We start from the raw sequence: 242,181 nt of genomic DNA on the forward strand, positions 1-242,181 counted from the left end.
ACAGCGGGTCCAATTTTAATACAGCATACGGTTGTAAACTATCTGTCTGGAAGAAAAGCGCAGGGTAGAGTATTTATTTTGTCTTGGGCGTGAAGGCATGACATACCTGCGGTGCGTTGCAGTGACGCTGCAAAGTGAATGATTTGAGGTGGGAGAAGGGGGCGAGGAGGATCAACCAGGGTAAACAAAACAAAGCTCGGCGCCGCGCAGCGGCAGGAAGGAAGTGGTTGGGGATGGTCTGCGGGGGGTCACGCCTGCGTTGAGGGGGCATGCCAGGGTGTGCCAGGAGCGTGTGGTGGCAATTGTGGGCCGGCAGGTGCTGCCAAGCGGAGAGACAGGCCTGCTTTTAGGAGGGGACCGCACGCCTCCAACTGCACAACCTCCCCAGTGCCCCGCCTTTATGGAAGGACTACACTGACGGATGAGAAGGCACAATCAGTGGACCTGCGCAGACGCCAGGCATTTCCGTGCCACTGTTTGAAACCCTGCAACATGCCCATGCTGAAAGCCAATGGGATTGGCGCGCTCCCAACACAACAACAGCACACACGTCGCCGTGGAATGACTGATGTGTATTTCTGAAAAGCAGCGGGGGGGAAAAAGGTTAGCCTGGGCCACAATGCTCCACGGAAGGTTAAAACGGGTGGGATAACTACCTCCAAGTATCTGCATTTCATTAGATGGGAGAGATTCCTTCTACAGGTCAAGATGCTTTTGAGGAGTAGATTTTATCTTGACACTCATTTCTGTTCTACCTATTAATTTATCTTAAAAACATAAGGCAAATTGTACAATGAAACCGCTTCTATGAATATGTTTTTGGTTAATCAAAACTCTTGTAATATATGTAAATGTGAGAGAAAAGAAAACAAAGTCCAGGTCAAAGGGTTCATTACATATAGGAAAAAGAGATTTTGATAGAGAATCTTTTAAAAATGAAACCATAGGAAATATAATTGGTAATTTTAGTTTGTCATCAACTGTAGTCCACCACTTTTTCCAAAAGAGCTGCTTGGTGCTTGTACATCATTGTCATTCATCTATAATTTCCTCTGATTTTAGGGATTACACGTGATTAAGCTTAGGTTTAAGTGTAGGGATATTTTTGGATTAAAATGTTGTTCCAGGGTCAACAATATATGTTGACATAGGAATATATCTAACTCATCAAAATCAGAACGTTGATGTTCTAGCAAACACGCAAACCCATTAAAACAGAATTGCCACTAAAATATACTGGCCAAATGAGAGGGCATCTTGACATTGGTTGTATCTTGTTTCAGAACTGATCTCATATTTAATCAAACATGAATAAATCACAAGATTTTCAACAAAAACCAACCATGAACAGATAATAGACAGGAACTTGTGATCCAGAAAACACAGGGAGCAAAGGTTACCATGGCCGAACTACAGTTCTGCCAATTAACTGATAGTCCAGAAAACTTTCCCAGGCAGTTCTTGTTCCTCTAGTTTAGGGTCAATATTTGTCATTTGTGATCTGTTTTCTGGTTCGACAGAATAGTGCAGTGATTATGATAGGATCTTCCACCCACAAACTCGGAGGGAACATGGTTCTCTGTCTCCAACGGGCTCCCCGCTTTTCAGGAATTGGATTTACTACTAGGCTGCGGCAGCTCTTATCGTCCTATCAGGCTCTCCTTTTGTGCAGCCAGGCTCTGGAAGAAAAGCCTCCCAGACACTCTGACTTTGCGTCTTATTTTTCATTTATTTTACCCTTTAAGACCCTGGGCCTCTTGTGGTTCTTAATATTTACCCCCACCAAGAGAGGGGAGGTTTTTGTGGGTTTGTTTGCTTTTTGTCAGGCAGATCAAAAAGGTGTGGGCAGGCTGGGTCCTGCACTGCACACACTGAGCCTCATGGCAGACATGAGAGAGCTCGTGAGGACAAGCTGAATTCGCAACTCGCAGAAACCTGGAAAGAAATCTAGGCATGAATGCTGGGCCATGTACCGTATTCCATATGCTCAAGGGACCTTTATCCCCTTTCTCATTACTAACTCAATGGTGCAGACTGAATAGAATTAGGCACAATGATCGGGTCCACTCATTTTGCATGTGATTGATAAGTGACATGCTAAAAAACAAATATAGATTGACAGATAGCAACAAAGAGAACTACATCTGTCATTTATGTTTAGTGTAGAATGGCATTGACATTAAGCATACCCTTTTAGATTAATTCTCTATTTTATTTCAGGGGTGGTTGTTCTTTTAACTGTGAATACTTACAATCAATACTAGCAATTTGATGGTCTAAATTGGCTTAATGATTCAGAGCATTTCACAAGGGCTATGTGAAGACATGAATGTGTGAAACATGGATCATGAATTGACTGATGTCCATGTTTTTATAGAAAAAAAAAAATTGAATAGTGAGAATTTACTGTAATGCATTGAAATATTTGCAAAATAATATATTTATTTTAAAATATACACACAATTTTCACTTATCATATGCCGTAATATGATTGAAAATGGGCTCTTTATGCTTTTCATTGTTCATAATCCAAAGAAATTACATGAATCAGAATCGTCTCCCTTACAAAAATTATGCGGACTTAAAAAATACTGTACTTCCTATTAAAGAAGACCTTAATTCCAGAAGAGGCTGTTAAAAAAATCAAATGCAAAACTAATATAATGTGACCCGGGACCACCAAAAACAGTCTTAAGTATCCTTGGGATATTTGTAGCAATAGCCCAAAAAATACATTGTATGGGTCAAAATTAAGTTTTTCTTTTCTGCCAAAAATCATTAGGATATTAAGTAAAGATCAAAACCTAACTTTTGATTAGTAATATGCATTGCTTAGAACTTCATTTGGAAAACTTTAAAGCCGATTTTCTCAATATTTAGATTTTTTGTATAAATCTCAATTTGGAAAAATTGACACTTAAGACTGTTTTTGTGGTCCAGGGTCATAAATTGGCTGAACCCCAACAAGTCTCTAAACACACAAACATAATTACTTTATCACTGCAGAGCTGCAAATTTAACCAGTCTTATAGACACAATCTAGACAAATCTCATTCTTTATATGATCTGGAGGGGAAAGAAATTGCATGGTAGCATCCTTACTGACTCCATCCCATTAGTATCTGCCCTTTCCCTGTTTGTTACTTGAATAATCACTTATATTTAATTTTTATTACCCAATTTGTAACACAATTTGTCACCCTTTTCACATTTTAATCATTACTACATTTTCGCTTTAGGACACCCAACTAGTACCTCATTCTATCCATGTTCTTCTATGCATTGTTAACATCATATATGCTGTATTTTGTAGGCCTATATGCCTGCCATACTCATTGTAATCTAGTAAATATTATGAAAAATATATATGAATTTAATTTCAGCTATTGTTATGCATGTGTTTTTACTATTTTTAATGAATATAAAATCATATACCGTATAGTGGTTTTATATCAACCTTAAGCCACTCTGATCTCTCAACCATTAATTAATAACACACCCATGTTAACTTTTTATAGTGTACCATAAAGCTCTAACTGTTCTAAAAGTTTAAGACACAATTCCAAATAGATATACATATTTTTAAATATTGCAACACTTCCAAAGTTACTGAAATTTCTTTTATATGCTTTTAACAAGAAAACAACATTACAACAATATGCCCAAATTCATTTAGACCAGGGGTCGGCAACCTACGGCATGTGTGCCAACAGTGGCATGCAAAGGGATAATCGCTGGCACGCGAGCATTAGGGAATACTGCATACTGACGTACATTTTGAGGTAATAACTTATCATATCAGCCTGTTAGGAGCTATAAATACTATTAAAGTGTGAGAATTAATTTGTGCTAGTCTACTCTAATGGGTGCGCACGTGACGGATGCACATACTAGGCACTTCAGATCAAAGCCAGCAGTCTAACAGCACTCGTCAATGGCAAAATGACTGAGATGGCCAATCAAATCAAAGTAGGCTGGGTTTACTGTTGACAGAAGCAGAGCGACAGCTATATCCAGTGATGCAAACTACTCTATTTTTATTTCTCAAATATGGCCATTTTGAGAGAGAGAGAGAGAGAGAGAGAGAGAGAGAGAGAGAGAGAGAGAGATGTGTTAATTGTCTGCATCTGTCTCTCTTTACAAACAATTAAGTGTTCAATTAAAGTAGTGCACTGAGGGCTGTTAGCTGTTGGCAATGGTTAACCAGAAGAAAATTTTTAAAAAAAATGGCAACGTCATGCCGAAAAGGTTGCTCGACCCCCTGAGTCAGGGACTCTCCTCAGATTTCAATAACTCAACAGGGGAATCAGATCTTTCTCTGAAAATGGTATCAACTGGTTTTTAATACTTCCACACATCTGAACAAATCAACAAATCTTACCGCCTTAAAACTCTCAAACTCTTCTATTAAATGTAAAAGCAATTGCTAAAATGTCCAAAGAAAACTGTCCTGCTGATTTACCTCCAACAGTGAACAGTGACCAGCGAGCCTCATCCCAATCCTTACTCATGGCACAGCATATAGTCTATGGTCGGTAGTCAAGTACAGAGCTAGCTAGACTATGGGCAGAGTAAGACAGCCTGACCTCAGCCTGCTGTGTATCAGCGCAGAACCTTACAGACCTCGCCTGATGACCTAACGAATCCGATACAAGCCCCCCTTCGGTTGTATGCTTTCTCAGCAGGTCACTTGCAGGAGTCTTTACAGCTTACACATATGTGATACTACAAAGGTTGCATGCAGGTATTTTTCCCTCCGTAAAACTAGCAAAAACAAAACAAAACATAAATGATATATAATGATACATTTTAAATGATATACATTTTAAACCAATGAAGACTCTAAATATATCAGTTGGCATTATAAAAAGCTGTTTTATTTTTAAGTGGAGTGGGTCCACTCATGGGGGTGGCCATCTTGGAATCACATGACCAGTCGAATACTAATCACTTTATCTCAGTAATACGACTATTACTGAACACGTTCTCTTGCAGAATAAATTATGATTGCATTTCTATAATTGCTTTGATAACTTTTGTATTTGTGCTACGCAGAGTAAGACAACGGCTATATTGGCCCGAACAACATAATTTTTTAAAAGATGGCTTCACCTTCAAACTGATTTGCCTCTTAATTACTTTCTTTCAGTTACAAGTCTTAATCTAATTAAGACTAATAATTACTTAAATTAGCAAATTAACACAATTCCCTTATAAATAAAGAAAAACAACTCCAAGTGCAAGAGATTAAGTATTTAGATTTTCCTAACCTTTATAGCAGGTAATCACAGGAAAGACTGAGAAGACTTTTCAAGATCTTCCTGTGCTTTCCTCCTCTTCCCCTCTCACTGGTTTGCTTTGAATCATTAGTAAAGCAAAGGAGTCATGAATCACTCCTTTCTTCAGCCCTGCCCTCTCTCTCTCTCTCTCTTTCTCTCTCCCTCCTCCTTCTCGGCGGTGCTAAACGGCTTGACAGAAGGGTGCCCCGAACGCTGGCAGTAGCGATCGACTGGAAGGGGGAAGCTGCCAGGAGTCCTTGATGGATAGGCTCATTTTCCAGCCGGCAGCAAGTCTCGGCGAAGCATCCGTGTCATTTGTAATGTCAGCCAACAAAATGTAATCAAACATTCCAGTGGTTTAATCACAGAGGGCTGCTCGAGAGATGATTGTAGTGTCAATATAATGCTATTTCATTATCTGTTTGTATTTTATATTGACAGTGTCAGATAAACAGTGTGGAAAATTAAGATTAAAAATATGGTAATTTCATTTCAATCACCCAGGCTACAGTTGCAGGCCCATTATGCGATTGATTACTTCTGAATTAAATTTGGGGCTGAATGTAAAGTTTAATCTTCTTTCTTCTCTGCAATTCAGCTCCCCAAAGGCCTCTTAGTAAGTAAGTACCCATTTCATTTGATCTTTAATGAAAAGTAATGGCCCAAATGAATTGTATAAATCAGCCCGTGTGTATACCTAGCTGACATTTAGTTTTTTTTTAGTTTTTTTTCCACAGCCATTTATTCTTCATTGTGCTTACACATACCACTGCCCCCCAGACCTTTTTAACCACACAACATTATTTTCATCTTCCTTTGATTCTTTCAAATCAAGGATTTTCAGAAAAAAAAGTATTTAAAGAAATATCTCACAATGCTGTGTAATCAGCATTGAAGTGGCAGTCACTTTTTTTTTTTTTTTTTTTTTTGCCCCTAATGCTGATCTCTTCCCTCCACGCTACACACACACTCACTCAGCTAGCAAAGTTTTTACGCACGGAGAAGGAACCAAGTGGTATTTATGTTGCATCCACTGCCACAGAAAACTGCAACATTGGGAATTGATGTACTCTGCAAGTTTTATAGCCTCGAGTTGCCATTTGGAGACGAGCGTATAAGGCTCTACACCATGAGCCATGCTCGCGTTTAAATTACATGCGGTAAATTTTTGCTCGATTGTTCGACCACGTGGGGATACGGCCGTAGCTCTACAACCTCCATGCATGCACGATCCTGTTAGCGCAGGGGGAGTACGCCCCGCACTTTAGAAACGCCGCCGCTACCACAAGATATATTACTAAGACACCACTGTCTTATGTCTTGGCAGCCCCCGTGAACACCCCGGACCAGCCGGGACGACGTCTCTCTACAAGCGCGCCCTGCGATCGTACCCGGCCGGCGCCAGCCACCCCCAGGGCCTCATCTGCACGTGATACACCACCATATTCACAGTGATGTGTCCTTCTTTGTAGTCCTAATTCTGCTGCCCAGCCAAAGTACCGAGCCATTAGCCACCTACCTACCAGCCTAGTTCACGAGACACGAGCTCGCCCCCCTTCTGCCACGTCCCCACATTCAGTCTGCAGTCAGTCGCCCCCGTCAGCCGCTGCGTCCACTTTGGCATTCGCAGAAGCGATGATACTCTAGGTCCGCGACCACGGGACAAAACCCAACAACTCATTAATAACCCCAACCAGGGATTCGCGGTTCTGATTAACGGGTAGCTTTTACCGTCTGCATAATAGTGAGACGGCATTTATTCAGCTCAATAGGGACATGGCACTCAAGATGTCTTTAGCCAAGCCAAACGTAACACTGTATGGTTAGATTATGAGTAGATACATAGATTATAACACTGCCGATTGGAAGCTGAAGCGTGCTTATTAAAGGAGAGAGAGCACGATGGAGAGAGAGGCAGAGGACCAAGAGGTCGGTACAGGCCGTTGCAGTATTGTTCTTATGGCAATCAACTCGTTTCCTTTCTAGACCAAGAGGTCCGTTGATCTAAGTGTAAAGCGTTCGCCGTGAATTCCCTCTTTTATTAAAACATGGTTTATGGTACCATAATTAAAACCTTTCTCCAGAAGGACATGTGTGCGCGTTTAGGCACCCCAGCCAAACCACCTCAGTACGCATCTCGCTCATATCTTTTCTCGCCTGAAAAAACCGGCCACGGCTTGCAGCCCCGATATAACTTGTGAGACTGCTGTGTGTATAGTACTAGAATGGACCAAGATACAAGCCGAAAGGTAATGAAATAGAGGTGCCGGACTAAAGGGGGGGAGAGTTTATCGCCTGAACCACCATTGATTTGAGGGGGCATCCCATTTAATCACTCACCTTCCTATGGAGGTGACCCGCTTTGTCGTTAACATAAGCGCAACGCACAGGATGAAACATGAGCTCTCCCTTTTCTTTTGGCCTATCACCTACCATTCCTGCTAATGTACCGCGTTTTAGTCACTTTATGGCGTTCACCCCCCCGTGTTCTCTCTTAGAGGATCTGTAAACAAATCGCATAAGAAGTGCTTAATTGTAATGCCTCTTTTCATCTCTCAGGCAGCTCGGCACTATTGGGTGTACCTGCCGATTCCGATGAGGACAGGAGTATATAGAACACGCTGGGTCAAGCTTTCACAGCCCCGGGCCCATCTTAACAAATAAAGACAGTCCCCGCAGCATGCAACAACACATTCAATTCAGATATATTGAGAAACACAAAGCTGGCCAAGCGCTGAACATATGCCATGAATCAACGTTCACGTTCACAATGCAGTTATCTCGTTTTAACATCTTCACGGGTATTGGTCGCTCTTCTCGCCACCCCCCCCCCCCCCCCACTTAGTGTAATAAATCGCAGCATTCTCACTTTCTATATTCAACAAGCTTACTACTCTAGACCTGCTCGCTTCGCGATGCCCTCATGTCAATCCCAATGGGGCTTGGATAGAAGGTTATTCAAGTTGGCAAAATCATTGGCCGACCCTAACGACATTGTGCTATATGTTAAAAGAGTACAGTGAACAGAAATCCTTCTACCGTGTGCTGTTTCGTTGAATTCAGGTTATGGGTACCCGAACGGTTTTTTGTTTGTCTCATGTACTTATTCACACACTTACCCCCCACCTCCTAACTAAAAATAACCACTATGATCATGTCTTCTCCTGATGCACGTTCCGGTTTGGGACGCGCGGGTACTAAACATTACCGATTGATGCCTCTATGGAGGAGATCCCATCGTCCATATACACCTGTAGTCGCCGACACAGCGACGCGGCCAGCTAGATTACCCCTGGACACGTCACCCGTGTCTCCCGGCCGGAGGGGCGATCTTTCCTTTTAAACTCTTATAGTAATTAACCCAATGAAGCACATTATGTGAGTCATTCTTAACCACACTGTGTCTATCTAGTAAAGTATGCCGACGGCGCAAGGGGTAGAGCAGTTACGATCTTTACCTTCAAACTCCCACCGGTGATATGTATGGCGATTCCATGCACTAGCGCACACTCACAACAAGCTTACTCGTCTATGTGAGGTTTATAGTGCCCCCCTTTCTTCGGTAGGTCCCACGAAGCAGATGATGGTATTAGAGTCCACAAACATCGCATGGACACCCGCACACCGAGCCACACCGCTATATCGATGCAGACCCAACTGCAGGACGCATCAGCCCTATTACTGAGTGGTGAGGTTCAGTTAAGTCTCATTATTACATATATTTTTGACCATTTTGTAGGACAAACGATACAGTTAGGTTGTTAAAATGTCATGTGGTGACAACTTCCCCGAATATAATAATTTTATGATATTTGGTAGAAAAAGACCAAGCCAGTGGGAAAATCTATCTTGAAAAAATACAAATAGACATGCTTTTAATATTACTTCTCCATGCACAAACCATTCTTGAAAATGGTAGCTTATATTTATGTATTTCAAAACTATTCGAAACCACAAAGGCGTACAAGCAGGCATTACTCATGACTTTGTCACCTGTTTTAAAATAAAAATATTGAACTGATAACCAAAAGGAAAGGAAGAAATTAGTAAATGGACGCATTATCACTGACCCTTATTAACTCATGGCACGACTCCCGCTTAATCTATCACCGTCCACATATCCTCATCTTCAAATAGAGCAGAATATAATCAGTCTTTTAAGTGATGCACCGTTTATTTAGCCCACCGTCAAATGATAACAAAACAGCTGTTTCGCCAAACATAATGCCGCAATCAATTATATTATACTTCAAGAGTGCAGACAATGGAACATGACACCAACAACAAAGAGGTGTATGCAGTACCCCGTTTCAGACGGACCCCCGCGACAAAAAACGATGCTCAATGAGACGCCCACACTCGGGCCAATCTCACCCTACTGCCTCCAATCGCACAGATGAAAACAGCGAAAGAGTAAGGGTAAAGAAACGGTTACAGAAAATTTTTACTACAGTACGGGAATTAAAATTAGCCATTTCTACACCAAGGCCTGAATGAGTTGTAGACTATCTAAGCAGTGTGGGGGCAACTAGATAAGACATGAAGATAAGATAATAGTCGTTCGATGAAGGAGTATGGAGTGGGTTGGGATAGAGCAGCAAGACGAACTTCCGTTCAGATGTGAGGGGAACCAAAAGTATAAAAGGGTAAGTATGTAGTTGTACAATAAGTAGCGAAGCAGTGTCAAAAAAGGGATGATAAGGATTTCACAATAAACACAAAAAAACGAACGCTAGTATTTGAAAAGCAAAGATAAACACAGGTGACTGTCTGTTACCCTCCGACCACTTTGCGATAGCAGGGAAAATTTCAAGCGGAAGAGGAAGGGAGGGGGAATCGACAGCTCTTTACAGCGCTTTTGAAAATCACAATTTGTGCTTCGGACTGCTGTTTTCCGTGCAGAACAGCCTACAATAGACATAAATATATGTGTGGACAAGGAACAGAGAATAGGTCCTCGTAGCATGGAACCCACCACAGAATACAAGTAGGCGTCTCAGTGAGCTAACCATAGAGGGGATGGCACAAGTCAGGACCCCTGGCTGACATCTTTATCTCGACAAAAATGCTGGCAGTCAACTCTGTTTTATTCTATAGCATCACTCAGTAAGATGCATTTTTTATCATGCAGGGCTGTAGAAACAGTGTTTATTCATCTGCATAGACCATTTCTCATCCAATAGATCCCAAAGTAAGCAAAATAAACATCACCCTGATAGGGAAAAGGAAAAGGGAGCTAGCAGCGTTCTGCCCTCTTTAAGCAAATGTCAATTGTGCTTCAATGGTGTGACACATCCCAATCACAATTTTAAATTCCACTTGTTCGTTGTTCACAATTGATAGATTAGATTACACTAGTATTCAAAGTTGCATCCTAAAAAATCTTGTAGACCTAAACCATTTCGGGTGTATTGATGTTTAAACTTTAACCACCGAGTCATACATTTGTACATCTGTAACGACCTCTATGGTGTAGGGACCTGGCATAGAGCATTGAAAATTATTATTATGGTGGAATCCCTTTTTTCACGTTGAGGAAAAGATGAATATTAAAAAACATGTTCAAATTCGCATTGTAAAATCTGAATCAAGTGATGGAACTAATCCAAGCAAATAAAATACTTGTCTCAGGTAAGCTCTCCTTAAGCTTCCATAGGTTAGTAGAACAGTGCCATGTGAGAAAATTGGGATGGACTTGTTGAAAGGAGACATTGCGCGGCATAAGTTTGACTGTCATTAAGATATTAGTTGGTCTAAATGATGCAAGCACCACAACGCTCTCACCAGTTCCAAGGCCACCTCTCATTCTCTCCACTCACACCCAACTGACACAAACTGATTTTCAAAACAAAACGAAGTCATATCAAAAATGATTATATACTTAAAAGGTTCAACGACGAAAGGAAAATGCAACAATTCCTCGACTAGGCTGCCAGCCTTTTAGAGCGTCCCTGGGTTGACGTAAACTACCATATAATGACATCGAAATTTGTGGAAAATGCATGTTGCATTCGAAGATGTCCGCGACTATGAGATTTTAGGTATGGGATCAAGGACCTCTGTGCAATTACTGCTATTACACAAAGTATAATTTGGACTTTGTCGAAATTGAGAGAGCCTTAATGATGGGTGTTGTGCTCGTACATGGGTGCATAATTCACATGATTTCACCCATGTACCTTGACTGAGAAAACGTGTTATCCCAACACTCAGTGCTACCATGATGAAAGTGCTATCCCAACTCTGATGTTTTAAACCTTTTTATGATTTCCAGCGCACTGGCATGCCGTGTCCAAAATTCACCGCGTTCTTATTTGAGGCTCGTTCTGAAAAATCCCGTTAATGAAGGTCCCCTCCTGAATTCCTCATGCTTCTTATTAACAATTACTTAAAATTTTTCACTTTCTTTACAAAGGTTATTTTGGTGATCTTACATGTTAAGTCCTCTGATTTTTTATCTTTTATAACCTTACCATCCTTCACCAAACCCAGTTATATATCTCTACATTGATTCCCAAGAAGGTAGGATAATGGCCATGCATCTGAACAGGGATCCAAGACTGAATTATGAATAGGGCCTGAAATTTGATGTAATTTAAAAATAGAGTACGTCATTAACTCGTTTACCCTACACAACTGAAACTGAAATTACCTACATCCCATTTGTCTGTATGGACAGTAATGATTCGTCTGTAATCTGCAATAACTAAACTTTAAAGATGAAGGCGACTATAATAATAATAATAAATGAAAACAAAATGACTCAAAAAAAGAGATTAAAACAGGTTGTTCTTATCAATCACATAAATTAGTTTATGCTACGGATTGATTACTGATTGAAAAATATTAAATTAAGTCCTAACAATAAACTGGTCCATTTGACGAAAGTTATTGTCAAGGAGAATATTTTTTTTTTTTCCGGTTTTTTATGTCAATCGGGATGCTGAATAGGGTTAAACGAAGGGCGAAAATGAAATAAATAAAGGGGAAACATCATCTTATAATACAACCTAAGGAGGTTTGGCGGGTTACCTGAACAGTCTGGAGGAAGAGGCCTAAATAGCAAAAGGAGGACACCCAATGACACTGAGAAAGGGCACCGTTTCAATTATTCTCTCTCTAAGGACACACTATTAGCAGAAAACAGCTGAGTCATTTCCAAATGGTAATTTTTCCTTCCTTTAAATGCTTTATAGCCATGTTTGTATACTCCCGAAACACAATTGCGGGTTTTACATAGGAGAGCTTTTGTGTTGTCAAGTCTTTTGTTTATTTGCACATGCATGTGGGCATTTTGGTGAGTCAAATGTACTAGATGAAACTCTCTTTATGACACAATAGTCAAGTGGAGACGGACGGTAATATGGAAAAAACATTCCACGACCTAACCCACTAGGAAGGATGGAGAGCATAATAGCTTTGCCCACAATAGCATACTTTGTGATTTTGGATCTGAAAAAAGAAGCACAGATTGCTTCTGCTATCTTAATATTCAAGCAGGCCACCATTAAATTTTAAAGGAAACAATAATCCTTTCAATCTGATTTTGGCCATGCACTGTGCAAAAACAACACCCCAAATCAGTTTAATGAGGGAAGTCTGAAAATCCAAAACACAATGGAAATGGAAATATAAAAATTACGATTTATCTTATGGAACTGAAAATGTCCAACAATATGCTGTCATGCAGCCAATTAACCAGTGATTTATCAAAGCCCCCCCGATAAAACACCAATTTAATACAGATACAGCGTATTGGGCCACCCGCGTGCTGACGATTTAGCACCTGATAAAATCAAATCTGTTTAACAGAGTTACTAGATCACTATGGTGACCCATGAAGCAAAGCAACCGGACAGTTTGCTTCTGGTTCCTCTAAGCCTTCCATAGATAACCTCTGGGTCCCAATGTGAAATGGTTCACAGTGTGTTGCAAAAGTGGAAAGAGGATTTGGACAGGGACAAAACGCTTAGGATTACTTGACTCTGAGCCGTACTGCCTTAAGCCGCGGTGCTGGAAAAGGGCCCAGAGGCTCTGAAATTCTACGAATCCACCTCGTGCTGGTTGTTCGAACCGAATTCCTCAAACAAAGATCAATTAGCAGTGCAAATAAGAATTTTACTGGAAGGAAAGAGACGAGAACTGTCCCATGGTTGTCACAATTGATTTGGTCTCTATTCGGAACGACCCCTTCAGTCAATATTTAGACCAATATAAATAAATAATGCATTTTCTCATGTGCGCTTCTATAATGAGCATATATTTATTTATAAAATTTGTATTTCATATTTTTAAGAATTAAGTAATTGCTCATTATAGAAAAGGAGTTTTCAAGGTGCTGTACATAAATTGAAATGTAATGTATTTTTGGCTAAATTAATATTTAACGATTAAAAAAAAAGAAGAAGAAGCTGAGCCTGTCATTCTCATTAACATCTCCTTTTGTGTTCCATAGAAGGAAGGTCAACGTAACGGTTGGAATGACATGAAGTTAAGAATATGACGATGCCATTTTACTTTTTATTTAACACACGTAGTAAAATTACAAGCAGTAATTAACCCAAAGACACCTTAAACAAATAAACATTGTTGTTCACACAGTTTCTATGGTTTTATTTGTTTGTTTTTAGCAATCATCATTAGAATGTCCTTATGGACGTGGGCCAGTTTGGGACGAAAACATAGAAATGAACAACCGAATGGTCCACCCCGCTGGAGGGTGTTTGACGCGGCCACAGCAATAAAGCCTCAGTAAGTAATTTGGTGTCCTGCGGGGCGCCCATTCTCACATCATTGTTAAGGGGCCCAAATAAAAATACTGTGTAGTTAGTGTTGGATTTAAGTTTGGGATGTTCTTTTTTTGTTTGTTTTTTTTTTTATGCTCCCAAATCCAATCTACGACCAACAAAAACGCATACTAGACCCTACTTTTTCACCACTGACGATTTCATATGGGAATATGTCTATAAAACATCCACACATATTATTCAAACACACAGACACCTGACCAGAAAAAAACCTTGTGCCAAGCTGCCACAATTTGTTCCGTTGTCTAAGGGAGACCAAAAAAAAATCAATAGTGAAATTCATTTACAAAGAGGCATGGGCTATAGGACCTGTCCACACCTTGTCTTCATCACCCCAACTACCAGATAGCTTAGTGTACAGATGCAGTCTGAAACAATCCTACGGATGCATGATCTGGTGAGACACGACTAAGCCCCCTCAAAAACCACTAAGTGAATCAAGTGGTCACGCTCATGTCATAAAGAACAAGGTTTTTTGGGAATCATGTCCACAAGTTTTACCAAGGTTCAAAAACTGAATCTAGGACAAAGCGGCATTATCAACCCATGCTTGTTCTGCTTTCTATTGCTTCAGCTTCCCCGGTCGTGCTAAAGGAAAAGAGGTAGTAAATTGTATAAAATGGAGGTATTCATAGCAGGAAGAAAATGGCCATATAAATTAAATGGCCCTGAGCATCACATGGGGACAAAGTCATAATTAAGCGCCATGTATGTGCCGACAGCAACGGACTGGCATAATCTGGACTTAATATTCATCCAATGGCTAACGGTGAGGGAATAGCAAATACAGCACGCTTTTAAAAGGAAGCTCTATCCGCGTATTTTGTGTCGAAATATGACTGCGAAATGCACAAATATGCTAATTTTTAAGCTGATTTACTTTAACCAGGAAAACTAATCATAGGCTGAGGACTTCAAATCAGGAAAAGCTTAATGAAAGGGGGCAAAAATAATGAATGTCAGCGGAATGGACATCTACACTGGATTTCTTTTTAAAGGAAGATGAAATAAACGTTCATTAGAGTAAAATGAGCAGGAGTTCATCCCTCGTCAGGCATAAAGATGTATCAAAAGGGAATTGTATGTGGCACTTGGTTCCACCTCTAAGAGCGGCAGGGCAAAGCCCTGACGTGGCTTCTTCATTTACAACGGGGACGCTCGCAAAGGTGACAGAGGTGGCAAGGCAACATCCCAACTGAACCAGCTGCCAAAACCGATTTAAAGTTTTCCTTCTGGGACTGAAAACGTGAGAGATTGCCACACAAGAAAAAAATAATAACGCTGACTACTGGACTCATCCCGTTTATGGCAGCAAACAACACCATTTCCTGTTAGACCAATCTCTTTATCCTTCCCGCGAAAAAAAAAAAAAGAAGAATCCAAAACACTCCCAAAGGCAAGGATTCTCACATTTAAGGGGCTGCGGTGGCCTGGACCCAAAGCTGTATTATCGTCACGGCCCACCAAGGTATTCATCAGAGGTGGCGGGTTGGTATTCAGAAGCCATTGTTGCCAAATACAATTTCATTCTCTGTGCCCTTTTCAATTCGATCTGCAAAATGAATGGAAGAAGCGAGACAGTTAGTGTATACCACACTACAAGATGTTTCACTGATCCAATATAGGATAGTGTTACCATAACGGATCTAATCAGCCCAGGCCATCGTCAAGTTGCATTAAAGCCAGCTTATAAACCGTTAACCGCGGTTGTTGTGGCATTTTACGATAAACACACACACACACACACACACACACATATATATATATTATATATATATATATCTATATATGTATATATATCGATATATATATACAAACCCGATTCCAAAAAAGTTGGAGACACTGTAAAATTTGTGAATAAAAAATGGAATGGGAATAATATACCAAACTCATACATTTATATTTTATTCACAATAGATAACATACCAGATTTGAAAGTGAAAGATTTTGAACTGTCATGCCAAATGTTGCTCAGTTTGGATTTCATGAGAGCTACACATTCCATAAAATTGGGACAGGTAGCAAATAAGAGGCCGGAAAAGTTACATGTACATTTAAGGAACAGCTGAGAGGACCAATTTGCAACTTCCAGGGTCAACATGATTGGCACATGATTTTTTTTGGGGGTATCAAAAAGAGCCTCTCAGAGTGGCAGTGTCTCTCAGAATCAAGATGGGCAGAGGATCACCAATTCCCCCAATGCGGCTGCAAAAAAATAGTGGAGCAATATCATAAAGAGTTTCTCAGAGAAAATTGCAAAGAGTTTGAAGTTATCATCATCTACAGTGCATAATATCATCCAAAGATTCAGAGAATCTGGAACAATCTATGTGCGTAAGGGTCAAGGCCGGAAAACCATACTGGATGCTTGCGTGATCTTCGGGCCTTTAGATGGCACTGCCTCACATACAGGAATCCTACTGTAATGAAATCACAAACAACGGGCCAAGTCAAGGAATACTTCCAGAAAACATTGGTCAGTGAACACCAATCCCACCGTGCCATTCGCCGTTGGCCGGCTAAAACTCTATAGGTCAAAAAAGAAAGCCATATCTAAACCATGATCCAGAAAGCGCAGATGCGTTTTCACATGGGCCAAGCTCATTTAAATGGACTGTGGCAAAGTGGCAAACTGTTCTGTGTTCAGACGAATCCAAAATTTAAAGTTCTTTTTGGAAAACTGGGACGCCATGTCCTCCGGACTAAAGAGGACAAGGACAACCCAAGTTGTTATCAGCGCTCAGTTCAGAAGCCCATCTCTGATGGTATGGGGTTGCATGAGTGTGTGTGGCATGGGCAAGCTAACACATCTGGAAAGGCACATCAATGCTGAAAGGTATATCCAAGTTCTAGGACAATAATATGCATCCAGGGACCCATCCCAGGGACGTTGTCTCTTTCAGGGAAGACCTTTGCATTTTCCAACATGACAATGCCAGACACACATACTGCAATCAATTACAAACATCATGGTTGCGTAGAAGAAGGATCCAGGTAACTGAAATGGCCAGCCTGCAGTCCAGATCTTTCAACCTGGGGCATACAAAAACATTTGGCGCACGATCATAAAGAGGAAGATCGCGACAAAGAAGACCTAAGACAGTTGAGCAACTAGAAGCCTGTTATTAGAAAAAGAGTGGGACAACATGCCTATTCTTAAAACTTGAGCAACTTGTCTTCCTCAGTCCTCCCCAGACAGTTGCAGACTGTTATAAAAAGAAGAGGGGAGGCCACCCACGTGGTAACCAGTGCCTTTGTCCCAACTTTTTTTAGATGTGTTGATGCAATGGAAAATATAAAATCAACCTTATTTACCCTTAAAATGATACTTTTCCCTCTCAGTGTTAAACCTTTGATGTCATCCTATGTTTGTCATTCGGAATAGAAATTTGAAATTTGAAAATTCCACATCATTTGCATTCTGTTTTTAGACACAATTTTGGACAGTATACCAACATTTTTGGAAGCAGGTTTGTTTAGATATCTATATATAATATTACGGGTATATGTGTATATATCCTAGATACTATATCTCTCTCTACATCCATATATATATACAGTGTGTATATATATAGAATATTACATACAAACAGTGTTAATTAAAAAGTAATAATTGTTATGATTTGTACCTAAATCTGAATAGTAATACTTACATAGTTTTTTAATATTATTGAAAGGACGTCTGTCATGCTCAAACAAGCCTGCAATTAATTTGATCAAAAAGTACAGTAAACGAGTGTTGAATATATTATAAAAGAAACTGTTTTCTTTAATAATATGATATATATATATATATATATATATATGCATATATGCAATTTAATCCTGTTATGGCAAAGCTGATTTTTTTCCCAAGCAGCATTCTTAATATGCTGAATTTGGTGATCCAAAGAACATTTTCTGATTATTAATCAGTTGTGTCAGACTCGTTTCAACTGTCCTCATGTTTCGTTTTCCTCCCACAATGTTGCGTCCAAGTTGATAATTATGCCCCGATTTTGTTTTTTTATGATCCTGTATACAATAGCTTGAAACACTCAAATACGCCAAAGAGAAGGCAAATAGGAAATCACATCATAATGACCCCTTTACAAGTGTGCTTCTGCCCCTCTTTCCTCTGTACGACATGGTAAATCTCACTTTCGTGTCTCTGTGTTTCAAGTGTTTTCCGGTGTTCACAACTTTTTGTTTATAAACTACTTTGTCATTTTGCATCCTCCCTCCTTTGTTCCAGTTGCTCAAAGTGTGAAATCATGGCCGCAGCAGAACCGTGGACCAAACACATTAAGCGGTGCCCGATTCTTCCCATGTTGTTGTTTTCGTTTTGAATAGTCTTTTGTTTTTTCTGTTGTTCTCCCGTCAGTATGAGGACTGCCCTGCTGTCAAGCTCGCCGGCCTCCGCCATTGTCAAGCCCGGCCGGCCGTGGCTCACCTCAAGCCTTATGAATGCTCCGAAGACAAGAATCCCAATGGCGCGGCTCACTCAAGCCCACTGGCCCACGCCATTGTCAAGTCCGCAGACCGCGGCTCCCAAAGCCCGCTCAAAGTCAAGGAGCGCCAGCCGCTCCTGAGTCAAGCCCGCCACCCAGACCCCAGAGTCGCTCGCTCCAGTTGTCAGGCTCCAGGTCCCGCCATCCCGTGTCTGTCCTGAGGGACCTCCAGAGTGCCCGCCTCTCCACGTTTGGATGTTGTGTGATGCGAGGACACACCTTCTGGAGTGGGGAGTAATGTCAGACTCGTTCCATGTCTCGGTGTTGTGTTTTCCTCCCCAACGTGGCTCCAGTTTGATTATTATGGCCATATTTGTTTTTTTCCTGTTCCCGTCCATGTTTAGTGAATTTGTTCCCGGGTGTGTACCATTAGTTTCTGTGTATTTTAAGTGTGTTCTGGCCCCTTATTCCCTGCCCGCTGTTTAAATGTCGTTTTGTGTTCTGTGTTTTCCTTCATGTTCCTTTGTTCCAAGCTTTGTGGTTATTCACACTTTGGATTTTGCATCACTCCTTGTCTCCTTGCTCGACTTTTGTTCCCAGTGCTCCAAGTGTGATTAGTGACACATTGTTGAAATGCTGTTTAATGTTTGTTTGTTTTTAGAAATCGTGATTCACTATTATTCAAAAGTTTAGGGTAAGTTTCCATTTATGACTCATTTATGACCCCGTTCCTCCTCTCCTCTCCCCTCCCTGCCATGACTCTCACTCTTCTCCCCTAAAATCAAGAATATCCATATTATGCCATGTTATATCTTGTGAATATGTTGTTTTTTTTTCCACTTCATGTTTGGTATAATTTTAAAAGTCTCTGTAGTGATTGGTAAAATGCGTCTCAATTTCACAGTAGGTCACTTGGATTATGCGAATATATTGAAAACTTTTGGAGAATGTTGATCTGCTGAGGAAGGGTTGTGACTTATTTATCTATCTCCACGCCAAGGTTGTGACCGCCTGGGCCACGAGAACCTTAACACAGCCAAAGGTTATTTAGGCTTTTTACACCCTGATTTGAAGATTTCGTTGTTTTTCTTATTTGGGTGTAAATTGGGTACATAAGGGAAAAGTGCCAAAACATTGCTGTTATCTTACTCTATATTATGTTAGTTTTCTGAAGTCAGGTATGCATCCTTTACTATGAGATTTCTCTGTGAGCAATTTGATGTAATTGATTAAATATCTTGGAGTTGACTATGTTAAAGTGGCATAATACATATTTACCTAGACTGATAATAAATTGTTATATCTGATTTATTTTTGATCTCTTCTGAAAATCATTTTCCACGCAGATTAATGTTTAGCCGTATTTCTGCAACTCTGCCTTCAGGGACAGATCATAACTGAAGCACCACGTCGAACCATGGGGAACACCATTAAGGGATCTTGTAATTTCTGACTGTCACTGGCTTAAACACGGTGTAGCTCTGTGGTTATAGCATGCAGGGTGTAGCTTCACTTAAAGGTATTATCACCACTCTAACTTCCCTCTGAAGTAAGTTCGGAATACCTGATGAGTTTTGTGGCCATGGGTTCACGATCGGCGGGAGTGCCATTCCTGCGCGATACTTGGTACCTAATAAACAAATAAATTGAAAGTATGGAATTTCTCAGAATACTCAAATATCAAAATAGTAAAAAACCAATCGATATTTGTGATCCAGCTTTTAGTTAGAATATTGCCGAAATTTAATGATCCACGTGAAATTTGAAATCAGATTAAAAATCCGGATCTAGAACTAAAATTTAAAATAAATTCCTGATAAATTCAGAAGCACATAAAAAGACGAAAGATTCATTACACCTTCGACCCAGGCCGTTGTGATTCCATTTTGTTGGGCTGGCAGGTGGATTCTTACACATCCTCTATATGCTACAAAGAAGATACAGCGAAAGATTGGAGACGGGTGTGGGTATCCAATAACTCAACCAAGCAGAGAGGAACATTTTTGGAGCATATTATAACCTTTTCCCCCAACGTTTCCCCTTGACAGTGGCTCGCACATGAAATACTTCCGAATATCTACATGAGCAAATGGATCAAAGTTCTTTTTTTTCCCTTGAAAATTAGTAACTGTAGAAAACATATTACAACTTTATCGTAATATGATTGAAATTATTACACTTTAGAGTTTCAATCATTTGTTCATTTTGCCCACAAACAATCTGCTTGCAGATCAAAGTTTTGTTGGGCGAGTGCAGATCACTGGGGCACTGCTGGTACCAACCGTTCCTCATAGCTACCACATAAGCACTGCAAACGGATGTATGTGGTGAAAACAAGGCTTGAACCCTATTTAAGACATCTCAACAGCTTCAATATACCCGCATAAACTGCCTACCGAGAAGACTATTCATTGTGTTCTTGTGAGTCATGCGTTTTTGAGAACACTATCACATCGGATATATACACAGCGGAATTTTTTTTTTTTTTTTTTTTTTTTTTTGACAGATCTGCACATTTGTTACCTGATCTTTGTTTAGCATTCTTTTGTTTGTTCTGACAAAGAGAACTGGAAATCTCGTTGTGAAATCCAAACCAGGGAACTCACATGCTTAAGGATTAAGTTGGCCGTTATAATGAGGCGGGTGATGTTAATTGTTCAGGGGATCTTTTTGGTTGTTTTTTTTTTTCTTTCCCCCCTAATTCCAGACAAATATCTGACAGTAGCTTTGCATGGGAAACCTGTTTAATGAATGACTAATCCCACGAGGCGCATTATGGCAAAACTGTCATACATCGTATTGTGGCTATTTTAAGTTGATTTTACATTATCATCCTCTGGTAATGCAGTGAACTAAATTTGGTTCTCCCCCCCCCAGTGTCAAGGCAGGGCTGGAATGGCTTCTTTATTGGGCTGACAGCTTCAAAGCTCTGCTATTCCCATCAAGACCTCAAACAAAAGGGTGAGCTGAGCTTCCTTAAGCACATTCACATCATGTTCACACCACATTCAGACAGTGTAAGCCACGAGTAATATCATGGTATTGTGGGCATGTTGTAAATCACACAGAACAATGGACAATGAGGAACAATCACACAGTAAGCCACCGTCATCCATGTCAACAGAGGCCAAGATCTAGAAACACTGAACTAAACTCTCCATGAATGTAGGAAAACTGTTGTTCTGCTCTTATTTATTGTTATTATCTGCAGAGTTGGATTATTTTATTTGTCACAGGTATAGAAGGAGAAGAATCAGATGTAACATCAAAGTCTTTATTCACAGGTAGTACTTTGTTTGTTGCTGGCATGTGTGCATTTAAGGCTTGAACTGAACCCGAAGACAGGTAAATATCCAAGGAAGTAGCCTGGTAAGTCCTCACATGTGGAGTGGAGAGACGAGACGAGACGAGACCAGACCAGACCAGACCAGACCAGACAAGGAACAATTGGAGAGTAACTGCTCTTATACAGGGCTTGATGAGATCATCTATGGCAGGTGCGATGGCTGACTGAGTGCAGATGTTAACCAGAAGGTATGCTGGGAAATGTAGTTCCCAGTGGACTGGGCTGGTGACTGAGGATAGTGAATGGACCGGTGACCGTGATAGAAGATAGTGAATGCATTGGTGACTGGGGATTGTGACACCATTTATATATCTCCTTTTATTTTTCATCTGGGATCTGATTGGAGGAATTTTTTTTTTTTTTTTTTTATAATTTGGCTTCTCTGAATGAGGCATGATTGAGGGCCCAGCTAAACGGGATTCTGGTGTCTCCACCAGGCTTCATCAATAGCTTCATCAGACATAAAAGGATAGCTCAACCCAAAATGAAAATTCTGTCTTCATTTACTCACAAATGAAGGTATTTTGAAGAATGTTATGTTCCATACAACATTGGAACCCATTGACTTTCATTATATGGACAAAAAAATAAATTTTTCAACTTCTTCTTTGTGTTTCATTGAACACAGAAATTTAACATCGCCAGAAAGCCGAACTATGCTGGTGAATAATAACAGTTATGCAGTTATGTTAAAGGGATAGTTCACCCAAAAATTAAAATTTGTCCATTAATTACTCACCCTAATATCGTTCCAAACCCATAAGACCTTCGTTCATCTTCAGAACACAAATTAAGATATTTCAGATGAAATCCAAGAGCTTTCTGACCCTGCATAGACAGCAATGGACACGTTCAAGGCCCAGAAAGATAGTAAGGACATTGCTAAAATAGTCCATGTGACATCAGTGGTTCAACTGTAATTTTATAAAGCTACAAGTATATTTTGTAAGCACAAAGAAAACAAAAAAATAATGACTTTATTCAACCATTTCTTCTCTTCCGTGTCAGTCTTCGGTACATGTTCACGAGAGTACCTGTTGCTGACGAAGGAGCCGGCATTCTGATGTAGAACATCCATCTCTTAGTTCAAGGCTTCAAGTTTTCAAAAAGCACATATACCTAGTACAAAAAAAGCACAAATATATGGTCTCACATTACACATATATGTAAATGTTACAGCTTATATAAGATTATCAAACAAGTTGAAGCTTACAATAATCAGTAAATGGTCTCGTGGGATGAGGTGTCATAAGCTGCAAGGATGTCTATATCTTAACTCATGAAGCTTCGCGTCCTACATGAACCCCTTTTGTACATAAAAAATCCATCTCTGCACAGCAATGGAATTGATTTGTCCAATCGCTAAATCATACTCAACTAATCTACAGCTGCTGTTGCTGAGCCAAGCAGCAAGCTTTTTTACATCAATGAAAGTATCTAATTGGCCCAAGCTCAAAACATGTATGCACCCACGATTATTGCAACAACAGGGTTGCAAACAAGCCACTTCCCGCTAGTCTGACACGTATGAAGGAAATTAAATTTTGCTAAATCCTTTTACACAAATAAGCATTTTTGAGGTCCTTATTTTTCTGGTCTGCTTTAAGGGAAAATGAGGTTTCGACGCCTTACCCTTATTTTGCCTCCTTATGTATTGCAGCAAACTCACACTAATTTTATCATCATATTTACCCTTTTGACAGGAAAATTCACAGAGCATTAGGGGGATTAATAGCGGTTGGGAAAAAAATTAATAATGCACTGAACCTGAACACATTTAAGCAGGGTTATTTAAAACAAAACCCATTTTTCTAAACAGTTTTACATATTGCACCCCTTCATTGTCACAAATGAGTATTTAAAAGAATCCTTGAACCCCCTTAGTTAATACAAGCATTAAATAAAGAAAGGATTGGAGGGACTCCCCCCCCCCGGAGTGAGCACAACTGGCCGCACAGGGACTAAACAATTTTTTGACTATTATGACCCCATGCATTGGGAAATACCTAACATCCAGAAGGCACAAAAAAAAAACAGAAACGGAGAGAGAAAAAAGCAAAAAATGAATGCTTTGTTTATAGTCCAGAAATCCTTTAACATAATTACCATTCCAAAATGATCAGCTTAAGAGAGAGGGGTCAAGAAGCTTTGGCTCAAGAAAAAAAAAAACCTGCCAATGGAAGGAGGATTGAAAGGTTTGTAGGGAGGAGGGAGAAACAGTTTGCAAGTCCAGGAGCCCCACGCAATTCATCATAGAAAATGGTTTCTATATGCAGCATCTTGGGAATCCCTTTTGCGTCTGTAAACGTTTTAAATACATTTACATTGAGAAAGTGTATTACAAAAAAAAAAAATTCATGTTATTAAAAGGCCAACGAAAGCTGGCAACTAAACTTAACTAACTCTGTTATTTCTTACGCTTCCTTCTCTCTGTTCCTCTTTACATCTCAGACTGCATCACATACCAGAGGTGGTATCTGTTGAAAAAAACAAAACTTGCTGCAGCCCCTGTTCCTTTACGAGAAAAAAGGGAATTCTAAACTCTCCTCATTGCCTGTTTAGTGTGAATTTTAAATGAGAGTAGAGAGTTGTGCGGGCCTGACACATTCTGTAGACACAGGGTGTGTTCTTCCCTTCTGCTTTCTGCTCTTCATGCCTTCCATCTCACTACCGTCTGTTCACAAAGCGAGGGGACAAATGGAGGTGGCTAGTGGACTCAAGGCTGATCAATTAAGGAGAGCTAGGTTGAACCATGGCAACTTAGTAATAATTCTTCTGTGTTTTTTTTTTGTAAGCTCATGGAAGTCGAAATGTCTGAAGGACTAAACCTCACTTTCTTAGCATACAGTTCAAAAACAGGAACCTGTGCTATCGCTTGCCAGTTTAGTTAGGGTGCGCCCTACATTGGGTATTCGAACAGCAGCAGTTGAATTCTGAAATATGGCCTTGCTTGACTATCAGGGGAGAGGGATGCCATTTGTGGTTATACGGTGCTGTCTGCATTGAACTTATGACTAGGTAATAGTGGGTGTGTCATTCAACCTGAAATGATTGTACAGACACATAATTAAGAAACTTAGTAAGAGTGTCCCATAATAACGATAAGAAAACATGTATTTTTTTTTTTCAATTAAAGCTAGTTTTAAACAACATATCGGCATGTTCTTGGATATATTAGTAATTAAATACTGACATACGTTAATTACTACATTGCAAATAATTATTGGATAATACAGTTTGCCAATCTGAACTAACCTTGATTACCTTGAATTGTCTATTAATAAATAAATCAGTAATTGTTATACAGACATTATAACACACCACACACTACACACCACACACACACACACACACACCCCACATAGAGGGAAATAAGTACAATACTAACAGACCTATACTTAGACTATGTATTTGTCAAATAAAATGATTTCCACCTTAAAAAACTGCCAACCCCAATAATCAGTTTAAATAAATTGTTGATTTTGCAACAAATTATTATAAACTTTATTAGGGATCTTCATGGCTGCAGTTTGTATTTGCAAATATTTCCGTAAAAATTGGTTTATAATATGCAATAAGTAGTTATAATGACGCGTAGTGAATGCGCGCACACGCCTTTTTTATTGTGTGAGGGGGGATTTGGGGAATCCGACAAAGTTTTCAGGACAAGAAAAAATGGTCACCCTCTTAATCAAATTGAATATTATGCATTTCATATTGATCAGGTGGCAGCAATCGTCAGCTGGTCACTGACTGATTACAATATTCTTAACATCCTACTACATTAGCAAAACCATCTTATATGCCCTGAGCATTTGCCATTGCAGGTACTATATTAATAATCTTTGTTAATCTTTTTCTTAATTGACACAGTTCATCTCCCTACAGATATGACAGATCATACAACACACCGTACCACCGACGAAGGTGTTGCAAATCTGCTATCCAATGTGTGGAGATTGAGCATGTGTAGCATGCGTACATAAAAGAATGTAAACCAACGTGGCTATGAATTGTGATGTTTGTATTAGATTTATTTACATTAGACATGTATGGGCATAATCATAACACTTCTCACATGCTGACCAGCTCGAAGACTCCTTGCTGCCCGCCCTCAGGAATCATTAGCCTGGCTCGCACACTGTTGACAGAGTGCAGCAAGCCCTGAATCACACACGCTACACTTTATTTTAAATGACTTCCAGAGACGGAGGCTGTTTCACTATTGGTCGTGTCATGCCCCTTGTAGACGGGAAAATAGCTAAATCTCAAGGTGACGCCATGAGTGATGAGCCCGCACATAAGCAGAGCCACGTGCTCCTTTCATCTTATTCCTGTCCAACCTCCTGGTACAGTTTTTGCCTGCTGTAGGAAGGCCCGATACTTCGTGAAAAAGCGCCCGGACTGCGACAGTATGGTTGGTATGACGTTATTCTAGGACCATCCCAGACCTGAGCACTTTCAGCAGCTGCCATACTATTCTCTCAAATAAATCTCTGTGCAACGGTAAGATAACATAAATAAACAAATAAGTAAATAAATGAAAAAAAAAAAAAAAAGTCCTTGCTTTTTGAAGATACTTTTTTGTTTTTTTTTTTTTTTTTTTACAAACTAACATTTAACAAGAAACTAAAATTGCCCATAAGATACTACGGAAGGCCGATAATTCAACCCAAAAACTAAAAATTCATAATTTACTCAGCCCTCAAGTTGTTCCAAATCTGTTATGAATTCTTTCAGTTGTTGGAAAACACACACACACCACACACACCAAACAAAAGAGTATGTTTGAAGCATTGTGTGCCGTGGCGACCAAACAATTGACACGGCATAGCCACTGAACTTCCATAGAGATGGAAAAGCAAATAACCAAGTCCTAGTTTTCAACCGTTTTAAAAGGAAACTCATGAGCCGTTTTGAAAACAACTTTGAGGGTCATTAAATGATTAAATGAAGAGATATTTTTTTTACATTTGACATTTTGGGGTTACTAACTATCCCTTTAATGGTATAATTCCGGTTATCATTTTATATCACATCGTTTTCAAACCACTATATGACATTCTTTTCTTGCCGGTGTGCAAACAACAAAATCAAGATATTCAAGATTTGTTTTTGCCGGTCATCTTTCAAAATATCTTCTTTATTTGTTGCTCCAACATTAAAAAAAATAAATTAAATTAAATAAAAATTAAAAAACTCTGATAAGAGAATATTCAGACATGTATTACTTAAGTTTTATTATGGTTAAATACTATAATGGATATATATTTAGACTTGATATCAAAAAACTAAAAAACTTAATTGTAGCTGATTTGTAAATTATGTCTAATTTGTACCATAAAAAACTGGGCATATTTACTCAGTAATAATATAATTAAGATCAATATTTCACATTTTCCAATTTAGGTCCACATATATATTTCGTGTGCTCCTTGTTGCAAGTTGCAAAGTGAGTTTCAAAGTACAAAAAAAAATATCATTTAAATAAACAATATATATTATATATATATATATATCTAGTATATATATATATTATATAGTATTATATATATCTATATAATAATATATACTATATATATATATGTCACGGTGGGTCTGGTTCTGTGTCTCCCTGGGGTGTGCCCACCTAGAGGGCTCCACTTCCCCTTTATTGTCCAAGTCTTCGTCTAGAACTTCATTTCCCACTAGCCTTAGCCTGCTCATCACTGTTCATTGTATATTCAGCTGTCACCACGTACCTTGATTGCACCTGTCTTTAAATACCCTGGTTGTGTTCTGTCTTTAGTTAACGGAGTCCTTGTTTGAATTTGTCACCCCTGCGGGTTTTCCTGGTTCCCTGGTTTTCTCGGTGTTTTTTGTATGTTTGTTCTATGTTTCTTTCTTGTTTTGGACTGAGTTAAATGATTTTGACCGTTGCCCATGCCTTACAAACTTATGATTCTGGATTACCCATTAAACAACTGCATTTGGATATACCTTTTGGTTGCGTGCGTGTTGTGACAGAAGGACTCCGTCATGCTCAGATCCAGCGGTTGTGGATTTCGTATCCGTTTCCCATTTCACCATGGAGGAGCGGAGGAGGGGGAGGGGTAGGAATCCCAGAACGTTAGACCCACCCTGCGTCAAAAGGGGCGTGGAGGCTGGGGGGGGGGTGATCTGGGCTCAGGCGTTTTGGGACTATTGTGGCATAGGGCCGGCCTGGGGTATATTAACGATGGGGCACTAAAGTGAATTTTTTAATGACTGACCTGGGATGACCCTTTGCCTCGGGGGCGAGATTGAAGGGGCTTTATGCGATGATCCCTACGACTTTGGGCGGGTTCACCAATTAACCTGACCGCCATCGATGCTTACTCAGCTGGGAATTGGATTGCAGTATACCACATCCATTGAGTACCTTCCGCACAAGAGGGCCGCCCCTCGTCCAGCGCCACAGCACAAGATGGCGCCACCAGTCCAGACACCAAGAACAACGATGGCCGCCAGCCCAGAAAACGCATTGACACAAAGATGGACGAATCTAATAACACGCTGTGGTTGCCCCAGACAAGATGGCTGGACTCAACGCCTCTGCCTGAGTTTCTCCCGTTCAAAGAGGTTTTTTTGCACACCAACTTTTTCGCCAATCATAGAGGGCGGGGGAGGGAGAGGAAGGGAGAAGGAAAGGGAGGGGGGCGCCGCGGTCTACCGTTTCCTCAAAGCACGGAGGCGACGTTCCCGAGCAGGGGGCAGCTGCCGTCCAGGAGAGGACGTTTATCCGAGCAGGGCCGCCCTGCCAGTCCAGAGGGGACGTTCACCAGAGCAGCAGGCCGCTGGCGGGTCCAGGACGGAGGGGGTCCCGAGCGCAGTCCGGCCCCTGCCAACCGTCCCTTGAGGCCGGGTGGTGGCCGGTGGCCGATGCGGGTGGCCCGAGGTCCGGAGGTGGGTGGCCCACGATGTAGGTTGTTGTTCGGAGTTCGGAGGCCTTAGGGGTGGGTGCCAATGATTGCCGTTCCGGGAGGTCGAGGGCGGCTGATGCCACGGGAGCGACGCATGGGTACGATGCCGTGGAAGTGGCGTCGAACCCATGCCGTTCCGGAGGTCGAGGCCGTGTGCCCCATGCCGAATACCGACTGGTCGCAGTGGTGACCAATGCCGGTTCGGAAGGTCGCGGCGGTATTTGGTCCCGATGGTCTCTGGGACGGTGAGGCATGCCCGATGTGTGCCGATGAGGCATGTTGACCGATTGTGCCGTGATCCGGAGGTCGAGGCACGAGGGCGGTGCCGATGCCGAGGCGGTGCCGAGGCTGTTCCCGCGAGGTCGAGGCTGGTGCACGATTTTGTGCCCGATGCACAGAGGCGGCAGTGACTGATGCTTGTTCCTGATGGGGCCGAGGCGGTGCCCCGATGCGGAGGCGGGGCCCCCAGGCGGTGCCTGATGCACGAGACCTGGCCGAGGCGGTTCCCGATGCAAGGTCCGTTGCCGACTGCGGTGCCCGTCTTGCCGAGGCGGTGCCCGTTGGCCGAGGCGGGGTGCCCCGATGCGCTGGACCGTGGCCGAGGCGGTGGTGCGACTGGGGGAGGCGGTCCGGACCCGCATCGATGGCCCGAAGCGAATGGGCCGAGGCGCGGTGGCCCGGGAGGCCGAGGCCCACGTGCCCGAGGCCGAAGGCGATGCCGCGAGGGTCGATTCCCGAATGCCCGAGGCGGTCCCCCGATTGCAATGCCCGATGCCGAGGCGGCGTTGTGCCCGATGCGGTGCCAAGAGGACGGTGCCAGCGGAAGGTTACCGATTTGTAATGCTCCCGAGAACGAGGCTGTTCCCGATGCCGAGGCGGTGCCACGGAGATGTTTGCGTCGCAGGTCGAGGCGGTTGCCCGGGTGGCCCCGATGTTGTTTCCAGAGACCGAGGTGGTGCCGCCCCGAGAGTTGCTTCACCAGAGGACCGAGGGCGGTTTTGGCCCGATGGATGCGCAGGCCACCCAGAGCGATCGTTTGTTTCCCGATGCGGGGTGGCCGATGACGCAGGCATAGAGGTCGTTTCCTGAGGGGTGGTGCCCTTGTCCAAGGGGGGCCGTTCCCGAGGCCGTTGTCTCGATGGCCCGTTCCCGAGGCGGGGGCTTGGTCCGTGATGGCCGTTCCTGAGGCCGTTCCCGAGGGGGGCTGCTGTTTTTTTTTTTTGTCATGGTCCGATGCCGTTTCCTGAGGGGCCATTCCAGATCTGGCGGTGGCCGATGCTGTTCCGGAGGGGGCGATGCGGGGCCCAAGATTGGACTCCGGAGGGCGTATACCCGTGTCCAAAGGCCGTTCCCGAGAGGGGCGGTTTTTTTGTCCTTGTCTGACGGTCGTTCCATGATGCCGTTCCCAATGCCGTGACCGGGCCATCGCCTACACCAGCCTGCTCCCGGATTGGCAGGTTCCGTTCGGGCCACTCAAAATGGCGCATTCCTCCCTGGCAGTCTGCACAACGAGAATGGAACTGATCCACCGTGGGCCACCTGAACTGCCCCCACTGGTCCCTCGTGGTCCCCTGAACTTTCAGGTCCACCATGGCCCCTGAAACTGCACTGGTCCCTCGTGGTCCCCTGAACTTTTCGGGTCCACCAGGCCCCTGACTCTGAACAAGCCACCTGGGCTACCAAGGGGAGCCACGCGCTGCCCGGTCCCAGTTCCCCTACAACTGGCCTGGCCCGCCATCACTCCCCTGTTCTGCCTCCACCAGTCCCACTCCCCCTGGTCTCTTGGTTTTGTGTTTATTTGGTTCTGAGGAGCATCTGGAAGCTGCTCCTTAGTAGGGGGGGTAGTGTCACGGTGTCTGTTCTGTGTCTCCATGGGTGGCCCCCTAGAGGTCTCACTTCCCCTTATTGTCATCTTCGTCAGAGACTTCAGTTTTCCCACTAGCCGTTAGCTGCTCATTCACTGTTCATTGTATTCAGCTGTCACCACTTACCTTCGTTGCCACCTGTCTTAAAAGACCCTGGTTGTTCTGTCTTTGTTACGGAAGTCCTTGTTGAATGTTCACCTGCGTTTTCCTGGTGCCGCCTGGTTTCTCGTGTTTTTGTTATGGTGTGTTTATGTTTCTTGTTTTGGACCTGATTACATGGATTTTGACCGTTTGCCTGGCTAAACTTATGGGATTCTGGATACCCATTAAACACTGCATTTTGGATCTAACTTTTTGGGTGCGTGTGTCGTGACCAATATATATATTATATATAATAATAATAATTCAAACAAACATTTTTCAGCATAAAAACGACCAATGATTAACAGAGTGTATTTAAACCACCCAGCAAAGTTTTCTTAAGGGCAGTAGAATACTTTTGTTCATTGTTAAATTAAAAACAATATTCACTGTTTACATAATAGCTTAGATGTGTATTGTTTGTAACAGCAAAAATTTCCATATTCACAGTTCATAGATGAAGCTAGGATCTATTTTATTGTGTCAAATGGCTTAAAAAACACATGCTTATGATAATGAGCCATGGACTACATGTCAGGGAAAGCTCATCTCTCCACGAGTCTGCTTCATGCTGTTATCTGAAGGGAGTGTTTCATGTACGGACAGGTAAGTGGACCTGGGTCACTGAGGCTGCCTCTTTTTGCCCATTTGCCAATACAGCGTTCACAAAGTGTGAATTCATACAAGGAATTTAATCTCACTTAGTTCCACTTAAATCCCTCTCTGCCACAGAATGGCTCACTTGAACTGCCACAGGTAGTCATTTTATTTGTACCATTCTCTCCATCTCCTTACTACCAAACAGAGCCAATATACACAAGGTGGTTATGGACAAACATCGGATTGGCATGACATCTCCTACAAATCCATCCCAAACCTCGTTTTCGACAGGAGGAGAGGGTATAAGTGACCATATAAAGCCTTAATGTCCTCTGTCTGCTAGGGACAAGGTACTTTCCTACAGTATTAAGGAGAGGGAAAGGCACCTCGCGAAACATCCCACAAGCGACCCCTCGCACCACAGTTGGACTGTTCAACACGACCCTCGCCACTCTATGTTGGTGAAGAAACAAAGGCCACAAAATCAACAAACACCCCAACACCACCCCTCACACCCGCCGTCAAATCATGCCAACCTACCAGCCCATGTCCCTGTGAACATGTGTTTTGGACAACACGAGCATCCATTTATGTGATTAAGTTCCTGCTGATGGTTTGTGAATCCAGCCTACAACTTTTCAAAAAGCATCTAAAAGTAAACCAACATATCTTGCACATGCTACAATGTAGGTTATCATAGTGGTTCTCCAGCTGGTGCCAGTCAATATGCAAAACCAAATGTTTGTGGTTTGTTTGGGGTTTAGATGCAGTCAAGATGCACTGCATCCTCACACTTAAATGCTACAACCAGGTATTGACTCTAATGAACAAATATGTTTACAGTAAGCTGTGTATTTCCATCTATCTTGCTCATTACATAGGTATATTCAGCCTGTTTTCAGTTCTTCTTTTCTTCTTTTTTTTTATGCATAGGTATTAAGAAGTAACATTTACACGCACAAAATGTCCATTTTTGTAAGTTTTTATTGATTCTTAAAACGGTCGTCAAATTAGTCGTATTTCAACATTAAAACCAAACTAAAACTTTGGCTACACTAACCATCTTAAATCATAATTTCTATCACTGTACGAAAATTATATTGTCCTTACATTAAAATCGACAAATTTAATTAGGGCCTACTCTGTTTATCTTTGCATGTGTAACTCAAAATCAACCCAATTTTGCTTCAAAAAAGCATTGCAAAGATCTCCTAAACGAAGATCAAATGATCACAAAATATGGAAATCACTTCTGTGAAAGTGGACCATCACCAGTTCCCTTTGCGAACAGACGTCTGGACCGTGCAGGGATTAAGGCCCCTGTCGCCAAATGGAAAGAGCATGATGTCGGATGAGTACGCCTTTTTTTTGGGGCCCATGGAAAAACAAGGTAAACATTACATGGACAAGTAAGGGCTTAACGTGTAGTAGTCTTTTTTTTGTTGACTTTTCTTGGAAATGAGCTGGTTACCTATTTAGACACATCGTAAAATACATAAAAATTATCAGGAGATTCCGTTGATTTATTTGGCGAGGGCTCTGCCACAGATAGGGGCATGGTTATTATATTCTATTTATTATATTTATATGATATTATATTATATTATATTATATTATTTATATTAATCATATTATATTATATACAACCGTACACTTATTTATGGTCATCAAATATGATTGGCCGAGAGACGTTTCCAGGACACGGCCATCTTCTAGTGAGTAACAGAACTCAAACAGTGTGTATCACATTCTCTTGATCAGACAGTAGGTTAGGGCCTGAGTTTGCAAGCCCTGCCACAAATATGTAGCATGGCATTCCCATTGTACCAGAGCAATTACTAGGCAGGAAGCAAACGCACAGATGTTGCTGTTACATTGGAAAAGTAAAGACTTTTCAAACAGAGTTATTACGTTCACCCACATATTTATTCTTTTTTTAACGGAAGGGGAGGGGATCATAATAGTCAAATCCATCTTTAACCTCTCATATGCAGGGAGGATATTAGAGAAGGTGAAAGTATCATACCGAACTGACCCCCCCCACCCCACCACACCAACCACCAGCAATAATTAACGATCATTATCTCTATTGTGTTTAAAAAGCGGATTAGTTCTATCAGTTGTATAAACCCAGGAACACCCCGAGTATTCATAAAGTTATGTAATACTCCTCAGGGACTGCTGTCTGAGAATGGCAGGGGTCCCTGGCAGTCACTGGGCCATCAGGGAGTGACTGCGCCTTCTGATCCTCAATTGTTTGACGCAGCACAGTGTCTATGCCAGGGAGTTTAATATACTTAAAGTGCACACTCTCTCAACTCTTGATTCTTAAATATTGATCTGAGGAAAATGGAAATCCAACAGTGCAAGAAACATATTCATCCTTCACATTAAGAGATGTCATGGTCTCGTGAGTGAGGACCACAGCACACTGCAGGTGGAAGAAAGAGCAAATCAACCCAGTATGTACGGTGGTTGCGGTTTTAGGGAACAGGAACAGTGTTCATTTCTTTATTAACAATGGTGATGAATACTGTCGGTATCAAAGCATTGGATGTAACAAATTACAAGTATTTTTAATAAAAGGATGTGCAAAAAAAGAAGGAAAAAAAGAAAAAGAATGGGAACGATGGTGTGACTGTACTGAAGAAATTCTTCAATGAACACACTTCACTGGTGATCTCACCTTATATGAATGGACATTTACTATATTAAAATGGGGAAAGTATTATAAACCCATAAAAAATATCTTTTAAAGGAAAAGGCAAGCACTTCAACGGGTCTCATCGCACAAACCTGACTTGAAACTCTTTCAACAATCAAATAACCTGAATTAAAGTCTCAACGTTTGTTATGTAAACCCAGTTTTGTATCTGACCTTGTAAGGAAGGAACATTTGTTTAAATTATAGCAATTAGACTGTGAAAACGTTAAGTCAAGATGTAAAATAAAATTGGCTGATAGAGTTCTAAAGGCCACAAGTGGCAAATGGTCTTTAGTTTTCTAGAACACAAATTCAGAGGTGTTAGAAACAATTACATCGTGAAACACAAATTAGCGTAAAAACTTCCATTTGATTTTAGGTAATTGTGCCTTAAACTTTTCAATGTTTAATATTTTCATAGCAAAGGTCACACTTCCTGTGATCCACAAACCCCGTTGGTTTTCAATACAGTTTGGATTATGATTTCTTAAACATTGTGAACTTCTTGAAGTAAATCATATCTCGATGCAGTCCATTCAGTCTTATTGACGGCAAGGTCATTAAAATATTTAAGAAAAGTCGGTTGGTTAAACCTGTTCAGAAGCAAGAAGTGGTTCAAGAGGTTAATTAAGTGCCGGACTGTGGTTTCTTGGAATTCCTTTCATTCAGAGACAACCTGGAGGGAGAGCGGCATTCCTGCCCAAAGGATGTCGCGTGCTCAAGTTAAACAGAGTCACCGACAAGGGCAAACATCACTATATTATAAATGAAAAAAATAAATATTAATTTTTACAGGAACATATTTTTTTTTTTATTTTTTTTTTTTTTTTTTTTTTTTTTTTTACTTGCACGCAGGTAAGAAAATATTACATATACAACTCAATATTGAACAGCATTTTCCCTTGTTTGAAAATTCTAGAGAACCAGACTCCTGAGTCCATAAGCCGGTGAAACAAGCTGTGTCACTCCCGCAGCCGGTTATAGCAGGGACCTATGACAAATGGCTCATGTGAGGACCTCAGATGTTTTGTCCTGGGATGGTTTGCATTTTCCTCTCTTGTGAAAATTATGACACATTTTTTTCTGTTCAGCCAGCTTGCTTTGAGGCTTTACTCATGTCCCTCATCAACTCCACCACTCTTCAAGTTCAGGCATCTGTTTCAGAGGAAGATTAGATCAACAGATGGGAATGTGTATTTGTGGTACATTCAAAGAGTACCCCAAAAGCATCCCATTCTCAGATTAGACAATACAGAGATTGAGTTGTAGACAGTGCTACTGATTTCAGATTTTTTTGTTTTTGTTTGGTTTGTTTTTGTTTTGCTTTTTTTTTCTTTTCTTTTCTTTGAAAATGGGATGATTTCAATAGATTAGGTCTGACTGACATACTGGTTATCACCTTAAAGACCTAAACGTAAAACATTAACCAAAACAAATAAATAAATAAAAATTACAATAGAAATGTTGCAGCAAAGGGATCAGAATCAGTATAAAGAATATATACATTATTCCCCATTCATCAGAATAAAGTATAAAGAATGTCTGCAGGAAAATGTAGAAAATATATGGATCTTGGATTTAAAGCAATTCTTAAAGAAACAGAAATAAGATTTTCTTTTCACTGTTCAATTTGAAAAGTGAGCTTATTTGCTTTCAAATTGCCACCAAATTGATGAATTTAAATGTAAAAATATAATAACTATATAATTATTATATTTTTATACATCTATTTATAAAACAGTTCTTTCTGATCCTCAAATCCGATTGGCTGACAGCCTTTTCCAGCAGTGCTTGATAGTCTTGTGATAACAGAACTCCAACCGTTCACTATTGTATCACTCCTCTTGCAATATTTCTTACAATGAGTGGTCAATGGCGGATGCCCAAATCCACTATAATTTTATAAAAACACAAGTTTTTGTGTTACAGAATGTAGTTTTAAGAGTTTTGCAGGTTTGTTAATAAAGATAACATCTACTTGAAATGTTGCTTGGACGTTTTCGGAGATGTGAGCTCCAGGTTGTCAGTGAGGCAGGGAGTTGTCAGCACTCCTGTACCCACCGGAGAGCAGCCTACCTTGGCTGGGCAATTTTTTTATTATTGCTGGCCTCTCGATGTCTCTATGGTGGTTAAACATGAGATATTCTTTGTTTAGGTAAATCTGATGGGCAAACAGGACTTTGGTATCAATAATTTATTATTTGTTCCAGAGTAAATAGTTTTGGTTCGAGGGCAAAGTATCATTATATTTTAGCTGCCGTATGTCCTTTTGAATGAATTGCTAAGGCAACTTTTAAGGTGGTCTGTTGTTGTTTTTTATCAAATATGATTATTCAATAATAATAGTAGCATTTAATTATAGCATTTTGTCTTGAGAACTCTGTTGGTGTGTTTGTGATTATTGATATATATATATATATAATATATATATATAAATATATATATATATATATATGTATATGATAGATATATATATATATATCTATTAGACATGTGCCGGTATTCGGTAATACGCGGTAATAATAGCGCGGTACTGAATTATGCACGATATTGTTATCCGTGGCACACTTCCTAAATACTGAGAATAATTATATATTGCAAATTTTTCAGAATTTGGAATTTTTTTTTTTTTTTTTTTTGTTTTTTTACATTTTAAGAATACTTTTCCCATCAACTGGTCAAACACACAACACCGCTGTATGCTGCTTAAAAGACTGCTGTGCGCTCTGATGTAAACAAGCACGCATGAAAAGCACATGGGGAACACCTGAGAGACACGCTGAATGAAAGCACATTCACTCTCTGACAGCAGGATGGCGCTAAAACTGCAGAAAAATGCAGCCTTACCCTGGACACCCCATAAATAAAAGCAGCTGTACTACTTTCTAAACAGTTAAATAATATAAAATAATATGTTATATATTTCAATAAAATTTTTTCCATTTACGAATCTGGAGTACATCAACATGCCCTAGATATGATTCTTTATATTGTTCTTAACATTTTACATTAGGGCTTCATTAGTTAACAAACTGCCAATGAAGAATTCTTCTGAACATTCATTAATCTTAGGTATTCCAATATTTAATAACACATTGTTAAAAAACGAAAGTTGCAACTGTGGTTAATTAATGAGCTTACATGAGCCTAAGACTTGTATTTTTTAACAAAGATTAATAACTTTCTGTAACAAATGTAGCTATGCTCATTGTGAATGTTATTGTCATTACTACTAGGGTTAACTAATTAGGGCTTATTGTAAAGTGATACCTATGGGTGTTTAAGAATTCTTTTGCACTTTAATCAGCGTTAAAACTTTTAACTTTTAATATATTTTTTGTAGTTGCTTTATTGTATTTAAATCGTTCAGTTATTTTTGTTATAAGAAAAAAGTTATTTAACTTGTTATACTGTACTATGACCACTTCTTTTGAAACTTAATTTTCAACACATGCTAATACTGCATACCGTGATAAAACATTATCAATTAATTGCAACAGGAAAATTTGATACCGATGTTCTGTCGATTTGTCCTACGCTGTCAGATTTTCCTACCTCCCATTAAAACAGTGGGTAGTACAATTCGACAACGAAAAATGCTGCCGATAAAAATTATGGTTTATTAACATCTACAAATACCATAACCCTAAACCTACCCTACAGTATGCAAATACAGTAAACCTTTAACTAACTTGTGTTATATTCGCGGTGATTTTGAAGCTAGAAGGGAAACATTTACAGGAAACCAGCAATAAATATTTTTTTCTACGTATTAGATTGTGTTTTATAAAAGTCTATACCTACCCCAACCCTAAACCTACACCTACACTTACATTAATGCAAATACATTAAATATAGTTGTTTATCATGAGAAAAAGGACGCGAAAAAGGACGCGATATTGATGTGCGCATGTGCAGTAACTTAAACCCTGGTAGGAAAATCTGACGGGTAGGATAAAATGTCAGGACTCGGCATATCCCTAATATATATATATATATATATATATACACACACACACACACACACACGCATAAAAGAATGAAATTGGGAACATTTTTCAAAAAAGTTGTATATTCTGTGGACATTTCAAACATTGTGCCGAGCAATGGACCCGAGTCAACTTAAAAAACAACAACAACATTATTACACATTGAACATGGCATGAAACACCTTGGGGTTCCAGGTTTAAATGTGCAGAGAAGAAAGAAAATTGTCACCAAAAAAACAGGAGGGTGAGAAAATCACAACAATTTTTTCCATTATTGATGTGCGAACGGTCCCTTTAACACGTTTCTTACACGATGCATAATAAATGTGATTAAAGAGCTTATGTGTTTGTCTCTGTTTTCTGCCTCACTGTTTCCTTTGATACCAAAGGTGTAGCACAACAAATACTAACAAAAATGACTAGAAGCCAACGCAGAGGACCCCTTGAAAAGACCCTGTTAGGGGTAGCTGGGGAAAGTTGAAGAGAGCAAACAAAGCCTTTGGCTGCATGGCCTGATAAACAGTAAAGAAGTATCCAGCGGTTAATAGCATTTTTCGCTCAGGGAATTAATCAATTTCCACCCATGCCCTGGCCCTCTGCAATTATACTGCACAAAAATAAAAAAATCTCATCCATCACTTTCAAAGCCAAAGGGACAAATAGTGGTCAAAGCTGTTAGGTAGTGCCGTCTGAATGCAGGGACGCAAAAAAATTCACTTATTGCTGTCCTGGCATTACCTATGCAGATCTTTATCAGTGGCCAGTGCCTCTATTGTGACCATTTTGCTGGCCTACAATGCCTTTCTGTACACCCAAGCTACTGGGAGATTGGCTAAAAATTATACTCCCTTCATGCTTGGCTAGTGGCAGTTTAGAAACAAGCTGCCTGTGGAAGCCAGGAGAAGATTGCTGATAATAGAAGCCTCACATCCTGGTGACCTTTCGTCTGCTTTTTCCTTCCCTTCCTTTTTTAATCTTCTCCTCTCCAACTGTTCTTCAATTGCTGTGACAGGGGGAAAACAGGACAGATGCTTGGGAGGGACATAAATCCTGTGCTTCCAAAACTCCCTGACGTTAATATAAAAAGTTGCATGTGTCATCATATAAAAACATGCAGATTTAATATCAAAAATGTGACACTTACAGTGTTTTGATTGTGATATTCTTAAGAAATGTTGCAAATATCATTCATTACAGGGACATTTTACTTTTTGAACAATTAAATTGAGCATTTGTCATACATAAATGAAAAAATCAAGTTATATCTTCTAAACATCAATGCTGTGAATTGAGGGTAAAAATGTTTAAAACAGCACATACATCCTATTTGGGCATATTATTGCTGTAGTATAGTGCAAAGAATCTGTTTACAAGTGATAAATTAACAAGACCTAGTGTACTACATGTACCCTGAATGATATACTCATTCAAACGGCAAAAAAGATGTTGGGAATGTTGGACATTTATGGACTTTAATGTAATTTTGCTGTGAATTTACTTACCCTCAGGATATGCAAGATGTAGGTGACTTTTTCTTTTCTGAGTTAGAACAGTAAAGATGATTTTTCAGCTGAAACCATGGTCCTTGGTGATTCATAAAATGCAAGTCACAGGGGCTGCCTGTTTTTGGGATAAAAACATAGCATATCAAGGAACACAAAATTATAGCCATGGCTCCCACGCCTGACGATATATATTCTTATGCAAGCAAAATGATCAGTCTTTGCAAGGCAAACGGTGCAGAGTGATGTCTAGTTCAAGAACTAATCACTCTTTTGAACCGGTTCTTTTTAGTGAAATGAATGAACCAGTTCACTAAATTGGATTGAACAGTTTGTGGCTTGAACCAGCACAGATCTACAAGGTTCTCAATCAAAACTCCCTTTTGGACATACCCAACAATCACTCCGATTTGAAATGAGCCCAATATACCAGCATATATAATATATATGTTTAGTTACTCCAACAATACACCAATACACGGAGAAAACAGTTCTGACTCAGACTGAAAAACAGTTCAGAGCTACTGATACGATCATGTGTGAAACGAGCACTTAAATAAAGAATCGAAATTAAAGTTTTTATGGTTTCCTAATGGTTTATTAAAAAAAGGAGTTGATTAAGACTAACTTATTCACTTTAAATGCTTTAGGCATGTAAAATATCTGCGTTTCACATCATTATTGGGTGCTTAAAGGAGTCATATGATGCGATTTCAAGTTTTCCTTTCTCTTTGGAGTGTTACAAGCTGTTTGTGAATACATAAGATCCCTAAAGTTGCAAAGACTAAAGTCTCAAACCCAAAGAGATATTCTTTATAAAAATTAAGACTTGTCCACACCCTCCTAAAACGTCTTGTTTAAACACGCACCCACATGTCTATGTCACGATGTGGGAAGATTTGCATAACGCCGCCCAAATGTTCACGCAAAGAAAGAAGGCGTAACTTTTGTTCTTGCTGTTGCCACCAGCGCCATGTTGTGGAGACGCTGTGTGTTTCCTTGTGAAAGTGAAAGAATACTTTGTTTGGTCTTCCAAAAGAGGACACAACTAGAAATCAGTGGTTAAGTTGTATTTACAGCACTGTTCCAGAACAATTCAACCAAAATATTCAGATGTGTGCAATGCATTTTATGGAGGACTGTTTCTTGATCCTTGGGGAGTACTACAGTGCCGGCTGTTCTGACTCACAGTCTGTAAGTACGTTTACATATGTAAAGGTTTTGCCACTGATCATTTAAACACGGGTTTTGAGCAGTGTAGAGTAGCGCTAGTTGTTTGTCGTTTCTCCGATCACAAATGCAGACATGGTTTTATGTTTACGTGGTGCGATTCAACGCAACACATAAAAACAGAGTATATGTCATTATAATCCGTAATTAATTATGCCCCCACTGGATGCAACAAATATCTCATTTGTAAAGGGTTTTATTGTTTTTGTCTTGTCTCGCCGGTGTTCTGACCGGAACTAGCATCACAGTATGTTAAGGGACATAACATTTCCGTCACACGCTTGAGGCATTCAGCCAATCACAAAGCTTTCAGAAAGGCGGGGCATAGAGGAGAAACAATGTACAATATGTGGAAAATAATGTGTTTTTTGAACCTTAAACCATATCAACACATTTCATTACACCAAATACACAAAATAATGTTCTTTTTAGCAACATCATATGACATAACACTAACACTAAAAACACCAATAATTAGCAATAAACATTGGTAAATGTAATATAACAAAAGTAATATAACAAATGTCAAAACTAAATCCATTTTCATATGTCGTGATGTCTAAATTCACCTACAGGAAAACAGCAGTAAAAAAAAAATATTCATTTATGTAGACAAAATAGTATAGAATTATAATATTGGCCCTTGAATTTCCCTCAACTGGAAATAATAATAATAATAATTTGTAACAAAAGTGTTCCATGTAAGACAATACCACCCTATGAAAATCATATCATACACTGCATGCTATGTATTCGGTCATCTAATGTAAGTACACAGTGTAAATATGAGACACAGTAACAGATTCAACTTATGACTTAAAAAAAAAAAAAAAACTCAGTTTCCGTGGCAACATGCCAGCAGATGACAGATTCTGCTATGATGCTAACAAATGATATTTTTTTCCTTTCCCACTGAGCTCTTGTCTTTGCAAACACCTAATGCAGGCCAAAGGGCACCGATTCTGCACAGGAAATATGCCAAACAGAGTCAAGGTCACGGCTCTATGAGGTCAACATCTCACCTGCGCTTTGACCTTGTCATCTTTATTCTGGCTTCAGCTCCTGTGGCAGCAGGGTAAAGCTGGCCAGTGGGCTGTACAGTCAGCCTATTAAACACCAGGACAGCCCCACTGCTCCGCTCCTGTGTTACTAACATACATCAACAACAGGGCAAAGACAGAAACACAGTTTATCATTTAATAAACTGGCCTGAGGAAACTACACATGCTTTACCTTTTAAAATAAGAACTCTCAGATGGAACAAAGTCCAAACTAACATGGAACACTAAAGATAAGCAAGTAATGTGAACAGACTACAAGCGGATTACAGTCCCAGGGGCTTAGTTTCAACTATTTTGTATTTTTATTTTTTTTTCCAGGATAGACAGATAAATAAAAGAAATCAAAATAGTTAACAATTAGTTAGCGTGTATATATTTTTTCCTTAATTAATTAATTAATTTTGTTAACCTTTATTTATTTTTAACCAATATAGATGAGAAGAAATACATTTACAAGTAAATTTTTTGTATAAATATATATAATATAACAGTATGGTAACAGCTGTTGTAAAAAAAAAAATAAATAAAAAAATCAAAAAAAATAAATAAATGTATTATTTTCAAGGATAGCGAGACAAATAAAAATTTTAAATTGCTAACAATTAATTACTAGTTAACTTTTATTATTTTTCCAAAACAAATAATTACATAAATATTGTTAACTTTTATTATCTTCCAGGAGAGATGAATAAATATATCACAATCACAGAAGTTAAATATAACTTTTATTGTTTTTAAGCATAAATATATGAATAAAAAAAATACACCTTTATTCTTATCCAGGATAAATAAACTAATAAATAAATAAATCCCATTAGTTAACTTATATTGTTTTCCAGAATAAAAATTTAAATTAAATTAATTTACTATAAAACTGAGGCCAGATATACATATAATGAATTAAAAAAATATATACAATTATAAATAAAATCTGTATAAATAAAAATGAAAAAAAAAAACTACTACGTATGAACTTTGGCGAGAAAAAAAAATGTACAATGAACTAAAAAAAAGACTTTAGGTTCAGAAGGGAAAAGGGTAAAAGCCTCAGATGAGGTGGAAAATGTTTCAGCCCTCCCTAAGAATGGTAAAGAGAAAACTTGTAAAGACTAAAAGTGATGGAGGAGATATACAGCCCTCATGTGGGGCCAGTGGTTGCAGTGGATATGTATATCTGCTGATAAGACTTTCAGTTCAGAAACAGTATTTACTGAGCCTTTTAGATACACATCAGCCACAGAGAAACAGCTCCGGCCTTCATTATTTCATGTGAATCTTCCCTCATTTACCTGGGATTCCATCAGCTTTATTTCGCCTCCAAATACCCTCATCCACACATTGCACAGCTGTGTTTGGATGACAAACCAGACAAAGTTGCTGTTGATGTGGAAAATGGATGGTAACAAATGTCTGCCTTTGTTAGGTCTGGAACAAGACCTCCCAGAGCCGAGGAAAGCAACTAAATTAAACTGGCATCTGCTATTTTGAGGAAATTATCAACATTTCAAATATTATGATGTGCAGTTTGTGAACCAGGTCACTATGTATGAATGTATTGAAAAATAACAGTTTATCTAAACCATGAATTTATTCTGAATTTACCTTTTGTCATACTTGTCATTGGTGAATTAAAAAAAAAAAAAATCTCAGATTTGTCAGTGAATGTTTGATCTTTTCTTTTTTACATTGGAATTTAAACCAAGTTATTCCAAAAAAGCTAGCATTATTTTTACTAATTTAATGCTTGACAAATGTAAATTTGGATACTGTTTGTCCAGTGCTTTACACACAGTGCTTGAAAGGAAGCTATAGAACAGAAAACAGCAACAATGTATGAAGGCGCTTCTTCCCTCATGAAAAAATAGCAAGGAAACACACACCGGTTTTCTTCTTTTGACACTGAAATGCACAGACATTACACAAGGCATACCAATACGGATTAGAGAAAGGACGAGATTAGAGCTCATCAAAGCTGACTGGAAAGGCTCAGACATTCAGGGTAGACTTACGGCAACAACACACATTTCATTTAGCTCTATTATTTGTTCTCTGATCAGTTTTCTGTTTCAGGCAACATGGGTGAAAGCACTGCACTTCAAAAGGCAATTACTGTGTTAGGAACAAATGTGTAGCTGCTAACTTAGACACATTTGCAATACCCAGCTATAGCTTTGTAAATAATGCTATTAATCCAAAAGCCCCCATTGCTTTAAGCAATTCCTTTGATTACTTGGTTTAATATTGGGTGACACATATTTCATATAATGTACAGACAATTTAGGCAAAACCGTGACACATAAACAACTTGGTTTAAATTCTCTATTAAAGTGGGGGATGTATTGGTTAAGAGTTGTGGCCTAGTGTTAGGAGTTCAATGACATGATGCTCTGATATATTTTTTTCTGGATCTACAGTATAAATGCACCCAAAATACATAAAAATGCAAATCAACAACTTGAACCACTGGAATACCAGGTAGAACACCACATAGAATTGGTTCAAGTTGAACATGTACATGTTTATTGTTGATTTATTTTAATAATTTTAGGGGCATAAGTAAAAAAATGTGTGGGTGGTACACTTGACCCAACATCACAGTGACAAAAAAGTTTCAAAAGATGCATACATTGAGCTGTAGTGCTTTCATGTTTCCCCTCTTTGTCACTACTTTCCTCTGAATAAAAAGGCCAAGAATAAAATGCAGGGTGACACATATTAAGCTTTAAATGAAAAATCAAATGCATACAGCTTTTTGTGCAGAAGAAATTTTAGTTTGATATCTAGTCAAGGACATTCAGGTCTGTGTTCTTCAGTCATCCGGAAATGTTATAATATCCTCTTTTTGTGTTATTACAAATCTCTTTCCGATCATATTGTGTTTAATTAATTTTGCAAAGACAAATTATGTTAAGAGAAACGTACCAGTTTCGAATGCTCGAATACCAGGTCTGAAAACGCCATCAAACTGTCATTTTCAGTAGTTAATACATTTGAACCTTAAACATCCCAATAATTCCAACTTGGCCCCACTGTGAGCAACCTTGAAAATCCCAGTAGGATCCAATAAACAGGACATTTTCTTTGGCCTGTGCACTGCTCAGGGCACGAGTCAAGTTAGTCAAGTATTTGCACCATTCACTGACATGTTCTATTTCAAAATGAAGTCATTCTCACAGTGAATAGCTCATTTTAGAATCTCAAAGTAATATAAAAGAATGGGAGCGGGGTTAACTTTAAGCAAAACCAAACTTCACCTACATAACCACACATCTATCAAAGCATTCAGCTTTGGAGTTCATTCTTTCGGGCAAAATGCACGTTGATCTTTGCCGCCATGTGCTCTATAGCTGTGCTGTGTGTTTGACCCCGTGTAAGGACTCGATGCAGTTCTGCGTGTAATGAGAGAGTGTTGGAGATGCGTAGGAACAGGGCAAAATGGCAAGGCTAACGCTGTCTCTGTGAGGTGCCCGCAGACAGCAGAGCTCCCCCACAGGGCTAATTACAGAGCTACTGGTTTCCCACTGTGAGGACATGGCCTTTCGGACCTCCATAAAAGTATACAAAGCAGTAATCAAACCAGTTCTATCTCTCTCTTTCACTCGCTCCGTCAGATGTGGAATAAACAGCACATATCTCTGGCACACAAGTGTAACAGACACACACAAGATAAGTTTGGTTTTGACCAGTAACAGACTGACAGTAGAGAAGACCACAGGTGATTGCAACATGGGTTTGCTGTGACAGTGTTTGTTCCATAAAAAGAGATATGCTAAAGGGCTCTTCACACCAACACAAATGTAATGCAATTTGTCTGTTCAGACCAATAAAAACAGAAGACGGCTTGAATGAAAATGCAGATTCACTCTCTGACAATAGATGGTGCGACAAGTGAGTGTCAGGAACTAAGTCTACATGTAAAATCTACATTCAGATTTTTGTATTCATTTTGGTGATTATCAGCTTATATCAAATACAAAGAGTACTGTTACAAAAGGGCAGGTTCCAGATTCTTCCTTTGCTATTAAGTGTTAATTAGCAAAATACTACCTTCAGGAGCACTCTCTTCATCAGATTTATTCACAGTGTGGTGGAAAAGAGATTAGAACCCCTCACTGTAAAAAAAAAGAAAAAGGCATGCAAATGCTCATGGGTTTGAATAGTCACATTACCAGCCATTAGTTTTAAATTAAAATATTTAAACTGCACCAAATTTTCACAACAAATATCTGGGCAGACCTTAATGTTGGAATTAAAATGTACAAACCACCCTATAATCTTTTACCATAGCTATACATAATACCTAAAGGCACACTGTAACTCGTTTTTCATCTTTTTTGGTCCATACAATGTACACAAGTGAAAGGTATCCAAACACTCTTCAAAATATCTTATTTTGGGCTCCACAGAAGAACAAAAGTCATAGAGGTTTAAAACAATATGAGGGTGAGTAAATGATAACAGTTTTCATTTTTGGGTGAACCCCCCGTCATTTACTCAATCACATATCATTCCAATTCCATAAGACATTTACTTCTCTGTAATATTTTGAGAAATGAATCATTGCATTTGTCCATACATTAGCAGTCAAAAGTAACCAAAAGTGTATGGTTACCAACATTTCTCTAAATATCTTCTTTTGTGTTCAACAGAAGAAAGTCAGTCACATAAGTTTTTGAACATGAAGGTGAGTAAATTACTTTTTTTTTTTGTCAGTTTTGGGTGTATCCCTTCAAGTCATCATATAATCATTTATTGCACTTTTATTATTATTATAGTAATGATTATCAGTATAAGGACATCGGATTTAAGTAATTCAGATAAGAAGATCAAGTAATATGCAGTTATGAACTATACAACATACAGACTGCAAAATGTCATCCCATAATACCTGTAACATTGTCACCATACTTAAGGCAAATCACAACTATCAGTTTGTAAAATAATTGCAAATAATTATTTTTGCAAGTTAAATATTTCACATTTTAGGTGCACGATCTGCACAATGATATCTTTTTTTTCTGTTCTTCAAAGCTATTAAAACGCAAACTGTATAATGTGGGTTCAATGTTGCTTTGTCCCAGTCTTATAAGTGACCTCAATTAATATTCCAAATGGATGGTTGTAACAATGGAACTCGTTGTATTCAACATCAGTCTTGAAGTTTGCCTTAAGATCGTTGATTTAAAAAAAAAAAGACTGTTACTTGTAGCAAACCTGATTGTCCCAGAGTTATTCACAGTACTCCCACATAAAATCAACTACTACACTAGTCACTGTACTAAACACATTGTACTATTGCAACTACTGATTTTTTTTTTTTTTTTTTTTTTTTTCAGATTGAATAGGATAGAGTTTGTTTGCCTTTTATCACTGAACAGCTCGTATTCCACTAAATGTCCTTTCAGCACAGCTATGAGTCGTCTCATCCCTATGAGGTCACTAGGAAGCTCCCGCCAGTGTGCCAGATCCAGTCTGAGCTTTGGCTATTGACATATTTCCTTCAAGAACACAGGGCCAGGGCAAAGTAAACATCGGCCTGCAAGGCATGCGCTCGCAGTGATGCTCAGATGGGCTGATTTCTCATATCAGATTTCCCCAACATATTTCTGTGGCTGCCTAGACTAAGCAGGAGTCCACGTTAGAAAAAGATAACGAGTGTCTTTCACACAGCACCGACACGTACCGGGGCGTTTATCTCTGCACCTCCTCACATGCCAGTGCAACCTGGACAGAGAGGAGATTGTTACATTTGGTGGTTTGTTTTTACTTTTCAAATCAGATAAAATGTGCATAACTCTATGGAATTCTGATGAAAATTATATTTCTATTGTTATTTTTGATGTTCCAAAACTGTATAACTTACTTTATTCTTCTGAATACAAAATAAGAAATTTAGAAGAATTTTAGCAACCAAACAGTACTGGTTGCCATTGACTTCCATTGTATGGACCAAAAAAAAATAAAAAATAAAATCAGTAACAATAATGATAAAAATCTCACTATATTTTATATTCCCCACACTGAAAAAAAAAGGTGTAGGATTTACTTAAAAAAAAAAAAAAAATCACTCGTAGGTTTTGAAGTATAAAGAGTATTGTAGAAGACTCAATCTTTCTTTTATTTACAAATAATTTTTACATTGCACTGAATAAAGAAAGGTTTGAGGCAACCTGAGAGTGAGGAAATGACAATTTTCATTTTTAGGTGAACCACTTCAATTTTTATTTTTTTTTATATTAAAAAAATTAATTAAAATGTAAGTGTTACCCCTCAAAAAGAATGTAGGAAATACCTTACATTTGATTCAAGGATATTTTTAAATACAGAAGAAAAAAATATTAGATACTTCAAATGAACAAAAGCATAATTCTTCAGCATAATTTACAACCATTACTGACACAGGTCATGTAGACCTCCGGGCTTGATCTGCAGAGACATCTGCTTTGCCCCCTAAGACCCGACATCCTGCCATCCGCAGCGGATGAACCACCCTTTCTTTCCTTCATCCTTAATGGCAGCAATTAAAATATAAGGTAAACTTTTCAGCAGCCTTTCATGCTACTGAAAGGCATTGTGTTGCAAATGGGGAGTAATGTGTTCATCCCTAGGTAAACAGCCCTGCCATGTCCCTTATGCAGAACAGAGGAGAACAAAATGAAAATGATAATTTCTCCCCCTCTGAGAATTGGCCTCTTTAATTCTGACAGTAAACTCGTGGCTGTTACGGGGTGTTAAGTAGGATTTAAAACTTGTCAGACAAGACATGTTTGAAATTGCTTTAAATAAGAGTACTGTGTTTCTGTCAAGCAGAGGCTTAGAGGAACATACTCTCACAATTGAGGCCCTCATCTAAGCTCAAAGAACCATGCCCCTGCTCTGCTTCTACTCCTTCCTTCCTTGCCTCCTGCTTCCTAACACTGTGATCCAGCCCCTCCTGGTGGTGACGTGCAGTCACACAAAAGTATTTCTGACTATCCAATCCGAAGGCCATCTACAAAACTTCAAATCTGGCTGATCGTGGAGGCCTATGGAAAAAAACGAATATAAAACATTCATATTCTCAACACTCTATGCCTATTTAATGCAAATAAAAAGGCACAAGACACAAGGGCTAGGAGATCTAAAATATAAATAATAACGCTTGAATTAACATTTATGCATTTTGTATTCATCCATTTTAGATTCATTCTATGCACTGAAAAAAAAAACATAAATCTGTGGAGATAAAACATGACTAAGCGTTTGTCCTTGATTCAGATGCTTGAGAAGCAAATATTATTTTACCAGCATTACCTCCATATTAAATCATTCCAGTGCTTAAAAGAAAATATGTAAAACATATCAACAAATAACACTGATACGTATGCCAAAGGACTGGATGTTGTAAAATCTGTGATCAGGGCCTGACACTGGAGCATTAATTAATGAGCGCATTACTGTAGCAATTAGCCCATCATAATTAGAAATGAGGGCACATCCAAATATTTCTGTGTCTTTGTATTAAGAATGACTGGTAAACAATATCTGACATTTTTAGATAATTAAGCTGGGTAAAAAGAAGTCTCTAGTCATCAGGGCAAATACACAGTTTATTCTTGAGTGAGTCTTTGCATTACAGTGGTTCTCAGTGTGAAATACTATACTATGAAGCAAGGTTACACCGATAAATAATGTATAACAGTGTCCATAATTAAGAAAAGGAAACACCTTTGGAAAAAGTATTTGCTTCTTGTAATACATTGGTTTCATATTCTTTTGAATAACATTTAAACCATTTTCAACAAGTGTAAATTGAATGTCTCCAAAAAACCTCAAGTATACAGAAAAAAATATTTTCCTTACACCTTGAATACATGCAAGTACACATTGTAATAATTTTCAGATAAAAATGCTTTGAAATTTTTTCCAAGGCATTTATTATTATTATTATTTTTTTTTTTTTTTTTTTTTTATTATGAATAATTCAAACTTTTGGGGGAGTTGCACTACATGACAACCTGAAATAAATCTGACAAATTAAATTATCTGATATTTTATGAGAATTATTGACCTTGACACACAGTCATAAGGGGCTGCAGGAGTCGTCTCTATTATATCACTTCCTAGTTTTCTGCATGCTTCTGTATGTTGGTTGCACCACATGACGTTGATTTGAGAGAGGAAAAAATGGATAAGAGTAAAGAGTTAAATTAAAAAAAAAAAATTCTAAGAAATATCAAAGATTACACAATTGGAGGCTTTTGTGTTTCGGGCAACTGAAGCTCAACACCCAATCCCATCTGCCTCCATCCATAATCAACTTTTCTTTGATGAAACATGTCCTGTTTCTTTTTAAACATCTTTTTTTTTTTTTTTATTAGATTGCTATTACTACTACTACTACTTTTCAAAAATGTAATTTTCTTTTAATGATTCTTTTTATGAAAATTAAAAATTAAAATAAATCCTAATAATAGAAGGTGTGTTTTTAAGTCATTGTATTTGTGAATTGTATTTTTAATGATTTCAAGTCCAAACCACTTTAATCACTTGTGAAAACACTTGCAATGAACGCGATTATGAAATTTTGGCTTTCTATCTTACAAATAAGATATTTGGCGTTCTATCTTACAAATTATAGCTTTCTATCTTACAAATATTATATTTTGTCTGTGAAAGAATACAAGAAACCAAGCACTTTTTGAGAATGACGCAGAGGCAGGAAACATCCGGGTAGTCACATCGGTCATCCGAAGCACTAAATGGGCAAACGAGCACATTTACTGCTGGTTCTTCAGCATGTTGCCAGATTTCTGGGAGGTTAAAAGGGAAAAAATGGCAGATAAAACATGGGTGAGCGCAGAGCTGGAGTACAACGTTAAGAACTAACCCTCTAAAGCACTTGGTCCAAGATCTGGCAACCACTCTCGGCATGGCAAGTCTTTATCGTACAAAGGGATTAGATCACCCAGTCTAAGAGCCTCCAGGTTATTAGCACCTTCTTATACAAAGTATAACAGCAATCCTAAAGACATTGATTGCAGGGAACAGTTCAAATATGATTTCCTTATAGCTATTAATATGTATGCCTTAAATAGAAGCACACCGCTAAGCAGCTTATGATATTATGAAAAGAATGTTCCCTCAGGGACATAATATGCCAACAGTGACAGTAAGGAGAGATTCGTATTTACCCAGATTGGCTGTACTTACGTCAAGCATTCTCCGAGCTTGTGGGAGGGAACACGGGGCAGTGGCAACAGCTCGGTTTCGATAAGCACTTACCATGAATAAAAGACAAGCATGAAAGTGAGGTTTAGCCTCTTTAAAGATTCCTCACCAAATGTAGAGGCAGATAGGGCAGGTGCTTTTGGTTCCGGACGTGATTAGCTGTCTGTGGCTCACTGTTCCTGCAGAAACGAGACATTGCAGAGACATCGTCCAAGCTTGTCCAGGTGGGGGACCTGTCATCCCAAACCAGGGCTTAACAGAGCGCCGCTTCGAGCAAGAGATTAAGACCCGCGAATTTAGATTCTTCTCTTCCCCCCCCCCCCCCCAATGCGTGCTTAATCCAAAGAACTGTTTTTTTCTCTCTCGCTCTCTCTCCTTTTCTCTCGGTTTGTCTCTCTCTGACATTCTAGACTCACTTCATGTCATTCTGTTTTAATTTCTTTGCTTTATTTTTATCTCCCAATGTTACTCAGATTCTCTTTTTTCCCAGATGAGGTGGGTTTGATTTGTTCTTCATTATGCAGTTTTTCAAGGATAAGAAGAGAGGATTTCATTGGGTTTTTCTTGGGATTGATTTGTACGGCTGTGGTCTTGTTGGATAAATAACAACAGTAGATCCACCATTGCTAGAATAAGCAAGATACTATTGCTGAGCCACACAAAATTCCCAGACACATTCTGAACCTCTTTAAAAACACTTGTCACTAAACTACAGCACCTCTACACGTTACCGTTGAAAATTAATAAAGAACTATAACAAATTGCTCTAACTACAACTTCACTCTCACACAGTGCCAGGCCTACCTAATAAGTGATATAAGCGGCTGCATAGGGCCCCCATGGCCACCAGGGGGCCTGTGTCAGGAGTTCAGACGGCAATCACGGGTGTAAGGCCAGATGATGGTGGAGCAACAGCAGAGCTGAGCTGGAGCGTTCTCTGAAGCTGTACTTTCATAGGAATGAATTAAAACATTCGTGGACACGCACTGTAAGTGACAAATCGTTTAGAATACAATGCACGCTCAGCACCTCCGGCCCCGATGCGAAATCGAAAGCGAAATTAAAAAGGATGTGTGTGCGTATTTAAACAATTTCAATACCAGCAGTTTGAGATCATTTTTTCCATCCATATATTTCTAAAAGCATATGAACTTGATACATTATGTCACTTAAAACATCGTCCTCTGGTGTGACACCATATCCTGATTTTAAACTCCACAGACAACTTTAATAAGTTGAAGGGCCAGAGTAGTGTTTTACAAAAAAGCGTTTTTACTGCATATCCATTTTTACAGCGTAGGACAGGGATAGGCAACTCCGGTCCTGGAGGGCCACTATCCTGCAGAGTTTAGCTTCAGCCCTCATAAAAACTCACCTGCCTGTATCTATCTAGTAATCCGGAAAACACTGATTGCCTTGTTCAGTTGTGTCTAATTAAGTTTAGAGCTAAACTCTGCAGGACAGTGGCCCTCCAGGACCGAAGTTGCCTATCCCTGGCATAGGATGTGTACATTGGGATGGGATGCGGGTGGTTAGGTGAAACTATAGGTATGGGGGCCCCCTTTTAAAAATCTGCTTAGGGCCCCCAAAACGCTAGGGCCGGTCTCACATCTGCAGAAGTTCAATAATATAAATGCTTTCCCCACACTTAAACGTTTTGATGCCAAGGACCTCAAATATTATATAAAAAAAAAAAAAAAAAGTTGAGAAAAATAAAAACTATGCTATTATAAAGACAATTAAATTTGACCTTTATATTGTGACTGTACTAAACAGTACTAGTAATAATATTTTTGCTATTTTTATTAGACATTGTATCTGAGATTAACTCTTAAGCGCACTATGAAAGCCATACAAACACAGTTTGTAAAACTTGTATAGTTTTCCCTCACATTTTTTGTGACCCATTTGTGGCCACTAGTTTGAAAACCATCGCATTACATGTAGAACAATAGAAAAGGTTAAAACACCAGTTTTGCTTCAGTGCCTTAAACCAGGATTGTACAACTTGCACACCACCCAGCAACCAAAAACAAACAAAGTTTTCAAATGGCCATGGAATGGAGAAACTATTAAAGCAGTGTATTAAATGTGGTCAGGTAGCGGCAAATTCTCTTGATGGAAGAAGTTCCATCAAGATATCTGAAATACACTTTTTTTTTTTTTTTTTACTCTTTTCTCTTCCTTCTCATCTCAGCAGAACATGTGCAAGGAAGCCTTTTGCAATCAGTCGTCATAAGAACAGAAATGAATGGAATGCTTTGCCCATTTCTCATCTACAAAAAAGAGAGAATGTCAGAAAACAGCAGATTAGATATAGATAGCATGATTCTGAAGACTTCAGAAAGGTGTGTTTAAATTAACTTGAAGAGCCAGGCAAAGGCACATATGCATTTTTCTTCCTGCTCTTTCTGGCTCTTCAGTATAAAATTTAAATGGAAATATCTAATGACAAAGAGAGAAAATGTGACCCTGAACCACAAAACCAGGGTAACTTTTTCAAATAAATTAGCGTTCCATTGATGTATGGTTTGTTAGAATAGGACAATATTTGGCCGAGATACAACTATTTGAAAATCTGGAATCTGGGGGTGCAAAATATTGCCTTTAAAGTTGTCCAAATGAAGTTCTTAGCAATGCATATTACTAATCAAAAATTAATACATTTACAGTAGGAAATTTACAAAATCTTCATGGAACATGATCTTTCTTAATATCCTAATGACTTTTGGCATAAAAGAAAAACTTATTTTTGGCTATTGCTACAAAATATACCCCAGCGACTCAAGATTGGTTTTTGGTCCAGGGTCACAAATGTACTTTACAATGACATCTGTAGAAGGCCCCATTTACACTGCATGGTTCAAGTGACCCAATTCCGATTTTTTCCTCTCATGTGGCACAGATCGGATAAGACCCATTAACGTGTAACAAGTAAAAAAAAAAACGCATGGATTCCGATTTTCTCAGATCGGATTCAGGCCTCATTCATATGTGGTAATAAATCGGATATGAATCGGATACGTGCATTTGCGTGTGCCATGTAAGCAGACAAATCGGATATTCCCCAGTAAATGCGAGTCAAACGTCATTAAAAAAAAAGTGACGTCAACTCAGGTGGACACCACCAACTGAGATCACATGACTAGTTATGGAGGATGAAGGATACACACAGTGGAGCAATGCGGAGGTTTCATGTCTTTTAAGTCTTTTTGGGCAAAGAGACAGTGCAGGCAAAAAATGCAGGGTTGTTACAGAAATAAATCCGTGTTTGAAGACATTTCACAATATATGGGGAGGCATGGTTTAAGTGCTTTTTTCCCTGCCGTACGACACCAATGTTTTGTTGATTTTTTTTTTTTTTTGACTTTTCAAAATATTGTGGAAAGCAAAACACTGTATAATTTTATTTGCATCTGCAGCCATTGTATTTCGTGCTGTTTTACTTCCTTTTCCGGGTCAGAACATCTACGTTTGGTAGTTTCAGCAGTGTATAGTGTAAATGCAAAAATCAGATACAGGTCACTTTTAAAAGATGTAAGCAGGTCGTCAAAAAAAAAAAAATTCGGATATAGTCAGAAAATCGGATTTGGGTATCAAGACCTGCAGTGTAAATGCAGCCGAAGAAACTTGAGGTCCACATCTGTTATGGATTTTGCCATTGTTGATATTTCTCTTACATGTTAATAACTTAGTCCTGTCAACTGAAAGATGCACATCTGTTAAGATACATAAATATTGGCTAAAATAGGCTAAGCTGAAAATGCAACAGTATTTTACTAAAAATTGTACTGATTTTTTTTAGATCAATTTTACTGAAAAAAGGGGTTGCAGAGCTTTACATTAGTAAATATCAATCTAAAAATTATTCATCATACTTGCACATCATAGTTTTTATTTATCAAGCACAGAGTAAAAGTAGACTGTGTTATATGCATGGACACATTATATGCATGATAGGAAATACTGTCAGTTTTGTGAGAAAAAAAAAAAAATAGCAGCTCCATTAAAGCCTATGAGGCCATTTCAATGCCACCCCTTCAAATAGCTGGTTTGTTATGATCTTGTTTTCTGACAGGTACCGTCATCAGATGACATACGGTGAGTCACATATCAGGTTGAATGCATATGTGGTAATACACCATCAGTAATAGAGAAGAGAGCTTCTCCCCACTCCCTTAACACTTAACTCCATTCAACCCCTGTTTATCAACTTAATTATCCTTCTATCTGCAAGTGGAATACACACTGCCGCCTCATTCTCTGAGATATCCCAAAGTAAAAGATGAAAGCAAAGGGTGAAAGGTGTGCAGGCAGGAGAACGAGGGATGGAGAAGGAGTCAAAGTGTTTCATTTATAACCAGAAAGAGGCCCTCAGAGAGCATTTATCCATAATGGGGAAATAATGAAGAAAGATTAAAGCCCTCGGGGACATTTCCGTTTTTTTCTTTAAATGATCATAACGTACCCCCTTTCGTCACAATGGACTCGAAGGGATCTTCAGACACCATTATATAGCCAAAAATGAGCCCTGGCAAAAGCTTGAGTCACTCCGTCAGTTAAATGCAGGCTGTAGCAACACCGGTGAAAGGCTTACCTGTGAATTAAGAGCAGCAGCTTTTGTCTCCCTTGTTTGGCGGTAGAAAACATCAGAAATGGGTCTATTTCCCGAGTGATTTGAGGTGAGTTTGGAGGTTCAATTGAACCTATCATTATGGTAGTGATTAGTTTAATGCCAGCAGGTGTGCTCAATGAGGACTCGAATAATGATCTTTAGAGTGCTCTCTACAGCTTAACCTCTGACAGAACTATTTCTGTTCTAAAGAAGCAGGGCCTGCTCAGTTTTAAGAGCAAAAGAGAACAACCAAACAAGTAAAAAAAAAAAAAAACACATCATGCATCAATCTGATAGCATCATATCAGGTGAAACTGTATAAAAGGTTTTGAGATATTATACAATATATAGGTGTGTTTTTTTTTTTTTTTGGTTGTTTGTTTGTTTTTGTTTTTTTAAACTAATTAACTTAATTTTATAATAATATTAAGATCACATTACAACTGAAAATAAAAACATTTGCCACATTTAACATTTACATATATTTATTTTTGCTTTACTTTTTAAATGCTTTTCATAAATAGACTTGTTTGCTCTTGTCTCAGTACCAGAATTTCAAACCATGAAAATCCAACATAAAATTAGAAGTTACTATTTTTAAAACTATGATAATCTAAACAAAATGTGAAAAACAAGGCATTTTCATATTTAAAAATGTGAACATTTTGAAATTTTTTGTGGTTGAAATAACCATTACAGGGGCAAGGACTAATTCTATTACATATGTACTGTATATAAACTGTTGGACATAGTAAGAGGACAAATTAAATAAACTAGTGTTTTAAGAAATTTTATATTCCACATTCAGTTCAAGTTTATTTGTACAGTGCTTTTCACGATACAAATCGTTGCAAAGCAGCTTTACAGAAAATTAAGTTTCTACAATATATTTAGTAGTCGCTTGTCAGTGGTGACTATGTGCCCATAGCTCATGGTTGTCCTATCCTGTTCCTGCTGAGTTTAGCTCCAACCTTCTATAACACAATAGCCCAGAAGTTTCTAGTAATCCTGTAGACCTTGATTAGCTGCTTCAGGTGCATTTAATTAGGATTGGAGCTAAACTCTGCAGGATAATGGCCCTACAAGAGCAGGATTGGACACCCCTTTTACATTACTGAAAAAAGACATTGGCTGCATCCGAAAACTGAAAAATGCTGCCTTTGGAGGACGCATTCCGAGGTAAGAAGGTATCAAATCACGTCCGAATTCAATGTAAGCTTCAGTTCCTATCTCTTCAGATACCTTCATCTGGCCGATTTTTGAAGGCAGCATAGATGTATCCTTCGCTTCCTTTGATATCCCACAATCCTGTGCATTCCATTCTGTGACAGTTAAGCCAAAAAATAAAGGTGGCGCTGAAAGTTGCGGTCGGTGGTCAGTATGTGTGTAAATGTATGTTTTTGATCAACGTTTTCCACTTTTTATGTCATTTCTAGCGAGAAATTAATATTAGAGTAATGAAATATCCACTTAGTTATCACCAAAGCTCTCTGCCATTACTCTGCCTCAGAAGCCCGTCCAAAATCAGTTTCATGAGGTACCTTCGTGCAAAAACGCTGCCTGCAAAGTCATTGCATGATAAGGCAGTGAGGCAGCAAGTCACCTGCCTAAGTTTTCGGATGCAGTAATTGGCTGCATTTAAAATCGCATACTTCGCAACTATATAGTAGATGGAAAACACTGTGTGACAAAAGTATGTCCGTATTCACAGTAATCATAAAAGAGTAGACCTACTACATAGCATGATTGTGTAGTGTGCATTTCATGGACACTTTACTGTCCCATGAGGCCACAAGAGAGGATTTATGAATGGCAACTGATGCTGGTCACATTACATTGACAACATGGTGAATGTAGTAAGTCCAGATTATATTCATAATTGAATGTTCTTTTTTTTTTTTTTTTTTTTTGTGGTTGCAAAGTAAATACTTATTCAAAAAGTAACCCATTTATTGTTTTGGGAGTTTAAAACTCAGCACTGCATATTTTAGATGTCTTCACTTTCTAGTAATCCTAAGAGTTGAGAACTACTGCTTTTCGGGGGTACAACAGCTTGACACTGGGGCAGTAGCGTTAAAGGGACATCACTGTGCCTTATCTACACCTGAAAGGTGCATATTAGTACCTTGGAGTTGTAATATGTACCCTTGTGGTACACTGGACAACCAACTTGTGCAGGTCAGTCAACCCCAAAGTGTCATTTGCAAGATGGTGGAGACTAAAGTGGTGTTTCATTGGACATTTATAGGTAGAGGTGAGAAGTTGTGGCACACTTTGAGATTGGAGTGGGTCATTTCAACAGCTTGTATAATTTAATTATTTTAACAGTTATCCAACAGATTTTTTCCCCTCGCTCTTAACATGTACAAGCCATCATGTTGCCAAAAGATCATGAGGAAGTATGAATCTGTTGATCAGTTATCAGGTGCCTAAATGTGTAGAAAATCCTGATGTGTTACTCCAAGAGCATCTCGAACTGTGAATAACCCAAGCCAAACAATTTATGCCAGGAGGCCAAAGCAAAAGAAACCAGCCAGCAAAATGGGCTTTTCAAGAGAGTGCAAGAAGATTAAAGATAGGTGAGATGATGTGTCAACATGCTATGCAAATGCATTTACAAAAAGTAATGAATATTCCTTGATATGCTTGAATTATGATGAACGGTCATAAAGGAACAGACATCAAAAAATATATATATATTTCACCTTAATTATGAAAAAAGCACAAGAGCAAAAATGGAAACGTGTCCATCACAGCCTAAACCTACGGCAGAGCCGACAGTTTCTCTGACACTCTAACCATGAAAACACGCTTTACAATTGCCAGCTTGCTCAGGTATACTTTGAATAACCCTGGGAACGGAAAATAACTCTATTGTGTGACGGTAATGAAATTTTGGACAATCTAATTTGACTTGTTGCATAAAATTTCTTGGGGAAAACTTTTCTCTGCTAAAACTGCCTCTTATCAATTCATTTGTGTGTGAAAAAAAGATGAAGGGGACAAAATGGGAACAGATTGAAACTGGCATAGAATATGCTTCCATTGTGCTGCTGCAAACGAACGTGTGTCCTTCATGAAAGAATAGCGCTTTGCTTCTCATACCAAAGTCTTGATGCTTTCCCTTGAATAAATCATTCACATCTATTGAATCCTTTTCGTTTCACAACACAGGCCGTCCTTTTAAAATGGAAAGAAAGGAGTCTGAATGACTTGAAGCTGGAGAGTTACCTTGCATAGAGAGGAATTAAGGACCAGTAGCCAATATTGTGGATCAACTCTGCCCAGAAGAAAGGGGGCATTCTTGTGTTACCTGGCTGGGGAATTAAGCCACGATAGACTTCAAACAAGGGACGGCACACAATTCACGGATTGATTTTTACTTCAGGGACCTCAGACTTTTTCAAAACACACAATATCTGCTGAAGATGGACATTAAGTCGTGAATGGCATGAATGGGTGATGTATTACCCTTGCAGCCAGTGTCAAGGGAATACAGGTACCTTCAGACCTCGCTGGGTGACCTCAGTCTCTCATGCACCCTATTAGAATGGCCAGGGGGTGAGAGCAGCTTTGTGACTCATCATATATTAATTGTTCTGCTGTTTTGTAGTTCTCTGTCCATTCTGCTGATACCTTACACACTAAACTCAAACAAGAACTTGTGTAATACTCAACAAAAATCACTCTGAGAAATAATGTAAGAGATCACACCCACACAAACACTCAGTGTTTATGGAATGAACACCTATATTGCCAGTTCCATGATTGGAGATTTTCAGGTAATTTCCTTCAATTGCATCCATAGCCCCTTTCACACTGCATGTTGGTCCCAGAAAATTGCCAGATCGCCGTCTGTGTGAACGCAAACACGTCCCAGGATTGATTCCGAGATCAGTCCCGGGTTGGGGACCAAGTAACATTGCCGGGATTAGTCCCGGAATGAGCTCTGTGTGAACAAAAGCCAGAAACAATGACGTAAAGGTTGTGTCGTAGTGATGACGCTTGTTATCGTGCGACTCTTTTACCGGGTGTTTTGAAGGCAGATCAACGTTCGCGACAAAAAATTTGTGCAAACTGTAATGAAGCAGAGATCAGTTCGCTCCTCACTATCCGCGCTGAAGCTGAGATCGTTCGCCAGCTTAAGTGAAAGTTAACGTGCCTTGCGTTTTCGACTCGTACATTACATGTCACATCCTGATGTCACATGTCATTACGGGACCTTTTACAGGTTGTGTGTGAACGCATGCACATATTTCGAGAAATCACTGGCAGTGTGAAAGGGGCAAAATCTAGCGACCTGGGTACAATTGCCGGGACACATTACCCGTGTATTTTCCGGAATCACAGTGTGAAAGGGGCTTGAGTGACACAAAGTACACTGAAAACAGGAACTTGCACAAAAGATATGCTACCATACCAGGAAATATATAAAATCAAGTACCACAGAAATTCATTTCTGAAAATTGGTGGGGGAGCTCTTGATTAGCGACTATCCTGTCCAAGGGTAAAGGTTTGGCAGGTTAGTATGGTCCAGTTAGCCTCTCCCCTGCTGGTAGATGATGCAATTACACCATTTTCTCAAGATATTTAAGATTATCGGTGTATTCTGATTGAAGAAATTAAAATATTTCATCATATATTGAAGTTTTAACAATGTCTGATGCTCTTAAAAGCTAATGAAGGGCTTAATTGGGACTGTGCATCTGTCTGCAATGTCATAACATCATTTTTCTGTGGCTCCACAGTTATTAGTGAAGTTATTTTGGTGATTGGTGTCAATGAGCAAAGATTTTTGATATGCAGTTTTCAGATTGGATACTTCCAAAAGCCAGCTGTCTACGATGAATAGGAATGCTATCTCCAGGTTTATTTCAGACCATCTCCAGTTCAGACTTTCTTGATCCTGCCTTCGCATGAGCTGTGATGTCAAAGGCTGCAGACTGTCCATTTCAAGCTTTTAAGAGCCCTTTAAAAGGAAATAGCACCCGTAAAATATAAATAAAAACTTTTTTGGGGACAGAATACATGGCTATTTATGGCCACCAGTGGAAAAAGGGGCTAAAGTTTACTTTTTATAATTTTAGTTGGTAAATGTATAATAGGTGCCTCGATTCTCTTTTGGTTGGAGGGGTGAGGGAAAGGGCCAGATAGCCCTTCAAATGAAAATTTTTCGGGACCCCACTTCAAACGAAGGGCAATGAGAATTATCTCAACATACACCGGCTACAGCAGCAACATGGCTCCCTGAGCGAACAAGAAGACTCATAAATTTATACAGATTTTAATGAAAAATTATCATTTGTTTTATGTTACTTTCAATCTTTAAAATAGAATATAAAAGAAATAATATATAATATAAAATAAATAATATAAAATCTATAAGATTTGGCCTAAATTTGTGCACAATACCCATAATTTCATGTAGATAGTGAGATACTGTTACCTTAAAGTATAAACATTGGTTAACACACATAGAACTAAGCAAATGTGGCAAACAGAAGCACAGCCATGCTTGCTTGATGTGCAACCACTGAGGATTAAATTCATGTAAAGAGCAAACATAGTTCCATCTTTATCATTTTTGATGCTTATATATATGAATAAAAACTTAAATTTGTTGCTCATATAAGCAAAATTTTGGTTGTTTGGACTTCCAATGGACAGACAAGAATGTTGAGATAATATTTAAAAAGTCTTCATTTTTGTTCAGAAAATGAATGGAACTTATGGGTTTTGAATCCCATGTGGGTGAGTAAATGATGACAGAACTTTCACTTTTTGGCGAGCTAACCTATTTAAACTTTTTAAAATGTCTTCGTTAGATTCATTAAATTGCAATGCCATCAGGATTTAAATGAAAAGACACAGGCTATGCAGTCTCATAAAGGCCACACTCATAAAGAGGGAGGGAAGAAACCTTAAATCATCACACAACCCACCTGAGTGGCACGCGCTTGGGCTTGGTTCTCCCTTCTGAGTCCCTGATAACATGGCTTTCTTATCGCCTTCAAGAGAGGAGATTTGGCCCCTGTCCAAGAGAACCAACGAAGCAAGAAAACCACTGTCTAGACACTTAAGAAGAAGTAAAGGGAAAAAATGCTCTGTTTGACAGGGAATACTGAAGGGGCTTTTCACTGAAGTCAGGCGAGTTGAAGGGCTGTAGTCCAGACAATGTTATTGTGCTGGACCGTCTCACCAAATCCCCTTTTCTCCAACCATTTCACAACCGTTTACCATGGATCTCAGAGCCGGACTGTGGGGAATCACCTCTTAAGCAAGAGAGTGAACACAGGCAGCATGGCTGCTTTTAGGTTTACAGTTATCATTAGCAAAAATGATGGGTAAGAGACATGACATTGGGCAGTATACTTCCCAGAGAGGTTATTACAGAGTCTGAAATTCGAATAAACTTCATATGTAATACACTTCATATGTTCATGTAATTGTTGGTCATTGGCAAAAACACTGCAGTTTTAAATGATGTTTACTTTTAAGTGATATGCTTAACTGACATAAGGTCACAAATGATTTTGGTGGCTTGACTACTAATGTCCAACAACCCTACTGAATTAGTTACAGAAGAATTTGAAGAGGAAAATTCTGTTTAAAGCAAATAAAAGTTTTTCATTTAAATTTGAAGGGTGTAATTTCAATTAAGCAGCAGGTAGTAATGATGTTGAAATGTTAACCAAAAAAAATTGCATCAACCAGCAGTGGCGAAAATGCTAACTAGCAAAACCTACACAAGCAAACAGGTTTAAGAAACACAAATTTGTATGCATTAGTTGGTATATGTAGACTACATTATCATACATTTTGCAAACTGGCCTGCTCATTATTTCAGATTCACATTTATGAAATTTGTTTTAGAATACGTCCACCAGAAATTATTTTTTGCAATTTTTTTGGTGCATTGAGAAAACTTTATTTCCAACAGCCTATACAGTTTTCAAAGTGGAAAATGTAAAGACCGTATCAGATCCATTGATCTTACTCATTCACTGTAAGCAAAATAGACTAAGGAACTGGCATTGGTCCTCAAATAGAAAAAAATAATATATATATATATATATATATATATATATATATATATATATATATATATATATATATATATATATATATGTATATGTATGTATGTTTATGCACGTTTTACTGATGAATTTGTAGACCAGTGGTTCTCAACCTTATAGACCCCAAGGCTTCCCATTTTGCACAACAATATTCAAAAGACCCTTGACTTTTCCAGTTAAAGAATTTTTTTTTTTTTTATGCTCATTCTGAAATATTGATCCCCCATGGAAGTTTGCTTAGGCCCCCTAGTGTGAACAACATTGTGGTATAAGTATGAATCCCACTGAAAAGCAGTTTGAGTGCTCTTCACTCTGAAATATCACGAAGGAAAAGGTACAATGCAAAGACAACAGTGTGTTTACAGTCTCATCACATGCTTTGGATCTGAATGGCACCCCTGTGTCACAGCTCAGTGAAGCAAGATGCGCCAGCACCAAAGCGCTTGCAATAAAAAAAAACATTACTCACTGTCTAACAACACACACAGATAAAAAAAAAAAAATAATCTCAAATACACTGATTTTTACAACACAACATACTGTATACAAAGAAGAAACAACAACATATGAATCCATCAGTAACATGACAGAACTTGCCAAAACGTCTTAATGGCTCTGACAATAAAGACAAACATCATGTTTAATAAAGAGAAGAGAGAGGGTGTATTCAACCCAATCTCATGAGAAAATTATTTTAGGACAAGGTGATTTTGTATGAATTTCTACAATGTGATTTGTATGGAAACTCTGGCTGCATCCACTAATCCAGGGGTGTCCAAACTCGGTCCTGGAGGGCCGGTGTCCTGCAGAGTTCAGCTCCAACTTGCTTCAACACACAAGCGTGGAAGTTTCAAGTATACCTAGTAAGACCTTGATTAGCTGATTTAGGTGTGTTTGATTGGAGCTAAACTCTGCAGGTCACCAGCCCTCCAGGACAGAGTTTTGAATGTAATCCAGACATACTACATTAAAATGTAAGCATGAAGATCCACCCTAAACCTAAGTAAGCAGATCATACAAAAAAAAAAAAATGATGTTACCTCTGGCATGATTTTGATTGAAATATCACTGTCAAGCTTTGCTTCTGAAAGGTTGAACCCAGGAGGATTTGAGGAAAAGTGGAAGGAAAGAACAGAGCGCACACGGAAGAAAAGAATAGAGCTTTGGCGTTAGTTCACTGATTGGTTGTACACATCCTTCTGCCCCCTTTTGACCACAGGTTAAGTCACGGGAAGCATGGGTGGCAACAGCAAGCAGAAGTAATTATTGTTCGGGGCCTTTTAATTTCAGTGGCATTTAAAATGATTAATCCTTTTCTAGAGCTCAGTCAGAGTACTTCATATTTTCATACCGGCCCCCGAGGAGTGATTTCCTTCTGAATAGGTCGTCTCTCTCTCTCTTGATTGCTCTCTGTACATTCAGACATTGGAGACGTAATGGCGGTGTTTGTTATTGACTGTGTGGATCATGCTTTACCCGATTGGTCGGAAACCATCCGCTAATAGTAGCCGGTCTTCATTGTTGTCGGGCATTCAAAGCAATTCACATAATTAGGACAGCACATTCTACTACACAAAACCTATTTACTGAAATAGATTAGAATGTGGAGTTTATCTGGTATAAATACGACTGTGTAAATGAGATCAGGCATGTTTGACGTGGATCAATTTACTTGCATGATGGGTGGTTGTTGCTGAAATCAATGATTTGTCATCATTTTTCAAAAACATGCAGTCAGCTGTCATTAGGCACTGCTCTGACAGAGAAACCTGCTAAAAAATAATTTTCTTACCTACAATAAACACTCTCCATTAATAAAGACACAAAAAAAAAAAATATATAATTTATTTATATAACCTTTATTCCTTCACTGTTGCTCCATGTGTCAAACTAAAATGAAATGCACTAGGATTTTGAAGCATACAAACTTATCAAAAAGTTATCAAATACTATCTGTACTAATGAGCAGACAAATGATAAAACAAAAGATAGAGTGGGAACTAGTTAGTTGTCACTGGCTGGTTAACTGGCTTAAATTAGAATAATTTGTGTAAATTCTGTTTTCCAAACAAGATCTTTTTCTCCCACTAGCACACATTAAGGTATTGGTAAACTATTTAATGAAGCTAAATTATAACTCAAACTATAAATTGAATTTTATAAACATCAGAGTATATAACAGAATACTGTTTTATATATTAATAATTTTATTTAAAAAAAAAAAATCTGTCATGATGTTAATTAAATTTTCTGTATGTTTCCAATTCATTCATTTTTATTCTAATTAAAAGTATAATAATGTTTAGTAAATACAGATTTGTGGAAGGTGGACTTTCTGTTGAATGTTCTAGAAATCAAGGAAATGTGTGTTTTTCTCAAATTAGTGTCAATGAACACCTTTTTCCCCGTGTGACAACTTACAGCACATGTTATTAAATAATCTGTATCTTTTTCAGAAGTTTTTTGGTAGTCAAAACTGTATGGTATGCATCTGGATACTTTCAAAAACACATTCCCTTGATACATTCACTGTAGATTTAAAAAGAAAAAACACTAGCCTTGGGCTCCCCTATCTCGACAAAGTATAGGTAACACTGCCATCTAATGGACATTAAATAGCAACACCAATACATGCTCTGTGCTAAGGGTAAGAACACTGTTCTAATAAATAATTGCATATTCTGCAAGTATTTAAATATTTCTTAAAATATTTATTATACACATAAATATTGATTAAAAAAAAACAATATAAGAATACCTAATTTAATTTTCAGCAAAATGTGGAATCTCAAAAAAGTGTGTGTGCGATAAATATATATACATACATATATATATATATATATATATATATATATATATATATATATATATATATATATATATATATATATATATATATACACACACACACATATACACAGACATGTGGATAAAAGTCTGGCTCTCCCATGATCTTTCCAGTGTGGCAAATCAAAACAAAATTTCCTCCTGGGCAGCAGTAGACACGTCATGAGCAGATACCTGCGGCCACCTGGGCCTCACTCTAAAGACTCCGCCAAGACAATTTCCCTCAAATCACCTCTCTATCTTAATCTGACAGCCCTCCTCGATTAGGAGGTGTGAAAATTACTTCTCTACCCACTAGCTGTCGTTCTGAAATTATATTAATTGTACCATGATTATGCCTCTAAGCTCATATGAGAGCAACCATTGCATCCGTTAAAAAAAGTACTAGCAAAGATGGGAAGACCTTCAAAGTGTGAGTGAACACCTTAGAAGAGCTGCAATCCAGGCACACACAAACACAAACAGGCAGCAGGAATATAGTGCTATACAATAGCAGATGCCTTACTATTTGACAAAATAAGGGCTAGCATGTGTATTCGTGAATATTTCAGACTCAGAATGAGAATCTGAAAGAGCTTTATTGCCAGGTATGTTTACACATATGAAGAATTTGTTATGGTGACAGGAGCTTCCACAGCACAAACAGAATGACAGTGACAAGACACAGATAAAAACAGAATAAGTAACAGGAAATAGCATACAAAGAATTTTTGAAGAAAAACACTATATATAAAATAGACAATAGATGGTATTTGTGTGTACAAGTCTGTTATGTACAAATACACGGAAAATGCAAGTAAATAAAAAGTATGGTGTGTTAAATAAATAAATGTATAAATAGTGTTGTGTATTATATTGTAAAGGTATTTGTTCATAAGATGGATTGCCTGAGGGAAGAAACTATTCTTATGCCTGGCTGTTCTGGTGCTCTGTAGCAACAAGCAGATGGCAAAAGTTCAAAGAGGAAGTGGCCTGGGTGTGAGGGGTCAAGAATGATTTTGCCAACTGTTTTACTCACTCTGGATGAGTACAGTTCCTGGAGAGTGGGGAGGATTGTACCAGTGATTTGCTCAGCAGTGTGGACTATTGGATGTAGTCTTCTGAGGTCAGCTTTGGTAACTGAGCAGAACCAGACAGTTATAAAAGTTTCAGTGACTGCAGAGTAGAACTGTATCAGCAGTTCCTGTGGCAAGTTGAACATCCTCAGCTGGCAAAGGAAGTACAGCCTCTGCTGGGCCTTTTTGACAATGGAGTCTATGTGGAACTCCCACTTCGTGTCCTGAGAGATTGTGGTGTCCAGGAATCTGAATGACTCCACTTTTGCTACAGTGCTGTTCATGATGGTGAGTGGGGAGGGTGCAGGGGGTTTCTCCTGAAATCCACAATCATCTCCACTGTTTTGAGTGTGTTCAGCTCCAGGTTGTTAAGATTACACCAGACAGCCAGCTCTTTAACCTCCTGTCTGTAAGCAGAATCGTCACTGTCCTGTAAGAGGCTGATTAGTGTGGTGTCGTCTGCAAACTTCAGGAGCTTGACAGAGGGGTCTTTTGCAGTGCAATTGTTGGTGTAGAGAGAGAAGAACAGTGTGGAGAGAACATATCCCTGGGGTGATGGTGTGGGTGCTGGATGAGAATTTTCCCAGCCTCACTAGCTCAAAGGAAGTTGGTGATCCACTGACAGATGGAGGTGGGAACAGAGAACTGGGTTAATTTGGACAAGAGGAGGTTTGGGATGATTGTGTTGAAGGCTGAGCTGAAGTCCACAAACAGGATCCACGCATAAGTACCTGGTTTGTCCAGATGTTGTAGGATATAATGCATATAATCCCATGCTGACTGCATCATCCACAGACCTGTTTGCTCGGTAAGCAAACTGCAAGGGGTCCAGTAAGGGTCCAGTGATGTCCTTTCAGCACCAGACTTTCAAATGACTTCATGACCACAGACTGTTGCTTTTACATGAAAACAAATATGATGAACAAAACACTCAATATACTTGCTATTTAATTCCATTCAAAAGATTTAGCATCCATTTATCATCCATTTTTATTTTAATACAAACACGTGTTTTAGTATTTTTCAGAAATATGACAAGCTCACTTTAAGTGAAGTATGTGCATCTTGATGCTAGGGTTACAGCCCTAGCAGTTGACAGCAAGTGGCTGAAATGGGTACTGCAGTCAAAATTCTAAATTCTGATCGACTCATTATTGCTTGCGCATACAAGGAATTTGTTTTAGTGACATAAGCTTCCAGTTCCAGAGACAACAACAACACACAGACAAAAAAAAAATAAAAAATACACTCATGTAAATATAAATAGTCAAATATTGAAAAATATATTGAAAAAAAAAAAAAATTTGACCAGTTGTGCAATAGATGATAAAATGGAATAGAATAGAGTGAGATTCAGAGATGTACTAGGATGGAGGTGGTAACAAGTAAATATAAGGTTATTGCACATTTTTATTGCATAAAGTGGGGAACATTTAACTGTTCATAAGGTAGATTTCCTGGGGGAAGAAACTGTTCTTGTGCCTGGCTGTCCTGGTATTTGCGGCTCTGAAGCGCTGGCCAGATGGGCATAACTTGGATGTGAGGGATCCAGAGTGATTTTCTAAGCCCTTTTCCTCACTCTGGATGTATACAGTTCTTGAAGGGTGCACAGGGGAGCACCAATAATCCTTTCAGCAGTCCGAACTGTTCTCTGTAGTCTTCTGATGTCTGATTTTGTAGCTGAACCAAACCAGACAGTTTTTGAAGTGAACAGGACAGACTCAATGACGGCTGAGTAGAACTGTTTCAGCAGCTCCTGTGGCAGGTTAAACTTCCTCAGCTGGCGAAGAAAGTACAACCATTGTTGGGCCTTTTTAACAATAGATTCAATGTGATTGTCCACACTTCAGGTCCTGAGAGATGGTGGTTCCCAGGAATCTGAATGACTCCCACTGCAGGGCCACAGTGCTGTCTATGATGGTAAGTTTACACTCTACAATCTCAACTGGGACTGGTCAATGGTCCGTTTGAGAGATAGGTGGTGGTAATACACTTTTAAGTCTGCGATCCGTCGTAAAGCAAGAAGAAGAAGAACACGCCTCACATGCAGGCTGTTCAGAACATTTCATAAATTAAAGTCAATACAGCAAATCATAGGTAAAAAAACAATATAAATACTATTCAGTTTCTTGCACAGACTGATCGTTTTGAGTCTTTACACGTCAATGTATCGTCACAAGGTACATCGTCCACAAGCCGCAGGGTTTTTATTTGTTTTAATTGTGTATGTTTATTTTTAGTTTAATTGTATGTTTTAGCCATGATTTCCATCCACTTACATTATAACCATGATAGACTGCAACGGTTTGTGTTAAAAATCTCAGTTTGTGTTTTACTGAAGAAACAAAGTCACCTACATCTTGGATGCCCTGGGGGTAAGCACATAAACATCAAATTTTCATTTTTGGGTGAACTATCCCTTTCAGTACGTTTAAGAGAGAGAGAAAAAAACATATACTTTTTGTACTTAAGTACAATAAATATCACATACTTTAAGACTTTTACTCAAAATCGCTAGCCCAACGTCCCGGGGCTATTGTGTTTTCCAGTCGGGCTACCAAAATATATCACCACTCTGCCCGATGGGCTATATCTAATGCAGATCTCCCACATGTCCTTAAAAACTCCTAAAGTGAGTAGTATCAAACTTAAGGCCATAGAAAGTTTTAAATACGTTAAATGGTAAATGTCTTAATTATAATTGTAAGAGGTCTTATAGTTGGGGATGGGAAGACAAGAATCGCGATATGGCTGGATTAAACTTCAAAAGGCAATGATGTCATTGAATAAATATGAGCGCTGCACATTTCAAGTCAAAACGGCAAGGATGTTTTTATTTGAATGTAACTGAAGGGAACCTATGGAGGAATTATTTGGTCAGATTATAAACTAAAAGTCTAAAACTAAAAGTCTTAAACCAAAACTAAAAATCTAAATTTGAAACTTAAAGTCCAAGTCGAAAATTAATTTGGTATTTAGGATTGGGCATTTGGTATTTACGCTCCCTCCCGGGACCTCTCGCACCCAATTTATAACAAATGTTACAAAGCTGTCATTAAGTTGAAGTTATCACACAGTCCTCGCTCAAGCCGCTCACTCGCTCTGTTTGGCTTCATTACAGTGTGCTCCTTAGCACTGGGAGCTCCCTCTGCTGTCCATAAGGTGCCTCTGCGCACCAGCCATTTCAAACCCCAGCCTCCAGTATTTGGGCCACGCCTCCTAATTTTGCATACACTCCTCAATCCTCAATCCTCAAATGCCCAATCCTCAATCTTCAAATGCCCAATCCTCAATCCTAAATGGGCTAAATGATTAAATGCCCAATCCTAAATACCAAATTCCCAATCCTAAATCCCCAAATGCCCAATCCTAAATCCTAAATGGCTAAATGACCAAATGCCCAACCCTAAATAGAAAATGCCCAATCCTAAATACAAATGCCCAATCCTAAATACAAAATGCCCTATCCTAAATACCAAATGCCCAATCCTAAATACCAAATAAATTTTCAACTTGGACCTTTAAGTTTCAAATTTAGATTTTTAGTTTTGGTTTAAGACTTTTAGTTTTAGACTTTTAGTTTATAATCTGACCAAATAATTCCTCCATACATAGAGTTGTAAATGAGAAAGAAGTTAATGTGCCTTCTAAAAATCTAAACAATTAAGACAATGATATTTTTTACGTTTTAAATTGACATCATAATTTATACGCTTGATTTATCCCTTTACATAAAAATGGTCTAAAGGCTGGAATGCTGTTATAAGATTTTTGGTTTTGTGAAAACCTGTATCTGAACTGTAAATCATGTAATTTTATGGCTCAGTACTGTAGGTTACCATAGACATTGTCCAACATCACTCATCCGGTGTTCATTTCACTTGTGCAGCTCTTAAAATGAGTCATAAATTGCGTTAATTGTTTTTTTTTTTTTTTTAATTCTGCAGATACCTTGTTAATAGTGAAATAAAATGCCTTCCTTTATATTTGTTGATATTTGTGTATTAAAAATATTTTTGATTGACATTTAAACTTTTTCTATGTTTTAAAATATATATATGTTCTATGTTTTAAAATATATATATTTGGGCTCGTTAAATTAATTTTCGGGCTACCTCAAGAGTACCTGGCCGAAGGGCTACAAGGGATTTAGAAATTTTGCGAGCCCTGTGGTGATTTCAGCTTCTACCAAAGTCACTTTCTGCAGGGGCGCCCCCAAGGGGTGGCCAAAACTCTGGCCACCCCTGTGGCCACCCCTAGGATGATTTGCAGTGGCTACTATTAATTTAAATCTATTTTAAATCTATTAATTTTAGATCTATATAATTTATATATCATTTAATATAGTTACTATCACACGAAGAGTGACGTTTTTCTCCAGAAGTCTGCATAATTGCAAATGTGACATTGATTTCATACAACAGGTTCAATAAACAAGCAGTTAATATCAAGAGTTTTACGTTTTAGACAACATATTCACTTTTTTGCGCTCATATTTCTAAAAACAAAAATCATTCCAAACACAGCCACTGTTTTTGCGTCTCTGAGCAAAATGATAGTGTTTTCGTTCCTGAATGAATCAAACCGTTTAAATGATTCGGTTCAATCGCAATGACTCACTTATTTAACAGTGACTCGCTGGCCACCTACTGGCTGGTTTAATTTCATATTTAAGGTACCACTGTTTCATTTTTTAAACAATTTCAAACATCAGTTTTCAATGTTTTTATGTTTAAAAATATCAAAACATTATTTATTAATTTGTAACTCCAGGTTAAAGTATTCCGTGTCCCTCAGAGCTCCCATTAAACAGTGTGTAAAAACATCTAAATGGCACTTCAGATGCAGTTTCTCTGTTTTCCTCTGCATTGCAAAGATCAATTTTGTTGATACTGATTGCATTTGCTTGATAACAGCCCAAATGCAAGTGTCTGACTTAAAAGATGGTGCACACTTTTTAGAAAAAAATGGCGTAAAGGTTAAAAATAAAAAAAAAAAAAAAAAAGCCTCAGCTGTCAGCAGACTTAGAAATAATATATACGCACAATAACACACACAGCAAAATATTGTCTAATTTTCGTTATCGATAAAATCCCAGAAATCACAGAGAGATATAATTTTTTTTTTGTCAATATTGCAAACCCTTTATTTATTTATTTATTTTTTTGATGTGCCACCCCAAGATTTACTGTGGCCCGTCATCTGGCCACCCCTATTAAAATTTCTGGGGAGCGCCACTGACTTGACTGTCTGGTAAGATATCTGTACTTTTTACTTGAGTTTGTGGCTTTGGGGGGGTGAAGGTAATTTATACAACCACTGAAGAGCAGTGATACGAAATTGCCTTTGTTTCATCTGATTTCAGTAAAACAGTCCCATTTTTCACCATTACACTTATTTCTTGCAGACCAATCTTACAGTGCAGCGACGCTAACATATGATAAGAGTCAGATGACCTTGTCCTTCGTTTTTCCAATTACCCATCACGTTTCAAAACGTACGGTGCTCGTCCGGGATTTGAACCCGGCGACCTCTCGCACCCAAAGCGAGAATCATACCCCTAGACCAACGAGCCATACTATTGAACTGTTAGTTAGTATTTATGAATGAATCGCCCTGACGTCCCGGGTTTTTTTTTTTTTTATATTTCAAAAAAAGACCCTATAACAGTATAATAAGCTTAAATACTGTAACACCGTGTCTACACCGGATGCGTCAGTTGTCGCGCCGCAAAACTGACGCGTCATAGATAGAGCGAGGCAGCAGTGTACTGTCGGGGATTTGTCGTGTCGCGTCGCATCGCGCTCGCCACTCGCGCGTCTTCCACTCCGCTCGCGTCCGGTGTAGACACGTGTACAGTCACAGAGTATAGGGGAATTAAAGTCACAGAGGAGACCCTTTATTATATTAATCACCAATTCATGTCCCGGCCGGTTAGCTCAGTTGGTTAGAGCGTGGTGCTAATAACGCCAAGGTCGCGGGTTCGATCCCCGTACGGGCCAATGTGTTTTGTTATTTATTTCTGTCACATGTACAAGCATATAAATGTTTTAAAACAAATATTTACTGTAATCGATAAAAAAATGGATTCATATATTATGAGTTAATGAGTATAAAAGATTCAATAAAACATAAATCATATTTCATGCCCATCAGTAATATTTATACTACTTATGACAAGTGCATTTATATTTACATTTAGTCATTTAGCAGACGTTTTTAGTAATTTATCCAATTCTACACTTGTACAAAATCTATACAAAACATTAAATCCAGAATTTCATGTAAAATTTCTTTGCTTAGTTTAAAAAAGAAAATTAAATGATTATTAATGTTGTCCTTAAACATTAAAACCTACGTATGGGTTATGCACAACGGAGTATAGATCTCTTTTTCAACTAAATGTGTATTTTACCTTTTCTGCAAATTAACACTGAATAACTTAATTTTTTTTAAAGAGTCACACAGGCATGTTGAAATACTTGGCTAATATATGATGAAATATTCTTGTCTATTATCCTGACATACATCATTTTTTCAGGTGAAAATATCTGCTAGTTTTCCGCAACACCCTATCAGCATTCACCACAATGTCAAGAGTGTCTTTCTATTAACTTAACCCATATACATGTTACGTTCTCATTGGTTACTGTGAATGTGTAAGAAATCAGTCTCACCGTAACAAGTCCAGACACATTTTCAATTTTTATTTTTTATTTTTTTTGGACAGTTTACTTTCCAGTGTTTTCCATAATCATTTCCTTTGACATTTTTGCATAATTCTTATAAGGCTATTAAGAGGGCCATTGCTATGGTTTCAGACCAACCTGCATAGCAATTGGAAGACAAAAAGGGGCTAGACACGGACCCATTAGCAAGAATGAGTAACACGACATTACTTGACAATTCATTGGCACAAAATGGTCTCTTTTTTTTCATCCTTCCAAATATTATAATCTTCAATAAACATGATTTCTGAATAAAAAAAAAAAAACAGAAAAATTAAAATCATATATACTTTGGGAACCTTGGGACTTCTACTTCATGAGACTTTCAATAGATTCATGATGAAAGTACATCCCTGGGACTTTCCAAAGCAAATGGCAGTTTGAAAATACTTCTGTAGTGAAGAGTCCCTCTTTAAGATGAAAAGCTGTAAAGGCTGCATGGAATCATTTCCAAGAGACAGGGAATTAGGAATGGGGAAAGAGACAAGCAAAATGTCTGCAACACAATGGCTACCCTAGGGAACCAGACAAAAGTACAGCTGGTTACCCATTTCCTATGAATAAATCTGACTTCAAACAGAAGCAACATCTTTCAGAGGTATACAGTATATTTTTCCCCAAACCCCACTGCGAAGGCAACTATGAGACAGAGCAGCTTAATAAACCCAAGAATTAACCTTTGTAATGAAATAATGTTTTTGTAATGAATTCATATCAAAAATCACTTAAACCTGGATTGTTACAGACCTGAAACACGGCCAGGACTACTTTTGTTTTCCTTCAATTTGTGATTCTCTTTTAAAATGCAAACAGGTCGCCTTATTTCATACCAATTCAGGCGAACCTGGTAGAGGCCACACCTACAATAATGTTTATCACCTGTTTTCTTTACAAGGGTCACTGAGAGAATCATCAAAACCCTTTTTAGCAGAAGAAATTTGAGCTGAGGAAATGTGCTGATATATTGGGTGGGGACGGGGGTGTCAATCCACATCCAAATGAGGGATTATAGTAAGGGGAACCAGGAGGATGCAACATAACCACTGAAGGACACGCATTTCAAAAGCGTTTGGGTCCCCATGGAGATGATCTCGCAATTAGTCCACAGGTTGCACCAAAACTGGGGGGAATTCCTCGGGAACTGCTCATATCAGGGGCCTAACAAAAAAAAGGGGTTAAATTACATTAATTTCATTCATTAATCCATGACAGATTACAACGTTCTACCACAACATGACAATACATAAAACTAGTTTACCTTTTCATTGCCACTGGCCCAAGGAGCCTCCCGCACAACAAAGCCCTTGGATGGGCCTCGAGGTTCTTCCATGCTGGAGGCAGTGGAACCAGAAGGCTTCATATAGGCCATTTTGGCTTCGTTTTCAACTACATCAGACAGCTGAGGGTAACAAAAAATAAATAAATAAATAAATAAATAAATAAATAAAAAAATAAATTTCCTTTTTGCCAATTTAATACTCTAAAATTAATCATTTATTGAAATTTTCCTCTGCCAAAGTATAGAATTCTTACATATTCCTCCTCCAGGGTTTAGAAGGTGATCAATGGCTTCATCAACCTGTTCTGGACGACCAGTCACAGTCACTAAATTGGGATCCGCAGCTCCACTCGGAGGGAACCGAACATCAACCTGAAAAAAGGTAAAACAATGTACAGACAGGTTATTTAAAGTGTGCATTTAAGAAGAAAAAAAAAAACTAAATGATTAGACTCAAATACTTTGTATGAAAGTGATTGAAGATGTGACACCTTTACCATCTCACCTTAAACTCATCCATAATTTTGCGGATTCCCTTGCCACGTGCCCCTATGATGCGAGCATGGACTCTGCTGTCCAGGGTGATGTCCTCAGAGATCATTTCCTCCAGATCACCCACTATAGTCTGAATTGCATCACGTGCTGCCAAAGCATTCTGCTCATAGCCAGTAATGGTAATCTGATCCTAGAAGACCAAATCAAGGGGGAAAAAAATGTTCTTGGTCATTCCAAATAAAAAAAAAAAAAAAAAAAAAACACATTTGTGAAGAAAAATCATCATTTTTAGGCTCCAGCCTTGTTACCTGGTTCTCATCATTTTTCTCTGGAACTGAATGTTGACCTCATGCTGATTGCGGATTTGGGTGATTATGGCACCCTTGCGTCCAATGATCTTGGGGTGATACTTGGGATCCACAGTGATGATCAGCTTGAAGCTCCTGAGAGCCTGTGGACAAAAATATCAATTTATAATAATTCACATAATGTGTGATTACAGAGTGGAAATCATTTACATGTTTCATTTGCTATTCAGGCTTCAAACTTACCCGATCCTCCTGTTCGGCCTGTAGCTCTTTGACACGCTCAAGAAGTCCCTCTTTAGCACGGTCAAGATGGGAGGCCAGGCCAGAAATGGAGATAATGTCAGACTGTAACTCATGAGCAGGCACTTGAATATTAACCTGGGAGGAAAATATTTTGTCCAGGACAGCAGAAAGAAAATCTATAAGATACGGTTTAAAAACTTTAGTTATAAATGGCAAACATACCCTCTAGTAGCCATTTATATGGAATTAACTGCTGATAAATGCAGAAAGAAATGACTTATGGCTCATTGAATCAGTTGATAAGACTACCCACTCAAACTCATCCTATCATCTTGCGGATTCCACTTCCTTTCTGACCAATGTCTTAGCGATGAAGCTCAAAAAAAAAACAAAAAAGCAAAAAAAACCCTTCCACTGCAATGGTCACAGGACCCCAAGCCTTAGGGAAAATATTTGTTATAGCATTTGACAAAACAGACCAAGAACATACAGATAAGAACTACTGCATAAAAGGAAAATTTTCACACCTTCAGTGCTTCAACGGCAGCTTCACATCTCTCTTTGCGGCCAGACAGCACAATGACATCACACTTCTTTTGGGACCTAAAGGATCAGCAGTGCTCCCATTCACCTCTCCATATGGCGCTCACCATTCCTCCTGAACCTGGCGCATCAGCTGATGGAGCTGAGGTAAACAGAAAGGTTGCAGATTTGATCTTAGAGGACTTGCACACAAAAAAAAAACAAAAAAACAAAAAAAATAATAATAAATGCTTGTAATTTTGTTTATGACCCACAAAAGCCTCTGCTAAACACATAAAGTGTATGATGTTCAGAGGGGACTGGCAGGATGACTTATATATTTAAATAAATGTAACAATGTAAAAAAAAAAAAATTAGGTGAACTAGCTTACCCTCAATAACTATGAAGTGACTCTGAGACCCAAATTTTTTGAATTATTGTTGAATATTTACTGAACACATGGTTCGGGAGTCTCTAGCATCAATGTTGTCTAACAAAGTTTGTCACTGTTCGTTCAAATGGGCCATTTTTTGGTGCTTAGACTTCAGTGTGTGGCTCTTCTTGTACTACAAAGGGAGAGTTGTGGTATCCATTTTCAAAACAAGCCAAGAAGAAACTTCGATTTGCCATGATAGGAGCCTTTTGAATATCAATCTTCACTATAATATTTACCTTTGCTGGTCCCTCGTCTGTCGGAAAACTTGATCTCCACATTGTGGGTCTTTAGTAATCTGCTGTATGCGAGAGCCCTTAGGCCCCATTATGGAGCGGTGGAACTTCTGAGGGATCACACACTCCATGGTCACTTGTGCATCCTGTAGATTAAGCAGAACATGTAGTCCATTACCTCTTTAAAATAGCACAATAACTGAACTGTCTGAGATCAGAATTGCATTAATGCATTGCAGACACTGCTACCATCTACTCACACCAAATCCTCAATCAATTCAGAGAATGCGTTTCTTCTCTTTCGCTGCCTCCACACCATCTTTGGCTCCCTTTAGGGTAACCTTTATCGCTCTGTGTGCCAGTTCGGGGGAAGCTGACAAATAACGCCAACCATACTCTCATCAGCTATCTCACCTCATGCGACTTGGCCACGACGCAACACGAAGAACCGATGGTGCTTGGGATCGACGATCATGAAATCCTCTACAACGTTATCCTGATATCAGAAATATGATTTAAGAATCATTAAAGCAAATGGTATCCATTCAGGGAATATTGGCTCATTGTTCTTCAATAGTACATGTGTTGTGGGTGGGGGTAAAACGAGAACATGTCGGACCCAACCAAGGCTCTTAATAAGTGCCAGGGGGGGGGGTGGGGCAGGGGGGGCACTCCTTCGAGTGATGGGGTGGCGGGGGTTCTGCTATCAGCGTTCCTCTGTTACCGCTGACCGTGATCAGCTTCCTGATCCTTATCATTCAGCAGTACGGGAAGATGATCCTGGCACCTGTGCTGTGTCCCGCACCTTGCGGATGATGTGGGGTCCACCTCCTTTCTCCAATCAAAGGAACACTTGTGGATTCAGGTTTGGCACGAAGTTCAACAGTCAGAATGTGGCTTCTTAGTTTGCGGCTACCTAAATAAATCAAATAAAACCTACATAATCAAAAAAAAAAAACAAACACCACCAACGAAAACACAAAACATATTAGTCATACAATAAATGCCCAAGTCATACAATAAATACACAGAGTTAAGTAGATTTCATTGTTTTTTTAGAGCGGGGTGTAATGACTGGCCCATAGAATAAAATATAATAAAGCAGTTTGGAAAAACTTGTACTAAGATATCCGGAGTGCAAGGGCGGGAGACATCAGCATCACTCTGGCTTAAGTTTCAGTTCAAGGAAAACCCCCACCACTCCATTTAGACATACCTCTTTCTTCTGCCAGGAGGACAAGACATGCTTCTTCTAGCTTGCTCCTACCTCCTCCACGGCGGCCTCTGATTGTCACTGCCGTCCAATGCCAGAGCCCTCTGTTTGGAAATGGATGTGCACACCACCAACACTCCTCCATGATGGAACGCACAAACGGCCCCCTTGGAGACACGATTAAGGGAGTTGTGTAGTAGTTGGAGGGGATGGACACCTCCAACTCTGTAATATTTGCCTGCACAGATATTTGGGGGGGGGGGGGTAAATAAAATGATATAGTTTCCTGCTATATACACACTAACCATTCAAAAAAGCTCTGGGGAAGGAAGGTGTGTAAAGTTTTTGAAATAAGCCTCATGCTAATTGCATTTGTTTTTTATTGTAATTTTTTTTAGGCAAAGCTAAATATTCCACAGCCAATTCTCCAGTCTTCAGGGTCACGATCCTTCAGAAATATTTTGAATGGTAATGTACTTCTGAAAAGTAATATAAAGAACAACTTGACTTGATGTCACAGAAATTAGGGCTGTCCTTGACTAAGGATTTTTCTGGTTGACTACGAGTTCATTTTAAGCATTAGTCGACTAATCGCACATTTATTAATAAACCATTTAAATCATCATAATGAGCCTTTAATTGCCTTCATAGCCTAATAAGCACTCAAGAACACACATAAAACTTGCCACAGCACACCAGTAGAAGTAATGATTGTGAATTTGTCAGTGAAAAACAGTAAGGAGACTGCATTAACATTTTAATAAACTAAGCGCCTGTGTGCATGTTTCATACGGATTGCATAATCAGAGAATTTGTTTTCCATTTGAATTGGTTAATTTGAAAGTAGACATTTCATTAATTTAAAAATATACATTTCATTCTTTATAGATATACGTTTTATGTCTGTAAGGTAAAGACATGGTCTGTGAACTTGAGTGCAAAACACCGTCTAAGACGGCAGAAAGCGCATCCTGCTTGCTTTCATTATTTTATAAAAAGCGCGATTTGTTTTTAATGTGAGAGCACACAAATAAACGTAGAGTCTTCATCTGTCCTGCAGTGAGCTACTGTTCAGCTTCCACACTGACACTTGAATAGCACACATTTCTCTAGGTTAACATTACATTGAGCGGACATGTAAATTTGCTAATACTTACATCAGATAAGCCATATTTGAGGTCGATGAATGAAACGCGAGCGTTTGGATGTCCTGCCTGATGTACTGTATAACCATACACTAGCCATTAACAATCTGTTAGTGACTTCACTTGGGTTTTTTTTTTGTTGTTGTTTGTTTTCTGCGACTAAGCGACTAATAAAATTTTGGCCACCAAGCCTCTTCTGGTCGACTAGCGATTAGTTGACTATTAGGAAGCATCCCTAACAGAAATACAAAATAAATAAACCCTCACCAGTTCTTTTTGAATGGCTAGAATCCTGTTTTTTGCTGCCTCACAGTTTGCCTTCTTTCCTGTGATGTGATGGACAATCCCACCCTTTCAGAGTTGCTGTTTTCCCAGCGGGCAGATCAAGCTTGGTGTTAGTCTCTTCACGGATCTGAGAAAGAAAGAGAGTGCCAGTTAGTAAACAGGTTGAGAATGGATGACAAGTCTTAAAAAGTAACTACTTATTGACATTGTTCTTTATATTTGCTCCTCCTTTGCCAATTATGTTTTTGTGGAATTGCTTGAAAATGGGGACTGAAACAGAAAAGCTGTTCTCAACCTGGAAAAGAACGTAAAAGAAGTGCGGTTTAGGAAATGCTAAAATTGACATTGTCATTTCAATGACTGTTAAGGTCAAAATATACTTCATTTTTTAACACAAACAAACACAGCCTGTCATAGTATACTCATTTTGTATGAATGTATGAATACCGTCAGTTGACGTGTGCAATATGGAGTTTCACCATAAACCGATCAGTCTGTGTAGCAAAGCATCAAGCCGAACACACGTAGTCTATGCCAATTGCACCCAGAGATGTGGCTCACACATAAGGCTATAGTCTCCATAGATGCAAGGCTGCATTTACACTAGTGCGTTTTCGTTTTAAAATGAAAACGATCCTCATCCATAATGGTATTACCACAGTTTCAGAAAAGATCTGTCCACACTACACGAACAATAACCTGTTACATGACCATTCATGCTGTAGCATCACGCTAAATAAGACAATTTATAAGATTTATACTATGCTTTCATTCAAAACTCACTTTAAAACACACTCACTGAGTATTTACAATAAACTTGACTGCAATCTAATGTGTTTTGGCCATATTATGTTGCTGAAATGTTACTTGTAGCCTTTTATAATCAAGATAATCGCTACACCTGTTTAGCATTTCTCCTGTAAACACCCTGTGTTAATATGAAAATAGGCAAATTCTCATGAAAATCACATACAAATCAAATGCGGTCGTAACGGTGTGTTTATTAGCTTTGTGTTTTATCTGTAGCAATGTTTTTATGGGTTTCTTACGTACAGAACTGAATGTGTAAGTGTAATGATGTTCATCATAGGAGACAGGGCGGGATATGAACATGTCATATGATTGACATAAGAAGCGAAGTCAGAGCGGCTATCGCGAAAGAGAACACATGCAGACAGCGCAAGAAGCAGCTAATGCTCATCAGTATATCAGTGGAAAAAGAATAGAAATTATGATTTTAAGCAATGCATTTTAAAACTAAAACAGCCTAAAGGATGTGGAAAATGAAAACCATTTGCACTGATTTGTGCAACTTTTTCCATTGTGCAGTGGCTCAGGAAATGAGTCTTTGAGTCTGTTAAAAACGTCAACAAGCTAAAAAAAATAAATAAAAGTTTGAGGTAATGTATGATGTAATCTTGTTAAAAAAGATTTCATAACATTGGTAGCAAAATGATTATTGTTCAGGAACCAGTATCAAAGTCAAGGTATCAGTATCAATATAGAAAACATTTTAACTATACCCAGCCCTATTCCCAACATCAGCAATTATCGAGTAGAATTGTGACTCGGCAATAGAAAATTCAGGAAATTAAATAAATACATACATTAAATAAATAAATAAATAAATAAATAAATAAATAAATAAATAAATGTATGTATGTATGTATGTATGTATGTTTACCATTTCAGCCACAATTTTCTGCATAAACTTTGTGCATTTTTCCACCTCATTGCGAGGTCCACGTAGTTGTACAATGTCACTTTTCTGCGTTGGGTCAGGGAAGTTGATGATGACCTGAAAGCAAAGGGGGGAAAAGGTTATTTTTTTTTTTTCATTGTAAGACACAGAAATGTGCCATTTGATAAAAATACCATGCATCTTAAAACATTTACCTCAGGGAACTTATCCCGAACTTCCTTAATTTTCTCCCCTTTCTGTCCAATGATGGCTCGATGAAAACGTTGTTCAATGATCATGTCCTTTGTACGCTCATTCTCCTGTTAAAATCATGACATTCTTAGAGACTTTCAGTCAAGAGTTGCCAGGCAGGTAACCCAGAGGACTTTATACTCGGAGGCTGTAGAGACTACGGATGTTTATTTTTCCACCAGCTACACATGTATCTAACTCCAATTTAAGTATTACGCAAACAAATTTACTGCAGACAGTAACTAAAGTAAATCATCTAAAACAAAAGCAGACGATACACACACAACTAAGTAAACCCTAACCTAAAGAACATTGTGAAGAGTGAATGGTAAACAGAGACTTCTTTATTCAATTACAAATCTATCCAACTTGCCATGCGTGATGCTAGCTCCAGCAGCTCCTTCTTGGCCTCCTGCACTCCCTGGGGGTCACCCTCGATACGGATCAGGTTACTCTTCTCGTTGTCAGGTGGAATGCGGACTGACACTTTGTGTAGCTCCTTTATGCGGTTAACTAGATGTGGAGGAAAAAAAAACATGGGTTTATGAATGGCACATGGATGTGTTCACATAATATCCGCTATAAACATCAAAACAGCTGTGCTCACTGTTTGCGCCGCCTTTTCCAATTAAGTGTCGGTGGAACTTGGGGTCTACACTAATCTCAGTGTAGTCCATTCGGCTAATCTATAATAAAGAATACATGAAAAGTCATCTAAATTTTTTAGGACATAGAAGCCACTATATGCCAAAATATAACAAAGCAAGTGGAAGCATTTGTCAAATAATAGGGAAGTTAAAGTCTTACCAGATCTGTAACGATGACTTCAATCTGGCCGTGTACTATCTGTACATCTTTGGTGGGACCCTCCAGCGTGATCTTGTCCTCTCCCTCGGTGAACTCAATGTGCACCTGTTGATAACCACAGAGCACTGTCTTACTGGCCTCATATTTCAAAGGGTCAGTTCACCCAAAAAAATTAGAATTTAGTCACTTACTTATCTTCATGTCATTCCAAACCTATAAGTCTTCCATTCATCTTTGTAACAAAAATGGAGATGTTTTAATAAAAAATAAGATATTTCGGTCCCTCCATTGATTTTCTATTCCACCAAAACTTTGATACTTCAAGAAGTTTATAGACAATTTTAGGAGTAATCCATGTGAATCACACCACTGAAGTCTTCTAAAAAGACACTTTATAGGATAAACAAATTTCATTTCAGCATTTCTTACATTTTACAAAAACACCACATTCATATTGTTAATAAAGGATTGTGTACTTTCTTGATGGGCAAACCACTAAGGCTTGTTCTCAATCAAATACGGTTGAGCTTTAATTTAATTTATTAATTTGATGCACACTGCATTAATTAATGTTCATGTGAATAAAAGCATATATTAAACCTGTTCAACATATAAAACATGTTGATTAAATGATTCATATGGATTACTTTTACTATGTCTTTATGAACTTTTTGAAGCATCAAGATTGGTGTTCTTTCAATAGAGGAACAGACAGATCTCAGGTTTCTTTAAATATTTGTTTCAAGAACAAACAGAAGACGTATGGGTTTGGAACAACATGAGGATGTATACAGTAGCATGCTGGCTGTGTGTCATTTTAGTAGACCAATACAAAAAAAAAAAAAAACTAATGCATTGGTAAATCTTGGGTGTTTCTTCTTGGCTAGCGGCCACTGTCATTCTGAACTACCTGTGCTGGATGACGCAAATACTGCAATCTTTGTACTGTCACTTTGACATGTTACTCTGGTCAAAAACATCTGCTGAACATAAGTCACATCTACACATTCCCTTCGTTGAGCAAGACAATAGAACAATCTTGCTTAGCACTCCGACATTAGCGGAAAGTTGACTCACCTTGGGCATTTGCTGCGTGATCTTTGCCAGATTTTGTCCTTTCTTGCCAATAATGAAACGATGAAGCCAAGAGGGAGCAGAGACTGAGGACACAGTGTAGCTGTTGGCCTGTACAAAGAAAGTAAGGGTCAAAGGTTATACAGTAAAATTGATAGCATATCTGCAGTGACATTTTCTAAATTAAAGCCAAAAGAGAAGAATGCATAAAGAGAGCTTGATGGAAGAAATTCTTGTTCTGAAACATGCAGGGGGGAGGAAAACGAGCTTGTTTACCTTGGCATACACTTCAGTGAGTGCCTGGCCCAGCCGGTCTGGCTCCCCACGCAGGATTACAGTCTCTGAGCTGCTGTCGAGGGGTGGGATCTCAACCGAGACGCCGGTCCTGTCCAGGATCTCTTGCAGGGTGTTACCCTTAGGCCCAATTACATACTTGTGCTGAGATTTCTTCACCTCCACTGCAATAGTGGTGGCATTCTTCTTCTGAAATGATCAAAAGGCCACATTTAAAACATTCTCCACAGTCACTTTCAGGTCTATCATTATTTTTCACATAGAAATTCGGCCCAGTGAGGTTCAGAAGCATACTGTGGATTTTGGAAGAGTCAACAAAAGTCCATTAATTATTCTGTCATTGCTCACCTTCTCCTCATAAATCTTCTTGATCTTGGCTATGGCCAGGGCCACCTGCTCTTTCTCCCCAGTGATGACGATCTCTGTTTTGTTCACACTTGGTGGAGGAACATTAATGCGGGCTCCTGTCTCCTGCATCAACTCCCCCACCAGCTTGTTATAAGCTCCAGTGATGAAGGGGTGATACACCTTTTCAATGTTCATTCTCTCCACAGCACGCTTATCCTGCAGTAAATTAATGAAATCATCACTTTACTAGGTTTATTTATTACTCAAATTAAATCAGTAAATAAATAATTAGCACCATCTCACATAATGAGAATCGTAACTGTGATTAGCAGGAAAACAAAAGCCTAAATGAGGCTCCAGACCTGCTCAGCAGAGATGAGCAGGATCTCGTGCTTGGCCTTCTCCAAGCCTTCCTTGGTTCCAGAGATCTTGATGAGGTTACTGGGGTCTTCGGGTCTAGGGATCTGGATCTTGGTGGCAGTCTTCAGCTCGAGCTCCTGCAGCTTTTCCCCACTCTTGCCGATGACAAAGCGATGATGTTCTTTGGGGATGGCCACAGTAGCTGAAGCCTGTAGTCAAGTAATAACAAAAGATACTAGTGATTCATAAATCACAAAATTCTGGCTGATACAGACAAGCTGATAGGCATTTTCATGGTATTTTTATGACCACTAGCAATAAATCATTAATATTAGAAATCTATACTATTTTATCTACATTTTAAAAAAATAAAAATAAGATGTTTTAAATAGTAAATGTCCATTTTGAGATTAGCTAAAGAATTTTTTTTAGCAATTTCTTTACATTTGTTTTAACAACTGACTTTAAATGAGTGTTAAAAAAATACCGAAATACCAAAATCTTGTGCCTTCCATGTTGAAACTACTGATAGAATAAAAAAATAAATAAAAAATAAATAAAAAATCACATTACCTGAGTCTGCAGTCGGGACACAATCTCTTTGCGGGCTTTCATGACAGCGTCATGCTTCCCAGAGACCATTATGGAGAGGCCTTGGTCTTTAGCCATGGAGAGTTCCAGGTGGGCTCCAGTCTTGTGCATAATATCAAGACATACTTTAGCCTGGTCTCCTTCTCCAAACTGGTTAATGTCCTTGTACTTGCGCTCTTCCAGAGGCACATGGAAAACCTGCATTTATCAAAGCAGAAACCTGTCAAACACTTGAATCAACATTCCCCAGGTAAGATAGTGACTGTAACTAGCTTGATCGCTGTACCTGGGTAATTAATGAGGACTTGAGAGGTTTGATCTTAGACGTCCAGGCATTTCCAGTCTCCTGTACCCCCTCTGGCAAAGGCTTTTCAGGTAGAGGGGGAAAGGCATCCTTGTAGGTGGGAAGGCTATCCTCATCTTCAGCACCACTAGGGCCTGCCGCAGCAGCTAAAGGGAAAAGAGGTACAAAATTCAACATTCACTTTGCCAGAGAACAGTTACCGGCAAGTCAGAAATGGTCAAAACTGCCACATACCTTTCACCTGCTCTGGCTGAAGGCCACTGCGATGCTCATTAAAGCTTTCTTGCGTAAGTACAGAAACAAAAAACACACTGACGAAATCCCACGTTTACACGGAGTCCGAGTGTGCCACTAAGAGAGGAGATAGCACATGATTACTGCATAAAGGAACAGTGTTTGGTGTATCTGTGAAATTACGACAGAGATAAACAAAATACACACTGACAGTTAAGACAATCCACATTATCAACATGGGTGGAGTTGAAACCTTTTCACAATTATATATATATATATATATATATATAAAAACATCCCACAATAAGCAGCCGCCATATTATTAGGAATAACTCATACAAGCAAGTTTAAATTTAATTTGTTTTACCTCATAATTTATCAAAATGTCATAAATCAATTTTGTGATGAAGTTACAGACTTCTCTCTGCTGATGTCTGTTGGACTTCTCCAAACATTTAGTCCGCTTAAACCCCACCCATTTCTTAAATTCTGCCACCATCAAACCAAGAACCAATGGACCAAAGACCCCATCCCACTTTTTCTCTCTTTTCTTTTACAATAACCCATTTCATTTAGAAGTGTCACAATAGAGAGTTGCCTGTCTGTTACCTTGACCAAGGGCTGATTCTAAGCCATCAAGTTGAATGAGCTCTAAAGCTAAGAGGATTTCCCCACTAACCCTTATTTGCTGTACCCCTAGTATGTAGAGCAGCAAACAGAATACATTTCTACTTTGTAAATAAAAGTTCGACAATGCACAGTCACATTTAATTGAAAACATGCACGCCACACCTCAGTGAAATATCTACTTGGCAGACTGCTCCCCTACACCCAGTACAGGACAGTGAGGAAAAGACAAGATTATAAACGCTGAGGCTACTGTTACAGCCATGCAGCCTGGCGTCCTGAAAGAACACACATTTGATGTACAAATTCTGACGTCAAAGACTAACACAGGTCTTAAAAAAAACAATGCGAAGTAGGTAGCGAAACTGGTGAGCAGAATGATACAGTAAAATGGAATATTATCATCAATAGACGTTACTCGCGTATTAAGTCATACAACATTCCTTCCAGCTCACTCTGACAATCTGGCCCCTCAACCCCCACAAATGCAAACTCCAAACCTCTTCACAGTACAAGGCTGTTTTAATGTGCTTCTCTGCATGCCCCTTCCAGGGCCTCTTCCTCTACAGGCCTCCTAAAAACTCAGACCCAGAAGCTAAACAGTTTAGACATACAGCTCCTCAAGGCAGATCAAAGCACTCCAAGGGTATTGATCTACAAACTGAACACTAAAAATCCTTCACGTGCTCAAATGACTAGATTTATAACACTTTAAATCATATCACTCATTAAATGTGGCTGAACAACTTGACCCATGTGTACAAACACAAGACAAACAAGGATCTTGTGGTTCAAAGCAAACATTAGGCCTGTCATTAAATCAATCAAGTAAAAACAAAGACAGTGGTCATTAACCTTACCAGCTAAATGGTCGGTTACCAGATAATCCGTCCTGTAAAGCTGCCCGTAGGTGTCAGCCTGCCAGCTTTTGCCTAAAAACAAAACAGAAAAAAAGGAGAGAAAAAAAAAAAAAAAAAAAAAAAACATCAGACTGTCACCAATCATGCAAAACCAATTTAGGTTGCCAGAACTTAGTTACACGTGGCATTATGTGTTTGCATTTCCTATGATATTGCATAAATCTCATTTAAATACATGCAAATGTGTTTTATTAAAATAAATTTGAGAATAGTAACCAAGACTGATCAATCCAGTTCGTTATTTATAGTGATCCTCATACAAGAGTTTCAAAATATTAAGTTATTAGCACGCTTACAAAGATATTTTGTGATGACTAAACTATAAGTGTATATAATGACTTTGAAACATGCTAAATAAAAAATAAATTACTATAATAAACGGCCCAGTGGCTCTCGCGACTTGCTAACGTGGCCATTCCTGCGTATGTCAGATTTAAATATGGCGGATCTACACTTCACACATATACTACAAAAAAAAAACAAAAAAAAAAAACAGTAAAAATAGTTTAACAAATTTAACAAAGAAATGTTTTGTGTGCGTAAAAACGAGTTTCGTATGTAATATTTTCACCCTGTTGTATACATCCGCGCTACGTCAACACATGACAAGCCATGCTAACGGCTAACGGAGCAGTGAAGACGGATTTCTCGTTTAACACTTAATAATTTCACATCTACAACCATTTTAATTCTGAGATGGTTGGGTGTGTACATATTTAATCGAATTAATATGGTGTGTTGTTGGAAATTGCGACAGTTTTTTGGGTTTGCGGCGATGAAAAACTTGTCCTGGCTAGACACCAACTCCAATCAACTTTGAGCTGCGCGTGCGCGATAGTGACACGTACACCAGCTAGCGCGAGCGCTAACACACACTGGATAAGGAAAACTTTACTCTTATTGATCCTTTATACACCTAATGTCCAGAGAATGACAACGTCTCACAAGTGTACACAGAAACACGGCCTTTGCTGACGGACGAATGTGAATGTTTAGTCAAGATCAGCATTAGTGACTGTCCGCACAAAGTCCACGTAGGCATTACTGCAAAGGGTGAAACAGTAGGGAGAAATTGACAGAGTCGAGCCAGAGCACATTTTCACAGCCATGTTACGTGTATCAGAAGTCAAGAAGAAGCAATGCAGACTGTCGGATGTGTAATGTATGTAGACTGGTTTGCGGAAGGAAGAGTGACTTACTTGTGTTTGTGTTCCCGTCTGCCCTGTGTGGTACAGAAGCTCGTAGAGAAACTCCACTGGCGAAAAGGATGAGCAGCAGCCTGTGAGTTATATAGCTCAAGCCTCCTCCAATCACATTCCCTCACGTCACATTGCCCGTACAGAATCTACAGATCATACATGTCTTTCTGAAAAGGAACAGCTATAATGGTGGCGGGGATTCTGATTCATCTCAGTCAGAGTATTTTGGATCCTTTCTTCAGAAATCGTATGACCAGTTTAAAGTTTCCGCAGGTTACATCAGCAGTAGGTGGCAATAAGTGAGTGCAATGTTTGAATCAGTCAATTAATTATTCCTTAATAAACTCAACTTATTCATACTTTATTAAAACCTTTATTAAAACGTATTTACAAGTATTCCAAAAGCGTTTTTCTACTCAGTAACTAAAATGCATCGGAAGGAATTTTGATTCATTTTTGTAACAATATTTTTTTTAATTTACTGATTCATTCATTCACTGATTAGTTTTTCTGGAGGTGACACCAGCAGAAAGTGGCGATAAGTGAGTGTATTTTGAATCAGTTTTGAATCAACTATTCAACAATTAAAACGACCAGTTATTATTTTATTTTTTTCAACACCAACCAAGGTCAAAACAGCCCATAGGCGTACTGTCCTAGAACTTAAAGGGATAGTTAATCTTTGTGCCAACCTTTCTGACACATTTACTATATTAAAATCATCAACACAGTGAATGAGTAAAAATTAACACACACACACCCAAACACACACACAAAACGTTGTCCCTAAGCTCACACGTTAATGTGTTAAATTTTAACACAGGTTGTGTCATTTGAGTGAAAGTTTTCTTTCTTGCCTTGTCTCATGGCCATTAAGCTACATTACATTACATCCATCTGCAAGAAAACAGTTCGTAGCTAATTACATCACTTTGTATTTACAAGATTGTGATCTTCACATAATGCAATCATGATATCATACATTGATAACATCAAAAAATTATTTTAAATCAGTATGGTTGGCTTCTGTGTTGGCTGCTGCTTGTGTAGGTTTTTATCCTAAAAACTTTAATCTATATCAGTAGATTGGTGATTGTCGTTTGGTCACATGCTTTTTCTGAAAGACAGCAAGGAAAAACAAAGCAAAATGCTAATGCCTTGTTAGACTAGCAAAATAAATAGGATTAACAACCAAATCAGACATACACTCATGCTCCACAACCATAAACAAAATATATGCAAGTTAAATGACATAAAAATCCAGACTACATTAAGGGATTGGGTAAATCACCCCAGAGCTGGAGTTTATAATTGACAAAAAATGTCCTTTTTTTAAAAAAAAAAATCTACAAATATTATAATTATTAAATAATAATTTTACATATTGTTTGGGCCTACGGAGTTTCAGATTTATTATTGTTATTATTGTTTCAGTATTATTATTATTTTTATTATTATTATTATTATTATTATTATTATTATTATTATGGTACAGTTTAGGTTGGGTTACTATTTAATGCCAAATGTGAAATCTGGGTCCTGAAACAAAACCACTGAATAGACAATGTTGAGATGGAAGCATACAGAGGATGCAACGTCCTATAAAATAGCACTTTTTAGGGATAATATGCAAAACAGATATTGTTTCTCTTGAATGATTTAAGCACTGCTTGAGCACACAACATCCACTCTTTCTGCATGTCATTATCCCAGAAAAATTGGTGAGAGTAGGTGACATGGTGTCTGCAACCTGTCATTTTCTCTTGTGAGGCGTTGTGGGAAAGACTACTTGGAAATACACTTTCAATGTAGCAATTTAATCGTGATTTGGAAAACTTAATATAGTGGAGATATAATGCTACTAAATCGCACATTTCATTTCATTCATTCAATTGTTTTTCTCTAAGATACATGCAAATTAGTGATAATAGAGTTTTTTTCTCAGGATATATACTATATGTCTTATGGGAGTTATAAATTGTTCTCATGCAATTAGCTCTTTCAGTGATTTAAATTTTTTAAGGCAAGTAATAACATTTTAAAAGATAGAAAGGGAAAAAATCCTCAAACCCGAGTGGTCAGTCCCTCTTCCTTACTAATTTAATAGCATTAAATGAGTACTGGAATAAGACAGGAAACATTTCAGAGAGAATGATAACTGCTATAAGATTTGAAGGGTTTTTTTTGTTTGTTTTTTTTTTAATGTTATGTAGATGTTGTCACATTTTAGCTTTAGCTAGAAGGTCTTTAAAAAAAATAAATAAATAAGCAAACACATATAGGATACAAAAGGTAATCACAACGAAACAGTGTGCTATAGGCACAAAACAATACCGGACAACTGAAAAGTGAACAAAGAGATGGGGTGTCCAAACTCACCCTGCGTCCCAATGTTCATATCCATCCTAAATAGTATGTGAGATTAGAATAAGTGTGTGCCAAAGCATAGTATGTTAAAAAAGAGTATGCCAAAAGTCCCCGGATGGTCTACTATTTTCGATTTTTGAAGTGTGGATCCCTTGCACACTCTAATGGCTAATATTACCCACAATCCATTGCACTTTGACGAATGATTCAGTTGAGAACTACAAACACAAATAAAAAGCATTAAAAAACTACAATCATGGTGGATTTGCGCAACTGAAGGTTAAGTAGAGAGGTTTATATAAAGGGGTTTGAGTTACTAATAATCAACATTCAATTGAGTGTTGCTATGTCAGAGCTATGTTATCTTATGGAAAGCTAAACTGTTGCTACTTTGAAAAAAATAATGGGAAGAACCCTTGTTTAACAATTAAATTAGCTATTATTTCAACGGCAATCAGCTATATAATATCTAATGTAAATTAGAAAATCATATACTGATAATATAAAAACAGCACCAAGGTCTCTGGAAGATGTTTGGAAAAGTGATATTTATGTTCTCTGTGGTCCAGTGAGCAGTCTGGTGGCAGTGACTTCTTCCACTGGTTGTGCTGGTAGCAATGTAGTGGAGAAAGGAGCAGGAATTCATTTCAACAGGAATCCATTTCAACAGAATCTGTTGTGGTCTCGTTGAACGCAGATTCTTAATGTAAAATATCTCTTTCATCACAGACTGGAGGCTCAGAACGTGGTCGTATCTGTTGCTGCCTTAACATCTGGAGCCTCAGGACTTGGTATCTGTTAACGTCTTTATCATTACGGGACTAAGACTCAGAATGGTTGTGTCTGTCGTTGTCTCTCTAGACCAGTGTTTCTCAACCCTGGTCCTGGGCGCCCCACCAACACTGCACATTTTGTATGTCTCCCTTATCTAACAAACCTATTTCAGTTCCTGGAGTTTATTTTGATGAGCTAATGAGTTGAATCAGGTGTGTTTAACTAGGGAGACACACAAAATGTGCAGTGCTGGGGGGTGCTCAGGACCAGGGTTGAGAAACACTGCTCTAGACAAAAGACTCAGAACAAGTAGTGTTTTTTGGAATGGTACCGTTATTCCTTTCCCATGAGAATGAGATTGCAATTTGGTGCTTCTCCATTTCCATGCCATGATTGGCTGTTTCCATCAGAGTGAAGGTACATGGTGTGGCCCACTCTTCTTTCCTTCTGTGAAACTTATTGGCATAGTCCAAACTCAAAGTTAAAAAAAGTGTCACTAAAGTTTTACCAATGTATTATCCACTTTCCAAACAACCAGAATACTTTTGGCAATGTTACGAGTCCAAACATGATGGAAAAAGATTGAACTGTCATGCATGCATTCATTTGCCCACTAACAGCTGAGCTTGTGTAATATGTTGCACTGCACATAGCTGTCACTGAGAATATTTATTTCTCTGAATAAGTATAAAAAGGGTGTGTTGTAGTTTGCATCAGTTTAAGGTTTGAAAGTAATGAATGGATTTGGATGGAACTTTTTGATCTCTTTTTGTTTCTCTCACTGCTGATGCGTCCGGAGGTCCTAAGGAATTTTTAATGGCGGTCACAGGCCGAACCTTGGAATTAGTCTCTACATGGGTGGAGGGCAGAAACTGCATTTTGACCAATGAGAAGTCCTGTCGTTCCTGGGCCTGATACCAGAGGTCTTCTTTTTGCCCTTTAAGAGGTGTCTGGCTGTCGTCCTAGCATCTTTATCTGATGGTGTTGGACAGTTTGCTTATGTCCACCAAGATCGAATCAAAATGTAGCAAACCTTTGTCCACTATTGTGATCAGAGAGGGGCCATGCCTTAGAGTGGGCCCTGGAATGTGTTGTCCACTACATAATGAACAAAAGGATAAACAGGTGTGCTGATTAATGAGTGTCCATAGTAAATCATTACATACCTTAAAACACTATAAGCTGCACACAAATCAATTACTGTCTCTTCAGTCGAAATGGCATTGTGTTAACACGCTATGGGGAAACTCCTGTTTATGCTGATATTGAAGCCTGATTTGATCATGTTAATATAGCTGCATGAACCAATGACACTTCAATCCGCCAGAAGGGGTGGAGCCGAGTAGGCTCTGAGCGCCATTTCGTCAGAATCTTTCGACTGAAGCGAGTTGGCCTGCGAGAGAACTGGAGCGAGGAACCTCATTCTATGGGAAGTGCTTAGGCACGACCTGTGATGACTTCTGAGCTGTAGTAAAGCCCTTTGCAAATCATACCCTCTTACTTCAGCGTCGTCAACAGAGGTAAAGGCAGAAGAATTGGACAATTGGAGTAGAGGCGCGCCACACCTTGGTGAGTTCATCATGAACTTCCAGGAAAATAAAAATGGTACTGGTCTCTAGCAGGAGATTCATTGATGACAGCCCAGTGGGCATCATTCGTCTAAACGGCTCCGGGCAGGCTCTCCCAGAGCTGACCATTTTAATATGAGATTCTCCACAGCCTGGTAAGAACGTGAATCAATTCGTTCTCCACCGGCCCGTAATAAGCCACTGGGGAGAAGGGTGTCAGGATCCTCTCCGGGGCATGCCCAATCCTCCAAATCTGAAGTTGTCAGTGATATAGAATCATCAGTGACAGCATTTTTCTCCTCTGATACGCCTAAAAGTTCAGACCACTTGTTGCAGATGAAGGGTGCTGACACACCGGCGGATCAAAGTGCAGTGGTGAGAGTAAAGCATGTGGGACCTGTGCTGGCGTGAGATCATCATGCCCGTTTGCTCAGCCCTGTGACTTCACTATTTCTTCCTCTGAGGCAGCTGGGAGGGGAGAAAAGTGAGAGTGGGTGGGGTGGGGCAACCTTCATTGAAGAAGGTGATCCACGAGTGAAGCAGGGCCAGACTCATGTTCTCACAGTAAGAGCAGTCTGTCTCAGTGAGCGGAACCTCAGCATGGGCGGGGTCGAGGCAAGCGGCGCACCCAAATCTGAAGCTATCAGTGATACAGAATCATCAATGACAGCATTCTCCTCTGATCCACCTAAAAGGATCAAACCACTCATTGTAGACGAGAAGTGCTGATCCTGGTGTAAAACACACCGGCAGATCAAAGAGGTGTGGGGAGAGTGAGCATGCGGGACCAGTGCCAGCGAAAGATCACTTAAGCCAAGTTGTGGTAGCACTTTATTTTACAGTCCTGTTACTCATGATTATACTATGTACTTATTATAGTAATTACAATAACTAGGTAAAAACTAGGTACTAACCCTGAACCTACACCTAAACCTTTACCCTACCCCTATCCCCCATGTAATTACCTTATATTACCAGTACTTTCTTAAGTAGGTACACTGTAAGTACATGTAAGTGCACGTACTGTAAAATAAAGTGCAACCCAAGTTGTTCATTAAAGGTTGACACGGGAGTGCTTTGCTTTGGCCTCCTGCTTCAGAGTCCAGTAAGGATATGTTTCTTCATCGCTAAAGGAGAAAAACTGATGAAACGGCACTCAGAGCAGACTCATATAGCAATCGGCTTCACCCCTTTTGGCGGGTTGAAGTGCCATTGGTTCATGCAGATACACAAACGTGATCAAATCAGGCTTCAGTATCAGAGTAAACAGGAGTTTCCCCATGTGTTAATGCAACAGGAGAGACCGTTCGAAAGGGAACTAGAACAAAGGAAAACAGGAAAGTGATAAGAGGTGGAAAGTAACTAATTTCAAATACTTTCATTATATTCATAACCTCAACATTAACAACAACATTAAATTAAGAGCGCATGCATTTAAGTGCATCTGACTGATAGATCAACCATGATTTATCTGTCTATCAGATGCATTTAAAATCACTTTTTCTGTGTGCGCGCTTTGGATGTGTGAGCACATGGGCATATAAACAAGATAGTCTATGCATGACCTGACGATATATTCATATCCAAAACGAAATGATATATGGATATTATGGAGTGCTAAACACTCTCATGCAGTACATGTTTCATTCATACTCGAAGCTGGAGGGTGCTCTCACGCAGAGTGTCCAAAACGGCCTAGTAGAAGTAATAACTTGTGACGTGCAGGAAATCCCTAATATGGATAAAGGCATCCCACTATTGCTGTAGCTAAAAAAGGTAATTTCAGGTAATTGCGAGGTCAGGGTGTCCGGGGGTCTTAAATGTTGATAAATCAATTTTGAAAAAATTAAGGCCCTTAATAAGTATTAAACAGTCTTCAATGCCATATTCCAAGGTATTACATTTTGTATCATCTTTTCATTATGTATATTTGTCCAAATAGTGGGGTTCTGTGTAGATGTCATCTGTTACAGTGCTTACTGACTGACTGTGCTGCTGTGTGGTAGCACGGGCTTGTTGATCCCGCTCTCGCTGAATTTCTGACCATTACTGCATGCTCCCATTTTGCACATCATTGCGCTGCTATCAATATGTGGCTTATTTAAATTCCTTTGAATGCCCGCAGCATGTAAAGGGAGCACATATTACGATAAAATATATTTGTCAGTGAGCTCGGGATCTGTTGAGGGGCAAATCCTGCAACATCTTGTCAGTTATCTCTTCTTACTTTTGACCCCTGTTCAGTCAAATCTGACTTCTGCAGCTCTTGTTGGATGCAGGACTGTTGTTTTTTTTTTTTCCACGAAATTGGGCTGCTTTTAAACTGTTGCCATGGGTTGATTATGAAATATTGCATAAATTACATTTGGTTAAATGCTTGTAATGAAACATTTTTGCGTACTACCTGTACTAAAACTGTGCTAAATGTTTTGGGCCACATTAGTAGGAAGCATTTGAGCTGTGTTTATGATAAATGTGCATAACAGTGACTGTAAAATATGTATTTTGGCATGGGCTTGGGATTTAAAATGTAATAGTTGTGATCATTATTTTACCTTCAATGATCATTCAGACATGACCAGGTGCAGTATTACTGACACTCTGTCAAGTCTGCATCAAATCAAGCACTCTGTAATCACACAGGTAAATGGCCTGATCAGCCAGATGTTTTGTCATGAGAAGTGTTCCCCAAAAACAGACGGTTTGCAGACAGTTATAAGAGTGTGTTACAATTACATCTTTTTAATATAATGTGTGAAACTCATTGCCCTGTTAGCTCGGAGAGCTTTATTTTCACTCCTCAATAAGTTCTGTCAGTTGTTTTGTTTATTGTTCTAATTCTTATTTCTTGGGTTGCATTGGATAGTCACTCAGTTAATTCTCTTGTGCCTGTATATACCCTGGAGGTAATAAATATAATATATGAATAACCCAGTGCTAATTGATATAACATTTAATACAGCATTGAAACTATTCTGCCTTATAATGTGTTTGTATAAACCAATCCTAAAAATTGTCATTAGGAAAAAAAAAAAAAAAATTATATATATATATATATATATATATATATATATATATATATATATATATATATATATATATATATATATATATATATGTATATGTATATGTATATGTATATATATATATTCTACTAAATACTGAGCAAAGGGTCCTGAATATTTTAGGACCATGTGATATTTCAGTTTTTCCTTTTTTAATAAATCAGCAAAAAATGTCAACAATTCTGTGTTTTTCTGTCAATAAGGGGGTGCTGTTTGTACATTAATGAGGAAAAAAAATGAACTTAAATGATTTGAAAAATTTAAGGGGGTCTGAATACTTTCCGTACCCACTGTACAGTATGTAGTATGTTTGCTTAACATAGTGTTAAACATAACAATTTATGAGACTAATATCATGTTTTGCTCCAAAATCACTATATAACATCAGTACTGTTCAAAACACTTAGCTTCCATGTTGCCTCTTATCACAGTGAGACAGAAAATATTATTTATAATAATCTTTACCGTGATACAAGCTATGTCAGTTAGCACTGTAGTGCACATGGGTGTTTATTGTCTTCCACATTTCATCAGTCAAAGCGTCTCTATCTGCGTGCTATTCAGCTGTAGGGAGACCTGATGCATTTGTCCATAAGGGATTTCCTGGGTCACACTCATGAAACAGACATTAAAGTACAAACAATGTTAGAGTCAGGGTTAACCCTGCTCCATAATGTTCACATCGTCTCATTTTGGGTAGATTTTCCAACAAACTACTTTTTTACTCTTACTTGAGACATATTATTTTTCAGTACTTTTACTTGTGATCAAGTAGCAATACTTTTACTTAAGTACAATTTCTTAGTACTCTGTCCACCACTAAAAGTGATGACAAACTATAAGTCTGTAGGCTTTATTTGAGGTCCATATTTTTATTGCAGATTTACGATGTGTAGATCAACTAGTTGCAGTAGTGCAATGTTACATCCACAAGATGGGGACAGATTCCTCTCATTCAGTAGACGTTCAAAATACTGACTCTTTCAGTCCTTTCAACTACCAAAAGCCTAACATCTGTCAAACAGTGCAGGAGAGTAGTGCACAGACTAAGACTGACCTACCAACCAAAGACATAACAACTTAATTCAAAAGGATAATTTTTTATTACATAAAAAAAAAAATAATAATAATCAATGATGAAACTTAACCTTCACATTATGAGGTGATATTTGACTCCTCAAAGTGATTTGCAGGGGCACCTTTGTAATGGCATTTTATTTAGTGTTTCATATATTATGTCAAATTCATACATTTATATTTAGAATCTTTATTTATTTTTTAAATGAAAAAGTGAATCAGGAAGAATAATTTACAAATCAAATGAAATCAGTAGTGTCAACAAAATTCATCTTGGCACTACAGAGGTGGCACAGAAGAAAACAAAAGCAGCATTTAGATAGCCTATATTTACAAACAGTTTAACAAGGCATGGTAAGTGGCATGAATGAAATTAAATTAATAATGGCAATGTTATAAGATTAATGTTTTAAATATAAAGTTTTGAATATAGAAATATTAAAGGGGTCATATGATGCAATTTCAATTTTTCCTTTCTCTTTGGAGTGTTACAAGCTCTTGGTGCACAAAGAAGATTTGTAAAGTTGCAGAGATCTTCTTTTCCTTTATCTTTGCAACTTTGCAGATCTTCTTTATGCACCAAGAGCTTGTAACACTCCAAAGAGAAAGGAAAAATTGAAATCGCATCATATGACCCCTTTAAGAGTCAACCACACCCCCCTAAAACAGCTCGTTCTAACACGCCCTCACATCTCTACGTCACTACGTGGAAAGATTTGCTTAACAGTGCCCAAATGTTCACGCAAAGAAAGAAGGCGTAACTTTTATTCTCTCTATTCTCTTTTATGCCATGTTGTGGAGTCGCTGTGTCTTTCGTTGTGAAAGTGAAACTACTTTGTTTGGCTTTCCAAAAGTGGACATGACTAGAAATCAGTAGTTAAGTTGCATTTCAACACTGTTCAGAACAGTCCAACCCAAATATTCAGATGTGTGCAGCGCATTTTATGGAGGATGAGGACTGTTTCCTGAACCAGGAGCCTGCAATGCATCTGTGGCACAACGGCTGTTTCTATAAAGTTGGGCAGTTCAGACTTTGCAAGGACAATCTGGCACTTCTGACTCACAGCCTGTAAGTACGGTTTTTTTTATATTAATAAATTAATATATATAATTAATTAAATAATTTGCCAATGATGATTCAAACATGAGTTTTGAGCAGTAGAGTAGGCTTGTTGTTTGTTGTTTCTCAGATCACCAATGCAGACATGGTTTTGTGTTTACGCAGCGCGATATGCAATGCCACGTGTAAAGAGACACAGTATAAGTCATTATAATCAGTAATTATGTCCCCACTGGATGCAACAAATGCCTCGTTTGTAATGGGTTTTATTGGTTTTGTCTCGTCTAGTGATGTCTGGATCGTGAACAAATCTTTCTATTTAACCGGATCTTCTTAGTGAACCGGTCAAACAAGTTCATCAAATCGAACTGTATCGTTTGAAATGGTTTCCGTCTCCAGTACGCATTAATCCACAAATTACTTAAGTTATTCGGTTTATAAATGTGCCTTACACTCCCTCAGATGTGAAATAAACCAATATCCTGAGTTATTCAGTTACTCCTAACATTACATTGACTGAACTGCTAAAAGAGAACCGATGATGGGATGTGCACGAGCTGAGCAGCTGGACTGAGTCTCGTGCTGCTGGCCTGGGAGACGGCATAGTATGGTAAGGGTCGTAACATTTCCATCACACGCTTGAGGCAGTCGGCCAATCACAATGCACTGGATAGCTGGCCAATCAGAGCACACCTCCCTTTTCAGACCGATGAGCTTTGTAAAAATCAATGCATTTCAGAATGTACATTATATGGAAAATAATGTTTTTTTTAACCTTAAACTGCATAAACACATTGCATTACACCAAATACACAAAATAATGTTCTGTTTAGCAGCATCATATGACCCCTTTAAAATAATTTAAATAACTGAAACCAGTAGGCTGCAAATTTGTCAATAAATAATCTATTCAATCAATTTGTTTAAATGCTGATTTATTTAGGACACATTGTGTGTGTGTGTGTGTGTGTGTGTGTGTGTGTGTGTGTGTGTGTGTGTGTGTGTGTGTGTGTGTGTGTGTGTGGTGGGTTAGGTAAAATGTTCCTGTTCACATAAGTCAGCCACTGAGTACTTGAGTACAAGAAAAAGTGTGATCAGTGCACAACATGTTTCAGTATATAAGAATTTGTAGTTAAGTATTAGCACACATTTTACTCTCAGTGTACAGACACCTCGAGTGTCAACAAATTATTTCTCTTTATTTCTCAAATGAGATTATTCAAAGTCCATCTAGGTCAACATGCTGAATCATCACTTTCAGAGAGAACCATCAAAAAGGCAAGTTTGTCTGAGCTCTTATGTGCAGTCAGATCAAACCACAGTCTCTCTTTCTGGACCTTTACATGGGGTTAGTCCACCCAAAACGTCTTCCCCCAAGAGGGAATGAGATGCTGCATCCTCTAACGGACACAATGGGGAATGCTGTCAGCATGACCAGTGTCTGAAGCATGTGTGAAGCAACACCAATCTTACTGGCCCGTAACATCATAGGCGGATGCCCAGAAGCATAAAAGGGCACCTGCTGAATACGTCACCAACTTAGTTGTCTGAAGGAGACATAAACAGGCAGGCCGAAGGCATGGCGAGGGGACGCAGTGTCTCATTCTCTCTTGGGGATCCATGGTGACATGCATAACCCGAGACGTTCCCCTTCTAGGGAACTACATGTTGCATCCTCTAGCGGTCACAAAGGGGAACGAAATGCCAACTATGCCATGCCAAGGCACATGCCTGTCCAAATGAAGAGACATCAAGTGACAGACATAAACCAAGCCTTTCCTCAGAAAAGATAGAAGCCACTGACACCTTGGGCCACTCACATAACCTGGCAAAATGGGGGAACCCGATTAAGATAAAAGGGAACATCCCACCCAAGTTATCCTCATAGCTCTGCTATGTGAGCAATACTAGCCTGTATTCACAAGACCACTGAAGCGGCTAAACTCTGAAGCCTCTGGGGGAGCTCAAAGAGATCACTACTATTAAACTCACACAATCTGTATTGTTAAAAGTGCTGTATAAATAAAGGTGACTTGACTTACTTGACTTGACTATTTAAATTAAAGAGAGTAATGCTGTATCCCAGTGGTTCTCAACCCGCGCCCTTTCACGAATTCAAATGCAGCCAACCATGCTGAACACAATTAAAAAAGTAACTTTCAGTTTTACAATTCATTTTAGTTTTTACATTAATTAATAAAAATGTACTAAACAAATATAAGCTATAATGTTTTTGTTTTGTAAAATAATTTAGTTTTTCATATATTATTTTCAGACATGAGCAGACCTGTACTCACATAATTAATGTTCTGCATTTAACAAACACTTACAAGCGTGCACTTTGGCAGAATTCAATTCAGATAGTCATCAGTAGCCATTAGTTCGGTAAAACTGAGCATCAGAATGGACAAATTTGTTATAAGGGGAGAAACACAAAATGTGGAAAATGTCAGCGAAGGATCACATACAAACAAGAAGTCACAGTATCAGCAGTGAAGGTAGGAGAGTGCTGAACTTTCGGCATCAACTTTCGGTTTGCCCCGCCACTCACATGAAGATGTTCAGGCAAAAAGAAGCAATTATCCTTAATTGCAGAAATGTGGCAAAACATCTCTGGAGAGAACTTCAGATTATTAAATTCAACAGTACTTTCCAAATTTGGATCGACATAGGCTACATCTGTGAATGCACATTTTCTGCACATTTACGCCTTACAGTCTGCAACTTACAATCACAACTTCATTGTGCTGTTACTCCTTTCGAGCCAAATTTCACGAAATTGTCCATCTCCTGACAGCTTCAGGTGTTCAGGTCTTTACTCATCTTTCGAGAAGAGGGACAAACACGAAAGGAGCTTTCCCATTGGAAACACTCACAATGAGCACATTCAGAGCCCTCAAGCACGAATGCACAAGCCCCTGACCAAGACACATGACTCATATAGATTGTGTGCATCCTCAAGTGTCCTTGGGCACGGAGGCACACAATTTCTACAATGCTCACCTGCCTTGGTCTCTCACACACACTTCAGACAGATGGCTCCTGAAGACAACAAAAGTTGGTGAGGTTTTCAGCAGGTGCCCTTTTATGTTTCCGGGCATCCGCCTATGATGTCACGGGCCACGTGGACCAATAGGATTGGCATTGTTTCACATGTGCTTCAGACATTGGTCATGACGACGCAGCATGGAGTTCCCTAGAAGGGGATGTTGTTCCAAACCTGTATGAATTTCTTTCTTCTGCAGAAAACAAAATCAATCAACAAATTAATTATGAAATCCAGATACTAATAATCATATTAATCTAATTGAGTTATTTTTATCACAATCTGCTAAATGCAAATGCAAAAGAAAAGCCTAATATCAATTAGATGACCTTTATTTAAATGTATTGTGTACACCAGCTAATCAATGCAGAATAGTCAACTACCATATTATTCTTACTGTTTGCAACATCTTTATCAATAGTAAGATCATTATGCTAGTATGCAATTGTGAAATCAGGAGCTCACTAACTGTCTGTACGCATTTGTGTATAAAATCAGTGTGCAGATTTTCCCACAGTACTTTTCTCACAAAATCATGATTTGTCAATAATAATTTCACAATAAAATGTATTAAAATTATGCAATCAATGCATTATTTTTGCTAGTGGCCTTACAATGAGTTGGGCTGACAATGGTTTGCCCATGTTTGACTCAAAACAAGAGTGATATTATAACTGTGACAGGGATGACATTTGCATATAGTCAGCGATGGTCATGGCAAGGTAGTGGAATACACCTCCTTTTGAGAAGAAGTACACTTTACATGCTTTTTAAAAGAGTACTTCCTATGGAAATAATATACTTAAAGGGGTCATATGATGATTAGGAGTGTTACAAGCTCTTGGTGCATAAAGAAGATCTGTAAATTTGCAAAGACTAAAGTCTCAAATCCAAAGAGATATTCTTTATAAAAAGTTAAAAGTCAACCACTCCTACCTAAAACAGCTCATTCTAACATGCCCCCACACAAGTCTACGTCACGATGTGGGAAGATTAGCATAACGCCACCCAAATGTTCACTCAAAGAAAGAAGGCGTAACTTTTATTCTTGCTGTTGCTGCCGGCGCCATGTTGTGGAGACACTGTGTGTTTCCTTGTGAAAGCGAAACTACTTTGTTTGGTCTTCCAAAATAAGTGGTAAAGTTGTATTTACAACACTGTTCCAGAACAGTTCAACCCAAATGAATTGTTTTTTTACACGTAAAAAGCCAGTATAAGTCAGCGGTTATCAATTCCAATCCTCACCCCCCCCTGCTCTGCACATTTTGTATGTTTATTTTATGGCTTCAGACGTTTGTTCTATTCGAACATAAGTGCCCTGCGAAGTGGACATTACAAGATATTCTGCCATGATTCCAGTTCGAAGCGAACATATATTCCATTCAAAGTGCATCAAAGTTTGCGAGACGTGAATTTAAAGGGTTAGTTCACCCAAAAATGACAATTATGTCATTAATTACTCACCCTCATGTCGTTTTCAAACCCGTAAGACCTTTGTTCATCTTCGGAACACAAATGAAGATATTTTTGATGGAATCTGAGAGCTGTCTGACCCTGCATAGACAGCAATGCAACTGAAATGTTCCCAAATCCAGAAACGTAGCAAGAATCTATACAATAATCAATGTGACATCAGTGGTTCATCTGCAATTATACGAAGCTACAAGAATATTTTGTGCGCAAAAGAAAAAAAACTGGACGTATGCTATTCTGTGTCAGCTGCGTCACGCCGGATCTGTTTCCTGTTGTTGTGATTTGATCTAAACGGAAACAGTGTATCGGCATGACACAGCTGACACAGAACAGCATACGTCCATTAAATGACCCCTTTAAAAATTATACTTGTGTGAACTAAATGTAATGTTTGCAGAAACTTAATTGCATGTTATTTACCATTAAAAGAATATGTATTATAGTGTAAATTTATATTAAATGCAATAAGTTTAACTTTAAAGTGCTTTTTGACAGACATAAGTAGGATCTCACATCTCAGAAGATATTTCATTTCCATTACTTAAATAGACAAATTTTTTATAATCAACTGCCATAATTTACTTTGGCCTTTATACTCTAAAAATGCTGGGTTGGTTTGGGTCAAATAAATAGCGTTCTGCTCCCATATTCTCTTCCTTACAGGCATCCGAATGCCATGCCAGGGCCACAGAGAACTGTGTCCATGCCAAAACTTTCCTGCATCTAAAACTTACTGTTTCCCTAAACCTCCTCTTAAGGGTCAGAAATGGTGCAGAGTGACAAGAGATGTCCAAGAAAAGGACCACCAACGTCAGGCCACCCATCAATCCGCAGTGGCACAAAACCCACATCAAGGAATTGCCACTCAAGGTCTGGTCGCTCCCCCAAAGATGAAACCAATCCCAAAACCTTGTCTACTGAAGACACAGTTCCATGTTGACCAATCACAGCCTGTCCATAATAGCAATATGAATTATGCATCAGACCCAGCTTGTTCAGGTACACCACACAGAATGTCTTATTTCAGTTTATAAACATAAATCCCAGACGATGACTGAGCAAAACCAGTCCTGCATAGACAACATCCTACTCTCATGACAGCAGATGTGAGTAAATCTGTGAACCACTGGCAAACATTCACCAATCTGTCTCCACAGATGGAAAGAATAATGACACTCATTTGAAAAACTGGAAAAACTCTTCCCAAAGAGCCAGAGCAAATGATCTCCATGACAAATGAGTGTTCATTTGCCATTTGCTTTGTGACTTACATCTCCAGGGCCAAAAATCCACTAACTATCATATAGTCAGCCATATGTTTGTGGGTCTAACACCCCAAGGCCTTTTGTACCTCTTAAAAATTATTTGGAGATAAGTAAGCCAAATGCATAAATGTACGAATTTGAAGAAAAAAAATAACAGCTTAATTTTTTTAAATTGTTGTTACATATAAAGCATAGGGTCTCTGGGGCTCCAAACATAAAGACTGGATCTGAGTATGAAGCATATGAACTTTCAAGTTTCTTTTTATGAGAATCAATGCGTCAGCAATTTGAATGGAGGACTTTGTGTTATTCATTTCTGTTGGATATGCACCTAAGAATGATATTGATGATGGCGTTTTTATAGATGTAGATGCAACACCAGTCCAGTCTGAATGCTCCAGCTCACCAGTGCTGTCCTACAGACAATCAGGTACTCCTTTTCCACCATCGTTATCACTGTGTATTTCCTCATTGAATCTTACCTTCCAATGATTCTCTTGTTCTCACCAGGTTCTGAGGTTTGTCCCTATGACAAATCCCTTCCACTCCTATCTCTTTCAAAACCAATTCCTGCTTTCAGGGTCCAGGATAAAAACAAAATAACCCTTGAGCATCATGAAGTTGGATTGGTCGGCAACCTTGTCAGGGAAAGTTTGGTTTCTGAGCTACACAAAAGATTCTCAGGAGCAATTAAAGAGAGAGACTGTAGCACCAAAAAGCCAAAAGATTTTAAGGCTAAAGGAGATCACTCTCCTAAAATGTTTCGTAACTCTCAGTTAGAAATGTGCTCATTGCGCTTCCACACCAAAAGACTGACTGACGGAGAAAGACAACATGAAAATGTATTAATCTCAGGTGTTTTCACTGGAGAGAGTCCAGTGGACGTTCCTTCTGTGATAAAATATGAAGAAACAGATAGGGAGAATCTCTTACTTGAAACTTCTCAAAGGACTCCAACAATGCTGCCTCTTCCTGGTTTGGTGGACAAACTGATCGAAAGCCCTGCTAAGAGAGACTTAGACTGCATGTGTGCTGATACTAAGAAAAAGTCACTGGAGAACTTGTGGCAAGACTGAAACATTGATAGTGGAATACTACGCCAGCTCAGTAAGGAGCAGCTAAAGCTTCAAGAGGTATCCTAAAGTGTGAAAAAGATTGGCAATACCTGTTTTTCATTTTCATTACCTCTACTCTGTTTCTGATGTTCTCTACACTTTCTCTCAACATCCTTTGCTCTTGCCCGTCGTTCACACCCTTTCACCCTTTACCAGCATCTGTATGAGGTTGTCACTTCCGAGCAGTCCTATCTTCAGAGATTGACGATGGTTGTGGAACATTTTCAAGAATCTTCAGTGCTAAAAGATGCTCTGGCACGAAGAGACAGAAAGTCGTTGTTTTCTAGCATTGCAAAGATCAAAGAGATCAGTCAGAGGTGAGAACCAGACATTGTGTGTACAGTAAAGCATACAGAATGTCTGAGGAGAAAACATGATTCCTTCCTGTGTTCATTGTTCATTGTCATGTTCAGAAAATAATAATGTTGGACCTATATATAATGATATGACTTCTTATATAGACTACCATTCAAAGAAAGTTTGGGTTCATTTTTTAATACCTTTATTCAGAAAGAATGTGATAAATTGGTCAACATAGATAAAAAAAAGTTATATTTAAAAAAAAAAACTTCAAAAAGCAATACTAAATATAGCTGCAAGCAGCGATGGCGGGCCCGAGCCGTCAGCGCAAACGCCACCCCGGTGGCATCAGGAAAACTGTGCCCAGCGTAACCGTAACCGTCACAGTAACCGTCTAGCACAGCGGTGTCCAACCCTGTTAATGGCGATCGACTGTCCTGTAAAGTTTAGCTCCAACCCTACTCAAACACACCTGAACCAACTAATTAATGTCTTCAGGATTCCTTGAAAATTAAAGGTAGGTGTGACTGATTACAGTTGGAGCTGAACTTTGCAGGACAGTCGATCGCCAGTAACAGGACTGGGCACACTTACTTTAGCAGTTTGGATTTAAGGGATACAGCAATGAAAGGGTTAATCCAAACCATCAAGAGACACACACACAACACAACATATAAAACTTAAGTAACACTTCCAATAAGGTTTCAGTTATTAACATTAATTATATTAATTTACATAAACAATAATTGTCTAGGGGTGGGCGATATGACCAAAATCTTATATCACGATATGATAAATGAAGTTATGTACATCTATCTATCTATCTATTTATCTATATCTATCTATCTATCTATCTATATATATATGCATAATCATTAGCATTAATATATATATATATATATATATATATATATATATATACGCATAATCATCATAGCATTAGCATTATTTGTTTTCTTCTTATTCTAGTTACAAAAGTGATTTAGTCAAGAGCAGTGAGAGATTTTCATGAATGGCAGACAGGACGAATATTGGACAGCTTCTCCTTTAAGACCGAACTCCAGATCCAGTATACTGTTACATATGCGCTTTCTCTCGCAACTGTTTACAATCATTTAAAACCTAAATGACTGTGTTTATGAGGATACTTGCATTTGGACGCATGCATATAAGTGTTTATGCAATCGTTCAAAGTCTCTCACACAGAAAAAAATGCTCACGAGCTCTATTAGCAGCTTATGCGCAGCTCACGCACTCCTCTCACACAGAAACCAAGACAGCGCGCGCATATAGCTCTGTTTTTGTGTTTCAACGGCCTAAAATCAGTACTTAATACATTTAAAAAAAAATAATATTTTTGTTTTTATGTTTGAGCTTATATATCTTTATTATCAAACAGTCTGAGTAATTCTGATTATTGAACAGTAAACTTTGAAGTGTCAGCTTTGTGAACATATGTTGATTATCTATCTAGTCAGAAAGACTCATAAGCAGAAACCTTATATTTTTGGGTATGTCATTTCTGTCTCTATGCCGAAAATGGGGGTATACTGGTAAGGGGTCCAATTGCAGTGCCTTAAAAACGCATGAAAACATTAAGTTTTCATGACCCGGCGCACAGCAACGTGACATGAGCGCGCCATGCTGTTATTCACGCGTCTGTCTGTCTGCATACACGTGTAATGCATGTGACTGCCGTCATTCAAATAATGAAAACGTATTGCCGTAAACAGTGTATTTTGCGGCACCACAAAATAAACGATAGAGCACAATATGAATCGATAGACTTTTAATTTCGTCCATCCGATTTAAATCGTCATATCACCCAGCCCTAGCATTTAATAATGTGACTCTCTCTCTCTCTCTCTCTCTCTCTCTCTCTTTCTCTCTCTCTCTCCAACACACACACACACACACACACACACACACACAAAGAATATATATAAAATTCTTGTAACACTTTTCATGATATAACCATTTTTAAAAATACTTTTAATGATCTATAAACATTTGTGAAATGATTATATAAAACTATATTACCAGTAAAATTCATTAACTTTTTAAAATACATATTATTCTTTGAAAGTTTTGTATAAACGATTTAAATGCTCTATACGCGTTTCTACCATAATTATTTAAAAGTAATCCTATAGCTCCATCTGGTGGCCATCACTGGTAGTAAAAAATGCATGCTTGATCCAGAAGTTATGATAGTTTTAATTTTATGCTGGCTCCTGAACATGATACATTTATTAAACTTACTGTGTTTTCTAAGAATGACTTCTACTACATATGTAAAAAATTATGAAGGGTTAGAATAAAGAATTCAAAAGATATAGGAAAATAACTGTTGCATTTTTTAATGTTAATTTAATAAATCACTATGGCCACACCGTTCAAGGTATCCTAAACCCGTTCGCAATTTAACATCTTCAGTATATTGGCATCATGTAGACAAAGTTTGGTGTGTATAGTGTAATTCTCCTCTGCGGAGTATGCATTAATTCACAGCCATATTTTTCCAAAAATCCACATTTAAACCAAAATAGCAGACTTCCTGTAGGTCGCAGCTGATGACTATAAATTAGAAAGTTGTCCGTCTTGATAAGAACAATATATATACCAAGTTTGGTGTCTGTAGCTAAAACTAACCCCCCCACTTTTGACAAAAGGTGGCGCTATAGAGTGCCTCCTCCACGCCCTTTCATGTGCTATATCAATAGTACAGCTATCATTAATACTGATATGTGTTTTGAGTTTCATTTAATTCTGATCATTTTATCTGCCTCAAAATCACTAGAACAGAATATTCAAGATTGACACGTTGCCATGGCAACACTATATTAGATATCAATATCCCCACAACAGATTTACATCGGCTGTGTTTTGTCATTATTCTGATGAAGTTTGAAGCAAATCGAGTGAAAATAAGATGCTGAATTCAAAGCATTTTGAAAATGACACACTTCCTGCTGCCAGTTGGTGGCGCTATAACTTTGACTCCTAATAGTCACATCTATGCGATCGGCATCATACATCGAACAAACCAATGAAGTTTGATCAAAATCAGAAAATGTATGTGGATGTTATTAGACATTTCCTGTTTCTCATTTTTTGCCCTAATTTCAACGCCTCGCCACGGACAAACCGTTCGAGATATCAAAAATCCCCTGGCAATTTTTCATCCCCAATGTCTTGAGATCATGTTCACCGAGTTTCGTGGAGAACGGGTGGAAACACCTAAGAGGAGTATTTCGAATTCCAGAGCATGCTTTTTTGAAACAACCCTGAATAGCTCACTTCCTGTTGGGCGGAGCCTATGACATAGAGCGCGAAAGTTGTTCGGCTCAATGAGATCTATAAGTGTACTGAGTTTCATATAAATACATGCAAGTATGTGTGAGCTATGGTTCAAGATTTCTGACTGTATTCCAGGGGGCGCCGTAGAGCCCCTGTGCCACGCCCAGGTCCCAGCCTCTGCGACGTCCTGATGGCCGCCGGTTCCAATGTGTGTGCCAATTTTCAAGAGTTTTTTAAAATCCCAAAAAAACCAAAAAAACCCTTAAAAAAAATAAAAAAAAAAAAAAAAAAAAAAATTAAAAATAATCCTTAGAAAAACAATAGGGCCCTGCGCCCATTGGCTCGGGCCCTAAAAAAATGTAGCATGATTCCACAAACATATTAAGCAGCATGATGGTTTTTAACATCGATAATAATAGGAAACATTTCTTGAACCCCAAATCAACATTAGAATTATTTCTGAAGGATTATATGACACTGAAGACTGAATTAATGGCTGTTGAAAATTCAGTTTTGCCATCACATGAATATAATTAAAAACAGTTATTTTAAATTGTTACTTTTAAACTATTTTTACTTTTTTTTTGATCAAATTAATTGAACTTTGGTAGGAAATCTTACCAACCCCAAACCTTTGAACAGTGGTGTAATAATGGTATTCCTATACAGTATACTGTATACAATGGCTCCAAAAAGTATTTAGACACCTAAGACACAATAAAAATTTGATAAATGTGTCTGCATTGTATAACAAAATATCAAAGCAAGTGGCCTTTACTTTAAATATAGAACAAACACTTTTTTTTTTTTATCAAAATGAAGTGTTTACGTTTTTAAAATTAGGTTTCAAAATGAAGCCATAAATAGATTGTCCAAAATAAAGACAAAAAGTCCTGAACACTTTCTGGCTGACTTTTCTGGTGGAACATGTTCATATCCACAAAAATGACCTTGAGATCAAAAGTAATTGAAAAAGTGGCTCAGTTGCTTCTGTAAAAAGCTTTAGAATCGTTCATGTGCATGTCACTTGTTAAGCTATATGTTGTATAATGCAATAAATTCAGGCATTTTTAATTGTGATTTAAGTGTCCAAAAGTCTCCAAATACTTATCTATATCTTTTTCATCTTCGTTCTGTGTCCAAAAGTGTCCAAATACTTATCTATATCTCTTTTTTTTCATCTTAATGCTGTGTTCTAAAGTTGTGCTTCTGCAAACTCTTTTCTTAGCTTCATGGATGCAATGCTGATGGAGCTGGCCTCAAGTGTGTTCTGCGACGTAATCTGTGATGTTGTACACCAGTATACTCTTGGGCCCTTTGATGCTTATATAAATTATATCCATAATATGCCCTACCAGGAGCAGACGTTACATAACCTTGGGTAAAAGAATAGAGCTTGATGTTTATTTATTATGTATATTAGGAATGCAAACTGGTTGTACTGTATTCTACAGAGATATTCTTTAAAGACAAGGATTATCTAGCATATTTATAATATATATTGTACTGTGGTCAGAAAAGAGAGTCCTCAGACTGTGGAGATCTTGCATAAACTACAGGAAGACCCCCGATGCAACCGACTATCCCTTAAATCTTTCCTTTAACTGCCATTTCAGAGAATCGCCTGTCTTAAAATTCTAATGTAGGTGAGTAATGAGAAGCTGGTTTCAAAATCTGGTCCAAATCTGGTCTGGTCCAAATCTCTTTGAAGGAAAACATGTTTGGCCAGAGAAAACTGTGTCCTGTACTTCTGTTCCTCTTTAATGATCTGCTACTGGTGGCTACTAGAAAAGGGTAGGAGAGACAAATCCATTTTAGTAAAATGAGCCGATTTAAATGTTTACTTAATGAGAAGTTTCTTCAATTTTCATTAGGTTTTAGTTTCTAGGAAGGTGGATAGTTCCTTCTAGGTATCTCCTATACAGATGCCTCCATTCTCTGCCTGTAGGCCCCTGACACTTCACATTTTGGATGTCTCCCTTATCTAAAGTGACAGATTCAATTCTTTGTCTACCTGGTTTGCACTGATAACAAAATGTGTCTCAATACCGATAATTATGTTATCAAATAAATGAATAAAATTAATTGTTTTAAATGCTACAAATGAATTTAACCATCAATCTGTTATGATATATAGTACGAAAATGGACATTTATTTTGAGATTTGCTAAAAAACAGTGTTTTTAAGAGTGACTTTAATGAGCATTAAATGTGATGAACATTAGAATGTTATGTTAATTGGGGATATGAGTGTGAACAATAAATATCCAATATTGACAGATACCAATAAATAAAGAAACCTCTAATACTGGCCAATAACCGATATGGTACTGATACAATGTGTGCAGGTTTTATGACTAAATCCTATTTCATACATAGCCTTTATGAATGAATGGAAGGGAAAAATATGCTATACCATTCAAAAGTTTGGGGTCGGTAAGATTTTGTAATGTATTTGAAAGAAGTCTCTTATGCTCACCAAGGCTACATTTATTTGATGAAAAAAAAAATCAGCGAAAAACAGTAATATTGTTAAATAATATTGCAATTTAAATAACTGTTTTCTTTTTTAATATATTTTAAATATAATTTATTACTGTGATGTCATGTTTTCAGCATCACATGATCCTTCTGATATCAGTGATCTGGCGAAAAACAGTAATATTGTTAAGTAATATTGCAATTTAAATAACTGTTTTCTTTTTTAATATATTTTAAATGTAATTTATTACTGTGATGTCATGTTTTCAGCATCACATGATCCTTCTGATATCAGTGATCAAGGAACATTTTAATCATCAATGTTGAACATTTACCCTGCTTAATGTTTTTTGGAAAATCTGATCATTTTTTAGGATTCCATGCTGAATAGAAAGTTCATACAGTTCAAGCCCAAACTTTTCAACAGTGTAGATACAGCAGAAGGTCAATTTTGTCTGTATATTTTTGTCTGCCCATCCTGTCTTTTACGAAGTTCATGGCTACGTGCACCACTCAAGTGACCGAGGGCAAAGATCTGGAAGAGGAGCTGGAGGGATGTGAGCTGAACCGGATTTTTAGACTTGTCCTTTTGCATAATCACCGGAGCACCACGTCTCAACTTCTGCTGCAAACAAATTCAGAGTCAGTACCTGCAGTGCAAAGAACTGTCAAACTGTCAGACACAACATGGTCTTTATCAAAACAAATAATTATAAAGCATATAAAATTCTATGATGCTTCCTTCAATAAACATGTGTCTTCTTGTTTTCTTAGAGCTGAGAAGGACTCGTGGGTGGAGCTCCTGGGTGGCCGGAGAAATGGACAGAACACTGTGTATGAAGAGTGGGGTAAAAATGAATCATTAAATGCAATACCAGTTTTTAAGTGTGCTTGTTTGAGTCAATTCAGTGGAAACCAAAACAATTCTTGTAATACATATGACATAATATCACTTTAATTGAACAATGTAATGGAAAATATTTTGGTTTTATTCTTAAACTCATCGCTTAACTATCTGTTAGCATTTCCACTGAGTTATATAATATATTATAATAATAATTTTCTTTGAATTTTTATATATTACATACATTACACTGATTTAGAGTCAGGTAGGTTATACCTCTTAATATCACATAATAAACACATATTTATATCAATATATGTCAGATCATGTGTTTTACTTATAGGTGTTATTTCAGAGATTTAATGACAGTGTCTACAAAATATTTTAACTTAATAAATAATAATTGGTACTATACAGTATACAATAGCTTGTGCAGCTACACATTGTCCAGTAGGGGGCAAAAGTGTCAATGGCTTCAAGATTGTGTTTCCAAAAATGGGAGACATCTGTTCTAAATCAGAGCAAACAGTTAACTGCAGTGTAGATGTTCTTTAGAATTATAAAACATGTGAATAAATAAAAAAATAACAATGTACATATCTGAATCAAATAGACACTGTGGCTAAGACTGTCCACAGGTGCGACGTAGAGGTGTATAGTGGACAAAAACAAGGAGAGCTTAATCTACAGTTGGGAGATATGATCAACGTCATGCAGAAGACTCCAGATGGTACTGTTGCAACACAACCCTGCCATTCCAAATTAAATATGTCTAAAATCAATGAACATTTTGAGAATTTGCATGTTCATTTTCTGCAGGGTTTGTGGAAGGCCGCAGGGTACAGGATGGAGAGCAGGGCTGGTTCTCTGCTACATTGGTAGAGATCACCAATGAACATGTGCAGAGACGTCACCTTCATCAGCGGTATCATGTCCTACAGACAGCCACACGTCTGCTGAAACAACACAGTGGGGGCTACAACTTACAAACCAAAAAATGCTTTAAATGACAGACTGCCTACATTTGGAGACTTTGCATTTTTTTCACGTACTGACTTGAAATAAATTAGTAAATAATTATATGTACAATCTATATATAATTCAGCTGAACTACTGCCTGTTGGTCAGTAACTGTAAATGTCCTTACACATGATTTAAGACACACTAAAACTACTTTCTATAGTTTACAACAAAAAATGCAGTCAGTACTTATTCTTGCTCCAGCATGCAAATGTGGAGTTTTTGCTTTGTTTTTGTTGTTGTTTTAATGTAATGTACTGTGCGGGTCAGGCTTATTCCCTGTTGTTATTTTCCCTTCTGTTTAAATAAAATTTGTAATGATAATCTATATCCCTCTATTCTCTTTTGGTCAGTTTTTGTTCATTTGACACCTCGACTTTTTACACTGATTTGCTTATATGTTTACTGTTTTGATCATTGACACCTTACATGTGAAGCTTGAAGTTTCACTTATTTTGCATGTGAACAAACAATATTTCATTATTTGGCATTCCTGTAATTTTACATTTCCCAGAATTATGATATAGTGCGCAGACACAACTATAGGTTTTTTTTTTTTTTTTGTCTCTGTAACTAGCTTAGTATTTTAGACAGCACTTCAACACAAAACTATAGTTTAACTTTTGTTTTCTTTTTTGTTAAATGCAAATTAAATTAAATGCATTATTATATTATATTATATTATATTATATTATATTATATTACATTATATTATTATATTATATTATATTATATTATATTATATTATATTATTAACTACATGGCATTTCGATACCAATCAAATTAATCCGCAGGTACACATCTCAGCCAATAGCTGCCGACCGTTTCAGTCCGAGTCTAAACCAATAGAAGGCAGGATCTGTCTGAAGTCGTCGAATCAGAGCTGAGCTTTGGCCGCAGTTCGCCTACAACGACGGTCGGACGTGTAACTCATACAGAGTTGAAGAAATACCAGACGAAAAAGAAAAGGTATGATGTCGATTTATCGCAAAATAGAGATTAAAAGCAAATGTAAAACAGTTTTTTTGGCAGTAGCTTATTTAAACTTGTCTCAGTGAAGCATACGGTAGAGTTTTATGATCTCTTCGCATGTTTGTGTGGTTTGACTAAACTTTCTCAGTCTTTGTCTCATCTCTGTAATGACAAACAACAAAACGTGTACTTTTATTTTTTTCGTCGCAGATGAGGATATTTTTGTCGGTGTTGGTGAAATACGACGAGTAAAATAAGTTTATCGTGGGGGGTTAAGCTATAGCAAGAGATTTTTATCTTGGTTCCATGCAGCTTTATCTCATTAATTTACATGAACCTAACTTAACGCTAGACAACTCCAGACTTTATTGTGGCTCTTCATTTAAACGTTTTTTAGCATTTTTGCATTATCAATTGCATCCTGCAATGAAAGAGTTCTTTTCATTACTAAAAAAAAAAAAACAAGATTAATGGTCACTGATCATTGGTTGGTTCAGCTGTAGGAATTGCTTAAACTCATGGATGAAGTATTCCATCTCAAATGTTAACTTCATTCCTATGAGGGGAAGTGGCTCAGTTTGGACCACAGCTTGTAAGTGAGCCTGTGCTTTGAAGGCATTCCAGTCAAATTACTTAAACCAACCTGTTTGCATTAAAGAGACAGAAACATTCTGAATGATGTTGGCTTTAATGAATGTTATTCTCAGTTGTCCCTGTTGCTTTAGCGATCAAGAGAGTGGAGCTTGTTTGAGTTGGTCGTGTTGCCAGTGTTAATCAGACCTCATGCAAAATCACTGCTAAATTTGGCAGTACATTAGTATTTTGTAACGGCTAACCTGAGCTTGGGTTTTGTGGTCATGCCACTGCTAATTGTGCTGGCCAGTCATGACGGGAACTTTATGACGTGTCATATGAAAGACAGGGAATTGGATCGCACTGTTTTAGTGTAAATATTAATTGTCATCGGATTTTTTAAACGTGGAGCAGCTTTGAATGCTTGACAATTAGTCAATCAAGGTTGACAATAAATACATCAGCTCTGATTGACTCATGCCTGTTCTTTAATGTTGGCATGAAATGGAAATTCTTATTCTTATCTTATTGCGAATGATTTATCAATGCATGGTTTGTTTTAAATTGTTTTATAGCTTAAAATTTTTACTCTGATGTACGCCATAATACATACGGTTTGTTAAACACACTACGATAATTGTTTTGACTGATATATTAATGAAATTTAACATTTCCACTTATCTGGATATTGGTTCTTTAATATCGAGTTTATTAAAAATTAGACATAGGCTAAACAAGGATGAATAAACATGACAAGTGGAAAACAAATGTTCAAAGTCTTTCAAAAGAGTCTTGTAGAAAACCGTTTAATTAAAAAAAAAGTTCTTAAGCTGTGCTATACTGTATTTGTCTTCTGAAGTATGTTCACCTTCAGATGCTTATAGATTAATGATTTAGGTTGTTATGGTTATTATTGTGTTTAGTAGCAGGAATAAAATAATTAATTATTTTATACATAATCCATGTATTGATCACAACAAATGAATACAATGAATATTATATTCTTGTCTTTATACTCTAATAGCTGTCTCTGCAGATCTGGTTTCTTCTGTTTTCATAATAGATTTCGTATCATTGTGTAATTTCTTTGATTGTTCTGTTGTCTCCAGGCAGGGGGGTGTATATGTGTGTGAGAGAAGGGGGCAGGCTGCATTGGGAGCAGCTATGAGTGAGATCGAGGGCACCTACCGCTCCTTGCAGACCCCTGCGGGGACACGGCTCGGAGCTCAGTACAACACCGGCATCAGCACCCTGGAGCCCGGGCAGAGCCTCAGTTCAGCTATGGGAGCAGGAGGGAAAGGCCACAACAAGAGCCTGCAGATCCGCGTCCAGGGCCTGGATGATGCTCAGGAGTTCTATGAACTCGAGGTCAGTCACTTCACATCAACTCCGTTTTTTGCCTCTGTTCATCTCCATATAGGTCTGTGTGAGTAATCCTGAATTTTTATATAATCGTGATGTATTTGTCACAAATATAAAATATAGTGTCTGTTAATGGGCTTTTTATTTGCCCATGGTACACTATCATTTCAAATCTTTTTTTGTTCACCAATGCTTCATGTGTTAAATACAGTTAAAAAACCGTGAAATGATGTGTGAAATTTATAGCTTAAAATAGCTATACAAATAAAAAAAAATATCAAATTATTATTATATATATATATATATATATATATATATATATATATATATATATATATATATATATATATATATATATATATATATATATATATATATATATATATAGGTAATAGAAAGTATATTTATTTAATTATAATATATAACTATTCCCTGTATTTATTTAGCAAAAAAACAGTGTAGAAAAAATACATGCCATGATTTATTTTTGACTAGATTTTTATTGTAGTTTACTTATTTTTATTAAGCCAAATCAAATCTTTTGAATCTGCTTTAACTACATTGGCTGGTTGAACTGTTGAAAATGATGCATATCACATATTGCTACGCCCTGAACATATATCCATAGTTGTCTGGTTAATTATATGCCTGGATGTTTTTTTCATTTTTTTATTTCGCTGCACAAATATTGTACTTTTGCTATAATGTTTGCAAAGCTTCCCAAAGTTTATTTAAAAATAAGAGCACACTGTAGCCAGCACACTGTGTTTGGTTTTGTCCATTTGCGGCTGTGCTGGAGAATGTAAACGACCGTCTCTCCGGAGACCACTGGCAGACTTGCTTTGCGTGTCGGGTTGTGGTGGGTGACAGCTGCCATATGGCTTCAATTCTTAAATCCTGCGTCTTTAAGTCTGTTTTACACCCGAGGCCTGAAGTCACTCTCTAAGTGCTAGCCTGGCTGTAGTTACACATGTGACGTATGCATTTTCTGCCTTGAAGTTCTGTTATTATCACAGTGGGTAAAAATAAAAAAAAGCTAAAGTTTTTGGTGAAGATGCATTGATTGAATTTCCTAAAATATGACGCTATAGCATCTGAATACAAAATGACATGTACACGGCGAGATTTAGGATTGTTTGGGTTTGTGCAATTTTGATATAAGCAGCGTGGCTTTTAAAACATGTTTATTGTTGAGAGCTGCTTAATCAGGGACATGGAAAAATTAACTGGCTTTACAGCAACAACATCTGAATAATCCTTGGGCCATCCAAGATTGTAGATGAGTTGGTTTCTTCTTCCTCTGTACAGATTTGGAGAAATTTAGCATCATCTCACTTGCTCACCAATGGATCCTCTGCAGTGAACGGGTGCCATTAGAATGAGAGTTCAAACCGCTTATAAAAACATCACAATCCATAACGCATCCACTCTAGTTCATCAGTTAGCATCTTGTGAAGTGAAAAGCTGCATGTTTCTAATAAATAAAATCCATCATTAGGAAGTTTTTAACTTCAGTCAAACCACTACTTCCGGTTAAAATACGAGTCTGTCAGTAATATTGCTTTTTCCTTCTGAATCAGAAAAGAAATATGCACAGATCATGCACTGTTTATGGGTGAAAACAGTTCTAAACAATGTTGGTGGATTTCGATGTGAGAGGACAAGAGGGGAGGGATTTTTCTTCAGTGGAGGAAGCGTTTTTTATGGATTATGGACTGGTATTCTGTCCATAAATGATGGTTTAAAGTCAAAATGCCTTAATGATGTATCTTTCTTATAAACACAGCTTTTCACTTCACAAGGCATTGATTGATGGACTGGAGTCGTGTGGATTACTTGTGGGTCATTGTGATGTTTTTAACAGCTGTTTGAACTCTCATTCTGACGGCACCTGTTTACTGCACAAGGTTCACTGGTCGTCATGATGTAAAGCTAAATTTAGCCAAATCCAGGTATGGCCTGATGTTGAGTACATTTTCAGCAGATGTTCATTTTTGGATGAAATGTTCCTTTAAACGTCTCTCTGGTTTGACATGGAAGATTATCTTAATGTGGTGTTATAAGACAGTTTAAGTGTTTTGGTGGAGGATGAGAACTTCCCATGATTAGATCAGATAACAATGTGCTTTGAATTCTTCTGTTAAAACATCAAACACAGCAGTGGAAAATGGTTGTTATCCAGCTTTATTAGGTTACAGGACTCAGGAATGCGGTGGTACCACCAAACATGCTGTACTGAATCAGAGAGACCCTGCTGGATGTTAATCACTGTTCATATTATGTCTAGATAATGGAAGAACAATGGGGTCAGTTCTGGTTCAAAGATTTATTACTCTTTCTAGTCCTCCTCAGGAGTGCATTGGGACTTGTTTTCCATTACACTTAATTTAGCACTGCTGAGTATGTTTGAACTGCGGTAGTTATTGATCTTTTGTCAGATGATGTGGATGTTTTATTAGGCAGATTGTGTGTAATGATTCATAAGGCAACGTGGCTTTGTGATCTGTCCCATGATGCACAAACTGACGCTAACACAGTCTGGTGTTGTTCATGTGTGAGTGTGCGGGTGAGAGTACGCATGTGCACTTGTGTGCTCATTGCATTGTGGGTCTGATGTCATGAAGCCACATCTGTTTTCAAGATGGGATTGTGTTCTCGTGTGCACACCCAGGTACATGAATGTAAGAGCTGTGGGAAAATATCCCAAATTAACCCTCAGGACTAAACTATCAGACCAAAGAAATAAAGACAGATGTGCTGAACTACTGCTCTTGTTAGTCGAAACATATTGTCTGGTGATGGTTGTGATGAGATTTTGATTTACCTTTTTCATATGTTCAAGTTTAAAACCTCAGGTTTGTTCATTGTTCAAATGCAGACACTTTTAAACTACATATTTTCATAATCATCAAGCCGGTGGGTTCTCTGAACAATTGACTAGTCTTAAGAAACTCTGTATTTTCTTGGTGTGTGTGCATGTCCATTATACTCAGATCAGATGCATTTCTTTGGGCAGAATTCACATAGGACATTTTTGTTTGCATTTATTTATTTACAATGTCAAAAATGTTCTTTTGAATGTCTAGTTATTATTGTTATAATTATTATTATTATTATTATTATTTTAAATGAAACGCAACTCGCTGTGCTGCATCCTGTTCCCCTGTCTTTTCTCCAATTATTTCCAGTCTCACTGTCATACCAAATAAAGCCAGAAAGGTAAACAAACAAAAAAAAAATTAAAATAGGAAGGAAGGGGAAAAATAAAATAATATTAATACTAAGCAAAAAATTCAATACAATGACATACAAAACTTAAACTAAGAAAACAAAAGTGTATATAGTAGTTAATAATAACAATAATACAATGTCTTTATGTCAGCTTAAATAAGATTCTCATCTTCACCATTTTTTAAAACTATATAATATAAAATGGAATGCTTGAATCTTGTTTATTTTCATTTGATAAAGGTCGGGGGAGCAGGGTCAGTTTGGGACATATCTGGATAAACAGCTATGTATGAGTGTATTAAAGGGTTACTCCACCGCAAAATGAAAATGAACATGTCGTTCCAAACCCGTAAAAGCTTTGTTCATCTTCGGAACACAATTTAAGATATTTTGGATGAAAATCAGGAGGCTTGAGACTGTCCCATAGACTGCCAAATGAATAACAGTGTCAAGGTCCAGGAAAGTATGAAAAGCATCGTCAGAATAGTCCATCTGCCATCAGTGATTCAACCATAACGTTATCAAGAAAACATAATACTCACTAAGAAAAAAAAAAAAAAAAATAAATACAACAAATTCACCAAGTCGTCTCCTGTGTCTCTCCCCAAATCACCGTAGCGTCATTTTGCAAAACAGCTGCTGAACGCAAACAGTGTATGCTATTCTGTGTCAGCCGCAACACAAGGATGCGCTGTTGTCTTTTAAATCAAAGTGTAAATTCACGTAGAAAACGTATCCTTGTGGCGCGGCTGACACAGAAGAGCATACACAGTTTGCGTTCAGCAGGTGTTTTCCAAAATAAAGCAGTTATTGTTCGTGAATTCCCTTTTGGAGGTCAATTATTTATTATACTTATAAAAAAACAAATATTTTAAAAAAACATGAACATGTGAATTCTTTTACAGTTATCTAAACATCCCCATGTAGTAGAGTTTGCACACTACTGTAAATGTCTCGGATGTTTGTTACCGTTCGGTTGTCATCATCCGCTATTTCCACCACATAAGCCATTCGTCTTTAAAGCATGATGACATTTAATTTTTAAATGTCACTGTGTTCGTGTTGGCTCTTGTGTTGAGTTGTTTCGTCCACAACCATTGGAGTATTCCATTTCTTCAGCGACTGATCATTCTTTTTCTATGAAACTTGTAAACCGCATTTACCGGTTCTTACTCTATAGTGACACCAACCCTATAGTGGTTTGCCTGTGCATTGCAGTTATTTTGCACTTAACAAAACTTCAGTCACATGGTTTTCCCAACTTATTTTTGTGTCTGTCCTGTGCGCAGCATATTATTTCTTCTGAGCGGTCGCAAACAAATTAAGTTTGCAGCTGAGAGGGAACATTGGTAAAAAGTATAGGTAAAATCTAAAAAAAATTAATTAGAAAACTAGTCAATCTCACTGATTGACTGTTATTCAACAATACTGATCATTTCTATACTTTTTTTTTTAAATTAGTTTTTATAATCCTAAATTGGCATAAAACTATCAGCTGTTTGATTTTAGGAACTGGCAGGCCCACAAAGTTTGTAATGATTTGCCATGAGGGAATGAATGCTTGTGCATGTGCATATTGGGCATCTGTCTGTTTGTTCTGCCTCTAACCTTATTCCCAGTTCACCCGGAAACCCACTTGCCTGCTCTCTTGATCTGTGAGCCGCTCCTCTGCCTCCCCAACTTGTAATTTGTGCTGCCATCTAAACGCTGAAGGCATACAGCAATCCCAGCCTCAGCATGTATTTATGGATATGGGGTTTGTTCTCTGCTCCATAGCTTCTGCCAGAGTTATAATTTTCTCTGACTTTGAAATCAGGGAAAATGTATTTATGTACTTTTACCCCTGTAGCTGGATTATGATATCTGTAACTTTTGTTTTGGGATTTGTAGCCCAATTGTGAATATTTTGGCCTGTTTACATTCATGTGTTTGCACTGATCGCGTAGCTGTTCTGATCATGAAAGACCAGGTCTAAATTAAACATTCAAGACAGATTACCATCCGATCACTCGAACCATTTTAGGAGGTAGTTTGAGACGTACTGTATTCCTGATGCATCTGGCCAAGTTTAATTTGTGTGTATTGTCTAAATTGGACAATTTTGTCTCTTAAGTGCTGATGCCAGTTTCTTCTTTTGGAGTCTTTGATCTTGTGAAGGATCTTTCATAAACTTCAGTCTTCAGTGTCACATGATCCTTCAGAAATAATTCTAATTTCCTTATTTAGTGCCTAAGAAACATTTATTATTATCATCTATACTAAAAACAGTTTAAATCACTGCTTAAATCTTTGATCAAGGTGTCATACATTTTCTGGATTATTTAAAGGTGCACTAAGCGATTTTTGAAAAATGCTTTTGACCACTAGTGTCTGACCGAGTCCCAAAACAAACTCGCAACCAATCAGCAGTACTGGGCGTGTACGTCTAGTAATGGAAGGGAGAAGTGAGTGCTAAGTGAGTGCACAGGACGGATATTAGCAGATGGACTATAGATAGCAAGAGATGGCAGATAAAAAAAAAAAATTTGGAGGAGCAAAACTTTAAAAAAGAAGGGCTACGATCAGGCAAGATGTAGGACCGCGTAAATATTGGAGCAGCTTTCCTGGAGTGGAAAGAACTCAAGAAGTGGAAGGGAATTGAACGCCAAGGTTGCTTTGTTTCTTCTTGATAGGTGAGTTACGTTAATGTAGGCGTTTTCACACAACTTTTTTGTGTTGGCTTTTGCTTGAATATGCTGCGGCAAGCAGGCATGGCAGATCCACCATCGTCGCTGCCAATGTTGTGTATGTACGTGTGGGGCAGAGTTTTCAAAATAGGGTTGAGCTTCTGTTGGAGTGTGGGTGTCAACGATATCAACATCTTTTGGCAAAAATCGCTTAGTGCACCTTTTAATTAATCAAAACCTTTAGTGACGTTATAATTGTTTTTACTGTCACTTAAATAACTGATTACATCCTTGCTAAATAAAAGTATTGATTTATTAAGTCTTACTGACCCCAAACTTTTGAATTGCACTGTATTTGAATGTAGTAATACTAAAATTATTATTGTAGTTACTGTACATGTTAATTTTTACGCAATGGATTTCTGTTGAAAACAAAGTAGGATAAGCTGCTTCCGAAATTACACACTTCATGCATAGTATGTATTGTATAGAACTGTTGATGAAGTGTGTTCTTTAGCTATGGGTGTAAATACATTCTACATGTGCCATCTTGGCATTATCTTTTGACCCGCGTGTTCTTTGACCTATGACATACAACAGCAACACAAAAAATTACTTGACTGTTGTTAAAAAACGTACAGTAACCTGTGAGGAAGAACAGCTGCTTAGCTCATAGGTTTTCCGGTCTTTTTTTTTTATTTATTTTTTTTACTTAATGCGTAATGGAATAGTAAAGTGTAGGTTATCAAGTTTAAAGATAATTGGTCCATGTCAGTGCAAATGCGATGATTTGCAGTCTTGACATTTCCAGTATAAACAGGCTCAGGACAGTCTCCCCATGAGTTTTTGTTCACTAGGCCAATAGGAAGTGATGAGGAAGCAGCTACAACAGCCTAAACTTCCTGTCCCATCCACACTCATGGGACGACGCAGCCTCTTCCAAGTAATCACTCAAGCTGTCAGTCAAAGTCAGTGACAGGCCTGTTTCCTTAATTTACACGTGTGTGAGTTCATGTGCATGTTTTTCATTAGTGTACACTTTTTTGTTTTTTTTGCCCCCCATTTTTGAGCTGAACTCAAAGATCTAAGACTTTTTCTATGTACACAAAAGGCCTATTTCTCTGAAATATTGTTCACAAACTGTCTAAATCTTTGTTAGTGAGCACTTCTTTTTTGCCGAGATAATCCATCGACCTCACAGGTGTGGCATATCAAGATGCTGATTAGACAGCATGATTATTCCAAAGGTGTGCCTTAGGCTGGCCACAATAAAGGGACACTCTAAAATGTGCAGTTTTATCACACAGCACAATGCCACATATGTTGCAAGTTTTAAGGGAGCGTGCAATTGGCATGCTGACTGCAGGAATGTCCACCAGAGCTGTTGCCCGTGAATTGAATGTTCATTTCTCTACCATAAGCCACCTCCAAAGGCGTTTCATAGATTTTGGCAGTACATCCAACCGGCCTCACAACCGCAGACCACGTGTAACCACACCAGCCCAGGATCTCCACATCCAGCATCTTCACCTCCAAGATCGTCTGAGACCAGCCACCCGGACAGCTGCTGAAACAATCAGTTTGCATAACCAAAGAATTTCTGCACAAACTGTCAGAAACCATCTCAGGGAAGCTCATCTGCATGGTTCGTCGTCCTCATCGGGGTCTCGACCTGACTGCAGTTCATTGTCTTAACTGACTAGAGTGGGCAAATGCTCACATTCGATGGTGTCTGGAACTTTGGAGAGGTGTCCTCTTCACGGATGAATCCCGGTTTTCACTGTACAGGGCAGATGGCAGCCAGCGTGTATGGCGTCGTGTGGGTGAGCGGTTTGCTGATGTCAGCATTCTGTATCGAGTGGCCCATGGTGGCGGTAGGGTTATGGTATGGGCAGGCGTATGTTATGGACAACGAACACAGGTGCATTTTATTGATAGCATTTTTTGAATGCACAGAGATACCATGATGAGATCCTGAGGCTCATTGTTGTGCCATTCATCCACGACCATCATCTCATGTTGCAGCATGATAATGCACTGCCCCATGTTGCAAGGATCTGTACACAATTCCTGGAAGCTGAAAACATCCCAGTTCTTGCATGACCAGCGTACTCACCGGACATGTCATGTTTGGGATGCTCTGGATCAGCGTATACGACAGCGTGTTCCAGTTACTGCCAATATCCAGCAACTTCGCGCAGCCATTGAAGAGGAGTGGACCAACATTCCATAGGCCACAATCAACAACCTGATCAACTCTATGCGAAGGAGATGTGTTGTGCTGGGTGAGACAAATGGTGGTCACACCAGATACTGACTGGTTTTTGGACCCCCCAATACAGTAAAACTGCACATTTTAGAGTGGCCTTTTATTGTGGCCAGCCTAAGGCACACCTGTGCAATAATCATGCTGTCTAATCAGCATCTTGATATGCCACACCTGTGAGGTGGATGGATTATCTCGACAAAGGAGAAGTGCTCACTAACACCGATTTAGACTGATTTTTGAACAATATTTGAGAGAAATAGGCCTTTCGTGTACATAGAAAAAGTCTTAGATCTTTAAGTTCATCTCATGAAAAATGGGGGCAAAAACAAGTGTTGCGTTTATAATTTTGTTCAGTGTATATTTCCTTTCTCTTTGGAGTGTTACAAGCTCTTGGTGCATGCAGAAGATCTGTTGTTGCAAAGACTAAAGTCTCAAATCCAAAGGGATATTCTTTATCAAAGTTAAGACTCTGCCACCCCCCCCACATCTCTACGTCACTATGTGGAAATATTTGCGCAATGCCACCTAAATGTTCACGCAAAGAATGAAGGCATGGTTTCAGTAACCGCAGTTAGTGTTGAAGCAGCTGTGTCAGGGAGATGCTGTGTGTATGTAGGCGAAAGCAAAAGCACTTTATTTGGCCTTCCGAAAGTAGAGGCAATTCAGGAATCTTTAAGATTACTTACAACAGAACAGCAACGCACCGTGGACGACCGTTTCGTGAACATTGGAGAGGAGGTAAATCTGACTTTGCTACGACAATCTGGCGCTTCTGAATCAGCTACTGTAAGTATGTTTTGTTATCAGTTTAAGTATTTGCTGTAATGTGGGGTTTTGCGTGTTTGTGTGTGTGAGAGAGAGAGCGAGAGAGAGAGACAGGGTCACACAGTGGAGTCAGCTGTCTTAACCGTCCGTGGCTTGTGTAATGCAAATACATAGGAGCTCCATCACTGTGTCTGTCACACGACTCTGTTCCTCTTTCGGGCTTGAACTGATGGTAAAACTAGGACATTATTCTTTACATTTATTTTGAAAGATGAAGCTCGCGATTATGGAAAGGGTCATTACATTTTCTACGAGTGCTTGCGATGTTCGGCCAATTACAATGCACTGGGTCAGTTGGCCAATCAGAACAGACTGCGCTTGTCAGAAGGAGGGACTTGTTTGAGAGAGGCGGGGCATAGAGGACCTACAATATTGTACAGTATTTGAAAAATTATGTGTTTTTTGAACATTAAAGCATGTCAGCATATTCTGTTACACCAAGTACACAAAATGATGATCTTTAAAAAGCATCATATGACCCCTTTAATGTTTTTGTTTTTGTTTTAGTTAGCTATAATAACCCTGGATCTGCAAGAGTCAAATCCATTCAATACATTTCCATTGGAGTGCATGCAAAACTACAACACTGACCTAATTTTGTAGTCATAACAATAACTCTGGCAGCTGTGATGGAGTGGGCTCATCTTAGATCATTTTTTTATCACTTAATTTGCCATATGCTGTCTCAGCTCTTGAAACAAAGAGAGAACATGGGCACATGCACATTTGCATGGAATTTGACCAGAGCATGCTGCAGGCCATTCAAGCCCTACTGTGACCTTCTGAGGAATCTACTGGAGTGTTGGGGCTCTGAGGGGAGAACAGCAGAAATAGACGCTATTAAACAGAGACTGCAGAGACCTATCGCACAACCCAGGGCCAGAGAGTGCTGTATTTTGCGAGAGCCCCTGCTTTCAGTCCTAAAGGGAAGCAGGATAGGTTGTGTGTGGTAGCATGTCACACTGGGTCTCTTACTGAGCTGAGTCTGTGCCAGGACCAGGACCCTTGCCAAATGCTCTCCAATGAGGGTCTGTTCACAGCTGCTTGTGGAGAGAGAGAGAGTAGAGAGTCGCCTTTATCTGCTCAGTGACACCATGCAACAGATATAAATACACCTCAGCCGAGTGATAATGTCCTCTTTGTCTGGACAAATACTTCTTATCCAAGACTACAGTTTTATCGGCAGGCTGCGAGTTTTAGCAATGAAACATCAAAATGTTATACTTACAATTGCAACAGTGACTTCTGGGTCAATGACGTGGCTCTCTTTTTAGTTTTTTAGTTTTTTTTTTTTTTTTTTGGTCCAGACCTCTTGTAAGATGAACATGTTTTTAATTTTCTTCTTTAAGTATACTTTAATGAAACAGTGAAACTTTTTTTTTCTTAAATATTTTGAAATAAACAGAAAACAAGAACTGACATCATAGAGAGGACCCATGAAGATCCTTATGGTTTAATTTTTTATAATTTGGACTTTTTATGATAGCAAGGTTAGTTCAGGTTGCAAAATGTGACTCCCCATTAATGTTTTTTTTTTTTTTAACCATAAATTGTCCTATTTAAAATTGTAAATTTCTACAGACATGTATTCAAGGTGTACAGAAAATATTTTTATTAAATATTATGAATTAATTTATTAATTAATTTTATAGTTATTTTTAACTTGACAGTTAATCAGTATGATAATTGGTTTTAGAGTCATTAATTTGGTAGTTTTTTTTTTCCTTTTTAATTTCTTGAATTTTTTAAGAATGTGGCACACTTAAACTAGATTTTAAAGGATTTTTTTTTTTTTTCATTTTCTTCATTATGCAGACTTTTCTTTGTCATTGACCCTTTTATCATTCATGTTGAATATTTGCAAGAACTTTATTTCACGAAATATGATTTATGTGAATCATAAAACTGTTTTGTCCTGACTTGACACACTTGTAATTCAATCTTGGGCTTATTCTCCATTGATGTGCAAGTAAGAATAGACAGTAATTGCTGCATTGGATGTTTGAACTGGCTCAGGCCTTGAAAAAGTCTTTTCAAAGCTGAACCACTGAGAATGTCCAGTGACTAGAAACTATCTTTGAACCTGCACAGACCTGGAAACAGTCACAATAAAAGACATTTCCTGTACGTAAATGACATTAATGGCACAACAGAAAGTAAAACATGCCTTCCAAGAATGCTGGCTCCATGTGCCAACTTTAGTCTTTACTGGCAATATTCCTCCCTTATAATGTGTGTTTTTCTTCTTAATAAAACAATGTGTGTTGTGTAAGGCTGTGCAAAGACCCAAAGTAGACAGTCCCCTTTTTGTTTATGTAGACATTGTACCAAGATTCTTTTCTTTGTTAATGTTGGAGCCATTTTTGAATGTGCTTTCAGAATCAAAACAACTGCAACTGACAGTGGGGGAGCCACAGTGACACCAGGTAAATGGGCAGCTCTGGAAAAAAAGAGTTTTGAATGGGATTGGTCAGCAGGCTTGGGGCACCACCCACACCTCGCAGCACCAGGAAGCTCAGTAACACTGGGCCTTTTTATTCAGCTCATAACAACAGCGAGAAAAAAAGCACTGGCGTTCACTCCCTGCTTTGTGTTTAAGACAGACCTGCAGAGCGATGAAAGTGTGTGTGTTTTAAAGAATATATATGAATGTGTTTTGTTTGTGTGAGGCACAGATGAGTCTTTGTGGAGGGTTCAGTGCAGTGAGGGGGCTGCTTCGATCCCTGGGGAATGCGGAACACTGGAGACAGGGGGGCTGGCTGATGGGATTTCGGAGGAGGGAGTGGAGCAGGACTTGTCCAGCATGAACAAACAAGCTTATAAATAGTTTGTTTGACAGGCTATAGAGGGGTGAGTGGGAGGAATGGGGTAGGTGGGAGTAGGCATTTGAGTATTGGGCAGATTGTGTTGCATGAGTAGTATTGTGGTAGATTAAGCAGTAGTACCTTAAAGTCCAGCCTTTGGACATGTTTTTAAACTTTAAGGACCTATGACTTTGATTGTGAGTTTGTTTGTGTCAGGCAAATTTAAATGGAGAGTCCTCAATAATAATGGGAAACTTCATTATTGCGGTTGCTTGGAATGATTCGTGATTCCGCTTTGTTGTTGTAATGAGGAGCATTTAGAGTTTAAACAAATTTCCTGTGCTAAAGCTGAGCATAACATACAATGACCTGTCTCTCTTTTTGTCTTGTTTTTAGCTAGTTTTAGTATTGGTCAACTGGTATATTTATTTATTTATTTTTTTAAGTGTGCAACTCCAATAACTAGAGTGTAGAATGACTGATGGTTGATAATATGAGTAGGGCTCCAGACTCATTCTTTACACTGGTTGCTCTTTTGTGATTAACTTTTTCAGTTGGTCGCATAAACACATGATTTGGTCGCAATATTTTTTATTTTTTTGCACTACAACATGGGATTAATCAATGCATGCGGATGAACTTTTATAGAAACAAAAGTAGTTAACATTCAACCCGTTATTTTTCATCAGTAGTTTATTTGTGATTTTGATAAGCTGATATATTTTAATTATAAAGATTGAGATGTACACAAATATTCTTAAATATTTAGTTTTTACAATTAAAATGTGAAGCAAATCAACAGTGACAAAACCGCTTTCAAATAGCACGTCACAGGGCGAGCAGTCAGTCCTGTCAGTACAGTCAGTACTGGGAAGCCTTACACACCCTCTCATTTGGTCTGCTTAACGTCCACCATACGATGCAATTAGTGGAACAAATTAGTGACCGCTTTGAGAGAGCTGGCCATGAGGAAAATCCTAGAGGTCAGCGTCTCTTGATTGCTTCAAGCCCCCGTCGCCCCCAACTCAGATGACAACTTTTGCCATCTCTCACTCTGATATAATTCGAGGGTGTTGAAGCGTGACAGATTGGGCTTTTCATTAGTTTGGCCTTGTTGGCAGCCATCGCTGGCTTTGACCTTAAATCAGGGTATTTGCTATAGCACAGATCGAGTTCACTTCAGAGCCTTTCCAAAGAGACTTCATTTAATGTCTGCTCACAGTACAGTATTGTTGAAATTTTAAAATTTGACATTTTAGTATGTGACTATCAACCAAAATTGTTGAAAAACTCTTTTACCAAATTGATTTTAGAGCACTGAAATCAATCCAAAAATTCAATAAACTCGTTGTTGCCAGCCCCCCTCCCCCCCCCCCCTCCCCCTCCCCACCCTTGTAGCTGACTAATATCTATAGTGATGATACAAGCAAAATATTGTTCTTTGAACTATGTAAACTCTTTACCCAATAAGTTTAAGATAGTTTTTTTTTTTTTTTTAAGCCTCCAATTTCAAACCATTTTGTGTCAGAAAGTATGTTTTAAGTTTTTACTTTCGCACGTACGATCACACAGTGTGTAAAGCCGCCCTGGAGCGTACATCAAGTGCATCACATGATCACGCCTCACTGAATTTGAGCCAGGGACAAAACTGAATGAAAACTATTTATTTTAGGTTTCTATATTTCACTAACTAAAAAAAAAACAATATAAAGACTTTGCATCGATATTTATGGAAGAGGTATATCCATGAATGGTTTACGATAAAAATAGTCATTTATTAATTTGTCAGCATGCTAAATCAAACTCGTGTTTATCATTATTTCACATAAAAGAGAATGCACATATTCATTCTCATCTACTCTGTTCAATCTTCACTACACAAATGCAATGACAAAAAAACACAAAACAACCACATTAGGGCTTTTAAATTCAAATGCAGACACGCGTAACACAATAGAAAATTACTGACAGACCCTTGTATGTGTACGTCAAAATTCTTGATGTAAGAATGAACATTTATATGAATTTTCCACAGTGTATGTAAGGATGTATCGCTTGTTATCCTTTCAGCCAAAGCAAGTGAGGGAGCTCACAGACAGAAAACCTGAAAGTTTACCAGAGTTATATGAGTGTATGAAATTTATGACCTATGCAGACGCAGAAGTCCGGTATGGCCGTTGGCCCTGAGGAAGCCCTGACGAGGCCTGATGAAGCCCTGAAAGCTACAGTGGGAATGCAACTGGCCCAAGCATGCCCCTGATGAAGCCCTGAAAGTTACAGCGGGAAGCATGCACTAGCACACCCACTTTTGGACTAACAGTGGAAATGCGGCTAATGTTTTCACTGAAAATCAGGGCAGGGCTTAGCAATGGGCCAATAGATTTGGCCTAGCAAAAACTGTGGCAAAAAGAGAGTGAATAATAGCGTAACTCCTGGGAACTTATCTACACAAGATATTTGCTTAAATTTGACTAAATCACATTACATCTACAACTAGATAATGTGTTGTTCTGTGCTGTGCCTGTTGAATGAGACTGAGCACCAAACCCCATGTGTACTGATCATGTTAAAAACTGCACTCTGGGAGTTTAGTTCATATGGCAAGCTTTAGCAAGGTGTTTACTGTGCACACTGGAGCAGTTGGTCAGTAATGTCAGGTACACATAAACCCTTCTTAGAACTCCCGTTTTAACTGCTGACAACCTCTATTATGTATGTCCAGCTGTCTGCCGAGATGCTAGATACAGGTGATGCTCACACATTGCTTGCGGGAGTCAGTCAGATTGATGCATGCAACAAGAAATCAGATTTATAATGAAATGTTAATGAAATGGGCCGGTTCTGTTTATTTTAAGAGTCAGATTCCTGAAGCATTTAGTTGCCTGTAACAACTTGAGCACTGAGTCAGGGAGAGTGTTTATCTGTGCTCTTAAATGAGTAGGGTCAGCTACAATTACTTTTTTGTTTACTTTGCATGTACGTTCTTACCACAATGACAAGAAGTCGGGAAATTTAGCCGTCTGCAGCACATTTCCTGAGAGCTTTTCCTCTTCCTTTGAGCTAAATATTGAACTAAATGGTTAATCTAATATGTACAGTCATGTGTTGGCTGTTACATTCATAAAATCATTTGGCTGGGGCTGCCACATTTTCTGTGAGTTTTTGATTTGTGTCATTTGAGTTGATTTACATGAACAAACATTCCACAAAAAATTTAAGTACACACAACTTGCTTAATTTTAAGTTGGGTGTCGGTGGAAGTAATGTTAACTTTTTTTAATAATTCAACCTATCGGTTTTGAAAATGCACATAATAGATCTTATTGTGAAAGATTCATCACTGTATATGTTTAATATTAGATTAGGTTTTCGAAAATGTAATTCAGGCCCTGAATAAATGTCTAAAAATCCCGATTGGAGTACCACTATAAATAGTTATATGTGGTAAAAAGAAGGCTTTAAAAAGATCAGTATCGGTGATCGGTATCGGCAGATACTGCTTTCTGTGATCGGCCTCAAAAATCCTGATCAGAGCGCCCCTAATATATGTAGTCTTTTTATATCACATTCTGTTCATTCTGTATGATTTATTTTTTACTGAGGGCCTGTGGTGCTGAAGATTCAACAGCATGGCACAAGAAACACTGTAATCCATTCCTGTAACTGACATGTTAAATGATTTGCAATGTTTTTTATCGCTTTGTGTCAAGGTGTGGCTGAAATCATTGCAACATAGCTGTGATGGCTAAGGCCACACTTAATAATTGGGCTAGTTTATTTCAATTGTTCTAGTTTCCTTTTTAATTTATTTAATTTCTTTGTAGAAGAAATTGATTTTGTTTAAGGGATTAATTGTTTGTTCGCTAGTTTATAAATTTCTATGTATTTATTTTGTCTTTTTAATATTATTTACCCAAAACATTTTGTTTTAGTTGTGCATGTTGTCTCTTATGTGCACATTGAAGATCAAAGAGCGACATAATAATTCATTACTAGAGTGCACGCTAGTGATTGAATAAAACCACAACTAGACAAGATATGTGTTAATATTTTCTTTAATTGTTTGAATGATTGTGTATCTACCCGTGGTTCTGCTGGGATCCATGACTGCTCCATGGAACAAAGGTTTCTTATTAAAAGAGCACAGCATTTCCTGATGTCCTTTGTATCCTTTGCTAGGAATTATGGGAAATGTAGTTTTGGGTACCAAAAGGGTTTGGATTGTTTGTTCATTTGAATGTGTTAATTTAAAGGGCATTCTTCCCAGTTTATTTTATTATTGCTTTATGGTGAATGGAATTTCATGTTCATAGATTTTAATTGTATATAGTATACATTTCATTCTGTACTGAATTGAGACCCCCTGTAATTATAAAATTGTTTGATCTGTTTTTTTTTTTTCTTTCATGGCTGATTCAGTTCTGGTGAGGGATCCCTGGGAAGAAGACATCTGAGGCCCAGAACTCAGTAGTGTGCTGTTGTTATATAGCAGTTAGTTTTCTTTCTTTTCTTTTGCAGGTTTTTTCACATTTTTTTTTTCTTGCACCGTTGTGATCAGTACATGAGTGTGGCAGTTTATAAAATGTAATTTGAAGATTCTATGTATGCCTTCTGAAAATTTTATGGAAGAACCCTGACAATAGCAAAAGCTGCTATCTACTAAGACTGTGAGGGAAAAACATGCCCAAACACAGTCAGCGCTCAAACGCATGATCACATAGATTCTGTGCACAGACAGACTAAATGAAAAAGCTTACACACCACTGTTAGTTTGGATTAAGCAGTTGCCAATGTAGTCTGACAAGTTGGCTTGGTGAATGTGAGAAACATCTGCTGCTCAGTAATCCCAGCCACTGTTGACCCATAAACCTGCCCAGCTGACACTCCAACTGTAACAGGGAAACTCCTACACGCTGGATAGCGTCTGTGTGCTTCGAGGGTTCGGCGGGCTCTGTGACACATGGAAAATATGCTCCGGTTGTATTTCCTTGTTGCAGTCAACACCACCAAGTTGATCCTCAGCTTAGTTTTTATGCTGTACTTCTAATGGGCTTTTAGTTTAGGGTGCTTGAGAGAAAGCTGTAGAAAAGAGACTTAATCCAATTATTGCTGAAGTATGTGAACTGAAAGTCTGTAGAAAGTCACTCCCAAGCATAAAACACACCTCACATATGAGAACGTCGAGATGTATTCATACCAGCAGTGGGTTTTCATTGTTTTATTGTAGTGCCTAAATGAATGTACATCAAAATTCTTCAATTGGCAGCCATTTTTGCATATTTTCTTTATGAGTTATAGACATAGTAGTATAACTTACACTACTGTTCAAAAGTGTGAAATATTAGTACAAATTAAAATAACTTTTCTGTTTTAATATATTATAAAATGTTAATGTCAGAAATCAATCTAATGTGCTAATTTGGTGCTCAAGAAAAATTCCTTATTCCTGGCTTCTGACACTTCTGTATTTTCTTGTCCTTGTGTGAGCGTGCGGTCTCGAGTATCCTCAAGCTATGAGCTCTCTTTTCTGCGTGCCCTGTTTCCTTGTTTCATGTTGGAGCGTGGTGTTCGGATCCCGGCACTCATGTCTTGTTCAGGTTCAGTTTTGTGTCGGGGTTCAGACACTCACGCTCCGTGTTCTGTCTTGTTGTGGGAGCTTGCGGTCTTGAGTACGCTTGGGCCGTGTGCTCTTCTGTCCGTGTGTGTCGTGTTTTGTTTAGCATGTGGTTCGTATTCGGCTGAATGGTTTTTCGTCGTTGTCTTGTGTTGTTGCACTCTTCTCGTGTTTTTATCGCCTGTGTGCTTTCATGTTGTCATGTTTTGCGTGAAGACTCGGCTTGTGAGTGATCTCATTTGTCAAACTGTTTGTGCTTGTGTTTTTTTTTTGTGTGAGCACATGGCTTTTCTTGTTTGTTTATGTGTGCCATGTGTTCTCATGTCCATTGTTTAACCCCGCCTGCCTTGTTACCTGATTATTGTTTTATTTTCCCAACTTGTCTTCCCTCTTTACCCTCCTTGTTTTTCTCCCTATTTATTCTCCTTGTGTTTGCAGTCCTGTACTAGTTCGCATTGAATTTCTGCGTATCTTTCCTGATTGTGTCCCGCTCTGTCCTGTCCAGCCTTGCAACGCCTTGCTGCCAGCCTGTTTTTCCCCCACGGGGTAGTTTTTGGTTTTGTTTTATTTTTATTATTAATAAAGAGCCCATTCTCTGCACCATGGAGTCCTCGCCTCCCTCATCCCCAACCCTGACAATAGGGCCCTATGAAATCCATTTTATTTTTTCCCAAATTCTTTTCAATTTTTTCGAAATTCTTTTTTTTTTTTTTTTTTTTTAAATTTTAATTATTCTTTATTTTTCTATACTGCTATACTAAAAAACAAAAAAACAACATGAAAAATTCAAAATCAAATTACAAAACATTTAACAATCAACAAGAAATATAAAATATATAATATTTTTATATTTTTTTCTCAAAATCTGTTTTCCATTAATTTTCTGGATTCCATTTTAATGGTTTCATTAAATTCTAATATTTAAAAGCATCTCTAATTAATCGATTTAAAACAAAACTATGTATTTACATTCTTCTGCTAAATAATTCTGGTAAAATTCCTTAAATAATGTTTTAATATTTTAATTAGTAGTAGTAGTACTATCATTACAGTAAGTCATTTCTGTTACAAATTCTGGTTAAAAAGTAACTTTGAATACATTTAAAAAAAAAATCAAAATAATAAAAGTGCCATAGAATGCATTGAAACAATATTTTAAATTGTTCTCTGATGTCCCCAGAGTGTGTATGTGAAGTTTCATCTCAAAATACCCCACAGATAATTTTTTTATAGCTTGTTGAAATTGCCACTTTAAGGGTATGAGCCAAAACGCACTTTTGGCAAAACGTTTTTTTGTGTTGTGACGTCATAGTAGTGAGAAATCTGGAAATGCTAGTGTGGAGAGACTGATTATGATTTATTAATAAAACAAAAAATGGGTGATAATTTTTACCATTATATAGGCTAGTTGTTTTCACACACTGCGGCCACACTACTGTGTTCAAACACCTTTTGGTACTTTTAAGTTTTTGTTTGTATATGATCTAGTTTTTCCCAAAAGAAACTGTAAAATGCTCATGAAGTGACTCTCAGGACAGTTCCAGAGATTGTTTATGTACTCATATATTGAGGCTATGGATTTTAGATTGACACAACAGTCATTTATTATATTCAAAAACAACAACATTGGCTCTACATCATTAGACATCCACAAAAATTTAGTTTTTTTTTTTTTTTTTTTTTTTTTTTTTTATAATCCGATCAAGTGTTTACATGTCCTGTTGAACGGATTAGAAAAGGTTTATTCCACCCCTCTCACCCCTGTTGAAATTTCGATCGGTTTGGACATTTTTATTCAGATTGAGGTGTTTACATGGCACATTTTCATTCAGATTAGACTTTCAAACCGATTGTAATGGGAATACTGTATAGTGCTCTGTAAACACACCTATAGTAAATTAATTTACTTTCTCTAAATAAAAGTAATAATTTCTTTCCTTCACAAAAAGTCTTACCCCAAATTTTTGAATGGTAGTGTATCTACTTCAGTGGTAAAAAAAGACAGAAAAAGACAAACTTTTTGTCCAGATTACATTTCAATAATATATTTTAGGGCTGGGTGAATGTTTTTTTTTTTTTTCCCCTCCCCAATTAATTATGATATTGAGCGATCCAATAATAATAATTCAGTGCCAAGGTAGAAGAACTCATACTTTGCCAGAGATGTTCTTATGGAAACAAGTATATAAAGCACAACCAGTGTAGCCTGATTCCCAATGAATGAATGAATGAACGACCTTTATGGTCCAGTTCTTTTACAGAATAGTTTAAAAAGGTGAATTACTGGTTTTGAATTATGAAACACTGCCCTGTATAATTTACAGCATTAGAACACATTAAAAAGTGGCAGAATTATAAATGACATTGTACTGAAATATCCCCAAATTAAATTAAGAATGGTTTCAAAATCTGAATCAAGTCAAGGGTTTATGAATCAGAATCAAATCTGGACATCTGTATTGATACCCAGCTGTAATGTATTTCATATCAGCATTAAATTCTAACAACAATGGTATCATAAATTTTGCTTATTCAGATCAAATTAACAATTAACAAATATTAAAAGTAGTTTTGGCAGAGCCTAGAGGAGGCCAGTTGGAAGGTGCTTACCCTGCTTGGCACGGAGAGTACATTCTTTACTTAAGAGTCTGTATTAAAGGCAGAAAGTATCAGTCAAGTTTAGAACGTACCAAAGAACTGGAGGGTAACAATCTGACCGGCCCAATTCAAGTCAGGCTGTTTTTATGGTCTTTAAAAATACATTTCACATTACAAAAAGCTGTCTGCTGTATAATTTTCCCAGAAAGTCACAGGCTCGAATGGCAAAACCTAAGCACAGTGTGTTCTGGGTACATAGTAATTAGTCCGTCATTTTGTAATGACAAGCCCACGAGTCCATTTATAGGGAAAACCCTTTTTTCCTTTAAGCAGATTTAACCGCCTGTGTGCCCTGAAATGTCCTCAGATGTTCTCCTCGCCTTTCACAGTTATATGTTTACAACAGACAGTCCAGCTGATCTCAGAGAGATTGACTTGTGGCCTTGTGTCTGGTTTTGGCCTGGCTGCACGCTGTAGAGAATTACTCAAATAGGCCACAGATATTTCCCCCTGACGCCCATTAGCCTCAAAAATCCAGCGACTTAATAGCAGACGCAGCTGCTTTTCCGCAGAAATATTTTACCCCTCACATCCCCATAATCTTAAAAAAATGTTTAAAAAAATAAAATAAAAAAATTAACAAAAAATTAATAATTCAGTTAAATTGATTCAAAGCCTATCAATTAAAAACAATAACTGAAATATTACAAAATCATATCATTCTTTCAGTTGTAATTAATAACTGCAATTTTCCTTAATTTTAGCCTTATGTATTAAGAACGTTTTGAAATGTATTACAAATTCATATTATTCTGATATTTGTAACATATATAATAACCAATATTATATAACCATAATATTATAATCTGTGTGAATGGAAAGTGAAGAGAAATATTCAAATTATTAATTTAATTTATTTATTAAAAGCTTTTATCAAATAATTTAATATTTAAAATATATTATTGTTCATGTCTTACTCCTGTACAGTATTTTTAATATAGCCTTAAAGGGAATCATACTTTTTATTGTTGAATAATTCTAGTGTAAATAAAGGACAATGACACCTTTTCAAGGTGTATGTTTGTCTTATGTTTACCCTGTAAAGAACAAAATGGACAATTAAATCATTAATTGTAATTATTTGTTAATCCGCAAATAATTTGATAATCAGCCAAATTGTCATGATTGTTGAAAAAAAAAAAAAAAAAAAAAATATATATATATATATATATATAATATTATATATATTATATTATTTATATATATATTAAATATATATATACATATATTTATTTGTGTGTGTGTGTATATATATATATATATATATATATATATATATATATATATATATATATATATATATATATATATATATATATATATATATTTTTTTTTTTTTTTTTTTTTTAATTATTTATTAAATATTATTATTAACTGTATTAATTGACTGTCTTGTTTTTCTCTCTCTGTATTGTAGTCAAAAGCGGATGGGCAGACTCTTTCCCCTGAAGTGTTCAGACGGATCAATCTCATTGAGAGCGATTATTTTGGTCTGGAGTTTCAGAACCTGCAGATGAACTGGGTAAGTGGCCACTTGACAAACAGTCCCCGTGCTCACACAAAGACGGGATTGTGAACGGCCCGCTTCTCTGAAAACCCGGCTTAGCTCTTAAAAGACGAGGAGGTGTATTATGTTGTTTGTGTTGCCTCTCTCTGGGCCCCAGAGGTTTGCTGTTCCCTTTAAACCTGCCTGATGAAGGCGCACAAACTTAAAGAACACATCTTGATATTTTATAACATACCTGCAAATGGACAATGTCATTCAGAAGACATGTACAGAATTATTACACACAAATGTGAAAGATTTTACATTTGATTTAAACAGTTCTGTGTATTGTGCCAGAGGAGATTTTATGTATTTAAAGGATTATATGATCCAGGCTAAAGAGTAGCAAAACGTCAAGTTGAAGTATGTTATTTTTTTTCAATCTTAAAATACTTACCCTTGCTTAATAGGCAGAGAAAACAAGTAAATTGATCACAACACTGCCAGTAGTGTGAGTTAGGAACTCTTCCTTTTGTTTGACCAATGAAAGGAATATTCAGAAAATCTTTGGGCAAACAGTCATTATTTTTTCTCATTTATATTTGGTGTCACAGGTGCAGAAATTACACACTTCACTTTTAAGTCAGTTACATATTCAATGAAATCTTAATTTGCTGGCAGATTTTTCATTGTTATATGCTTTACAAGGCAACCATGAGCTATTTTAATAAGCTAGGTCTTTTTATAATAGGCTTAAAGGGGTTATCCGACCTAAAATGAAAAGTCTATCATCATTTATGTTGTTCCAAACATGTATTTTGATGAATGTTGGTAACCAATCATTTTTGGTTCCCATTGACTTCTATTGCATGGACAAAAATACATTTGAAATCAAAGGGAAGTGAAACCACTTTTTGGTTACCAACATTCTTCAAAATATCTTCGTTTGTGTCCAGCAGAAGAAAGAAATACAGATTTTGGAATGACATGAAGGTGAGTAGATTATAACATAAATAATAAGAACATTTTCATTTTTGGATGGATTATTCCTTCGAGTGTTTTTTAACGTTTTTGCCACAGCCTTGTTGTTTTTGCTTGTGCTGTGTAAACGCGCTTGCATAGCAGTTTAATTATTGCCATTATGCATCTTTTTTCATCTTGGTTTCTTTATTATTGGTGAAAAAAAAGGAAGTAATTATGAGATGAATAATGGAGACAGTCTGTTGGCCATTTGTTTTTGAGTGTGCCAAGCCAGTTTCTTTGAAGAGAGTTGAGTCAGGTGTGGAATTTGTGTGTACGGGGTTGTTATGATGATTCTGTAAAAGATGAGAGGTCAGTGGAGTGGAAGGAGCTGGAGGTGGAGTGAGAAAAGGTACATTCTAGCCACAATCAGCTCCAGATGTGCTTGGAGGAGTCTACAAACTCTGCAGACACACAATTAAAACACATCATTCACATCTATGCAAGACCCCAAAACAGGCAAGCACATAGGTTTGATTTAAAATTTGAATTATAACTGATAATAGCTTTCCAAAAAATTCTTGAAATATGTTTTTGGTGTGGTCAGCATCTCAGGATCTCATCTGTGGCCTCTGTGACCGAGATGTTCTTCAGTTTTAATGCTTTCTTAAAAGACAAGAAACAGATGTATTTTGAAAGAGTGAGGGATTATTTGTATTATTTATTGCTTAGAATTTATAAGGTGGTTAAATGCTGAAATGCCAATGTTTTGTTTCTACAGGTTTGGATGGAGCCCACCAAGCTCATAGTGAAACAAGTGAGACGTAAGTTCTCTTTCTGTTTTGTGTTGTGTTTAGACATCAGAGGATCTTGGGGGTCTTTGAAACCTGTGTGTTTATACTTCTTATCCTTAGGGCCAATGAACACACTCTTGCGCCTGTCGGTGAAGTTCTTTCCTCCAGATCCTGGTCAGCTTCAGGAGGAGTTTACTAGGTGTGAAGATGTTCAGAAATCATCATTCATCCTTTATATACTTATAGTCAAGGTGAACCGTGCTTGTTATGTGTGTTTTCTCCAGGTACTTGTTTTCTCTGCAAATCAAGAGGGATCTAATGGAGGGCCGGCTGAACTGTACAGAAAACACTGCTGCCCTGCTGGCTTCTCATCTGGTGCAATGTATGTATAATATTAGATCAGTCAGTGTATCTGAAGTCCTGAGTCCTGTCCTCCATATTGTTTTAAATGTATTATGTTACACTGATTCTGTTGTGTCTCTGCTTTGTAATGCCGTTGGTCATTAACATTAGTTTTTTCTGTCTTTATTAATCAATTCATAAATGAATTAAAAATGGAATTCATACATTCAGTGGCTTGAATATAGTGTGTATGAATGGGGGCATAAAGTAAAAACAGACAAAAAAAAAAAACGTGGAGCAGTTGATATCACTGAGACTCTTGCATCTTTCTCACTGTGTATCAAGGTCAGAAAGTATTTTGAAATAACAGATAATTTGACATTTTTGTATTTATTTAAGGTTATTTCAGGTAGTGAAATGTCCTGTGGTGCAACGCCCAAAATAACAATGTTCAGAATCTTTTTAAATGTTTTTGAAAGAAGTCTCTTATGCTCACTGAGGCTGGATTTATTTGATCAATAAAAACAGTAATATTGTGAAATATTTTTACAATTTAAAATAACCATTTTCTATTTTTAATAGAATTTACAATTATATTTTTTTTTTCCTGTAATAACAATGTTGAATTTTCTTCAGCCCTTACTCCAGTCTTCAGTGTCACATCATCCTTCGGAAGTCATGCTAATATGCTAATTTGGTGCTTAAAGAGAGAGTTCACCCAAAATGAAAAATCAGTCATTATTTACTCACCCTGGTGGTGTTCCAATGTCATATGTGCTCCTTTTTGTTTTAGACCACAAAATTATATATTTTTCTTACATTTCTTGCTCGTCTGTATAATGGCAGTGAATAGCGACCAGCATCACTGGTCCCACCCACTCTAAAGCGATACTAAACTACAGTGGAAACGCAAACCGTGCCGAGTCGAGCCGTGCCGAGCTGAGTCGTACCACGCAGTGGAAAAGTGCCATTATTTGTCTTTGACCATTTACAGTTCTCTCTTTTTCCCTATACAGCTGAGATCGGTGACTACGATGACATAGCAGACAGGGAATTTCTGAAGATTAATAAATTGCTGCCATATCAGGAACGTGTGCAAGAAAAGATCCTGGAGCTCCACCGCAGACACATGTAAGACATTTATTGTTTTGGCCTGATGGTCTAGGCTTGTGCATTGTTCTCTTTAATTTATCTCAGCCTGTCAGGCTTTGCATTTGTAAGTTTCACTGAGCTCTTTATCTTGTCAAGTTTAGTTGGAAGCGTGGTATGAGTGGCCTTTTTTTCCCAAACGGGACATCTAAATGAACTTTAAATACAGACTCCCCGGTAATCTTGAATGACAGTCTGTTTACATTTGGTGCTGAGTTTATTTGGCGAGAAGAGATCTGATAGTGTGTAAGTGATTGTTGTGTGTGGCAGTTTATGGGATTTAGGTGCAGTTAAAGGTGGACTGCAGTTTCTCTCTCTGCTTGAACTTTGGAAAGATGTTGTTTTAAGAACTTGCAGACACTATATGATAACATAATATGATAATATGGGACAGATGATCCTCCTTTTTATGCTCTGAATGGATCATCCTTCCAGATAAATAAATAATGATCTAAAATTAAATGTTTAGCAGCATTTTCATTATTAGTTATCATTTGTTGCTATCATTCGTTAGACTTATGTTTTTCCACACCATTTATGGTACAGACATGAACGATAATTAAAAACGTGTCCTATGACATTTGTAAGCAGTGAGCCTTATAATTGCTTTTTTTTTTTTTTTTTTTTTTTTTGCCTGGCAGAAGATAAAATGGGCAAAAAAAAAAATAATAATAATAATTTAAAGACTATCTGTCCCATATCTAGGAGTAAGTATATCTTGGAAGTACATTTTGTTTTTTGTTTTTAGAAATAATGTCTTGAGATATCATCCGTTGTCAGTTTTTGTAAAATCTCCAGCATGTCAGCCCTGTGTTTTGGGCTCTTTGTAACAGTGCATTTAATCTGAGGCTTTGGCTGTGAGAGAAGTATTGCAGGTGGGCCGTGTCAGGAACTATGTGAGGATGTGATCGTAATTCAGTGGCTCAAGACTCTTTATTAGCCATACGGCCAAAAGGGAAGGGGAGGGGCTTAAGCAGATTGAACAGCTTAAAGGATGAGCAAAATTAGAGTGCACTGATGATCTGGCACTGCTCTAACATTTGCCCACGATTAGCCAGAATGCTACTCAACATTACTGGAATATGTTTACCCATCCCCCACACTTTGCGTAGAAATGGTAGGATATAGTTTTTGCGAAAAGTATCTTGTTTTCCACAAAATATTAAGCAATCACTTGTTTTTAAGCAACAGCTGTTTTCATTGTTGATAATAAGAAATACTTCTTGAGAAAGCAAATCAGCATATTAGAATGATTTCTGAAGGATAAAATAATATATTATAATATAATACAATAATATATTCTAGTATAGTGTTTTGGAGAATGGATGGTAAATGTATGTTTAAATGAAGTTATTGTAAAGTGAGTACAGAAGATTGTTTGTCTTTTAAATTGTGGGGTAATGTAAAGGTTGAAAACCTCTGCTATAAAAAGGCTACAACATATGCTTTACCACTCCGCATTTTCCTTTGAATTCTTTTTGCTGTGGTACTGTGTTTTATTTGTTAAATATTTTCTCTAATTTTTGTCTTTGCTTCCTTGCCTGTAGTGGGCAGACCCCAGCAGAATCGGATTTCCAGGTTCTGGAGATTGCTCGTAAATTGGAGATGTATGGGGTTCGCTTTCATCCCGCCGCTGACCGAGAAGGCACCAAGATCAACCTGGCTGTCGCACACATGGGCCTGCAGGTCTTTCAGGTACATAAACAGCTTTACTGTCTTTCAGAATATAATTGATTTCATAGTGTTCTAAAAAAGGTGCCGTTACTGCTCTATTTTAGTTGAATGATTAGTGCATCTTCAATGCTTTATTGTTGTAGTACATTAATATAAATTAGCTGAAAAGTGATATTCATTTTTTATTTATCTACCTTTCTTTTTCTTTTTTTTCAGGGCCACACCAAAATCAACACCTTCAACTGGTCTAAGATTCGGAAGCTGAGCTTCAAGAGGAAACTATTTTTAATTAAACTGCACCCAGAAGTTCATGTGTGTATCAAATTTATATTATATATTGTTGAATAATATTATTATATGTCCATTTGCAAACATGTAGACACACTGCCTCAATTTAAAAGGGACAGAATATAGTCTTAATATGAGAACAAGGACTCAATTTCATATGAGAGAAGACTCAGTCAGAATGTCAATACATACGTCCACCAAAATACACAATTTTGGAGAAATACAATGCTGTGAAATCAGTCTGTGGACTCCCGGGACATATAGGTTCAAGTGTAGAAGTAATGTGTTCAAGCTCAGGAGCTTGGTTGGATAAGGCCATCTCTTACCCCATGTAAGCATTTTAAATATATTCAGAGTGACTTTGTTATTCTGTCGGTATCTATTACTTGGGGTGCAAAGAATCTGAACCATATGTTTTTGTTGCCTTTCATCTGAGATGGAAGTTCTCAAGTTCAGTCTTTTCTCAGTGAAAGATCAACCTTTCGTTCCACAGGGTCCTCATCAGGATACGCTGGAATTTCTAATGGGCAGTCGAGATCAGTGTAAGATCTTCTGGAAGAACTGTGTGGAACATCACTCATTTTTCCGTCTGTTTGATCAGCCTCAGCCCAAATCCAAAGCCATCTTCTTCAGCAGAGGATCCTCCTTCAGATACAGGTGCACAGCTGTAATTATATCGACGTGGGTTGGTAATATCTTATTTAACATGGTGTTCCAGAAGAAATGTTCAAATATTGTTTCTGTTGTGGTTATGCTAGTGTTTCCTGCACTGCTGCTTAAAACTGGTTCATGTCTTTCTATTCACTTGTTCTTATGAGTTCCAAACAAACACACAGCTCAACCAGTGTAGCAGAGTTACTAGTTAAATCAGCCGGACGAAACCTTCTAAATGAACTGACTAAATCTATTTTACTTAAAAGCTACTGTGGGTTCTCATAACTTTTAGGGATGTTTGTCACAAAATGAGTTTTTCGGTACCAGTGGTTCACAGTTACTATCAGTGCAATTACAGTAATATACAACTGAGTAATATCTGGAACTCTGTACTTAACATTAGGTAATAAGTAACTAAAAAGTTTTTCAGTATTCCATAAACGCTATCCAAAATGTGACCTTTTTTGTATTTAGAATTTCTTTTTTTAAATTATTTATTTATAAATTTGTTGCATTGCACTGTACATTACTGTATAAGTATGACATTTTGTAATTGTGTTTGGAAGTTTTTTTTAGTGGTTTTAGTATTTAGTATATTTAGAGTTTCTTGTAATACTTTTTCCTTGTATTGTGAGGCTACCAATCAAAATTATTAAGTAATTTTTTATCGTAAGTGACAGTAAAAAAATGTTACTAAAGATTTCTATTTCAAATAAATGCTTTTCTTTTGAACTTTCTATTAATCAAAGAACCCTGGGGAAAAAAATGTATCACTGTTTCCACAAATATACTGTATTAGCGGCATAACTGTTTTCAACATTGATTATAAGAAGAAATGTTCTTGAAAATTCAGCTTTTTTCACAGGACTAAATAACATTTTAAATTAATATTATATATAAATAGAAAAGTTATTTTAAATTTTAATAATGTTTCACAACATTACAGCTTTTACTGTATTTTTGGTCAAATAAATGCGGCCTTGGTGAGCATAAGAGGCTTCTTTCAAAACATTTAAACATCTTACCAACCCCATGCTTTTGAACAGTAGTGTATATCACAGTTTTGTTTTGTTTTTTAAGAATAATGTGATTACAAATTGTTGCTTTTACCACCCATCTGTACTTTTTTTAGGTTAAAAAAATGTGTCTGACTTGGTTTGTAACGCATTGTGTATATGTGACAGTGGGCGGACACAGAAGCAGCTTGTTGAGTATGTGAGGGACATCGGGTTGAAAAGAACTCCTTACCAGAGGTAAATATTTCTTTCATAGTTTCACCTGAAAGCAGTTTTATACTGTATTCTGGACCATCCTTCATAAGCCCCTTTGTTGTGGTGCTTCGTTTTCTGTGTTGTTAGTTTTTCCATTGATATGCTGTTTTTACAGGAGGAACAGTAAGGTTTGCATGTCGACACGTTCCTTGGCTTCTGATGTGCCAAAACAGGTAAGTAGAGTCTTCGATCGGAGACACAGCCAATATCTCGACAGCCAATGCCAATACCAACATGAAGAACCATAACAACTGCAAGAACTGACTTACTGTTTTCATCCACTCTCTTTACCTTACCCATCCATTTCAGAATCTGTCTTTTAATGACAGTCTAAGGTCTCCAGTACCTCCTTCCTCTGTCACCGCCTCCTTCCACTCCCTGCATGCCCCCAGTTCACCCATGCGGATGGAGACCCCGAACCAGCCCGTGCATCTCCAGCAGACACAGCAGCCCGCCAGAGCCCCCAGCCCAGTGCAGCAGGACTCCATCGAGACCAACTTCCAATCCACCTACGCCTTCCCAGGTGCCACTCATATCCAGGCAGCAGGAGACTGCAGCCCCTCGTTTGTGTGTGTAGAGAGTAGTTCCTTTAGTGCACGGCCCTCCCAAAATGGCAATGAGGATAGCGAGCAAGTAGGGGTTGGTGGCGTAAGCAGTGGGGCAAAAACAGGTTTTCTCACACCTGAAGCGTTTGAGGCAGAGTTGATGCGTGTTCGACAAATGTCATACCAGATCCCGATGTCCAACACACAGTTGCATGTTAGCGAAGAGTACATCGATGACGATCCGGCCGAAATTTCCTTTTACGCTGGGGGCGCGGAGGCTTACTATTATGGGTTTGACGAAGAGAGTCCTGAGAGGTTTGAATATGGCCATAGAATCTCTGTTCAGCCCGCTGCGTGTGCTCTCGGTCTCGAGGACCTCAGCGGCAATGCTAACGCGTTCCCTGAAAGTGCTTTCGGCCGATCTGAGACCAGTTCTCTGGTCAACAACCGTTCCGAGTGTAGCTCGCTGGATAACCTTCCACTAGGTTCTGTCGGCGACTCGCTCTCACTGGGATTTGGAGGCCCCGACTCCTCATCCTCCTTGCGTCTGCCTGGTTCCGAGAACCTTTCTGAGGCCAGCTCGATGTTTAACTTCCCTACGTATTCAGTGCGGTCGGAAGACAGTTCGGCCATGCAGTTCAATGATCTGGTGGAGCAGCTGGAGCAGCTCAGCTATCCGCCCACAGCCACAGAGGGCTCGGCTGATGGAAGCTCCGATTCCGACTCCGACTGGGGGTCGGATGGTGGTCTGCCCCCAGATCAAAACCTCTTCTTTAGCAATCCACTAGTGAGTGGAGCAGATTTAGACAACTTCCTGCTGGAATGCCAAAATCTCAGGGCTCTAGGCATTGGGGATCCCCCACAAGGCCCCACCCATCTTAAAATGTAGCGTGACCCCCATTAAACGGCAGCAGTTATCATTGGTTTTTAATGCAAAACATGACCAAGCACTTAATTACCACCTTATCCTGATATAATCAGTACTTATAGTTTTGGCTCTTCCTGTTAGCGCTTTAATCTGCCACTTTTTTTCTTACATGCCCTTTCCAGTGACTTCCTCTTTCTCTCTCTTTGGTGTTCAATCATTCTGTTTTTTTTTTATTGTTTTTGAATCATGTGCTGTGAGTTTTTGTACGACAGTAAGATTCATTAGCATTTTTAAGATTATATAGTTGAATCATTTATTATCCGTTTACATTTAATCTTAGTAGTCTGGATGGCTACAAACTAAAGTTGCGCTGTGACGTTTTGAAGAGGAAAATTAAATGACTATCACCTAGAAATGATATTTACGTATTTTCTCATTTCTAAGCATTTTGGACTTTAAAAAAAAAAAAAGAAATGGATTGCATTTCTAGATTCGTCAATATTAGGGCTGCATGGCATGCGGGAAAAATGTGATAATGGCTGCATTCATTACATCTAAGATTATGGCACATCAATTTATTTTTTGTTATTTAATAAAAAACATTTAATAGATTTAAATCCAGAAAATTATGAAACATCCGGTATGCCTGGCTCTTGTTCTTCCTGGGTAAAGAAAACATCCCTCAAACTTCTCAAAGACTTGAGATTCTTGTCCCTATTAATGTTTTGACCTTACAGGATCCTAAAGTTAGTTCGACGTTGATTTTCATTGCAAACATTCTTTCAATGGCTGAATTTAATTGTCTGAAAATGAATGAGAAAATATACATTATTAAGCTTTACATGCATGTATGAAGGTACTTTTATATCAGGATAATTGCAGAGTCTTTTCCAGTAATTAACCACTATACTCAGGGTTGTGATTTAATTAGCAGCGGACCTGACAGCCTTTGCTGCTAAGAGCAAATTCGAGCTGAAGTTGTCTGTTACTTTAGAGTTAGTCACTCCACTCTGCCCCCTGCTGTTTTACTTTTCAGAAATGTTTTGATTCTCAGCTATTCTGATTGGACTATAGGGCTGCATCTACACTGACAGTCACTGACACAGATCAGACATTGTTGCATGTGTGTATGTCAGAACACTTTTTTGGCATTGAATTTAAGCCATTTGCAAATTTCCCTTTCAAATTTGCATTTTGACTCTCTAGTTAAGTCTTTAAAAGATTATTGGATCTCTGCATGTTGACTTGCAGTGTGAGACTGAGAATATTGTAGCCATTAACCTATAGTCTGTAAGTAAAGGAACAGACACTAGTTTGGGGTTAAAAAGTTTTGGGTCGGTAAGATTTGTTTTAATGCTTTTGAAAGCAGTCTCTTATTCTCATGATAGCTGAATTTATTTGATCAAAGAGACAGTAAAATTGTGACTTTAATGTAAAATAAATGCTTTCTATTTTAATATATATATATATATATATATATATATATATATATATATATATATATATATATATATATATATATATATATATATATACATACACATACAAACAAAAACACACACAAACACACACACACACACACACACACACACACACACACACACACACACACACACATAAACATTTCTTATTACTATCATCAATGTTCAAAACACTATTTTTGTGGAACATGTAATGCAGTTTTTGTCATGATTATTTAATGAACAGAAAGTTCAAAAGAACAGCATTTGAAATGAGTCAAGACTTACAAAAATCTTTACCGTCACTTTTGATCAATTTAATTTGTCTTTTAGAATAAAATAATTAATTTCTTTAAAACTAAGTCTTACTGACCCCAAAATTTTGAACAGTAGTGTAGCATTTTACTTTCAGTCAAAGAATGTAAGTAGTTGAGTATTGTTATATGCTGTCAATACCACTGCTAAGAAAGTGAATGTAATATAGAGCTTGAATTCTAACCTTATGCACGTAGGAGTATGTGAACCTATTAGGGCTGTGCAAAAAATCGAATGCGATTTTCATGCGCATCTCATCAGTAAAGACGCTCCTGTAATTAGTAGTATACCTCCAGCACGTGCGTTAAGATCAGGGTTGCCAGGTTTTCACAACAAATCCTGCCCAGTTGCTTCTCAAAACAAGTCCAAAACTAGCCCAATCGCGTTTCCAGGAGGTTCCCCGATAAAAATTGCATCCCGGGGTTAAAATATGTTTTTTTGGCAGGGTTGCCTTGCTAAAAATCGCATTTTAGGGGCTAAATATCACGTTATTGGTATTGGGGTCGCTTCAACCCGCAGACATGAAAAACTGGACTAGTTTTGGGAAGCAATTGGGCAGGTTTTGTTTTGAAAACCTGGCAATCCTGATCTGAACGCACGTGCTGGAGATATACTACTAATCACAGGAGCATCTTTACTGAGGAGATGCGCATTAAAAAAAAAAAAAAAAAAAATCAAATCAGAAGGACCTATAGAAACCAGAGTGATAGTCAATAGTCCCCAGTTACAATTATGTTTCTATCATTAACAGTATGTCTAGTTTTGGCACATTTCTATGAATGTAGTGAACATTTCTTTCTTTAAGTTCAGGAGCTATTTGCTTGTGCCCTGCATTTGATTTAATGAAATTGGTGAACTTTTCTGCCTTTTATCTAATAGCTTTTACAACATAAGTTAATGATTCGGGTATTATAATTTGTTGAATTATTTTTGATTTTATTTTTGTCATTTTGGTGTATCCACGTCTGGTTATATTCTTGCAGTGATTTTTTCTACAAGTACTGCAGGTTTGCTTTTGGAGCACTTTGACTTGCTTTCGAAGCACTTAGGTTTATTCCTGAATCTTTTGTTTGTGCTTATTACCTTTGGGTGTCTCTTTTCAAGGTTTAACTTGACCTTTAATTGCCTGTTAATGCCTCAACGCATTTATATAAATGGCACTCCTAATGATGCAAAGTATTACACAGTGCCTTAATAGGTAACATCAGCTCTGTGCAGTTGTGTTTTTGTATGACATCCAGACCACATGCCTTGGGTTTCTGTTCCGGGGTCTGGAGTGAATAACACTGTCTGTGTGCCATGAGTACATTGAGTTCTGTGAGCTCAAGATGAGATGCAGACAATGCCATTTGTGTCATTTCCTCTTCCTTTCTTGAAATCCCATTTAATATCCTGCCATGTTACTCTGCTTTACTTGACTGTGTGATTCAGGCTCTTCTGTCCTTTGCATTTCTTTTTCAGTCCATTTTAATGATTAAAGGGGTTATATGATGCAATTTCAAATTTTCCTTTCTCTTTGGAGTGTTACAAGCTGTTCGTGCATAGATAACATCTGCAAAGACTAAACTCAAAAACAAAAAGATATACTCTATAAAAAATAAAACACTCCCACAAAACACTAAAAAAATGCCTCGTTTAAACACGCCCCCATATGTCTGCGTCACTGTGTGGGAAGATTTGCATAACGCCACCCAAATGTTTACGCAAAGAAAGGAGGAGTAACTTTGGCTGCATTTACACTGCAGGTCTTGATGCCCAAATCCGATTTTCTGACTATATTCGATTTTTTTTGACGACCCGCTTACATAATCTTTTAAAAGTGACCCGTATCCGATTTTTGCATTTACACTATACACTGCTGAAACTACCAAACGTAGACGTTCTGACCCGGAAAAGGAAGTAAAACAGCACGAAATACAATGGCTGCAGATGCAAATAATATTATACAGTGTTTTGCTTTCCACAATATTTTGAAAAAGTCAACAAAAAAATCAGCAAAACATTGGTCTCGTACGGCGCGGCGGAGAAAAAAAGCGCTTAAACCGTGCCTCCCCATATCTCGTGAAATGTCTTCAAACACGGATTTATTTCTGTTACAACCCTGCATTTTTGCCTGCACTGTCTCTTCGCCCCAAAGACTTAAAAGACATGAAACCTCCGCATTGCTCCACTGTGTGTATCCTTCGTCCTCCATCGCGCTTATAATAAGTCATGTGATCTCAGTTGGTGGTGTCCACCTGAGTTGACGTCACTTTTTTAATGACGTTTGACTCGCATTTACTGGGGAATTATCCGATTTGTCTGCTTACATGGCCATGTCACACGCAAATGCACGTATCCGATTCATATCCGATTTATTACCACATATGAATGAGGCCTGAATCCGATCTGAGAAAATCGGAATCCATGCGGTTTTTTCCTGCTTACACGTTCACCGGTCATATCCGATCTGTGCCACATGAGAGGAAAAAATCGGAATTGGGTCACTTGAACCATGCAGTGTAAATGGGGCCTTTGATTCTCGTAGTAGTATTATTGTTACTACAAACATGTCACAGACACGACATGCTCCAACCCCATAAAATCAAACTATCACATACACCCCACCAAAAGAGGACACGACTAGAAATCAGTGGTTAAGTTTTATTTACAACACTGTCCCAGAACAGTTCAACCCAAATATTCAGATGTGTGCAGCGCATTTTACGGAGGACTGTTTCCTGGGAGAGTAGCCTACAATGTGTCTGTGGCACAAAGGCTGTTTCTATAAAGTTGGGCAGTTCCAACTTTGCAAGGACAGTCTGGCAGTTCTAACTCAGTCTGTAAGTATGTTTTTATATTTAAAGAATTTGCCAATGATGATTCAAACGTGATTTTTTAGCCATGTAGAGTAGCGCTTGTTTGTCGTTTCTCAGATCACAAATGCAGACATGGTTTTATGTTTACGTGGCACGATACACGACACATAAAAAGACAGGGACACTGCATCACAGGATGGTAAGGGGCATAACATTTCCGTCACATGCTTGAAGTATTCAGCCAATCACAATGCACCGGATAGCTAGCCAATCAGCGTACACCTCACTTTTCTGAATGATGAGCTTTGTAAAAATCGACGCGTTTCGGAAAGGCGGGGCATAGAGGAGAAACAATAATGTACATTATGTGGAAAATAATGTTTTTTTAACTTTAAACTGCATAAACACATTGCATTACACCAAATACACAACATAATGTTCTTTTTAGCAACGTCATATGACCCTTTTTAAATGTTTTACATTTGCTTTCACCACCCAGTATCTCCTGTCAAAACGGTGAATACCCTGAATATCACCCAAAACTGAATTAAACTCCATTTTTCCATTTTCAACTAAGGTGAACTATTTTGAAGTAAACGATAACCATTTTAGTATTAACCATAAGAATCCATTCTCATTGTCATTTTGAAAGCAAGCGAAACATGGCCCGTTTAATTTTTCTTATTTGCATCCTATGGTTTTAAACTGTTGGAGCCTCTCTCTACTCCCACAAGCAAAGGGCAGGCCTGGGTTGCACTTAAACTCTGGGCAAGGCACCATTTGGCCATCATCTAACGGTGCTTCCTTCACATCAGCTGAATTCACAGATCTCCCATCATGGACTTAATGACTGACTTTCTCTTTGTATTGACCATTATTATTATTATTACTACTAAGTGTTGCCAAATCTACTTTATAACATTGACAGATGAAGTACAAATTAACCTTTTTTTATTTAACAAAATAATACTGTAATTCAGGAATTTTGACTTTTTATTTTAATTAACTGAGCATCACAAAGCCTGCAATAATGAAAATCCATAATGCTCCTGGTCTAGTTGTCTTCTCTCATATTATCCATAGTATAGAATTTGCGTTTTGAGGACTGTTATGGTTTAGATTTCACTGTCCATTTAACACAAAGCAGCTTTATTTCAAATAGGTCTTATTCCTGTCAAACACGTCAGTATCGCAAGCTTGTGAATGTGTGCCAGTTACATGACTGTTCTTGAGTCTAGACTAATACATAATTACAGTATGCTCTATCAGTGTTTTAATATCACAATGTTGTCCCTGAAGATCTTTTTCCATATCATGGATCATGATTATTATAATCTACAGCTATGAACCATTTTTAGCACTCACCTTACACATCTTAGCACTTCAGATACATTTCAAATACATACGTTTTGATGACAGATAAACTCCTTAGTAAGTAATGAAGTCCTCCATTTGGTTTCCCCCCAGATAATTAATTTTTTATAATCTAGTCATGTTCTGATTTGTTTGCATGCACACTTTTAATATTGGCACAAAAATGCAGTTTGTTTTCAGTGTGGCTGTTTTTAAGTGTTTCTTACAAGAAATAAAATACACGTTATTGTAGGAAAAATTCTTACAATGTAGTATTAAAAAATGTGCATTGCTATTGAAGGTGTCTCAAATTAATATTATTTTGCATTTTAAGACACTTCAGTATTTATAACAAATTACATTGCACTTAAACGTTTTTCAAATAGAAATGCAGTTAAGTTACAACGTTAAGTCTCAGTCAATCACAGTACTCCTTCAGAAACAAGGTTTTCATTTTTCTTTTAATCAAAAAAGAGGTATTCCTAGTACTTTAGGGGATCTAATGACAAAAGAGAACCTGAGCAGATTTGCCTTTCTTTACCTGCCTTGTGCTTTGCTTTGTGCTTCCTCGGTATCAAATTTTTTTTGTAAATTTAATTCTGAAATTAAGTGCTATTAATGCAAATGCAAGGTCCTTAATGTACTAATGTGAAAATAGTGTTATTATATGTGTGTGCGTGCATATTTTTCCCTTTGAAATAAAAAATAATAATCTTTTGGGTAATTGGGATTTCAGACTTTTTTGTACCCTTTTAAAAGTGATTTAATTGAAGCAAATGACTTTAAATAATAACCTGTGTCTATACATAACCTACTGCCATACCCTACTATAATATGGTGTTCATTAAAATCTAATGCAGTTTTCTTAAACTGCTGGAATGCTTTTTTTATAAGGATGTGACCTTAATGGGTTTTTCAGGATTTGTGGTTTGCAGTGTTATTTTGATTAGTTCTATATTTAAGGAGCTATTTTCAATGTCATGGATCAGTGTCAGTGTCAACATCTTGAGCCACCTATTTATCATCATTTCTTTGAGAGTTTGTGGTTGAACAGTGAGCTAAAATACTACAGGAAAACAAGCTGATGGCCAGGAAAATGGGAGCAATGCTAAAACTAGTGGGAGCCAATGTGTCCGGCATCGTTTCGAATCCTTCTGCCTATATGTTTAATACTGCAAATAAGAGAATAATCACTGAAATGAATCACGGACAGGTTCTCTTCTGTGTAGGGTAATGCCCTGGTCTTTTGTTACTAATTCATGTAAATATATCCATTTTAGCTTGTAAAAATCTCAAGTGAAAATGGTTGCAAATACTGTACTAGCCATCAGGAAATAAATAAGCCGAATTCTTAAACCGTGCTAATGCTGAGCCCATATCAGATGTCTATTTGCCCTCTATGTTCATTTCTTTTTAGGTTCAATGTAGACATACAAATGTACTGAAAAAGTCTCCATTCGTGTTATTTTAGTAGTAATTGTTTATTATAAAGTATTTATTAATATTTTGAATTCTCTTTTACTTTTATATGGTCAATTCTAGTTAGTTTTATACATTTCTAATTTTATATGTAAGTTTTGTTTAGTTTAAAAAAAAAAATTTTTCTTGTAATTTATTTTTTATTTTGGTTTTTATTTTAGCAATTTTAGTACTTAAAATGTATTTCAGTTGCCATGGCAACCTTTTTTTAGCTTTATTTTAATTGCTGAAAATGGTTTTATTAAGTCTGGTTTTAGCTAACAGTAAGAACTCTGGTCTTCATTATCTGTTTAACAGATTAGTTACTAAGTCGCTTAAAAACTCACACCTTTGAAATAAATCCTGTCCATTTGTATCTGTTTTACATTTGTTTTAAGCAGATAATTTCTGACCAATAGATGATACTGTACACAAGTTCATATACAGTACTTTTTATGATTACTTAAGGTAATTCAGGATGCATGTTGTGTGTTAACACTAATTTCTTAACAAAAAAGTTGTTAATAAACACAGTGTCGATACATATTTTTTATCTATAGTTTATAGCTGTAATGAACTACCAGTAGGATTTGATACAAAATACAAAACTGAATACAATCTAGCACAAGCCTTTCTGTTGTTTTAGAGTTTCAGATATGCTTCTTATGCTGCATTCCACAGCCTCACTCTAGTGTAGAGTGCTGCCTCTGTGTTTGTTCAGGCTGGCTGCCAAACCCCAGCTCCAGACCCCTTCTCTCCCTCCACTCTTCTCCTATGTCATCCCCGCTGGGACGCTCTAGTTAAACTGTAAACCACTGCCGGCTCACCAGCCCAGCAGTACCGCTGATAATCCTCTGCAGGAATTATTTCCGGGTCGTAAAGCCACCTTTTTCTATCTGGAGTTCCTTGTTTATGCCCAGCCTCTACATTCTTGTTTTCCCCCATGAGCTACTCCTCTTTGAGGAAGAAACCATTTCCCCCTTCTTGTATTTATCCCTTTATATATACAGTAGGCATGGTGCCATTTTATTCATTTGTTTTCAGGTTTATTATCTTCATTTCTTTTTAATAAAATAGTATGTGGTAAAGGAAATGGGTGTGAATTATTGCTCTGCAAACAACAGCTCAGTGTGTCAGAATGGGCGTTTCTCCTGATATATCATATCTTTCGCTGTTCTGCTTTGTCAGAATTGCTGTGGCAGAGTTGTTGGTGACCTTTTTTGTGTGTGTGTGTTTTTTTTTTTTTTGTTGTTGTTTTTTTTGTTATGTAATGTTATTAGCACATTAAATTACTTTTTGATTTGATGCAGGGCATAATGACATGCTTATTGAATTTAGAGTTTCTAGATGCATGAAGGGTGTTTTGAGTGGTTTCTGGTGCATTTGCAATTTCAAGTACAAGTGATAGGGTGGTCTTGGTAGTTGCTGAGTGTTCTAGATGGTTGTTAGGTGTTTACGAAGTAATTACTATTTGCTTATTTTTTTATTAGTAGTAGTATTTCAATTACAATATATATATATTTTTTTTATTTAATAAGCTCCTAAACATTTTATTTGTTTTTATATATATATATATTTTTATAGAAATAAAATATTTAATAAACTCCTAAACTAAAAATAAATAAAAAGTATTTACTTTTATATTATTATTATTATTACTATGGTCTTAACAGTATTAACTCTTGTTCTCCCCTTCTTTTTTCATCCCATAGACTCGGCCACTGACATCCCACAGCTCTCTCCCTTCAACACCAAGGGTCCTCTGTGTCTGTCGCCCTCTTTCCAGATGTCCACTCTCAGTCTTCCCGGCCAGGCACCTTCACCCCTGCAGAGCCCCTTCTTGAATGAGGTGGGCACTGCCAGACTTGAGGAAGACGAAGAGGGCAGGAGGAAGGTACACTGATCGCATGCCAACCTGCCTGAGCCTTAATAAGAGTTGAAAACATCCTTGGATTTGATTGGAATAAGTAAAAAAAAAAGTTAAAATGAGAGGAAAACAACCCGCCCACATTGATACTTTAAATATGTAATAGTATCTTAAAATATTTCAGAGTTAACTGAAGTTAGGTTGAAATGAGTTCTAGGTTCTACCTTACATTCTAGGTTCTGTGTTTGAAGTAAATTTTTATGTTAGTTTCTATGTTAACTACTGGTTTAATTTCTAGGCTCTGAGTTCTGTGTTAAAAATGTTCAAGGTTCTAGACCAGTGGTTCTCAACCCGCGGGCCGCATGCGGCCCGTCACGAATTCAAATGCGGCCCACCATGCTGAACACAATTAAAAAAAATAATTTTCAGTTTTACAATTCATTTTAGTTTTTACATTAATTTAAAAATGTACTAAAGAAATATAAGCTATAGCCTAATGTTTTTATGTAAAATTATTTTGTTTTTCATATATTATTTTCAGACATGAGCAGACCTACTCACATAATGTTCCATACAAGCGCGCACTTTGGCAGAATTCAATTCAAATAGTCATCAACATCCATTAGTTCGGTAAAATTGAGCATCAGAATGGACAAATTTGTTTTTAAGGGAGTAAAAAGAAATGTGGAAATCCCAGCAAATGAACACATACAAACAAGAATAGTCACAGTATCAGCAGTGAAGGAGAGTGCTGGATTTTCGGTTTGCGCCGTAACTCACTTGAAGAAGTTCAGGCAAATAGAAACACCCATACTACGCAGCAATCATCCTTAATTGCAGAAATGTGGCAAAACATCTCTGGAGAGAACCTCATATTATTAAATTCGAAAGTGCTTTCCATATTTGGATCAACATAGGCTACATTTGTGAACGCACATTTTCTGCAATGTCGCGCGTCAAGTCATGCTCCCGTGCGCGTCTTACAGACTGCAACTTACAATCGCAACTTCATTGTGCTGTTACTCCTTTCGAGCCGAATTTCACAAAATTGGTCAGCTCCCGACAGCATCAGGTGTTTTATTTATGGGGAGTAGAATTATTAATTTATTTCAGTGAATGTAATCGATTAAATATCATAATATTTAGGCTATAATATTATAAATCAGGTTGGTTTGTATTGGTGACGTAATATGTAAATGATATGCGTGCGACCCGCGAGACTTGCACTTGGACCATAGTGTGGCCCGTTGGAAAAAAAGGTTGAGAACCACTGTTCTAGACTAACCTACTACGTTCAAAGATATGTTCATTTAGTTAAATTGTAGGTTTTGTGTTTGAGGTTGTACAGTGTGTTCTTGCCTAACTTCTACATGAATTTCTATGTTAACCTTTATGTATGAAGCTCTACATTAATTTAATAGATAAACTGTTTTCTACATTAACTTCTAAGTTCTAAACTGTGCATTTTTATGTTCATTTCTGGGTTTTATGTAGGTTCTAAGTACTATAGCTTAATTTCAAAGATAAGTTCTTGGTTCTAGGTCTACATTTAACTTTGAAGTGCTAAGCTTTTAAATTAAATTCAACTTTCTGAGTTTAAGGTCAAATTGTATATTAGTTTTTTTAACTTATGAATTCTAGGTTCCAGGTCTACATCAACTTATATATTCTAAGTTATATATTAATTTCAAAGTTAAGTTCTTGGTTCTGTTTTCTGCATTAACTTTTTATGTTCTATATTCTACATTCATTTCATAGAACATAAATTAGTTAAATGAACGTGCCAAATAAAATAGTGTTTAGAGGGTTTAATGCAGCCTATCTAAGAATGGTTTTAAGTATGCTTTTATTTTCAGAGATATCCCACCGACAAAGCCTACTTCATTGCTAAGGAGATTCTGACAACAGAGCGGACTTACCTGAAGGATCTGGAGGTCATCACAGTGGTGAGCAGAGCTGTCTGTGCTCATGACTCATGAGTATAACAAGTTTAGTGTGTGAGGCTTGTCTGTACAATGTATCCTGGGTGTTGTGACAATTCGCTGTGTGTATGTTTCTATTGACGTGTTTAATGCGTATGTTAGATGATCTTCTGTATTTGAACTTTGTCTAATCACATTGATGTGTGTGTGTGTGTGTGTGTGTGTTTCTGTGTGTGTGTCCATGCCCTCAGTGGTTCCGGAGTGCAGTGATTAAAGAAAACGCAATGCCTGAGGGTCTCATGACCCTCTTGTTCTCCAACATCGACCCCATCTATGAGTTCCACAGAGGTTTTCTCAAAGAGATTGACCAAAGGCTGGCTCTCTGGTACTAGTTCTTATTTATCAAAATGCAGCTTGTTGACATATATGACAATGTTAAACAATTTTTAATTTAACCCTATAAAGCCTACTGTCTTATAACTATGAGCTCCATATTTACTGTGTCATACTATATGAACCATGAAAACCTGATGTCTCAAATATGATACTTAGAAACAACAACAACAAAAAACTAAGCAAACTCTTTTTTTTTTTTGTGTTTGGTCTAAAGGTTCATGACAGGAATGCTATTTTGTCTCAGCCACTAATAATTTTCACATGTTCACAGGGAGGGGCGCTCTAACGCTCACGTAAAAGGAGATTACCAACGAATTGGAGATGTTATGCTGCGCAACATGTGTGCTCTGAAGGTGAGGTTATGGTTCAGTTCTACAAACAAGAACAACTTTGATTTTAATTAGATCATCCATAATTTATGTGATGGGGTTGTTGCCTTTAAATTCTCAGGAGTTCATAGGCTATTTGCAGAAGCATGATGAGGTGTTAACAGAGCTTGAGAAAGCCACAAAGCGTGTGAAGAAGTTGGAGACTGTGTATAAAGAGTTTGAGCTGCAGAAGGTGTGCTACCTGCCTCTCAACACCTTCCTGCTGAAACCCATTCAGAGACTCATGCACTACAAACTCATCCTGGAGCGGCTGTGTAAGCATTACGCCCCCCAGCACAGAGACTTCGATGACTGCGAAGGTGATTCTGTTACCAGCTAAACCTCTGAAGAACAAACGCTTTTTCTTTAAGATCTGAGCTTGATAATGAACTTACACATTCTGTTTTTGCAGAGGCTCTGAAAGAGGTTGCAGAGATTGCTGCTCAGCTGCAGAGCAGTCTGATCCGACTGGAGAACTTTCAGAAGCTGACAGAACTTCAGAGAGATCTGATTGGCATTGAGAACCTTACGGCTCCGGGAAGAGTGAGTTGTTACCTTGTGCATTCATTTTTGTTTTGGTTAGTTAAAGCAGTGGATGAACTGGTGTACAGAGCATGGTCATGGTCACCATAGTATAATTGGGATTCCTAGATTTACACTTTTTAAATGGCAGAAATCTTTAAGATAAAAGATAAATATATGAGCTAGACAATCATATTTCAACTCAGAATAGACAATATATCGAGAAAGGTATTTAAAAGAGGGTTATAATACCCAAAATAACTAGACCGTTCTTCACCGGAAATGATATTTCACCTCAATACAAACTCTCGTTGTCTCATTTCTCATTCGATTTGTGGTACACTGCTGGCAGGATGATGGTATGTAGTGCTTAGAGCTTGAAAGCAATACAATTGACGTCATTGATTCAGCCTTACATATGAACATCTTACAAAATGAAGAGTTCCAGAGAAACAAGGAAATTGGAATTGTAGTTTGCAGCGTTATAATTAATTAAAGTCATTAAGTGTTGTGGGACAAAAAAGTTAAAGTACAATTGATAGTCTGCCGCCCAGTTGATTTTTTTTTCTCCTTCCCCAGGAATTTATCAGGGAAGGTTGTCTCTACAAGCTCACCAAGAAGGGTCTGCAGCAGAGGATGTTTTTTCTTGTAAGACTGAACTTTTATTCTGTTTTAGCCATTTTGATTTTAACTTCAGTCTGGGTTGACTAAAACCTTTTTCTATCAAAGTTTTCAGACATGCTGCTGTACACAAGCAAAGGGGTGACTGCAACCAATCAGTTCAAAGTGCATGGACAGCTTCCCCTGCATGGGATGATTGTGAGTATTCCCAGGAATTATTTTTGGAATGGAATAACAACAAACTGCATACTAAATAAAATACTCTGTGTACTGCTGTGGCATATGAAACAGTACTACAGTTGCTACGTGATGCACATTTCAAACAGTAGTATGCTGAACATTGTCATTGTGATTTGTAAAACCTTTGGAAAAAAAAGTCAAAAATGCTACTCCAAAAATCAAACAGGTTAGGACAAAGCCCGAATAGACTCGATAGGGAGCCCTCTGTCGCTTTACATCTGTCACATATTGGAGAAATAGTCTTGTATATTTTATTTAGTCTAACTTTGGAATAATACAATCTATTCAGCCTATGTCTAGCATTTATTGAACAAAATTGGATCCTACCAAGACATTCATTTCATGTTTCATCAGACAGGTCTACACCAAAATCATTGCCCCGAGATTCTTTTAAGTGGCTTGAGTTCATAGGTATCAGAAAAGCATGAACAAATCATGCAGTCGGGATTTGACATCACATGATTTATGTTCAATTCAGTGAATGACTTTCAGTTAGGGCTATGATTCGATGCCAAAAGGAATTAATTCTTTGATTCTGTGGTTCTGGGAATCAAAAGTCAGCTCCAAATATGAATCAGCTTAACTGAAGAGCAGGACATATCTTGCCATAAACTGACAAATACTATCGTTGTGCCTGAAAACACATACGGAGTTTGATGAAGAGCTTGTGTGTGTGTCCACTACTTCAAATCTGATTAATCCCTGTGATTCTTTTGGTGATTCTTTCTTTGTTTCGTTATTACACCAGTAGATGATGAACACTTTTTTTTTTTTTTTTTTTTAAGTTTTTTTTTTTTTTATCATTTGTTGAGTTTTTGAATCATTCACTCAACAGATTTGTTCAGAAGTTGTTCTCGACATAATATACATGTTTTAAAAAGCTAAACGCTCACAATTGCTTGACCGATCAAAGTGGGAGTTTTTCCCCTCTTTTTTCCCCTGCAAAAGAAGTACACACACTTCAGCTTATTTTGGATCTTTAGCAATCTCTCACACAAACCAGCTTGCCTGAAAAGGCCTTTTGATGAATGACTCTGTCCAAACAGTTTGCACAAGTGCCAGGCTGAGAGGATTTGCCCATCTTTAAACATGAGAAGAGGGCTCTCTCAGTAGCATGCTGTTTTTAAGTGAAGTTAGAATTAATGTGGCTTGTTGGGGTACCCTCAGATGAAAGTACACAGGCAGGCAGTGATAAATGACGTTTATACTGGCATTTTTCTCTAAACGTCTGCACTGTCTCACATCTTAGCTTTGTTTTCATAAGGCAGTGATCTTTCAGGCCATATTTGTAGTATCTGCCGTTAACTAAAATTTGAATGTGCACACTGTCCTGGCCCACAATTCATACAAGACGCATGTTCAAAGTTAGAGCTATTTAGTAAGAAGGGCTGGCGTGCAGAGGAGGATATTTTGGGTTATGGGTTATTTTCAACCTTATATCATGCTGTCTATTAACACAGACAGGCAGTGCTGAAAAGTCACAGAATGAAAATGCATTTTAAAATATATAATAATAGAAAAGTTATTTTAAAGTGTAATAATTTCAGAATATTGGTGTATTTACTGTGTGTTTGTGATCAAATAAATGCAGCCTAGATGAGCTAGGTGACGTCTTTGAAAAACATTTAAAAATCTTCCCAAACCCTGAACTTTTGAACAGTAGAATATATTACCAAATGAGAAATTTGTTTACAGTACATACTGTTACAATGGACTTGTCTGTGCTTCGCTCCTGCCCGCAGCTCATTGTGCTGGACGCGCCGGTGAGTATGAGGAAAATCCCAATATCCCACACTCCCAAACAGCACCTCGAAAGTCTACCCACAACATCTGCATTCCCCTTACGGCTCCTTCTGCTATCCCTCCCCAGAACTGATAGAAATGAGGATTGCTAGTAGTCAGGATGTTAACAGGCAGATTATTGACACTTTGGGATGGGATCAGTCACATAAAGAATGCTAGTCATACAGATCCCTTAAGTTTAATTGGCAGGCCTCTCTCTGGACTGTGCTTAAATGTTTTGCAGGTGGAGGAGAGTGAGAATGAGTGGTCTGTTCCTCACTGTTTCACCATATATTCTGCTCAGAGGACCATTGTGGTGGCAGCTAGGTGAGTGCATATGAGAGAAATTACTTTCACACTGCGTTTAAATAGGACTGGGAATCATGATTCATTTTTGGTTTGATTTGGTTAAAATATTGGGTTTTGAGTGTTTAATTATTTCATTCCAATTATTATTATTATTTTTTATTTTTGCGGTGTTGAGAAATAAAGAACAATTTTGTATATGTTCTACACTTAGCAGCCTGCTGAAATGATGAGATCAAATTTTAACAGTAATGCATTTTAAAATGAAATGAAATTATATTATACACTTTTATTATATATTGTCATTAGGTTTTTTTTGTGTGCTTTTATTGAATGGATCAAACATGACAGTAAAGACATTAATATTGTTACAAAAATGTATATTTAATATAAATCAGTCATCAAAAAATCTTTGAAAAAAGTAGCACGTTTCGAAAATAATAATAGCACAACTGATAATAGCAAGAAATGTTACTTGATCACCAAATTAGCATATTAGAATGATTTCTGAAAGATCATGTGACACTGAAGACTAGAGTAATGATACTGAAAATTCAGCTTTGCCATCACAAGAAGAAATTACATTAAAATTAAATTGAATGTATAAAAATATATAAAAATAGATTTTTTTAATGGTGATATTTCACAATATTATTGTTGTTACTGTATTTTTCATCAAATAAACCTGGGTGAGCATAAAAGACTTCTTTCAAAAACAAAAATGTTCAAAGAAACATTTCCTTTAGGGATAGTTCATCTTAAAATAACAATTATTACTCACATTAAAGTTGTTCCAAAACTGTATGATTTTTATTCCTTCTGCTGAACACAAAAGATATTTTGAAGAATGTATGTAACCAAACAGCTGCTGATCCTCATTGACTTTGGAAGTCAGTAGGTACTATTAACTGTTACCCACAATCTTCAAATATCTTCTATCTTCAACAGAAGAAAGAAACAAGGACTTGAGGGGGAATAAATTATGACAGAATTTAAATTTTTGGGTGAACGTTCCCTTTAACTTTTGTCTTTGCTGCTTATCATCTTTTAGTAAGAGACTCTTTCTCCTCCATAGCTCCAAAGTAGAGATGAACAAATGGATTGAAGATCTGAACATGGCTATTGACATGTCAAAGAAATGTCAGGAGAAATCAGATCTTGTGTTGGACCCAAGCCTGTGTGATCGTTCCAACAGTAAGTATCTCAAGCCTGTTTACAGCGTATTCCTCCACTGTCCACACATGTGCAGGTCCTGATGTGTTTTTGTCCCTTAGCCTCTTTATCACTGATCCTAAAGTAGATGTAAACCCCATCCCTTCCGATTGCTCCTCCTCTCTCTCCCCTCTCCCCCTTTCCTCCTCTCCCTCCGCACAATCATAAGGATCATCAGATGAAGTGTCTCTGGAGCAGGAGTCAGAGGATGACATGAACTCTTCCCGCTGCTCTCTGGACAAGCAGAGCCACCACAGGGCCAACACCACCATGCATGTGTGCTGGCACCGCAACACCAGCGTCTCTATGTCTGACCACAGCCTAGCCGTGGAGGTAGCATTTACACACTTGCACACAGACACATACAGTACAATCATTTACAGTCTCCATGGAGCCTGAATGTGAAGATCTTGACTACAGCTGCAGTGTACAAATGAAGAAACTTGACTCTAGAATGTGTTTGCAAAGAAATGTGTGGGTGATATTTCACCCCAGCATTAAAAGAAACTAATATTTTGGATTAAAAAAAAAAGAAGATTTCTTTCTTTCTTTCTTTCTTTCTTTCTTAAATTCAGTACTTACAGTACATGTATTATTATTATTACCCTGAATTGTCAGAACTGTAAAGACAAAATATCATAGTTTGAAATCATATTTATTAATTATTGAATTTATTTATTTATTTATTTATTTGCTAATTCAGTGTAACAAATATTGTACAATATATTTAGACACTTTGTTTAAATAATCATAAATAGTTTAAATAGTTAATTTATCTTTTAAGTTTATCATCAACTTAATTTATTTCTATCAGAAATGTTTAGTACTTATTATTATTATTATTATTATTATTATTATTATTTTCATGTCAGCTATAATCTTTTTTTACTCTGAATTGTCAGTACTGTAATGCAAAAAATCGCATGCTCTCCAAACCAATTTTTTATTAATACATTTTTGGTTAATTCAGTAAAACAGTTATACTACAATATATTTAAATACTTCAATTAAAAAAGTCATAAATTGTATATATAGTTATAATAATTAATTAAAAAAAAAAAAAAAATATATATATATATATTTATATATATATATATATATATATATATATATATATATATATATATATATAATATATATTATATATATATAAATTCAGTTTAAATAATAATTTAAATGTTTAAATACCAGTTTGAAAATGAGAACTGACCCCAGTTTTGAGCTTTGACTGCAACCACACACACACATCTCTTAAGCTGACTGTTTGAGGTCTGGACTGCAACCGAAAATTATGAACAAAGACTCTTGAATCTTTTTCTGTTGATTTTCTGCTTCTGACATCCAGTAGCTTCTCCACCCTCCCACTTCCATGTTTTTATGTCTGTAACATTTTTTCCTCTTTATTTGTCCATTAGTAACTGACTTTTGGAATGAAATTGAATGAATTCGTTAACATTTTCATGGATGCTTAATTTCTTCTCACATTTCTTTTCTACAGTCTTTTTTTCGTCACTTAGGGATTGAAAGCTAACTTTCTAACACACTTTGTGTCTTCTGTTCTTCTTCCCTTTTTCTCCTTGTTGCCCTTTTTATCTTCATCACTTTCTCTGCACCACATTATCTGTCCTCCTTCCTGTTTCCATCTTTTCCTGTGCCTGTGCTCTGTTTGCCTGCCTGCTCTCAGTATTCAGTTCTCCCGCCGTGTCTCCAGAGCTCCCCCCTCGGTACCTGCTTGGTCAGGGCCAGAGACCCAACACCATCACTCATGTGTGCTGGTACCGAAACCAGAACCTTTCTCTCAGTGACTATCTGCGCATGAACCAGGTACCAATGAGGTCAAAACCCTCCAAAAACAGTCATCCTAGAGATTTGAAGACCTTCACTTGAATATGAAAACTTCATTGAACATTCAAATACAGTGATCCTCGATTATCTAAATCCATCCTTGTTTTATTAATTTATTAAAAAATTACATAAAAAAATATGCCTCTTCTATGATGAGCCAAGTTTTTATTTTTTTCTAAATTGAAGTTCTGTTTATTTAGTTAGTTAGTGGTTTATGTAGGGCTATGTTATATGTAATGTCATTAGCCGGGTTTCCATCAAAAGTTGCGAATTTAACTTATGTGTAAAATTGGAATATCGCACAAAACATTTGCGAACAAGTACTGTTTCCATCCAACGAGTCAAAGAGAACAAAATCATCACTTCCTGATAAACTGGCACTATACATCACTAAGAAATGTAGGAGAAGCTACTAAATATAGTAATTTTAATGTATAATAAATTACTTGCACCTCAGAATGAGCAGACGAAACACAAAGAATGCAGTTATTGCTTTCGGAGGTGGATGCTGCTGTTTGGGAACGCAGTCGTTTAACAGTTCAGGGGTGCGTTTCCCAAAACCATAGTTGCTAACCTGTTAGCAACCTAGTTGGTTGGCAATGGGAAATTGCATTGCAACCAACAAAGTTGCTAACTTAGTTAGCAACTTTGTTGGTTGCAATGCAATTTCCCATAATTGCAATTTCCCATAATTAAAGTTGCTAACTTAGTTAGCAACTATGGTTTTGGGAAACGCACCCCTGGAAAGCAATTATACAGAAATACTTTGATGACAGACTTTGCTCAGGCATTTCCGAATGACCATAACAACATTTCAGATGCTGTGGTACAAGATTGGTCCGCTGGTTAGTCAGGATTTACTGTCCCAAAGCGCAAATTCATATTACTTTTTTTGAGGCACTTGGAAGAATTTATTCGCAAAATGCATTTCCATCTCCCATTATTCGCATTAACCCTTTTTCGCACAAGTCAAAAACCACCTCAAGCGAGCGTAAAAACTTTTTTGCGAATTAAGGCATTTTTATTCGAAATTCTGCGTTTCCATCACTCCATTCTGATGCGATAACTTCAAAATGCGCATAATGCTTTTATGATGGAAACCCAGCTATTGAGGATTCATCTGTCCTTGTATCATAAAGAAAAATCTAATCATTTAGCAATTTTAGCAAATAAATCAAGAAATTTGTCCTTATTATCTTTTATTATTAAGATCTTTATCTTTTCTTTTTTTTTTTTCATGTGTTGCGACCAAATTTTTTTTTTTTTTTTTTATAATTTCTGAAATTTGTAAATAAAATATATTTAAAAACTTTTTTTTTTTTTTTGAACATTTGTACATTTGAATCACCAACTCTTTGAAAATGCTTTATCATTGCGAATTCATTGTGACCCACTATTAGACAGTATTTCTCACTGACCCATAAGAAGAATGTGTAGAGAGTACAAGCTCTGCAGGTGAAACGGAGACATTTTTTTCAATATTATTTCTCATTTTTTGAAAAACATGGCACTCTCTTCTTTAGCTTATTCTTTCCGTGTTCTGTAAAGCTGTAAATTTCATTAAACTCTAATGCAGCACCAATGGTCTTTGTGCATGAGGGGTTCTGTGTTGTAGCAGTTAAATGTTCAACTTCCTGTTGCCCTCCATTACAGAACCAGCTGTCTGGTTACCTCCTAAGGAAGTTCAAGAACAGCAACGGCTGGCAGAAACTCTGGGTCGTCTTCACCAACTTCTGCCTGTTCTTCTATAAGACACACCAGGTATTAGAATATGAATCAGCTGTTTGATGTACAGTATTTGCTTAACCTTCCTGTAGGAGGTCTAAAGGTCTGGATAATTTATAATTAATTCTTGTTTTTGTTCCAGGATGACTTCCCTCTGGCCAGTCTGCCGTTGCTAGGTTACACAGTCAGCACCCCAGGGGAATCGGATAGCATCCATAAGGAGTATGTCTTCAAGCTGCAGTTCAAATCCCATGTTTACTTCTTCAGGGCAGAGAGCGAGTATACATTTGAAAGGTACGGTTTTAAATATATTTATTAAAAATTATTCATTAGGTTATTCCTTGTTTCATATTAATGACTTAATTTTAGGGCTGTCAATTGATTTCAGTGCACCATTTTAATGATTTGGTAATTTATCAAATTAATGTTCACTGCTGTTCTAAAGTTTGGAGTCTGTAAGATTTTTTTGAAAATGTTTTTTAAAGTCTCATGCTGGCAAAGGCTGCATTTATTTGATGAAAAATACTGTAAAATGTTAAAAGGGGTCATAGATGCTGCTAAAAAGAACATTATTTTGTGTATTTGGTGTAATGCAATGTGTTTATGCGGTTTAAGGTTCAAAAAACATTATTTTCCATATAATGTACATTATTGTTTCTCCTCTGTGCCCCGCCTTTCTGAAACGCATTGATTTTTACAAAGCTCATCTGTCTAAAAAAGCGAGGTGTGCTCTGATTGGCCAGCTATCCAGTGCGTTGTGATTGGCCGAATGCCTCAAGCGTGTGACAGAAATGTTATGTCTCTTAACATACTATGCCGTCTCCCAGGCCAGCAGCATGAGACTCAGACTCAGTCTGCTCGTGCACATCCCATCATCGGTTCTCTTTTAGCAGTTCAGTCAATGTAATGTTAGGAGTAACTGAATAACTCTGAATATTGGTTTATTTCGTGTCAGAGGGAGTGTAAGGCACATTTATAAACCGAATAACTTAAGTAATTTGTGAATTAGTGCATACTGGAGACACAAACCGTTTCAAACGATTCAGTTTGATTTGGTGAACTGGTTTGACCGGTTCACTAAGAAGATCCGGTTAAATAGAAGGATTCGTTCACGATCCGGACATCACTAGACGAGACAAAACCCATTACAAACGAGGCATTTGTTGCATCCAGTGGGGACATAATTACTGATTGTAATGACTTGTTTTCACGTGTTTTTACGCATTGCGTTGCGTGAACATAAAACCACGTCTGCATTTGTGATCTGAGAAACAACAAACAACGAGCCTACTCTACTGCTCAAAACTTGTGTTTGAATCATCATTGGCAAATTATTTAAATATAAAAAAACGTACTTACAGGCTTTGAGTCAGAAGCGCCAGACTGTCCTTGCAAATTATGAACTGCCCAACTTTATAGAAACAGCCTTTGTGTCACAGATGCATTGCAGGCTCCTGGTTCAGGAAACAGTCCTCATCCTCCATAAAATGCGCAGCACGCATCTGAATATTTGAGTTGAATTGTTCTGAACAGTGTTGAAATACAACTTAACCTCTGATTTCTAGTCGTGTCCTCTTTTGGAAGGCCAAACAAAATAGTTTCGCTTTCACAACGAAAGACACGGCGACTCCACAACATGGCAGTGGTGGCAACAGAGAGAATAAAAGTTACATCGTCTTTCTTTGCGTGAACATTTGGGCGGCGTTATGCAAATCTTTCCACATTGTGACGTAGACGTGGGGGTTGTTAGAACGAGGCTTTAAGGGGGGGTGGGGTTTACTCTTAACTTTTATAAAGAATATCTCTTTTGATTTGAGACTTTAGTCTTTGCAACTTTACAGATCTTCTTTATGCACCAAGAGCTTGTAACACTCCAAAGAGAAAGGCTCATATATAACCCCTTTAATAAAACTTTAACTTAATTCTCAACATCATTCTCCACTCTTCAGTGTCACATGATCCTTCAGAAATCATTCTAATATGCTAATCTGATGCTATAGAAAAACTTTTATTATTATCAATGTCGAAAAAATTGGTGCTGCTTAATATTTTTGTGGAAATGGTGAGTTTTTTCAGGATTCTTTGATGAATGGAAAGTTTAAAAAAGAACAGCATTTATTTGAAAATGAAGTGTTTTATAACATTATAAATGCCTTCTGAATAAAACTTTCACAAAAAAATCTAACTTTCTGACCCCAAACGTTTGAACAGTAGTGTATGTCATTATTAATTGCATATAATAATTGCTTGCATTTCTTCTAATAAAAACAGACTAGTGAAATACTTCTATTTTTTTATATTATTATTATTAATCATGCTAAATTAACAGCCTTAATTATTTTTCTTCTATAATAAAAGAATATTTTATATGCTAAAACATGCCGGGATGTGTCTGCAGATGGATGGAGGTGATCAAAAGTGCAGCGAGCTCCGTGGGACGCATGAGTCTGCTTGTACCCAAAGGCCCAGCAGAGATGAACGGGGGAAGCTGAGTGTGTCAGACTGGTCTCCTGGAGCTGAGGGCTGGGCCCACTGTCTGCCAGGACCAAACACAGCATCATTTTATCCTTTCTGATCTGTGGCTCTGTGAAGCATCATCATAATAACTTGATTCTTGACTCTGGACTGTTAGTTCTTTGCTTGCTGGGAGTTTGTGCTGCTTATTGAAACCTCGGACCAGAGAAGTTGGTCGGAAAGTAAGCGCTCTGTAATTCTCTCCCGCCATTTCTTTTCTTCTCGTCTTCTCGCTAATGAAACAAAAAGTGGAAATCTTGCTGTTCTAGAAGCACATTAGACTGAAAGAATTCTTATAGAAACACATTAGACTGAATTAAGTTAAGTTTGTGTGTTTTCCTTAAAGATCCAGAGATAATCTTGCTAAGGTTACTCTTATTGCTGTATTCAGGTTTTAAGGTCTTTGCTAAGAGGAATCTGTCATTAGGATATTTAATGACTCGTTACTCCAGTTTATTCAGTAGAAATCTAGTCCCACGGGACCACAAAAATAGTTTCTTATTATTTGTCCTGTGACAACCTGACTGAATACTACTGAATGGAGTGTTGACAGACAGAGGGTTTGTATTACGTCCAGCTGGTGCAGTAAGTGAGATAAAGGACTAGCGCTGGAAAATGTGTCTCACTGATGACGAAACAACATAACGTTGGTTAGAGAGCATGTTTACAGCACGTAGCTCAGAAACTGGAGTTCTGTGATCGAGCACCTTTGCCCCTTTAAAGGGCAGAGGGTGAGATGTTGGTACAGGAAGGATTCAGTAAGGAATAGAAATGTTATTTTGACGTTGAGGCAGCTGAATTGGCTTGTACAGTATGTGCTGTCCTCTTCCAGAGTAGGTTAAAGCATGTCTTGTAGGTCATTATTAAGTGACTGTTACTGTTTAGGGGATTTTTAAGATCTGATCCGAACCTTTTTGATCTCACAGCATTGATTTTCGTTCAATCTGAAAACTAATCCGATATTTATTTTAACGTGAAGACTGACCAAAAAACATTTGCTAACCAAACTAAATGTTATTTTGTCAAATGATCTATTCACACGTCACTAGTTTTGATTTTCGGGATACTTGACCGATAATAAGCTCAAGTCTAAACTAAGCCCCGTATGGGGGAAGAGGGTCATCCACAGTGTAATATTGCACTTTTCTTTTGGTTTCTGCCATTTACACGCAGGGAAGAGGAAATGGTTCTGGTGAAGTTAAAGTTTTGTCAAAGTTGAAGTTAAAACTAAATGGTCAGCCACTAAATCCAACATTTAAACTGGGATCAACGGCCTAAAACTGCCTGTTCCCCTTTTATATTGTATATGAGATGTTCTTTTTTGTCCTTTTTTTTTTAAGCATATTAATTAATTTACATTCTTTCCCTATGATCTATTGATCAACAAACATTTTTTTTTTTTCACTATACATGTTACAGAGTCGTTGTGTTGGAAGGCCAGTTGAGTTATTTGTCGTTTCAGTAGCATGATGAAGTTCCAGTGTTATGTTTACTTATCTGCTTCACTTTATGAAGACAGATCTGTACGACATCTGATTTGGGAGACTTTTTTTTTTTTCTTTTTTTGGCTTCTTTTTGGATTATCGGTTGTATTTATAAGGCTTTTGGCTTTGTCCATTCTACATGCTGTACAGGGTCCTACCAAAGACCTGAAGAAGTCTTGCGTAAGCCTAAAAAAGGTTGGCCAGAGTTAGTCGGCCACACATTAAGCAGTGTTGCTTTGTGTACTCATAACAATAAACTGTATGCAGCCATCATCTCGATATGAGCTCAGCTAGTCTGATGTGTTTCAAAACCCTCTTAATTCACTAATGCACTGTGTGGGCTCATGGTCTCCACCCATTTTTGTACATTTTATAATGCAAGGACTGGAATCATTTTCTTCCTCGTTTTCTGTATCTGGCAATAAGAGGGACGGATGAAGGAGTCTTTTTCCATCCTGGATTGCTAAGCATGAGAAAAGGGAGTTTACTCAAAGACCTCAGTTTCCTGTCTCGTTTAGAGAGGCACAAAACTGATTTTTGATGAAATCGCTTTTCTCCAGCTTTACTATTTATTTTATGTAGCATGCTGCTGAGGCGTTGCTCCTGTACACACCACATACAGTAAGTTTCATGTTATGACATTGAAGGGATATCAAATAAAACTGAACTGTGTAAACATTTAATTCTCTTCTTTTTGTCCTATTAAATGGTTAGTTCACACAAAAATAAAAATTGTTAGGAGTTACTCACCCTGTATGAGATGAGTTTTGTTTATCTTTAAAACACAAATTAAGATATTTTAATGAAAGCTGAGAGATTTCTGTCGCTCTTTTGAAAGAACACTCAGAAAGTTCATAAAAAAAACATCCATATGAATTGACTGGTTTAATCCAAGTCCTATTTAAATTATAAGGAATAATTTTTTTTAAATAATTAATTAAAAAAAAAAATATATATATATATATATATTCAATAAAAAACTTATTTTAGTTTATTGCCAAGGCAAAATGTCTCCTTTTCACATACTTAAATTACTAATGCTAAAACTTACTTTCCAATAAATGTTTTTTTGTATAAGAAAAAGGATAAAATGAAATATAGAAAATATAGAAATAAAAGCTAAATCAAAATATTAATAAATATTATAATTCATAATACTAAAATAACCCTGCTTTTTAGGTTTTATAATAGAAACAGATTTAATTTAGGCTTTTGTTCACATATAAACATTGATCAACGCAATACATAGAGCACTTGCATTGATCAAGTTTTGTACGTGAATAAAAGCCTAAATTCCTGTTTATATTATAAAACAAGTGTCTCTAAAAAAAAGAAAAAGGTTTACTTTACAATTCTTTATTGAACTTTTTGGAGCATCAAAGTTTTGGTTCCATGGATTTTTAATGAAGGTACAGAATACTCTCAGATTTGTGTTTCGAAGCTGAATGAAAGTCTTATGGGTTTGGAATGACACAAGGGTAAATAAATGATGACAGAATTTTCATTTTTGGCTGAATTATCCTTTTAAGGCTTTTCCTGCATTTCATCCTGTCATTTATGTCCTAAATGCAGACTTAAGAAATAAACACTTTTTACACTAGTTTATTTACAGCTCAATGTACTTTTTCATTAAATGGAATACACATAAACTTAAGCTTTGTCATTTCATATTTTACATTTGATTTAGACATTTCAAAATTCTATAAAGTAAACTGTAAAAAAAAAACACATCTCATAATACAAGCTGTAATGGAAAGATTGGAGGTGTTCAGCGGAAGGAGCAGGTGGGCATAGAGGACTGGCTCATGAAGGGATCGGGGCGGTCTTTCCATCAGACGGAGCTCAACAGCAGTCAGACGGATATCATCGTTTTGAAGGCATGCTGTTTCTTTTGGGTGTAAACCTGCAGAGTTGAGACACAGGAAGTCTCAAAGTTCACTCTCCATGCAAGTGCCACGGCGCAGCACAATATCTTATAGCACTGTATCAGCATGATCTGAAAAACTGCCATAATCAGAAAATTACATCAAATAAAATTAGATACTGTGTGTACAGACACATAGATGAGACTGTATATTAAATATAAGTCCTATTTACCTGCACACTCTCTCCATAATGTATTGAGTAAACGGTCTGAGATTCCAGGGCTGGACTCCTCTGCGAGGCTGAATGCGTTTTCCAGCTCCTCCAGGGCACATACACTGCTCCCGCTAACACGCCGCTTCTCCTTCAGCTGCACACACAACATAATCCACGTGTCATGATTTGACGTTAAAGCAGGAGGTCAAGGCTCACTTACATAAATGTACGTTTTTGAATTCTTTACCTCTCTGAAGATGGGTGATATGAACGTTGTTAGAGACGGTGACTTCGGCTGCCTCTTAACAACGTCTGATGTCTGTTAGAAAAAAAAAAAAAAAAAAAAAATAAACAGTGAAGTCCAAATGAACTTGCAATGTCAAGTCAGAAAAGAAACTGATCATATTCACTACAAAATTAGTGTTACTGGACCCTTAGTGCTGCCTTTGATACTATTGACCATTCTATTGGATAAGCTCAAAAATTATATTGGCATTAAAGGAATTGCATTGGCATCAGTTTGCAGCAGTAAAAACAGGTGTGTTATAAGTTCAGTGTGGAAGACCGCAAGTCTCAGTACTAGAGCTGAATATTTTAATCAACTAAAGTGTGTTTAACAGTCTAGTTCCAAAAGTAAAAATCCCATTCATTTTCTTCATAGGGGAATTGATTTGAACAATAAATTCTACATTTTTAAAGACAAATTTACAGTGAGCTATGAGGTTGTTAACCCTGGTGACTAAAAACTACATTACTCATGATTCTGCTGAGAAATCTCCAACAATAAGAAAATCACAACTAGCAAATCACTTCTAATATATATATATATATATATATATATATATATATATATATATATATATATATATATATATATATATATATATATATATATATATAGTTTTTTTTCTTCTTCAAATTAAGGTTTGTAATATTGTTATTTACCTTGAGATATATATATATATATATATATATATATATATATATATATATATATATATATATATATATATATATATATATAGTTGTGTGTGTGTGTATATATATATATAATTTTATTTTTATGTAAGTTTGTAATATTGTGATTCAACTTGTAGCTGGTTGGTTTGGTTCATGGCTAAAAAAATGTAAAGTCTTAAAGTATTGTTTAAACTCACTATAGGAAAAACTTTCTGGAACCATAGTGGCTAAAAAAGGGGACAGGCGCTGTTGCACTTTATAGAGTAGTATTCAGCTGGTCATGTGATCACAGTAAGGCAGCCCCCATATAAGATTACATGTACATGATTTTAAGCTAAAAATACTAAGTATACTACACTTAATTTCTTTGAGTAAAATGAAACCTGCTGATTTTTTAAGGAGGCTCTGCCCCCCAATATATATTTAAGAGCGATTAGTCACCTAAAGAAAAATCTTCGGGGGCAGACTTAATAAAAAAATTTATTAAACATGGGCAGATCTGTCCCCTTTCACACCTACTATCAGAGGCAGCTCTGATGGGACTTTAATTCATTTCCTGCAATTGTGATTCCTGTGTAGATATATATAATGCCTCTTTGACACTAAAAATACTGTTTAAACACCCTTTGTGGTATCTATATAATACAGATTCTGCTTTTATGTTGCTTTTGTTCTGCAAAGGCTTTAGAACACATTTTTACCTTACTGTCTAAATGGTTGAAACCTCTCTGTAACTTGTTCATGGAAGTGGGCCGTACAGTGGGAAAAGTCCACATGGGACACTGGTCTCTGTCATCCCCCTCCCCATCACTGAGTGGAAACACACAGAGTAAACATACTGTATACAAATTTCACAAGTTCTATGAATGTAAAGCGGACACGTACATGTCAGAGTCATCAGAGCTTGATTCGTCCCCGTGGCCCTCTGACTTCCAGTGGCGGTACCGATCAATGAGCTCTGCCAGGTGGGAGGTTTTCTTGGTGTAGCGGGTGATGAACTTGTGCTTCAGAAGCTCTTTGGCTGTCGGTCTCTGTTGGATGCAAACAGCATGTCACAAAAATGAAAAGCAGTTTACCTCATGTCTTAAAATTGAATCAGCCCGTTTATACTAAAGGCATCACTGGCAGAGTTTTAATAGAATTTCTTATAATTCAATCCTATATAATAAGTTGATAATTATTTTATATTATATGGCATTAACTGATAAATGACATTAAAATTTGGTAACGCTTTTTTTAAAGACCAATTCTCACTATTAACTATGCCTCAATAAACTCCTAATTTGCTGCTTATTAATAGTTAGTAAGGCAGTTGTTAAGTTTAGGTATGGGGTAGGATTAAGAGACCCAAAATATGGTCATGTAGAATAAGGGATTAATATGTGATTTTTAAGTACTGATAAACAGCCAATTTACTAGTAATATGCATGCTAATAAGAAACTAGTTAATAAAGTTACCTAAAATTCTACCATTTTGTCTAAATAGATAATAATAATCATTTTAAATTCTACAAGTGAATTGTAGGCATCACAACATTATAATGTACAGTTTAAAAAAATAATATTTTTTTTGAGATTGCTAAAGTTTACATTTATTAGTGCAAATCAATTTTTCATCAGATGATGCAAAGATTATCTAAATGTAAAATTAAGAGAAATTAACTAATCTAATCATCAGATACTTTTAAAAAAAATATATAAAAAAATCAAAAACCAAATAAATATAAAAAAATAAATATATATACATACATACGTACATATATATATATATATATATATATATATATATATATATATATATATATATATATATATATATATATATAAAGAAAAACAGATTTTTTTGTTTTATTTTAAATAAAGGTATTAAAAAAGAGAGGTACTAACAAATCGTGGCTCTTTATTGAGACAAGCTTCAATAAAGTCCTTAAAGGCTTTGCTGTAGGACCCCTCCAGTGTGGGTGGGTTATTTTTAGGGATGAGGAACAAGACTCTCATGGGGTGAAGTTCTGAGTTGGGTGGCTCTCCTTTAGCCAGCTCGATGGCCGTGATACCCAATGACCAGATGTCGGCCTAAGACAGAGGGAAGGAAAAAGGGCAAAAAAAATGAAGGTCAGTACTTGTGCCATCTGTCTGTCTCTGAATATTTAATTGAGCTTATTTTCATCATGCAACAGAAGTACTCTTGACTAGTTAACAGATGTTCACGTGGAGAACTTGAACATGATACCTGTTAGCTAAATGACAAGCGAGACAAGGATGTACTTGTACCTTGAAGTCATATGCAGACTGTTTAATGACCTCTGGTGCCATCCAAAATGGAGTTCCTACAAAAGTGTTTCTCTTAATTTGTGTGTCTGTTAACTGGCCGGCCACTCCAAAGTCTGCCAGCTTGACTTGTCCATGTTCAGATAGTAACACATTGGCCGCTGTTGGCAAAATGTGGAGTTATTAATGTGAGGACACTTCACAGGACTAAAATGAACTAAACAGAGGTAAGTTTAGCATACTGACCTTTGATATCTCTGTGAATCTTCCTCTCTGAGTGGAGGTAGTCGAGTCCTTTCAGTATTTCTCTGAGAATGGTGGCGATATACGCTTCTTCCAGAGGTCCCGGCCTTAGCTGTGCACAAACACATAAGAGGATGTTAAATATAGTGACATTTCCTGTGCCAATGACCTTTTCCAGAGGTTTTTTTTTTTTTTTTTTTTTTTTTTTTTTTTTTTGTACACAAAGTATTTTTCCAAAGTTATTCCTCACTTTAAGGAACCCACAAACATGCTGAAAAGAACAACTCACCAGATCTAGAGCCGAACCGCCTCCCAAATATTCCATGATTATCCATAATTTAGAGCCCTGAGAAACACAACAAACCAGAAAATGGAACGATAAATGTAACTGACGCTCTCGAAAAGGAACAGTTCAGCAAAGCATGACCCATTTATGGTGCACTTTTATCCTTTTTTAAATTTGAGACTGTTATTTTAGCATTATTTAGATATTATTATAGTATATGTTGTTATATTTTTAAATAGCTTTTTTTTTTTTTCACTTTTTCAGTTCTCAATTTAATGTTAAGTTTTAGTAATTTTGTTATGTGCGTTTGTCATTTTTATTCTGGTATCAATCTACTTAAAATCTTTATATAGTGCATTATAAAAGCATTTTATGATCTCAAATAATTGTAACCAGTTAGAATTCATTAAAAAATATCTATTCTATTCACTGTTACACCTTTAGAAATTACAATGCACTAAAGCACACGGCAAACAAACCTTTAAATATTATAATGCATTTTAACTTTTGTTTATTTATATAAAAATAAAAAATAAAGTATAATGCATTACATCATACATTATCAATACCTTTATAAGGCATTATACATAAAGGCTTTAAGTAAGGTATTATTACTGTTTATTTTATTCCACATGGCTTTAATTTTTATTTCCATTGTAGTACTTCAATGTAAACTTATTCCACTTACAGTTGCAAAGTTTTTCATCTAATTTTTATATTTTTATATTTATATTTTAGTTATAGTTTCAGTTAACAATAGCAGCTCTGGTTTGAGACACACTGGTCACTGTCTACTTTTGCTTTATGGAAAAGAACAGCTGAAAGTCGGGAAAAAAATGCCTCTTTTTGTTACATGGAAGAAAGTCAAGTGACACTTTACAATAAAGTACCATAAACCAACAATAAACACTGTTCATTTGTGTTTGTTCATAATACAGGAAATCTGACCAATTTATTTTATTATGTACTAATAATTATCCATCTTAAAGTATTACTCATTGTTAGTTTATGATGCCTAAAACATGAACTGATCTACTGTCATTGTAAAGTTTTACCAGGAAGTCATATGTTTTTTTTGTTTTTGTCTTTCTCGAAACGATGCTGTCTGGCTAAACTATTCCTTTAAAAATACACTAATATAATGTAATATAATAAGAGCTGTGCCTGAAAGAAAGAAATCTCCACAAACCGTCAAATAGGAGCCGTAGTATTTGGTGACATAAGGGCTGTCGCACTGGCTGAGCACCGTGATCTCCTGCTGGATGTCTTCAATCTCATCCTCTGCCTCCTCCAAGTCAATAATCTTAATGGCCACCACTTCTTTTGTGCGGTTGTTTATGCCCTTGTATACCTCTCCAAAAGAGCCTTTACCAATTCGTTCCAACTTAGTGAAGTATTCTTCAGGATTCAAACATGAGTTCTAAAGGAAAAACAAGAAAGATGTAAAAATTCAGATATCTATGACAAGATCCAGTATTGTGCGTTTTCTTTACACCCGTGATGGACGTGTTGTCCTTTTATTCTAGCATCAGATCAACAAATGCAGGAAGTCCTACCCAATCGTCACTCCACTGAAGGTCCGGAGAAGATGAGAACTTATAAAGAGAACTTTCCGAAATAACACGTAGGTTTTTAAGCAGTTTTTTCATTTTTCTGCCGCCTGTCCACTAGGAAAGCACTCGGAGCATCTGCTTCTTTGTTCAGTACAGCATAAAGATAAATTGTACTGACAGTTCATCTTGAAGTGGCACTATTTTATCAAAACAACAACAAGCTCTTTTGACGACAAGATTCAAAGTTCAGGAGATAAGTCCTCCTTTTGGTATCAGCTAAACATCTGATTTCCGGATTCATCACACTTTTATTGCACCTTTTTAAAACATTGAGCAATCAAAACGCAAACCTTTACTAAAGGAGATCAACAGGATATTTTTAACACTTCTGAGAAACAGGCCAGCTACACCTTTCTTCAAAGATACTCCGAGGTTCAACCCTCATCAAAACATGATACACTGCAGTTATCATACTGACCTACAAAACATGCGCGTGTGCAACATATAACATAAACCTGTATAATAAACCTATATAAACTAGGGCTGGGCGATATATCGCATGCGATTGTCACGCGCATTTCGTCAGTAAAGCCGGTTCCCTGATTACCGCTAAACCGCCATCACCTGCTTTCAAATGGAGCGGCATTTAATAGACAGAGCCATAGATCACCGACAAGCTACGCAATATCGCATTCATTATCGCAGATGAATCGCCTTTGATAATGAACGCGATATTGCGTAGCTTGTCAGAACATTTGAGATATTTTGCAAAGCTCTAGCAATAAAAGTTAAATAAATGTCAAAATTAAATGGACATTTAAAATAAAAAATGTGTGTGGTTAAAAGGGTTGAGAATAGGAATGTAACGATTAATCAAATATGTGGCGATTCAAATCGGTTGAGATGCTAAGCAAATCGCGATTCAATTAGGGGTAGTAGTTTATATTAAAAAATATGTCTGAGAGGAACTTACTGTCTTTAGAAAAATTTTGATGGTATTTTTACTTTTCATCTTGCCTCTGTATAATGCATATTAAAGTTCATAAGTGCAGCGCTGCTTTGTTTACAGCGGAAACCAAGGAAACGCTTTAAGCACCACCTGCTGGCAGAGAGTGAATCTGCATCTCATTCAGCTCGTCTTCTGTTTTTTGTTTCATGCAGATATTTTTTATGTATAGTTTCACAAAACTGAAGTCAAATTATTCTGTTTTTGCTTCAAATTTCGAAATCTAAATTTAGATTAAAAACTGCTCATGTTGCATGTATGCAGCATCTTTGTTTGGATCATGATTAAAATAGTTGCCTCTCATTTTAAATGGAAAGCGCACACACAAAACCTTATTTTGTTTATATGAAGAGATTTTTTATATTTGTGTTAATTATTTATTTGGTTTGGGGCTTGTTTTAAATTTTCAATTTAGTTTTGTTATTTACATTTACATTATATTTAAATTTCATCATTTAGCAGACACTTTTATCTAAAGCGACTTATACAATAGAAGCAATCAAAACCAACAAAAAAGCAAAAATATGCAAGTGCTATATTAGTATATTATAGTGTTATATATTTTAATTTCACAAAGAAACATGCAGCATTTTGTCCAAGCAATAATAAAAGAACACATTTAATTTATAATTTGTCTTAAATCGAATCGAATCATGAAATCAAAATCATGAATCAAATCATGAGTTGAGTGAATCGTTACATCCCTAGTTGCAAATTTTAGCCTAAATTATGATGTTTCTAGCTAGTTTGGGACAATATTTTGGTTTTCTAGTTATTGATAATATTTGGCATAAATTAAAGGATCTGTTTGATAATTTTTTCATACAATAACTAGGGTAACAGGGCTGAAAGGCTAAGCTGGACGCATTCAGTACTTCAGTTTGTGCAAATATTGAGAAAATCTTATCCATAGTCCCACTATGCTTTAGAGCAGGGGTTCTCAAACCTTTCCATGAAGTACCCCCAGCACTGCTAATTTTGCATGTCTCCCTATATCTGACACACCCACTTCAGGTCTTGCAGTCTCCACTAATGAGCTGATGAGTTGAATCAGGTGTGATAATTGAGGGAGACATACAAAATGTGCAGGACAGGGGGTACTCCAGGACAGGTTTGAGAACCACTGCTTTAGAGGGTCCAAATGATCTGATTTCATGGGCGATACAGGGAGTATTGTGTGGTAGCAGGGTTGTCTAAAATGTGGGGTACAGTTAATAATGCCTATTATTAGTAACTACCATTATTAGTTAAATAAAAGCTTTTAGTGACTAGTCAATGATTATAAAAATGACAATAGTTTTAATTATACAGGTTAAAGTCCCCTGTTTCAAAATCGAAATTCTAGATTGGAACTGTAGTTTGAATACTTTTCATAAATCATAGTGGACATTATATCAGTTTTCAACCCAAAATAAATAACTAGATTATTAATAAAGAAATAATAATAATAATAATAATAATAATAATAATAATAATAATAATAATAATAATAAATATGATATCACCCACATTCTAAATTTCAGTGCATGATTTCAGTTGTGATGTGTGCCAAAAATTATTAAAGAGACTGTATTTTCTTTATTTACCCGGTATTTCTTTTTCAAGAGGTACATCATATAAGCATTACCTACACTTTAGTGCACATTATTTAAATGTCACACTTTACAGAACAGTACAATGTATTTACATAAACTACACTGTAAAAATTAAATTTTCGAAGTTGTAAATAAAACATAGATTATTGGAGAATGTTTCAGAAGAAAATACTGTAAACTGTTACTTGCCGCTTCTTTCTAATTGTTTCTACAGTTTACAAGTCATTTCCAAGTGAAAATTGTTTAGCTATGTAAATCCCACATCATTTTTTTTTTCTCAGTGTAACTACGTGTACTCGTTATATTATATTATTTAGTGGAATAGAATGCAATTACAAAAGCTTACTATAGTACAAAGACATGTTAAGTTCAAACATAATGCAAAAAGAACAATAAGTAACTGTAATGTCTCAGTTATGAAAGCACTGCCTGGAGGGCTTCAGATGTCATCTTCATCTCTCTGGATTACCTGGCTCCGAATGTTCTGAAGGTGTGCCATGTCCAGTTTAATCTACCTCCAATTCGGGGGTTCTCAGATTTTTCCTCTTTCTCTCCTTCTTGGACAGTCACCCACCAAAGGAACAGCTTGTTCCCAATCCACGCCTCTCTAAATGATTCGATCAGACTGACCAGCGCTATAGTTTACAAGGATTTAAATATTAACCTGTCCATACATAAGAGCAGACACTCAGTCTTTGATCTGGATGTTTACGGTTTATGCCTCTGTCCAGGAGACTGCGAGACTCCCTCTATGTAACCCCGCTAATTTGACTAAGAGAGAGGAATTGTGTTCAGCGCATGCGTGACAATCTCCTTCAAAACCCAAAGTCTGCTGGGAATCGTAGTTTTTCACTCATCACGTAGTTTTTACTTTGCAAACTTGGCTGTGTTTACATAGAGGTTGTGCAACAAATAAATCTTTTAGAGATTTACAGTTTAGGTACGTGAGTATCACTTGTAAATCTTTAGCATTAACATTTTTACTTAAGCTTAAACATTTCCTACTTATCATACAATAGATGGACATTTTGAAGTCCTTTTTTGGTTTATTCCCCTAAACCCCACTTTCACAAAACTTGAATTCAAACAATATTTAATTTTATTTAATTAACTGGAGAAACACCAGCAATGTACGTGATTTCAGGTTTTATTTTTGTATTTTTTATTTTTTAAACTACATTGTGAGGGCATTTCAGTTATTTTCAACATCCTGCAGGATAACATGTACTGTGTACATAAACATTTCTGGTGCAACATATGTGCAAAGTGCAGGTTATTTTCAGTCTGAGGTTTCAGTCATGCCCTGCCAAGAAAAGGATGTAACCATTATTATAAGAGAATTAATGGCATTTTCAAGGAGGTTTTTTTTTTAGTTCATTTTGTGCTCAGTCAGAACATGACCTGCTTTGCTTCGTTAGTCAGTTTGAACTGGCCTGTTTCTAAACCAAGATTACGATCTCTCAGTCTGTATGAATTTTCTTAGTGGTCACAGTGGTTAGATTAATCTGTCAAATTTTCTTCTTGGGACAGTTATCATTCCAATATTGTTCAGTTTCAGTTTTGGTAATCTTAAATAGTTTCCTTTTTGTTTTATATTTTGTATAATAGCTTCATATCACTTTTCACACTTGTTTTTCTTTGAATGTTTATAAAATAAATTGTTACCTAATTGACAAAATGCCTTTGTAGGCTAGACATCACCCTTTTAAAATCGGAGTATGCAATTTTTGAAACATTTTCAATATACAAAATGCCCTTCATACTTGATTAACATGCTTTGTTTTGTAGCCTTAATTAAGTGTTCTGTTGGTGCTTATATTGAGTTAAAGGTAATTATAGTTTTAGATGTTTTTCTAAGAGCACATTTTCTAACCTAAAGCTTTAATTGGTCTTTGTGGACAGATATTTATTTGTAAGTCATTCTTATTCTTCTTTTTCTTATTTTTTTTCTGACAGAAGTTGTAAAGCAGGCCTAATACTGCTTTAATCCTCTTTTACTGTCAAACAGAAGGCAGTTTTATCTTACAGCAACATTACTCATATGGAATCTTTTTTATGATTCTGAGTCTGTGTTTTTCTGATCATTTATTTTTAGTCCACAACCGTTTATAGATGTAATTTATTTCCAGATCACAATCAGTTACGGATTAGAGAAATGGTGTACCAAAGAAATAATTTTGTGTTACTAAGGAAATGATTTTGTGGTTATTGTGAAGCTTCCTCCTTTTCCCTGTAGGGAGCAGTATTGTACAAAAATATTGTCCAAAGCCAAGATAAATGTATTTACATATTTCAGGGTTTAAAGTAATTGTTGATTTGTAAACATACAAGATTGTATTTGTATTTATGATGACCAGTTATCTCAATTTTGATTATAAAAGCCAGGTATGAAGAAAGAATGTAACTACGAGAAGTCATGATGGGCATGCAGAGGCATGTAGGGATTCTGCAAACAAGTATTATTCCTCAGAGGTGTGGTGCGTTACAACTTTCTGAAGATTACTACTCTCTACAGTGTCTCATTCACTGGAAATGAATGAAATGTAAACTGCAGCAGCAGTAGCCGAACATTGGGCTCCAATTGTCTGTATTCAGTTTTGTTTTAAATTGGGATACAGAGGAAGCTTCAAATGTGGGATAGAACATTTTAGTTTTTAAATTGGGATACAGAGGAAGCTTCAAATGTGGTCAGAAAAAAGGAACTGTATTGTTGTGTGCTACTAAGATAAACTTCAGCTTTCAACTCATTATGTTCCCATGCTGAACAGAACTGCCTGGTTGATCTCGTTCTATACTTTTAGTTCTTTATTTTCCCTGTTTTTAAGGAAGTTCACTGTATTGTGCTTGAATAAGCTTTTAGTAAAAGTGTACTCCATTATTAAATCAGTTATTCAATGATGGGAACTTAATATGTGTAGCATATTCCTGCTTACATGGAATTACTAGACATGTCAAAACAAATCTCTGGGTTTAATGTGTGTGCATGTTTCATTTGGGTGGCTCTAATGAATTCTAACTGACACACTTAGAGCAAAAACAGTCAAGACTTGCAAAACAACTCTATCAATGATGGTGGGTGGAACTGGAGTAACAACATGACCCTTTTTTGTTCAACAGCTATGCACCTTAAATACATTTTACAAACATTTTATCCACAAAAAGCACATTTGACAAAAAAATATATGTTGTAATATTGTAATCGATAGTTTTGTATTAAATTATAGTTTAGTTGGCAACGGTTTGCAATTTTCATAATTAAAATGAGTGACAATATTAGATAGATACACACTTTTTTTTTTCAGGTAGGCATAGCCTATTTTACATTTTACATTGCACTGTGTTGTGATAGACTTGTGATAGACACCCAAAATATACCCCGTTCCCTTGTACATTTTTATAAAACACATTATTTGTATTAAAGACAGAGACAGACAGACAGACACAATTATTGGATAATGTCCTGGTAATGAGCTGCCAGTACTTTTTCTGTTATTTTATCGTTTTATTTTATTTCTTACAATGAAGATAGATAGATAGATAGATAGATAGATAGATAGATAGATAGATAGATAGATAGATAGATAGATAGATAGATAGATAGATAGATAGATAGATAGATAGATAGATAGATAGATAGATTCTTTGTTTCATTAAATCTTCTGCTCTATAAACACTAGATCATCTATAAGGGCGGATATCAAACCACAACAGAGCTGGTTATCTCCGCCTTAACGGAGAGCTTTTCCATAGAAGGAGACTTCACGCGTGCAGCGCATCCAAACAGAGCGAAGACAGCACTTGCTCTCTGCCTCTTGACAGCAGTTTAATTTCACCCTGCAGACTGCACCTCACAAATCTGTAGCTAGAACTTCGCTGTCATTAAAAATGTCGCTATTCGAGACTTTTGGGGGATTTAAATGACTTGCGGGAAACAGAAAAGGCAATTGATCACTGATTCTCTGCTCTTTTGACAGCTTTATCAGGTTCACGAAGGTGAGAGCGAGTCTTTTCTACTGATGCAGTAAAACACGCGAGTTTTCTTCTTTATGCAGATCGTTTAAGGCGACATTAGACTTTGTAAACAGAAAAGGGTGGAGAAGAATTGCTTTCATACACGACTATAAAGGTGGAGGTTGTCAGCTGATAGGAACTGATCTCCCTCCTCACATGAAGGGCATGGAGATGTTGCGCCGCTCCTCAGTGTTTGCGGCTGAAGTCATGGAGGTGTTTGATCGCTCTCCCACGGACAAGGAGCTCGTGTCTCAGTCTAAAGTTTTGTGTAGGGATTACATTCACTCCAGACTTCATCTGGCTGGGATCGGATGGTCTAAACCGGAGCACGGATCTGGAGGAACACTGGCTGAGGTGTCTTCAGTTCTTCTGTGGTTGGGTAAGACATCTGACGTTTCACATGTATACATTCATGATTAATGATTATGGGGTTTGCCCTGGTGTTACACGTACTGTAGTGAAGTGAACGCACACACGTGTGTTTGTGTACGTAGAAGAGCTAGTAGCTAGAGAATAAGCTGTATACGTATCTACATTATCTGTTTGAATTGTGGGTTGATATATAGAGGTTATTGTGGATTAGTTTTAAGAGCTAATACTGCACAGAACTCTGAGCTTGTCTGATTCATATCAAAATAAATGAAAAAATGGGGCATTCATGAATGTTCTGTGAGCTTTCAGAAATGAAAATAAATGAAAGCCAAAGCATACAATTGCATAATATTTTACAACACTCTTACAATCTCTGTCTGTGTCTCACCCACTGAAAAGTACTTTGCCTTTTTTACCATGTTGAACTATCTTCCACATTCCTTTCTTTCTTGCTTTCATGCCGCTGGACATTCTGAGCTATTTCACGAGACTGGATATAATAACTATCGATAGCGTTTCATCTCACATCATCTGTTGATCAGACACACTACAAGTGGCCTAACATATACCACATGACTATCCTCTGAGTGAATCTCAGCTGTCATTGTTCTGTAAGAACCTGTTTTCTCCTAAAAGGGAAAAGCACAAGAATTTTAATTTGAGACAACTGTGTAACTGTGGAGAGCTGCTTTTTATGGACAAAGCATGCAAACATGCAGATCATTATCACAAGAATGATAGAGGGTTTCCCACCCATATTTAACTAGGTTAACCCTATACTGTCCTGCAAACCCTGTACTCATTGCACCTCACCCACCTGAATCACTTAAGACAGATGAGTCTTGTGTGTGAGACATAACTGAACACATAGCTAAAGACTTATATGAGAATCTAAGGAAAAGTTACTCACCCTCAGGCCATCGAAGATGTAGATGAGTTTGTTTTTCACTGGAACAGATTTGGAGAAATTTAGCAATATGATGGATTTGTTTCCTACAAACAAGCTTTTTGCTTCACATTACGTCACTTGGTGGACTAGATTCATGTGGATTACTTATTGTGATGCTTTTATCAGCTATTTGAACTCTCATTCCACTGGTCAGCAAATGTTCATTTTGGCCGAACTGTTCCTGACAATTTCATAATCATTATATATTCATGCAATATACAGTAAGAGCAGAACGAAAGTTGTGGCTTCTGATATGAAAGTATATAAACAGTGGTATTAATAGCAGGTTAGATTGCAGTAATTGTCATTGTGTCAGGCTCCTCTGAATTAGTGGTTTTATTCAATAAGACTCTAGACAGTTTCTTCCTGTGAGAAGAATGCCGATCAGTTGAGCCGAGGGAACGTAAAAACACATTTATCTCTCTGTCTCCTAGGTGACGAGCTGGAGTACCTGCGACCCAATGTGTACCGCAACGTAGCAAGACAGCTCAACATCACAATTGCCTCTGAGACTATAGTCTCTGATGCCTTTTTGGCCGTCGCTGCAGAAATCTTCTCTACAGGTTGGTCGATGCCTAGTCTCAATATTCATAATATTCATAAACGCTGGTTTATTTATTCTAAATGTGAGGTTTTTTTTTCTAAATCGCTGAATAAAGAATGTATATTTACAGTTCCTTAAAGCGACAGTTCACCCAAAAACTGAAAATTCTGTCATCATTCACTCACCCCTATCGTGTTCCAAACCTGTGTGAGCACAAAAGAAGATATTTTGAAGAATGTCGAATGAATGAATGAAGAAATAAACTCTGAAACCTTTCTTAAATTATCTTTTTTTATGTTCCACAAAAGAAAGTTGTACAGGTTTGGGGGAGGGGTGTGTGAATGATCCCTTTAAATGGCTTATACTGTCCTTAGAAAGAATAAAAAGGAATCCATTTTGACATTTATATATACACAGAGAAACGGTGCTGTACTCGATCAGAGAACTCTGAGAGCACCATAAAATATGGATTTTTCTTGAAAGTAAACAGTGTCTGGGCACCGTGGAAGTTCTCATTCCCTCTGCAGCAAACTGTACATTGCTCATATTTAGTACAATTCCCTGAGATTCAGCTTAGTTCATATGACTGCAAACCTTATTTGACCTCCCAGATTTACTGTAGAGTTTAGAAAATCGTGTTCTTTTTTTTCTAACATGAGCAGCTCTTAAGATGTGCTGTAACATGTTCACCTAATGTGTCCAGGGAAACATTCTTTGTTTTTAAGTATTAAAGCATAATTGCTCATGTCAGTCAAAACAGTGCATGAAAAATTCCTCAACAAAAGACACAAAAGTACTGCACCCAGTGATAACCTTGCACCTCCTGTCTGTCCTCATACCTGTCCTGAAGCAGTGCAGCTGAATTGGTCACTGGTGTTCACTTTTTTTAAACCCTCTGTGCACATTTTCATATTACTGTGCAACTATATAGTTATTGTGTTTTTTTTTCTTTACTGCAACTATTTCTAAAACAATTTAAAATAATCGTGCAATTTTTAAAGGGGTCATGAACTGAGAAATCAATATTCCCTTGATCTTTGGACATATAAGAGATCATTGTACTACAAAAACGTCCTGTAAGTTTCATTAGTCTAAAAACAGTTTATATTGAAGCCAATCTGCTAGAACGACAGGTTGTGGAATGAGAAAAACAACGACTTAATATACATCACAAACCATCCCCCCCCACAAAAACATCAACGCATTCTAATACTCCACTTCCATTATATCCCCACCAACCCATTCACTCTTATTACATAAATGACAACAGAAAACCAGACGTCTTTCTTTGCATTGCCGTTCTTCTGATCTCAACATTATGAAAGAGTGGATGAACTTTATTTATACCGCAGATTAACTTACAAACAAGGCACAATTCAAAACAGGATTTTCAGAAAGATTGAAACTAAAAGACAATGCTGTGCCGACTGTATTGGATCTGACAGTAAGGTCACAACACACAGGTCTGAGTAACTGTTTTTATTATGTGGTCACTATTGCTTTGTCTGTTATTTCAGATCATTTGATATCCCTGCACAGATGTCAATCTATGAAGGATGTAGACTGTCAAACATGCAGATGTTTACATTAGTGGGCACACAGCTGTTCTTTAGAACTTGAAATATCCAATCATAGCAGTGGCCGTTTACTTCTGAGTCTACAGTCCACCACATCTATTCAAAAATTCCTATTACTTTTAAATGATGATGTTTTTGATGTAAAAACGGCTTGCCTGGCAGTAATATAACAATCGGTGAGGGATTATCAGGTATTTTAATGACTCACCTGGTTATGATTTTCATACACGCTTCCACCAGTACACACAAATACAGTAGTGACAGTGTACAGTATATGCTGTCAGTGGAAATAAGTGATTTGATTATGCTTATTATGTAGTTCTCGGCTCTGCTAACTGCATTAACTAGGACACTTTACCTCTTTGTCTGTCAAACAATATTTAAATTGGTTAAAAACAGGCCACATGAGAGATTACGCGGTACATGATCTTGCAATGTAGAATTTGAAATGTTATAAATGTCCGTGGACAAGGACAGACTTTCAGTTGGATTATATCTGTGTCCATCTTTGTCTCTCTACAGGTGTAACGTGGGGGAAGATTGTGTCTCTGTATGCTGTGGCCGGAGCTCTAGCTGTGGACTGTGTTCGGCACGCACATCCAGCAATGGTGCACACCATTGTGGACTGCATGGGCGAGTTTGTTCGTAAGAGCCTGGTGTCGTGGTTAAAGAGGAGAGGAGGCTGGGTAAGCAATAAATCCATTAGTACAATCAATTAACAAAAAAGTGTAAATAAAAAAAGCAGAGAAGACAAGATTGTCATACAGGTTTGGAACAACATGAGACTGACTAAATGATGACAGAATCTTCATTTTTGGGTGATACTTTTGGATGCACTTTGAATGAAAGTACCATTGTGCTGTGTGTTGATAGATCTAAGGCCCAGAAAGAACACAGACTTCTGCCCTTCCGTCTTTGTCCAGTATTTAGACAGAACATGCGCTGTTCATGCAGCTTGTGAGTGGGAATCTGATCAGTCTCTCAGAAAGAGGGCACGGATCAGTGATCCTGCTGAATGAGGAGCTGTGCTAGTATGTGTATCTGTTTTGGAAGGGCGTGTCTGTGGTGTCTGTGCTCATTAGACTGTCTCTATTCAGGCAGATTCAACATGACACTGTGCCAGAGTCATCACAAGCTGCAGCTCTTATAATAGGCCCATATGCAACTCCTACAGGCCTCACAACTTCCCTCAAAGTTTTCTACATCTGCTTTTGTGACTTTGTAGATAATAACCTTTTGAGACCCAACAAAAAAAAAAAAAAAATAAATACTGGGGTAAATTAATGTATTATATAAAAAAAATCATATAATAGTGGTTAAAAGTTTTTTATTTTTTTGTTTATTTACACCAAGACTGGAGAAATTACAGTAAAACAATTTAAATAACTATTTTCTAATTTAATGCTATTTATTCCTGTGATGGCAAAGCTACATTTCTGGCAGCCATAACTCCAGTCATCAGTGTCACATGGTCCTTCAGAAATCATTCTAATATGCTGATTTGGTGCTAAATAATTATAAATTGTTATTGGTACTCAATTATTAATAATTGTTCTTATTGTCAATGTTGAAACCAGATTTTTTTCTGCCTAATATGATTTCCATGATACATTTTTAAGGATTCTTTGATGACTAGAACACTAGAAAGTTCTAGTTCTAGAAGTTTCCTTCAGTTTCCACAAAAAATATTAAGCAGCAAAAACAATTTTCAACACTGACAACAAGAAATGTTTCTCGAGCACCAAATCATTTTATATAGAATGATTCTAAAGGATCATGTGACACTGTGACACAAAACATATGAAAACAGGAAAAAAGATATTTTAAATTGTAATACTTTTTATACTGTTTTTTACTACTATAATATTATTATTTTTTGTGTGTGTATTTTAAGACCTCTTTTAAAAACATAAAAACTTATTTCAAACTTGTTTCAAAGTGAGTAATAAGATTTTGAAAAATGAGTAATATAAGAAATATTTAATATTATTAGAACACCGTTATCTATGACATGTTTAATGTTCTATCACAGTTAGCATACTATTATATTATCTCTTTTGTGCGGGTAAATTTGCTTCTTAAAAAAGTGATCCAAACAAACTGAACTTTAATCATCTGAATGCGTATTAAGCTAATTTGGAACCTTTATAAGTAAGATTTGGCTAACCTTGGAAAGCTGCATGCTGAAATATAACATGTTTGACCGCTGAATGTTGGCTTTGGCTTAAAAGGCACATAGTTGAGTGCAAACTGCAGTTGCTTTTTCCTTTTGTTATTGCCAGATGAACTCAGAAAAAAAGCACTTTTTTCACCACTATTGAGTATGTTTATTTGTGTATTTGGTGTTTATTTTGTTCATATTTTCTCTGTTCTCTTACAGGCGGACATTACAAAGTGTGTAGTCAATACAGATCCCAGTTTTCGTTCTCATTGGCTGGTGGCAGCTGCCTGTGCCTGTGGTCACTACCTCAAGGCTGTGGTCTTCTACCTGCTGAGAGAAAAATAAAGAGCAGCACAAACAAGTGACGAACAGCTGGACTCTCCCAAAACTGGCAGAAGGGGTTTCTGGTCAATGCTTAAGCCTTTCACTGCTCTTGATGTGTTTACACTTGCACAAAGTTTGCACTTTTCCTTTAAAGGATATTCTTGTGCTCCAAGATGAACCGATATATTTAAGGCTTTGTTATGTGTTTAACCTGGCCTCTTGCACTCTAGGCATTCTTTGCTGTTACCAGTTTTATTGAACCTAATGCTGATATGTAAAACACCACGGCCAGCGGGCTGCGGGACACAGCTGAGAGGAAGCTATTGTGAGCTTTGTATTTGCGTGTGAAATACAGTGTTCATGTACATAGACAATGCTGCCCAGACCAACATTGTCTTGTCAGAAAGTTTCTCTGATTATTATTATTTTTTCACTTTCTCAAGTGGTTTTAATGGTCTCAAAAATCAATATTCGAAAATCCAACTGAGATCCACAGTGCAGTGTGAAAAATTGCCTGGAGTATTTCGGTGTGAAATGGAGATCAATATCAGGATTATATTCTTGTATTTATCAAGGAAAAACTCCAAACTACTGTATGCAGGTGACTGTGGGAGAGAGCAAACAAAGTAGATTTTGGTTGACTAATAAAGAAAAATAAATTAATTTGATTTTGGTTGATTAATAAAGAAAAATAAAATAATTTCAGTTCATGCCATACTTCAAGTCTGAGCCTGCCAATTAGTTTTTCATAGTGTTATCTCTCTATTCTTTGTAATTAGTTATATTTTCAACAAATCTTATATTTGTTGTTGTTGGTGACACCTTGAACAATTGTAAGATCACTATAATAATTTAAAACTTGATGATGTATAATGTTTGCTTCATTATTTTGTTCTCTTGTATAGTTTAGTTTATGAAAATAATTATGTGAAAAACTACACATTGTTGTGTATGCCCCACTGAATGTATGCAAAATAAAAAAAAATACAACTTTTTTTCATGTATTTACTCTGCTTTTCTTAGGGTGTGAAAAACATTAACATAATAATAAAGTGTTCATGCTGATAATTCTACACAACATTAGTGTAATTGGTTGAAAGTGAGTGGGAGGATGCAGTTTAGATCAGATAACAGTTTAGTGGTATTGTTACTATGGTGATCATATTCGACATGTGGTTTGATTTACCCAGAGCCAAAAAAAATAAAAAAATAAATAACTTTAAGAACACAGAAATGAGTGGCTTATTAACAAAGCATAGTAATGCAAGTGAGTGTGTTTTACACACACTACCATAGCTATTGGCAGAAATGAACGATTATGATATTAAGATATTAAGATGTTCATTAAGATAAATATTAGATCAAATATTTCGGAATATGATCTGGGATGGCTAAGTAACATTGTCAATTTGACTATCTCTTTATAATTTAACTTTCAGCGTAATAATTCCAATTTGCGACAACTCACTGACACCTAGTGGCTTTTAAGTGGAACTACAGGTGCCCTATTGATTTAAAGTTATCTCACAAGACAGAAAAACAAAGGATTTGGTGTTGTGGTGAGGATGATATTCACAATAGAGCGATGTATTACTTCATATTATTTATGATTTATAAAAATATCTATCACGTGATATGTTTTCATTAGACTTTGAGTTTGTATTTAATTCCGCTTCTTTGTTATTTATAAATGCTTATCATTGTTATGTTACTGTCTGTATATTTTTCAAAGAACATAAAATTCAATTAGTCATAAAATATGTTTATAGATCATTGCAGAAAAGCCTAAAGCAGGGTTTAATAAACATTACTTTAGCTTTATGTATATGAAACGTCCAAAGAAGAATGATTACCTTTAATGTGTTAAGTAAGGCTTTGGAGCCAGTATTACAGTCCAAAACGAGGGTCATCGATTCGTCTATTTTAATTACTTTGTAGAACGTATCAAAAATCATCATCGATACCCGCTACCCAAAGTCTTTAGAAAAATTACAATTACAGAATAAATGTGTGAGTTTCAGATTAAAATTACAAAAAGAACAATGTGGTACTTATTTGGCAATAAAAACTTGTTACTTGCTGATCATATTTTATCACCGGAAGGTATAGAAAATAATATTTTCCATTTCACACGTGATTTTGGATAACAGTGTATATTGTTTTTGAGCTTTAATAAAAACTAGCACTTAAACACAAAGGGATGACGCATATATTAGTAGGCTAGTTAGTTGACTATACCTGTAGTTTTTACACAACAATACGACAGAAATACATGTCAGAACATGTCAGAAATAGCATAATATTTGAGACACGAAACATTTCTAACCAGAAAAACCGATATGCATTTATGTATGTACAATATGCATATGTACATTTACGTAGCGCTACATTCCTCTCTGTGTTAATGTGGTATTGCCCTATTAACGTTACTCTAAACTTGTTTACATCCGCTTCCCAGATAATGTCACGCCTCTGGAGGAATTCTATAGGTCAAAAAGACCACCAAATTCATTGAAGCGATCTGATTAGCTATCACTGTAATGACGCGTGCTGACCAATGCGGAAGTGATTTCCTATTGGTCAGTGCAGTGTAAGGAACACTCAACAAACAAGATAGGCTGAATCACTGTCGGGATGGATGCAGGTAAGAAAACCGCAGGAAAACAAATTCTTTACATTTTTTTTTCTGTCCAGCAATCATGAAATTGTTAAAAAGCAAAATTCTTCCATCGTCAACCAAGCACGCGCCTGTTATTGGAGAGGCGGTCTCTACAGTTTGGGAATTTGTCCTTAAATATGGTACATAGAACGTCCCAACTGCTGCCAGCTGGGCAGTACAACAGAGCAGTCTGCTGTCAGATGACGGATGGACACAGTTTTGTCTTCTAGATGTCACTGCACCAAAATGCTACGGCTGTGCTTTAGACTCTAGTCAGTTTCCTACCTTGAGCATTCGTGGACATCACAGGAGCGTTCCAGCGCACGAATGATACCGTTCAACTGGAAATGCTTTAGGGATGTTGTCGATGTCGTTTGTTTACTCGTATGTACTCTGTTTGGCAATAGCATAGGTTAGGGACTTTTACACACTGTGTCATGGCTTTAGCTCTTTGGTGCATGACATCTATTAGAAATAACAATTCTGTGGCAATTCTGTGGCAATTCTCTTGTCCCAAGAGTGTAACTTTTGGGACAAGGTGAAGTTACACATACACCGCGATATAAAGGCAGTACAATTGGTGAAAAATCAGGTACCGCTTTAAGATAACGTTCAGTTTGTTAATATTAGTTAATGGATTAGGTATCAACAATAAATTATAAATTACTATTAATCTAGGTTAGATTTAATTTATGTATAGTATTAGTCATTATTAACCCATATTTGTTCATAATAAAGAATTAGCTTATAAATCTTGATTTTTTTTTTGAATGCATATGTAAAAACAGAGATTTGATAAATAAATGCTTTATTTGTTTTATGTTTGTTCATGAAACTATAACTTTAATTAAAAATAAAAATACTGGAATGAATATAAGTAAAATGTTTAGATAATGATAATGGCTGAGCATACAAAAAAAAAAAAAAAAAAAAAAACTGAAAATATGTCCAAACCGTCTTTGTTTTTCCTTGATCAAAAGCTCTTTTTAATGTTTCTGTTGGTCTACAAGTTATTGAACTTCCAGTTGGTCATCGTTGGCTTTTCTTTCAACAGCTACTCTCACGTACGACTCATTGCGCTTTGGAGAGATCGAAGATTTCCCAGAGACCTCCGAGCCTGTCTGGATTTTGGGAAAGCAGTTCAGCGCTCTAACAGGTAATGAAGTGGGAGACATTGAAGGTTACGTGCTGTTATGTTTAGCTCTTGTTTCATGATGTTCTTTGTTGTCGCAGAGAAGGATGAGATTCTGGCAGACGTCACCTCACGTTTGTGGTTCACGTACAGAAAGAACTTCCAGCCAATTGGTGAGAGCCAGAGTCCTCAATCCTGATCTTCTGTCCAAGGAATGCATATCCGAATAGCCTGTTTAGTTTTACAGATGGTTTGTTAATGGATGTGATGTTGCAGGTGGCACTGGTCCCACTTCAGACACTGGCTGGGGCTGCATGCTTCGATGTGGACAGATGATTCTTGGGCAGGCCTTGATCTGCAGGCACTTAGGTAGAGGTAAGACTACCTGTGTTTACATGGTTGGTGATTATAGCGTCTGCTGTTCTCTGAGATGGTTCTATTTATTTTAATAGACTGGAGATGGAGTCCAGGTCAGCGGCAGAGAGCAGAATATATCAGCATTCTCAATGCCTTCATTGACAAGAAGGACAGCTATTATTCCATCCATCAAATAGGTACTACTCCTCATCTACCTGCTGCCTGAATATTATAGGAATAGTGTTAAAATAACTATTTTGATGGGTAAACTAAAACAACAACAAGATGGTGCTGCGAATGGCTGCCATGGTGTGGAGCTCTCCCATTCTTTTGCTGTTTTTGTTTGTTTGTTCTGTGTTTAGTCATTCTTTTACTATCAGTTTTACCAGAGACAAATTACTAGATATAAGGCAACACACACTAGACAATTTTTTTCCGGTTTTGTTGATTGTTCCAGTCGTAGGGGCAGCGGTCCTGCTCAAATGGAAATGAGGGAAGCGTGCTGGTGCGCTGGTTAAGCTCTGCAAACACGGCTTCCAAACAGCGCTTCCTAGTATCAATCTAGGAAATCTCCAATCCCTTCCTAAAAAAATGGATGAACTACTTCTCCTCACCCGCACAAACAGGGACTTTTTTAAAATCTGCTGCATTGTGCTTCACTGAAACCTGGCTGAGTAAAGTCATTCCAGATAAAGCGCTACATCTGCCGGGCTTCCAGCTGTTCAGAGCGGATCGCATCGCAGAATTAACAGGGAAAACAAAAAGCAGGGGACTATGTTTCTACTTAGCTTAGTTTCTAGCTCCTGACACCAAGAAGAATTCCTTGTGTGTGTGTAAACACACTTGGCAATAAAGCTCTTTCTGATTCAGATTCTGATTCTGATTCTAAGTAACTGTATTGACATTACTTGTTGTTTTCTTCAGCTCAAATGGGTGTTGGTGAGGGCAAGTCTATAGGCCAGTGGTATGGTCCAAATACAGTGGCTCAGGTACTCAAGTAAGTTGGCCAAGTCAAATGAAATAGTTTTTATTATTTAAATAATCATCCTTTGTTTATGTGAGTTTTAGTAGCATATTATAACCGGAAAATGTTATTAAAGCTCATTAATCCTAAAATCATCTAAACTTTGTGCCCATCTAGGAAACTGGCAGTTTTTGACTCCTGGAGCCAACTGGCAGTTCATGTAGCTATGGACAATACTGTGGTCATCGAGGAAATCAGTGAGTTCTCTTTCATAGTGTCTCTTAAGTAGGCCTAGATGGAATCTGCAGACATTTGTGTTTGCTTTTTCTGCACTGATTTAGAGGGGGATTTGTGGAATTTTGGGAATGGATTTGAGATGACCATACTTTACTCTTATTAGTAGGCAAAAGCATGATGACATTAGCCGGTATATTTAAAGGTTTATAGTTCATTCAGTAGTTCGTTAAAAAAAAAGAAAAATAAATCTGTCATTATTTACTCACTCTCATGTCATTCCAAACCTGTATGACTTTCTTTGTTTTATGGAACATAAAAGAAGATATTCTGATAAATGTCTCCATTTTTTGTCCATAAAATGGAAGTAAATTCAACATTCCTCAAAACAATCTTCTTTTGTATATTGCAGAAACGAAAAAGTCCATTTTAAAATGTTAATGTTAATGAATCAGCAAGTCTTTATCCCCTTTCTTTAGTACTTGATTGAACCACATTCAGAGATATTACAGCTCTCAGCCTTAGGTCATTTTTTAATTTTGCAGAATGTGATGGAACATTATTAGCGCAGTCCTCCTTGCAAAACCAGTAAAAGTGAAGCAGTTCATTCTTTCAGAGATGTACGATGAGATTGAGGTCAAGACTCTGACTAAGCCACTCAAGGACATCAATTTCTTCATTTTAAGCCACTTCAGTGTTAGTCTGGCAGTGTGCTTTGGGTTGTTGTCCTACTAAAATATCCTCAGTTTATAGTTTCTGGCAAAAGGGAGTAGCTTTTTATCCAAAATCTCCAGGTGTTATGAAGCATTCATCAACCTTAAGGAGATTGCCAGTGCCTGCAGCTAAAAAGCACATCACCTTACACAGTTGAGTTTTAGGTAGAAAATGTAATTTTAGTTTAATGATAGCACAAGGTCTTTTATGTCTTTGTAGCTTCCTCAAGTGACATTTTGCTATTTTTTAATATACAGTATATAAAGCTTGATTTTTAACCCGTCCAAAAAAAACCCTTTTATGAAACAGCTCAAAGATCGTTGTCACATGGATATCATTATCAGTGGCGTCTACTCAAAGAGTTATTTTCAATAGGAACTAAACAATAATTAGTTACTAATTTTTAAACACTTTAATCCAACTGAAATCATGCAAAGTCAGATGCAGATAATGTAATAGTAACTCAGCTTGACATTGCTTGTTTCAAAAGACAAAAGTGACGTATTTAATCCCTCAAATATTCGATTATACATTGTGTCACTGTGTCTGTGTACTTGCACAGAGATGGCAACTGTAGCTTAACTATGCAAAACCTGCTGTAGCTCAATTATAGTTGCACTTGTAAACATGCATCGCTAACTGGGCAAAAGTGCCTTAAGATTATAAGATATTATAAATGTTGCGACAATAAATTGTGAAAAAACTATTTTGCAGGCTGAATAGTTTTTCTTTTCTTTCAAAGCTGTAAGAGTAAATGACTTAATGTTTTTTTTTTTTTTTTCTTCTTGGCTGTCTGTAGAGAGGTTGTGTATGCCGTGGCTGGACTTCGACAGGGGTGCATGTGCGGTTTCTGAAGAGCCTCGGGAAATGAATGGCGATCTGGAGGGGGCTTGTGCTCTGACAGGAGAGGAGACGGCTCTGTGGAAGCCCCTTGTTCTGCTGATTCCACTAAGACTGGGCCTCAGTGACATCAACGAAGCCTATATTGAACCACTCAAGGTAAATCTATAACATTATCTGACCGGTCTTATGAATAGATAAAACTCTCAGCTGTTTAGATCAGTAAGTCTGAGTAAGATGCTGATTCTTCATCTGTTATTGCTTTAATAACCATCTATTCAAGTTTGCGGAGTGTTGGACTTTATCCTCATGTCTTATCAACAGCAATGCTTCATGATGCCTCAGTCTTTAGGAGTAATAGGAGGGAAGCCGAACAGTGCTCACTTCTTCATTGGCTTTGTAGGTAAGCAGAGTTCTTCAAGCTTAACCTAAAAAAGTCAGTTTTCAATTGGCGAATCACAACCCAAAATGGTTTACCTGTCTCTTCTTAGATGACATACATATTTCAGATGGCAAAGTAAAACTAAATATCGTGTGCCCAATCAACATCTATGGTATTTTGTCACAAATATGTCGGTTTATTTGGTAGAAGCTAGTTGAATTAGGTAGATGCCAACATGAACTAGTAGTGTGACATCATTTGAACCACTGCTGTTATACTGTAGTAGTTAGATGGTTTGTCTGTGGTTTAGTACAGATTATATAAATGCTATATGGCAGTATATTGGGGTTTAAACGGCTTCATTATCTTTTCTTATTGATGCACCCTGCAGGTGATGAGCTCATTTATCTAGACCCCCATACCACTCAGCCAGCTGTGGACCCAACTGAAGATGGACAGTTCCCAGACGACTCCTACCACTGCCAGCACCCTCCCTGCCGAATGCACATCTGTGAGCTTGACCCCTCCATTGCTGCTGTAAGTAGAGCTTAACTCTTTAAACTCTGGGTTTTTGTGGATTTCTACCTGAAATTGACACCTATCTAAATCTGATGGCTGTCCTTACCTACATACAGTGAAGTAAATGCTAATATTAGTGTCATTTTTAAAGGAAACCCGTTTAGAAAATAAAACCAAATGTAAAATGTAATAAATATTATTGTTTGTGTTCAAAATATCAAAATAAACACACAAAAATAGGCGCTTTTGTGTTCTTTTTTTTTTTTTTGAATCCTGTATTTGAAAGTGTATAACTCAGGCCTTGTGTAGAAGATACACATTATTAATTTCAGTATTACTCAACTGATAAACACCTTTGAATCTCATATAATATTTAACATTGTGACCAAAATGTATTTTTCAGTTTGAATGGTCTTAAAAGATATGTATTTTACACATAATTGTCAGTAATAAATGAAATTCCAGATTTCTTGATTTTTAAGTGAACAAATAAAACATTGTCACATGACCAGAGCTGCTTAATTACCCTAAAAGATGATGTCTGTATCATAAAAAATTACAGTACCATTATAATTATAAAAAAAAACAAAAAACAGCAAGACTGCATTCAGTTGATCAAATGTGAGTTTATTTATAATTTAACAAAAAAAAAAATATATAATTCACATAAATTGTGTTCTTTTGTACTTTCTAATTATCAAAAGAATCCAGAAAATGTATCATAATACATAATACAAATATTTAGCAACACAACTGTGATGATAATAAGATGTGTTTCTTGAGTACCAAATCAAGGCGTTGAGGACTGAAAGAAAATTCACTTTTGCTTCTACTGGAAAAAAATATACTTTAAAATACATTAAATACAATTTTGTTACGTTAAATTGTAATAATATTTAACACTTATACTGTTTTAGATCAAATAAATGCATCCTTGGTGAGCAGAAGAGACTACTTCTTTCAAAAATATTTTAAAAATCATACCAACCCCAAACCTTTGATTGCCTTTTTTTAAGATCGCTCTGGATCATCTAGTAAATCATGATCACAATACATGCAAAAATGTGCATGTCACATCTGTTGGAAAACACAGAGCCTCCTTTACGGTAACTAACTGATTCACGGTATATAGCTATACATTTCAGAGTCTTGCTATTACATAAAGAAAAATATGTATTTATTGTTGGATTATCATTCCATTTTCCCCACAGTTGTCTGATCAAAAGTGTCAAACGTGTGCTCACTTGTTTTGGAAAAATTAGGGATGGAATTGTTCAATACAATTGTTAAAAACAGAAAAACTAATTTCCTTTGAGTAACAGTATCAATTATGCCAAATTTTGTCCATCAGGGCTTCTTTTGTCAAACCGAGGATGATTTTGATGAATGGTGTGCACAAATTCGTAAGGTACTTAAACCATAAATTTCTTTTAAATTTTTAAAGCCTCAGTTCGTATTTATACCTCTGGTTCACTCTGATTTTCTTTTTCCTTGTACAGGTTTCAAACTGTAGAGGTCTTCCTATGTTTGAATTGGTAGACAGTCAGCCATCTCATCTAATTACCGCAGATATACTAAACCTTACTCCAGGCAATCTCTTATACTGCTTTTTTATAGATTCTGAATTCTAAAAGAGCTTACAAAGAGTTCTATAATATAAATACACACCATTATTCATTACATTTTTTTCCTCAACAGACTTCTTGGATTCAGACAGGCTCGCACGCTTCTTTGATTCTGAGGATGAAGAATTTGAAATCCTGTCTTTGTGAAGAACAGTTGCATTTGCCAGACTTTCAAAATTCTGTGGTAGAGCCTCCTCAGAGGGAAGAGAAGTATACCATTGACGTCCAAAGCCACAGCGGCATGGTCACCTGCGTCAAACACACAGCTTTCTTCTTAAACAGTTATGCTGACTGCTCTGTGTCACCCTGAGCGAGCCGAGGTCAGGTGTCATGGTCACAGGCACTCAGGATCATCAGTATGTACGTACTTAGTTGCATTTATGTGCATCCATATTGAGTCTTAACACTACAGATTAATTTTTAAGTGATATGGTGCCTTTTTTACCCCCCTTAACTTTAAACACTGGTTTGCCATAACACATTTTATGGTTTTGGTCAGGAGACATGCTAATCAGATGTGATTTAGCATTTACTCTTAACCAATGAAAGTCGGTGAAATGTTGGACCTGTATGAAATTGTAAATGACAATGAAGGTCACCATTAGCAAGGTTACACATTTGCAGATTAGGTAGGATGGCTCGTGTAATTATACAAGAATGATTTTGTCTTGATGTTTCAAATGTTTATTTTATGAATATTTATTTATCAAATCATTAAAAAGTTAAAATACAATAATTATGCATTTTCTGTACTACTTCATATAGTGACAGAAAAACTTAGGAAAAAGTGTAAAAGCTCTCAGAGCCGGTGATCCGTTCACCTCCACAGCTCTCCAACTGGCTGATTCTGGGCCAAACTGATGATGTCTTCACTCAGAAGCTTAATATCTTTGTGCACCTCTTCTATGGTCCTTGCAGCATCAATTACCTAGAGAAAGAAAGCCAAAAGATAGAGATTAAACTAATTTGAAGATAGTTACATACTGTAAATTTACAAAATAAAATAAATCACCTTCCAGTTGACTGAGGAATCTTGCATGAGCTCTTCAAATCTTTGCTGAACTGTGCGTTGGAAAGCGCTCGTCTCATACCGTTCAATCCCATATTCTCCACGGTTTGCTGCCATACTGGGATTGAGCTGCAAAAACATCACCAGGTCTGGTTTTGGAAGTCCCATATCTGGATTCATGCACCACTCCAGAAAGAACCCAACAAAAATAAAACAAAAAAAAAAAAAATTGTCTCTCTAAAAAACAACTTTTTTCCGGATTCCTGATGAATATTCAGTTCAAAATAACAGCATTTAGTACAAATAATATTTATATTGTTCATTTATAATATTAACAAAAGTCTTTACGATCCTTTATAAATGAATACCATATTTCTTCCCTGTATCGGAGTAACCGTAACACTCACGGGTTTGGCACTAGTGAAGGCCACTCCTGAAAACGCATAACGGTCCACCACTAGATTGATCCCTTCTTCCAACTTCTGTCTGATCAGAGGCCTGAAGAAAGAAAACAGGTTGGTTGGTTGATTGATTGATCCACTTCATGAATTATAAATTAATGAGCCATTCCTATTCATGCACTTTACTGGACTAATGTGAAATAAACTCCTGAGTGATAACTTACACCATTTCCCATCGGTTTGCAGAAAACAGCAGGTGAACAGTGTGATCCTCCAGATTACTTTTCTTCTCCAGGTACGAACTGATCAGCTGACCAATTTTAGTGGCTCTGTCTGTAAAACAAAAAAAGGCCTCAGTACGAAAAAACACAAACACTGTCATGGATTAATGCTGTGTCTCAAAACCCAGTGAGCTGCCAAATCATAGCCTTCTTTATATCATCAAGATCCAGGCAAAATTATGTCTCTTGTTGTTTTCTATCAAGCATTTTAGTTTTGGATTTTGAGATTCTTCACTATTATTTTAATACTTCAGAGAAAGAGAGAGACACACGTACATATATCAGATAATATATCTGAGTCTGTCTAGGTAAGGCTTCCCAAAATGGTTTATATGGGATAGTTAGAGGAGGGAAGTCATTTTACCTGGAAATCGCATCATTTCTGCCGCTTGTCCGCTCTGCTGTAGCGCCTGCACGAGTTTTTGACATTGCGTTGTTTTCCCAGCTCTGTCTACTCCCTCAAGAACAATTAAAGCTCCTCTTCTGTAAGACATTGCTCTTAAAAATACTCTTTTAAAAAGGCAGAACAACAGGGAGCAAATACTGACACGCCGTGATTTCTTTACGCGGTACTTTTCTTTAAAAAGGAAAACTTCCGGAAATTCGTATCGTGCAGGCCCGCCCCACATCTTTTCATTGGTCCGCGGACAGACGCTGTTGACGTAATGGCATCAACACTTCTTTTACTGTCTATGCTAAAAACGGGCTTCACTTGTCTCAATTGAGTTCCAATGGGGTCGCTGTGTCCATTTCTTTTACTGTCTATGCATCAACACCACGGTAAACAGGAAATGGAGCTGGAAACGATATTTATGAATTATACATTTGATGTAAACAGCGAATCGGTTTATAACTTATATAACTTATACTTTGTGGTAAAATATAAAGTGTCAAATGGATATATTACTATATAACACTATTAATTTTTTATTCATATGTACATTTTTTTTATGTACAGCTTCATTGAATTTTATTTGTGTTTTCATTGTAAATAAAATGCATTGTGGAATATTCAAAGCAACAATGTCCACTCTTTAAATGTTATTTAAATTCTGAATTAAATTGATAATGAAAAGGGTTGTGCTAAAAACTTTAGAATAGTTTGAATAATCAATAATATGCCAGAACACAATTATTTCACTCTTATTTATTTGGTTGAAACTGTTCAGTTATTTTTGATAGAAGAACAAGTTGTCATAATGAATTTAATTGACAATGAAAAGGGTTACGTTAACAACATCAGAACTATTTAGTTAAAATAATAACAAACAAAGACACAATTACATAAGTGTTAGTTATTTAGTTCTGATACTGTTCAGTTAATTCTTCTGACAGAGGGGAAAGGTGGCATTTGTAAATATACATATCTCTTCGGTCAAGCATTAATCCTCTCACCCACCACTCTGCCCTGACACATGAAACAGCAGTCTGGGTCCTCTGTGCTATCATAAAATCCACACTTCCCATTTCCGTAATAACCAAAGCAGGATTTGAAACAGTGAGTATAATGAACGATGACAGTTCCAAAGACCTGCAAACAGAAACAAGTACAGACCATGAGTTTTAACATCAAATATTATATTATTCTAGTGCAGTGGTTTGCAACATTTTGTCTTTGACCATTGCCATACTTGAAGCACAATTAAGCTAAGTCATAACAAAAGATGAACTGATTATTCTAAGGTTTCTGAAGGTATCATCAAATCTTATTTAATGCTTTTAATGTTTTGTTTTAATTCATGTCATACACTACCCATAATATATATATATATATATATATATATATATATATATATATATATATATACACACACAGACACACACTTGAAGTGGATCAAAAACTGTTCATTCAAGTTGTCCTAAGACAAGAACGGATATTGGAATTTGGTTGGTTTTAGGACTTTAATGAAAGGTTTTGATCCGCTTCAAATGTTGACTAGTATAAATATGTAACCTTATGTGTACATGTGTACACTACCATCAAAGGATTGTAATGTATTTGAAACAAGTCTCTTATGCTGCAGTAATAGAAATATTTCAAATTTAAATTACTTTTAATTTTATTTTAAAAATGGTTCCACGTGACAGTAAATTAAACATTTATTATGAAGGCCCCATGTTCAAAATAAACTAGTAATATTTTCCTTAAACTATCTTAAATTTGTAAATGCCTGCCCAGGTTGGAAACCACTGCTTTAGTGAACTACGTTACATGAAGTAGGAATATTGTAATCAAATATTACAATTAATCAAATTAAACAAATCATATAGCTCATCCACTCACAAGTGCACGCAGTGGCAAACAAGTAGAAATGAAATCCTGCCTGGAGTGCGACGCGTAGGCGTCATTTACTTTGCCACCAACCAATGAAAATGGGCAGGGTTTAAGCGGAAATCTCACATCGCATCATTGCCAGGGTGCGCAGCGAATGAGGATGGCAGGAAGTGACATCATTTAAATTTTTCTGATAAAATGATAAAAAAAAAACAGATCTTTAACATCTGGCTTCAGAGAGATCTTTCATTATACGGTAGAGTTCTTTTATCTAAAGTTGAAGGGCTCTCTCACTTTGTATATTCTTCGCTAGAAGCAAAGGTGGCCTTGATTTTTTTGGACTTTGCAGATACTGTAAACACCTTTAAAGTAAACTGGCTGAAAAGATGCCTTGCAAATCCAATGTCACTTTGTTTTTTTTGTTTTTTTTATACCAAATAAGATATTTAACCAACTTGGAGCCCCATCTACCTAACCAAAAAACAATCTCTCGCAAATAAATTAAACCACTTCCTTATCTAACTTCCATCAGCAATGTCTTCTTTCGTGGAAGTTGTGTTTTGTCCATGGTTTCTCCCCCCATAAAGTTCTCCTTTGGAATAATGCTGATATAACGGTTAGAAATAAATCTCTTTTTTTTCCCGTAGATGTTTAATAACAACTTGAACAGTATTCTATCTGTGTTTGACGATTTTGGTAATATTTTAACTTACGAACAATTTATGAATCTCCAGAATTTTCCAGTTCCACCAAAGGAATATAATACTTTGATGAGAGCCATCCCAGTTGGCTTAACTCAGTTAATTTTAAGTCACCTAAAATTCAGTAAAGACAACAGTGTTTATCCGGCTTTATGTTTGGGTGGTATTTGTATTTTAGCTCGGAAATGCAATAACAGACATATCCGCAAAATATTTCAGTCAAAGAGAAAGATTACTCCAAGAGGGAAATTCTATTGGGGTTCCTTTATAACAAATATAAATTGGAGAAAGGCCTGGCTCCTGCCAAGTACATTTTGCATTTCTAACAAGGTTAAGGAGATTCATTATAAAATCATTCATAAAATTTACCCCGTTAATCTGTCTATCTCTAAATATTCTAATGTCGATGAGTCTTGCTCGTTTTGTGGTTTTGTGGAGGAAACAGCTGCCCATTACCAAAAAAATATCGGTTTTACCAAAAAACCAATGGTTGAATTAAGCACCTTACAAATGTGTCTCATACCTTTCTCCTCAAAGATGTTATCTTTTATTATGAAAATCTACAGCTATTATCTGTTGAATATGTTTTTCATTTTCTTATATTGAATGCAAAATTCTTCATTCATGAACAAAAATGGCTTAAGTCTCCTTTGTCTTTTCCCCTTTTTCTTGTGGAATTGAACTCTCTTGTTTCATCTCTTAGACTTACAAATAACAAAAAGAGTGGTAAGTTTTTGATGTATTATGACAACTTTCCCAAAAGAATGTAAGTTTATTTTTGCGCTTTTATGTATCCATAATACTATAATTTGACATCCAAATCCAGAATGTTTGTTTTTATTTTACGATTGCTTCTTGATGGAGTGTATTTATGTCTCGCTTCCCTGTTTTTGTATGTTTGTACAAGTTTTGCAATTAAAAAAAAAAAAAAAAAGGATTGCAGGAAGTAGCGATACTAATGAAAAACAGATTTAATATTTTTCATTGTAGTTTAAATTTTATTTATTACCAAGAGTTGTAATATAATTTTGTGACAACTGTAAACACTCAAGTATATTGCTGGATATTAATTTTATAATTATATCAGTATCAAGAAAATTAATGTTTAATTACTTAGAGCAATAAAATGTTTGTTGTAATGTAAAAATTAAAATGTTATCACCACCCACCTTTATTGTATCAAAATATTAATACAAGCATTAAAAAAAAAAACAATCCTAAGACTGAAGAGGAAAAGATTAATGGTACCACAGTCCAACTTAAGACACTCCTTTCTCCATCTCCTTTGTTTTTATGTCCAACTCAATCACAGGTAATACTCCACGCCACTCGCAATAATTAAATCATTTACAAGTCACTCAGAGAAAAGTTCAACATTTCTGTAGTCCATACTGATGTATGGTGCAATGCGTTCTTTGTATATTTTAACCACTTATTAGTACATTTGGTTTGCATGCATGAGACACTGCAAAATCCTGGATGGAAGACTTCTAAATAGATGCCACATAGCTCGTGTCTTCTGCTCTTCCCAGCATAACCTGGTAGATACATAAGAAGCACATTATCTGTACTTCTGCCATTAAAGTAATAGCTGACCCCAAAATTAAAATGGTCGCTTAATTTACTTCCCTCATGCCATCCTAGATGTACATGACTTTATTTCTCATGTTAAACAGATACAAATGTTTCAAGAACAATTTCTTAGCTCTGTAGGTCCATACCATGCAAGTGAATTGTGACTAGAACGTTTAAGCCCCAAGAGTTGGCATGAGGCCAAGTAAATGAAACTTTTTATTTTTGAATGATGTGTTCCTTTTAAATGCCACAACAAGACTAAAAGCTACAGTTTATTTACCAACAAAATATGAAAATATAAAATGTGTAAATATGAAGCAGCCCCTGTTTTGATTAATGTTTCTTGAGCATCAAATCAAAATATTAGAATGATTTCTGAAGAATCATGTGACACTGAAGACTGGATGCTGAAAATTCAGCTTTGCCATTACAAAAGTAAATTACATTAAAATATATAAATAGAAAAGAGTTATTGTAAAATATTATTACAATTTACAATATTACTGTTTTTACTGGATTGGTGAGCATCAGACTTCAAAATCATTACAAAATCTTGCCAACCCCAAACTATACTGTAGAACAGATATTTAAAGTACCTGAGGTTGACAATACGAGTGTTTCAACCTGCTGAATTTAACACTTTGCTGCTGCGTTCACTCCAAGGCTACAGATTATATTTTACTAAAATTAAGTGTCATTAGTCACTAAACATTCAGTCCAATGACATCCTAAAATAATTCACTGTTGACAAGTTAACAGTGACTAAAGTAAAAAAAAAAAAAAAAATCCCTGCACTTTCACACTCGTGGTGTTTATCAAATCACTAACTCTAAAGAGAAATTATCAAGCAGGATGGCACACCTCCATTTTCTTATGTTCTTCATGTTCAGCTGTGTAAATAAAAATTAGTAAATTAGTATTATTTATATAATTTATATTTAATTTAAAATGTATACAGCTACAAAAATCTTTATTAAAAAAAAACAAAAAAAAAAAAACCCTGTTGACAAATAAAAAACACAAATGGTTTTAAATATGGTTATTTGAATTAACTTACAGCAATCATCCAATGGCCTTCTTTCCAAGACAGAAGTAAAATGACATCACTGTTGTTGCAAATGTCCACCGTTAAAGTATGAACATTATTTATCCACACACCCACCCACACACTTTAGTCAAAAATCTTCAGACACAATAAAGTATACATCTTGATGCATAGAAAAAAGCTTACAGGAAAGTGATCCTTTGGGTTTGCAGAGGTAACCAGGTCACTGAAATGTAACTTCTGGTCACCCAGACTTGAACGTTATGTAACACAAAGTTTACACAGAATGTTTTTGTTTATTTCTTTTTTCCACAATGACAAATAAATTCTACACCTTACACTGTTGATATGTAATGCATGGTAGTGGACACTGCAGTTACCCTCACAGATTAATTGTTATGGGTATTAAACTGAAAAAAAAAAAAAAAAGAATTTGGTAATTAAAGGCTAACATTTGTAAAATATTTTTAAAACAATGACCAGCTTTGTTACAGTAAAGCATAATCAGTTGGGAGTTTTAACTTGAAAATGGACCTAATTTTTATGGAAAACTGTACCAAATCTATTAAAAGTTTGAATTTATCGTATAAATACAAGTGCAGTCATAATACATACATATTTTTACATAATGTAAGTCACAATACCTGTTACACAATACTTATTGTCTTCAGTGTCCATAATCTGCAGCATAGATCCTAGAAATGTATTGCAGAAATATTTTGCAAAAAAAAGGGTAAGACACAGTAATGTCTTATGCTTATGCAGATGTCTGTGCTGCATAATGCTACCTTCACGTGCTCTCTGAATAATCCTAAAAAAACACGTTTCCTAGGAAAAAATTGCACATGAATGCCCTCCCATTTTCAAACTTGAATGCAATGAGCTCGTAATCACGATTTAACTACGTCAAGAATGAAACATCAACCACCAAGATACTGTACTTTTTTCACAACTTGTAATACATTGTACAAGTCTAAAAACCGTTTAACAAACTTAACCCTTCAACTCATCTTTCATGGTGCTGAAAAGACTAAGGAGGTTGTTGTCTTCGTTTTTTATTTTGGCGATTCGCAGCGTGCATTACCGCCATGACATTAAATAAACCAATCAAAAGCCTCTGCAGGTTTGTACAGCCCACTTGGAGCTGAAGTCCCGCCCATCTGGGTTTATACCCATCTCGCTGCGGGTTGTTTTCTTGTGAAAATCTGGCAACCCTGACAGTGCCCGCGAAGGGACAACCGAATCGGCCTTCCCGATTAGAAACGGTGAGGACACAGTTGTTTATCAAGTTTTAATTTATATCAACTTCAGACATGAGGCCTACCAACCAGATTACATAGTTATGCAATGTTGTAATGAAGTACTAATATTTATTGTATTGTACAGATAGACAGACAGATATATATTTAGATAAGGGTTTGGAGCAAAATGAGGGCGAGTAAATTAAAATACTTTTATTTTGGCTGTATTATTCCTTTCAGATTGCATATACTGTAGCACTTTTTGAATTAGTTTATTCTGGGATATAGCAAAAGCCATTTTGTAAAATTAAAATGTTTTTGCAAAACGGAAAATAATATTTTTTTCTGTAACTTTTAATGCCTACTTAAAAGGTTCCATTATTTCTGATTATTCCATCAGAAAGAAACAAAGATTAAAAAAGTAATACAAAATGTGGAAACCGTTTATTTCATAGCAGTTTTTCAATAAAAATGTAACTGCTAATACTGTAGGCTTCTTTTTGTTGTTGTTGTTTTGTTTGTTTGTTTTTACACATTTGTAAGTGTCAGCTATTTTAATAAAACAACACTTAAATTAAATGACACATTACATTTTGTTTAAAGAGGGCCACAAAGGTTTTTCTTTCAAAGAGGGACATCACCAAAAATAACTGAACACCAGTGATATAGGGTTAAAAAGCTGGATGTTTTATTGATGCTGTCAGACTCTGCTCTTATGACAGTGTTTTAGAGCATCAGCCAAGGCCTCCAACACCTTGTCCACATTGGCCTTGCTGCTGTTACATCCCATCAATCCCACACGCAAAACCTGTAAAAAATATGAGAAACAAGTTATTGTTACTGACCATTCTGTCAAAGAACTGGGAACGACTTATTTTCCTGACGTCTGTCAGTTATGATTAATCAAAACCAAGAGCTTCTCACCATGCCAGCAGATGGTCCAAGACCCCCAGAGATTTCCATGTTATAGGTCTTCATAATATACCTGTGATTTCCCGCCAGTCATATCCTGGGGGAGCTACTATTGTGGTCACCGTTGGCAGTCTGGCTTTCTATAAGACACAAGATGCTTTCAGAAAAGGTAATGTGATTTCTAGTCTGTTGATATATATGTTACGTGAGATCTGTTGTTATGTGTAAAACCTTGTCCTGCACAAACAGTTTTAGGCCCATTTCTCCTAAGCCTTTATGGAAGTACTCTGCAACCTCTTTGTGTCGTTTCCATGAGTTTTCAAGACCCTATAAAAATAAAATATGTGGTAAATGTATGCCCTTTTTACAATGTTCACTTTTATTAAAGTATTCAAGTGCTTGATGACCTCATGCTCAAGGCTGCACTATGTAACGTTTGGCAAACTTGAGCATGAGCATTTCTCAGATTTGCTCAAATTCATGTTGACGTTTCTGGTTGTAAGCTCTCCCCGATGATCATAGCAATATATTCATTTCAGTGTATAAGGCAGAATATGATCTCACAGTCTCTGCGAGTATGGCCAGACTCTCACGCAGACCATAGAAAGAAGATACAGGTCCAGTGTGGTGATAACTGTACAGACAACAGTTACAGCAACTTTAACATACAGTATGCACAATATTCTGTCATTGTTTAGTGATAGAGAATTGACTTCAGAGGTCTGAGCATATTGTTTTTTTTTTTTACTTGGACTGCTTTGTTTTAACCTAACATGAATGAGGTCTCCAGTGTTTAATGAGCTGTTATATCAGTGCTTGTTAAATGTGATGAATAGTTCTTACGCGCGTACAGGCTTGTCATCACAACCCCAGTAAGCCAACCAGTTCATATCCAAGAAGTAAGAGATTGGTTTTGTCCTCCTGTTAAATATTTTCTGGCTGTTTTGCCAGAAAAAAAAAAAGAGGTAGAAGAGAGAGGTAATATTTGTCACATAAAAACAACAACAACAACAAAAAAACAAATCTGGTTTGAAGCTGTTTTGTCTCACCATGCTCTTTCACTGAAGGAGATTGGTCAGTTCCTGGGGGGTGCGTTCAATACCTTCTGAGAGCCAGTATACATAATGTCAATACCTAGAGATACAACATGTACATTTTATATTATATTTTATATAAATGCCTCATTTATTCATTCATTCATTTTAAATCATGGACCCCATGCAGGCAGTGACTGTAGTGCCAGAGCATGTAACGTGGCAATACCTTGCTCATCCATGCAGATAGGAGTACCTCCCAATGCCGCTACTGAATCAACCAGAAATAAACAGTTGTACCTGAATGACAGAACAGAATTTACTCAAATAAATAAAAATAAAAAAAATATATAAAAATGTAATATATAATTATGAATATATAAAATAACACAGAAACACACACATAAATATTATAAAAAAAATTCTGCTAACTTAATAAATGTAAATGATTTGCTGCTTGTTAGTTGCAGTGTTATTTTAGTATTACTAATATACTATTATTAGTTTTTGCAAATGTGTTTAATTATATAAAATTTTTATATTTCATGTTTTCATGTAAATATTTTGTTAGTTTTAAGTTTTATTAGCTCTGTCTATATAGAATTTTAATTTTAGATTTACACACACATATACATAGGTATATATATATGAAGTTTATTTTTATTTTAAGTAATTTTTATATTGTTTTAGTTTTAGTTGATGATGATAATCCTGGTTAGTCTTGGCAGAAGTTATTGGGGGAGGGACATTCTCATTCTAGACAGCATTTGATTGGGCATTTGATTCTATTTTCTATCCTCTGTTTTCCCAGGAGAGGAAGATTATTATACCTGCTAATGTTGAATTTTTAGGAGTACCATATCAGATGACCACAAAGATAGTAAAAATAAACTTAAAGACACAGAATTCTACTTTTAATAAAGAGTCTTAATCTTAAGCAAATTGATAAATCAAAGCTCTATTCAGGGGGAAGGTCTCACTTGTGGCAAAGGTCACCTATGCCGTCTATGGGGTGGACAACTCCTGTGGAGGATTCTCCATGTGTGAGAAAGAACACCACTGGCCTGTATTTATCTAATGCCTATAAAACAAGACGAACATGGTTGATCATGTGTAGTAAATACATAAATGGTTAATGAAACATAATGTACCTGCTCAATTTCCTCATTTGTAAAGTACCCACCAGCAGAGGTTACAAGTGTGTTCACCTTGGCACCTGTTGAATAGTGTTCCATATAGGAATTAATGTTTTGGATCACCTTTTATAACTCTTAGTTCCAGGCTTTCTAGTAAAAACAGAATCAGTACCTATCCTCTCAGCTATCTCTGCAGCCCTTTCCCCCCATATGCCATTGACGGCTATGAGGACACTCTCTCCGTGCTCCAGTGAGTTAAAGATGGCACACTCCATGGCAGCGTGACCTGGTCCACTCACGGCCAGAGTCACTTGGTTTTGGGTCTGAAATGCATACTGAATTCCACTTTTGATCTGATTCATAATCTGAAAATAAAATGAGCAAACAATTAATTAATTTTATTCATAGTTATGAATTATGACATAATTATTTATGTAACAAGACTACTGATTTATTTACTTTTTAAAATGTTTTATTAACAAGATACTATAATATTTATTTTCTTCAACGAGTACAATGTCACTAGTCGGATTCAAGTAATTTTTCCTACTTATGTTGCAATTGTTTAAAGGGTTTAATATTCATCATTTACTCACCTTTATGTTGTTCCAAACCTGCGACTTACTTTCTTCCGTAGTATGTACGATATTTTGACAATTTTGCTAACCAAGTTGTTTTTGGTGACAATTGAATCCCATAATACAGACAAAAAATACACTGAGACATGTCCCAATATATATATAGGTACATCTCAAATTAGAATGTCGTAGAAAAGTTCATTTATTTCAGTAATTCAACACAAATTGAGAAACTTGTGTTTTAAATAAATTCAGTGCACACAGACTGAAGTAGTTTAAGTCTTTGGTTCTTTTGATTGTGATGATTTTGGCTCACATTTAACAAAAACCCACCAAATTCAATCTCAACAAATTAGAATACTTCATAAGACCAATAAAAAAAAAAAAAAAAAACTTTGCCTTCTGGAAAGTATGTTCATTTACTGTACATGTACTCAATACTTGGTAGGGGCTCCTTTTGCTTTAATTACTGCCTCAGTTCGGCATGGCATGGAGGTGATCAGTTTGTGGCACTGCTGAGGTGGTCTGGAAGCCCAGGTGTCTTTGACAGTGGCCTTCAGCTCATCAGCATTTTTTGGTCTCTTGTTTCTCATTTTCCTCTTGACAATACTCCATAGATTCTCTCTGGGGTTCAGGTCTGGAGAGTTTGCTGGCCAGTCAAGCACACCAACACCATGGTCATTTAACCAGCCTTTGGTGCTTTTGGCAGTGTGGGCACGTGCCAAATCCTACTGGAAAATGAAATCAGCATCTTCAAAAAGCTGATCAGCAGAAGGAAGCATGAAGTGCTCCAAGATTTCTTGGTAAATGGGTGCAGTGACTTTGGTTTCCAAAAAACACAATGGACCAACACCAGCAGATGACATTGCACCCCAAATCATCACAGTCTGTTGAAACTTAACACTGGACTTCCAGCAACTTGGGCTATGAGCTTCTCCACCCTTCCTCCAGACTCTAGGACCTTGGTTTCCAAATGAAATGCAAAACTTGCTCTCATTTGAAAAGAGTACTTTGGACCAATGGGCAACAGTCCAGTTCTTCTTCTCCTTAGCCCAGGTAAGACGCCTCTGACGTTGTCTGTGGTTCAGGAGTGGCTTAACAAGAGGAATACGACAACTGTAGCCAAATTCCTTGACACGTCTGTGTGTGGTGGCTCTTGATGCCTTGACCCCAACCTCAGTCCATTCCTTGTGACGTTCACTCAAATTCTTGAATCGATTTTGCTTGACAATCCTCATAAGGCTGTGGTTCTCTCGGTTGGTTGTGCATCTTTTTCTTTCACACTTTTTCCTTCCACTCAACTTTCTGTGAACATGCTTGGATATAGCACTCTGTGAACAGCCAGCTTCTTTGGCAATGAATGTCTGTGGCTTACCCTCCTTGTGAAGGGGTCAATGATTGTCTTCTGGACAACTGTCAGATCAGCAGTCTTCCCCATGATTGTGTAGCCTAGTGAACCAAACTGAGAGACCATTTTAAAGGCTCAGGAAACCTTTGCAGGTGTTTTGAGTTCATTAGCTGATTGGCAAGTCACCATATTCTAATTTGTTGAGATTTTTGTTAAATGTGAGCCAAAATCATCACAATTAAAAGAACCAAAGACTTAAACTACTTCAGTCTGTGTGCATTGATTTTATTTAATACGCAAGTTTCACAATTTGAGTTGAATTACTGAAATAAATGAATTTTCCACGACATTTTTAATGTGTGTGTATATATATATATATATATATATATATATAGATATATATATATATATATATATATATATAATATATATATATATATATATATATATATATATATATATATATATATATATATATGTTTATACACACAGTATATATATCACATTAGAGAGAAAGTCAGGTTACATTAAAGGTTTGGAGCAATATAAAGGGAAATAAGGTATAACATTATGGTGAATTATCCCTTTAAGCCTTTATGATTCAACATGGTAAAGCATGACATTGTATAAAAATGGTGACCTAAAAAGTCACATATAGTATATAGGATGCACTTAATAAACACACTGTACTGTATTACCTCAATGGTTTCTGCATGCAGGTGGCCCAGGATGGGCTGTGCTCCAGCTGCTGTGATCCGTGCGGGCACATTGGATGGTCCTGGCCCAAGCATAAGTCGCTGGGGGACGGTGAAAGGCTGTAACAGACATTCCGGTGGAAGAACGGACAGAGAGGACATAATGCTGCCGGCACACTGACAGACTCAGGCAATGGTTAACTCATGTATACTGTGAGCAAACCTTTCACCTGTTGGCCAATCATCTCACTTTGAGACCTGATACACTTTACAGTGCAGCTGAACAGAGACAGCAGCTTTTTAATTAACTAACATTTCACTTTCTTATTTTCTATGCAAACTTGTTCAGTTAAATTGTGTTTACATGTACGTATGTGTGTATATGTATATATATATATATTCTTTTTTTGGTTTTAAAATGGAATATGGAATAGGCATTGTTCCAGCTTCTTTCAAATGTTGTTGGACATTAGTGTGAATGAGTAGGGTCTGGCTGCAGACTTTCACACTCACACACACACCCGCATTCCCACACTAGAAAAAACAAACACTTAATATTTTCCTAATGTATAAAAAAACAAACAAAAAAAAAATAACAAATTAATAAGATACATTAAGTTCAATAAAAAGACCAAATTCGATATATAGTTATTATTTAATGTACTACAAGGCAAGCAGATGGCTATGAACACAATGCGCAAACTTTGTCCTCCCATACAGCAAAATGCTTAATGTGGCCTAATAACAGACTAAGATGATAAAGACAATTCAGTAGGCCTAGCCTATATGTATTGTTGTTGACTCAACGTATATACAGACCAGCAAATATGAACGTGCATTATGAAATGCATTAAGTGATTTTAAAAGGATCAACTCCATACAGGCAAGCAGATGAGTACAGAACGCAGTGCGTTAAATTGTACATTAAAGGTTTTCCTCCTATAGAAAATCATTATAAATAAAACACATAATGTAGCTTAATGGACAAAGACAGTGATATAAACGAGTTGTAGACAGTTTATTCTATATGGAAAAAAACTTTGCGTGTTGTGTTTATTCTGGGCTCACCTGCTTGCCTGTACATATTAGTTATGTATTTTAATAATGTAGAGAAGCATTTGAGTTTGGCCTTTATCATCTTAGTCCATTATGCCACATTTTGCGGTATGTGAGGAAAATACTATATACATATTCATTATATTAATGAAATGTACATTTAATTTGATATTTTAATAGCATCTTAATACATTAAGCCATGTTAAGTGTTTATGTTTTTCTACGGGAGGAAAACGCTTAGCGAGAGACTTTGCTCAAGCGTTCATATTCTGCTGTTCTGGCCACGGATTTGCTGGTCTTGTATTTTTCTTGCAGGACCCTGTACGTTATAGTACTAAATTAGTTTTAATTGTTTAATCACCATCACAGCTTCTTGTCTCCATTGGCAACATGTACGATTTGTGTCGATTGCAAGTGTCGCAGAGAGTGCAAGTAGCGATTGCAAGTGACATTGTAATTTAGTTTCTTTTTTCTTGTCTTCGCCACCTGGCTACTGTTATAAAAATTTGGGAAATTCAAACAAAAAGTAATAAAAAATTCAACAAAATAAAAAATAAAGACTGCAAGTGATGTCACTAGTGGAAGTGCAAGTGTCTGAGAGTGCAAGTCTGAGAGTGCAAGTGCAAGTCTGCAGCCAGACCCTCTTGGTGTGAATAACACTTTGACAATGTCTGGTCATAAAAATAAGAGTAGACTACAAATATAAGTTTAAGAAAATATTTTTTTGAAATTCTTTATTATTAATGTATTTTTACATGCAAATCATTAAATAAATTCTAAAATATTTTAAGCATACTTTGAAATTCACTGTTTTGCTTTGAAGTTGGGTTAAACATAAATTACCTCTATTATTTCCTGATGAAACCTTTAATTAAAATAGAGCTTGGTCATTGACAACATTGTATGTTAACAGTATTCATTATTAATTAATATAAAAAAAAATGAATGCATAAAGTACTATTCTGTGTAAACTCTGTATTTTGGGGGTCTAAATTTGAATTGTTCTCTAAAATTACATGCCACACAGTACCATTTTTTTACTATAACACATCCTAACAGTGATGAGTAAGATGAGATAATATAATGTGCTCTATGTGCTTAATTTACAGTGGGGCTGGTGTCTTGTGCTGGATACAGAGATGCTTCCTCAGAGCCTGAGAACTGAAAGAGCCATGACTGTAAACCACCTTCCCTCGGACTATAGTGGCCTTCACCTTCCCTCGCAGAGCAAGGCCAAGGTGCGGAGTTAACTGTAAAAAAATGTGAAAAAGAAAAAGAAACCTAATTTCCCTTCAACAACACATGAACAATTATATTAAATAAAATTTATCCTACCTTGTTTTTGTAATGTATTTTGTCTTCGTTCACCTAGGAAATTAAATGATATGCATTCACTTGGCAGCCTCCAAAACATTTCAGTGTAATTATAAAGGAAGACAGAATTTATGCAACAAGCATGTTCTATTTTGCTATCAGTCATTTAGAGCATCTCAGCTCAGCCCCCATGAGTGAATCCTTCTCTTTCTCACTGTAAACTCTTTTTCTGGATCCCAAATGATTAAGTCTGCATCATGACCTGGAATGAGACTCCCTTTTTGGTTGTCAAGGTGACAGAGTTGAGCAGGCTCTCTACACAAGAGTCTTACTGCATCAACAAATGAAAACCCTCTTTTAGAAGCTGATGTCCAGAACAAAGATAAACCTGTTGGTAAACAGCGAGATGAATGACAACTTTGGTCACGCCATATGATTCTCTTGTCTCAGGTCTTTGTTCACTCTTGCATTTGGTAATTTAACTTACAATACCATGAATTTCTGCACAAATTCATTCATCCATAAAATGTGATCTGATCCAAATCACAATAATAGCCAGCAATTCAGTTTAAATGTACAGTTCAGGGTGGAAAAAGTAAGTGAACTTTTTTTTGGCAGCAATAACCTACACACGTACTGTAATTACTGATGAGGACTGCACCATTCCTCTTTACAAAAATGTTTCAGTTCAACATTATGTTTGGAAGTTAAAAGAGGTCAGGACTCTGAGAGGGTCAATCCAAAAGGCCTGTTTTCTTCTGCTGAACCCATTTTGTTGTTGATTTACGTCTGATCTTTGGGTCGTTGTCCTGTTGCATCACTCAACTTCTGTTGAGCTTTAAAATGAAAGACAAATGGCCTTTCATTCCCATGCAAAATGCCCTGATAAGCTTGAGCTTGAGTTTCTGTAATGATAGCGAGCAGTCCAGGCCCCCTAACTCCAAAACATGATGGTTAGGTTGAGATGCTGTGTCATTTTCCTCAGCATTGTAAATCTTTTACAAACAGCTTTGGTTTCATCTGTTGACTCAGTGTTGCTTATAGCGCTGTGGAACATCTTGGTTTGTGTGTGATTTATATCAGACTGTGTTTGTCTTTTGTTTAGGTCAAATTTTATGACCAGTTGAGGCAGAAATCCATGCTAAATGCAAGCTCATATACTTTATTCGTACAAGTGTAGATATTCTTTAAGCTGGGTCCAATCTTGATCCCTGAATGTCAGTTTTTTTTTTTTCTTTAGTTAATCATTCGTCTGATTGGTAAACTGTTGGTGGACCACTATTTGCCTCACAAAAGGACTTTAACCATCATAGGGTATGAGCATATTAGTACAAAGGCAGCCTACCGAACTGCAGAGAAGAGATCCCTCCCCAAGCCTGTGAGAAATCACCACTGCCTAAACACTTTAGGTCAGGTGTGCACTGTGCATGATGAATGACCTGACACAACCATATCAATATCACCAGCTTTGAGTGCAGAGCATAAGAGCTCCTGACAAAGAAACTGATTAAAGTTAGAATGCACTGTAATTAAGGGTTGTGGAAGTTCATGGGAAAATTGGAAAAAGACTTTCCATCATTATTGTGTTCTAAAGCTGTATGACTGACTTTCTTGTGTGAAACACAAAAAGAGAAACTTCGAATTTTTGAACAATTTTTAATGCACTTACAAGTAATGGAGAGCTTTCAAGCTTCAAGATGGATACAAAAGCACCATAATCAAAGTATTATTTAAAATTAGTAAGTTAATAAAGTCCACATATCTGTTGTTCTATATTACAATTATTCTAAAGACATATGATAACTTTGTGGGAATTTAGTAGAGAATAAGTGATTTCCGATTTGTGAATAAATCATTCTTTTTGACTCTCTTTTGATAGGCCTTGTTTAGACTGTCAGCAAAAATTGGATTATTTGCATATCCAGATATTATCCTGATGGGTTTTTGAAAGTCTGGACAGCAAAAACAAACAAACAAACACATGCAATTATCTAATCTGATTCAACACACATATGAAGTTGGGGTTTAATGTTCAATTCCAATCTGATTTTTATAGATGCGTCTGACTCTGAATGCTCTGGTCGCTCAAATCTGATTTTAAATTGTCTTTTGGGTCACTCTTTATATATACACAACATCAAAACCGGTGATGAAAATGCCAAAAGTATCCATACTGTATTCGAAAGGCACTTTTTCTTGTGCGACAGAGAAGTTCTACACCACGACTTGATAGGGTGCTTATTTGGAGATCAAGATGATGCACCTCCATTTTTCCGTAATTTGTTTTGAAAATCTCATCAAAAATGTGGGTACGCATAGCAACCTGTCAAATGCAGAAATGTTAATTCATACGTTCATGACCTCAAGGTTAGATTATTGTAATGCTTTATTGGGTGGTTACTCTGTGCGCTTAATAAACAAACTCCTGCTGATCCAAAATGCAGCAGCTTGAGTTCTTACTAGAACCAGGAAGTACGACCATATTAACCCGGTTCTGTCAACTCTGCACTGGGTCCCTATTGAACAACAAACACAATTTAAAATCTTGCTAATTACTTATAAAGCCCTGAATGGTTTAGCTACTCAATACTTGATTGAGCTCATATCACATTATAGTCCTTCACGTCAGCTGCAATCTCAAAACTCTGGCCATTTGATAATACCTAGAATATCAAAATCAACTGCGGGCGGCAGATTCTTTTCCTATGTAGTGCCCAACCTCTGGAACAATCTACCTAGCGTTGTTTGGGAGGCAGACACACTCTGTCAGTTTAAATCTAGATTAAAGACCCATCTCTTTAACATCCATATCCAGACCAGATGGTGGATCAGCACCTAGAGAAGACCTCTATAGCCCTGAATGTCAGCGGAGACCATGTCAACTAGATGCGCCCCATAGACAGATCCCCTGCAAAGACCTCCTCACCACGACCATCGGCACAAGACCACGAGAACCAGACAAGTCCTCTGCACAATCTGACCTGTGTTGCAGCCTGGAATTAAACCACGTCATGCTGGTTTCGTCTGGCCAGAGGAGAACTGGCCCCCCAACCGAGCCTGGTTTTTCTCAAGGTTTTTTTTCCATTTGTATCATCGATGGAGTTTTGGTTCCTTGCCACTGTCGCCTTTGGCTTGCTTAGTTAGGGACGCTTGACTGATTGCACACTTTTAGAAGAGAGTCTGCCTGAAAAGATCTGATCTGATCTGAGAGAGAGAGAGAGAGAGAGAGAGAGAGAGAGAGAGAGAGAGAGAGAGAAAGTGATTTGCCTGCAGTCTGAACATAGCCAATGGATCTGTTGATCCAGTTCACAAAACTGGTCAGAATTCAAGAAAAAGAAAAGAAAACAAGACTGATAGGGTTCTTGAGTTCAAATCAGACAGCCCACTGGAGGCAAAGAATATCTGTAAATTTCAGTCTGTTCCTCTCACAAAGCTATATTGTATGACTCCAAAAACCTTGAAATATCGTGCATGAGTCACTTTTATGGTGCTGGTTTAATGTCCTTTTTGATGCATGAAAGCTCCAGTCCTCATCAGTTGCATGGGGAAAATGACTTGTGTATTCTTCAAAATTTAGTGTTCTACAGAAGAAAGTAGTTCATCTTAAGGTCAACAATTACATTTACAAGTTTTAGCGTAAATATATAGAAATATGATCAAGACCAACTTTTGTTGATCAACTGTTTTCTGTCAGCCTGATTGAAATCTGTTTCCTTGTCTATAATGCATATTGCTGTTACCCGGTTGGCTGTCTAGTATCAGGGGGCAGCATTTAAACTGAGTTGCACATGCTGGAATGTACTCTTCACATGGGTTGAGATAGTGATGGGTGGTCTCTACAGTCAGTGGAGCTCCAGCCTTTCTTGCTGACCTGATGATTTCCAGAGGCTGAGCTGATGACAGGCGACAATGTGGCATCTCACTCTGATAATAAGAATAGAAAATGCTGACCTCTTACCTCTTTTCTCTTGATTGGCTACCCTAGTCTGCAGAAACAGCCATTAGATAACCAAAAGTTGAGGACTCTAACTGGTGCCATCATTTCATACTGATATTGTAAGCAGAGCTGAGTGACAGTATGGATAGCCTAAAGCTCCATAATGCCAGGCCTGGACCTCAGGAAGATGGAATATTCATGTGGATCTGAGTAAAAAGAGTAAAGCAGGAATTTCCATTTTAAAAATAATACTTGTTCATGATTTCAAGTAGAATTTAAATTTAATTGACATTAAATGGTGAGTTTTATACTGCCTTTCTCAGCAGCTGGATGCTGGACGTCTCGCTCTGCATGAAACTAACTCGAATAGGTTGCATTCATTTAAGTTCCATAATTATATTTTCATAATCATGTCTGACAATTTTTAGCACTGGTACACAGTGATTATAAGGTACTCCTCATGACTGGAGCAAGCAGAAAATGTGATGGCTTACCTGTGGCATGCTGCCTGTGCCCTGGAGTTGTTTCATAGCTGCATGCACATCAGCGTCACTCACATGAGGAAACTCATCCACTGCACTGTGAATCAGAAAGCACTAAAATCCAGCCACACCAGCCTGGACCATCGGCCTCAACTCCAGCAGAGAAGGACAAACAGAAAGAGATATGCAGGCAGACAAACAAATAAAATACAGTGGGTATAGAAAAGAATCACGCTTCTTTAAAATAATCACTTTTTTTTTTTTTTGCTTTGCAGCCTGAAATGAATACAGACACAGTTTCTGTTTTATCCAGCTGTATTTACTCAGTAAAAATTATAACATCTAAGCTAATCACAATCTCAGTGGCACACAAAGCCATTTTACTTTCAACAGTGATCAGCTGTGGTCATTTTGATTAGCTCAGCAGAGGCTTCTAAACTGGGGTGTTTTTAGGGGCGTGATATTTAAATGACGATTGTTTTCTGCCACCACATTTATCTACGTGTGATCATTCATACCATGAGATTGGCGGCATACACATGAATCACACGTGAACTCTGTTGTAAGTTGATTTGTGCGCACGGATCTGCGCTGGTTTCTACGTTAACTTGATAAATGAGGCCCATTGTGTGTTGTATGAAGTATGAAGAATGCCTATTTGGAGACTGCTGTCTTTTGGAGTAATCATTGAATCATTTACTCAACTGATTCATTCAAAAAGCTTTATTCAGGAACTAAACAAGTTGATGGCTATGTTCGAAATCGCATACCCTTTGAGTAGATACTTCTTTTGAAGAAGTATGTACTTTGCGACCATTAAAAAAGTGTTCTATCTAGTATGAATCTGTGTAGTGTGACTTAAGTTTCCATGAAGTGTCATATACATATCTCGAAGCAACTGATGTTTTTTGGTGTGAATCATATTTACTTTACTTACAAACAGATTCATTCAAAAATGCTGACCCATTCAGGTACAAAGCAGTGGATGGCTCCATCCAATAGCAAATGTTATTTTTGCATTCCCAATACTGAGAGACAATACTTTGATATTAGAAGGTTAAAACAACAGGCTACAACTGAAATGTATTTTGTAGTTTGTACAGTATGTAAGTACCTTGTTTCCAGGGATGACTCCTCCCCAAAATGCTGTGTCTACAAAACACTGTCCTGTAGCAGCACGCAGCTTCTCAGGAAAGTTTGAAGAGTTGTAGTTGATGGGATGCTGTTTCTGTGTACTATGAAATTAACCACCGTGTCAGTTTTATGTTATCAACGTTTTCCTCAGGCCTAACCCGGCCTTTATGCCAGATGCTGCTTTCACTTGTAAAGTGTTTGAGCTGCTTCTCATCCTCCGGTCCCTTTGTGCAAGGACCAGCCGACAGGACCAGCCCTTTCAGGAGGAGTGATCAGTTCTTCATCTAATGGGCCCCCTGAACATGGGGAAAATCCATTTCTAAGTAATGCCTCTCTCATTGGCTCGTGAAGCCATCTTTCTGGCAAATGAATCAAATGGAGTGCGGCCATGTGGGCCCCTTTCCTTCCAGGATATTTGTGCTGCTGCAAGCTGGGCCTCTCCACACACATTTGTCGGATGCTACCAGCTTGATGTTACCCACAGTGTAACTACCCACGAGTAGCTTACTCTGTTTTAGGTGTGGGCTCTTTGTAGCTTTTTCCCTTTAGACCCTTTACACCTTTTTAAGCCTGGGTTGTCAAGCCCGACTTATTCATCTCATTAAGCAGGTCATCTGTACCTTTTCCTGACACATTGTTATATTTTTATATGTATATATGTCAGTATATACATATGTATATTTCTATAATATTGTTGTCAGGTATATTTTTTACATGGCCGGTATTCTACAATTCTCCACCATATTTACTTTGCTGTAAAATGTAATTAATACATTTATGAAAAAAATATATTTGTTATGAGAGCATAATTCAACCTTTTGGTTAATATTTACCTTTATTATATAATTGAACCTTTCTTTAATACCAGTGTAATTTTATTGAATTCACATTTTTACCAACTAATACTTCAAAATCAGTTCAGCTAGTTTAATTAGCATATTTCAGTAAATTACCATAAAATATTCTAAATTAAGGAGATTTTGAAGAAGGTGTTTGAAAACAGCTTGACTTTTCTATGTGACAACTACCCGCTCTACCCTATCAATATTTGTATATAAATATTTTATAAATATTCTATAAAAAATGTGAAATTATCACAATATAATATTGTAATATTTTGCTGATTGAAGAGCAAAACTAATAATTGAGTTACTCATAGTTGAAATCGACCACATTTTCTACAATAATTTTAGTGAAATCAAGCCTTCACACAGGGTTAAACCTGAGGACTGCACTGCTTGTTGTCTCCAGCAGGTGGCGTATGTCTCACTCTCACAGTCTAGCTCACCTTTCCAGCTGTTTGCACGGAAGCTTCTGAATCAGGCAGAATGCTATAATCTTTCCTTCTTTTATTATGATAAATGCAGGTAGAATTTCCTCTCCACACAAAACCCTCTGTCTCCGCACAGCACTGACAGCTGATCCTGGCTCCATGTCTGCAATGTATTTTGTTTATATGAGCTTCTGTCTTTCATTGTCCTGGCAGCAAAAGCTTTCACTCTAAGGTCAATGTACCTCCCTTATTGATCTTTATGCAAGTGTCAGCTGGTAGTTAAAAGTTTTTTGACATGTAACATTCAGATTGTTAATAAAAAGTAATTCAAGTAATTGATTTTAGGAAGACTTTAGAATCAATCACTCATGCTGAAAATACAGCTGAATATTGTGTGGTAGTAGGATTAGATTTGTTTTTGTGTGAGTATTGTGAACACCAATAGGTTACATTATCCTGTATCATGTTTTCATTAGCAGTATTAATTCTAGTTAAAAGCTTGTCCCTTTAAGACGGTATCAGGCCCACACCAGCACTCCTTTAGCTGGATAAATTATTCAAAGCATTGCTCTGCTGAGCTGAGACAGAGGAGCAGGAGGGATCGGGAAGGAGAAAGAGACAGAAGGAGAGAAAAGCAGCCACAAGGGACTGCTCAGACTGGCATTGTGTCTAACTGAATGCTGTGGTTGCTTGGTGCTTACTGAGTCTTCCTGCCAGGCCATCCCATAGTAAATCAAAGAAATGTCCCATTTCAATTCAAAATCAAAAGAAAAAGAAAAAAAGAGAGAAATGTTTGCATAAAATAAATGAATGAAGAAAAATCATTCAGTCTTAGCACTCAGCCTCAATTTAGAAAAAATGACAATCAGAAAAAAATACTTCCAATTCAACAAATACATTGATAATTTAAAAAATCCTAATGATCATAAAATAATTCTTAATTCTACAAAAAATATATTAATTATACATATTATGACAGATTTGTGTATTAATGCACTTGTTTAAATAAATTAATTTATTACATAAAAATATTTAATTTTTATATTTGTATTTGATTGTGAGTGTACATACAGTGGATATAACATAATTTATTTTTAAATAAAATATATAAAAAAAATCCAAGTAAAGTCATGTCAGATTTTTTTCTGCCTTTAATGTTGAAATCAATAAAATTCATGTAAGCAATAACTGGAAACTTTGAAGGAAAAAAAGACTGTTTGTGTGTGTGTGTGTGTATATATATATAACTTTTTGTCTAATAACTTTCTACTGATAGACAGACGGAATGGAGAGGCTACACAAAATAAAAAGCTTTTTACTTTGAATCACATGCATAATAACCTCTGTTGTCTTTAAAAGATAGCTATTCATGGCTGCTGGGTTATCACTGACTCTTTCAAAATCACTTTGTCTTTTTATATTTTCTGTTAATATTACTTTAATTATTGATTTGTATTCTTAAAATACTTATCAGATTATTAGAAACCCAACATAGACTTATTTTATTCAGTAATGCAAATTTTATAAAGATACGCTAATGGCAAACTTAATACTTAATACTGATTCCATAATGAGATATATTTCTTTACTGTGTCATTTCCTTTTAGTCCAGGGGTCTCCAGCCCTGCTCCTGGAGAGCTACTGTGCTGCAGATTTCAGCTCCAACCCCAATCAAACACACCTGAATCAAGGTATTCAGGGCTACTTGATAATTACAGGCAGGTGTGTTGGAGCATTGTTGGAACTGAAGTCTGCAGGATGGTAGCTCTCCAAGAGCAGGGTTGGAGATCCTTGTTTTAGGCTAATTCAGTTCCTGATTTTAGAAAATGCAAACAGGGGCTGAGTCAGAAGAATAGAGGTGGATTAATGTCAGTGGGAAAAGCTTCCATTATGAATGTGTTAAATGGGTTTACTGGATTTGTGGGGAGAGCATAGGCCAATTTGCTCTAATAGTTTGTGAGCTGAGAATAATCCCACTGGAAAGCTGATTTTTCTTGACAGGAAAAAAAGGAAAGGCCAAAATGAGGTCAAAAATTATTTACAGATCTCTGCAATTCATTTCAATTCATTTTTAGAAAAAGAACATTAAGTAAAAAAAAGATAAATAGTTAAATATTTTAAGTTGTAAGCAACACTGTAGAACCATAGTTTAAAAAAAAAAAAAAATATTTAGCATTTAAACATTTTTTACTTGAATATTTATTTGTTTATTTATTTATTATTTGTTTGTTTTCATTCATTCATTGTTTCATAAGCATTGATGAAACATTAAAGCTTAGAAGTTGTAATAATAATAATAATAATAATAATAATATATCTTCCTCAATAATAATAATAATAATAATAATAATAATTGTATTTCAATTACCCCTAAGCTTGCATAATAAATAAGATTTTTTATCATCAAGAATTTAAGACAAAATCTGAACCTTAGGAAATGCACGATGTGAATAAATTAATAAAATAAAATTTTACTTTAGCGTAAGCATTGATGGAGTGTTAAAACTTAGAAGTGGAGTTGGCGCCAATAGCCTTGCGGTTAGTGCGCCGACATGTACAGCGCAACTGCGCTGACGGCGACCCGGGTTCGAGTCCCGGCTCGTGGTCCTTTGCCGATCCCGCTCCCCTCTCTCTTCACCAAAAAACACACTCCTGTCTACTCTACACTGTCCTTTTCCCATAAAGGCATAAAAAGCCCCATAAATAAATCTTTAAAAAAAAAAAAAAAAAACTTAGAAGTGGAAATAATAATAATAATGAGAAGAAGAAGAATTTGAGACAAAATTTTAACCTTCAGTTTAATCTTTATAGCCATTAAAAGAAACTTAACATGGACTAATTTTATTCTGTAATGCATATTTCATAAAGATTCATTAATGGCATTACTTATTTTTGTAATGATTTTTTTTTTTTTGGTCATTTTCTTTTAGTGTCTTATTCATTCCCTCTAAAATGCAAACAGATGCTGAATTAAAATGATTAGAGGCGAATTCTTATAAATATTAAATATGATTTTGTATTAAAAATCATATTACAGTTTACTAGGGGGTTCTTTTGACATACCACACACACGCAGTCCAGCATTAGCCACTGAATCTCATGTTATGTAGAGCCATGTTTGTGTGTGTGTGTACCGTACTCCGCGGGGAATCTAATCCCATCCCCCTCTCCTCCCCCCTCACTCTCTTCCTCTCTACTGCATTGATGGTGCTGCCTTCCTCAGTGATGATGTCACTGGTTCAGTCAGTCTCAGCATCACTGCTCTAGGCAGCCAGCAGAGCCATTTTGGCTTCTACATTACAGGGCACTCAAAGATCTCTCCTCCAAAAGCCTTCCTCCTTACAAGCAGGCCTCACTGGGCATCCAGCTATACCTCGTTGGAACAAATAAAGGATCCTCTGTTAAACAGAGGGAAAAGAAGATTGTTTTCGACATATCAGAGGAACAGCTGAAAAAAGAGGATTTGAGAAGCCAGCACAAGAGGCAGTTGTGGGAGCTGAACTGTAGAGTCAATAGCTGAGAGCATCAGGGGATCACCATTGTAAAGGTAAGAGGTTTTTTTTTCATTGTTAGCATGTTCTAGAGGACAATGCAGTATTAATGAGGCTCTCTCTGTTTATTTGGTGTTGGGTCGCAGGGTGGGACTGCCGTGGGGTGCGGCCATTTAGAGCTGGTCAGTAAATCCAGACATTATTATTATGACAGAGAAGTGTTTTTTGATTGAGTATTGTAACAGATGTTGTTTATCATAAATGGCCATCTGTCCTTGTGTACATATTTCTAAGTGCGGGTGGAATAAATGCAATGTCATTCATTGTCTCAGTTTGGCAGCCACACAGTAATGTCTTCAAGATTGCACTAATGAATCTCGATTCTAGAATTTACCGGAGACCAAAGAAATAATTATTATATATACTTTTTTTCTTTACAGGACATTTTTTTGTTGTTGTTGTTCATTAATATGGTAGCGAGTTGGGAGTACATATGAAATTGCGTATGATTCCCACTGTGCTCTAATAGCAGTATATTCTACACATGATGTGATGAAATTAATGATTTATGTAGATTTGTTGACACTGACAGAGACTGACAACAAACCTTTGATTTGTATTCCATTATGGATTTATGATCTACATCATTTACTCAACCTCATGTTGTTCCAAACCTATATTAATTTCTTTCCTGTGTGGAATAAAAGAAGATATTTTGAAGAATGCTGGTAACTTAACATTTGCTGGTAGCCATTGACTTCCATAGTAGGGAAAAATGCAAAGGAAATCAATGGCTACCAGCCACTGTTTGGTTACCAACATTCCTCAAAATATCTCCTTGTGTGTTTTTGTATCTCCTTATTTTTGGGTGAACTGTCCCTTCAAGGGACTGTTTACACTTGATCTGACCCCTTAATTACTGCCATTGCTGTATCAATTAAGAAAGACTGGTAAATTAATATTTTCAACTTGAATAAAGCAAAGTAATTTATATATTACCACACAAAGTAAATTTTTAGGTTACATGACAATATCTAATTAGGTTAATCACAAATTGTTTATAATGGACATGGATAGGATGATTAATCAACATGATGGTCACAATACATGTACTATAAAATCACTGTCATAGTTTTCACTTCATCAACTAAATGGTATTAAAAATGCAGCTTTGTGACTTCTTTGTAAACTGACATGCTGCCTTTGAGGTTCACGTCAAAAAGTCTAAGTAGACTAGAGAGTAATGAGAGAGGCTGAACCCACTCTGCCACACCAGAATGTGACTCAGCGTGATGCTAGTCTAATTGAAAAACACAGAATGCAGCTCACATGAGATCAGTTTTATGAGCTCTTTTATTCAAACAGACCTCTTACTGAAGCAAACATGTTTATAAACAGAAGGAGAACTCGAGATTGAAGCTTATAGGTCATAAATCTTCCCTGATACATAAATTGTACCTCCATTTTGGTCCGACTATGAGGCTGAGCTGGACTCTCTTTTATCTGTTATGGTAATCCTAGGAAGCGTACTGACATTTAGCCAGTTGTGCAAATCTTTTGTTGCTGCCGGGCATCTAGATCTGTAGCTAACCATGCATGATCCATTTACCATGCGGTCATATAAACACAGTCTTCCCTCTTCGATATGAACATTGAAATATTGAACATTTTTCAATTTATTGTTTAAACTCGTCATATTTCACCACTGAAATCATGTTTTTGCTTGTTATTCCTGTCATCGCTTCATGCCATTTCTTTATAGATACAACAGAAATTACACTCATTGTTTCTATGGTAATAGGCAGCTAAGATTTACAGCCTCCTCGAAAGTAGGGTGTAATTTAATTTCAAATTGAGAACAATCTAAATCAATATTTTTTCTGCTTATATATAGTAATGGAGCTACTAAAGTAATATCCTCTCTTTTTTTAGAGGTACATTACTATTTTGTGCATTGATCAATATGTATCAGTCAATTAGTAAGCAGTTTTTATATAAATATAATATAATTATATATATATATATATACATACATATAATTCATTATAAATATAATAATAATAATAGTAAACCAGTAATTTATTATATTATATTATATAAAGATATAGATCTTCCAGTATTCTGTTTATTGAAATCGGTGTGGGTCATGTTTTCATTTCTTCTGTTTGCAGGTGTGAGTATTGACCTGGACTTTTAAAGGAGTGCTTTCAGCACACACGCAGAGGCACCATGTCAGGGGCCTCGGTGAAGGTGGCGGTGAGAGTCCGTCCCTTTAACTCTCGTGAGACCATAAAGAGTCCAAGTGCATCATCCCAGATGTCAGGAAAACACAACCAGTAAGTACGCAACTGCACCTGAGCCCCAGTGCTTCCATCCGGAACATCCAGCAGTTAAAATCACTAAGAATACTCAAAACACTCCAGTTTATAGATCATAACTTTTATTGTGTGTCTTGATGTTGTTTTTGCATGCGTGTGTTGTGTGTTTATGGGCCTCATCTGTACAGATTTCATAAGGGCAGCCATTTTGAGATGATATGCAGGACAGTAGTTAACTGGTCAGTGAACTGTGGGCGAATAAACTCACCAATAAATCTGATCCGACATTAATTTCATAGTCGGCCGTTAATCTAATGTGGTTACAGAAATTGGGAGTAGGCCTGTCACAATAAACAATATATAGACTTATCGCACAATATATGTACATGATCTCAATCATTTTTGGTGAAGCAATATATCAGCCATTATATTTACATAAAAATGAATGTCACCATGTTTTTTTGCATTCCACTTGCGCTAGTGTGTTTTGCAGCTTCTCGAACATAACATGGTGTAGTTCAAAGTTCAAATTTAAAAAAAGTGCTTCTACAAACAAAGTTTTCATCTGCAGACATGGCCTTGTTTAGGGATCTGTGCCTTTGTGCACACAGACATCTGACTGATAACTAGGGATTCTACTTTGTTAGAAAATGTTTATTTACTTATTTTTAAGGTATCTAATATTTTGACTTAATTTCCATGATCTAAATAATCTTAAGAATTAAAAGTTTGTTGTCATTTGAAAGTGTTTAGGGCTTCTTGCATTATTATACTTTTATATTATGATAATATATTCAGTGGCATAAAATGGTCTTAAAATGACAATAATAATGTTTATTGCATTTATATCTGGGGCAATATATTGAATAACAAAAAGTTGTTATCGGGACAAGCCTAATTGAGAGTTATTAAAACAGAAAAAATAGAGGGATGTTGCAATGAACTTATCACAACTGACAAGAAGCAATGTCAACAAGCAGTACTATGACCTGTAATTACTAGTGATTTAGGTTTGCTGTTTTTGACAGTTGTCATGCAAACCACTTGTTTTAGCTGTTAAGGTGAGTGGTCATTTTCAAAGGAACTACAGTAATGAGGAAGCATCGTTTTCTTTGTCAAGGATGTTGTGTTATAAAGGAACATACAATCAAGACATCTTAAATGGTTAGACGAGGTAGAAGATATGTTTGTGTGTGTGTGTGTGTGTGTGTGTGCATGCTTGCATGGTCTCCAATTAAAATATGTTATAGTTATATCCTAAAATGCTCAAGTGAGTGAGAACAATACATCTACACTGGCATACATAGAACCAAGGGTCATATATATAATGAAAGCAGATTTTATTTTATTAATTTTTTTACAATTTTATTTTATTTTTTTTAAATGAAATGTACAACCATGCTCTTAAGATGAGTATTTATCATAATTGTCAGCTTGGGGCAAGTTTGTCACATGCGTTACTTGTTGCAGTTTTATATAATTTACATAAGTTTTGAATTTGGGTTTAGTTTTGAACATGATTACATTAATTATTCTGTGTTTAAAATGGTTTAATTTAATGGTAGGTTACATTTACATTACTGTTCAAAACAACTGTTTTTAACAGCATATTATGCATATTATTTTCAATCGGAATTCAGATATTGGAGTACTCCTTTGTAAATGGAACTTTTACATCAATTTTTTGATCATGTCATCATGCAGCAGAACATTTCTTGGTTCTTAGCGTGTGAATGTGCTCGAAGAATGGGAGGGAACTAGTGGTTGACTGGAGAGAGATTTGATTTCTAATCTGCTTGGTTGGGCAAAACCATTGGTCAATAATGGATGAGAGCTTGTGAAATATTTAGAGTTTGGCCTAATTTAGCTTCCTCCCTTCCACCTTGTGTTGCTTCAGAAAAACAATGTGTCCACTGTCGTCTTTGTATCTGAGGAAGTTTTTGGGCTAGAGCGTTGGATGTTTACATCTAATATTGAGTTCATAAGCTAGAATGGGGGGTCAAAAGAAACTGGCAAGTAAAATGCATTTTTGCCATTTGTTATACCTTTGTCTATTTGTAAAAACAAAGTGCACATACAAAAGGGTCCTGATGATAGCACGTGTAATAATTCACACCATAGTATTGTTGTACAGTTAGGTCAACGGTTTTTTCGAAGGAGATGCATTGGGGTCTGGCAAATCTGTAAGCCATGTGCAAAAGAGTATTTTTGTTGTGTAAGGGCACTGAGCTAGTGGTGCATAGTTTTAAATATGAGATTGTTTTGTAGAGTGATAACAGTGAGGATAAAAGCCTAATACTCTCAGTTTCTTTTGTTTTTAATGGGTCAGTACTGTGAACCATGAATATAGGTGAAAATGACCATCAAAAGCAGTAAAAAATACTTACTGTCATTGTAAATGGATTGTGCAAGTCAGCTTTCTATCAGATTCTTTAATAGAGATAAACATCATTGTTACTTACAATATGTTTAAAAAATCACATCTGCCATTAACTAAAGTGGTAATGGAAAATATCTCGGCAATATTATATTGCAAACTAAAATATTGCAACTGTACAATGGTTGACCAATTACATTATTATAACAGACACACACATTATACACACACACACACACACATAACCAAAACACACACACACACACAAACACCACACACCACCACACCACACACACAGGACAAAAAGAGAAAGAGAGAGAGGAATGTCTAATACAGTGTTAATAATTACAATTAAATTAATGAATAATATTAATTACATGTGGCTTACTTAGGGTTTAGGGTTTGGTTTTAGGCCTTTTTTTATGATTGTTGCTAGTATTTACTGTTATTAACCATAGTAAAGTACAGTGCATGTAACAAGTTGTAACGAGGGACACTTTTAAATATGCTACCCTTTTTTTTTTTTTCCCCCATATTGTCAGTATGTTTCAGTATATATCCAAACATTAAAATATGTGTGTTGTAAGCATGAATATCCATGAAAACTCTGTAATTAGCTAATGAGTCCAGGCTGGTCTAGTTTGACCATTTTTTGGGCACGACCATTAAGTTCCGCTTCTCACTCTGGGCATAAAATATTCAACATTACTCAAACCACTTACAAGGATTAATTCTGTATACTGCATAGACATTAACAAATCTTCTTGACACATTGCTTCAGTTGAACTTTTAAATGCAAGCATTCAAAATGCACCCCAGCTGGGGGGTGGGGCAGGCCTAACTAAGGACAACTTTGATTAATATTTACATCAAGAAATGTTGTGTAAAAAGAAGATCTTGAAAAAAAAGTTATATATATTAATGAGTTACATTTCCAGTTTGTCAGATCATAATGTATGTCCCATTAACTCTCTTAGATTAACCTGAGGGTTATTCCTTCAGATTCACTAAATAAAATTTTTAAATCATGGTGTGTGCTAGATTTTTTAATAATTACCTTTCAAAACTTTTTTTTTTTTTTTTTGGATTCTAAATAAAAAAACAGCTGTTTCATCCTCGTTCCCCATCATCTGAGTACTCTAACATGACCTTTGTGATATTGTTCAGCACAGCAATGCTGGAAGACAGCATACCCAGCACAACATCATTTGCAATGCAAGATTGACATGCAACATACAGCCGGCCATCTTTTCAAAGCCCTTCACACAATCACCAGGCATGCTTCCAACCGAAATCAGTATAAGCCCATGAGGGCGTTATGGAGTTGTGTCTTTGTGAATACATTCTGTAGGGTCACTTGCTAGAATTAAAATGTGAAATTAAAACTGTGCATAATATAAATAAGCCACACATGCAAACTGTCTTGAATTGTTTGTTAGATTTCTTCCTTTGCTATTTGAAAAAGTTATGGACTTGAGTGTACCGGCACAAGAGGGTCGATGATGTCGGTGAAAGAGCCTTTCTAGTCAGCAGTAGTAATTTGTGAGATTGGAGGCCAGTCCAGTATCAATCTGAGGGGTGTTAGATAACTGGTTGTAGTGGGAGTCTGAGCCACAAAGGGGGAGGAGTTGTCGCTTGTGCCTCCATGCTGGCCTGCTTTGTCCACTGCTGCCAGCTTGAGATAGGTCAATGCCAGAGTTAGTTCTCACAAAGCTGGAGAAATGGTGGAAAGCAGAGTGATTGACAGCTCTGACTGGTTTAAGCCACCCTGCTCTCACAGGAGGCACCTCATTGGGCGACCGCTAACACAAGTTCTTATAAAAGAAGTTTTTCCTTTTCGTACGGAAATTGTCCATTACCCAAGCCCCAGAAAAATTTTCAACTCTGGTCCCCGTGAGGGGAAAACGAATGTAAACTTCAGGTCTAATGGTTTTGAACAGCAAAAACTCTTCACTGACATGGGATTTCATTGGTTTCAGTGCTGCTGTAAATTCTGTGTGATGTAAATCAGTGATACTGTGGTAAGATTACACTGTGGAATATGACCATTTAGAAGAGATACCAAAATTATCAATTTGATGTATGATTATGGAAAGGAGATACTTTAGCTAAGAGTTTAAGATAATCGATTCACATGTTGATCAAGCGCGCTAAATGATTCTCCCTGATCAATCACTTCCAGAATTCCCTTTTCGATAGCTGATTGAGGGACCCGTTTACACTAGTTGCGTTTTCATGTTACATGCATAAACTTTTGACCTACGGTTTAACGCCTATTGTTTACATTACTCCGGCGTTTTCGACCCTCGGAAAACCTGAAACTTTGGTAAACGCTGCAGACCTCGTTTTAGTTTGAAAACTCCAGTGTTGCGTTTCTCAGTGTAAACGGACCAAACCGGAGACTTTTGAAAATGATGGCATGGCTGCCCACATTCACTCTGCGTAGTCCTTGTCGACCGTGTAAACAATAACATCATGCCGCATTGTTGTACCCATAGATGTATAGGTAGATTCCCCATTTCGATCGGTGCCAAACACGTAGCCGCATCTGCGATCTAAATAATAGGGAATCTACCTATTCAAATTGATTCATATCTATGGAGTACTGCATGAATGGTCACGTGACATGAGTTTAGGTTAAACGTGTGTAGTGTAAACGGAGATCGTTTCTGAAAAGCGAGCTGAAAGTTGTAGACGAGGATCGTTTTCATTCTAAAACGCCGTTTTTTAAAACGAAAAAAACGCACTAGTGTAAACGGGGCCTGAGACTGGTGTGCATGGAGTCTTCCAGTCTTTAACAGAATCCAGAAACTTTGATAAAGCTAAAGCTGTGCTATTTTTGTGGTCCTTTGTGGATGCTTCTTGCGATATAATCCCAGTGAGATCTTGAGTAAAAGGCATGGTACACTGTGTGATAGGAATGTAACGATGCACAGCGAGCTAGTTGAATATCAGTACAAATATGTGACGAATCAAATCTTTTAGAAAACTTTCAGTGGTATTTTCTTTTCATCTTGACTCTATATAATACATATTAAAGTGTTTAAAAGCTCAGCGCTGCTTTGTTTATCGGTGTAACCAAGGAAAAAAGAAACGCTGCATCACTGCTGTTCCATAAGCGCCACCTGCTGTTCAGAGAGTGAAATCTGCTCCACATTTAGCCCGTCTGCTGTTTTTGAAGTCTGACCATTCTGTTTTTTGTTTAAAATTTCAAATTATACAATCTATTTTAGATTAAAAACTGCTTGTGCTGCATTCAGTATTCAGCATCTTTGTTTTAATTTGATCGTGATTCTTAAAGTGCAGTGGTTGCCTCTAATTTTGAATGGAAAAGAGCACAGGCAAAGCCTTACTTTGTTTATATGAAGAGACTTTTCATTTGTCTTTTATTTGATTGCATTTGGGGTTTGTTTTAAAATTTCAATTTAGTTTTGTTTATTTGACATATTTCAATTTCACAAAGAAATGATCAACACCAAGCAAAAAAACAAAAATAAAACTACAAATTTATAATTTGTCTTAAATGTAATTTTGTTTTTAAAGGGATCATATGATGTTTCTAAAAAGAACATTATATTTATGCGGTTTAAGATTCAAAAAACACATTAACAACACATTATTCTCCACATAATGTACATTATTGTTGCTCCTCTATGCCCCACCTTTCTGAAATGCATCAAATTTTTTAAAGCTCTTCATTCTGAAAAGCGAGGTGTATGCTGATTGGCCAGCTATCCAGTGCATTGTGATTGGCCGAATACCTCAAGCTTGTGAAGTTCAACACTTAACATACTGTGATGCCTTCTCCCGGCACAGCGAGACAAAACCAATAAAACCCATCACAAACGAGGCATTTGTTGCATACAGTGGGGACATAATTACTGATTATAATGACTTATACTGTGTTTTTACACCTTGTGTTGCATATCATGTTGCGTAAACATAAAAGCATGTCTGCATTTGTGATCGGAGAAACAACAACACAACAAGTGCTACTCTACACTGCTTAAAACTCGCGTTTGAAATCATCAGTGGCAAATTCTTTAAAATATAAAAAAAATTACTTTTCAGAAGTGCCAGACCATCCTTGCAAAGTTGGAACTGCCCCACTTTATAGAACAGCCTTTGATATGTCCTCTTTTGGAAGGCCAAACAAAGTAGTTTCGCTTTTACAATTAAACACACAGCATCTCCATGACATGGCGGCGGCGGGCAAAAATAATACTACAGCGAGAATAAAAAAGCTATGTCTTCTTTCTTTGCATGAGCATTTGGGCAGTGTTATGCAAATCTACCACACCGTGACGTAGACATGTGGGGGGTGTTGTTGTTTAAACGATGTGTTTTAGTAGGGAGTGGCTTAGTCTTAACTTTTAAAATAATATCTCTTTGGATTTGAGACTTTAGTCTTTGCAACTTTGCAGATCATCTTTATGCACAAATAGAGCTTGTAACACTCCAAAGAGAAAGGAAAAATTGAAAGTCGCATCATATGACACCCTTTAAAAAATTATGAGAAAATAGTTTCATGAAATCAGTATAGTGAATCGTTATCACATTGTGGAGTTGAGTGAATCGTTACATCTCTACTGTGTGACATCGGTGATCTTTTATTTCAGAATGTGCAGTACACATTTCAGGCAAGACATTGGTCCCAGTCATCCTGTTGACAGCAAAGGAGCAATTGAATTGCATGACCTTAATGCAATATTTACAACAGGCATTCATCAGAGGGCTAAGATGTATCGCAGAGATTATCGCATTTCACGCTAATCAATCAAGGAATTAACTTTTTTTCGTATAGCAAGATAATTATTTCACACAAAACAAAAACAGCCATGAGCATGTCATAGTAATTGATCAAAATTTCTAATTTTCCCTACAAAAAGATAAATATTTTATGATTTTGCCTGAAATTTGTCTCACAAATATCAAAACTGAGTGTGAAGCCGTCTTAAACAACAGCGTGGTAGATAGCAGACCATTCCTCTCATAAAGGTATTTTAGTGCATCTTGGTGAAGTAGTCTTTACCTTCCTTGGCAGTTTTCATTAAGATTAATCTGATCATATTAAGTCTGATGCATAATCATCTGGCTGTAATGGTAAAATGGTGAATAGTCATCTGGCTATAATGGAAAAATTACATATATTCAGCTCTCTGTAATAAAAATTATATATAGTCAACTAGCTAAACGGAAAAGGGGTTTTTAAGGTCACCATTCAACGTAACCTTTTGTTGACCTTTAGTAGATGTACACACTGGTTATAGACTGTTACACACATTCATACTCAATGAAACCTAAAATCCTAAAACCCAAAATCTCCATCTCACTGCACACACAAACGTCAGCAGTTGCCCTCTTCTGGGCATTAAAACTGAATAAAAATCATTCTCCTTATTAGGTTTGTGAATTTACCACTTCAGTCAGGACGCTGATGTAACCACCCTTGCTAAAAGAAGGGTCATTATTGAGAGCAGAGGAAAGGAGCCGAGCGATTATGAGAGAAGAGAAAAGATGGTTTGGTATTCACAGCACAGGACCATTTATTGAAAAAAAAAAAGTGTATTAACAACCTTACTCAGGCTGGAGTATAAACAGATCAGGAGCATGAAATCAGACACCTCTGACTGCTATGAATAATTCAGGCAGCTGAGATGCATCTCAAGGTTAGCATCATTAGCACTGATTGGTTTGATTGGTTGTGGACGCCAAACCCAGGGATCACAGTTTCCAGAACGTGACCTGCTTGGCTCCTAGAAAACAGAACACGATACAATCGGAGCGGACATAGGGGGCTCCATTAACAGGTTTGAATTGGTTTGAACACTTATTCACGCACCAACCAAGAATACTATATTGATAATAATTAATAACAAAACAAACAAAACAACCTTATCTGCTGGAGGTTATTAACATGGAAGCATTTAAACCGATACATCATATATAGTGTGTGTGTGACATATATATATATTTCCAGGATACTTTTAGCTGGTGACAGTGGCATCATTTTCAATCCCCATAAATCACGGTAAAACAATGACTGCGTTGATCATACAAAACAGAACACATATATATATATACAGTATAGGAATCCAAACCTATTAAACCTATCAAGATGTTTAAAGTACACAATGAACTTGTCATTTTCAAACTTATTTTAATTTGACATTTATTTTACAATTAATTAATTATTAATTACAATAATTTTGTAAAAAATGTAACAGGTGCATAAACATTTAATTCCCTTTTTAAAGCATTCCTCCTCCTTCACTATTTGGCACACTCACATACAAATACAATTTTGCAACTTGCAAGAAGAGTAGATTTAACATGGCAGTGCTTCTGTACCGATGACGCATGATGTCCCCTGGGCTATGAGGTGCTATTATTATAACTCATATACTCTGATGTACAGCCAGTACTGAACTTCCCTAGAGGCGGTTAAACACATGCACAGACTGGGTAAAAGGGTTTGGTCCTTTTAGTGACACAAGTGAATGAATTATTTCACTCCAACTCCTTAAGTATGGTTGGCCATTTTAGAATTGGGCTTCCTGTGTTGTATAACATGGCCCCAGGATGGTGCTTAATATATGTGCCATTCAAAATCACATGCTCAAAGTATGTTTTGATGGTTTTAACTGGAGCTACAGTGTATGAGAGTTGAAGGAGAAAACCAAATAATTGGTCAATAATATTTTAAGCTGTTTTTAGAGGACGTTAGTAGATTTTATCATTTTTGGAGGTCAGTTGTACTATGCATGCTTTAGATAGCAGATATATTTTTTTCCAGGCATGAGCTTTGCTTGAATGATATAGATGAAAAGTAGAACAGGGATTTACATGAGGTATTATGCAATGACATGATGTCCTTCTGTTACTTGGCAGCTCTGTGTGCGTGTGTGTGTGTGTGTGTGTGTGTGTGTGTGTGTATGTGTGTGTGAAAGGAAGAAAGGAAGAGAAAGAGTCATAAATATGTTTTATATTGTATCTGAAACTGTGATGATGCATCTATGAAGTTCAGAAATGTTTTCTTGTGATGTAGCTGGGCTACTGGCACTAAAAGTCAGTATTAAAATTATAAAGTGCTCAAATCACATTTTTTCACAGCATTTAGAATTGAAATAGTCAAACAACAAAAAAGAACAAAACAATATCCCCCAATCTAGACAAACAAATAAAACAAATCCATTGTTTGCATGAAATTAATTTGTTTTTCTGTCACCATTTACTCCAAACACGTATGACTTTCTTCTGTCTGCAACAAAAGGAGAAATTTTGTGTAAGTGTAAGTGTTTTAATTTGTAACAGCATGAGGGTGAGTAAAAGACAATTGTCATTTTTGGGGTTAACCAATCATTTAACAGCCAAAGAGCTGAATTATGGGATTGTTAATAAGGCCAAATTATAAGTATATGCAGCAGCAATTTCACACACAAAGAAAAACATATATGTATATATACATATTACAGTATTTTTTAATAGTGTATGATTTTGGGCTTATTGTGGTCACTTTAGACAATTCCCCATTTAGATCATATTGCATTGTGTATTAAATGAAATACATAGATCAATGTACCACAGCATGTAATAAAATTCTTTCTGTTCATTGACTAAGTTTCCCTGGAGAGCCAAGATAAGTGTTTGCTTAGTGCAGAAAATCCTTCACAACCTATTGACTCTCTGAAGGTCATTCTTGAATCACCCTTTTTGAGATCAGAACACGCTTTGTGGATTGGTGGAAAATTAATTCATCACATTTATCTTATGGCTTTTTGTTGTCTGTTTGTTAGTTATGCATGTGAAAATGCCCTGTGTGTGTGTGTGTGTGTGTGTGTGTGTGTGTGTGTGTGTGTGTGTGTGTGTGTGTGTGTGTGTTCAGAAAAGCTTTCCTCATCACTAGTTGACTAAACTAAATTTTTCAGTCCAGTAATGGTTGCTCAGCCATATACTGAAAATATGTGTACTTCAAATGTTCTTTCCATGGTAATTGTGGCTTTTTCCTTCATGGTTGATTAAGAATATTTAAAACAGTTTATTTAAAGGGATATTTTTATTCAGTTTTGGCTTTGGGTCTTGCACATCCCACCATATGACAGTATTTCAGAACAGAGACGGTATGTTCTGTCAGAGCTCATGCTGCCTGTCAGACTCCTGACTGTAGCGTCTGTGGTTTTGTGTGGGCTGGCTGTGAGTAAGACTGACGGAAGACGTTCCGTTAATGATGTTCTGAGCTACTAATAAGCATCAGGAAGTGACTATATAGACAGTTTAAATGCAGGTACATGATTTCAGTGACTGTTATTGCTCTGTAAGTAGATGAAAATTGTACAGTTGTCCTTCATGTTTTCACAAGATCCAAGTCCATTTAAATTGTTTCCTCCATGATGCAGAGAGTTTTTGGCAATGCATGTTTCTTATATAATGGCTGTGCATTCATTTTATGCAGATTTTTAGTGGGATAGTTCTAGCTTTCTCAAGTGCAGAGCATTATTTTATCTGTGTTAATTACATACTGTATGTTTATGCTTTTTGTGGAGTATGGTGCAAAGAAACCTCTCTGTTGGTAAAATTGGCTTTTAAAAGGAAAGTTCAGGAGGAGTGAGTTCTTTTTAATACACAGTATTTACAGGGCTGCTCACCTCGTTCCTGTGACAATACTTCCAGTGTGTGTCCACTACCTCCATCTCCAACTTTATTTTATTGACTTCCACTGTATTATAAATTAATGTCCAGAGAGATATTAGCATGATTTGGGATGTCCCACATACTGTAGCATCTTTTACTTCAGTGGAAGCAAGCCAAGAACGTGTAACATTTTGTGCAAAGATCACTTAATCGATGTGATTCATTTGATCGTTTTATTAGTGAGCTAGAAATAGTTCAGAATTTTTTATACATCTTATTAATTTTACATCATAACTTTTTAGCATGATTTAAATTGTTCAAAACAAAAATGTTCAGGTTTAATTTTGGTTTGAATGACAGATTACTGTATACAGTATACATGACTGTTTAAGAGGTGGGGGTCAGTAATTTTTGTTATACTTATATATATTTTATTAAACAACACATTACATTGATCAAAGGTGACAGTAAAGGCATTTGTAATGTTACAAATATTCTCTATTTCAAAAAAAAAAAAAAAAAACACAGAAAAAAATGTATTACAGTTTCCAAAAAAAAAAAAAGCAGCACAACTATTTTAAACATCAATAATAATAAGAAATGTTTCTTGAGCTTCAAATCTTCATATTATGATTTTTAAAGAATCATGTGACACTAAAGACTGCAGATATGGCTGCTGAAAATTCAGCTTTGCCATCAGAAGAATTACATTTTAAATTTATTAAAATAGAAAAGTTATTTTAAACTCTAATATAATTTCACAATATTATTGTTTTTTTGTGCTTAAAAGACTTAAATGAAAAAAAAAAACATTTAAAACATTTTTTCCAAACTTTTATACTGTATTAAGGTTTAAAAAAGGACTGTCAGTTTTTGTTTTATATTAGTAGTTATGTACCCTTAAACAGCATTTACTTTGACTATGTAAGTTCAGATGACTCAAATCTTCCTGTGAAGATGCCCGCTTAGTAGGTCATTTTCATTTACACCAATTACCATATTCAAATTAATGTAATTGCTGTCTGGTGTGATTCCTGTCTCCCTGTGATGGCTTTCATTTACTGCTGGTGAGAACAGCTGGGTTTTAGAGCACATCCGCATGGACCCATTTAGACAAACTACAATGACTCAGCGCTTATTGACTGTGTGGCAGCCATTTAGTGGCTGAGATGTCCACTCAGGATCTCAAACACATTTTATTAACTTTACTAATTCTCTGCCATTCTTTTTCTTGTCTTTCAGCCATCATCAACCCCAAAGCACCCAAAGAAACCAAAAGCTTCAATTTTGATTACTCCTACTGGTCACACACCTCAGTGAGTCAGAACTACTACAAAAAAAGACATCAAACTGAAATGAAATTTAGAAAAATCAGCATTGCTTGCAATGAAATACACTAAACATGTTGCATTTAAAAGATGAGAGAAGTAATGCCTTCAAATGATCAAAGATCATATGTGACCCTGGATCACAACACCAGTCTTAAGTCGCTGGGGTATATTTGTAGCAATAGCCAAAAATACATTGTATGGTTCAGAATTATAGATTTTTCTTTTATGCCAAAAATCAAAAGGGTATTAAGTAAAGATCATGTTCCATGAAAATATTTTGTAAATTTCCTATCGTGAATCTATAAAAACTTTATTTTTAATTAGTAATATGCATTGCTAAGAACTTCATTTGGACAGCTTTAAAGTTGATTTTCTCAATATTTAGATTTTTTTGCAACCTCAGATTCTAGATATTTAAATAGTTGCATCTCGGCCAAATATCGTCTGATCCTAATAAACCATACATCAATGGAAAGCTTATTTATTCAGCTTTCGGAAAATTTATACTTAAGACTGGTTTTGTGGTCCAGGGTCACATATATATTTCACTTTATCTATCCACAGCCAGAAGATATCAACTATGCCTCCCAGCAGCAGGTGTACAGAGACATTGGAGAGGAAATGTTACTTCATTCCTTTGAGGGCTACAACGTCTGTATTTTTGCATACGGCCAGACTGGGGCTGGTAAATCTTATACCATGATGGGCAAACAGGAGAAGGACCAGGAGGGGATCATTCCACTGGTAAAAAAGATAAGCAAATATGAAGAAGAAAAAACATTTCTTAATGTCAATTTAAGCACTTATATGCCAAGTTTCAGCTGCAAAAGTGGCCTTTTTGTGTATGTAAAGCACACATTGTCTCTCCCGCCACATTGGCATTGCTGTATAAACAGGAAAATAATAAGGTATTCAGAGGCAGTGTGAACAAGAATTAAAACAACATGTAAACACCAAGCTGAGTAGTACACAGTAAGAAAATGATCATTCACTTATTAAACTCTCTATTATGTCTGTCTCTTTCCTC

At 37.0% G+C, this 242,181-nt stretch overlaps 6 protein-coding genes, 1 long non-coding RNA gene, 1 other non-coding gene and 1 pseudogene across 13 annotated transcripts; 4 read left to right on the forward strand and 5 right to left on the reverse strand.

Moving 5' to 3' along the window:
• The first annotated feature begins 72,626 nt into the window (after nucleotides 1–72,626).
• trnai-aau lies at nucleotides 72,627–72,700 on the forward strand. Its single transcript has one exon. It is a non-coding gene; the product is annotated as a tRNA-Ile (tRNA).
• Nucleotides 72,701–74,392: 1,692 nt separating this feature from the next.
• On the reverse strand, nucleotides 74,393–93,696 carry LOC109090077 (vigilin-like). The gene is given in 25 exon segments (XM_042759190.1): nucleotides 74,393–74,584; nucleotides 74,685–74,825; nucleotides 74,960–74,974; nucleotides 74,976–75,077; nucleotides 75,211–75,390; nucleotides 75,509–75,534; nucleotides 75,537–75,651; nucleotides 75,752–75,927; nucleotides 77,749–77,859; nucleotides 79,620–79,715; nucleotides 79,797–79,881; nucleotides 81,271–81,384; nucleotides 81,483–81,587; nucleotides 81,893–82,032; nucleotides 82,127–82,205; nucleotides 82,327–82,431; nucleotides 83,404–83,511; nucleotides 83,677–83,883; nucleotides 84,043–84,258; nucleotides 84,405–84,611; nucleotides 84,976–85,191; nucleotides 85,280–85,443; nucleotides 85,532–85,608; nucleotides 88,278–88,423; nucleotides 93,550–93,696. Coding segments are annotated over 25 exon segments (3,177 nt in total). The 3' UTR covers nucleotides 74,393–74,485.
• Nucleotides 93,697–113,854: 20,158 nt separating this feature from the next.
• LOC109113685 (FERM, ARHGEF and pleckstrin domain-containing protein 2-like) lies at nucleotides 113,855–170,902 on the forward strand. 4 transcript variants are annotated; one of them, XM_042758221.1, is made up of 28 exons: nucleotides 113,855–114,001; nucleotides 115,687–115,945; nucleotides 137,424–137,528; nucleotides 139,234–139,276; nucleotides 139,367–139,445; nucleotides 139,531–139,628; nucleotides 140,605–140,719; nucleotides 142,285–142,432; nucleotides 142,628–142,723; nucleotides 143,193–143,356; nucleotides 144,538–144,606; nucleotides 144,740–144,797; nucleotides 144,934–145,147; nucleotides 155,134–155,315; nucleotides 157,145–157,234; nucleotides 157,462–157,595; nucleotides 157,878–157,959; nucleotides 158,057–158,294; nucleotides 158,387–158,517; nucleotides 159,076–159,144; nucleotides 159,226–159,315; nucleotides 161,100–161,120; nucleotides 161,384–161,466; nucleotides 162,521–162,639; nucleotides 162,827–162,990; nucleotides 166,156–166,263; nucleotides 166,370–166,521; nucleotides 168,626–170,902. In XM_042758221.1, exons 2-28 carry the CDS (start codon nucleotides 115,742–115,744, stop codon nucleotides 168,717–168,719), a joined length of 3,150 nt encoding a protein of 1,049 aa, XP_042614155.1. In that variant the 5' UTR covers nucleotides 113,855–114,001; nucleotides 115,687–115,741; the 3' UTR covers nucleotides 168,720–170,902. The 4 variants fall into 4 exon arrangements, with proteins under 4 accessions (XP_042614155.1, XP_042614157.1, XP_042614158.1 ...); XM_042758223.1 differs by lacking the exon at nucleotides 162,827–162,990 and adding an exon at nucleotides 164,342–164,481; XM_042758224.1 differs by having other exon boundaries at nucleotides 155,134–155,270.
• Nucleotides 170,903–171,811: 909 nt separating this feature from the next.
• LOC109091754 (serine/threonine-protein kinase 25-like) lies at nucleotides 171,812–181,003 on the reverse strand. Of its 3 annotated transcripts, none has more exons than XM_042758227.1 (11): nucleotides 180,685–181,003; nucleotides 177,251–177,481; nucleotides 176,065–176,121; nucleotides 175,779–175,887; nucleotides 175,536–175,693; nucleotides 175,152–175,337; nucleotides 174,150–174,295; nucleotides 173,966–174,074; nucleotides 172,552–172,623; nucleotides 172,323–172,458; nucleotides 171,812–172,128 (listed from the first exon to the last, which is right to left on the reverse strand). In XM_042758227.1, exons 1-11 carry the CDS (start codon nucleotides 180,712–180,714, stop codon nucleotides 171,926–171,928), a joined length of 1,437 nt encoding a protein of 478 aa, XP_042614161.1. In that variant the 5' UTR covers nucleotides 180,715–181,003; the 3' UTR covers nucleotides 171,812–171,925. The 3 variants fall into 3 exon arrangements, with proteins under 3 accessions (XP_042614161.1, XP_042614159.1, XP_042614160.1); XM_042758225.1 differs by lacking the exon at nucleotides 180,685–181,003 and adding an exon at nucleotides 177,618–177,846; XM_042758226.1 differs by lacking the exon at nucleotides 180,685–181,003 and adding an exon at nucleotides 177,618–177,843 and having other exon boundaries at nucleotides 171,948–172,229.
• A 2,938-nt stretch (nucleotides 181,004–183,941) lies between these two features.
• LOC122134032 (bcl-2-related ovarian killer protein homolog A-like) lies at nucleotides 183,942–191,157 on the forward strand. The gene is made up of 4 exons (XM_042758229.1): nucleotides 183,942–184,605; nucleotides 185,982–186,110; nucleotides 188,191–188,354; nucleotides 190,049–191,157. The coding sequence occupies exons 1-4, from the start codon at nucleotides 184,383–184,385 to the stop codon at nucleotides 190,172–190,174; spliced, it is 642 nt and encodes a 213-aa protein (XP_042614163.1). The 5' UTR covers nucleotides 183,942–184,382; the 3' UTR covers nucleotides 190,175–191,157.
• A 1,648-nt stretch (nucleotides 191,158–192,805) lies between these two features.
• On the forward strand, nucleotides 192,806–200,597 carry LOC109091752 (cysteine protease ATG4B). Its single transcript, XM_042758234.1, has 13 exons — nucleotides 192,806–192,952; nucleotides 193,867–193,968; nucleotides 194,046–194,117; nucleotides 194,221–194,319; nucleotides 194,397–194,498; nucleotides 195,226–195,298; nucleotides 195,443–195,522; nucleotides 197,013–197,212; nucleotides 197,378–197,456; nucleotides 197,827–197,972; nucleotides 199,306–199,362; nucleotides 199,454–199,544; nucleotides 199,653–200,597. The coding sequence occupies exons 1-13, from the start codon at nucleotides 192,853–192,855 to the stop codon at nucleotides 199,724–199,726; spliced, it is 1,275 nt and encodes a 424-aa protein (XP_042614168.1). The 5' UTR covers nucleotides 192,806–192,852; the 3' UTR covers nucleotides 199,727–200,597.
• On the reverse strand, nucleotides 200,263–201,903 carry LOC122145305 (thymidylate kinase-like). The gene is made up of 5 exons (XM_042758235.1): nucleotides 201,635–201,903; nucleotides 201,214–201,322; nucleotides 200,997–201,086; nucleotides 200,592–200,790; nucleotides 200,263–200,507 (listed from the first exon to the last, which is right to left on the reverse strand). The coding sequence occupies exons 1-5, from the start codon at nucleotides 201,897–201,899 to the stop codon at nucleotides 200,397–200,399; spliced, it is 774 nt and encodes a 257-aa protein (XP_042614169.1). The 5' UTR covers nucleotides 201,900–201,903; the 3' UTR covers nucleotides 200,263–200,396.
• Nucleotides 201,904–208,773: 6,870 nt separating this feature from the next.
• Nucleotides 208,774–214,034, reverse strand: LOC122145302 (annotated as a pseudogene).
• A 4,639-nt stretch (nucleotides 214,035–218,673) lies between these two features.
• On the reverse strand, nucleotides 218,674–221,946 carry LOC122145309. The gene is made up of 3 exons (XR_006160253.1): nucleotides 220,612–221,946; nucleotides 220,139–220,323; nucleotides 218,674–220,051 (listed from the first exon to the last, which is right to left on the reverse strand). It is a non-coding gene; the product is annotated as an uncharacterized LOC122145309 (long non-coding RNA).
• Nucleotides 221,947–242,181: the final 20,235 nt, after the last annotated feature.

This window comes from Cyprinus carpio, chromosome A6 (genome assembly GCF_018340385.1).
Source record: "Cyprinus carpio isolate SPL01 chromosome A6, ASM1834038v1, whole genome shotgun sequence".
In the NCBI taxonomy this organism is placed as follows: domain Eukaryota; kingdom Metazoa; phylum Chordata; class Actinopteri; order Cypriniformes; family Cyprinidae; genus Cyprinus; species Cyprinus carpio.

Excerpts from the sequence above, each read along its gene's own strand:
- LOC109113685 (XM_042758221.1), top strand. The coding sequence starts at position 115,742 with ATGAGTGAGATCGAGGGCACCTACCGCTCCTTGCAGACCCCTGCGGGG. Across the intron at positions 157,235-157,461 it reads ATCTGGAGGTCATCACAGTG|TGGTTCCGGAGTGCAGTGAT; the intron begins GTGAGCAGAGCT and ends CCATGCCCTCAG. Across the intron at positions 157,596-157,877 it reads GACCAAAGGCTGGCTCTCTG|GGAGGGGCGCTCTAACGCTC; the intron begins GTACTAGTTCTT and ends ACATGTTCACAG.
- LOC109091754 (XM_042758225.1), bottom strand. The coding sequence starts at position 177,710 with ATGAAAAAACTGCTTAAAAACCTACGTGTTATTTCGGAAAGTTCTCTT. Across the intron at positions 174,296-175,151 it reads TCAATAAAGAGCCACGATTT|AGACCGACAGCCAAAGAGCT; the intron begins GTTAGTACCTCT and ends TGCATCCAACAG. Across the intron at positions 172,624-173,965 it reads TCAACCATTTAGACAGTAAG|ACATCAGACGTTGTTAAGAG; the intron begins GTAAAAATGTGT and ends TTTTTCTAACAG.
- LOC122134032 (XM_042758229.1), top strand. The coding sequence starts at position 184,383 with ATGAAGGGCATGGAGATGTTGCGCCGCTCCTCAGTGTTTGCGGCTGAA. Across the intron at positions 184,606-185,981 it reads TTCAGTTCTTCTGTGGTTGG|GTGACGAGCTGGAGTACCTG; the intron begins GTAAGACATCTG and ends TCTGTCTCCTAG. Across the intron at positions 186,111-188,190 it reads TGCAGAAATCTTCTCTACAG|GTGTAACGTGGGGGAAGATT; the intron begins GTTGGTCGATGC and ends GTCTCTCTACAG.
- LOC109091752 (XM_042758234.1), top strand. The coding sequence starts at position 192,853 with ATGAAATTGTTAAAAAGCAAAATTCTTCCATCGTCAACCAAGCACGCG. Across the intron at positions 195,299-195,442 it reads ACAGTGGCTCAGGTACTCAA|GAAACTGGCAGTTTTTGACT; the intron begins GTAAGTTGGCCA and ends GTGCCCATCTAG. Across the intron at positions 195,523-197,012 it reads TGTGGTCATCGAGGAAATCA|AGAGGTTGTGTATGCCGTGG; the intron begins GTGAGTTCTCTT and ends GGCTGTCTGTAG.
- LOC122145305 (XM_042758235.1), bottom strand. The coding sequence starts at position 201,899 with ATGTGGGGCGGGCCTGCACGATACGAATTTCCGGAAGTTTTCCTTTTT. Across the intron at positions 201,323-201,634 it reads AGAAATGATGCGATTTCCAG|ACAGAGCCACTAAAATTGGT; the intron begins GTAAAATGACTT and ends TTTGTTTTACAG. Across the intron at positions 200,508-200,591 it reads ATTCCTCAGTCAACTGGAAG|GTAATTGATGCTGCAAGGAC; the intron begins GTGATTTATTTT and ends TTCTTTCTCTAG.